The sequence below is a fragment of the Nuphar pumila genome, chromosome 3 (genome assembly GCF_984573655.1).
Source record: "Nuphar pumila chromosome 3, dmNupPumi1.hap1.1, whole genome shotgun sequence".
NCBI lineage: Eukaryota > Viridiplantae > Streptophyta > Magnoliopsida > Nymphaeales > Nymphaeaceae > Nuphar > Nuphar pumila.
In genome coordinates, this window is record NC_143251.1 from 69,937,625 (window position 1) to 70,225,982 (window position 288,358).

At 39.2% G+C, this 288,358-nt stretch overlaps 1 protein-coding gene across 1 annotated transcript; it reads left to right on the top strand.

Annotated features, from left to right (window-relative positions):
- Window positions 1-186,348: 186,348 nt before the first annotated feature.
- Window positions 186,349-186,807, top strand: LOC149843012 (uncharacterized). Its single transcript, XM_090000811.1, has one exon. The coding sequence runs from the start codon at window positions 186,349-186,351 to the stop codon at window positions 186,805-186,807; it is 459 nt and encodes a 152-aa protein (XP_089856937.1).
- The last annotated feature ends 101,551 nt before the right edge of the window (window positions 186,808-288,358 follow it).

A 288,358-nucleotide genomic window follows, 5' to 3' on the forward strand; every position in this document is an offset into this window, starting at 1 on the left:
GTTGATTTCAAAATTTTATTGCATAAATCTTTACCTCAGTTTACCTTCAGCATTACTTCCAAGCGAGTGAAGCTTTTGCGAAAAGAGATTCAAACTTCAAATTCTTTCTATTTGGCCAACCAAAAGGATGAAGGATAAATCCTCGATATGGCCAGCAAAGAAAATTCAATGTTTTGCAAAGCCATAGATGATTGATATTGATCGCAGTCAATGGCACATTTTTAAAGACTATTCTTGTAAAATGAGGCAGTGAAAATATCCTGAGCGCTGGAAAAAGAGAGAATTCATCCAAGCTCTGTCTCCTTAAAATCACCTAAGCTGCAATTAAGTATCCGCAAAAGGGATCTCTCACTTGTCGTCAAGATGAAGGCGAATTAAGCGAGTAGACCCCCGGGGCCAAAGAAGATTCGAAACATCTCCAAGATGACGGAGTTTGTGACGGATCCTTCCAGAGAAGGTCCAAAGCACTGTCAAGATGAAGGTAGATGCGATGAACCCCTCAACAATCCCTAAAAGGTATTTAATTTCAGCTAAAGATCTTCCAGCCAATGAGCCAATATCATCAAAAATAACCCATAAACCAATATCATCAAAGGAGGATCGAAACATCTCCAAGTTGAAGGAGTTTGTGACGTACCCTTTTCCCAAAAGAGAGAAAGAGAGGAAAAAGAAAGAGAGAAAAAGTCAGAACATCTCCAAAATGAAGGAGAATATAGCCAAAACACCAAAGAGCCAAAAGAGTGTAGAAAGATTATCAAGAGAGAAGCTCTCAGGATATCAAACTGCCAGATCTATCAAGAATCCTCTTTAATCTTGTGAAATTCTATTATCAATACTCTTTCATCAATTGCTTTCATAATATCAAATTCTCTTTCCTGCTCATATCAAGGAAATTGATAGCTTCCTTGAAGAAGGGCAATCACAAGTAATTTGGATTACCAATCTTGATTCTACAAAGTGGACCTTGTTTAGAGGTAATGCTTTGGGTAGAAAAGAAAGAATATCTTTGCAACCATGTGCAACATTTTCAAAAATTTTGAATCAACAACAAAATTTCCAACATTTTGACAATATTTTCTAGCTATCCTGACATGAAGTGAGAGCTTGATGTCCGTTTTCGATGCATCCTGACACCAATTTTAAATCCCTCTTAAGGACTTGATTCCTTCCCTTCTTTGAGAGCATGAACTCTCTGATTTGCACACTTCCCTGTGTCCCCACTGTCCCACCATAGACAGTCCCATTTCGGTTCGAGGTCAAACCACCAATCATTTCCCGCAAAAGGCAATTTCAAAAGCTGATTTTAGTCTCAGCAATGAGACGCCCAAAATCAATCCCTTTTCAAGCTTTAGGGACCCCATTTTCCTTCTTTTTGCAAAAACCCTGTCGGATTTATTGTGCAAGATCCGAAGGTTCCATCATGGTCTCTTCCTTCAAGGATTCCATTCATTTTTCGCCTGATCAGGATAAGGGTACAAACCTGAGCCTCAATCAAAGAGGTATTTCATCTTCCGCCCGATCAGGATAAGGGTACAAACTTGAGCCTCAATCAAAGAGGTATTCCATTTTCCGCCCGATCAGGATAAGGGTACAAACCTGAGCCTCAATCAAAGAGGTATTTCAGTTTCCACCCGATCAGGATAAGGGTACAAACCTGAGCCTCATCCAAAGAGGTATTCCATTTTCCGCCCGATCAGGTTAAGGGTACAAACCTGAGTCTCATTTTATGAGATATTCCATTCCCCAATCAGGTCAAGGGTTAAAACTTGAGCTTCGTTCCATGCGAGGTATTTCTGTCCCATCCAGGTTAAGGGCATAAAATCTAAATTTCACTCTCACAAGAGTGAGTCTTTTCTCTTCATTCTCCATTTTATATCTACCATCTTCCTCGGGCTAATTTCCTCCACACCCAGTCAGATCCTTCTAATTGGGGCATTTTTTTATATAGCCCAAATTTGGTGTGTTTTTCTTTGCCACTAAGCTCGGCCACAAGCCGGCTTAGTAGCAAAGAGGGGCATCTGTAAACACCCCAAATTTTCACTCACCTCCCCGACATCTCCACCAAACATCATTATTCAACCTTTGAAATCGCCGGAGGGCAAAATGGTCATTTTCTGAGCTTGAACCCTGCAAAAGTCCAAATTTCATCTAGAACTCTCAAAATTTCTCTATTTTTAACTCAGATGTTCAAAAATTTATTCCTGACAGGAGACAGACAGCTCCAAGTCTTGGTTCAAGATTGCATTTCATAAGACATGGCATTGCATATCATTGCATGAGCATCTCATATCACTGCACTGCACAACATGTCATTTCTAGGTCCAGAACTCTTGATTTCAAAATTTTCAATCCAGATTAGAATTTTAACTCTTTTCAAAATTGATTTCAAAACCCTAGGTCTTCAAAGTTATCAATTCTTCCCATTTTACCCCTAGGGCTCTAAATTTCAAAATATTTCCTTAGGAAAACAATCTGAATAATTTTCAATAAATTTTAACTCAGACTTTGCCCTTTTGTCAAACAATTTCAAATATCTTCCTTTTACAAAATCACCCTACAGGGGCCAACTCTTTCCAAAATTTCCTGTTTTACCAATTAGTCCAGATTTTATGAAAATTCCAAAAAGAGGCTTATTGTCTTGTCTTTATTTCAATAAAGAAGCAATGTGGGACCCATACTGAGGTGGTGTCACACAAGCTTTTCTTTTGAAAATTTGAATTTTGAAAAAACCCAAAAATATAGGAGCCTTGTCCCCTGGATTGGTGCCACTTGTCTTTTCTCTCTCCTCCCATTTCCATGCCAAGTGTCAGTGTGGGGCTACCTTAAGAAGCCGCCACATGTCATCCCATTTATCTGCCATGTGTCACCCTATCCATCCTGCACCATGTGTCATTCCAAAGATCACCAGGAGATGCCAAGTGTCATAGGTTGTCCTGTCCAGAAAAAGTGGAGCTTGTCTCCTCTGAGGTGGCGCCACTTGAAGTGTGTCTCCTGCAGATGACACGTGTCAACCTCTCCCTCCTTCAGAAAAGTAGCCTCACACATGTCTCTCCCTACTTTTCTCAGAAAAGTAGGAGACACGTGTCACTCCTAGCTTCCTCCAGAAAAAGGTAGGCTTGTCTCCTCTGAGGTGGCACCATTTGAATTATGTCTCCTGCAAGTGACACATGTCACTCTCACCTTTCCTCAGGAAAAGCAAGCGACACGTGTCAATCTCTGCTCCTTTCAGAAAAAGCAGAGGACACATGTCTCCCTCCTATTTTTCTCAGAAAAGTAGATGACACATGTCATCTCCAGCTTCCTTTAGAAAAAGTAGAAGACACATGTCACTCCCTGCTTTTCTCAGAAAAAGCAAGTGACACATGTCACCCTCTGCTCTTCTCAGAAAAAGCAAGGGACACGTGTCTCTCTCTGCTTTCTTCAGAAAAAGCAAGTGACACGTTACTTTCTGCCTCCTTCAGGGAAAGCTAGAATTCAAATATTCAAACTCCAGGCTGAGGTGGCGCAAATCCTGAACTTTATCTTTTCTATTTTGTGTGAGATGGTGCCACATGTCCCTTTCCCTCCTTTTCCTCCCTCTTGCCACATGGCATTGTAGGAGCCACCCTGAGGTGGCGCCACATGTCCATCCTTCATTCCTCCAGAGCCAACCTCCATTTGAAATTCAAATTCTCCTCTGAGGTGGCGCCATTTGAGAAGGCCTCTCTAGACAGCTGACACTTGTCTGCCACATGTCCAGACCTCCCTGCATCAAAAAAAGTAGAAAAACCCCCCTCTGAGGTGGCGCATTTTGCTTCCTCCATTCATGTTCTCTTGCCACATGGCATCGTAGGAGCCACTCTGAGGAAATGTCACAAGTCAGCCTCTCCTTTCCTGCAGAAAAGTAGAATTTGAATTCCTCTGAGGTGGCACAGCCTGCTTCCTCCACTCCTGTCCTTCTGACACATGTCAAGAGCCTCCAGAGGTGGCACCACATGGCATGCTCCTATTGTTTCCAGCTTTACACCTCAAATCTCCTTTTGAGGTGGCGCCATTCCAGAGCTCCCACATGGCTTCATTTTTATTTTTATTTTATTTAAAATAAAATAGCCCACCATGAGGTGGCGCCACCTGAGGGCTCCCTGCAAAAGCCAAATTCGAATTTCAAAACCCCCAGATAGCACCCTCTGAGATGACGCCACATGGAGGGCTCAGATTGAGCCTGTTTGAAATTCAAATTTTTCAGAAAAATCTATAAAAACAAGGCTCCATGCCCAGCCTAAAGGGACCATTTTTTGTGAACTTGAAAATTCGACCTAGCCTTCCTAAAAAAATCCGATTTTTGCACTTTGGAGTTCACGCCCCTTTGGCTCAGTGAAGAAGGTGTAGTGGGTCGATTTTGGTGAACCATCCGAAGCCCGGAGCGAAGGACGAAGGAAGCTCATGATAGCCGCCCCTTTCAAGAGCTTCTACGCTACGTAACGAAGTAAGGTGCACTTCTTTTCCCCTTGATGTGATGCCATAATTCAATTCGGGAGTCGTTTGAAGAAAGAGCTCATCCGAGAGATGGATTAAGCTATTCTCATAAAACGACATATATAAAAATATTTAATTATGCTTCTTTGATGATTTTAACATTCATGCATTTAGCTAGGTTTAATTTGCATTTTATTTCATTCATTTAGCACATTTCATGAATTAATTAGGATTAATTTAGCATTTATTTCAATTCTGCTCATTTTCAGTAGGTCTCTGTTTTTGTCAGTCAGTCCACACGTTATTTCATGAATTTATTTTTTATTAAAAATTCCAAAAAAATCACGGAATGCGCCCTTAGGTGTCCCTAAAATTGTTCCAAAACTTAGAAGGCATTTGAATTTGTTTATTGCGGTAAACATTCAAAATGGCAAGTCGGGTTTTGCTACCCGGGATGCGTTTTGAAAATCATTTGCAGACTTGTAAAATCGAGATCTCCCTCATGGGAGATCCGATTTTTTATCCGAAATATGTTCTGAACTCGGGAGAATGTCTAATTTTTAACATGATTTTCTCAGATTTTTATGATTTTGTTTATGTCTGACAAAAATCCAAGAGTTCGGGACATGTGTCAGAGCCTGATTTGGGCCTCTGAGATCTTGGATCGACTTAGGGCTATGGGTTCTCTTTGTGTGTTGATCGAAATCCAAAACTGTAAAAGTGAAAGTTATGTTCGAGGTGTACTATGTTTGCATCTGAAAGCCTGTGATTTTTAGAACAGTGTTGATACCTGCTTCAAATTTTTCTTGTCAGTCCCTTGTTTGGTCCCATTGGTCTGTTCTGTCAATTTAGGGACACAAAGTTATATTTTTATCCATATTTATGTTGATCAAATGCCAAAGTCACGAACATGAAAGTTGTTTATTTAGGTGTCGTGAGTAGCTCTGATTAATTTCACAAATTTCCATGGCTGTTTTATATTTTTTTAGCATTTTACATCTGTCAGAATTAAATCCCTGTTTCTGAATTCACCATGGCTCAAATCCCGAGGCTGTAAAAACCAAAAATGTTTCATTTCGGGTCCTTTAGCATTCTGAAAAATAGCAGAAGTTTTCATGGTGTAAATCTTGCATTGTCATATCAAGCATTGCATTTGGTTCGGATCCATAGGCAAAATCCACCATTTTAGGACTTTCTTTAAATTTTTAGCATTTAAATCATATCATTTCGTGATTTTTAGCATTCTAGGATGTTTATCAGAGTAAGTAGATGCTTCATACCGAATTTGGTGCAATTTGGAATCCATTTGAGGTTCGGATTAGCCATAATACCAAAACAGGGTCCCGCAGGACCCAGATCCAAGCGAAATTCGTTATTTTGGATAAATTGCAAAATGCCAAATTCTGATTTTACAGTCCCAATGTGTTTAGCAGCATGTCATCATGTATCATACTGCATTTCATCATCATTTGATTCAATTCGAATTTCAAAATCTCAATTTTACCAAGTTTTCCTTCAAAAAAACCCTGATTTTAAAGGTATAACTTTATAATTAGGGGTATTTTGGTCATTTTGACCACCATAACGAATTTCAAATTATTTTCTACTGAATTTCCTGCATTTTCATCATTTCAAATATCAAGGAAGCATGAGAATAGGGTTTATATCCAATTAAATCCAATAATTTCATGATATTATTGGAAAATCTTGGAAAAACCCACATATTTGAGCTAACCTTATTTCAAGTTTGGCAGGAACATTCAATAGAAGGAGCTGAAGTCTGCAAATTTCATTTTATTTCATTTATTTAGTGATGTAATAATGTAAATTTCGGAATAAGAGATTTAATTTTCTGCTTAGACTAGGATGCATATCATATAGTTTAAATTTATGCAATATCCTGCTTATATGATTCATGCATTGTTATTTCAAAAGCACTATGGATGTTCACGAATGGCACGTGCACCAACTCTTAGGGAGTTGATGAACTCGGTGGAATCCATATTTACGGCCCTAGTCGGAATATGGACGAGACCCAGATCCATCATCTTTCTACTAGTCACATTGAGCCTACACTCTTAGGCTATCTTAAAAATGCACATCATATTTCTAATATTTTCAAAGTATTGTGCATTAAATCAACTAAACTCTGAACATATTCATGGCCACAGTCAGAATATGTGAAGGATTTATCTTGACTTAATGCACATTTTTCCAACAAATTTCTTAGAAAATCTTTCAAAGTGCATTCATACACTCATATCATTTGCATCATGAAAACACTGCTTTTCCCATGATTTCCTTAAGAAAGTTTCATTCTCAAGAAATCAATTTCTCAAGAAACTCTGAGAAATTTTCAAAATCAGTTTTCCCAAGTCAAGTTTTCATAGTTTTCCATGGAAACCAGTTTCTCAAGAGACTTCTAAAATTTCCAAAGGTGGATGTCCAAAATCCAAGTTTCCTTCGTTTTTCCTTAAAAATGTTATTTTCTTAAGGTTTTCAAAAAAAGTTTTCCAATCTTCCTCAAAGATCAAAATCGATTTCCAAGTATTTCAAGGGTAAGATTCCCAGGATTTCAATTTCCCAAGTTTCAGTTTTTCTTCTCCAATGAGTTTTCCTATAATTTTTCCGTCATTTTCCTAAGAAAATTCTCAAAGTCAGAGTTTTCCTGAGAAGTGTTTCCCTTTTTCAAATATTCATCTTTTCTCAAGATTTTCCCAAGACTCTCATTTCTTCATTGTTTTCCAAATCTTTATAAACTTTCTCGAGATTTCAAACCCTCTTCGTCTGAGTTTCCTGAGAAATTGACCTTTTTCCTGAGAAATGTTTTCCCACTCCAAACATTTTCTGAGCATACATCATGTTTTCCAACTTACATTTTCCAAAATCTCATAGCACATGCCTGAATTCTCTGTGCATTTAGGATAGAACACGATTTTGATGATTTAACTAAGTCAAGCATAGTTTTGGTCCTTGGTTCGATTACCCCTGTTAAAGGCGGCAGGAACGGTCGAACCTCGTACCGACAGGTCGAACCCCATCCCATGGATTTTCCCACAAATTTTCAAAACGGAGGCGAGTATTTCAAAAACATTTTCCAAAATCCGATCAAGTTTGAAGCGCGAAAGCATTTCTCTCTTTTTCTCTTCCGCGAGGAAGGGAAGACGAGGGAAAAATTTCGCGACGATAACATCGTACTGGTAGCCTTTTAAAGTCCAGTGCTCGAACTGGTATCCTTTAAAAATCCAGTGCTCGTACTGGTAATCTTTCAAAATCCATTGCTCGTACTGGTAATCTTCCAAAATCCAGCACTCGTACTGGTAATCTTCCAAAACCCGGTATTTGTACTGGTAATTTTTCAAAACATAATGCTTGTATTGGCACATTTTCAAAATTCGGTGTTTGCACTAGTACACTTTAAAATTCAGTGTCAACTAATTTAAGTTTGCCTTTGGGATTCGAGTTCCGACTCGAATCTTCTTTCCTTCTGGTTAACCTAGTTTTCCTTCGGAATTCGAGTTCCGACTCGAATTTCCTTTCCTTCCACACCGGTTTAAGTTTTCCTGCAAGATTCAAGTTCCGACTCGAATCCTCTTTCCTTTTGGTTAACCTAGTTTTCCTCTGGAATTCGAGTTCCGACTCGAATTTCCTTTCCTTCCAACCGGTCTAGTTTTCCCTCGGGATTCGAGTTCCGACTCGAATCTTCTTTCCTTCTAGTTAATTTAGTTTTCCTTTGAGATTCGAGTTCTGACTCGAATCTTCTTTCCTTCTAGTTAATCTAGTTTTCCTCCGGAATTCGAGTTCCGACTCGAATTTCCTTTCCTTCTAACCGGTTTAGTTTTCCTTCGAGATTCGAGTTTCGACTCGAATCTTCTTTCCTTCTAGTTGATCCAGTTTGCCTTTGGGATTCGGGTTCCGACTCAAATTTCTTCTCCTTCCAAATTGATCTACCTTTCCTTCAGGATTCGGGTTCCGACTCGAATTTCTTCTCATTCCAAATTGATCAACCTTTCCTTCAAAATTCGAGTTCTGACTCGAATTTCTTCTCCTTCCACGATGGATCTAGTTTTCTTTCAAAGATTCGGGTTCCGATCCGAGTTTTCCTTTCCTTCAGAGTTGGTCTAGAAGATTCGAGTCCCGACTTGAATCTTCTTCTAAATCCAATTCAGAACTGGTCTAGAAGATTCGAGTTCCGACTCGAATTCTCTTTCAAAATCCAATTCATCTAGTTTTCCTTGAAGAGTTGAATTCCGATTCGAATCTTCCCTCAAAAACCTAGTTTAGCACCTGGTCCATTCAAAGCTCACAAGTTGGAATCATTCCTTCTTAAAATATGATCCTTAGGTTAAATCTCTATGGAATAGATAGTTCGTAGGTCGAATCCCTACAGAACTCATGTCATTCCCAGTGAACCAATGTCGTTCTCAATTGAACCAATGTCGTTATTAGGCTAAATCCCTATAGAACCCATGTCATTCTCAGTAAACCAATTCACAATTTTGACTTTTTTAGCCAATCAATTCCCAAATTTCCAATTTCCAACTTCCAAATTTCCAATTATCAATTTCCAATTTCCAATTTCCAATTTCCAATTTCAAATATCAAATTTCAAATATCAAAATTCAAAATTCCAATTTCCAAAATTTGACCCTTTTGAGTCACCCAATACCCAATTTCAATTATTTTCTCTTGCGAGAGACCCTTTGTATAGGGAGAGTTCGAGGGAGCTCGCTCTTTTCGCATGCTATCCAATTCGTTCACTTAGCCCCTTTTCAGGGAGAGTTTGAAGGGACTCGTGTCTTTGTGAACCGTTTGCAAAACAAAATTCCAAATTTCACACAAGGAACCCTTTGTATAGGGAGAGACTCGACGGAGACTTGCTTTCCTTGTGGCCCCATAATTTCAGACTAGGCCATTTCATCATGAAGGACCCTCTTTTCAGGGAGAGTGTGATGAACTCGTTCCTTCATGACCAATTTACCAACCTCACCAATTCCGGCCCTCTTTCCATAAGAGAAGCCTAATGTTAGGAAGTTTTGACGAAAGCTTAATTTCTCTTCGAAAGTTCGTTTTGCAAACACCTCCTCTTCAGGGAAGAGAGGAGTAATTCCCAATTCTAATTTTTGAATCTTCTCCTTTGGGGAAAGGAGAAGAGAATTTTTGTCATGGATGTGTTGCGTTGTGCTTCAAATGCTCGCTTTCACAAAAGCATTTCAAGAAAGTTTTGCCAATTTGTTATTAAATATTTGTTGATTTCAAAAATCTTTATTGCACAAAATTATTACTTCAGAATACCTCCACTATTACTTCCGAAAGGGCAATGCTTTCACGAAAAAGGATTCAAAATTCAAAATCTTTCTATTGGCCAACCAAAAGGATGAAGAATAAATCCGCGATATGGCCAGCAAAGAGAATTCAATGTTGTTGCAAAGCCATGAGTGATTGATATTGATCGCAGTCAATGGCACATTTTTAAAGACCATTCTTGAAAAATAAAGCAGTCAAAATATCCTCGGTGATACAGAAAAATCCACTAAATTTTCATATCTCCTCAATCACCAAAGCTGCAATTAAATATCTGTAAAAGGGATCTCTCAATTGTCGTCAAGATGAAGGCGAATTAAGCGAGTCGACCCCCGGGGCCAAAGAAGATTTGGATCATCTCCAAGATGACGGATCCTTCCAGGGAAAGTTCAGATCACCGTCGAGATGAAGGCGAGTGTGATGAGCCTACCGACAAACCCTAAAAGATATTTAATTTCTGCTATCATCAAGAGATTCCCAACCAATGAGCCAATAATCATCATGATAACCCCTGAGAGAAAAGAAGGATCAGAACATCTCTGAGATGAAGGAGTTTGTGATGTACCCTTCAAAAAAAAAAAAAGAGAAAGACAAGTCAGGACATCTCCAAAATGAAGGATGATGTAATTCCCGAAAAATCCAAGAGAGCTCCAATCTGCTAAAAAAAAAAAGAGTGCAGAAAGATCATCATGAGAAAGAATCCCAGGATATCAGACTGCCAAATCTATCAAGAATCTTCTTTAATTTTGTGAAATTCTTTTATCAATATTCTTTCACCAATAGCTCTCGCAATATCAAGAATATTTTCTTTCCAGTCCATATCAAGGAAATTGATAGCTTCCTTGAAAGAAAGCCAATCGCAAGCAATTTGAATTCGAATCTTGATTCTGCGGAGTTAAGCCCAGTCGGAGATAATACTTCAGGTAGAAAAGAGGAAATACTTTCAAAACAATGTGCATCAGTTTCAATTATTTTGAATCAACAATAATTTTCAACATTTTGACAATATTTTCTAGCTATCCTGGCATGAAGCGAGAGCTTGAGGTTCATCTTTGGCGCATTCTGACACCATCCCTTTTTAGGACTTGATTACGGGAGTTTTCAAGATTCCTTCCCTTCTTTGGTACAATCTGAGTGCACGGGCTCTCAGATTCGCACACTTCTCTGTGTCCCCACTGTCCCACCATAGACAGTCCAATTTCGGCTTGAGGTTAAGCCACCAATTTCAGCAAAAGGCAATTTCAAAAGTTAATTAGTCTCAACAATCAGGCGCCCAAAATCAATCCCTTTTCAAACTTTAGGGACCCCAATTTCCTTCCTTTTGCAAAACCCCAATCGGATTCATTGTGCGGAAATCCGAAGGTTCCATCACGGTCTCTTCTTTCGAGGATTCCGTTCATTTTCTGCCCAATCAGGTTAAGGGTACAAACCTGAGCCTCCTTTGATGAGGTATTCCATTTTCTGCCCAATCAGGTTAAGGGTATAAACCTGAGCCTCCTTTGATGAGGTATTTCATTTTCTGCCCAATCAGGTTAAGGGTACAAACCTGAGCCTCCTTTGATGAGGTATTCCATTTTTTGCCCAATCAGGTTAAGGGTACAAACCTGAGCCTCCTTTGATGAGGCATTCCATTTTTTGCCCAATCAGGTTAAGGGTACAAACCTGAGCCTCCTTTGATGAGGTATTTCATTTTCTACCTGATCAGGTTAAGGGTATAAACCTAGGCCTCCTTTGATGAGGTATTTCATTTTCTACCCGATCAGGTTAAGGGTATAAACCTGGGCCTCCTTTGATGAGGTATTCCATTCTCTGCCCAATCAGGTCAAGGGTACAAACCTGAGCCTCACGTGGTGAGGTATTTCATTCCCAATCAGGTTAAAGGTTAAGCCTGAGCTTCGTTCCATACGAGGTATTTCCCGTCCCATCCAGGTCAAGGGTACAAACCTGAGCCTCACGTGGTGAGGTATTTCATTTCCCAATCAGGTTAAAGGTTAAGCCTGAGCTTCGTTCCATACGAGGTATTTCCCGTCCCATCCAGGTTAAGGGCAAAACCTGAATCTCATTTCTTTTTGAAATAAAATTTTCTCCTTATTCCCCATTTCATATCTACCATCATCATTTGAATAAATTTTTTCATACCGAGTCAGACCCATCTAACTGGGGCATTTTTATGGTTCAAATTTGATATGTTTTCTTTGCCACTAAGCTCGGCTCACAACCGACTTAGTAGCAAAGAGGGGCATCTGTAAACACCCCAAATTTTCACCCTCATCCAGTACTTACATTTCATGTGTCATTGCATATCATTGCATGCGTTCGGCATACCATTTCATTGCATCGCATAGCATTGCATGTCATCCCATCTCATTTTCGAGATCCAACACTCCTGTTTTCAAAACATTCAATCCAGATTTGAATTTTAAAGCTTTATTTCAAAATCAATTTCAAAACCTGGGTTTTTATTCAATACTCTGTCATTTTCCAACCCGAGGACTTTATATTTCGAAATATTTTCTCAAGGAAATAATCTGGATTCATTTCAAATTCAAATTTTAATCGATTTCAATTCACAGATGAGACCCATTGAGGTGGTGTCGCTTCTGAATTTCTCTATTTATCAAATTTCTCAAAATTTTGAAAGTTTCAGTCCGATCAGGACTTTGTCCCAGAGTCCAAATCCAGTCAAAAATCTGTTTTGAAGTCTGTTTACTTCCATCTTCAGTCTTTTTCGGTTGTTTTCAAAATTTAGGTCATTTTACAGAGTCCAGTTAGTTCAGGACTCTATTTTAGAGTTCGGTCGAGTTAGGAGTCTAACCCTGACTGTGTTTTCTGACTTATTTCATCATTTCTTGATAAAATCTTTTGAAAATTCTTTCATTTGGCTTTTAAAATCTAAAATCTCAGAGTCCTAAGAGTTCAGGACTCTAACCCGGAGTTCCAGTTCGCTTGAGACCCTATTTTCAAAGATCTTGAATTTTAATTATTAATTTTAACCCCTTTTCAAAGGTATTTTCAGTGTTTATTTCAAAATTTGCAAAACTCGATGTGGGCCCACTCAGTTGGTACCATATCCAGAGGAGTCCTGACCCAGTTAGGACCCTATGCCATTTCAAAAATTTTAATTTCAAAGTTTACTTTTGAAAATCTTTTGAAAACTTTCTCAATTTCAAGTTTTAAAATCATTTTTTAAAAAAAAAACTCAAGTAGGGCCCACTCGGGGTGGCACCATATTCGAGTAAGTCAGGGCTAGACTAGGGTTAGTCATTGTCCTAGTTAGGTTAGAGGTTTAGAGGAGTCAAAATCAATTTTAAAAATCCATTTTATTTAAGTTTTAAAACCATTGGTTTTTAAAGGTTTTAAATTCAGGTTTTAAAAACCAAATGTGGGTCCATACTAGGTGGTACCACATTTGGACTTTTTAGGGTTTAATTAGGTGTTAATTAAGGTTTAATTAGAGTTTATTTAGGGTTAGAAAACCACAAAAAATCGTTTCCTTTAGTGGATTTATTAGAAAGAGTCCTAAAAAAATGAAAAACCTCTTAATTAACCCTAATTAAGTGACTTTTTGAAAAACTATAAAAAGGGACCTAAGGGGGGCTCTTTTCTCTCAAATTTTCGTGGCCTCTCTCTCCTCTCCAGCACCTCCACCTTCCTCCATTGCAGCTGCAAGCACCAAGGTAATATTTTTTAGTTTTATTTAATACTTTTTCATGTTTTAAATCAATTTTAGCCATTGGTGTCATCCCCTTCATGGATTAAACCATGGATTCAACCTCAAGAACCATCAAGAATCAGTAAGAACGATCCAAGAAGGTGATCTAACCCTGTTTTGGATGATTTACAGAGATTTTAATCCATTAGAATTGATTTTAATATGATTCTTTACATTATTAACCAATAAAATATATGATTTACCCCTTTTAATGGGTTAAATCTATGTTTTAAAGGTGATATCAAATTCCAGCCATTGATTCCCTGTTTTTATTTTATTTTCATGATTTATTTATGTTTGTTTTACGTTCTATAGCATAGAAATAATTTTTATTTACTATTTTATGGTTTATTTTATTTATTTACATTAGTTAATGCATGGTTTTTCAAGTTTCTTAAATTTCTGTGTGTTTTAGGTTTAGAACAGTAAAGATAATGTTATTTCGGATTGAAGTTCTCATTGTTTATTTTTTATTTTTTTATATGTGGTGTATGCATGAGTTATTGAGTTACTGTAGAAAAATCAGAGGTTTTGGATCTCGAGAACCCTGTCAAAAAAATCAGACATCAAATCGGGTTTTTAAAGCTTTAAAATCGTGGTTAAAATCAAGAAGGTAACTTGCTGTTATGATATTTCTCTCATCTTATATCCGATTTTAGATATGTAAAGTGCTATGAATTCACATTGAGTAGATCTGTCGTTTGTGAAATTTTCGGATTCTTTGATCACTGTTTAGTATTTTTCCCCTTTTAGAGAATCTGTTTTTAAATTTAAAGCTCGTTAGGGTTTACCAAAACCCTAATCAAACTTGTGTTAGTCATAAATCCCAAACCACAGATCCGATTTTAGATATGTAAAAAGTGAGTATTGTTATTTTTCTGTCTACTATTCACCACTAAAATTTCAGAGATTTTTGTTTATGATTACTATTTATGTCTGTATTTTCAATCTGAAGTAGCCGTTTTAATCCCTGTTAAGAGTGATATATTTTAGCTCAGATTGCCGGAAGGGTTTCTCCTTAACCAGAGATGATTTTTCCAATCTGTAAATTGGGAAATCTCTGTTTTTCTTCTTAGATAGTCTCTGTAAAATTTCATAAATTTTCATGGAGATTTCACCCCTGGTTAAGGTCTTGGACTGAGACTGGTTGGTGAATTAGGTCAAAAATAGCATATTTTTAGGGTTTAATGCAATTTTCGGATTAATTTAATGTAAAAAAATTATTTTTATAATTCCAATTTGATATTAGGGTTATAACAAGTGCATATACCAATTTTTATGGATTTTGGAATCCATTTGATGGCTGAATTAAGCAAATTGCAAAACCGGGTTCCTGAAAGATCCAAAAACACTACAAAAATCACAAAATTTATGATATTATTGATTTTTCGTGTATAAGCATATATTTTTAGGGTTTAATCATGTTCATAATCATATTAGGATGCTTTAGGTTTAATTTTGTAGTTATTTGATTTCATTTAGGTCATAAAACCCAAATTTTTACCAAAATCTCTTTCTAAAAACCCTGATTTCAAGGCCATAGTCTTGCTATTGGGGGCAATTTGGTCATTTGACCTAAATTTCGAAATCCCTAATCCTAATTTCATATTTTTAATCATGTCATAGTATATTTGGTTTGACTTTATTCCATTCAAATTTCAAAACTTGCATTTTATCAAAATATCTTTCTAAAAACCCTAATTTCAAGGCCATAGTCTTGTTATTAGGGGTATTTTGGTCATTTTGACCCCAATTTTGAAATTTCATATTTTACCTTTATTATTTATTCATATTTTATCATTTTGATTTAAGGGAATCATGGCAAAAAGGCTTATATCTAGCAAAATCCAACAATTTCCTGATATTGTTGGATAAATCTAGAAAAGCCAACATATATTCATTAACCAAGTTCTCTAGTTTTGCAGGCACATTGAAGACTTTATTTTTCATGTATTTAAATTTCAATATTGATGTAATTTGTAATTAAACTTTGGAATAAGAATTTATATTTCCTGCTTAGCTTAGGTTGCATTGCATATAGTTTATTTTTATAATTTTAATGTGTGATAGATGATGATTCAAGCATATTTTTACAAATTTACCATGGTCTACACGAATGGCACATGCACTAGCTTCTATGAAGTTTATAAACTTGGTAAAATTTGTATTTATGGCCATAGTCAGAATACGAATGATACTTAGATTTATGATCTTCACATTAGCCACATTCAGCCTACACTCTTAGGCTAACTTCAAAATGCACTGCATTTTTCAAAAATACAAAAAGTATTTCTCAATTCCTCAAATCCATATTCATTCATTTCATGCATTTGTCAACTCCAATTCAAAATCCAAGTCAAGGAAATTGAATTCCTCAAAATCTCCTAAGTGTTATAGCAAAATCGATTTTCCCAAAAGCATTGAATTTCAAAGAATATTTCAAGTATTTCCCAAGTTCCAAATTCAAATTTTCTAAGTTAGAATTTCAATTTCCAAGTTTGAATTCAGAGAAACCAAGTCTCTCAGAATCGATTTTCACCAAATGTCAAGGATTCCTCAAAATCGATTTTATTTCTCTCAGAAGTATATTTCAAATCCCAATTCACGATTTACATTTTCTAAATATTTCAATCATTCAAAGCAAACATCATGTTTTCAAATGTGCATTTTCTGAAAATTCATAGCACATGCCTGATTCTATGTGCATTTAGAAATTAGAATATGATTTAGACAAGTTGAATAGAGTAGAGCATAAGATTGATCCATGGTTCAATTACCCTTATTAAAGGTGGCAGGAACGGTTGAACCTCGTACCGACAGGCGAGTCCCATTCTACGGAATTTTCCCGCATTTTAAAACGGAGGCGAGTTATTTTTAAAATCTTTTTCAAAGGTCAGTTTGATTTGCAAAAGTAAAAATTTTGCGATGATAACAATAGTATCTAATTATGATATAGAAACTTAGAACATGTACTGATATTGAAAATGGCGCAAAATGAATCTCATGACAGGTACCTGATCTTCCAGCAAAGCACATTATAACAAGTTTTATTCTAAATGAAGCCAATCCGAAACAGAAGCTTACGTTAATCAACTCACAAGAAAGTACGAAAGCTGGGAAGAGAGTGCTGGAAGTGGTGGTAGTATAAATATTTGCAGAGCCGAGTCCAATGCCTTTCTTGTAGTTCTGAGCCAAATAAAGTAGACCAGCTCCTTGCAATGGGAAAGAAACTTCGTTATTAAAAAAAAAATAGTCATATACATGAGCAGTCAACATCTGTGCTATCTGATGGCAATCACAGACGATGCTATCATGCTAAAAAAAGGGTAAAAAGCATATCTTGAAGTCAAAAGGCACGACAATACCTGTGCACGCCACATTTACTTTCTGAGTATTTCTTTTACCATCTTATTCTCTGACAACATATGTATACATTTGGTTACTCAAAAATCCATTATCATCCCCAGTAGTGTCCTAATCACGTTTGACATTTCTGTAGGCTCCCTTCACAAAAGAAACCATTCCAGGATAGCCAACAGCCCCATCCCGGATCCTCAAACCATGACAAGACATAGACCCCTAGTCAGAAATTGCACAGTAATACAGGCGATGGAGAGTTGGTTCGGGAAGATCCGAACCTCTTAGTCCTCACATGATGAAAGTATATATATCACAGCAACACATAGACGATTATTGAAGCTTGTACTTCCAGAAGGATGAAAAAGTGAAGAATATCTCTCAACGAAGGTGCTATCAAAGGGGAGACAACCATCTGATTGACCCTTTTGAACAGATAACTTCGAAATATAAGCAGTGATCTCTTGAGGCTCGAGCGGGACAAACATTAGAATCATGACTATCTGATTACCGACTTGGATTCCAGCCGTGTGTGGCTTGAATCTGCGGGTTCTAAAACCCATGCCAGTAAAATAAGCTAACAGGAAATTTCTGAACTGATAGATAAACAAATTTTTTTAATGATAGACAAACAACATGACATACAAAGATGAATATAACTGATAAAAAAAAAATTTGAGACAGATGTTCAACCTTTCTATGTGATTTATTGTACATCTAATTACCAATTTTAATGTCATTTACTGATCTGTACCTTTGAGCAGCCACACATGATACTCTTGAAATTCTAGCAGAGATGTACAATGGTTGCAGTTCATTTTCACGATACTGTAGGAGTTGGAAAAGCTAACAACGAATGCTTGACGAAGGTGACTCGACATGACAATTGGTGTATAACAGTGATAGCAAAACCTGCTGCAGGTACAACAACAGAGGGACCAAAACTGATGGCTGGGCTTACTTACCTATTGATGGATCCCACTTCCTCTTGGTCCTGCATAGACGACTATGAAGTATAGGCACTCAACACATTATCAGTCACAAAAGAAAAAAAGGAAAGATGAATGCCAAGAAAGGACTCATAGACGATAACTAAGATCCGGAGATTCGCAAAATCAAGAACTAAGGAATATCTTACACAAAAGGAAAACTGAGTTAGTGATTAATCTGCAGCTACTCTAAAAAAAAAAAAAAACTAATGGTTGTAACTTGACATATAGAGGCATGGATGCATAATAACAGACATATTGGACGCCTAATCTCCTTCTCTCTCAAGCTAGCACAAAACTAACATTGTCGCAATGTGAATAACAGTCAACGCCAATGCATCCTACACTTTACCCAAACAAATTCCTGAATGGCACCTGATTTAGGAGTCAAGCAGAAAGGAGAAACCTGTAACATTAGTAATGCAAGTAGAACCCAATAAATATAACTCGTTGCTTACAAATTGTAATGATACTTGGGTCACAATTACCATATGTGGATCGGTGATGGCATGAACCAAAGACAAAATGAAATGCCCCAAATAATAAATGCTCATGTTAAAGACCTCTCCAATTCACAATCATGGGTGTCAAGGGTTTTTCACAAGAAATCCTTGAGAGCCATATTGGCGCCTCCTGTTTCCGGTGCTGCTTCTCTGATAGTCTTGAGTGTTAACGAATTAACCTCAAAAAAAAAAAAAACTAGAACGTTGAAACAGATGCAGAGACCTATGACTGACATGATGCATGAATGATCCATCTAAGGAGATAATCAAGGTTTTTAAAAGCGTGAAAGTGAGCTATCCACGGTAAAACAAGAATCCCAAAATAGATTTATTTAAAACATACAAACTATCAAGAGATCATGGTGAAGGTTGTTCACGGCTGGATAAGAAATCCAGACTATTGTGATCATTAGCCGGCCATTGATTGGACAACCAAAATGTGATCAAAACCAGCACAAGCTTGGCCATCAGTAGACGAGTGACATATAAATCGATTTTTGGGAAGAAAACCAGAAATCAGACATGAGAGAGAAACAGAGATAGGAAAAAGAAATCACAAAGAAACAGGACATGAATTAGAGCCATAATGTGTTGTATCAGAACATCAACGTATATAAGACTACAGGAATTCATCAAAGAAAGAAGAAAAACTAAAAAAAAAATGTCCGGGTCAGGCCACTCCATTAATATTGCATTCCGATAGATCGATGTTGCTATAGGCAACTCGATGCCACCGAAGATGCTCTGAGGAAGAAGGTAAAGAGGAAAAGAAACAAAAAAAAAAGAAAAGAAAAAAAAAATTACTTACCGTAGAAGAAGCTGATTCCGATTTGAGAGGGGAGAAAGCTTTTCCTTAATGGTGGATCGAGATTCTCGGTTATCTGCTGCCGAGAAGGCTGGCTGCCTCAATCGATTGGGGAAGAAGACCAGTGGATTGAGATCCCTATGGTTTTCTTAACCACGATCGACCTTTGACCCCTCCTAGGGGAAGCACTGGGGATATGGAAAAAGAAAAGTAGGAAAAGGAATCGAGAAGAAGAAGGAAGGCACTGGGAAGGTGAAGGTCGATCCTCTTCACTCAATCAGAGGGGAGAAGAACGGATACTGAGAAAGGGGGGGGGGGGTCAGCTTCAGAGAGGAGCTGGATGATATCAAGAAAGGATGATCGAGCAGAACCACCGATCGTGAAGGCGAATTTGCAAAATGAAAATCAATGGAAGGAAAAAAAAAAGTCCCCCCTCCTTGTTTCTCGCTGGCTCTCCTTTATAGAGGAAAGGGAAAAACCTGGAAGAAGGTTTCTGTTGCAGATTAAAGGTCCGAGCGAGAGGCCAATGATCGGAGGGTGGAGGGCTCAATGGAGGCTTCGAGAGATGGTTTGTTGAAGATGAATGGAGGAGAATGAAGTTGTTGGTGATGGAGGGTTTGGAGGAAGGCCATGGAGAGCAGCTCGCACATGGGGGGGGGGGGGGGGGGGGGAGAAGATGGGTGATGGAGAGATTGGGTGAGCCGATGAGCGGTTGCTATGGAGAAGCCCATGGAGGGGTTTCCAGAGGGTTCGGCAGGATGAAAGGAAGAGTCCGAGAGGGAGGGCGGCGCTGTTCTCTCCATTTCCTTCCTTACGAAGGGTCTTCAGCGAGAAACCCTAAAAAAAAAAAAACCTATTTGCGAAGGGCCCCTTTTATTTTTAAGATTTTACAAAGAGGGGGTTTCCTTATAAGGTTTTCTAAAAAAAGTGATAATAAAAAAAAAACGATTTTCAAAAAAAAAAAAAAAGTTTTTAGAAAAAGGAGGTTTTCAAAAAGGAGGCTTTTGAAACTATATATATACATATATTTTTATTTTTATTTTTTGTTCTTTTCTTCATTTTCTGATTTTTTTGTTATTTTTGGCAATAAGATTCTAAAACCTAAGCAGTATGAGGAATGAAACTAATTTTTTTGCATTTTGTTTTGATAAAAATTTATAAAAAGAGAAGTTTTTGAAAGTTTGGGTTTGATTTCTTCAGAAAATGGGTTTGGACCCAAGTTTTTGAGAAAATATTCGAGTTTTAAAACCTCGAATTGAGGAATATAACATGATGGATCCAAACAGATTCCGGACAAAGTGTCTGAGCTTTTCAGAAGTTATTTTGGAACTTTTGAGAATCTGATTTAAACATTGGACAATGAAGCTCAGATTTGGATTTTGATCTAGATCCGAATCCGAAATTGAGTCAGATATGTAAAATGAATTTAATTTCAACAAAATTTGAGCAACAGAATGAAATTTAGATTTAAAACTGACTCACTTACCCAGAAAGTGGGGGCAAAAGGGCAAAATGGGGATATTTACAACATTTTGAAAAATTTGGGGTGTTCACAGCAAGCTATATGGATTTTAAATTATATCAAATGGATGTTAAAAGTGCCTTTTTAAATGGTTTTATAAATGAAGAAGTTTATGTAAAAAAACCTCTAGGATTTGAAAATGAACAATATCCAGATCATGTTTTCAAACTAAAACGTGCTTTATATGGACTAAAACAAGCACCTCGTTCTTGGTATGACAGACTCAAAACCTTTTTATTAAAAACTGGTTTTTCTGTAGGCAAAGCAGACTCGACATTATTTGTGAAAATAGTGAATAATCATACCCTAATTGTTCAAATATATGTAGACGATATCATCTTTGGATCTACTAACAGCACTCTCTGTGAAGAATTTTCTAAGTCCATGCAGAAGGAATTCGAAATGAGTATGATGGGAGAACTCAACTACTTTCTTGGACTGTATATTAAGCAAACCAAGGATGGAGTTTTCATCAATCAATCTAAGTATGCTCGTGAACTTCTGAAGAGATTCAACATGAACTCAACTGCTTCAAAAACCACTCCTATGAGCACTACTACTGTTTTGGACAATGATGAAGATGGTAAGTCTGTGGATACAAAGGTATACCGAGGTATGATAGGATCACTACTATATTTAACTGCTAGCCGTCCAGATATTATGTTCAGTGTTTGCTTGTGTGCTAGATTTTAGTCAAATCCAAAAGAATCACATCTTAAAGCTGTAAAAAGAATAATGAGATATTTAAAAGACACAATTGATTTTGGATTATTCTATTCAAAATCCTCTACATTTGATTTAATCTCATACAACGATGCTGACTTTGCTGGAAGTAAATCTGACAGAAAAAGCACAAGTGGAACATGTCATATGATAGGGCACTCACTTGTATCATGGTTCAGTAAGAAACAAAACTGTGTATCCTTATCAACTACTGAAGCCGAATACATTGCTGCTAGCCTAGCCTGTACACAAGTTATCTGGATGAAACAAACCTTAAAAGATTTTGGTTTAAATTTTGAAAATACAACTATTTTCTGTGATAATACTAGTGTTATAAACTTATCTAAGGATCCTATTTTACACTCACGAACTAAGCACATTCAAATAAGACACCACTTCTTAAGAGAACAAGTCTTAAACAACATAATTAAACTCGAATTCATACCCACTAATCAACAGTTAGCAGACATATTCACTAAACCATTGACACATGAAGACTTTACACGAATTAGAAGAGAACTAGGAATATGCAAACTAAGTGACTTATAAATTAATCACACTTATTATAATACTTCTTATAAGTTTTGTTAAAATCTTATTTTAAAAGCTTTTTTCTTCTTATCGATTTTTTGTTAGTCAAACTAGGTTTCCATATTCACGTATTCTCTAAACTCTTATAAGACACATTCTTTATATCTTTCAACTTGTCATCTTTCAAGTACACATCCATAATGACTCCTTGTCCTATCTCCTTTCACTCATATCCATAAGAACTAATTATATTAAAAGCTATCATGACATTGTTCACATCACTCATCTCATAACTCCTTTATTATTTTTGTCCTTTTGTGAAAACTTCTCTTACGATAAGTTGATTCACCTTCAACATGATAACATATTATTTTATGAGAAATCTTGCTTTTCAAATTTTAAGTCAAAACCGAATGATTATTTTTTTGTTCTTTTTACCTTCTTCTAAAGATCTAGTTGCTATGTCTTTACGTATAATTTTTACTATATCATTTGTTATATCATATATTACGTACACTCTATTTCTATCATGTCTTTCTTTTCCTCCTATCGAGACACTTCACTAAAATATTAATGCCTTTCATGAAAAAATCGAAGTGATTATCCTTCCTATTTTTTCACCACCTTTTAAGTTGTTATATTTCACGTAAATTTTTACTATATCATCTATTATATCATAGATTAAGATCTATCAATTATCGTCTTTTCATCCTTCACACTTTTTTGTGAAAAAGTATTATAAAATCCTCTTTTTGAAAATCTTGTACTCCATTTTCTCAATAGTACGATCAGCACCACCTTTTATTACCTCCTTCTCTTTCTCTTTACCTCATACGAAGTGACTTTCCATCTGTGACCTTGACCCTCTCATATATTTTATATCTCTCTCCAATCGAGATTCATTAAAACCTTGTCCTTCACTCCACTTTATGTCATACATCTCCTATCCAACTTCAAGTGATTTGTGTCCTTTATGACCACTCTCATTTCTTCACATATCCGTATCACCCTCCTTTATATCTATTCACACTCCTTTCACGTATATCAAAATATACACTTCTTAAATAAGAAATTATTGCATTTCCTCATATTATCATGTTTGTCTTATTCCAAACTCCCTCTTCACGATTTTGGAATGCTTTCACATAAAGTAAATTCTTGAAAAAGTTGTTTGTTCTTATTAGGCCATTATTCACTCTCTATTCTTTATGATCTTCACGAAAATCTTTAAAAACTCTTGAATCATTTTATCTCTCTCTTGTAATATGACACTCCATACTCAATTCATGACACTTCTCACTATTCAAGAAACTCGCCCATAGAAAATTCGAACAATTATTTAGAAACCTTGTCATTCTTCACTAATATAATACACTATCTTCCGAAATTGATTTGATTTGTCATTCACAAGCTTCTTCTTTTACAACTCACGCATTTCCTCTTTCCACTAAAATCTAAAAATCCTTCACTTCCAATGTCATTCATTTCTTATTACCATTATTTTTCTTCTTCTATTTATTAGATTGATTCATATCTCAATCCCATGATTTTCTCTATTCTCTTACAAACTCTTACTCCTCTCCAAGTCTTTCTCTTGCTCGTTCTTCCTAAAGCTCTTGCCATGGCTTCCTCCTCAAACACTGCAATCACTGCCGCCGACCTAAGGTCTCCCAATCTATTTCACTTCTGCAACTCCCTTTGCTCTCGACCAATTCATGAAGGTAAATTGGTCAACTACGACGACTTTATATTATTTGACCTAGAAAGATCTCTCCCCGAACTTAAGCACTTACTAGGATCTTCATCCCAAGCTGCTTACTATCCCGAACTCGTCCGACTCTTCTACACAAATTTTTCCTCTGATCATGAGCAAACTACCATCTCCACCAAAGTACGCGGACGCCTGATGGTCTTTCATGCTTCCTCATTAGGCAAAATTCTTAACCTTCCTTCCACCGGCATAAATCTAGACAACATAATACCACTCGAACGATCGGTACTTCAAAAAATTCTTCTATGTACCAATTGCTCACAACTTCTCTGGCACATGAGGAATCTCCAACCTCATGCTCAACTGCTTGCCCAGATTCTTCTCCACAATATCTATCCCAAGCCTCCACGCAAGGGATTAGTACCAAGAAAAATCTCTCTCCTTCTCTACGCAATTTTTTCTTCTACTCCGATAAACTGGTCTAACATTCTTTTCGACCTTTTTATTCGTTATAAAAAATTCCAGCCTCTTCTTTTCAGGTGTTTTATAACTCCCATTCTAAAATACTTCAAAGTACCCCTTCAAACCGAAGTTATCCTCTATCCCTCTTAGGTCCTCGATGCTACTTCCTTCAATCTAAGGTCCCTGCACCTTCTCGGCTCTGATGAAGATGCTCCAACATCCAACAACTTATCTTTTAGACTATACTAGTCGTACTTTATTCGATCTGTAATAACTTTTAATTAATTTTGGTCTGTAATAACTTTACATCATTTTTTGGTCTGTAATAACTCTCTTACTCTGATCCCTTCCTTTTTGTCCATGACAAAGGGGGAGAAAACCTGTCTCCATTATTGGAGAAATACTCTCTCTTTAAACATTTTTTAATATTTTATGATATTATTATTTCTATGCATAATGTCTTTTTGACAGGGGGAGCATATTTTGTCTTCATCAAAAAGGGGGAGAATGTTGAGAAACTCTGTTTTGATGTCACATAATATGATACACTGTCTTATTTGATTTCATATGATATGATAATATGTCTTCTTGAAAAATGTTATATAATGACTGGATATGTTTCGCCATATATCTAACGAGTATTTGATGCAAGGATATCTCACTAAAAAAGGATGGAGACCTCCTGTTCAAGTACAACTATGATGCAATCATACTCCTTGAAGAAAAAGCTTGTTGAGCCATGCACTCCTAAAGACCATCTAAAGAGATCGGCTTCCACAAGTTGAAGATTTTTTTCTTTAGAGTCATATGTAACAAAACCTTCAGAAGGATGCATATTGCATATTACATACTCACTCATAATAGCTATTTCATAAAAGTATACGATAGTTTCAAAAAGCTCCCTTTTGAAAACAAATGATTGTACCTTCTTACAACCCTTTATGAAAAAGGTATTTTGACATGATTTCAAAATGTAATAATTGTACCTTATATCATATACAAGACAACTTGAAAAGTAATGATTTTAAAAGTAGGAAAAAGACAAAACATGAAATCGGCTACACAAAGAAAACAAATATAATATTGGTTTTGAAAAGACTCTAGTTACCTTCTTTAAAGAAATGATTTCAAATATAGGAAAAAGACAAAACATGAAATCGGCTACACAAAGAAAACAAATATAATATTGGTTTTGAAAAGACTCTAGTTACCTTCTTTAAAGAAATGATTTCAAATATAGGAAAAAGACAAAACATGAAATCGGCTACACAAAGAAAACAAATATAATATTTGTTTTGAAAAGACTCTAGTTACCTTTTTACATACTCATAGAATGTCGACTTACTTGAAGTCATCATTCTCTTTGTATAGCATTAAATACCTCCTGTAAGAAATCCTTGTTAAATATCCTTCTCAAGAATGTCGACTTACTTGTAGTCTTCATTCTCTCTGTAGACTTTGAAAAACACAACATAAAGAAAACTCTTGACATGACTATGTACAAATAAATATCTCAAAGCATTTATTGTACTTACACTCATTTAAAGTAAAGAAGTACCTATGTACCACAAATCATTAATTAGGATAAAGACAAAACTACATGACAGCCTAAAATCCAATGTTCAATGTACTATTGTAAGAAATAGACTTTTTACATAAAATATGTATTACCTAAAATATTACAACGACTAGTGTACCCTATATTTTACTTATATAGAAAGAAGACTTTTTCAAACATCCACGAATTTGGTTTTTGAAATGACATGACATTTCACATCTCAAAAAGGCTACTATTTCAAAAAGGCAACGACTAGTTTTTTAAAGCTATATAAACACACTCAAATGAACTATTCAAACAACGAATAGAATAGACAAGTGAGCTTACAACGAGAAAAATATCTATTCGATATTTGAAAGAGAGCCTAGAAAGAGAAACAGAAAAGAAAGAGAAAAAGTCAAAAATAACTCTTTGACAAAGAGTATCTTCTGAGTGACAAACAAAACATTCTGAGAATCCTTCATTCGTGCATTCATATCATCCTGAAGGTTCTATAGGAAGTATTGTAACTTTCTATTATTCACTGTATTCCTTCTTTGTTGAAAGAAGTAGACCTCTGAGAAAGAGGGTGTTGCCCTTCTCTGTTGAGAGAAGAAGACCTCTGTGTAAGAGGGTGTTGTCCTTCTCTGTTGAGAGAAGAAGACCTCTGTGGAAGAGGGTGTGCCCCTTCTCTGTTGAGAGAAGAAGACCTCTGAGGAAGAGGGTGTTGTACAATTTATCCGGTGACTCGGATGTTATAGTGGAAAGCTCAAGTGGTTTGCTTGGGGACTGGATGTAGGTCAGGGTTTTGACCGAACCAGTATAAATCCTGTGTTTATTGTGTTGTGCCTTATTGCTTTATTTTTTATTATATCAACTTGCATCGTATTTCACTATTCACCCCCCCTCTAGTGGAATTTCAACATTCTCTCTGGAGCATGCCTTGGTCATTGCACATGCTCACAAACCCTTTTCTTACCTGAATAAGCATCATACAGCCACACACCATTGCACCTGTGCCAACTTGAATAATAATGTGTCGATTTTACCTTTTTCTCTACTAGATGGACATTCATATCAATGGTCCATTAGCAAGTCTGGTGTTTTATCAAGTTTGCCATGATGTACCCATACAGAGAAGTTCCTCAACATTCATGTATCAATTTACCATGTCATGTACATGTTGTTAATCAAAGGCACATGGTATATGATATTTGGAAAGAAATATGTATATAGTTTGACAACATGCAGTAAGACAAAATATAAAAAATATCAAGATGAATGCATACAGAGGAAAGTCCTCACCATTACCAAATGAAGCTAGAGGATCAGAACCCGAACACCATGTTGATGAAGGGAGGGTACCAAACAATATATGTTAGACAGGAGATAAAATAAAAAAGACATACAATAGATCCTCATAATGGAAACTAGAAGGTGATATGATATGAGATGGAGTCAACATATTAGAACAAAGAACAGACTATATGACACGTTGCAGAGATTAGGGGATATATATAGTAATGCAAATAAGCAAAGACATATTAATTGATGAACAAGTGAGCTAATACTAAAAATGCATGATGCAAGATGTCATACGGTGGATCCAATCACCAAGTGCCATGGAATACAATGCATAAAATTAGAAACACAGATCGAGGAGTGCCAAACATTATACTGCATTGTGGTGAAGCAGACTGATGCAAAATAGATCAAGATGACTATAGGCAATGAAATTTAATAACGAAAGCAATAGGTGGTTGATGAAACCAATTTAAATTTATATGGATAAGAATGCAGAGAATATAGATATATGAGTCCATGAACATTCAATACTCAGAAGCAGGGATATGTCAAATTGAAATAAAAGCTAGACCAAATTGGACGACATGATGCAAGTGGGGGGAGGGGTATGAATTGGAGCATCAGGGATACAGTAGACTTCGATCCCCTGGTGAGGCACAAACTCAAATCATGATAAAAACATATTTACATTATGTTTAGGTACAATCAGATACCATGGCCAGAACTTGAAGAACCCAAGAACACAGGTTAATGTTATGGAAAACATGAATCTATGCTATAATGATGCTAGAGAAACTCACTTCAGGTCAAAACTTGATGAGAAAAAAAAAATCATAAACGATCTGAACAAGCATATGATCTGGCGGGACTTCTTTCTTAGTCCCTTCAGAATGGGCTTAGCACTAACTGATGGAAATCACCATTTTACCGTGAATTAATCTTCACGATGGCTCTGCTCCTGTCAGAAATCAGTGTCTGACTCTGGAAGTTTTTATCCAAAAGGATGATAGAAAGAGACATTGGTGCTGACTTAAGAAGTAAAAAAAGAAAAGAAAAGAGAAAAGGGATAGTTGAGATAGAGCGGCGATAGAAACAAATAATCCTAGGAAAATAAAGTAAAAAAAAAAGGATACCACACTAACAGGAACTCCAGATGCAAGGTGAATCGGCATATAAAAAGAGGAAACCATGAGTAAAAAAAATTTGTCAGAACATCTCTGCTCCTCTCGATATTGCTTACCTACAACCTGATTTGCTACATGCAAATCGGGATTGCAGGATATGCATTAATGGATAATACCAAATAAAGCAGAAGAAAACAAAAAGAAGAAAAAAAAAGAAAGAAAAAAAAAGGAAAGAAAAAAAAGGAGAAAAGAAAAGAAAAAACGAATAGAGGGAAAGGCGAATATAACCAAAAGGGGAAACGACTTCAACAATGGAAAGGGAAATACAAAGAACTTTGCAGAAAGATCGAAATTCGGGATAAATGAGAGATAAGTACCTATTTATAGCTTAGCTGATATTCAATTTATCCTCCACTGATCGAAGATGGAGCACCAGAGGGGGGGGGGGGGGGGGGGTAAAGTGCCGATGGGCATTGTTCAGAATGAAGCCCGCTCTAGAGAAGTCGACACGGATGGGTGGTGGTCCTCGATGTGAAGTGAATCGTGAACAGAAATGGATATCCCTCAAGGAAGGTTGATTTGAAGTGATAAACGCGAGAGACAGAGAGCACTGCGTGAGGGTGGATGAGATCGACAGATAATTCATGTGGAGTGTGAGGAATGGCCTCCCTTTTAAAGAAGAAGAAGAAGACTCCAGAAGAGCTTCCGTTAGAGATGGAGGGCTAAGGATAGGGAACGGCAAGCCATTGATGATGGAGGGCGAAGGTTGTGCGTCGTTGGCAATCGAAGGTGGAGAAATGAAGCGTGCCAGGCCATTGGCAATCGAGGGTTTGGAGAGGTCGGTGGAAGCTCTTGCGGCTGAGGGTTTTGGTGGCAAAGGGGTTTGAGAGAAGGGAGATGGGCCGAGAGAAAGGGTCTTTGAACCCTAAAAAAAAAAAATTGTTAAAAGGGGCTTTTGCAAAAAGGCGGTTCCCTGTGAAAAAGTTTTCAAAACGGTGGTCTTTTCAAAAGTTTTTGCAAAAGAATGGTTTTAGTTAAAAGATCGTTTTCAAAAAGAGTTTTTCAAAATCCGAATTTTGTTTCTTTTCTATATTTTCATTTTTTTTGTTCTTTTCTTCATTTTCTACATTTTTTTGATATTTTTGGAATAAAATTCTAAAATTTACGGAAAAACAAGGATTTAAACTATTTTTTTTGTAATTTTGATAAATATTTACAAAAGAAAGGTTTTTCAAGGCTATTTTGACAAAATTTCTCCAGAAAATGGGTTTGGACCCAAGTTTTAAGAAAATATTCGAGTTTTAAACCTCGAATCGAAGAATACAACGCGATGGATCCAAACGGATACCGGACGAAGTGTCTGAGCCTTTTAAAAGTTATTTTGGTAATTTTGAGAATTTAATTTAAAATTGGATGACAATGCTCAGATTTGGATCTTTTATCTGGATCCGGATCTGAAATAGAGTCGGATGTATAAAATGGATTTAATTTTAGAAAAAAACTTTGAGAAATAAAATGAAATTTAGATTTAAAAGTGACTCAATTACCCAGAAAACGAGGTCAGGGGCAAAAAGGAAATATTTACAATATTTTGAAAATTTTGGGGTGTTCACAGATGCCCCTCTTTGCTACTAAGCCGGTTGGAAGCCGAGCTTAGTGGCAAAGAAAACACTCCAAATTTTGAAAAATGCCCCAGTTTAGCAAACCTGAACTGGGTGTGGAAGAATTATTTTGAAAATGTGATTTTCAGGCTTAGAATCTTATCCTGAATGGTCTTTAGGAGACGAAATCCTCAAAAAAATGATATGACTGAAATAATAGGAATGAGGAAATCGTGATGGGACTTTTGGGTGAAGATCCCGAAGTGTTGGAAGATAAGAATTTTGATCAAGTCTCATGAGTTAGGCGAGATCAGCTTTTTGGAATGACGCAGGTTTTAGCCCTTAACCTGGATGGGACGAATGTATATCAAGAAAATTTGAAATGGGGAAAGGAATATGAGCGGACCTCGATGGGACATTTTTGAGAGAAATGTCTTGTGAGATGAAATTTCAAACATGATCCTTTCCTGGATGAATGTACAGAGCATGGATTCTTTTGTGGGGAAAGACCATGATGGGACTGAAAGGATTACCTCATTGAGACGAAGTTCAGGTTTAACCCAAACCTGAACGGAAGGTACCTCGTAGAACGAGATTCAGGCTTTACCCTTATCCTGAAAGGGACGACCATACAGAATCTTCGAGTGAAGAAACCGTGATGGGACAACAAATGCATCGTCGAAGCGAGATTCAGGTTTAACCCTTGACCTAAGTGGGGGGGAATCGTACGAAGTCCTCAAATGAAGAAACCGTGGTGGGACTAGGAAGGATATCTAGTCGAACGGGATTCAAGTTTAACCCTAACCTGAACGAAAGATACCTTGCAGAGCGAGGCTCAGGTATATCCCTTAACCTGAAAGGGCGACCATACGGATTCCTTGGGTGAAGAAACCATGATGGGACCTTCAGAATTTTGATGAACAAATCCGAAAGGGGTTTGCGAGAAGAGAAAAACAAGAGATTCCCTAAAGCTTGGAAAGGGGATGATCTGGGGCGTCTCATTGCCGAGACTAAATCAGCTTTCAAAAAGCAGACGACCTCTCGCAGAAGGTTTGGGAGATACCTCGAGGAGCGAGGTAACAGGTTTAAATCCTTAGCCTGAATGGATACAGAATCCTCGAGAAGCTAGGAAACTGTGATGGGGCCTCTAGACTTTGCACAACAAGTCCGAGAAGGGTTTGTAAAAGGATGAAAATGGGGGTCCCTAAAGCTTGAAAAGGGGTTGTTCTTGGGCGCCTTATTGCTGATACTGAAAATAGCTTTTGACAATAACAGACCTTTTAAAAAAAGTTCAGGTTTAACCCTTATCCTGAGCGAGAACTGTCTATGGCTGGATAGTGGGGAACACAGGGAAGCGTGCGAATCTGAGAGCGTTCAGATCAGACGAAAGGAAAGGACTTTTAAGTCCTAAAGAGGGATGACGTCAGGATACGTCAAAACGAACATCAAGTTCACACTTCATTTTGGGATAATGAGAAAGTATTGCCAAATAAGATGTCAAAAATTGTAGTTGATCTAAAATGATTGAATTGTGCATGAAAATATCACCTCTTTCTACCTAGAGTATTAGCTCCAATTGGGCTAACTCTGTAGAATCAAGAGTCAAATTCAAAATTTGTTGTTGTTGAGTTTCTTTAAGGAAGATATCAATTTCTTTGATATGAAAAGAGAGGAAATATTCTTAGCTTCATAAAAGCAATTGAGTGAAAAGATATTGATAAAAGAATTTCATATAGATAAAGATGATTTCTGGCAATTTCGGGTAGTTTGATATGCTGGGCATTTCCCATGATGATCTTTTTGCACTCTTTTGAGTCATGGAGCTTTCTTGGGCTTTTTACATCATCCTTCATTTTGGAGATGTTCTGACTTTCTCTCTTTTTTGGGGAAGGGTACGTCACAAACTCCTTCATCTTGGAGATGTTTCGATCCTTCTTCTTTTTTTTTCTTTCTCAGAAATTTAGGCTTGATGACATCGGTTCTAACAGGTCTTTAGATGACAGCAGAAATCAAATATCTTTTAGGGTTTGTCGGTAGGTCCATCACACTCGCCTTCATCTCAACGGTGATCTGAACTTTCCCTAGAAGGATCCTTCACAAACTCCTTCATCTCGAAGATGATCCAAATCTTCTTTGGCCCCGGAGATCTAGCTCGCATAATTCATCTTCATCTTGACGACAATTGAGAGATCCCTTTTGCGGATATTTGATTGCAGCTTTGAAGGATTGAGGATATATGAATTCGGTAGGTTCTTTTTTACTGCCCAGAATATTTCCACTGTTTTACTACCAAGAAAATGATTTTTAAGAATGTGCCATAGCTATGATCAATGCAATTCACTTATGGCTTTTAAACATCTTTGAATTTTTCCTTTGCCGGTCATATCGAAGATTTTTCTTCATCCTCTTGGTTGGCCAACAGAAAAAGCTTGAATTCAGTTCCTATTTCGCAAAAGTCTTGCTCTTTTGGAAATAATACTAAAGGTAGTTTGAGGTAATTCTTTATATGATGAAAACTTTGAGATCAACAATGACTTTTGATAACAAATTGGCAAAATATTCTTGAAATCCTTATTGAGAGTAATTGCTCGATATCGAATCGACACGTCCGTGACAAAATTCTCCTCTCTTTTTTCCCCAAAAAGAGAGACTCAGGCTTTAGCCCTTACCTGAATGGGAAGTTGGAAATACTCCTATCTTCCCCAAAGAGGAGGTGTTTGCAAAACGGAACTTTTGAAGAGAAATTAAGTTTTCGTCAAAACTCCTTATCTCTAGGCTTCTTTTATGGAAAGGCGGCCGAAAAACAAAGTTGAGAAAGTATCACAAAGGAACGAGTCCATCACACTCTCCCTAGAAAAGGGTCCTCTGTGAAGGGGTTGGCCAAAGATGAGAAAAAAAAGGGGCCACAAAAAGAAACGAGCTTCCGTCGAAGCTCTCCCTGAAAAAGGGTTCTTTTGTGTAAAGTTGGTTGTTGTTTTGCAAACCGTTCGCGAAGAAAACGAGTCCCTTCAAACTCTCCCTGGAAAAGGGTTCTTGCGAACGAAAGATGGTTGCATGCGAAAGGAACGAGCTCCCTCGAACTCTCCCTGAAGAGGATCCTTTGCAAGAGAAAAAGATTTGAATTTTTGATAAAATGATAACCCGAAGGTTGAAATTGAGAATTTAGAGCTTGAATGACGATGTTTGGTTAGTACAAAGACTGAACCTGGAGGGCTAACTGATCAGTCAGCCAGACACTAGCACGAGCGCTAGATGTACCAGCACGAGCACTGGATTTGAAGATGTACCAGCACGAGCGCTGGGCTTTGAAAAATACACCAGTACGAAAATTGGATTTCGAAAAATGCCCCAATACAAGCGTTGGGTTTTCGAAAATGCACACCAGCACGAGCACTAGGTTTTCGAAATGCACACCAGCACGAGCGCTGGGTTTTCGAAGGTGCATACCAGTACGAGCACTGGTTTTCAAAAATGCATACCAGTACGAGCACTGGTTTTCGAATGGAGAGTTGAAAACGAGACCGACATTCGAAGATACTTGAGAATTTAAGTGAAAATGATTGTCGGTGTTTCAGAATTATCCCTTATCCTGAAGGGGAAGTTCAGGTTTGCCCCTTAACCTGAAAGGGAAGATGAGGAGAAACTTGGTCCAACACGAGCATTGGATTAACAGAGAAAATTTGAGTCAGAACTCGAGAAAATAAGAATATACAAAAGCGAAAATCTGAGTCGGAACCCGGCCTTTCAAAATAAAAGAAATGAAATGAGAATCGAGTTTGAGAACTCGAATTCTCTATGCCGCAATCGGTTCAATGCGAGCATCATGACCAAAAGAAAGTCCGAGTCGGAACCCGCAACTCCGGAAATGCGAATATATATATATATATAAGGAGAAAACTTGAGTCGGAACCTGGTTTTTCAAAATAGAAGAATGAATGAGAATCGAGTTTGAGAACTCGAATTCTCGACGAAACGATCGGTTCCAACACGAGTGTTGAATCCGATAGAAAGTCCGAGTCGGAACTCGGAGCTTCAGATGCCATATAAAAAGGAAAAACCCGAGTCAGAACCCGGATCTTTAAAATAATAAAAAAAGGAAAACCCGAGTTTGAAAACTCGAATCTTCAACGGAACGATCGGTTCCAATATGAATGTCGAATCCGATAGGAAGTCCGAGTCGAAACTCGAGACTTCAGATGCCATATAAAAGGAAAAAACCCGAGTCGGAACCCGGATCTTTAAAATAAAAAAAGAAAAACCCGAGTTTGAAAACTTGAATCTTCAACGGAGCGATCGGTTCCAACATGAATGTTGAATCCGATAGGAAGTCTGAGTCGGAACTCGAAACTTCAGATGCCATATAAAAGGAAAAACCCGAGTCGGAACCCGGATCTTTAAAATAATAAAAAGGGAAAACCCGAGTTTGAAAACTCAAATCTTCAATGGAACGACGGTTCCAACACGAATGTCGAATCCGATAGGAAGTTCGTGTAAAACCCATGAATTTTAAGAAATTTACAATGAAATAAAAATGTGTGTTTATGTGAAATAATATGGTTTATGAAATATTCAATATGATTTTGAGGCTTGCGGGCCAGTAGAGCGAACCCGGTAATGAATACTAGAAAGGGTACTTGGATTCGAACTCTAGCGAGATCCGATGATCCGACCCGGTTCACGAGGCCAAGTGGAGAAATCCGATGGTTTCAAGGTAATAGCGTGAGATCCGAAGCACGTTTATGGTGAGAGAGTGCAAGTTTAGAACCAACGGGTGAAAAATCCACTTGAAAATGGAAGAAATCCATCAACAAGGAAAAATGTCCAAATATGACATAATAGAATTTTCTTGCAAAAGTAAACACCAAGTGATGTTGTGGTGTAGTGGTAGGACACACGGTTATGTGGAGCCACAACCCAAGTTCAAAATCCCGAAGCACCCACATAGAAAAAAAAAACATTTCTTTTTCATGAAATCCGAAACGAAACTAAAAGGGTTAAATACAATTTAATTCACACCCTTTGCAATGAAAAACAACATAGCACAAGTGGTGGGGCTCATTACCCCTTAGGTTGAAGTCCCCAATTTAAAACCCCCAGTGCACGGATTTTTTCTTTTTACACAAGAAAAGTGATCATTTTACTTTGGTGAAAAAAAAATAATAAAATAAAGAAGAAGATGGTAAAAACGTGGGATCTTGGCCAAGCCCACTTCTTAGGCCTTTTCAGCTCACTTTACCAACATTGGTGGGGAATCCCACCAAAAAGGGAAAAGGGTACCCATAAAGCAATCAAATGGGAGGTTAGAGAAAATCTTGCCAAAGGAGAAGCGGGGGCAATTCTGGAAAATCAGTGCACCCACCAAAAACGTGGGATGGGGATGGAGCTTTGAAGTTTTAAAGTTTATAACTCCCCTAATTAAGAGGAGTTAAAGTAGGGTGTTATCATCGCAAAATTTTTCCCCTCCCTTGTGAGAGAGAAACGAATTTTGCGAGTCAAACTTGACCAAAGTTTTGAAAATGGTTTTGAAAATTACTCGCCTCCATTTTGAAAATTTGCGGGAAAATTCCGTGGAATGGGATCCGCCTGTCGTTACGAGATTCAACCGTTTCTGGCGCCTTTACCAGAGGTAATTGAACCAAGGATCAATTACAGGCTTTAACTTGACTCAAATATCTAAATTATGCTCTATTTTTCCTAGAATGCACAAAGAATCAGGCTTGTGCTATGGAATTTTGAAAAATGAAAGTTTGAGAAAATATGATGTTTGCTTTGGAAAATTGAAATGCATTAAAAAAAAGGACTGGAAAATGCTTGAAAATGGAATTCCTGGGAAAATCATTGAATTTTATTGGAAATCAAAAATTTGCATTGGAAAGTGATTTCTCAGGAAAATTTGAACTTTAGAAAATCGATTTTGAAATTTGGAATTGCTTTTCTGAGAAAATGGATTTGAGAATTCTGAGAAAATCCAAGAAATTCATTGGAAAATGACTTTTGAAATGGAAAATGAATTCTGAGGAAAACTGGAAAATATGAGAAAATCGATTTCTGAAAACTTGGAATTTTGAAATTTGAGAATTTTAAAACATAGGAAAATCTTGATTTGAACTTGGGAAATGCTTTGAAAACTTAGGATTTTGAGAAAATCAGATCCTAAGAAAGACTTGGAAATTCTTGAGAAAATTGATTTTTTTTTAAATTGAAATTGGAAAATGAATTTGAAAATAATGCAATTTGAATAATTTGAATGAATGAATATGAATTTGAAAAGGGAATTTCATTGAGGAATTGAGAAATCCTTTTGAAGTTTTGAAAAATGCAATGCATTTTTGAAGTTAGCCTAAGTGTGTAGGCTGAATGTGGCTAATATGAAGATCATAAATCTTGGTTTTCTTCGTATTCTGACTATGGCCATAAATACGAATCCCACCGAGTTTATAAACTCCATAAGAGCTTGTGCATGTGCCATTCGTGTAAACCATAGTGAATTTGAAATAATGTGCATGAATCATACATCACATATTGAAATTTGCGTAAATTAAACTATATGCAAAGCAACCTATTCTAAGCAGAAAAGTAACTCTTATTCCAAATTATTACATTTGAGGTTACATTGAATTGAAATAAAAAAAATAAAAGCTAAGTCTTTTTCTTGAATGTTCCTGCAAAACTAGAAAACAAGGTTAGCACAAAAATGTAGGTTTTTCTGAATTTATCCGAAAATATGGGAAATTATCGAATATTATTCAGATATAAACCCAAATTCATACCCCCTTTGATATAAACTTGATAAATAATGAATAAATTTCTAAAATAAACTTGGAAATTCGAAATTGGGGTCAAAATGACCAAAATACTCCTGATGACCTTGAAATCAGGGTTTTCTGAAAGAATTTTTGTAAATTTTGGAAATTTGAAAATCAAATGAAATAAATCAAACATAATATGATGAAATATGATGAAATGCATGAAATTTTGGAGAATTAGAAATTGAAATTTCGAAATTTAGGTCAAAATGACCAAAATACCCCCGATAACAAGACTATGGCCTTGAAACCAGGGTTTTCTGAAATAAATTTTGCAAAATTGAAAAATATGAAATGCAAAGGAGATTGAAATTAACCCTAATATGATTCTACATGCTTATATACATGATAAAACCCCTAAAATGGTGAAAATATCATAAAATATCGAATTTAACCTGATTTTCTCTTCTGAATTTAAAGATAAACTAACACATGGAGCAAATGAACTTGGAATTAAACCAAATTTGGCATGGACACCTAAAATAACCTTAGAAACATAATGGAGCTCGAAAATCTGTTTTTTTTGTATTTTTAAATATGGAAATTCAAATAAAAACCCTAAATTTTGTGATTTTTGCCTAAAATGTTAATTATAAAGCGGATTTAGGATATCAAATTTCCATAAAAATTTCCCAAATTTTATGGGGTGACAGAGGACAGTAAGGCAAGGATTGTTTCTATTTATACTTTCTGGTTTTGACCTATAGTCGGAGCTGTGTCACTCCGGCAAGTCGGATCAGAATCCGGTGACTCTAGGATTTAGGGGAAACAGACAAGTTTTGGTAGAAAATATGGGAAAAATAGTAAACAGATGGGAAAAAGGCTGAAATTATGGGAAACGGTTCCTGACAAACAGATGGAAATTTTGTATTTTTACAAAACTGGGATTCGGGTTACGGTTTGGAAAAGGTCACGCTGTTATCAGAGACCTAAATCTCTGGAATTTCGGGATATTGAATTCTGTCAGACAGAAAGGGAAAATCCGGGAAAAATAATGAAACAGCTTTACAAACTCTCAAATTTTGGTAAATGACAGGAAATTATGTTAGGAACAACTTTCATGTTGTAAGTTTTTGCAGAAAGGTTACAAATTGGATGGACTTGGTGCATTAGAGTCTGTCTATACCCTGATGAAGGAAAATCGAGATTTTCCCAGGGAGCTGGGAAATCCGATTTTTTGACAGAGATCAAAACTGCCAGGAAAATCCTCAAAATTTCCAGATCATAAGTAGATTCAATTATGAATCCACTGTGATTTTTGGAGGACAGTCCGGATCTCCCACAAGGGTGGTGCTGGAGGTTCTTTTCTGCTAAAGCAGAAATTGGAAGTTCAAAAATATAGAAAAACCGATGTAGGGTTTGATCGGTTTAGGTGGGTTCCAAAACCCGAACAAACCTGGGTTTTTGACAGAATATCACTGACACATAACCTCAACTGACATGATTTTTTTTTTGGATTTAACAATAAAAAAAATAAACATAAAACAACAGTCGGACTTTGTCTAAAACTAAAATTCTATAGATTTTAAACTAAGTAACAACGAATCCTATATAAGATGAATGGGAATAAAAGAAAATGAATTAATCTACATGTATTTCTAAAACAAAACATCACGAAATATAAAATTAAAATGCACATCAATGGGGATACAACATATTCTTTGTTGTTGGCTTGCGAAACGGAAGATCTAATCCCTTGAACGGATGGATCTTACCGTTTAATTAGCCCACACATGTAGTATTTATACCTCTTTTTTTTATCTTTTGGAATAAATAACACACAAAACGAAAGTAAATATTAACCTACTAAACTGAAAACATCCGAATTTTTAAACTCCTCATATCATAGCATTGGATTCACATATGGTGGTTCATGCACAAAAAAAAAAAGCCCTACCTTGGATCGTTTGGGAAGAGGCGGGGAAGATGGCTTGGGTATTGGCCACTTGTTGGTGGAAGCTACTTCAAAGTGGATCTGCTGGCTGGAGATGACCAAAGGTGCTGGGCTTAAGGTAATAGCAGTGGTGGCTGAAACCAATCCACTGTGATAGAGATAGCTGAAGGAGGCCAGTTGTTGGAGCCGGCTGGAACTACCTTAGAGATGGTTTGCTTCTGCTCGGCTTCAAGGTGATGACGAGGCTGGTGGCTGCAAGGTGGCAATGGCTGAAGATGATCTGGAGCTGCACTGCTGGGTGTGGAAGAGATGGCAGCGCCGTCAAGGAGTGACTGCAAACTGGTAGGTGGCTGCAACAATGGACCTGCTGCTGACTTGGTGGAGCTGTCGGCTGAAGCAAGGTGAAGGTGGTTGTGATGGAGGTTATGTTGTAGAAGGTTTTAATGGCTGGGCATTGTTGGAGGCTGCAGGTGACTGTACTGGTGGAAGGGGATGGCTGGGATTAGTCAGCCACTTGGAAGAAGCTGGTTATGGCTGCAACCAAAGAGATAGAAACTGGATTGGCTGGAGCAAAGGGTGGCCTTTGCTGTGATGTTGGAGCTGTGTGAGGAAGAAGCAGCTGCCCCTTGATGTGTTGAAGATGACTGCAGCTAATGGGAGAAGATAGGGTGATGAGAAAGAGGGAAAAAGAGAGAGAGAGCTGGAAGAAAGAAAGAGAGGCGTTAAGAGGTGGGAGGCAGCCAACCGTGTCTTTTTTTTTTCTTTTGGTTAGTAACTTAGGTTTTAATTCATTAAAACCTAAGTTGCTAATAATAATAACTGACTTTATTTTTTTGTCTACAGCATTACGTGAATGGCTGTAGCCATTTTGTTTTTTTTTTGAAAAAGATGGAAAAGAGGTAGGGAAGAAAGGAGAAAGAAGGAAGGGAAGGAAAAGGAAAGAAGAGGGGAAGAAGGAAAAGGAAAGAAATGGGAAGAAAGGAGAGGGAAAGAAGAAGAAGAGAGGGCTGGAAGAGTGTTATACGTGAGTGGAGGGAGAGGAAAGAAAGGAGAAAAGAAAGAAAGAAAGAAAGAAAGAAAGAAAAAGGAAGAAGAAAGAAAGAAAAGAAAGAAAGAAGGAAAAGAAAAAAAAAAGAAAGAAAGAAAGGAAGAAGGAAAGGGAAAGAAAAGAAAGGAAATGAAGAGGAAAAGGGGCTGGAGGCTTAGGTGACCACCTTGTGGGTCCCACCTCCTCTCTAAAATAAAATAAAATAAAAAAAATAAAAATCAATAAAAACAAAACAAACAAATAAAAAGAATTTTTTTTTTAATAAAGTAGAAATGTAAATGAATGTGCCATCTCAGAGCGGGTCCAAATTCTGATTTTGAAATTCATTTTGACGATTAGAGGGGTAAAATAGTCTTTTCAGAAAGTTTCCAGACGAAACGAGCTATTTTTGGCAGTTTTTGAAACGAGCTCGGATTTTGAAGTTCAATACCTCATTGCGAAGCAAATCCAATGTAGAATTTAAAAATTTAATTTTGGAAGAAATTCATATTGTTTTTCTCGAGAAAATACTTCCAAATTTATTTCCAGATGAAACGAGCTATTTTTGGCAGTTTTTGAAACGAACTCAGATTTTGAAGTTCAATAGCTCATTGTGAAGCAAATCTAGTGTAAAATTTGAAAATTTGATTTTGAAAGAAATCCAGATTATTTTTCTTGAGAAAATATTTCCAAATTTAGACTCCCGGGGTGAAAATGTCAATTTTGGAAACCCGAGGTTTGAAATTGATTTCTGAAAACTTTTAAAACTCAATCTAGATTGAACTTTATAAAACTGGAGTTCTGGACTTCGAAAATGAAATGAAATGTGATGAAATGTTATGAAATGCTAAGAAATGATATGAAATGATGAGAAATGACATGCGAAATGTAGACCTTGAACGAAGAATTTTAGATGTTAGACCCCGATTGGCAGCTGTACCAGTTTAAAAAGCATTAAAATTGATAAAATTTGCAAAATAGCTCAAGAAATGGTTTTCGGGACTCTACTGGGTCAGAGTGACACTGAAAATTGGGGTTCGAGCTGGATTGAACTGATATGAGCAAGATTGTGCTGGGTTTTAGAGTTTCAGAACTCAACTGAACTCACCAGACACTGACTCAACTGACCTTTCCAACTGAATTTTCAAGAAAAGCTGCCATTTTTAGAGAAATGGTATGGAATGATCATTGGAATGAAGTGAATTATGAACCTGAACTGGGTTTGAGCTGAAACAAAGGTCAGTAATACTGAGGTGAACTAAAATCGAGGCTCAAACACTAGCTCAACTGACTAAACTCGGCTCAATTTCAGCTAAAAGAGCTGAAATGGACTAAAATGGGCTCCTGGACACTTAGAAATGGTTTTGAACTGAAACTGGAGTGCTTGAACTCTTGGTGAGCTCAAGTTAGACTCTGAGGAATATGGCTGACTATGAATGACTGACTCAGAGACAATTGGCTTGGATTTGAGTGAGAAATGAGCTCATTTCTGAAGAAATGATCCCATTTTGGCAGGAATGGTCAGAAATGAAAATGGTTTATTCATTATGAGCTCAGATGAGCGTGAGATGACTGATATTCTAACTGTCTTGAACTGACCAATGAGCTTGGCTGACTCCGACTGACTCCGACTGACGGAGGTCCAGGATGACCTAGGGGTAAAATGGTAATTTTCCTAATGAAAATGGGTAAAATGGTGATTTTCTGAAACTGACTCGGGGTTTGACTCCTACACTGACCTGACAGGGTTGGCACTGCCTGAGGAGGATTGTTTAAGAATGGATGTGGAAAATTTGGGGTGTTTACAGATGTCCCTTTTTGCTACTAAGTCGGCTTGAAGACGAGCTTAGTGGCAAAGAAAACACACCAAATTTGGGCTATAAAAATGCCCCAGTTAGAAGGATCTGACTGGATATGAAAATATTAGCCTTGATGAAAATGGTAGATATGAAATGGAGAATAAAGAAGAAAAATTTTACCTCAAAAGAAGTGAGATTCAGGTTTTGCCCTTAACCTGGATGGGACGGAAAATTCCTCGTGTAGAAACGAAGCTCAGGTTTGACCCTTAACCTGACTGAGGAATGAAATACCTCATCAAGAAGAGGCTCAGGTTTGTACCCTTAACCTGACTGGGAAATGAAATACCTCATCAGAATGAGGCTCAGGTTTGTACCCTTAACCTGATTGGGCGGAAAATGAAATACCTCATCAAAGGAGGCTCAGGTTTATACCCTTATCCTGATTGGGCGGAAAATGAAATATCTCATCAAAGGAGGCTCAGGTTTGTACCCTTATCCTGATTGGGCGGAAAATGAAATACCTCATCAAAGGAGGCTCAGGTTTGTACCCTTATCCTGATTGGGCGGAAAATACCTCGTGTAGAAACGAAGCTCAGGTTTGACCCTTAACCTGACCGAGGAAATGAAATACCTCATCAAAGGAGGCTCAGGTTTAACCCTTAACCTGATCGGGAAATGAAATACCTCCTCAAAGGAAGCTCAGGTTTGTACCCTTATCCTGATTGGGCGGAAAATGAAATACCTCATCAAAGGAGGCTCAGGTTTGTACCCTTATCCTGATTGGGCGGAAAATGAAATACCTCATCAAAGGAGGCTCAGGTTTGTACCCTTATCCTAATTGGGCGGAAAATGAAATACCTCATCAAAGGAGGCTCAGGTTTGTACCCTTATCCTGATTTGGTGGAAAATGAAATACCTCATCAAAGGAGGCTCAGGTTTGTACCCTTATCCTGATTGGGCGGAAAATGCCTCGTGTAGAAACGAAGCTCAGGTTTGACCCTTAACCTGACCGGGGAAATGAAATACCTCATCAAAAGAGGCTCAGGTTTAACCCTTAACCTGATCGGGAAATGAAATACCTCCTCAAAGGAAGCTCAGGTTTGTACCCTTATCCTGATTGGGCGGAAAATCAAATACCTCATCAAGAAGGCTCAGGTTTATACCCTTATCTTGATTGGGCAGAAAATGAAATACCTCATCAAAGGAGGCTCAGGTTTGTACCCTTATCCTGATTGGGCGGAAAATGAAATACCTGATCAAAGGAGGCTCAGGTTTGTACCCTTATCCTGATTGGGCGGAAAATGAAATAGATTCCTTGAAGGAAGAAACCATGATTGAACCTTCGGATTTCCGCACAATGAATCCGATAGGGGTTTTGCAAAAGGATGAAATTGGGGTCCCTAAAGCTTGAAAAGGGGTTTGATTTTGGGCGCCTCATTGCTGAGACAAAATAACTTTTGAAATCGGTGACCTTTTGCGAGAAAATGATTGGTGGCTTAACCTCAAGCCGAAATTGGACTGTCTATGGTGGGACTGTGGGGACACAGGGAAGTGTGCGAATCTGAGAGCCCATGCGCTCAGATTATACCAACAGAAGGGAAAGAATCTTGAAAACTCCCGTTATCAAGTCCTTAAAAGGGATAACAACTGATGTCAGGGTGCGTCAAAGATGAACCCCAAACTCGCGCTTCACATCAGGATGACTAGAAAATATTGTCAGAATGTTGAAAATTATTGTTGATTCAAAATAATTTAAAATGATGCACATTGTTTTGAAAATAATCCCTCTTTTCTACCTGAAGTATTACCTCCGACTGGGCTTAACTCCGTAGAATCAATATTCGAATTCAAATTTCTTGCAATTGACTTTCTTTCAAGGAAGCTATCAATTTCCTTGATATGAGCAGAAAAAGAGTATTCTTGACATTGTGAAAGCAATTGGTGAAAGAATATTGATAATAGAATTTCACAAAATTTAAAGAGGATTGTTTGGCAAATTTGGCGGTCTGATATCCTGGGATTCTTTCCTCATGATTATATTTCTGTCCACTTTTTTTTTTTGGCAGAATTGGAGCTCTCTTGGATTTTTTTGGTGATTACATCATCCTTCATTTTGGAGATGTCCTGACTTTTCTCTCTCTCTTTTTTTTGGAAGGGTATGTCACAAACTCCTTCATCTTGGAGATGTTCCGATCCTTCTTTTTTTCTCATGGATTATATCGACGGTTATTGGCTCATTGGCTGGTGGTCTCTTGATGATAGCGGAAATTAAATATCCTTTAGGGTTTGTCGGGAGGCTCATCGCAGTCGCCTTCATATTGACGGTGCTCCGAACTTTCCCTGGAAGGATCCATCACAAACTCTGTCATCTTGGAGATGATTCAAATCTTCTTTGGCCCCGGGGGTCTACTCGCCTAATTCGCCTTCATCTTGACGACAGTTGAGAGATCCCTTTTGCAGATATTTAATTGCAGCTTTAGGTGATTGAGGAGATATAGGGATTGAATGGATTTTTCTGTATCACCCAGGATATTTCGACTGCTTTATTTTCCAAGAATGATCTTTAAAAATGTGCCATTGACTACGATCAATACCGATCACTTATGGCTTTGCAACAACATTGAATTTCCTTTTGCTGGCCATATCGAGGATTTATTCTTCATCCTTTTAGTTGGCCAATAGAAAGAATTTGAATTTTGAATCCTTTTTCACGAAAGCTTTGACCTTTTGGAAATAATACTGAAGGTATTTTGACGTAATGTTTTTGTGCAATAAAAAATTTGAAATCAACAAATATTTAATGACAAATTGGCAAGATTTTCTTGAAATCCTTTGTGGAAGCGAGTATTTGAAGCACAACACAACACATCCAAGACAGAAATTTTCTTCTCTTTTCCCCAAAGGAGAAGATTCAGAAATGGGAAATAGAAATTACTCCTCTCTTCCCTGAAGATGAGGTGTTTGCAAAACGAACTTTCGAAGAGAAATTAAGCTTTCGTCAAAACTTTCTAACATTAGGCTTCTCTTATGGAAAGGGGGCCGGTAATGGTGAGGTCGGTGAATTGGTCATGAAGGAACGAGTCCATCACACTCTCCCTAAAAAGAGGGTCCTTCACGATGAAATGGCCTAGTATGAAATTGTGGTCACAAGGAAAGCGAACTTCCGTCGAAGCTCTCCCTAAACTAAGGGTTCCTTGTATGAAATTGGAAATTTGTTTTGCAAACGGTTCACATAGACACGAGTCCCTTCAAACTCTCCTTGAAAAGGGGCTAGGTGAACAAAGAATAGCATGCGAAAAGAACGAGCTCCCTTGAACTCTCCCTATAAAAAGGGTCTCTCGCAAGAGAAGATGATTGAAATTGGTATTGAGTGACCAAAAGGTCGAAATTGGAATTTGGAAAATTTGAAAATTTGAAAATTGAAAATTGAAATTTGAAATTTGAAATTTGAAATTTGAAATTTGAAATTTGAAATTTGAAATTTGAAATTTGAAATTTGAAATTTGAAATTTGAAATTTGAAATTTGAAATTTGAAATTTGAAATTTGAAATTTGAAATTTGAAATTTAGAATTTGGAATTTGGAAATTGAAAATTGATTGACCCGAAGGTCGAAATTGGAATTGATTGACCCAAAGGTCGAAATTGAAATTGGTTGACTCAAAGGTCGAAATTAGAAATTTGGAATTAGAAAATTGGAAATTGGGAAATTGATTGACCCGAAGATCAAAATTGGAAATTGATTGACCTGAAGGTCGAAATTGGAATCTTGGAAATTGGGTGGCCTGAGGGCCGAAATTGGTAATTGGATGGCCTGAAGGCCGAAATTGGAAATTGGATAGCCCAAGGGCCGAAACTGGTAATTGGAATTTGAACTTTGATGAATGATCAACACAAAGACTGAACCCGAGAGGTTGAGTGATACGACCAACCAGGGATACACTAACCACGAGTGCTCAACTTTGAAAGAACACCAGCATGAATACCGGGTTTTGAAACTATGTCAACATAGACATTGGATTTTGAAAATGTACCAGTTCGAGCACTGGATTTTTAAAAACCTACCTTGTTTTTAAATTGAAATTTGAATTTTTGAAAGAGACCTATGCTATTAAAATATTTGGGAATTGTAACGAGAATGATTGTCGGGGTCTCAGGATTATCCCTTATCCTGAATGGGTAACAAACTTGATGCAAATGCATGCCAATGAATGCAGATGTATGAAAATATGAAAATGATATAAATGAGTGCATATGCGTGCAAAGTGAGAGATTTGTTTATCCTGCCTGCGTACAGGATATTTGTAGATAAAGACAAAGTTTTATTTTTTTTTTTTTTAAAAAATGCCCCAGTATAACTGAGAAAGGAGAATCTGATCATTATTTGAAGAAAATTTGAGGAATTACAAAGAATAATTTAAGTATAGAATTTTTTCAAATGTCGAGCATTGATGGGATTTGGTAATTCCACTTCGTCAGCATTGATGAGCCGATATGAATTATGAGGTAATGCCTCTTTGACAACATAGGGACCTTCCCAATTTGGTGACCACTTGCCACCTGGGCGGTGCTTGAGATAAGCCATTGATCTGAGCACTAGATCATTGACTCGAAATTTTCTTTCAATGACGGATTTTGCATATTGTCTAGCTATCCTCTGACGATATGATTGAGCGTGCTCTGCTGCTCTGAGTCTTCTTTCATCTAGCCAATCAAGTTGTACTAGCCGTTGTTGCTGATACTGATCAAGAGGTAATTCGAGAAGTGATGCAAATTTCAGAGCAGGTTTCTGAACATGTAGAGGCAATACTCTTTCGGTTCCGTAGACAAGTTCTGACGGAGTAGCATTAGTTGGAGTTCGAATGGTGGTTCGATATGCCCACAATGCATCATGAATCTTCTTATGCCAATCACGGCCTGTATCCAAAGTTCGCTCCAGGATTCGAATCAAAATCTTATTGGTGGCCTCTGCTTGGCCATTTCCTTGAGGATAATAAGGAGCGGAGAAATGATGATGGATTTTGAACTTCAAACAAAAAGTCCTCATTCTCTCATTCTTGAAATGACTGCCATTATCTGACACAATATCATGTGGTATGCCAAAACGACATAGGATATTCTTGTGGATGAATGAGACCACATGTCGACCTTCTACTGTGCATAGAGTGACTGCTTCTACCCATTTAGTAAAATATTCTGTTGCGGCAAGAAAATATTTGTGGCCATTTGAAGCAGAAGGAGTAATGGGGCCTACAACATCAAACGCCCACATAGAAAATGGCCATGGCGAAATGACAGATTGTAAATATGTCGTTGGCGCATGAATGGAAGGTGCATGCATCTGACATTGAACGCACTTCTTCACAAAACGATAGCAATCTTGTTGCATAGTTCTCCAGTAATATCCTGCTCGGATGATTTGTTTGACAAGAGTTTGGTAGCCAACGTGACCACCACAAATGCCTTCATGTGCTTCTTGCACAACTTCTTTGGCTTCTTCTTCATCCAAACATCTGGAATATTCAAAACTGAATCCACGACGATAAAGGATGTTGGCAAGAATAAAATATCGAGCAGACATGCGCTGAATTGCTCGTTGCTCTTTCTTTGAGAGCTCTGAAGGAAATTCGCCAGTTTCAATGAAATTCTTGATGTCATAATACCAAGGCTTCTTCTTTTGCTCAGCCTGGTTTATCTGCTCTACTGGGACGAAAACAGGTTGATCAAGTCTGCCAATTTCAAAGGAGCGACAAGATTCTCCGCTCTTGAAAGACATGATGGATCCCAGATTGGCTAAACTGTCTGCAATTTGATTGAAGTCTATCTTGACATGAAAAAGTTGGAATTCTTCGAAATTGCTAACAAGAGCTAAGACGATCTTCTGATAAGGAAGTAATTTCTGATCCTTCACTTGCCATTCAGCTAAGACTTGATTGACGACGAGCAAAGAGTCGCCATAAGCATGCACTCTTTTAACATTGAAGTCTTGTAGAATTTTCAAACCTTGTATCAAAGCTTCATACTCGGCCATATTATGAGTGCACTGAAAATCTAATTTGAGAGAAAAGGGGATCATCTCCTTCTCAGGTGTGATTAACAGAATCCCGATTTCTATGCCTGCCATATTCTTGGAACCTTCAAAGAATAAATTCCAAATTGGGGATTGTGGAATATTGCAGATCCGCTCATCGGGGAAATCATCCTCGACTTTAACATCCTCTGCTAGAGGAAAATCTGCTAATTGATCTGCAATTGCTTGGCCCTTGATAGATTGCTGAGAGACATATTCCAAATCGTATTGCATCAATAGAACCTGCCATTTGGCAATCCGTCCACTGAGGAAGGGTTGCTCTAGAATGTACTTGAGAGGATTTAATTTGGATAGGATCTTGACTTCAGATGCCAATAGATAGTGTCTCAATTTCTGACACATCCAAACTAGAGCTAGACATGTCTTCTCTATCTGATAGTATTTCTTCTCATAATCAATGAAGGTTTTGCTCACATAGTAAATGGCATGCTCTATCAGACTGCCTTCTTCGTATTGCGCCAAGAATCCGCCACAAGCCACTTGATTAACTAAAATGTATAGCAGTAGGGGTTTCCCCAATTCTGGCGACTTTAACACAGGAGGATTGAGCAAATATTTCTTGATGCGTTCGAATGATTGCTGACACTTTGGTCCCCATTGGAATTTCACTCTTTTTCTAAGCAAATGATTGAAAGGCTCACATCTCATGGCCAAATTGGATATGAATCGCCGAATTGATTGCATACGTCCCTGAAGGCTACGCAATTCTTTCAGATTAGTCGAGGGAGACATGTCAATGATAGCTTTGGCCTTAGCGGGATCAACTTCTATCCCTTTTTTCCTGATTAGAAAGCCTAACAATTTGCCAGATTCGACTCCAAAAACACATTTTTGTGGATTGAGTCTTAGCTTGTAAAGAATGAGCCGCTTGAAAACTTGATTGAGAGCTTCGATGTGATCTTCCTCTTCTTTGGACTTTACCAAAATATCATCGACATAAGCATCCATGATTTTGTGCATCTGATCATGGAAAATGACGGCCATAGCACGCTGATAAGTGGCTCTAGCATTCTTAAGCCCAAATGGCATGACTGTATAACAAAAAGTGCCCCAAGGAGTAGTGAAAGACGTCTTGGACTGATCACGAGCGGCCAACTTGATCTGATTATATCCGGAATATTCATCCATAAAAGAGAATATAGCGTGACCTGTTGTGCTATCAATCAAAAGATCAATATTAGGAAGTGGATAATCATCCTTAGGAGTCACTTTATTGAGATCTTTGAAGTCGATACAAATTCGAACTTTACCATTTTTCTTAGGAACAACGACAATATTTGCTAACCAATCTGGATAGTCAATAGTTCGAATGAACCCTGCTTTGAGTAGGTCTTCCAGACCTTCCTTAACTTGTTGTTCCACTCGAGGATCCATCTTTCTAAGTTTCTGCTTAACCGGCTTGACATCTGGTTTTAGGATGAGACGATGCTCAACCAATTTGGTATCTAGACCTGGCATGTCCTTATACGTCCACGCAAACACTTCTTCATGTTGCTTGAGAAAATGGGTGAGCCTTTCTTTCTCTTCCGGGCTCAAACTGCTGCCAATCTTGAGAATTTTAGGATCGTCTTCTGATCCAATATTGATATCCTCAATCGGATCCTGAACTAAGGATGATGGTTCATCTTGTTTCTGAATTGCTGCAAATTTTGGTAATTCTTGAAGAGCTGAATCAAATTCTGCAGGTTCTTTTGACTGCTTTGTAATCTGACTACATTCTGCTCTTATTTTAACCTGATGAATCACTGTTGGCTTCAAAAAGGCCTCTGGATTAAGAACGAGCTTCTTGATAGATCGGGAAGACATTCTGAAAATTGAAGAATAAATTGATTCAGGGAAGTCGTCCATCATAAAACAAACTGCTTTTATTGAGAAAATAATTGGAAAAATAAAAGAGCAAAATAATGGCAATTTTGTAAAGATTTGATAATGAGAAGTAAAGAGACAAATGGCATCCAGATAGACAAAGGAAATTTGCAACTTTATTGAAAGATTGAATTGAGGACAATGATTGAAATGAAACAGGATATCATCCTAAATGTGAAAATAAAAGAATAGAAATAAAAGACAAGCAGATGCCCTTAGTGCGTCCCTTTGACAAAGATAGTGCCTTTCTGCCCTTAAAGCCCAATCCGGCCCTCTGAGGATAGTGCGGAGGAATTACTGGCTCGAGACGACCATCTCCATTTTATTCCAGGCCTTGAAAAGGCTGATAGCCATGCTTTACTAACAGATCAAATCCCTTTTTGGCCTTCATAAATTGGGAGAACAATGGATGATCTTTGAATGTGCTATAGTCAATTCATCCTCCAATCTTGAAAAACTGTGGGCCTCTCCATCGAGTCATGGCCACTGTATGTGCTAATTGTTCAGCCGTCTGCAGTATTCCTGAGTTTTCTTTGACACTGGCCTCATCAATGCCTCTAATGCTAGGGATATCAGTGGTGAAAGTGGGCCTAGGAACCATGGGTTGTGCAAGCCTTTATTTTGGATCTTCGCCCAAGACTGTTGTGATCATTCCACCTTTTGACCATTTGACACACTGATGCAGAGTAGACGGCACAACGTTCGTATTGTGAATCCACGGTCTCCCGAGAAGCAGATTATAGGTGGGTGGCACATTGACCACATGAAAAAGGACAGAGTGGACTGAATAGTCAATGAAAATCTCCAAGAAAATTTTTCCTTTCGCTGTCTGACCATGATTATCAAACCCGTAGATAGTGATCGGGTCCGGGATATATTCCTCTTCTTTGATGCCCAAAGCTTTGGCTGTCATTTCTGGGCATATATTGAGGCTGCTGCCTCCATCTATCAGCACATGAGGAACAGTCATTCCTCTGGCTCGAATCACAACATACAAAGCGTTGTTGTGAAACACATGCGGCTTGGAAAGATCTTCATCTGAGAAAGTAATCGGAGCATTTGTCATGGCCTGATTGACTATCTGGGCCATGTCTTCAGGAGTTATGCTCGGTTTCACTTTGATTTTCTGCAATAGATCATTCAACACCTGCTGGTGTTTGGTGGAAGCTTGAGCTAAGTCCAAAATTGAGACATTGGATAATGCAGTTATCGACTTTGGTGTAGATGTCTCACTTTTCTCAAGGGCGGGCTTAATAAAGTGCTTGGGGAGCCATGGCATTCTTTTAGCCACCTCAGGAGATACCCCAGCGGCTTTATCAGATACTTTCATTTTACCAAAAGTTGCAATGAGATCCATTTTCTGAGCTTTGGACAGAGCTTGCTGCAGTATAAGGACCTGATGTTGGATTTGCATATCCCTTTTAGAGCATGGCCTAATATGCTCCTGCGGCTGAAAAGACTGTTCAGAGACGACCGCCGTAGAATGATGGGGAAAGGGTTTCTTTAGAATATCTATATTTTCATCTTCGGCACCCTCTACAAGAAGATTCTTGTCGATGAGATCCTGAACAATATTCTTGAGAACGAAGCAGTTCTCAGTATTGTGCCCAACTCTTCTGTTGTGAACACCCCAAAATTTTCAAAATCTTTTAAATATTCCCTTTCTGCCCCTAAATTCATTTTTTGAGCAAATGGGTCATTTCAAATCTAAATTCCAGTTTATTTCTCTAGTTTTATTAAAATTAAATTCATTTCATATGTTTAAATTGATTTCGGATCTGGATCCATTGTCCAGATCAAAATCTGAGTCTCCTTGTTCAAATTTTAAATTAAAATTATAGAAAATACCAAAAAATAGCCTTTAAATAGCTCGGACAGTCCATTCGACATCCGTTTGGATCCATCACATTGTATTTCTCGATTCGAGTGTCGAAACTCGAATATTTTCTGAAAACCTGGGTCAAAAACCCCTTTTCTGAAGAAATTCTCTCGAAATGGATTAAAATTCTCAGAAAAATACTTTTGTAAATATTTCTCAGAAAAATACAAAAATTTAGTGTTTAAACTTTGTTTTCATAAAATCTTAATTTTTCTATTACAAAAAATACAAAAAAAAATGGAAAATGATACAAAATTCAAAAAATTGAGAAAAGCAAATAGTTTTAAAAATTGAAAAATTGAATTTTTGCCAAAAACCACTTTTTGAACCATTTTTTTACAAAAATTCTTTCAAGGGGGCCTTTATTTGGAAATTCGGAAAAAAAAGGGAAATGGCCATCTCCCGCGCATCCTCCCTCTCAGCCCTACCCTCCATCTTCAAACAAACTTCTTCTCCCTCAACCCCTAATCTTCAACTGACAACCTCTCTCGAATGCTCCTCTTCCCCTTCAAAAGGAGAGTACGCAGAAGGGAGAAGGGATCCATCTTCGACCCCTCCATCCTCTTCTTCTTGATCCGTTTTCACCTCTCCACTTTCCCTTTTCACGATCGCCCATACCCCTTCTTCTTCATTTCTCTTCTTATGCCTCTTCTCCTGATATCTTCTTCCCAAGTAAGCTGAAGGAGGTCGACTACCTCTGCAGAAACCTCGAGCAACCAGAAGTCGATCAACCGCCCTCCCTCGCAGCACTATACAGAAGCACTTCTTCCCTCCTAGTCAAAGCATAGACCGCGATTGCAGAGAGTAGCGAAAGATCAACTCTATCCCTCTGCGACTGAATCTTCCATCAAATCACGGTAAGTAGCCCTTCTGCTTCCCTGTTCTTTTACACTATTCATCTCCATTCCAGTTTTACATTATTCTTCTCTGAAATTTTCCCTTTCGAGTTCTCCTTCCTTTTGCTTTAATCTCCCATAGAAATTTCATTTTATCATTTTAATCCCCTCATTTTGTTTCACCAAAATGCATAAAGGGTGAGATCGACCTGCATATAGCAGAATCGATCCACTTGTTGCAATAGCAAAAGGGATTAATCATCCCGATATATATTTTTTCTTGTTTATTTTATTTTATTTCTTTTATCTTTTATTTTTGTTTTCCTTTCTGTTGATCATCGAATGTCAGTGAATTCATCCATATCCATCCTCTTGTTATCACACTATAGGTTATATCTTGTTTTAAGTTCCTTCCTCGTTTCTGTCTACTCTTTCGCATTTAGTTTCCAATTTCCTTTTCATATTCATGCTCCGATCCTTTGATGTCTACCGCATCACATTCCATCTCTTAAGCACCAAAGTCCATCCGATTCCTAATTTTGGTAGCATTTAGTCATTTCATTTCTGAATTTTGTTCGTCTTGATTATGTTTCTGCGAATTTAAATTGTTCATAACACCAGACATATTTCCTTTTTTTTTTAATATTTGGTCTTTTTCTCTACATTGTACTGTTTACATTCCAGTCTGTTCTCTGATGCATGTCATTGTTCATATAGACTCTTGGTAAGAGGATCTTTGCTTTTCTTTGGTGACACTTTCATATTCATAGATCATGCCATTTTTTTTTTTCACTCCTGATAGTAGAGGGATACAGATCATCCATTGCAAGCTTCTTTGGTTATAAACACAGGCTCATCGTCCCCAGTCCCCATCGCCATTCTGCAGTTGCTCTGTACATTAATAATACCTGTCCCGGTGTGAAATTACAGCTTCCATCGGTAGTTCCATTTACACTCAAATAGATGTAAAACTTACATTCTCGTTTTGGATTCATTTTCATAACAGCAGACACACTTTTACACCCACTAATTTGCATCTGAGTATAGCTTTCCTAGTAATATCCGATCTCGTCCAGTACCAGATCGAATTTACTCTGTGGAAATCTTCAGTTAATCTCATATTCTCTCTGTAAACTCACCTTATTTGCTCAATACCATATGTTCTGCGTTTTTTTTATTTCTGTTTTACCATTATCACCATAGGCATCAACATTTAATAAAGCCTTGTCCCTATTATCTATGCCCAATAGAGCTGGGGATTTATTCCCTTGATTAGCATTTACCTTGATCTTCGTTGATACTGTAGAGAGGTGAGGATATCATAAAAGGGGTTGCATTCATCCAGGTTACATTCGTTCCAGTTTTTTTTTTTTTTATAGCAATGAAACTTGGATTTGATGTATGTTTGTTCTGAACCGATTGCGAAATTGTCTGAGTTACACCATGAAAGGGAGTAGTGACCGGGATTCCATCAGTAAATGTCGCAAGGTAGGTTTATATCGATCTTCAAATTAATATTGCTTTTCTCTTATAGTTCATCCAGATTTCCCTATCAGCCATTCATCTCGATTTTGTGAAATATATTAACCTGTCTCATGTTTTTCTTAAATCTTGAGATGACATACTTGTCAAGGTCCAATACACACAAGCCAGGTTGCTGATCTAGGTGTCATCACTGAGCTTGACAGATGGATTGGTATGTTAACTTGCTCTGATGACCAACGAGGTAAGCGCGGAGGGGGGTTGTGATATTGGTTATATCGTTGCTTTCCTGCACATGAAAACCTTCTTCTAATGAATGACTGCATTATGAACATTTATTAGCATAATGAGGTTAACATTTTCTAGTGCTTATGAGTGGATTTTGTGTAACACGCCCTCCTTTTCTAAACAGGTTTAACATTATAGTCGATTTTCATCACTCACATTACAGGATCTATTTTGCAGATTTGTTTAGAACTACTTTCAATTTAGCATATCACCTGCACTAACCTCAATATCCCTTGTTATATCTGCTACATCCTTCATTTCCTTGCACATGCGTAGTACACATGCTCCATCTTTGGTATCTATAGCTTCCCACATGTCCATTATCTTCCTTCACTACTGTAACATCAACAACAACCACTTCATCCTATTACACAGCCTGTCATACCCCATTTCCATCTTGTGCTTCCGTTAGTAGTTCATTGCTATTTTCAACTCATCACACTGAAAGCACTCCAGCTCCTATTTCAGCAAGCATTTTTTTTATTTTCAGTCACATTCATCTGTGTTTAGCTCACTTACTTACACAATCTTACAGTATGCACAGCTGCTGTGAGGTACCAAAACCTCCACGTTAGCATCACCTGCCAAATACCAGTTCAGGATCCCATCAAATCCCAGCACTACACTTCAACCCTGATTCCCAGTACATGTCTCCTCACTGCCTAGCCTCTGTTAGATACCCATCCACTACGGCCTTTTTGCACAACATTACATCTTCCTCCCATGTTCATTGTTGCCGCAGGAGCAGCATGTTTGACATACTTCACTACCCTTCATCCAACACTATACCTGTAACTTTTTATAGCGACAGTGCGCCAGCATTCACGACTACTGCCCTGCTACTTCAGCAGCATTCAGATTCCAGCAACTCGCCACTGCAGCCTTGTCAGCAGCATGTACTTCACTTAGCAGCCAGTGTGCACACACACTGTGTGCACACACAATTGCCTGTGCTAACCCTATCATCGAACCTTGCATTCCCACAACACCACAAGTATCACATCCCCTGTTATATATTTCCATCCACCATTATAACTCTTCATAGTCAAATGTTAGCAGTAACAGCAACTTGCTACTGCTGTATCAACATCCTTTCCATGTCACTATCACTCTCTTCACTTCATATTCATGACCATTCACCTTTGTTATTTACACTCTCCTATAAAATAGACTAGCCACAACATCTTTCACACACTGGTTGCTGCCACCAATGCAATGTACCCTCACATTTAACTGTTAAAACTATGTATATACTGTCATACCCATTTCATCATCTCCTGTATATGTCTCATTATACATTCGTTGGGATATTTCCGGAAACAGTATGCTCCTTTTTGAACATAGGTGCATTATGCTTATGGGAGTATCTTTCACCTGTATAAAGCATAACATCTTAAACAAGCATACATGGGTTCATGTTTCACTCAAGGCAATTCATATTACTCACTTACATGGATATTCATGTACGTCCTAGCATTCATCTTTTTAATAGTCTTGGATATTACATGCATGTTTTTCATTTGTAATATGACATTCTCCATCTCTCTATATATTCGTAGTTGGCTAAATCATTTTTTGCAGGAATCATGTAGAAAGTTTGCTTTCCCTCCTTATTTTAGAGATCCTAATTTCCATTCAGGATCAATATTGTAATAGTTAGATTCTGAATGAGAATTTATCTTTCTTGTTTTAGATAAAATGAATGAGCATCGTAAATATCATGAATTAATTGTTTTTCATGCATTTTGCTTTTTATTTTCCAAAATCTCACAAATGGAAACACGAATGGCACGTGCACCATTTCGTAAGAGGTAAATTAATCCTAAGTTGATGATCCACATCAATGGCCATAGTCAGGGTGTGGACAAAACTTAGTATTTTTATCTTTTACGAAATAACACTGGATACACACTGGATCCGTTTTCAAAATTCATTATATTTCCTCAAATATTTTCTTCTTTTATCAGAATTTAACTTAAAATTAATTCAAAATATATACCAATGGCCATAGTCAGGGTATATTGAGAATTAATTTTATTTTAAATTCTATAAAAGCACCAAATGTGTTTCATTCTTCATCTGAATTTAAATATAGATTATTATATAATACATTCAATGACCATTGTCAGGGATGTATTATATCTTCAATCTTGTTTTAATTCATTTAAAGAATGGAATAGCTTTTCAAAATCCAAATTTTAAATTCTTAAATTCATTCATCATTTAGGATAGAATTGCATCATATTTTCAAAATTCCTTTCAAAAATCCATATGATCTCAGATATCTTTCTTCAAATCTCTATTTGAAATTCATTCCTCTATCCTATTTCAAAGATTTAAATTTCAATTTCAAAGTCCAATTTGACTTTGAGATTTCAAAACTCAAATTTATATTCAAAATTCCATTTCCAAATTCAAGTCCAATTTCAAAGTTCAACTTAAACTTTGAGATCTCTGATTCATCTCCTGATTCTAAATTCAAACTTCAAATTCAAAGTCCAAATTGACTCTGAAATCCATTTGTATATCCAAAAATTCAAATTCTAAATTCTAAATTCAAAGTCCAATTTGACTTTGAAATCCATTTGTACATCCAAAATTCAAAATCTAAATGAAATTTCAAAGTTCAAATTAACTTTGAAACTTCTGATTCATCTTCATATTCAAGACCAAGTTCATCTTCAAAAATCCAAAATCAAAGTTTGAGATTGATCCTGAATCTCAAAAGCTTGGCCTTTTCTAAGTTTTAAATTCAATCTGGGTTTTCAAAACCCAAATCCATATTCAAAAGTCTCATTTTTTACTTTCAAAAATTCAAATCCAAAATTAGACCAACTTGAATCCAGATTTCCAAGTACAAATCTTCATTTTTTTTTTGGATCTCAAATTCAGATCCAAAACCCATTCTAGGATCCAGGATTCAACATTCATATCGGATCTAAGATTTTAGATCCAATTCCCCTTTAGGATACAGAATCCAACTCTACATTGGATCTCAGACTCCAGATCCAATTCCATTTTTTTTAGGATCCAGAGCCCAACTCTACATTTGGATTTCAAATTTCAGATCCACTCCATTCTAGGATCTAAAATCCAATTCTACATTAGATCACAGACTTCAGATCCAATTCCCTCTTAGAATCCAGAACCCAATTCCACCTTTTGGATCTCAGACTTCAGGTCCAAATCCACTTTAGGATCCAAAATCCAATTTTACATCGAATCTCAAACTTTAGGTCCAAATCCACTTTAGGATCCAAAATCCAATTTTACATCGGATCTCAGACTTCAGATCCAAATCCATCTTAGGATCAAGAACCCAATTTTATATCGGATCTCAGATCCCAGATCTTAAATCCATTTTTAGATCCAATTTCATTCCCAATTCTAGATTTCAAATCCAATTCCCTTTTCAAATCTCATCTAAATTCTATAAATCCACATCTATTTTAGATCCATTTTAAAGATCCAATTCCATTTTATTTCCAGATTTAAAATCTAAATCCACTTACAGATCATATCTGGGTTTCTTAAATTCATTTCTACACCATTTAGATTTCTCAGATCCATTCTAAATTTAAGATTTCCAATTTCAAAATCTAAATTCAATTCCATCTCAAGTATTTGTTTCCTTTCCTAAATTCAAGTTCAAATTCAAAGTTCATTTCCGACTTTGAAACTTCATTTCCTTTCATTTCAAAGCTTTAAATCATTCTTTCTCAAAGGCAAAAGATTTATTTTTTTCCAACTCTGATTTACTTCAAAAACTTAGAACTTCTCTCATCTATCTCAAGTTCTAAAGTTAGATTCAAACATTTCTTCACTCCCTTACCAAGTTCATCTCAGAACACTTGGAAATTCTCAAAAACATCTTTTTAAAAGAAGCATACATCCTTGCATTGCACAAGCATGATTTTTTGTGCATTTAGGGTTAGAATAGATTCTTAGATTATATTTAGGCAAAGCAAAAGGCATAGATTCGATCCTTGGTTCGATTACCCTTGGTAAAGGCGCCAAGAACGGTCGAACCTCGTACCGACGAGCGAATCCCGTCTCTCCATTTTCCCGCAACATTTTCAAAACGGAGGCGAGTTAAATTTCTAAATATTTTCAAATAAAGGTCAAGTGAAAACCCGCAAAAGAGTTCCTCTTCTCTCTTTCTTTCTTTTCTCTTCTCTCTCTCTTTTCTTTCTTTTATTCTTCTCCCTTCAAAAAGGAGGAAAATAAGAGGTTAGAAAAGGAAAAGAGAAGGAAGAGAGAGAAACAACAAGAGGAAAAATTTTGCGATGATCATGGTTTTGGCAACCGTGATGGGACAGGTCTCCGTCTGGTCGAATTATGTCTTTGCTTTGCTCTAATATTCTCTAAGTCTTTATTCTTCTATGTCAGCTTCATTTTCATGCAAACCTTAGGAGCCTAGACTCTGTCCTAAAACTGACATCATTGCATATAGGATCTAAGTATGGTTTGGTAGGACCATATTGAGGAGATTATATCCATGTTTACATTAAATTTAGGTCTTAAATACAACTCTCCTCAATTCTAGGGATTGAATGCAAAACAATGTATGCAAGTGTATGCTTCTCTTTATTTAAATCTATCTCTTTAGGACTTGCATTAGAGCCTTCTGATTTTATTGCATGTTGATCATATTTTGAAAACATCCCTACCTATATTGTCCCGGTCTTCACGTTGCTGGGCTGTCTCACTGAACCATAGTTCGGGAGAGAGCCTCACAACTGGACCACTTATTTGGGTTCGTGGCCCCCTACCACGTACCTAAGGGCCATAGTCTGAGGTATATCGGTAGGTGCTCAAGGATGTTGAGAATCCATTACCTTAGAACCGAAGACATATCTTTATGCCACGTACTTCGAGCTTCGGCTTGAGTATATCGGCATACCTTGATTGAAATCAGATGATCTAAATCTTAGAGTTAGGATTAAGGTCCTATCAGCCATTTCAAATATTGCATATAGAGTCAGCTTTAGGGAGTGTTGTTTGTGCATCCTTGCTTGTATATCTGTGATTCTGTGATATTTTATATCTTCCTTATATTTTCCAAAACCCTGGGTATATACTTCAAAATTTCCTCTTTTGTTTCTAAAACCCAGGTGTATTTTTCTTCTTCTTCTACATTTCTTCAAAAATTCTTCTGATTCTGCCTGCAAGTTCTTCAAAATTTTAAATCCTTACCATTTATTCTCAAATTCCATTTTTCCTTTTATTCTCTTTTGTTCTTATATTCTTGTTTATATTTTCATAAAAATCTCTTTCCGTCAAGGGATATCCTTTTCAAAATTGTATTTTCTTTCATATTTTAGTTGGTTACTCTCCCTCGTGGAGTAAACAACACAATTGTCACAATTTTTTTGGTGACTCAATCCCTAGTAATGGGATACAATTGTTTAGATTTCAACCTAAATCCTCCCTCTTGTCAAAACTTCTCCAAAAAGTTTCTCTGGTCTAAAAAACCTAAATCCTTACGATTTCCTTATCTCTATTATTCAGTCATATCAGTTTCGAGGATTTCACCTTCCCAAAGCCATTCAGGATAAGGTATTAAGCCTGAAAAGCCATAATTCTTCCACACCCAATTCAGATCTGCTGACTGGGGCATTTCTTTCAAAATTTGGAGTGTTATATTTGCCACTAAGCTCGGCTTAGTAGCAAAGAGGGGCATCTGTGAACACCCCAAATTTTTCAAAATCTTTTAAATATTCCCTTCTTGCCCCTAAATTCATTTTTTGAGCAAATGGGTCATTTCAAATCTAAATTCCAGTTCATTTCTCTAGTTTTATTGAAATTAAATTCATTTCATATGTTTAAATTGATTTCGGATCTGGATCCATTGTCCAGATCCAAATCTGAGTCTCCTTGTTCAAATTTTAAATTAAAATTATAGAAAATACCAAAAATAGCCTTTAAATAGCTCGGACAGTCCATTCGACATCCGTTTGGATCCATCACATTGTATTTCTCGATTCAAGTGTCAAAACTCGAACATTTTCTCAAAACCTGGGTCAAAAACCCCTTTTTCTGAAGAAATTCTCTCGAAAAGGATTAAAATTCTCAGAAAAATACTTTTGTAAATATTTCTCAGAAAAATACAAAAATTTAGTGTTTAAACTTTGTTTTCATAAAATCTTAGTTTTTCTATTACAAAAAATACAAAAAAAATGGAAAATGATACAAAATTCAAAAAATTGAGAAAAGCAAATAGTTTTAAAAATTGAAAAATTGAATTTTTGCCAAAAACCTCTTTTTGAACCATTTTTTTACAAAAATTCTTTCAAGGGGGGCTTCTTTTGGAAATTCGAAAAAAAAGGGAAATGGCCATCTCCCGCGCATCCTCCCTCTCAGCCCTACCCTCCATCTTCAAACAAACTTCTTCTCCCTCAACCCATCATCTTCAACCGACAACCTCTCTAGAATGCTCCTCTTCCCCTTCAAAAGGAGAGTACGCAGAAGGGAGAAGGGATCCATCTTCGACCCCTCCATCCTCTTCTTCTTGATCCATTTTCACCTCTCCACTTTCCCTTTTCACGATCGCCCATACCCCTTCTTCTTCATTTCTCTTCTTCTGCCTCTTCTCCTGATATCTTCTTCCCAAGTAAGCTGAAAGAGGTCGGCTACCTCTGCAGAAACCTCGAGCAACCAGAAGTCGATCAACCGCCCTCCCCCGCAGCACTATACAAAAGCACTTCTTCCCTCCTAGTCAAAGCATAGACCGCGAATGCAGAGAGTAGCGAAAGATCAACTCTATCCCTCTGCGACTGAATCTTCCATCAAATCACGGTAAGTAGACGTTCTGCTTCCCTGTTCTTTTACACTATTCATCTCCATTCCAGTTTTACATTATTCTTCTCTGAAATTTTCCCTTCCGAGTTCTCCTTCCTTTTGCTTTAATCTCCCATAGAAATTTCATTTTATCATTTTAATCCCCTCATTTTGTTTCACCAAAATGCATAAAGGGTGAGATCGACCTGCATATAGCAGAATCGATCCACTTGTTGCAATAGCAAAAGGGATTAATCATCCCGATATATTTTTTTTCTTGTTTATTTTATTTTATTTCTTTTATCTTTTATTTTTGTTTTCCTTTCTATTGATCATCGAATGTTAGTGAATTCATCCATATCCATCCTCTTGTTATCACACTATAGGTTATATCTTGTTTTAAGTTCCTTCCTCGTTTCTGTCTACTCTTTCGCATTTAGTTTCCAATTTCCTTTTCATATTCATGCTCCGATCCTTTGATGTCTACCGCATCACATTCCATCTCTTAAGCACCAAAGTCCATCCGATTCCTAATTTTGGTAGCATTTAGTCATTTCATTTCTGAATTTTGTTCGTCTTGATTATGTTTCTGCGAATTTAAATTGTTCATAACAGCAGACATATTTCCTTTTTTTTTTTAATATTTGGTCTTTTTCTCTACATTGTACTGTTTACATTCCAGTCTGTTCTCTGATGCATGTCATTGTTCATATAGACTCTTGGTAAGAGGATCTTTGCTTTTCTTTGGTGACACTTTCATATTCATAGATCATGCCATTTTTTTTTTCACTCCTGATAGTAGAGGGATACAGATCATCCATTGCAAGCTTCTTTGGTTAGAAACACAGGCTCATCGTCCCCAGTCCCCATCGTCATTCTGCAGTTGCTCTGTACATTAATAATACCTGTCCCGGTGTGAAATTACAGCTTCCATCGGTAGTTCCATTTACACTCAAATAGATGTAAAACTTACATTCTCGTTTTGGATTCATTTTCATAACAGCAGACACGCTTTTACACCCACTAATTTGCATCTGAGTATAGCTTTCATGGTAATATCCGATCTGGTCCAGTACCAGATCGAATTTACTCTGTAGAAATCTTCAGTTAATCTCATATTCTCTCTGTAAACTCACTTTATTTGCTCAATACCATATGTTCTGCGTTTTTTTTATTTCTGTTTTACCATTATCACCATAGGCATCAACATTTAATAAAGCCTTGTCCCTATTATCTATACCCAATAGAGCTGGGGATTTATTCCCTTGATTAGCATTTACCTTGATCTTCGTTGATACTGTAAAGAGGTGAGGATATCATAAAAGGGGTTGCATTCATCCAGGTTACATTCGTTCCAGTTTTTTTTTTTTTTTTATAGCAATGAAACTTGGATTTGATGTATGTTTGTTCTGAACCGATTGCGAAATTGTCTGAGTTACACCATGAAAGGGAGTAGTGACCGGGATTCCATCAGTAAATGTCGCAAGGTAGGTTTATATCGATCTTCAAATTAATATTGCTTTTCTCTTAAAGTTCATCCAGATTTCCCTATCAGCCATTTATCTCGATTTTGTGAAATATATTAACTTGTCTCATGTTTTTCTTAAATCTTGAGATGACATACTTGTCAAGGTCCAATACACACAAGCCAGGTTGCTGATCTAGGTGTCATCACTGAGCTCAACAGATGGGTTGGTATGTTAACTTGCTCTGATGACCAATGAGGTAAGCGCGGAGGGGGGTTGTGATATTGGTTATATCGTTGCTTTCCTGCACATGAAAACCTTCTTCTAATGAATGACTGCATTATGAACATTTATTAGCATAATGAGGTTAACATTTTCTAGTGCTTATGAGTGGATTTTGTGTAACACACCCTCCTTTTCTAAACAGGTTTAACATTATAGTCGATTTTCATCACTCACATTATAGGATCTATTCTGCAGATTTGTTTAGAACTACTTTCAATTTAGCATGTCACCTACACTAACCTCAATATCCCTTGTTATATCTGCTACATCCTTCATTTCCTTGCACATGCGTAGTACACATGCTCCATCTTTGGTATCTATAGCTTCCCACATGTCCATTATCTTCCTTCACTACTGTAACATCAACAACAACCACTTCATCCTATTACACAGCCTGTCATACCCCATTTCCATCTTGTGCTTCCGTTAGTAGTTCATTGCTATTTTCAACTCATCACACTGAAAGCACTCCAGCTCCTATTTCAGCAAGCATTTTTTTTTATTTTCAGTCACATTCATCTGTGTTCATCTCACTTACTTACACCATCTTACAGTATGCACAGCTGCTGTGAGGTACCAAAACCTCCACGTTAGCATCACCTGCCATATACCAGTTCAGGATCCCATCAAATCCCAGCACTACACTTCAACCCTGATTCCCAGTACATGTCTCCTCACTGCCCAGCCTCTGTTAGATACCCATCCACTACGGCCTTTTTGCACAATATTACATCTTCCTCCCATGTCCATTGTTGTCGCAGGAGCAGCATGTTTGACATACTTCACTACCCTTCATCCTACACTATACCTGTAACTTTTTATAGCGACGGTGCGCCAGCATTCACCACTACTGCCCTGCTACTTCAGCAGCATTCATATTCCAGCAACTCGCCACTGCAACCTTGTCGACAACATGTACTTCACTTAGCAGCCAGTGTGCACACACAATTTCCTGTGCTAACCCTATCATCGAACCTTGCATTCCCACAACACCACAAGTATCACATCCCCTGTTATATATTTCCATCCACCATTATAACTCTTCATAGTCAAATGTTAGCAGTAACAGTAACTTGCTACTACTGTATCAACATCCTTTCCATGTCACTATCACTCTCTTCACTTCATATTCATGACCATTCCACCTTTGTTATTTACACTCTCCTATAAAATAGACTAGCCACAACATCTTTCACACACTGGTTGCTGCCACCAATGCAATGTACCCTCACATTTAACTGTTAAAACTATGTATATACTGTCATACCCATTTCATCATCTCCTGTATATGTCTCATTATACATTCGTTGGGATATTTCCGGAAACAGTATGCTCCTTTTTGAACATAGGTGCATTATGCTTATGGGAGTATCTTTCACCTGTATAAAGCATAACATCTTAAACAAGCATACATGGGTTCATGTTTCACTCAAGGCAATTCATATTACTCACTTACATGGATATTCATGTACGTCCTAGCATTCATCTTTTTAATAGTCTTGGATATTACATGCATGTTTTTCATTTGTAATATGACATTCTCCATCTCTCTATATATTCGTAGTTGGCTAAATCATTTTTTGCAGGAATCATGTAGAAAGTTTGCTTTCCCTCCTTATTTTAGAGATCCTAATTTCCATTCAGGATCAATATTGTAATAGTTAGATTCTGAATGAGAATTTATCTTTCTTGTTTTAGATAAAATGAATGAGCATCGTAAATATCATGAATTAATTGTTTTTCATGCATTTTGCTTTTTATGTTCCAAAATCTCACAAATGGAAACACGAATGGCACGTGCACCATTTCGTAAGAGGTAAATTAATCCTAAGTTGATGATCCACATCAATGGCCATAGTCAGGGTGTGGACAAAACTTAGTATTTTTATCTTTTACGAAATAACACTGGATCCGTTTTCAAAATTCATCATATTTCCTCAAATATTTTCTTCTTTTATCAGAATTTAACTTAAAATTAATTCAAAATATATACCAATGGCCATAGTCAGGGTATATTGAGAATTAATTTTATTTTAAATTCTATAAAAGCACCAAATGTGTTTCATTCTTCATCTGAATTTAAATATAGATTATTATATAATACATTCAATGACCATAGTCAGGGATGTATTATATCTTCAATCTTGTTTTAATTCATTTAAAGAATGGAATAGCTTTTCAAAATCCAAATTTTAAATTCTTAAATTCATTCATCATTTAGGATAGAATTGCATCATATTTTCAAAATTCCTTTCAAAAATCCAAGTGATCTCAGATATCTTTCTTCAAATCTCTATTTGAAATTCATTCCTCTATCCTATTTCAAAGATTTAAATTTCAATTTCAAAGTCCAATTTGACTTTGAGATTTCAAAACTCAAATTTATATTCAAAATTCCATTTCCAAATTCAAGTCCAATTTCAAAGTTCAACTTAAACTTTGAGATCTCTGATTCATCTCCTGATTCTAAATTCAAACTTCAAATTCAAAGTCCAAATTGACTCTGAAATCCATTTGTATATCCAAAAATTCAAATTCTAAATTCTAAATTCTAAATTCAAAGTCCAATTTGACTTTGAAATCCATTTGTACATCCAAAATTCAAAATCTAAATGAAATTTCAAAGTTCAAATTAACTTTGAAACTTCTGATTCATCTTCATATTCAAGACCAAGTTCATCTTCAAAAATCCAAAATCAAAGTTTGAGATTGATCCTGAATCTCAAAAGCTTGGCCTTTTCTAAGTTTTAAATTCAATCTGGGTTTTCAAAACCCAAATCCATATTCAAAAGTAACATTTTTGACTTTCAAAAATTCAAATCCAAAATTAGACCAACTTGAATCCAGATTTCCAAGTACAAATCTTCATTTTTTTTTTTTGGATCTCAAATTCAGATCCAAAACCCATTCTAGGATCCAGGATTCAACATTCATATCGGATCTTAGATTTCAGATCCAATTCCCCTTTAGGATCCAGAATCCAACTCTACATTGGATCTCAGACTCCAGATCCAATTCCATTTTTTTTAGGATCCAAAGCCCAACTCTACATTTGGATCTCAAATTTCAGATCCACTCCATTCTAGGATCTAAAATCCAATTCTACATTAGATCACAGACTTCATATCCAATTCCCTCTTAGAATCCAGAACCCAATTCCACCTTTTGGATCTCAGACTTCAGGTCCAAATCCACTTTAGGATCTAGAATCCAATTTTACATCGAATCTCAAACATCAGGTCCAAATCCACTTTAGGATCTAGAATCCAATTTTACATCGGATCTCAGACTTCAGATCCAAATCCATCTTAGGATCAAGAACCCAATTTTATATCGGATCTCAAATCCCAGATCTTAAATCCATTTTTAGATCCAATTTCATTCCCAATTCTAGATTTCAAATCCAATTCCCTTTTCAAATCTCATCTAAATTCCATAAATCCACATCTATTTTAGATCCATTTTAAAGATCCAATTCCATTTTATTTCCAGATTTAAAATCTAAATCCACTTACAGATCATATCTGGGTTTCTTAAATTCATTTCTACACCATTTAGATTTCTCAGATCCATTCTAAATTTAAGATTTCCAATTTCAAAATCTAAATTCAATTTCATCTCAAGTATTCATTTCCTTTCCTAAATTCAAGTTCAAAATCAAAGTTCATTTCCGACTTTGAAACTTCATTTTATTTCATTTCAAAGCTTTAAATCATTCTTTCTCAAAGGCAAAAGATTTATTTTTTTCCAACTCTGATTTACTTCAAAAACTTAGAACTTCTCTCATCTATCTCAAGTTCTAAAGTTAGATTCAAACATTTCTTCACTCCCTTACCAAGTTCATCTCAGAACACTTGGAAGTTCTCAAAAACATCTTTTTAAAAGAAGCATACATCCTTGCATTGCACAAGCATGATTTTTTGTGCATTTAGGGTTAGAATAGATTCTTAGATTATATTTAGGCAAAGCAAAAGGCATAGATTCGATCCTTGGTTCGATTACCTCTGGTAAAGGCGCCAAGAACGGTCGAACCTCGTACCGACGAGCGAATCCCGTCTCTCCATTTTCTCGCAACATTTTCAAAACGGAGGTGAGTTAAGTTTCTAAATATTTTCAAATAAAGGTCAAGTGAAAACCCGCAAAAGAGTTCCTCTTCTCTCTTTCTTTCTTTTCTCTTCTCTCTCTCTTTTCTTTCTTTTATTCTTCTCCCTTCAAAAAGGAGGAAAATAAGAGGTTAGAAAAGGAAAAGAGAAGGAAGAGAGAGAAACAACAAGAGAGGAAAATTTTTGCGATGATCACATCTGTGAAATTTACAAAATTGATCTTTGAATTTCCCCATGGGAACAGGGGCTTCAGCCAACCTAGGCAGTTTGACCATCTCCTTGGTCAACATATACTCGAGCACAGTCTCGAGAGATTGGTCTAGTGGAGTGAATTTCCTGTCATAACTCCACCCTTCATGCTTTGCTTTTTCTCGGGGCTTCGGTCCTTGTTCTAATTGAAGTGGCTTATTGTATTGAAGCACTGACTTGCCTTTCTGATCGTTCTTGTTGGAACTTCTTGCCCCATAACAGAAATCTTTGTTTTGCCCCTTACGGTGGTTCCAATTATTATTCCTGACAGAATGAGTGAAATGAGTCTTCTTCTTCTGCTCATTTTGGCCATTATTCTTGGTGAAAGTGAAGCCTTCGTAGAAACCATTCTCCATGCTCAACTCAAGCCATTCGGCTCGCTCTGTCAGTTCAATGAATGTCCTTGATGGTGCAGTAGAGATGAGACCTCTTAGAGGCTATGAGAAGTTACTCAGAATTAGGGACAGAGCATGTCCCTCTGATATGGGGTCCCTCATCTTGTTGCAAACTGACCTCCAATGGTGAATGAAATCTCTGGCCTTCTCATTTTCTCTCTGTTTGAGGCCACATAGGTGACTGAGGGTGGGAAGCGCCTCGGCATTGAAAAGGAATCGCTCGATGAACATGTTTACCACTTTGTCAAATTTTTTCAATTCAATTGGATTTACATGCTCCGAGTACCATTTAGCTGCGGTTCCTTCCAGACTGCGAGGGAAACATAGAAAAAGTGCGCGGTTGTCTCGCTTGAATCTGGAGCATTCAGCGAAGAACATGGCGAGATGAGCTTTAGGATCGCCAGAACCATCGAATTTGATAAACTTTCTGGGGAGATTCTCGAGATTGTCGTCCCCATCCAAACCATCATAGATGTCTTCGCTGGTGAAGACTTTCTTGCCCTTGTCGCGGGCCTACCTACAGGTCTCAAAGCATTCTGACCACATCTTTGAACTGTGGCAGGTCAGAGTCATTGACAGACTGCTCTTTGAATTTGTGGGCTGACCCCTGCCCCTGAGTAGATTTGCGGAATGCCTGATGAGTCTCAAACTCTTCATCTGAATCCTCTGTTGATCCCTCTTCATTAGTTGTATAAATATTCTGGGTAGGCTTTTTAGATATCTTCGCGGCTTTCTCGATTGTCCGGCCTTTTGTCTTTTGCTTTACCTGTGTTTTCTCTGTACTAGCTTCAGCTTGCTCTGCCAGCATCTTGGTCATCATCTTCTTGAACATGGCATACATCTGAGGATCAATGTCATCCTCAACCTGTTGCCCTTGATTTTTGCCCGAGCGCGGGGAATCCATCTCTTCGTCCGAAGCTGTTGAATATGCGATGCCTTCAATTGGTGCAGTTTTCTTCCCTGACCTTGTCTGAACCATTGAATGTCACGAATGCTCTCTGCAGGGCAAGATTGAGGGTTAAGCTTTCGAAAGAGATTTTGACTGGAAGAAAGATATTTGCTGAGAATTTTGGTAGACAATTGAAAGAATATCCCATTACTAGGGATTGAGTCGTCGCTGGGATTACGACAATTGTGTTGTCATTCCTTTTGTAAACACCCCAAATATTTACCTTCATCCAGTGTTTGTCCATTTCATAAGTCATTATAGATCATTGCATGTCATTGCATGCATTCTGCATAGCATTGCATGTCATTGCATAGCATCGCATCTCATTTTCGAGATCCAACACTCCTGTTTTCAAAACATTCAATCCAGATTTGAATTTTAAAGCTTTATTTCAAAATCAATTTCAAAATCTGGGTTTTTATTCAATACTCTGTCATTTTCCAACCCCAGGACTTTATATTTCGAAATATTTTCTCAAGGAAACAATCTGGATTCATTTCAATTTCAAATTCAAATTTTAATCGATTTCAATTCACAGATGAGACCCATTGTGGTGGTGTCGCTTCTGAATTCCTCTATTCATTAAATTTCTCAAATTTTTGAAAGTTTCAGTCCGATTAGGACTCTGTCTCAGAGTCCTAATCCAGTCAGGAGTCTGTTTTGAAGTCTGTTTTACTTCCATTTTTAATCTTTTTCGTTTGTTTTCGAAATTTAGGTCATTTTACAGAGTCCAGTTAGTTCAGGATTCTATTTTAGAGTTCGGTCGAGTTAGGAATCTAACCCTGACTGTGTTTTCTAACTTATTTCATCATTTCTTGATAAAATCTTTTGAAACTTCTTTCATTTGGATGTTAAAATCTAAAATCTCAGAGTCCTAAGGGTTCAGGACTCTAACCCGGAGTTCCAGTTCGCTTGAGACCCTATTTTTAAAGTTCTTGAATTTCAAATGTCAATTTTAACCCTTTTTTAAAGCCATTTTCAGTGTTTATTTCAAAAATGTTCAAAATTCGATGTGGGCCCACTCAGTTGGCACCATATTCAGAGGAATTCTAACTCAGTTAGGACCTTATGCCATTTCAAAAATCCTAATTTTAAGTTTACTTTTGAAAATCTTTTGAAAACTCCTTCAATTTCAAGTTTTAAAATCACTTTTTGAAAAACTCAAGTAGGGCCCACTCGGGGTGGCGCCATATTCGAGTAAGTCAGGGCTAGACTAGGGTTAGTTGATGTCTTGGTTAGTGTTAGAGGTTTAGAAGAGTCAAAACCATTTTGAAAACTCATTTTGAAAATTAGTTTTTAAAACTAGTGTTTTTAAATGTTTTTAAAGGTGTTTTAAAAACCCAAATGTGAAAGATGCCAAGTGGCATCACATTTGGGGGTTTTCTAGGTTTAGTTAGGGGCTAATTAGGGATTAATTAGAGTCCCACCTAGGTTAGAAAACCACAAAAAATCGTTGCCTTTAGTGGATTTATTAGAAAGAGTCCTAAAAAATGAAAAACCTCTTAATTAACCCTAATTAAGTGACTTTTTGAAAAACTATAAAAAGGGACCTAATGGGGGCCAAAAGGAGGGCTCTTTTCTCTCAAATTTTCGTGGCCTCTCTCTCTTCTCCAGCACCTCCACCTTCCTCCATTGCATCTGCAAGCACCAAGGTAATATTTTTAATATTTTTTAGTTTTATTTAATACTTTTTCATGTTTTAAATCAATTTTAGCCATTGGTGTCATCCCCTTCATGGATTAAACCATGGATTCAACCTTAAGAACCATCAAGAATCAGCAAGAACGATCCAAGAAGGTGATCTAACCCTGTTTTGGATGATTTACAGAGATTTTAATCCATTATAATTGATTTTAATATGATTCTTTACATTATTAACCAATAAAATATATGATTTACCCCTTTTAATGGGTTAAATCTATGTTTTAAAAATGATATCAAATTCCAGACATTAATTCCCTGTTTTTAATTTATTTTCATGGTTTATTCATGTTTGTTTTACGTTCTATAGCATAGAAATAAGTTTTATTTACTGTTTTATGGTTTATTTTATTTATTTACATTAGTTAATGCATGGTTTTTCAAGTTTCTTAAATTTCTGTGTGTTCTAGGTTTAGAACAGTAAAGATGATGTTATTTCGGATAGAAGCACTCATTGTTTATTTCTGATTTTTTTTTATGTGGTGCATGCATGAGTTATTGAGTTACTGTAGAAAAATCAGAGGTTTTGGATCTCGGGAACCCTGTCAAAAAAATCAGACATCAAATCGGGTTTTTAAAGCTTTAAAATCATGGTTAAAATCAAGAAGGTAACTTGCTGTTATGATATTTCTCTCATCTTATATCCGATTTTAGATCTGTAAAGTGCTATGGATTCACATTGAGTAGATATTTCTTCTGTGAAATTTTCGGATTTTTTGATCACTCTTTAGTATTTTTCCCCTTTTAGAGAATCTGTTTTTAAAGTTTAAACTCGTTAGGGTTTACCAAAACCCTAATCAGACTTGTATTAGTCATAAATACCAAACCACAGATCCGATTTTAGATATGTAAAAAGTGAGTATTGTTATTTTTCTGTCTACTGTTCATCACAAAAATTTCAGAGATTTTTGTTTAGGTTTTCTCTTTATTCCTGTATTTTCAATCTGAAGTAGCCGTTTTAATCCCTGTTAAGAGTGATATATTTTAGCCCAGGTTGCCGGAAAGGTTTCTCCCTAACCGGAGATGATTTTTCCAATCTGTAAATTGGGAAATCTCTGTTTTCCTTTCTAGTTAGTCTCTGTAAAATTTCATAAATTTCTATGGAGATTTGACCCCTGATTCAGGTCTTGGATTGAAACTGGTTGGTGAATTAGGTCAAAAATAGCATATTTTTAGGGTTTAATGCAATTTTCGGATTAATTTATTGTCAAAAAAATATTTTTATAATTCCAATTCGACATTAGGGTTATAACAAGTACAGGTACCAATTTGTATGGATTTTGGAATCCATTTGATGGCTGAATTAAGCAAATTGCAAAACCGGGTTCCTGAAAGATCCAAAAACACTGCAAAAATCACCAAATTTGGGATATTATTGGATTTTCGTGCATAAGCATATATTTTTAGGGTTTAATCATGTTCATAATCATGTTAGGATGCTTTAGGTTTAATTTGATGCTCATTTGATTTCATTTAGTGCATAAAACCTAGGTTTTTACCAAAATCTATTTCAGAAAACCCTGATTTCAAGGCCATAGTCTTGCTATCGGGGGTAATTTGGTCATTTGACCTAAATTTCGAAATCCCTAGCCCTAATTTCATATTTTTAATCATGTCATAGCATATTTGGTTTGAGTTTATTCCATTCAAATTTCAAAACTTGCATTTTATCAAAATATCTTTCTAAAAACCCTAATTTCAAGACCATAGTCTTGTTATGAGGGTTATTTTGGTCATTTGGACCCCAATTTCGAAATTTCATATCTTATCTTCCTTATTTATTCCATTTTATTTCATACTTTATCATTTTTATTTAAGGGAATCAAGGAAGAGGCTTATATCTAGCAAAATCCAACAATTTCCTGATATTGTTGGATAATTCTAGAAAAGCCAACATATATTCATTAACCAAGTTTTCTAGTTTTGCAGGTACATTGAAGACTTTATTTTTCATGTATTTAAATTTCAATAGTGATGTAATTTGTAATTAAACTTTGGAATAAGAATTTACATTTCCTGCTTAGCTTAGGTTGCATTGCATATAGTTTATTTTCTTAAATGATGTTAATGTGTGATGGATGATGATTCATGCATATTTTTACAAATTCACCATGGTCTACACGAATGGCACATGCACTAGCTTCTATGAAGTTTATAAACTTGGTGGAATTTGTATTTATGGCCATAGTCAGAATACGAATGATACTTAGATTTATGATCTTCACATTAGCCACATTCAGCCTACACTCTTAGGCTAATTTCAAAATGCACTGCATTTCTCAAAAATACAAAGAGTTTTTCCCAATTCCTCAAAATCATATTCATTCATTTCATGAATTTTCCAATTCCAATTCCAATTCAAATTCCAAGTCAAAGGAATAAAATTCTTTAAAATTTCCCAAGTCTTATAGAAAAATCAATTTTTCCAAAAGCATTGAATTTCAAAGAATATTTCAAGTATTTCCCAAGTTCCAAATTCAAATTTTTTAAGTTAGAATTTCAATTTCCAAGTTTGAATTCAGAGAAATCAAGTCTCTCAGAATCGATTTTCACCAAATGTCAAGGATTCCTCAAAATCGATTTTTATTTCTCTCAGAAATATTTTTCAAGTCCTAATTCACGATTTTCTATGTGATATCATTTCCAAGATTTACATTTCAATCATTCCAAGCAAACATCATGTTTTCAAAATGTGCATTTTCTGAAAATTCATAGCACATGCCTGATTCTATGTGCATTTAGAAATTAGAATATGATTTAGACAAGTTGAATAGAGTAGAGCATAAGATTGATCCTTGGTTCAATTACCCCAGTTAAATGTGGCAGGAACGGTTGAACCTCGTACCGACAGGCGAGTCCCATTCTACGGAATTTTCCCGCATTTTAAAACGGAGGCGAGTTATTTTCAAAAAAACTTTTTCAAAGGTCAGTTTGATTTGCAAAAGTAAAATTTTGCGATGATAACAGGTTTGGCGACCGAGATGGGACCTGTCTTTGCCTGATCAATCTAATGCTGTACTTAGTTCAAATTGTCAAAATCGATTTCCATGGAATGTCAGCTTTGCTTTATGATATCATGTGAACCTAGGAGCCTAGACTTGAACCCAGCTGACATGGAATGCATATAGACTAGGTATGGTTTGGTAGGACCATATTGAGGAGAATTATTCATGCTCACATAGACTTAGGTCTAATACAACCCTCCTCAATCTAGGCTTGATTGAAAACAATGTTTGCTCCTTCAAAATTTTCAAAATCTCTATCTCTTTAGGTTTTAGAGCCTTCTGATTTGATTGCATGTGCTCATATTTTCAAAAACCACCCCACCTATATTGTCCCGGTCTTCACGTTGCTGGGCTCTCTTCCAGAACCATAGTTCGGGACAGAGCCTCACAACTGGGCCACCTATTTGGGTGAAAGCCCCCCTGCCACGTACCAAGGGCCATAGTCCAACGTATATCGGCAGGTGCTCAAGGATGTTGGAAAACTTGAACCTAGAACCAGAGAATTTGATTTTATGCCACGTACATCGAGCCTTGGCTTGAGTATATAGGCATAACTGGATTGAATACAGTTGATCTGAACCTTAGAGTTAGGATTAAGGTCCTACAACCATTTCAAAATTTGTGCATCTAGAGTCAGCTTTTAGGGAATGCTGTATGTGCATACTTGTTTATGCAGAATTTGATTGAATATGTTATTTCCTTTTTATTTTTCATATTTTCTAAAAATACTGGACGATTTTTCAAAATTCCCCAGTCCATGTCCATGTACTGTCCATGTTTTAAATCCTGGACGATTTTTAAAATACTTCATTTTATAAAGTACTTCCTTATATTTCATTAAACCCTGGACGATTTTCATAAAGTTCCTCCATTTCCTTCAAAACTCCAGGTGATTTCCCATCTTTCCTGTCTTCTGGATCTCGAATTTCCTGCTTTATTCTGCCTGCATTTTCCTCAAAATTCTTGTATTTTCCAAGTCTTATTCCCATCTTCCATGTTTTCCAGTCTGATGGCATCCAATCAGCTTGATTCAGTCTTCCCTGAGGGTCACATCTCCTACGAGGTGCGACAAAGTCTTCCCGAACATCGAGTCCTCAGCACCGGATCCTTCTTTCCCCGGTGGTATTATTCATGGTTCAAGAACTTCTCTCGTATGTTTCCGGACCATCTGGACGAGTGTGGATTGGAACTGGCGTCCGCAGTGGGGAAGCAGACAGTCAACGGCAACTTGATTCATGCACTAGCAAAACGGTGGAATCTGAGCACTTCTACCTTCTGGTTCCCGTGGGGCGAGATGACAGTACTGATGGATGAATTTTCAGAGATTATGGGATTGCCCGAGCCAGCCGGTCAGCCTGGAGATCCATTGGAGAAACAGTTTCTGATTAATGTTAAGGGTCTGGACCCTAAGGATGCTTTAGCTCGCATGACAGGACGCAAGTCTTGGCCATTGATAGAGGAGGATGGAAACGAATATGTGGACCTGCTTGAAATCTACAGACAACATGGGACATTTGTGGAAGTCAGCTCGTTGTCCAGGACAGCTCGAGAGAGAATTCATCACGCGATGGTTCTGTGCACGGTGGGATTAGCTTTCTTTCCCGACGGACGGAATTACATGGATATCAGAATAGTTCAACTTATGAGGAGATGGGGAAGTCGACAGACCAGCCGCCTCTCGATAGCCATGGCCGCACTCGCTTTTCTATACCGAGGGTTGACTCATTTCGCACTCGGAGAATCGATTCTAGTCGAAGGGTGCACCTATGCCTTACAATCTTGGTTCCTCCGGCATGTGCCAGTCCAAGCCAGTTCATTCAGATACAATGGAGAGAAGCTTCTTCCAGTTGCGCGATACCGGTTCTTGATCGACAACCTTCAGGAGGAAGAAGTCGTATGGGATTACTTTGATTGTCAGGAATCACCTCCCAGATACACTTATACTTATGGCAAGCGATTCAGACTACTTGGCCCGTTCTTCTGCGCATACTATCATCCCGAGCGGTGTGTCAGGCAGTTCTCTCAGAGGCAGAAGCGCGTAGAGATTCGTCCACTAGCCGGGGTTCTGCCAGAATTCGACCTTGCATCAGATCAGTGGTCCGGAGCATACCATTCTGCCAGACATGGCTGGGATTATTTTGTCAGTCTTACTATTTTTCCTGGTCCTCGTGTATCTTCTGATTATCTGGAGTGGTGGAAAATTGTCTGTCCCTCTCCCCTCTGTCAAGTGTATTATTGATAAAATCATGTTTTTCCTCTCTATAAAAATTCCTTTATTTTACATTGGTTTGACGACCTCGCCTAGGTAACAAGGCATATTTTCAGTTGTTTATCTTGCAAAGAATAGCAACGCAATTGTCGTAATCTCAGCGACGACTCAATCCCTAGTAATGGGATATTATTTCAATTGTCTACCAAAATTCTCAACAAATATTTTCCTCCAAACCAAATTTCTTTCAGAAGCCTAACCATCAGTTCTGCCCTGCAGAGAGCATCAACAACACCCATGAGAACATTTGCGATACCTGATGGTTGATACAAGATCCAGAAAAAAAGCCGCATCAGTTGAAGGCGTCGCGTACTCAGTCGCTTCAGAAGAGGAAATGGACTCACCCCGATCAGTCAGAAGTCAAGGTCAGCAAGCAGAGGATGATGTTGATCCTCAGATATATGCTATGTTCAAAGAGATGATGACCAAGATGCTGGCAGAGCAAGCTGAAGCCAGTGCTGAACAGACTCAGATCAAACAGAAAGATAAGGGTCATGCCGTCAAGAATGTGAAGATCAGTAAAAAGCAGAATCGTCATGAGGAAATGTCTGATGAGTCAGAATCAGCAGATGATACTGACAAAGAGTATGAAAACAAGCAAGAATTCAAAAGGTCGACTCAGGGGCAGGGGTCGGCCTACAAATCCAAGAATCAGTCTGTTGACGACCCTACGGAGTCACAACTCAAAGATGTGATGAAAATAGTTAAGGATCTTCAAACTCGTGACAAGGGCAAAAGAGTCTTTACAAGTGAAGACTTCTATGATGGACTCGATGGGGATGATGATCTTGATAATCTCCCCAAGAAATTTATCAAGTTTGATGGTTCGGGTGACCCAAAAGCACATCTCGCCCTATTCTTCGCAGAATGTTCCAGGATCAAGAGGAACAATCGTGCCTTATTTCTCTGCTTCCCTCGCAGCTTGGAGGGTATTGCGGCAAAGTGGTATGCAGAGCATATCAACCCGATAGAGCTGAAAGAGTTCGATAAAGTGGTCAATTTATTTATTGAGCGCTTTCTATTCAATGCTGAAGCACTCCCGACTCTCAGTCATCTTTGCGGCCTCAAGCAGAAAAAAAACGAGAAGGCCCGAGATTTTATCCACCGATGGAGGTCAGCTTGCAATAAGATGAGAGACCCGATATCAGAAGGGCATCCATTGTCACTAATCTTGAATAATTTTTCACAACCCTTGAAAGGTCTCATTTCCACGGCACCGTCAAAAACCTTCATCGAACTGACAGAATGAGCCGAGTGGCTCGAGCTAAGCATGGAAAATGGAGTTTATGAAGGCTTCATCTTTACACAAGGTAACAATCAGAATGAGCAGAAGAAGAAGGCTCACTTCACTCTTTCTGCCAATGATAGCAAAAGCAACAAGAAAAATCATGATCACTATTCAGAGAGATCCAAGGGCCAAAAAGGAAAGTTCTCCAACAATGATAGGCCTCTTCAATCTAGTCCTCAGCATAAAGAGAAAGATCAAGAAAAGCCAAAGCGCAAGGATTGGAGTACGGATCGAAAGTTCACCCCTCTGGACCAAACACTAGAGAGTGTTCTGGAATACATGCTTGCAAAAGATATGATCCGTTTACCTAAAGCAGCCGATCCCGCAACAATCATGGGTAGATTCAAAGAAAGATTTTGCAAATTTCATCGAACAGTAGGGCATGACACTAAGAATTGTTTCGTCCTGAAAAATATCATTCAAGATTGCATCGACAAGAATATCCTTATTGAAGATGAGGAAAATACCAGTCGACCATCCTGAGCAAGTTTTCTAAAAATTGATAATGTCGAGACTATGTCACTTTCATCATTTTGTCATTTTGAAGCAACAATGTAGTCTCAGTTCTTCTATCAATTTGTTATTTCCTTCTTCAATGCATTAATAAATTTGTCAATCTTCCTTATGGCCTGGCGTCATCTTTTATATTCTTCATTTGCAAATGTTTAAATGTCTTCTTATAAGGGGTAACCTTTTTCAAAGTGCCTCTCTGATCAACCAAGAAGCTCATTGTCAGTTTTACCTCATTATCCTCAGAGAATTCTCATCAAATATCAATTACTTATCCTTTCTTATTCCCCCATTACACTGAGGCATTACTTTGGAAATTGTCTTCAAAACATCCTGTATGCAGGCAGGATCAAACAAATCTCTCATTTTGCACGCATGTGCACCCATTTATATCATTTTACATACATTTGCATTTGCAGGCATTCATTCGCATTCATCTGCATTTGCATCAAGCTTCCTCGCTCAGGAGAAGGGGTTAATCCTGAAAACAAGCTTTGAAAAGCTAACTATGATGGTCCATTCAAATCATGAACCAAGAATTTTTATTTTCCAAATTCAAAACCCATAAGTTGAACACTTCCTTCTTAAATTGTGATCCTTAGGTTAAATCCCTATGGAATTGATAGTTCGTAGGTCGAACCCCTGCAGAGTCAATGTGATTTGTAGGTTGAATGCCTGTCAAACCAATACGGCTCATAGGTTGAACCCCTTTCGAACCAATCTCGTTCTCAAAAATTTCGATCTGTAGGTTGAAGTCCTCCTGATCCAATATTCTTTACAGTCCTTAGGTCGAACTCCTTTTGGATTGGTATTTTTTAGATATATGATTTGTAGGTTGAAGTCCTCCTGATCCACGTTCTTAGGTTGAATCCCTATAGAACCCATGTCGTTCCCAGTGAACCAATGTCGTTCTTAATTGAACCAATGTCGTTCTTAGGCTGAATCCCTATTGAACCCATGTTGTTCCCAGTGAACCAATGTCGTTCTTAATTGAACCAATGTCGTTCTTAGGCTGAATCCCTATTGAACCCATGTTGTTCCCAGTGAACCAATGTCGTTCTCAATTGAACCAATGGCGTTCTTAGGCTGAATCCCTATTGAACCCATGTCGTTCCCAGTGAACCAATGTCGTTCTCAATTGAACCAATGTCGTTCTTAGGCTGAATACCTATCAAACTCATGTTGTTCCCAGTGAACCAATGTCATTCTAAATTGAACCAATGTCATTCTTAGGATGAATCCCTACAGAACCCATGTCGCTTCCAGTAGACCAAATCACAATTTTGATCTCCAGGTCATCCAATATCCTATTTCCAATTTCTGAGTCTCTCCTTTGGGGAAAGGAGAGGAGAATCTAGCCACGGATGTGTCATTTAGATCTCAAGTGATTTCTTTCACCAAGGATTTCAGGAATATTTTGCCAATTTGTCATGAAAAATAGTTGTCGATCTCAAAATCTTTACTGTATAAAATTGTACCTCAGAATACCTTTAGTATTACTTCCGAAAGGACAAAGCTTTTGTGAAAAAAGATTCAAAATTCAAAATCTTTCTATTGGCCAACCAAAAGGATGAAGAATAAATCCGCGATATGGCCAGCAAAGAAAATTCAATGTTGTTGCAAAGCCAGAAGTGATTGATATTGATCGCAGTCAATGGCATATTTTTAAAGACCATTCTTGGAAAATAAGCAGTCAAAATATCCTGGGTGATACAGAAAAATCCACTCAATCTCCATATCTCCTCAATCACCTAAGCTGCAATTAAATATCTGCAAAAGGGATCTCTCAACTGTCGTCAAGATGAAGGCGAATTAGACGAGTCGACCCCCGGGGCTAAAGAAGATTTGGATCATCTCCAAGATGACGGAGTTTGTGACGGATCCTTCCAGGGAAAGTTCAGATCACCGTCGAGATGAAGGCGAGTGTGATGAGCCTACCGACAAACCCTAAAAGATATTTAATTTCTGCTATCATCAAGAGATTCCCAACCAATGAGCTAATAACCGTCAATATAATCCCTGAGAGAGAAGAAGGATCGGAACATCTTTGAGATGAAGGAGTTTGTGACGTACCCTTCCAAAAAAAATAAAGAGAGAAAAGCCAGGACATCTCCAAAATGAAGGATGATGTAATTCCCAAAAAATCCAAGAGAGCTCCAATTCTGTAAAAAAAGAGTGCAGAAAGATCATCATGAGAAAAGAATCCCATGATATCAGACTGCCGAATCTATCAAGAATCTTCTTTAATTTTGTGAAATTCTTTTATCAATATCCTTTCGCTAATAGCTCTCGCAATATCAAGAATACATTCTTTTCCGTCCATATCAATGAAATTGATAGCCTCCTTGAAGGAAAGTCAATTGCAAGTAATTTGAATTCGAATCTTGATTCTACGGAGTTAAGCCCAGTCGGAGGTAATACTTCAGGTAAAAAAGAGGGAATATTTTTCATATATATATGTGCTTATCATTCTTGAATTAACTACAATTTTTTTTATCTTATTGGCAATCTTTTTAAATTATCCTGACATGAAGTGAGAACTTGATGTTTATTTTGATGTATCCAGGCGTTGTTGTTATCCCTTTTAGGATCGGATGATGGGAGTTGTCCAAGATCCTTCCCTTCTTGTTTTGATCTGACTGCCTGGGCTCTCAGATTCGCACACTTCCCTGTGCTCCCCACTGTCCCACCATAGACAGTTCCCGTTCAGGTTAAGAGTTAAACCTGAATTTTCCGCAAAAGGTCATCTGTCTTAAAAGTCATTCAGTCTTAGCAATGAGACGTCCAAGATCAATCCCTTTTCAAGCTTTAGGGAACCCAATTTCCTTCCTTTTGCAAAACCCCTATCGGATTCATTGTGCGGAAATCCGAAGGTTCCATCACGGTCTCTTCTTTCGAGGATTCCGTCCATTTTCTGCCCAATCAGGTTAAGGGTACAAACCTGAGCCTTCTTTGATGAGGTATTCCATTTTCTGCCCAATCAGGATAAGGGTACAAACCTGAGCCTCCTTTGATGAGGTATTCCATTTTCTGCTCAATCAGGATAAGGGTACAAACCTGAGCCTCCTTTGATGAGGTATTCCATTTTTTAACCTCATCAGGTTAAGGGTACAAACCTGAGCCTCCTTTGAAGAGGTATTTCATTTTCAACCTAATCAGGATAAGGGTACAAACCTGAGCCTCCTTTGATGAGGTATTCCATTTTTATTTCCCGGTCAGGTTAAGGGTCAAACCTGAGCTTCGTTTCTACACGAGGTATTTTCTGTCCCATCCAGGTTAAGGGCAAAACCTGAATCTCACTTCTTTTCGAAGCAAAATTTTCTCCTTATTCTTCATTTCATATCTATCATCATCACTTGAACTAATTCTTTCATACCCAGTCAGATTCATCTAACTGGGGCATTTTTATAGTCCAAATTTGGTGTGTTTTCTTTGCCACTAAGCTCGGCCTTCAACCGGCTTAGCAGCAAAGAGGGGCATCTGTAAATACCCCAAATTTTTACCTTCATCTAGTGTTTGTCCATTTCATAAGTCATTACAGATCATTGCATGTCATTGCATGCATTCTGCATAGCATTGCATGTCATTGCATAGCATCGCATCTCATTTTCGAGATCCAACACTCCTGTTTTCAAAACATTCAATCCAGATTTGAATTTTAAAGCTTTATTTCAAAATCAATTTCAAAATCTGGGTTTTTATTCAATACTCTGTCATTTTCCAACCCCAGGACGTTATATTTCGAAATATTTTCTCAAGGAAACAATCTGGATTCATTTCAATTTCAAATTCAAATTTTAATCGATTTCAATTCACAGATGAGACCCATTGTGGTGGTGTCGCTTCTGAATTCCTCTATTCATTAAATTTCTCAAATTTTTGAAAGTTTCAGTCCGATTAGGACTCTGTCTCAGAGTCCTAATCCAGTCAGGAATCTGTTTTGAAGTCTGTTTTACTTCCATTTTTAATCTTTTTCGTTTGTTTTCGAAATTTAGGTCATTTTACAGAGTCCAGTTAGTTCAGGATTCTATTTTAGAGTTCGGTCGAGTTAGGAATCTAACCCTGACTGTGTTTTCTGACTTATTTCATCATTTCTTGATAAAATCTTTTGAAAATTCTTTCATTTGGATGTTAAAATCTATAATCTCAGAGTCCTAAGGGTTCAAGACTCTAACCCGGAGTTCCAGTTCGCTTGAGACCCTATTTTTAAAGATCTTGAATTTCAAATGTCAATTTTAACCCTTTTTTAAAGCCATTTTCAGTGTTTATTTCAAAAATGTTCAAAATTCGATGTGGGCTCACTCAGTTGGCACCATATTCAGAGGAATTCTAACTCAGTTAGGACCTTATGCCATTTCAAAAATCCTAATTTTAAGTTTACTTTTGAAAATCTTTTGAAAACTCCTTCAATTTCAAGTTTTAAAATCACTTTTTGAAAAACTCAAGTAGGGCCCACTCGGGGTGGCGCCATATTCGAGTAAGTCAGGGCTAGACTAGGGTTAGTTGATGTCTTGGTTAGTGTTAGAGGTTTAGAAGAGTCAAAACCATTTTGAAAACTCATTTTGAAAATTAGTTTTTAAAACTAGTGTTTTTAAAGGTGTTTTAAAAACCCAAATGTGAAAGATGCCAAGTGGCATCACATTTGAGGGTTTTCTAGGTTTAGTTAGGGGCTAATTAGGGATTAATTAGAGTCCCACCTAGGTTAGAAAACCACAAAAAATCGTTGCCTTTAGTGGATTTATTAGAAAGAGTCCTAAAAAATGAAAAACCTCTTAATTAACCCTAATTAAGTGACTTTTTGAAAAACTATAAAATGGGACCTAAGGGGGGCCAAAAGGAAGGCTCTTTTCTCTCAAATTTTCGTGGCCTCTCTCTCCTCTCCAGCACCTCCACCTTCCTCCATTGCAGCTGCAAGCACCAAGGTAATATTTTTAATATTTTTTAGTTTTATTTAATACTTTTTCATGTTTTAAATCAATTTTAGCCATTGGTGTCATCCTCTTCATGGATTAAACCATGGATTCAACATTAAGAACCATCAAGAATCAGCAAGAACGATCCAAGAAGGTGATCTAACCCTGTTTTGGATGATTTACAGAGATTTTAATCCATTATAATTGATTTTAATATGATTCTTTACATTATTAACCAATAAAATATATGATTTACCCCTTTTAATGGGTTAAATCTATGTTTTAAAAATGATATCAAATTCCAGCCATTAATTCCCTGTTTTTAATTTATTTTCATGGTTTATTCATGTTTGTTTTACGTTCTATAGCATAGAAATAAGTTTTATTTACTGTTTTATGGTTTATTTTATTTATTTACATTAGTTAATGCATGGTTTTTCAAGTTTCTTAAATTTCTGTGTGTTCTAGGTTTAGAACAGTAAAGATGATGTTATTTCGGATGGAAGCACTCATTGTTTATTTCTGATTTTTTTATATGTGGTGCATGCATGAGTTATTGAGTTACTGTAGAAAAATCAGAGGTTTTGGATCTCGGGAACCCTGTCAAAAAAATCAGACATCAAATCGGGTTTTTAAAGCTTTAAAATCATGGTTAAAATCAAGAAGGTAACTTGCTGTTATGATATTTCTCTCATCTTATATCCGATTTTAGATCTGTAAAGTGCTATGGATTCACATTGAGTAGATATTTCTTCTGTGAAATTTTCGGATTTTTTGATCACTCTTTAGTATTTTTACCCTTTTAGAGAATCTGTTTTTAAAGTTTAAACTCGTTAGGGTTTACCAAAACCCTAATCAGACTTGTATTAGTCATAAATCCCAAACCACAGATCGGATTTTAGATCTGTAAAAAGTGAGTATTGTTATTTTTTTGTCTACTGTTCATCACAAAAATTTCAGAGATTTTTGTTTAGGTTTTCTCTTTATTCCTGTATTTTCAATCTGAAGTAGCCGTTTTAATCCCTGTTAAGAGTGATATATTTTAGCCCAGGTTGCCAGAAAGGTTTCTCCCTAACCGGAGATGATTTTTCCAATCTGTAAATTGGGAAATCTCTGTATTTATTTCTAGTTAGTCTCTGTAAAATTTCATAAATTTCTATGGAGATTTGACCCCTGATTTAGGTCTTGGATTGAAACTGGTTGGTGAATTAGGTCAAAAATAGCATATTTTTAGGGTTTAATGCAATTTTCGGATTAATTTATTGTCAAAAAAATATTTTTATAATTCCAATTCGACATTAGGGTTATAACAAGTACAGGTACCAATTTGTATGGATTTTGGAATCCATTTGATGGCTGAATTAAGCAAATTGCAAAACCGGGTTCCTGAAAGATCCAAAAACACTGCAAAAATCACAAAATTTGTGATATTATTCGATTTTCGTGCATAAGCATATATTTTTAGGGTTTAATCATGTTCATAATCATGTTAGGATGCTTTAGGTTTAATTTGACGCTCATTTGATTTCATTTAGTGCATAAAACCTAGGTTTTTACCAAAATCTATTTCAGAAAACCCTGATTTCAAGGCCATAGTCTTGCTATCGGGGGTAATTTGGTCATTTGATCTAAATTTCTAAATCCCTAGCCCTAATTTCATATTTTTAATCATGTCATAGCATATTTGGTTTGAGTTTATTCCATTCAAATTTCAAAACTTGCATTTTATCAAAATATCTTTCTAAAAACCCTAATTTCAAGACCATAGTCTTGTTATGAGGGTATTTTGGTCATTTGGACCCCAATTTCGAAATTTCATATCTTATCTTCCTTATTTATTCCATTTTATTTCATACTTTATCATTTTTATTTAAGGGAATCAAGGAAGAGGCTTATATCTAGCAAAATCCAACAATTTCCTGATATTGTTGGATAAATCTAGAAAAGCCAACATATATTCATTAACCAAGTTTTCTAGTTTTGCAGGTACATTGAAGACTTTATTTTTCATGTATTTAAATTTCAATAGTGATGTAATTTGTAATTAAACTTTGGAATAAGAATTTACATTTCCTGCTTAGCTTAGGTTGCATTGCATATAGTTTATTTTCTTAAATGATGTTAATGTGTGATGGATGATGATTCATGCATATTTTTACAAATTCACCATGGTCTACACGAATGGCACATGCACTAGCTTCTATGAAGTTTATAAACTTGGTGGAATTTGTATTTATGGCCATAGTCAGAATACGAATGATACTTAGATTTATGATCTTCACATTAGCCACATTCAGCCTACACTCTTAGGCTAATTTCAAAATGCACTGCATTTCTCAAAAATACAAAGAGTTTTTCCCAATTCCTCAAAATCATATTCATTCATTTCATGAATTTTCCAATTCCAATTCCAATTCAAATTCCAAGTCAAAGGAATCAAATTCTTCAAAATTTCCCAAGTCTTATAGAAAAATCAATTTTTCCAAAAGCATTGAATTTCAAAGAATATTTCAAGTATTTCCCAAGTTCCAAATTCAAATTTTCTAAGTTAGAATTTCAATTTCCAAGTTTGAATTCAGAGAAATCAAGTCTCTCAGAATCGATTTTCACCAAATGTCAAGGATTCCTCAAAATCGATTTTTATTTCTCTCAGAAATATTTTTCAAGTCCTAATTCACGATTTTCCATGTGATATCATTTTCAAGATTTACATTTCAATCATTCCAAGCAAACATCATGTTTTCAAAATGTGCATTTTCTGAAAATTCATAGCACATGCCTGATTCTATGTGCATTTAGAAATTAGAATATGATTTAGACAAGTTGAATAGAGTAGAGCATAAGATTGATCCTTGGTTCAATTACCCCAGTTAAATGTGGCAGGAACGGTTGAACCTCGTACCGACAGGCGAGTCCCATTCTACGGAATTTTCCCGCATTTTAAAACGGAGGCGAGTTATTTTCAAAAAAACTTTTTCAAAGGTCAGTTTGATTTGCAAAAGTAAAATTTTGCGATGATAACAGGTTTGGCGACCGAGATGGGACCTGTCTTTGCCTGATCAATCTAATGCTGTACTTAGTTCAAATTGTCAAAATCGATTTCCATGGAATGTCAGCTTTGCTTTATGATATCATGTGAACCTAGGAGCCTAGACTTGAACCCAGCTGACATGGAATGCATATAGACTAGGTATGGTTTGGTAGGACCATATTGAGGAGAATTATTCATGCTCACATAGACTTAGGTCTAATACAACCCTCCTCAATCTAGGCTTGATTGAAAACAATGTTTGCTCCTTCAAAATTTTCAAAATCTCTATCTCTTTAGGTTTTAGAGCCTTCTGATTTGATTGCATGTGCTCATATTTTCAAAAACCACCCCACCTATATTGTCCCGGTCTTCACGTTGCTGGGCTCTCTTCCAGAACCATAGTTCGGGACAGAGCCTCACAACTGGGCCACCTATTTGGGTGAAAGCCCCCCTGCCACGTACCAAGGGCCATAGTCCAACATATATCGGCAGGTGCTCAAGGATGTTGGAAAACTTGAACCTAGAACCAGAGAATTTGATTTTATGCCACGTACATCGAGCCTTGGCTTGAGTATATAGGCATAACTGGATTGAATACAGTTGATCTGAACCTTAGAGTTAGGATTAAGGTCCTACAGCCATTTCAAAATTTGTGCATCTAGAGTCAGCTTTTAGGGAATGCTGTATGTGCATACTTGTTTATGCAGAATTTGATTGAATATGTTATTTCCTTTTTATTTTTCATATTTTCTAAAAATACTGGATGATTTTTCAAAATTCCCCAGTCCATGTCCATGTACTGTCCATGTTTTAAATCCTGGACGATTTTTAAAATACTTCATTTTATAAAGTACTTCCTTATATTTCATTAAACCCTGGACGATTTTCATAAAGTTCCTCCATTTCCTTCAAAACTCCAGGTGATTTCCCATCTTTCCTGTCTTCTGGATCTCGAATTTCCTGCTTTATTCTGGCTGCATTTTCCTCAAAATTCTTGTATTTTCCAAGTCTTATTCCCATCTTCCATGTTTTCCAGTCTGATGGCATCCAATCAGCTTGATTCAGTCTTCCCTGAGGGTCACATCTCCTACGAGGTGCGACAAAGTCTTCCCGAACATCGAGTCCTCAGCACCGGATCCTTCTTTCCCCGGTGGTATTATTCATGGTTCAAGAACTTCTCTCGTATGTTTCCGGACCATCTGGACGAGTGTGGATTGGAACTGGCGTCCGCAGTGGGGAAGCAGACAGTCAACGGCAACTTGATTCATGCACTAGCAGAACGGTGGAATCCGAGCACTTCTACCTTCTGGTTCCCGTGGGGCGAGATGACAGTACTGATGGATGAATTTTCAGAGATTATGGGATTGCCCGAGCCAGCCGGTCAGCCTGGAGATCCATTGGAGAAACAGTTTCTGATTAATGTTAAGGGTCTGGACCCTAAGGATGCTTTAGCTCGCATGACAGGACGCAATTCTTGGCCATTGATAGAGGAGGATGGAAACGAATATGTGGACCTGCTCGAAATCTACAGACAGCATGGGACATTTGTGGAAGTCAGCTCGTTGTCCAGGAGAGCTCGAGAGAGAATTCAGCACACGATGGTTCTGTGCACGGTGGGATTAGCTTTCTTTCCCGACGGACGGAATTACATGGATATCAGAATAGTTCAACTTATGAGGAGATGGGGAAGTCGACAGACCAGCCGCCTCTCGATAGCCATGGCCGCACTCGCTTTTCTATACCGAGGGTTGACTCGTTTCGCACTCGGAGAATCGATTCTAGTCGAAGGGTGCACCTATGCCTTGCAATCTTGGTTCCTCCGGCATGTGCCAGTCCAAGCCAGTTCATTCAGATACAATGGAGAGAAGCTTCTTCCAGTTGCGCGATACCGGTTCTTGATCGACAACCTTCAGGAGGAAGAAGTCGTATGGGATTACTTTGATCGTCAGGAATCACCTCCCAGATACACTTATACTTATGGCAAGCGATTCAGACTACTTGGCCCGTTCTTCTGCGCATACTATCATCCCGAGCGGTGTGTCAGGCAGTTCTCTCAGAGGCAGAAGCGCGTAGAGATTCGTCCACTAGCCGGGGTTCTGCCAGAATTCGACCTTGCATCAGATCAGTGGTCCGGAGCATACCATTCTGCCAGACATGGCTGGGATTCTTTTGTCAGTCTTACTATTTTTCCTGGTCCTCGTGTATCTTCTGATTATCTGGAGTGGTGGAAAATTGTTTGTCCCTCTCCCCTCTGTCAAGTGTATTATTGATAAAATCATGTTTTTCCTCTCTATAAAAATTCCTTTATTTTACATTGGTTTGACGACCTCGCCTAGGTAACAAGGCATATTTTCAGTTGTTTATCTTGCAAAGAATAGCAACGCAATTGTCGTAATCTCAGCGACGACTCAATCCCTAGTAATGGGATATTATTTCAATTGTCTACCAAAATTCTCAACAAATATTTTCCTCCAAACCAAATTTCCTTCAGAAGCCTAACCATCAGTTCTGCCCTGCAGAGAGCATCAACAACACCCAAGAGAACATTTGCGATACCTGATGGTTGATACAAGATCCAGAAAAAAAGCCGCATCAGTTGAAGGCGTCGCGTACTCAGTCGCTTCAGAAGAGAAAATGGACTCACCCCGATCAGTCAGAAGTCAAGGTCAGCAAGCAGAGGATGATGTTGATCCTCAGATATATGCTATGTTCAAAGAGATGATGACCAAGATGCTGGCAGAGCAAGCTGAAGCCAGTGCTGAACAGACTCAGATCAAACAGAAAGATAAGGGTCATGCCGTCAAGAATGTGAAGATCAGTAAAAAGCAGAATCGTCATGAGGAAATGTCTGATGAGTCAGAATCAGCAGATGATACTGACAAAGAGTATGAAAACAAGCAAGAATTCAAAAGGTCGACTCAGGGGCAGGGGTCGGCCTACAAATCCAAGAATCAGTCTGTTGACGACCCTACGGAGTCACAACTCAAAGATGTGATGAAAATAGTTAAGGATCTTCAAACTCGTGACAAGGGCAAAAGAGTCTTTACAAGTGAAGACTTTTATGATGGACTGGATGGGGATGATGATCTTGATAATCTCCCCAAGAAATTTATCAAGTTTGATGGTTCGGGTGACCCAAAAGCACATCTCGCCCTATTCTTCGCAGAATGTTCCAGGATCAAGAGGAACAATCGTGCCTTATTTCTCTGCTTCGCTCGCAGCTTGGAGGGTATTGCGGCAAAGTGGTATGCAGAGCATATCAACCCGATAGAGCTGAAAGAGTTCGATAAAGTGGTCAATTTATTTAGTAAGCGCTTTCTATTCAATGCTGAAGCACTCCCGACTCTCAGTCATCTTTGCGGCCTCAAGCAGAAAGAAAACGAGAAGGCCCGAGATTTTATCCACCGATGGAGGTCAGCTTGCAATAAGATGAGAGACCCGATATCAGAAGGGCATCCATTGTCACTAATCTTGAATAATTTTTCACAACCCTTGAAAGGTCTCATTTCCACGGCACCGTCAAAAACCTTCATCGAACTGACAGAATGAGCCGAGTGGCTCGAGCTAATCATGGAAAATGGAGTTTATGAAGGCTTCATCTTTACACAAGGTAACAATCAGAGTGAGCAGAAGAAGAAGGCTCACTTCACTCTTTCTGCCAATGATAGCAAAAGCAACAAGAAAAATCATGATCACTATTCAGAGAGATCCAAGGGCCAAAAAGGAAAGTTCTCCAACAATGATAGGTCTCTTCAATCTAGTCCTCAGCATAAAGAGAAAGATCAAGAAAAGCCAAAGCGCAAGGATTGGAGTACGGATCGAAAGTTCACCCCTCTGGACCAAACACTAGAGAGTGTTCTGGAATACATGCTTGCAAAAGATATGATCCGTTTACCTAAAGCAGCCGATCCCGCAACAATCATGGGTAGATTCAAAGAAAGATTTTGCAAATTTCATCGAACAGTAGGGCATGACACTAAGAATTGTTTCGTCCTGAAAAATATCATTCAAGATTGCATCGACAAGAATATCCTTATTGAAGATGAGGAAAATACCAGTCGACCATCCTGAGCAAGTTTTCTAAAAATTGATAATGTCGAGACTATGTCACTTTCATCATTTTGTCATTTTGAAGCAACAATGTAGTCTCAGTTCTTCTATCAATTTGTTATTTCCTTCTTCAAAGCATTAATAAATTTGTCAATCTTCCTTATGGCCTGGCGTCATCTTTTATATTCTTCATTTGCAAATGTTTAAATGTCTTCTTATAAGGGGTAACCTTTTTCAAAGTGCCTCTCTGATCAACCAAGAAGCTCATTGTCAGTTTTACCTTGTTATCCTCAGAGAATTCTCATCAAATATCAATTACTTATCCTTTCTTATTCCCCCATTACACTGAGGCATTACTTTGGAAATTGTCTTCAAAACATCCTGTATGCAGGCAGGATCAAACAAATCTCTCATTTTGCACGCATGTGCACCCATTTATATCATTTTACATACATTTGCATTTGCAGGCATTCATTCGCATTCATCTGCATTTGCATCAAGCTTCCTCGCTCAGGAGAAGGGGTTAATCCTGAAAACAAGCTTTGAAAAGCTAACTATGATGGTCCATTCAAATCATGAACCAAGAATTTTTATTTTCCAAATTCAAAACCCATAAGTTGAACACTTCCTTCTTAAATTGTGATCCTTAGGTTAAATCCCTATGGAATTGATAGTTCGTAGGTCGAACCCCTGCAGAGTCAATGTGATTTGTAGGTTGAATGCCTGTCAAACCAATACGGCTCATAGGTTGAACCCCTTTCGAACCAATCTCGTTCTCAAAAATTTCGATCTGTAGGTTGAAGTCCTCCTGATCCAATATTCTTTACAGTCCTTAGGTCGAACTCCTTTTGGATTGGTATTTTTTAGATATATGATTTGTAGGTTGAAGTCCTCCTGATCCACGTTCTTAGGCTGAATCCCTATAGAACCCATGTCGTTCCCAGTGAACCAATGTCGTTCTTAATTGAACCAATGTCGTTCTTAGGCTGAATCCCTATTGAACCCATGTTGTTCCCAGTGAACCAATGTCGTTCTTAATTGAACCAATGTCGTTCTTAGGCTGAATCCCTATTGAACCCATGTTGTTCCCAGTGAACCAATGTCGTTCTCAATTGAACCAATGGCGTTCTTAGGCTGAATCCCTATTGAACCCATGTCGTTCCCAGTGAACCAATGTCGTTCTCAATTGAACCAATATCGTTCTTAGGCTGAATACCTATCAAACTCATGTTGTTCCCAGTGAACCAATGTCATTCTAAATTGAACCAATGTCATTCTTAGGATGAATCCCTACAGAACCCATGTCGCTTCCAGTAGACCAAATCACAATTTTGATCTCCAGGTCATCCAATATCCTATTTCCAATTTCTGAGTCTCTCCTTTGGGGAAAGGAGAGGAGAATCTAGCCACGGATGTGTCATTTAGATCTCAAGTGATTTCTTTCACCAAGGATTTCAGGAATATTTTGCCAATTTGTCATGAAAAATAGTTGTCGATCTCAAAATCTTTACTGTATAAAATTGTACCTCAGAATACCTTTAGTATTACTTCCGAAAGGACAAAGCTTTTGTGAAAAAAGATTCAAAATTCAAAATCTTTCTATTGGCCAACCAAAAGGATGAAGAATAAATCCGCGATATGGCCAGCAAAGAAAATTCAATGTTGTTGCAAAGCCAGAAGTGATTGATATTGATCGCAGTCAATGGCATATTTTTAAAGACCATTCTTGGAAAATAAGCAGTCAAAATATCCTGGGTGATACAGAAAAATCCACTCAATCTCCATATCTCCTCAATCACCTAAGCTGCAATTAAATATCTGCAAAAGGGATCTCTCAACTGTCGTCAAGATGAAGGCGAATTAGACGAGTCGACCCCCGGGTCTAAAGAAGATTTGGATCATCTCCAAGATGACGGAGTTTGTGACGGATCCTTCCAGGGAAAGTTCAGATCACCGTCGAGATGAAGGCGAGTGTGATGAGCCTACCGACAAACCCTAAAAGATATTTAATTTCTGCTATCATCAAGAGATTCCCAACCAATGAGCTAATAACCGTCAATATAATCCCTGAGAGAGAAGAAGGATCGGAACATCTTTGAGATGAAGGAGTTTGTGACGTACCCTTCCAAAAAAAATAAAGAGAGAAAAGCCAGGACATCTCCAAAATGAAGAATGATGTAATTCCCAAAAAATCCAAGAGAGCTCCAATTCTGTAAAAAAAGAGTGCAAAAAGATCATCATGAGAAAAGAATCCCAGGATATCAGACTGCCGAATCTATCAAGAATCTTCTTTAATTTTGTGAAATTCTTTTATCAATATCCTTTCGCTAATAGCTCTCGCAATATCAAGAATACATTCTTTTCCGTCCATATCAATGAAATTGATAGCCTCCTTGAAGGAAAGTCAATTGCAAGTAATTTGAATTCGAATCTTGATTCTACGGAGTTAAGCCCAGTCGGAGGTAATACTTCAGGTAGAAAAGAGGGAATATTTTTCATATATATATGTGCTTATCATTCTTGAATTAACTACAATTTTTTTTATCTTATTGGCAATCTTTTTAAATTATCCTGACATGAAGTGAGAACTTGATGTTTATTTTGATGTATCCAGGCGTTGTTGTTATCCCTTTTAGGATCGGATGATGGGAGTTGTCCAAGATCCTTCCCTTCTTGTTTTGATCTGAGTGCCTGGGCTCTCAGATTCGCACACTTCCCTGTGCTCCCCACTGTCCCACCATAGACAGTTCCCGTTCAGGTTAAGGGTTAAACCTGAATTTTCCGCAAAAGGTCATCTGTCTTAAAAGCCATTAAGTCCTAGCAATGAGACGTCCAAGATCAATCCCTTTTCAAGCTTTAGGGAACCCAATTTCCTTCCTTTTGCAAAACCCCTATCGGATTCATTGTGCGGAAATCCGAAGGTTCCGTCACGGTCTCTTCTTTCGAGGATTCCGTCCATTTTCTGCCCAATCAGGTTAAGGGTACAAACCTGAGCCTTCTTTGATGAGGTATTCCATTTTCTGCCCAATCAGGATAAGGGTACAAACCTGAGCCTCCTTTGATGAGGTATTCCATTTTCTGCTCAATCAGGATAAGGGTACAAACCTGAGCCTCCTTTGATGAGGTATTCCATTTTTTAACCCGATCAGGTTAAGGGTACAAACCTGAGCCTCCTTTGAAGAGGTATTTCATTTTCAACCTAATCAGGATAAGGGTACAAACCTGAGCCTCCTTTGATGAGGTATTTCATTTTTATTTCCCGGTCAGGTTAAGGGTCAAACCTGAGCTTCGTTTCTACACGAGGTATTTTCTGTCCCATCCAGGTTAAGGGCAAAACCTGAATCTCACTTCTTTTCGAAGCAAAATTTTCTCCTTATTCTTCATTTCATATCTATCATCATCACTTGAACTAATTCTTTCATACCCAGTCAGATTCATCTAACTGGGGCATTTTTATAGTCCAAATTTGGTGTGTTTTCTTTGCCACTAAGCTCGACCTTCAACCGGCTTAGCAGCAAAGAGGGGCATCTGTAAACACCCCAAATTTTTACCTTCATCTAGTGTTTGTCCATTTCATAAGTCATTACAGATCATTGCATGTCATTGCATGCATTCTGCATAGCATTGCATGTCATTGCATAGCATCGCATCTCATTTTCGAGATCCAACACTCCTGTTTTCAAAACATTCAATCCAGATTTGAATTTTAAAGCTTTATTTCAAAATCAATTTCAAAATCTGGGTTTTTATTCAATACTCTGTCATTTTCCAACCCCAGGACTTTATATTTCGAAATATTTTCTCAAGGAAACAATCTGGATTCATTTCAATTTCAAATTCAAATTTTAATCGATTTCAATTCACAATTGAGACCCATTGTGGTGGTGTCGCTTCTGAATTCCTCTATTCATTAAATTTCTCAAATTTTTGAAAGTTTCAGTCCGATTAGGACTCTGTCTCAGAGTCCTAATCCAGTCAGGAGTCTGTTTTGAAGTCTGTTTTACTTCCATTTTTAATCTTTTTCGTTTGTTTTCGAAATTTAGGTCATTTTACAGAGTCCAGTTAGTTCAGGATTCTATTTTAGAGTTCGGTCGAGTTAGGAATCTAACCCTGACTGTGTTTTCTGACTTATTTCATCATTTCTTGATAAAATCTTTTGAAAATTCTTTCATTTGGATGTTAAAATCTAAAATCTCAGAGTCCTAAGGGTTCAAGACTCTAACCCGGAGTTCCAGTTCGCTTGAGACCCTATTTTTAAAGATCTTGAATTTCAAATGTCAATTTTAACCCTTTTTTAAAGCCATTTTCAGTGTTTATTTAAAAAATGTTCAAAATTCGATGTAGGCCCACTCAGTTGGCACCATATTCAGAGGAATTCTAACTCAGTTAGGACCTTATGCCATTTCAAAAATCCTAATTTTAAGTTTACTTTTGAAAATCTTTTGAAAACTCCTTCAATTTCAAGTTTTAAAATCACTTTTTGAAAAACTCAAGTAGGGCCCACTCGGGGTGGCGTCATATTCGAGTAAGTCAGGGCTAGACTAGGGTTAGTTGATGTCTTGGTTAGTGTTAGAGGTTTAGAAGAGTCAAAACCATTTTGAAAACTCATTTTGAAAATTAGTTTTTAAAACTAGTGTTTTTAAAGGTGTTTTAAAAACCCAAATGTGAAAGATGCCAAGCGGCATCACATTTGAGGGTTTTCTAGGTTTAGTTAGGGGCTAATTAGGGATTAATTAGAGTCCCACCTAGGTTAGAAAACCACAAAAAATCGTTGCCTTTAGTGGATTTATTAGAAAGAGTCCTAAAAAATGAAAAACCTCTTAATTAACCCTAATTAAGTGACTTTTTGAAAAACTATAAAAAGGGACCTAAGGGGGGCCAAAAGGAAGGCTCTTTTCTCTCAAATTTTCGTGGCCTCTCTCTCCTCTCCAGCACCTCCACCTTACTCCATTGCAGCTGCAAGCACCAAGGTAATATTTTTAATATTTTTTAGTTTTATTTAATACTTTTTCATGTTTTAAATCAATTTTAGCCATTGGTGTCATCCTCTTCATGGATTAAACCATGGATTCAACCTTAAGAACCATCAAGAATCAGCAAGAACGATCCAAGAAGGTGATCTAACCCTGTTTTGGATGATTTACAGAGATTTTAATCCATTATAATTGATTTTAATATGATTCTTTACATTATTAACCAATAAAATATATGATTTACCCCTTTTAATGGGTTAAATCTATGTTTTAAAAATGATATCAAATTCCAGCCATTAATTCCCTGTTTTTAATTTATTTTCATGGTTTATTCATGTTTGTTTTACGTTCTATAGCATAGAAATAAGTTTTATTTACTGTTTTATGGTTTATTTTATTTATTTACATTAGTTAATGCATGGTTTTTCAAGTTTCTTAAATTTCTGTGTGTTCTAGGTTTAGAACAGTAAAGATGATGTTATTTCAGATGGAAGCACTCATTGTTTATTTCTGATTTTTTTATATGTGGTGCATGCATGAGTTATTGAGTTACTGTAGAAAAATCAGAGGTTTTGGATTTCAAGAACCCTGTCAAAAAAATCAGACATCAAATCGGGTTTTTAAAGCTTTAAAATCATGGTTAAAATCAAGAAGGTAACTTGCTGTTATGATATTTCTCTCATCTTATATCCGATTTTAGATCTGTAAAGTGCTATGGATTCACATTGAGTAGATATTTCTTCTGTGAAATTTTCGGATTTTTTGATCACTGTTTAGTATTTTTCCCCTTTTAGAAAATCTGTTTTTAAAGTTTAAACTCGTTAGGGTTTACCAAAACCCTAATCAGACTTGTATTAGTCATAAATCCCAAACCACAGATCCGATTTTAGATCTGTAAAAAGTGAGTATTATTATTTTTCTGTCTACTGTTCATAACAAAAATTTCAGAGATTTTTGTTTAGGTTTTCTTTTTATTCCTGTATTTTCAATCTGAAGTAGCCGTTTTAATCCCTGTTAAGAGTGATATATTTTAGCCCAGGTTGCCGGAAAGGTTTCTCCCTAACCGGAGATGATTTTTCCAATCTGTAAATTGGGAAATCTCTGTTTTCCTTTCTAGTTAGTCTCTGTAAAATTTCATAAATTTCTATGGAGATTTGACCCCTGATTCAGGTCTTGGATTGAAACTGGTTGGTGAATTAGGTCAAAAATAGCATATTTTTAGGGTTTAATGCAATTTTCGGATTAATTTATTGTCAAAAAAATATTTTTATAATTCCAATTCGACATTAGGGTTATAAAAAGTACAGGTACCAATTTGTATGGATTTTGGAATCCATTTGATGGCTGAATTAAGCAAATTGCAAAACCGGGTTCCTGAAAGATCCAAAAACACTGCAAAAATCACAAAATTTGTGATATTATTGGATTTTCGTGCATAAGCATATATTTTTAGTGTTTAATCATGTTCATAATCATGTTAGGATGCTTTAGGTTTAATTTGACGCTCATTTGATTTCATTTAGTGCATAAAACCTAGGTTTTTACCAAAATCTATTTCAGAAAACCCTGATTTCAAGGCCATAGTCATGTTAGGAAGCTGAACTATTCTGACATCCACATAGTTCTGTCCGTCTGGAAAGAAAGCAAGTCCCACAGTGCACAAAACCATTGCATGTTGAATTCTCTCTCGAGTTGTTCTGGACAGCGAGTTGACTTCTACAAATTCTCTATACTGTCGGTAGATCTCGATCAGGCTCACGTACTCATTCCCATTTTCTTCAATCAGTGGCCAAGACTTGCGCTCTGTCATGCGAGCTACGACATCTTTGGGGTCCAGACCCTTGACATTGATCAGAAATTGCTGCTCTAACGGATCTCCTGGCTGACCGGCTCGCTCAGGCAATCCCATAATCTCTGAAAATTCATCCATCAGTAGTGTCATCTCGCCCCACGGGAACCAGAACGTGCAAGTGCGCGGATTCCACCGCTCTGCCAGTGCATGAATCAGATTGCCGTTGACTGTCAACTTTCCCACTGCAGATGCCAATTCCAACCCGCAATCGCTCAAGTGGTCCGGAAACATACGAGAGAAGTTTTTGAACCAGACATAGTACCACCGGGGCAAGAAGGGTCCGGTGCTAAGAGATCAATGCTCAGGAAGACTTTGTCTCACCTCGTAGGAGATGTGACCCTCAGGAAAAACAGAATCGAGCTGACTGGATGCCATTGGACTGAAAGACAATAAGACTGGAATTAGACTTTGAAAAAATACAAGAATTTTGAAAATTGCAGGCAGGATAAAATGAAAGCTGGAAATTCGAAGTCCAGAGGAACGAAAGAATGGAAAATCTTATGGAGTTTTAAAGGAAAAGGTGGATAATTTAGAAAAATCATCCAGGGTTTTTGAGAAAAAGGAGATATTTCATAAAAGATGTAAAATGAGGTATTTTGGAAAATTGTTCGGTATTTTTGGAAAAATTGGAAAAAATATGAGAAAATAAGGTGAAAATGAATACCATACATTCAATTACAAACAATTATGCACATACAGCAATCCCTAAGAAGCAAACTCTAAATGCATTGATTTTGAAAGAGCTTTAGGACCCTAATCCTGACTCTAGGCTCAAATCAACTGTGCCCAATCATGCTATGCCGATATACTCGAGCCGAGGCTTGATGTACGTGGCATAAAACTCATCTCCGGGTCTAGGCTTGTGTTTTCCCAACATCCTTGAGCGCCTGCCGATATACGTTGAACTATGGCCCTTGGTACGTGGTAGGGGGGCGTTAACCCAAATAAGTGGCCCAGTTGTGAGGCTCTGTCCCGAACTATGGTTCTGGAAGAGAGCCCAGCAATGTGAAGACCGGGTAGACATAGGTGGGGTGGTTTTTGAAATATGATCACATGCAGGCAAACAGAGGGCTCTAAGTCCTAAAGAGATAGAATTTTGAAATTTTTTGAAGAAGCAAACATTGTTTTCATACAAGTCCTAGATTGAGGAGTGTTGTATTTCAGACCTAAGTCTAAGTGAGCATGCATAATTCTCCTCAATATGGTCCTACCAAACCATGCCTAGTCTACATGAAATCCATGTCAGCTGGGTTCAAGTCTAGGCTCCTAAGTTCACATGATATCAGGAATTAAAGCTGACATTCAATAGAACATAATTTAGACAATTGGGCTAAGTTAAAGCACATAATTGATCAGGCGAAGACAGGTCCCATCACGGTCGCCAAACCTGTTATCATCGCAAAATTTTTTCCCTCCCTTGCAAGAGAGAAACGAATTTTGCGAGTCAAACTCGACCAAAGTTTTGAAAATGGTTTTGAAAATTACTCGCCTCCGTTTTGAAAATTTGCGGGAAAATTCCGTGGAATGGGATCAGGCTGTCGGTACGAGATTCAACCGTTCCTGGCGCCTTTACCAGGGGTAATTGAACCAAGGATCAATTACGTGCTTTAACTTGACTCAAATATCTAAATTATGCTCTATTTTTCCTAGAATACACAAAGAATCAGGCTTGTGTGATGGAATTTTGAAAAATGCAAGTTTGAGAAAATATGATGTTTGCTTTGGAAAATTGAAATGCATTAAAAAAAAGGACTGAAAAATGCTTGAAAATGGAATTCCTGGGAAAATCATTGAATTTTATTGGAAATCAAAAATTTGCATTGGAAAGTGATTTCTCAGGAAAATTTGAACTTTAGAAAATCGATTTTGAAATTTGGAATTGCTTTTCTGAGAAAATGGATTTGAGAATTCTGAGAAAATCTAAGAAATTCATTGGAAAATGACTTTTGAAATGGAAAATGAATTCTGAGGAAAACTGGAAAATATGATAAAATCGATTTCTGAAAACTTGGGATTTTGAAATTTGAGAATTTTAAAACATAGGAAAATCTTGATTTGAACTTGGGAAATGCTTTGAAATGTCATTTGAAAACTTAGGATTTTGAGAAAATCAGATCCTGAGAAAGACTTGGAAATTCTTGAGAAAACTGATTTTTTTTTTTAAATTGAAATTGGAAAATGAATTTGAAAACAATGCAATTTGAATAATCTGAATGAATGAATATGAATTTGAAAAGGGAATTTCATTGAGGAATTGAGAAATCCTTTTGAAGTTTTGAAAAATGCAGTGCATTTTTGAAGTTAGCCTAAGTGTGTAGGCTGAATGTGGCTAATATGAAGATCATAAATCTTGGTTTTCTGACTATGGCCATAAATACGAATCCCACCGAGTTTATAAACTCCATAAGAGCTTGTGCATGTGCCATTCGTGTAAACCATAGTGAATTTGAAATAATGTGCATGAATCATACATCACATATTGAAATTTGCATAAATTAAACTATATGCAATGCAACCTATTCTAAGCAGAAAAGTAACTCTTATTCCAAATTATTACATTTGTGGTTACATTGAATTGAAATAAAAAAAATAAAAGCTAAGTCTTTTTCTTGAATGTTCCTGCAAAACTAGAAAACAAGGTTAGCACAAAAATGTAGGTTTTTCTGAATTTATCCAAAAATATGGGAAATTATCGGATATTATTCAGATATAAACCCAAATTCATACCCCCTTTGATATAAACATGATAAATAGTGAATAAATTTCTAAAATAAACTTGGAAATTCGAAATTGGGGTCAAAATGACCAAAATACCCCTCATGACCTTGAAATCAGGGTTTTCTGAAAGAATTTTTATAAATTTTGGAAATTTGAAAATCAAATGAAATAAATCAAACATAATATGATGAAATATGATGATATGCATGAAATTTTGGAGAATTAGAAATTGAAATTTCGAAATTTAGGTCAAAATGACCAAAATACCCCCGATAACAAGACTATGGCCTTGAAACCAGGGTTTTCTGAAATAAATTTTGCAAAATTGAAAAATATGAAATGCAAAGGAGATTGAAATTAACCCTAATATGATTCGACATGCCTATATACATGATAAAACCCCTAAAATGGCGAAAATATCATAAAATATCAAATTTAACCTGATTTTCGCTTCTGAATTTAAAGATAAACTAACACATGGAGCAAATGAACTTGGAATTAAACCAAATTTGGCATGGACACCTAAAATAACCTTAGAAACATAATGGAGCTCGAAAATCTGTTTTTTTGTATTTTTAAATATGGAAATTCAAATAAAAACCCTAAATTTTATGAATTTTGCCTAAAATGTTGATTATAAAGGGGATTTAGGATATCAAATTTTCATAAAAATTTTCCAAATTTTATGGGGTGACAGTGGACAGTAAGGCAAGGATTTTTCCTTTTACACTTTCTGGTTTTGACCTATGGTCGGAGCTGTGCCACACTTCCTTTTACATATTTGTACACAGGACACTAAGCACAACATATAAATATAATACTTCTTACGCAGACAAGGGATTCTGACCCTTCTGCATTAAAATTTTTCAGGTAACGCATAGTTGGACCATCGTGGCGTCGTATTTGGAAGTAGTCAAGAGATCTTAGTTTTTCAGTGTTTCCTGTTTAAACTCTGAATAGTTAGATTTGTATTTCCATTAATGAGATGTACTTAATGCTTTAATAAATGAATGAAATGATTTCAGTACCTCTCTGGCTTACCTGTAACTCGCTCAACGCTTGGACTTGTCACTTTCGCTATTTCAAAAAAAAAAAAAAATTTACTCCAAAATTTTTACTATAAAAAGTTGGGGCGTTACAGCTTTGGTATCAGAGCAGGACTGAAAAATATGAGATCTTGACTCTTCCAGTGACCGCGATGGCTCTGTAAGTATGTAGAAATGTTGTTTTCTTAATGTAGAGATAAAAATATATAATTGCATATTATATTTTCATGAATTTATAACTAAGGTTGTAACGGCCTTTTTATTGCCCAAACAAATGGCTTGGGTAAACCGTTGCAATGATATTATGGAGATGCTACATAACCTAGTCGAAGTGGTAGATCGGCAGGCTGCTGTAATGCAGCTGGTGGGCGACAATTTACATCATGTGACCCATTAGAGGATACATAGAAGATGAGTGCCACTTAAAGTACCGTATAGATATTTTTTTTTTCTGGATGGGAAGTATGGATGCGCTTGAGGGCGTAGCTTTCTAAGCTAGTTTCTTGTCAACTCCTGCGAGAGTTGAAGTTCTGGACCGAAACTTAGAGACTGCTTGTGTATTTTACCTTCTAAAAAAATGATTTGTGAATCGTAACGAGTCTTAAAGTTTTTATCCCAATCGTATTGGAAACGATGATTGTTTTGATAAGAGTCATCAAATAAGGCTCTAAATTAATGTTTTTCATTTTCCAACTTCGTTGGAGATGTTAGTAACCCTATCATTGATGAAGGGTACCTTCTCGAATAATCTTTTGGACAGAAGGCGAAAGCCTTGTCTGTGCCCGTTGAACCTATGAGTTCCTCGTTGGAGGATGTTGTAGATGCCCAATTGATCTTGGTGATGAGAACGTAAATGATGTTATATGCTTAGAAAATGGCTTCTGGGCTGCCGATGATGGCAATCGACTCCTGAGAGGGTCATAGTTGGGGACTACATAACACCAGACTTCTGGGTGTTTTTTTGAGAGAGCGTTGTGAGAATTCTTGTTTCCCAACCACAGTCGAAAGGGATTGTGGTGAGTTGGGTTGGCTCAGGTGGTGATTCCTGGTAATGCCAACGTTGTCATTAGGGTGGTGATGCTCTAATGATGTTATTAGAGTGGTGATTCTCTAATGAAGGTTGTTGGAGTGGTGATTCTCCGACAATACTGTTAGAGTGGTAATTCTCTAACGATGCCGCTAGGGTGGTGATTCTCTAACGATGCCATTAGAGTGATGATTCTCTAATGAAGGTTGTTGGAGTGGTGATTTTCCAGCAATGCCGCTAGGGTGGTGATTCCCTAACGATGCCATTAGAGTGGTGATTCTCTAATGAAGGTTGTTGGAGTGGTGATTCTCCGACAATGTCGTTAGAGTGGTGATTCTCTAACGATGCTGCTAGGGCGGTGATTCCCTAACGATGCCATTAGAGTGGTGATTCTCTAATGAAGGTTGTTGGAGTGGTGATTCTCCGACAATGTCGTTAGAGTGGTGATTCTTTAACGATACCGCTAGGGTGGTGATTCCCTAACGATGCCATTAGAGTGGTGATTCTCTATTGAAGATTATTGGAGTAGTTATTCTCCGACAATGTCGTTAGAGTGGTGATTCTCTAACGATGCCGCTAGGGTGGTGATTCCCTAACGATGCCATTAGAGTGGTGATTCTCTAATGAAGGTTGTTGGAGTGGTGATTCTCCGACAATGTCGTTAGAGTGGTGATTCTCTAACAATGCCGCTAGGGTGATGATTCCCTAACGATGCCATTAGAGTGATGATTCTCTAATGAAGGTTGTTGGAGTGGTGATTCTCCGGCAATGCCGTTAGGGTGGTGATTCCCTAATGATGTTGTTGAAGTGGTGATTATTCAACAATGTCATTAGAGTTGTGATTCTCTAACAATGTCATTAGAATGATGATTTTCTTATGAAGTGATGATTCTTCAACAATGCCGTTAGAATGATGATCTTCTAACGATGTCATTCGAGTGATGACTCCTTATTTATGATATCAGAGTGGTAATTTTCCGGATAGTGTGTTAGAGTGAAAATTCTCTAACGTGGGTCGTCTAGAATGGTGATTTTCTGACGATAGCGGCCTTATGCGGTGTCGCTTGAGGTTGTTCGAAGAATATATGTATAGAATGAGTTATTGCACCAATAAATTTTATTGTGGCACTGTTTGAATTATGCATTGTGCATTTGAGAACTATGAAAGATTGCTAGGGATATTACTTAGCAAGCATGATTGTGTAACCTAACGATTAACTATTATTATGCTTCTGTCCTTATAGATGACATGGAAGGCCAGGTGCAACGATATCATGGACACTGTGAACAACCTTGCCGAGGTTGTGCAACAGCAGGTGGTTGCAATGCAACAATTGGGTGTAAACTTCCAACAGGTGACCCAAGATAGGCAGAACATAGGTGCAGTCACTTACAAGCGCTTTATGGAAATGGATCCTTCTGCTTTTAAGGGCAAGACAGACCCTGAAGCTGCAGAGACATGGATACGCGAGATAGAACACAAGGTGAACTTCGGTACTTATCATTTGAAGGACGACGCTGAGAAGTGGTGGGACACGATCTCTGCGGTCAAGTTCCAGAATGAAAAGGTTACTTGGGACGAGTTTGTGGTGGTTTTTAACTCTGCATATTTTCCTAAGCATGAACGTAGTAAGAAGATGCAAGAATTTTTAGACCTACAACAAGGGGCAACAACACTGGCAGATTATATTACTAAGTTTCGCTGTCTAGAATGATATTGCCCAAATGTGTACACCGTGGAAGAGGATCGAGCAATGAAGTTTGCTCATGGATTGAAGCCAGCTTTGAGGACCAAGGTATTCACCCGAGGGCCAAAATCACTCGATGAGGCCATCAAAGTAGCGACCCTATTGGAAGAAGACTGGGTCAAAGAGCAAAAGAATCAATGGAATAAACCCGAGCAACAGATTAAGGTGAGTACTAATGAGAAAAATCCTAGTGAAAAGAAGTTCACACCACCTACAAAAAAGAAAATGCGGCAGGAAGGCTACCCGAACTGCCAACAACAAAGGAAATCGCAACAGCCAAAGGCTCAACAAATTTGTCGACGGTACAATGAGGATCATCCCTTCGGAGTTTGCCCTCTCTATAATGGCAAGTGTTTCAAATGTGAGCAACAAGGACATATTGCTAAATTTTGCCCGAAGAAGTCTACTGAAAATTTAGTTTAAGTTGATTCGACTCCATTGAAATAAAAGATGTGTCAATAAGTAAGAAATACCATAACCTTTTTGTCGATTGATGTTTGTGATTTCGCGGACGAAATCCTTTTTAAGAAGGGTAGGATGTAAAACCCATGAATTTTAAGAATTTTTCAATGAAATAAAAACGTGTGTTTATGTGAAATAATATGGTTTATGAAATATTCAATATGATTTTGAGGCTTCCGGGCCAGTAGAGCGAACCCGATAATGAATACTAGAAAGGGTACTTGGATTCGAACTTTAGCGAGATCCGATGATCCGACCTGGTTCACGAGGCCAAGTGGAGAAATCTGATGGTTTCGAGGTAATAGTGTGAGATCCGAAGCACGTTTATGGTGAGAGAGTGCAAGTTTAGAACCAACGGGTGAAAAATCCACTTGAAAATGGAAGAAATCCATCAACAAGGAAAAATGTCCAAATATGACATAATAGAATTTTCTTGCAAAAGTAAACACCAAGTGATGGTGTGGTGTAGTGGTAGGACACACAGTTATGTGGAGCCACAACCCAAGTTCAAAATCCCAGAGCACCTACATAGAAAAAAAAAACATTTCTTTTTCATGAAATCCGAAACAAAACTAAAAGGGTTAAATACAATTTAATTCACACCCTTTGCAATGAAAAACAACATAGCACAAGTGGTGGGGCTCATTACCCCTTAGGTTGAAGACCCCAGTTCAAAACCCCCAGTGCACGGATTTTTTCTTTTTACACAAGAAAAGTGATAATTTTACTTTGGTGAAAAAAAAAATAAAATAAAATAAAGAAGAAGATGGTAAAAACGTGGGATCTTGGCCAAGCCCACTTCTTAGGCCTTTTCAGCTCACTTTACCAACATTGGTGGGGAATCCCACCAAAAAGGGAAAAGGGTACCCATAAAGCAATCAAATGGGAGGTTAGAGAAAATCTTGCCAAAGGAGAAGGGGGGGGGGGGGGGGGGGGGGAATTCTGGAAAATCAGTGCACCCACCAAAAACGTGGGATGGGGATGGAGCTTTGAAGTTTTAAAGTTTATAACTCCCCTAATTAAGAGGAGTTAAAGGAGGGGCTCAAGGGAAACCGTGTAACTCTCTCTCTCTCTCTCTATCTATCTATACGTGTTCTTCCTCTTTCTCCTTCTCTCCCACCATAGTGGTCGACCTCCATAGCCGAACGTGATGGTCTTTTCCCTTGTGACGAAGTGGGCTCCAACGTAAAGGAAAGAGAACCACCATTATCGCCGGCAAGAAGCTCCGAAGAGGTAAGGGGTATTGTTTTTATATACAGGTGCTTACTGCCCTGTGGTATGCGTATGTGGCATCCCACCTTTTTCATTTTTGAGGGAAGAGTGTGCCCACTACGGTGGTCATGAGCCACTACCATGGCCTCTGATTGATATTGGGTCAAAGACCTGTTGTGTGGCTAGTTGGGAACCATCGTAATGGGTTTTTAACCACCTAGTGTTGTGCACCTCCTTACGAGCTGCAACCCTACAATGACGAATGCCTACAACATCAACCTCATGACATCTTGGCCTGAGATGGTGGGCCATTTAATCAGGGCCGATCTTCATTGAGGTCGATGCAAGGGGTCACGTGCGGCTGCAACCAGCATACACACTGGTTCGTGTTATGCTGCAAAAAAAAAAAACAAAAACAAACAGAAGTGTTAAATTAAGCTGTCAAAATTTCTATTTAACATGGGATCGAAATGTTATAATGGGATAGAAATGTTATAACTCTGATTTAGGAAATTTTGATAGGGCACATTTAGTTTTTGTTTATTTCTAGGAGAAAAAGCTGAGTCATTCAAACCATTTCCTAAATGACACTACATTTTTTTTATATATCTTCAATTGTGAAACATCTGGACCGAGTAGGTTCAAATTCTGTCTGCCTTACTGTTGAAATGCAATTTTATTACTATTAATTTGATGGCTGGGAAGTTAGATTATGATATTACAAAGAAAAAAAATTATTACAAAAAAAAAACACATGGCCATGATCTAGCGTTTTGGTGTGGGTCTCGATTGGGTGTTTTATATGCATAGGCGTAGACCCGTTTGCCTGGTCCCTTTTATGGAGTTAAACAATCTATAGCATGTACACGTTGGGTTCATTATCCTGTAGCAAACGTATAGCATGATGATCATGAAATAATGTTAGGTGACATCTCATTTACGCACAACCTGATGCATGCTAGACAATAGTTATTAATGTAGTACACAGAATTAGAACAATAGTGGATTGAAAACGTCATTACATGCCATCATGTAACCAAATGAATGTAAAAAAAAAAAAACTGGTACACATACAACATGTATGTCCTGGAGTACCAGGGTAAAAACATTTAAGTGTTTAGTTGATTTCAAGCCTAGAAATTTTATGGGATAACGTGGTTACTTGGTATGTATGGTAGCAATAATTTTTTTTGGAAATTTGTTACTTTGTCACCTAATGCCTCACACATATACAGGAGGAAAGGTCCTTCTTAGTTAACAAAATTCAAGTTTTAGCAAGTGTGTTAGTGTTCTGAAACAAAAAAAAATGAACTAAGGTTACTCTAAGCCTCAACCACGTTCATTACGGGTAAGGGATGTCTGGACAGAACTGACCCATTCAGTTCTGTATGTTCCCCGGTCATTTGGGCTGAACCACGTCGGTGCAGTGGGTTATCACCGGCCCTTAACAGGGTTGCTCTGCCACTCTTGGCAGCAGACCATCGACAAGGCTAGAGGGATCACCATCGCCAGCATGCAGGTTATGCACACTGGGCCAGCACTTGGTATGGCTCGCAATATGTTGGCCAGACCAGCATCTTGCCAACATAGTTGGACACCACTAGTTCGGCATGAGCTGCGGGTTCTGCTGGTGTCGCGGGGCTACAACCTTGAAATCGTGGTCCACGATGGTACTTCATAGATCTACTGGGATCTAGTGGAGCCCAGAAAACTCCCTCTTGTCAAACGATAGTAGGGGCTACCTTCATGCAAACCTAGTTGGCTGAATCGAAGTGTTTAGTCCTTCTTTAGTCTTAGCATTCAAGAATGTTGTAGTGGTGGCGCTGGCCACTGCCCATGATGGTGGGCGGGCTCCTCAAGGAGTGATAGCAACAACTAACACTTTTCGTTGATGGCATCACCTGGAAGTGTCAGCCATAAAGCCACGACATGAGTGGGCTCATGACAGCCTGACTTGTTGCGACAAGTCTTTATGACCTTAGTAAAAGCACTTTTGGATATATATATATATTATAAATCCCGATATATATATTATAAATCAAGCAAACCATGCCACATGGATGGCATGGTTAGTGGGTATGAATGTGTATGCCATAACTCAGAAAATGAATGTTTAATTATGGGCTTTGAGTCGAGCCATATTTTGAGAAATGTTACTTTGTGATGGTGCTTTTGGCACCCTGGCCCTATAATGCATATAAGGTGTGAACCCTGAGTCGGGTTGAGATTTTGAAAATCCCCTGTGGTATGACGGCTCACACGAGAAAATAAACAAAAATGAAAGTGTATGCAACATCATAAAGTTTTGAGGCTCTGGGTACACCTGAAAGATGGAGTATGTTACCGGACTCCTCGTTGTGCGATGACTCGCACCTGGTTTTAAAGAAATGTTAAATGTATACATAAATATAAAAACCCTTGAGAGTCTGGGCACACCTGGAAGAAGGTGTATGTTACTAGATTCTTCGGGCTCTGCGTATGCCTGAGAGAACTGTGTATGTTACCGGACCCATGATCTACCTTGGAGAGGGTCGGATACGATGTCGAATGCCTATGCGTATCTATAGGGAAATGAAAAGATAAACATAAAAAGTTTACATTGTTCTCGTAGATGTTTGTGAGTATTTTATGTTGTAATCCTTGTAGTGGATCTTGTAAATGCTAAAAACATATAATGCGTGTAAGAATGAACACACACCTGGTATTTTCTTGTTTCATAGCAAAGTAGAAAGCATGCCAATTTCAGTGGAATTTTCCTTCTTAGCAAGTTATATTGCCTAGAACTTTATAATTATGATATCTGTAAATGTTTCATATATTTGTACACAGGACACTGAGCACAACATATAAATATAATACTTCTTACGCAGACAAGGGATTCTGACCCTTCTGCATTAAAATTTTTCAGGTAACGCACAGTTGGAGCATCGTGGCGTCGTATTTGGAAGTAGTCAAGAGATCTTAGTTTTTCAGTGTTTCCTGTTTAAACTCTGAATAGTTAGATTTGTATTTCCATTAATGAGATGTACTTAATGCTTTAATAAATGAATGAAATGATTTCAGTACCTCTCTGGCTTACCTGTAACTCGCCCGACGCTTGGACTTGTCACTTTCGCTATTTCAAAAAAAAAAAATTTACTCCAAAATTTTTACTATAAAAAGTTGGGGCGTTACAGTTCGAGTCGGAACTCGAGACTTCAGATGCCATATAAAAAGGAAAAACCCGAGTCGGAACCCAAATCTTTAAAATAATAAAAAAAGGAAAACCCGAGTTTGAAAACTCGAATCTTCAATGGAACGATCGGTTCCAACATGAATGTCGAATCCGATAGGAAGTCCGAGTCGGAACTCGAGACTTCAGATGCCATATAAAAAGAAAAAACCCGAGTCGGAACCCGGATCTTTAAAATAAAAATGAAAACAAAAACAAAACAAAAAACCTGAGTCGGAACTCAGACAGGAAGGAAATAATTTCTACCCAAGAGTCGAATTTTAGAGGGATTGACAAAAAGCATGAATAGATTCCGACGATGAAGATGAGAGATTTATTCGAGATCCTTGACCCAAGATGGCCTAAGATTCGAATCTATTTATGATGGCTTCAGGATTTTTCCTTGTCCTGAAGGAGTATAGAATAAAATTTTATGTGAATTAAGGAATTTAGAAGAAATAATTCAGGTTTATCCCTTAACCTGAAAGGGGAAAAGAATAAAATTTATAAAAATGGAGAAGAATTTAAAGAAATTTATTGAAAATTTATTTTGAAAAAGAATTGTCACGGGTAGCATCGGTTCTCCTATGAGGGGTATCAGGTTTATCCCTTATCTTGAATGGGAAAAAGAATAGTATTTAAGAAAATTTAGAAAATCAATAAAGATTGGCAAAACTTGTATTTGCAAAAGAATTCTCATAGGTAGCATTATTGCTCCTACAAGGGGTTTCAGGATTTATCCCTTATCCTGAATGGAAAAAAGGAATAGAGAAATTTGATATAAATTTAGAAAATCAACGAAGACTGACGAAACTTGTATTTATAAAAGAATCCTCATAGGTAGCATTATTGCTCCTACAAAGGGTTTCAGGATTTATCCCTTATCCTGAATGGGAAAAAGAATAGAATTTAAGAAAAATTAATGAAGAGAAATTAATATAAACTTAGAAAATCAATAAAGGTTGATAAAACTTGTATTTGCAAAATAATTCTCATAGGTAGCGTTATTGTTCCTACGAGGGGTTTCAGGATTATCCCTTATCCTGAATGGGAACACCTCGGACAACGAGGGTGAGGTTTATCCCTTAACCTAAGAGGGTAAAGAAGGAAAAAGAAAATACCTCATGGGAAAGAGGCATCAGGTTTATCCCTTAACCTGAAAGGGTTATGTGAAAGAATAAAATTTAATAAAATTGATGAAAAATTGATAAAACTTGACAAAAATTGATAAAAATAATAAATTGATGAAAATTTGATTAAATTGGAAAATGAAATGAATGCAATTAATAAAGACAACAAGATTAACTGAAAAGTTGATAAGATTCTTTAGAAAAAGAGTTTGTCTGATCCTGCCTGCACATAATGAAGGAAGTATTGATCAAAAAATAAAAATGTCCCAGTATCAGGGAGAAGAATGTGAGAATTTAATAGAAGATTATTGCTTTATTGAAAGACTTTTGAAGAGTACAAAAGGCTATGATGAACAATTCAAGTGTAAAATCTCTTCAAATGTAAAGCATTAATAGGATCTGACAGTTCCACTCCATCTGCATTGATCAGGCGATAGGAATTGCGAGGCAGCGCTTCCTTAACCACATAAGGGCCTTCCCAATTGGGTGACCATTTGCCCTTCGGCCGATGCTTGAGATGAGCTGTCGATCTGAGCACAAGATCATTGACTCGAAATCTTCTCTCAATAACTGATTTGGCGTAGTGCCGAGCTATCCTCTGATGATAAGCCTGAGCGTGCTTTGCTGCCTTTAGCCTTTTCTCATCTAACAGATCAAGCTGTACCAACCTCTGTTGCTGATACTGATCAAGCGGGAGTTCAATGAGCGATGCAAACTTGAGTGCGGGCTTCTGAACGTGGAGAGGTAACACTACCTCGGTCCCGTAGACAAGCTCTGAAGGAGTAGCATTGGCTGGGGTCCGAATGGTGGTTCGGTATGCCCAAAGTGCATCATGCATCTTCTCGTGCCAATCGCGGCTCGTTTCCATAGTTCTTTCTAGAATACGGATCAAAATCTTGTTGGTGGCCTCTGCCTCGCCATTCCTATGAGGATAGTAAGGTGCTGAGAAGTGATGATGAATCCTAAACTTTGAGCAGAAGGTCTTCATCCTCTCATTCTTGAAGTGGCTGCCATTGTCTGACACAATATCATGTGGGACGCCAAAGCGGCAAAGGAGATTCTTATGAATGAAAGAAACTACGTGCCAGCCTTCTACTGTTTGCAGAGTTACAACTTTGACCCATTTGGTGAACTATTCTGTAGCTGCAAGGAAATATCGGTGGCCGTTAGAAGCCGAAGGAGTGATCAGGCCAACCACGTCGAAGGCCCACATCGAAAAGGGCCAAGGAGAGACCACAGACTGCAAATATGCGGCGCATGAATGGAAGGTGCATGCATTTGACATTTGACGCACTTCCTTACAAATTGATGGCAATCCTGCTGCATGGTTTTCCAGTAATATCTTGCCCGGATAATCTGTTTGACGAGCGTTTGGTAGCCGACGTGACCACCACAAATTTCCTCGTGTGCCTCTTGGACAACTTCCATGGCTTTGTCCTTGTCTAAGCATCTGGCGTACTCAGAATTGAATCCACGATGGTAAAGGGTATCAGCGAGGATGAAATAACAGGCTGACATGCGCTGAATCGCATGCTGCTCCCTTCTTGGCATTTCTGATGGAAATTCACCGGTTTTGATAAAATTTTTGATGTCTTGGTACCAAGGCTTCTCTTTCTGAGTGGTTTGGTTGACTTGCTCGGCTGGAAGATAGGCAGGTTGATCGAGTCTGCCGATCTCGAAGGAGCGACATGATTCACTGTCTTTAAACGACAGGATGGAGCCTAAACAGGCTAGGCCATCTGCTATGTGATTGTATTCCCTCTTGACATGATTGAGCTGAAATTCTTCAAAGTTGCCTATGAGAGCTAAGGCAAGCTTCTGATAGGGAATTAATTTTGAATCCTTGACTTGCCATTCAGCATTAACTTGACTGACAACAAGCAATGAATCACCGAAGGCATGTACTTTCTTGATGTTGAAGTCTTGCCAAATCTTGAGACCTTGTATTAGAGCTTCATACTCGGCCATGTTGTGAGTACATTGAAAGTTGAGGGAATAAGGGAGCATCTTTTTTTCGGGAGTGATCAACAAGATCCCAATACCTATACCAGCCATGTTCCTGGCTCCATCGAAGAAAAGGGTCCAAACTGGGGACTCCTAAATATTGCAAATGCGATCGTCGGGAAAATCATCTTCCGCTTTGATCTCTTCTGTCAATGGAAAATCTACCAACTGATCTGCGATGGACTAACCCTTGACTGACTTCTGAGAAACATACTCCAAGTCATACTGCATCAGGAGGACTTGTCATTTTGAAATCCATCCGGTAAGGAATCGCTGCTCAAGGATATACTTGAGAGGGTTGAGCCTTGATAAAATTTTGATTTCTAATGCTAACAGATAATGTCTAAGCTTTTGACACATCCATACTAAGGCTAGACAGGTCTTCTCCATCTGAGAATATCTTTTCTCATAATCGATGAAGGTCTTGATGATATAGTAGATGGCATGCTCTATCCGGCTGCCTTCCTCATACTCTGCAAGAAATCTGCCACAAGCATTATGGTTGACGAAAATATATAAAAGGAGTGGATTTCCGAGTTCTGGTGGCTTCAGAACAGGTGGATTGAGAAGATTCTGCTTGATGCGCTAAAATGAGAGCTGACATTCTGGGACCCACTCAAATTTCACTTCTTTTCTCAACAAGTGATTGAAGGGCTCGCATCTCATGGCCAAATTTGAGATGAAGCGACGAATTGATTGAATGCGACCTTGAAGGCTTCACAGTTCTTTGAGATTGGTGGGAGGCGGCATATCAATGATTGCCTTTGCCTTGGCAGGATCCACCTCTATGCCTTTCTTGCTGATCATGTAGGCAAACAGTTTGCCTGACTCCACAACGAAGACACATTTCTGCGGATTGAGTCTCAACTTGTAGAGTATAAGTCTTTCAAAGACTTGGCCGAGGGCATCAAGATGATCCTCTCCTTCTTTTGACTTGACCAAGATGTCATCCACATAGGCATCCATGTTCTTGTGCATCTCGTCGTGGAAAATAACTGTCATTGCTCTCTGATAGGTTGCCCCAGCATTCTTGAGCCCGAACGGCATGACCGTATAGCAAAATGTTCCCCAAGGCGTAGTAAAACAAGTTTTGGATTGGTCACGAGAGGCCAATTTAATTTGATTGTAGCCTGAGTATCCATCCATAAAGGAAAACAAGGCATGGTCCGTCGTGCTATCGATCAAAAGATCGATGTTGGGGAGTGGATAATCATCTTTTGGAGTGGCCTTGTTCAGATCTCTGAAATCAATACAAATCTGGACTTTGCCATTCTTTTTGGGGACTGCCACGATGTTTGCCAACCAATCTGGGTATTCGATAGTCCGGATGAATCCCGCTTTTAACAACTCTTCAAGTCCTTCTTTAACTTGTGGTGCTACTCGGGGATCCATTTTTCTGAGTTTCTGCTTGATTGGCTTGCAATCCGGCTTCATCACAAGGCGATGCTCAACCAACTTGGGATCTAAGCCTGGCATATCCTCATAAGTCCAAGCAAAGACTTCCTGATGCTGTTTGAGAAAATAGACGAGCCTTTCCTTCTTATCTGATTTCAAGGCAGAGCCAATTTTGAGGATTTTTGGATCATCTTCCGAACCGATGTTGACATCCTCTGTCAGATCTTGAACCAACGGCGATGGTTCATCCTGCTTCTGAATGCTGGCAAATTCTGGCAAATCCTGAATCACTGAATCGAACTCAGCTAACTCTTCGATCTGCCCTGCCACTTTGCTGACCTCTGTCTTTGCCTTTGCCTTGCAGATTTTGGCCGGTTTGGATTTATTTTGAGAAAAGTTGGTATTGATAATGAGCTTTTTAAGCGAGTTAGGAGCCATGATTCCGGCAATCCTGAAAGCGCAAAGAAGGTTTTTGAGAAAAAAGGAAAAAGGTTTGAAAATAGCCTTTTGTACAGAAATAGAAGATGACAATATCGACAAAAATATAAGCGAAGAATTTGTGTACACCAAGGTGAGAAATAGGAATCAAAATTTCATTGATTTAAGTAACTTTGATATTTACAGGCGATTGTTTGAAGGAAAGAAAGAAACTGGGACAGATCTTTGCCCTTTACAAGATGACATTGAAAAAGAAAAGAGAAAGCAGAAAAACATTGACATTGTCTTCTTCACTGGGCTCCCTTGACAAAGGTGGTCCTCCTTCCAGATGACGGACTGGTGAATCCCAAGCCTGTATTGTCAATATGCCGAGCGAGGACGATCGGCTCCAGAATGCCGTCTTCATTTCTGCCCAGGCCCCTGAAGGGTCGATAACCGTGTTTCATCAGAAGATCAAACCCTCTCTTAGTTTTTGAGAATTGAGGAAATAGAGGGTGATCCTGAAAGGAAGTACAGTCGAGGCGCCCACCTAGCTTGAAGAAGTGAGGCCCCTGCCACTGGGTTATTGCTCTCACGCTTTCTATTGGCTGAACCACTTTTAGCTTTAACATGTCCAGACTTTCACTCAGATTGATTTCATCGACTTCCCTGATGCTTGGGATGTCGACAGTGAAAGTAGGACGGGGAATCATTGGCTGCGGGAGTCGCTCTTTCGGATCCTCTCCTAGGACTGTGGTGATCATGCCCCCCTTTTGACCATTTTATGCACTGATGTAAGGTTGATGGAACGGCGTTGGCATTATGAATCCAAGTGCGCCCCATTAAAAGGTTGTACGTAGGTGGCACATTCACCACGTGGAAGAGCACGGTATGCACTGAATAATTGATGAAAATCTTGAGAAATATCTTCCCCTTGGTTGTCTGCCCATGGTTGTAAAAATCGTAGATCGTTATGGGATCTGGGGTATATTCTTCTTCTTTCAGTCCCAGAGCCTTGGCCGTCATCTCAGGACAGATATTTAGGCTGCTGCCCCCGTTAACTAGCACATGAGGGACTGTCATGTCCCTGGTCCGCACCACTATATATAAGGCATTATTGTGGAAAGAATGAGGCTTTGGCAAATCCTCATCAGAAAAGGTGATAGGTGCATTTGTCATGGCCTAGTGGATGATCTGTGCCATATCTTGCGGTGTCGTGCTAGGCTTGACCTTGATCTTTCTGAGCAGATCTTCTAACACTGGCTGGTGCTCGGGCGAAGCATGGGTTAGATCCAGGATAGAAATGTTGGATAAAGCAGTAATTGGCTTCTGAACTGACCCTGAAGTCTCTTCTCTCTTCAAAGTTGCCTTGACAAAGCACTTCAGAATCCTGGGGACTAGCTTAGCAATGTCTGCCGCTACTTTGGCTGGTTCCTTGGTTGTTTTCTTGTTGCTGGAAAATGCAGTGATATCCACCCTCTTGGCGGAAGACTGCGCTTGACGAAGGACCATGACCTGATGCTGATCCTGAATGTCCTGACTAGAACACGGCTGGATGTTGTCTTGAAGAGAGAATGTCTGCTCCGTGATGACTGAAGCTGAATGCTTGAGAAATGGCTTGGACAAGATTTTCGGTTGTTCGTCTTCATCCTCGATTAGCAAGTTCTTGTCAATACAATCCTGAATGATGTTTTTGAGGACGAAACAGTGTTCGGTGTCATGTCCGACAGTCCGGTGGAATTTGCAGAATTTGTCAGTCCATTTTTCCATAGCGACCGGAGGCTCTGCGACCTTGGGGAGTTTGATTATTCCTTTAGACAACATGTAATCAAGGATGTCCTCGCGAGATTGTTCCAAGGCTGTGAACTCCCGATCATAGCTCCATTCCTCGTGTTTTGGCTTTTCTTGTTGCTTTGCTTCTGGCTGAGGCGCTGACTTGACGGGCTGTGGCTTAACAAATTTTTCCTTCTGGGCTGCAGAGTTTGTCCTTTCGGCCCTGAAGTGCCCCGAGTTCTTGTTGTGATTCTTCTTGCTGTTAGAGCCGCTGCCATGATCTAAAAACTCCGTAGAATAGGCGACGTGCGCCTTTTTCTTTTGATCAGGATTCCCTCTAACAAAAGGATATCCTTCATACAGGCCATTGTCCAAGCCGGTCTCAAGCCACTCGGCTCTCTTAATCAATTTGATGAATGATTTGGCAGGCGACGTAGAAATGAGGTTCCTCAGAGGCTGAGCAAAGTTGTTCAAAATAATCTGTAGGGCGTGCTCTTCTGGGATGGGAACCTTCATTCTGTTACAGGTGTTTCTCCACCTGTGGATGAAATCGCTAGCCTTCTCATTCTCGTTCTATTTCAGATTATACAGATGGTTAAGAGTTGGTGAGGCTTTAACATTGAACATGAAGCGCTCAATGAACAAGTTAACAACTTTATCGAACTCTCGTAGTTTGATAGGATTAATGTGGTCCGCATACCACCTGGCGGTTGTTTCCTCTAGGCTTCGAGGAAACCAAATGAATAGCGCCCGATTGTCTTTATTGAAACAGCCGCACTCAGCATAGAAAGTGGCCAAATGAGCCTTCGGGTTGCCTGCTCCGTCAAACTTGAGGAACTTACGAGGGAGATTTTCCAGATTGTCATCCCCATCTAGGCCATGGTAAAAATCCTCCTTAGAGTAAGTCTACTTGCCTTTGCTTTTGGCCTGAATATCTTTAATGGCCCGATTCATTTCTTTCATCTGCTCTTGCATCAGATCATTAGCCGGAATAGGCTTGTTGACAGATTCAGGTTCTGTAGCGATCTTTACGAACTGTTGCGGAGGATTCTGATGGTAGACAAACTGCTCTTCCTCTTCTGATTCTTCTTCAGCTGACTCTGATTCCTCAGAAGTGGTGTCAGGCTGGATCTTCTTCCTGACGATCCTGACTGGCTTTTTCACAACTTTCTTCTTTGGTTTGCTCTTCGGAACAGCCTTTTTCTGACTGGCCTCAACTTGTTCTGATATCATTCTGGCCATCATCTTCTAAAATAGGTTGTACATAGCAGGATCGATATCATCGCCTTTCTGATTCTGCCCTCTGACTAACTTGGGAGAGTTTGTTGCTTCGACTTCGCTGTCACTGTGCTGAGGAACAGTCTCTTTTCTAGCTCTGGTCTGAACCATCTTGTCAATGCCAATAATTTCTGGAGAATAGAGGAATGGTTAGAGTGTGAAAGAATTTTGAAAACACGACTTTTTGAGAAAAGACAAGAGAGGAGGAATTGATAGACAATTAAACAAGTTATCCCATCACCAGGGATTGGGTCACCACAAATTTTGTGATAATTGTGTCACCATTTTGTGGTAACAAAAAAAAATGTGCCTTGTTACCTAGGCGAGGTCGTTCATCATGATAAGAGATAATTGCAGAAGAATGGAAGGAAAAATCTCATCACTAGGGATGAGGTCATCACGAGTATTGTGACCATACAAAATGAAAATAAAAGAATAAAATTTTGGCCACAAATAGATTTTTAACAGAATATAAAGTTGCATTTTTATTGATGACAAAATTTAAGTACAAAGAGAAGATGGGCAGACAGTTTGCCACCATTCTCGATATTCCGAAGATACATTAGGACCAGGAAATATAGACAAAGGAATGAAGGAATCCCAAGTGTATTTGGTGACATGGTATGCCCCAGACCACTGATTCGACCGCAGATCGAATTCTGGCATGTGGCCCATTGGAAAGCGAATGTTGACATGAACCTACCGCTACAAAAACTGTCTGAGACACCTCTTCGGTGATAGTTGACACAGAAGAAAGAGCTGAGCAATCTGTAACGCTTGCTACGAGCATAAGTGTAGCGGGGAACTAATTCTCGCCTGTTGAAGTAATCCCAAAGAATCTCTTCCTGGTGCAGACTCTCGATCAAAGTTTGGTACTGAACCACAGACTTCGGCTTCTTGCTGCTGAATCTGAAGGAACTGGCCTTCGACGGAACATGTCGCAGGAACCACGACTGCAAGGCATACGTGCATCCTTCTACCAAAATGGTCTCTCCTAGGGCAAAATGAGCTAAGCCTCTGTAGAGAAAGGCTAAAGCTGCCATGGACACTGAAAGCTGGCGGGTCTGCTTGCTTCCCCATCTTCGAAAGAGTTGGGCGACTCTGACATCGATGAAATTCTGACCGTCTTGAAAGAACGCTAATCCTACTGTGTATAGGACCATGGCATGCTGGATTCTTTCTCTCGTTGCTCGAGACAAAGTGTCAACTTCCTCGTAGGCCCCATATTTGCGGTAGAGTCCGAACAGATTGATGAACTGACTTTCGTTGATCTCGGTGAGAGGCCAAGATCTGCTTTCTGTCGCTCTGGCTAATGCTTCTTGAACGTCTATCCCCTTGACATTGATCAGGAATTGTTGCTCGACCGGATCATCTGGTTGACCAGTTGGCTCTGGCAATCCCATGATATCACTGAACTTGTCCATTAACAGAGTCATCTCTCCCCACGGAAACCAGAATGTGCAGGTACGCGGGTTCTACCGTTCTGCCATAGCTTGAATCAGACTACCATTGATGGTTTGCTTGCCAACTGCCGATGCCATCTCCAATGCACAATCATCCAAGTGGTCTAAGAACATACGTGAGAAGGTGGCGAACCAAGAATAATACCATCGAGGGAAGAAGGAATGGGACTGAATAACCCGATGATCCGGGGTTCCATCCCTTATCTGATAGAAGACATAATCCCTGGGAAAGATAGCATTGAGAGATTCAAACGCCATCGGAATGATACTGAGCCAAGAGAGGAAGAGAATCAGATAGAATGCAGGACTTACAGACAGACTTTTGATGAAAGAGGAGAATAGACATAAATTCTGGAAATTTTGAAAAATCAAGGGACTTAGAAAAAGACTTTCCAGGGTTTTTAAAGAAAATTTGACACAAAAGAGAAAAGAATGTAGGTAAAGGAAAAGTATATACCTGGGGGGGGTTTGAAAATAAAGGGAAATTTTGAATAGTACACCCAGGTTTTTTTAAAAAAGGTTTGATATATATAGGAGAATACAAGGAAACATCGCACAATCAGAGCTGCACAAACAAAAATGCGCACATAGCACTCTCTAAAGGCTGACTCTAAATGCAATATTTGAAATGGCTTGTAGGACCTTAATCCTAACTCTATGGTTCAGATCATCTGATTCCAATCAAGGTATGCCGATATACTCAAACCGAAGCTCGAAGTACGTGGCATATAAAGTATTTTTCTGGTTTTAAGGTAAAGGCTTCCCAACATCCTTGAGCGCCTACCGATATACCTCGGACTATGGCCCTTAGGTATGTGGTAGGGGGCGCGAACCCAAATAAGTGGCCCAGTTGTGAGGCTCTCTCCCGAACTATGGTTCAGTTTGACAGCCCAGCAACGTGAAGACCGGGACAATATAGGTAGGGATGTTTTCAAAAAATATGTGCAACATGTAATAAAACCAGAAAGCTCTAATGCAAGTCCTAAAGAGATAGATTTAAATGAAAAGAAACATACACTTGCATACATTGTTTGCATTCAATCCCTAAAATTGAGGAGAGTTGTATTTTAGACCAAAATCTAATGTGAACATGGAATAATCTCCTCAATATGGTCCTACCAAACCATACTTAGATCCTATATGCAATGATGTCAGCTTAGGACAGAGTCTAGGCTCCTAAGGTTTGCATGGAAAATGAAGCTGACATAGAAGAATAAAGACTTAGAAAATATTAAAGCAAAGCAAAGGCATAGATCCAACCGGACGAAGACGAAAAGTCCCATCACGGTTGCCAAATCTGTTATCATCACAAAATTTTTTCTCTCGTAATATTCTCTCTCTTCCTTCTCTTTTCCTTTCCAATCCCTATTTCCTCCTTTTTGAAGAGAGAAAATAAGAGACAGAAAGAAAGAGAGAAGAGAGAAGAAAAGAAAAGAAGAGAAGATGAACTCTTTTACGGGGTCTCACTTGACCTTGATTTGAAAATATTTAGAAAATTACTTGCCTCTGTTTTAAAAATATATTGCAGGAAAATGGAGAGACGGGATTCGCTCGTCAGTACGAGGTTCGACTGTTCCTGGCGCCTTTACCAGGGGTAATCGAACCAAGGATCGAATCTATGCCTTTTTGCTTTGCCAAAATATTATCTAAAAATTTATCCTAAGTCTAAATGCACAAAGAATCATGCTTGTGCAATGCAAGGATGTATGCTCTTTTGAAAGATGTTTTAAAAAATTTCTAAGTATTCTGAGATGAACTTGATAATGAAGTGAAGAAATGATTTTTGAATGGTAAAATCTAACTTAGAACTTTGAGATAGATCAGAGAAGTTCTAAGTCTTTGAAATAATCAGAGTTGAGAAAATAAATCTTTAAACTGAAAAGAATGATTTGAAGATGAGTGAAAAAGAAAATGATGCTTCAAAGTCAGAAATGGACTTTGAATTTGAATTTAAACATGCATTTAAGAGAAGGAGATAAAATTTGAAATGATATTGAATTCTAGATTTAAAGTTTGAAATCAGGATGGAATTTGGACTTGAGCAATCCAAATGGAATTTTAAAAATAGAAATGGATTTAAAAAGTCTAGATGGGATCTGTAAATGGATATGGATTTGAAATCTAGAATTGGGAATGGAATTAGATTCTGAATTCCGAATAGAATTGGATCCAAGATCGGGAACCCAAGATGGGATTGGATTCTGAATCCTAAAATGGATTTTGGATCTTAAAATGGGTTTAGGATCTGAAATCTCAGATCCAAGATAGAGTTGGTCTCTAGATCCTAAGATGGATTTTGGATCTGAAATCTGAGATCCAAAGTGGAACTCGGTTCTGGATCCTAAAATGGATTTGGATCTGAAGTCTAAGATCCAAAGTAGAATTGGATTATGAATCCTAAAATGGAATTGGATCTGAAGTCTGAGATCCAAGATGGAATTGGGTTCTGGATCCTAAAATGGATTTGGATATGAAGTCTGAGATCCAAAATAGAATTTGGGTTCTGGGTCCTAGAATGGATTTGGATCTGAAGTCTAAGATCCAAAGTGGAGTTGGATTCTGGACCCTAAGATGGATTTTGGATCTTAAGTCTGAGATCCAAAAAGTGGAGATTGTACTTGGAAATATGGATCCAAGTTGGGATTAAGATCGATTTGGAATTTTCAAAAATTGATTTGAGAATTGGATTTTGAAAAAGATGAATTGGATTTTACAAGAATTGAAGATTGATTGAAGAAGATATTTACATCACTCAGAGTTTTGAAAAACAAAATTTGAAAATATGATGCAGTTCTATCCTAAGTGATGAATGAATTTAAAGAATTTTGAAATTGATTTTGAAAAGCATATCTCATTCTTTGAATGAATTAAAATAATATTGAAAACATAATACATCCCTGACTATGGTCATTGAATGTATTATATAATAATCTATATTTAAATTCAAGTGAAGAATGAAACACATTTTGGTGTTTTTATAGAGTTTAAAATGAAATTAACTCTCAATATACCGTGATTATGGCCATTGGTATATATATTGAATTAATTTTAAATTAAACCCTGATAAAAGAGGAAAATATTAAAAGAAAATATGATGATTTTTGAAAAGGGTCCAGTGTGGATCTACTGTTATTTTATAAAAGATAAAAATGCTAAGTTTTGTTTACATCCTGACTATGGCCATTGATGTAAATCATCAACTTAGGATTAATTACCTCTTACGAAATGGTGCACGTGCCATTTGTGTTTCTCCATTGTGAGATTTTGAGAAATAAAGGCAAAAAGTATGAAAACAAGCAATTCATGATACTTACAATGCTCATTCATTCTATCTAAACCAGAAAATGTAAATTTTCATTAAGATCTAACTATTACAATACACCAAAATTTACAACTCCCAATGATGATATCTTCCACACATTCCCTGCAAAACACTTGATTAATATGAAAGGAAGAGAGAGATTATACATATCACATGGAGATCAATGGTGAAATGTTCATGTATCAAGATATATATGATAAAAAAATGGAAAATGACATACATACCTATATATGTACGTATATATATATGTATGCATGCCTATATACACATGAGTACATACAAGTACATATACATATATATATATATATATGTCATATCTGATATACATTAAATGCAGGTGAATGAGAGTGATGCTGATGAAGGGACATAAAACAAGGTGTGATATATGAAGAAGTGATGGGCAGTCAATGATGGTTGATGTAACGGGAAAAATGAATACCAAAAATGGAGGTGATGCTGGGAAGGGAGTGTTGTGCAGTGAGGTGTTTTATGGAAAAGAGGTGCGGAAATATGAGTGTAGTGGTGGTGCATATAGTGGGTATATTTGACAATGAGATAGAAGTGATAGGTGCTATATAATGGTTGTATAGTAGATGTGCACAGGTGGCGGCAGATGATCACAATGAAGGTGATGCTATATGCAGAGTATGAGATTTGCAGCTGTTAAAAGTATGAAATGCAACAACAAGTAGGTGGGGTAAAGTATCATAGAATGACCTAAATACTATTATTGATGAGTATGTCATGTGGTGAAAGTCAGAAGTTCAGATGATGGAAGTGGAAGACAGTGTGTTGCTGTATTAAACTAGTGGTGCACAGTGGTGAAAAGGATAGTGTGAGAAGGACTCTAGTAAATGCAAGTGGCGTGCAGGTGGTAAGAATTTACAGCAAACAAGGTGGATTGTTGAAGGCTTGGAATGTTGAAGTGTATATGCAACAAGTGTAGTATTGGAAGTACTGTACCTGTGGGTGTAACATGGTGCAGAGTGTTGTGAAAGGGATGATGCTAGAGTACATATGACTGTGAAGGATGTGATTTTCAGAATCACGGCAAAAAAAAAAACTTTCTAGTCTTAACAGAACTGCTCCTTTCATCAGCCTGTTCTTCATGACCATCTTGCACATAGCCTTAAGATGTTGGTCCAGCATATCCTTGAAATTTGAGGAGATTGTGTTGTCCTCCAGGCACAAGAGCTTTACATAGTATTTCCCAACAAGGGGCAAGCAAGGACATAAGCTTTCTAAATTATTAATTCATCGGGCTCACCTTGAGAATTTCCTCTAAAAAGGACTAGCAACCACTTCAGCACTTATGCCAACCCTTTTGCATATAAGGACCTGCTAAGTTTGAAATTTCTGAGCAAGGAAAATGATTTCATCCAAATGATCCCACAGTAACAACCTCATTTCGATGAATTTCTGAACCATATGGAGAACTGACAACACTCCCAGCCTCCCTGGTAGCAGAAGGCAACATGATGACCAGTTGGTGCTTTATGTTCGGCCAGGACTTTGGACATTGATGACTTGAAGCATTGGGAATCATTTGTTTCTCAGTAAAAGCTTCAGTAAGGATAGGAATGCATACAGTTATTTCTGGTTATTTGTCTGCAGCGAACACATGAGAGACCAGGCTACGAATTAGGATGCACCACCCAAATGGAATATAGTGGTCTAATTTCCTTATAATAATCTCCACAAGGTCACTTTTGAACCTCTGGACTCCACTATGCTTTCGATCACTGGGACGAGACAATAATCTAAAGGCTTGTTCCTCTCAACACAATCTTTTACACATTTGCACAAAAGAAAGGATACACCTAACTAATATTCAGTTTCAGAGGTAACAGATCGATGCAACGAAAATCAGTGCAAATGAGTGATACAAGGGTATGGTGAAGCTATGGGGGAATAGCAATAACAACTCCTGAAATAATATGATGGTGAAAACGTACCCCTACGATTCTATAACACTCATTTGAAGATAGCAATCATGTAAATCTTCCTGATTCTAAAGTATACTTTCAACAAATTTCAAACAAACATTGTGTCTGAGTTATAAACATGTAATGGCTATAAATTGACAAGCATCATTAATAAAAAAAAAATAAGAACTCAGATGATACATTACAAAATAAGCTAATGATAGTATAACTTAGTTACCCAATGGTAACTTCAAGCTGCAGGGGTTTGCACAGATCACGCCGTTTGTTGACCAAAATATTATATTCACGGGCTGAAAGAAACCAAACAGACATAGGTTAGCCAAATTTTGCAGAAAATAAAAGAATAGATAAGACATCTGTAGTATGAAACCACTCAAATAGATCTTCTGTCAGAATGTTCCAGAAAATTTACTCCAGTCGGTGGCATCATCAGCTGTAGGTTTGCTTGAATCACCTGCTAAAAATAAACAAAAGGAATGCTGCCAAAGGTTTTGTCTTCTGCACTTAACCTCAAATGAAAGAAGGAGAACCTCAATTTTCGTGACCTCTAAATCACTAATGGATCTACATGTAGCCCCTCAGTCCTTCCTGTCCACAAATTTCAAATATGGTTGGTCCTTGGAAGCCACCTACTGTGAATGTCAAGCAAAGGGCATCTTTTGAACCAGATCGTAGATCGCTTCCCTTTTACCTTGGGCCCATGGTGGTTAGAGTTTTACCAGAATTATTTAACAGTTTAAATTTTAACGTTTGATCTCCATTGCAAAGGCATTCAGAAGTGTGTATGACGACAACAAACTTATCCTTATGGCTGGAAGTAGTTACCACTGGTCCATTTAAACATAGAGAACATATTTCTTCAACAACTTCATCAATATTCACTCTTTTGGTCTTACTTCTTGGGTGAATGACATTCTCTCTGGAGCATACCTTGGTCATTGCACACGCTCACAAACCATTTTCTTACCTGAATAAGCATCATACAGCCACACACCATTGCACCTATGCCAACTTGAATAATAATGTGTCGATTTTACCTTTTCCTCTACTAGATGGACATTCATGTCAATGGTCCATTAGCAAGTCTGGTGTTTTATCAAGTTTGCCATGATGTACCCATACAAAGAAGTTCCTCAACATTCATGTTTCAATTTACCATGTCATGTACATGTTGTTAATCAAAGGCACATGGTATATGATATTTGGAAAGAAATATGTATATAGTTTGACAACATGTAGTAAGACAAAATATAAAAAATATTGAGATGAATGCATACAGAGGAAAGTCCTCGCCATTACCAAATGAAGCTAGAGGATCAGAACCCGAACACCATGTTGATGAAGGGAGGGTACCAAACAATATATGTTAGACAGAAGATAAAATAAAAAAGACATACAATAGATCCTCATAATGGAAACTAGAAGGTGATATGATATGAGATGGAGTCAACATATTAGAACAAAGAATAAACTATATGACACATTGCAGAGATTAGGGGATATATATAGTAATGCAAATAAGCAAAGACTTATTAATTAATGAACGAGTGAGCTAATACTAAAAATGCATGATGCAGGATGTCATACAGTGGATCCAATCACCAAGTGCCATGGAATACAATGCATAAAATTAGAAACACAGATCGAGGAGTGCCAAACATTATACAACATTGTGGTGAAGCAGACTGATGCAAAATAGATCAAGATGACTATAGGCAATGAAATTTAATAACGAAAGCAATAGGTGGTTGATGAAACCAATTTAAATTTATATGGATAAGAATGCAGAGAATATAGATATATGAGTCCATGAACATTCAATACTCAGAAGCAGGGATATGTCAAAATGAAATAAAAGCTAGACCAAATTGGACGACATGATGCAAGTGGGGGGAGGGGTATGAAATAGAGCATCGGGGATACAGTAGACTTTGATCCCCTGGTGAAGCACAAACTCAAATCATGATAAAAACATATTTACATTATGTTTAGGTACAATCAGATACCATGGTCGGAACTTGAAGAACCCAAGAGCACAGGTTAATGTTATGGAAAACATGAATCTATGCTATAATGATGCTAGAGAAACTCACTTCAGGTCAAAACTTGATGAGAAAAAAAATTCATAAACGATCTGAACAAGCATATGATCTGGCGGGACTTCTTTCTTAGTCCCTTCAGAATGGGCTTAGCACTAACTGATGGAAATCACCATTTTACCGTGAATTAATCTTCACGATGGCTCTGCTCCTGTCAGAAATCAGTGTCTGACTCTGGAAGTTTTTATCCAAAAGGATGATAGAAAGAGACATTGGTGCTGACTTAAGAAGTAAAAAAAAAAGAAAAGAGAAAACGGATAGTTGAGATAGAGCGGCGATAGAAACAAATAATCCTAGGAAAATAAAGTAAAAAAAAAGGATACCACACTAACAGGAACTCCAGATGCAAGGTGAATCGGCATATAAAAAGAGGAAACCATGAGTAAAAAAAATTTGTCAGAACATCTCTGCTCCTCTCGATATTGCTTACCTACAACCTGATTTGCTACATGCAAATCGGGATTGCAGAATATGCATTAATGGATAATACCAAATAAAGCAGAAGAAAACAAAAAGAAGAAAAAAAAAGAAAGAAAAAAAAAGGAAAGAAAAAAAAGGAGAAAAGAAAAAAAAAACGAATAGAGGGAAAGGCGAATATGACCAAAAGGGGAAACAACTTCAACAATGGAAAGGGAAATACAAAGAACTTTGAAAAAAGATCGAAATTTGGGAGAAATGAGAGATAAGTACCAGTTTGTAGCTTAGCTGATGTTCAATTTATCCTCCACTAATCGAAGATGGATCACCAGAGGGGAAGGGTAAAGTGCCGATGGGCGTTGTTCAGAATGAAGCCCGCTCCAGAGAAGTCGACACGGATGGGTGGTGGTCCTCGATGTGAAATGAATCGTGAACAGAAATGGATATCGTTCAAGGAAGGTTGATCTGAAGTGATAAACGCGAGAGACAGAGAGCACTGCGTGAGGGTGGATGAGATCGACAGATAATTCATACGGAGTGTGAGGAATGGCCTCCCTTTTAAAGAAGAAGAAGAAGACTCCAGAAGAGCTTCCGTTAGAGATGGAGGGCTAAGGATGGGGAACGGCAAGCCGTTGATGATGGAGGGCGAAGGTTGTGCGTCGTTGGCAATCGAAGGTGTAGAAATGAAGCGTGCCAGGCCGTTGGCGATCGAGGGTTTGGAGAGGTCGGTGGAAGCTCCTACGGCTGAGGGTTTTGGTGGCAAAGGGGTTTGAGAGAAGGGAGATGGGCCGAGAGAGAGGGTCTCCGAACCCTAAAAAAAAAAAAAACGTTAAAAGGGGCTTTTGCAAAAAGGCGGTTCCCTATGAAAAAGTTTTCAAAACGGTGGTTTTTTCAAAAGTTTTTGCAAAAGAATGGTTTTAGTTAAAAGATCGTTTTCAAAAAGAGTTTTTCAAAATCTGAATTTTGTTTCTTTTCTATATTTTCATTTATTTTTGTTCTTTTCTTCATTTTCTACATTTTTTTGATATTTTTGGAATAAAATCCTAAAATTTACGGAAAAAAAAAGGATTTAAACTAATTTTTTTGTATTTTTGATAAATATTTACAAAAGAAGGATTTTTCAAGGCTATTTTGAGAAAATTTCTCCAGAAAATGGGTTTGGACGCAGTTTTGAGAAAATATTCGAGTTTTAAACCTCGAATCGAGGAATACAACGCGATGGATCCAAACGAATACCGGACGAAGTGTCTAAGCCTTTTAAAAGTTATTTTGGTAATTTTGAGAATTTAATTTAAAATTGGATGACAATGCTCAGATTTGGATCTTTTATCTGGATCCGGATCCAAAATTGAGTGGGATGTATAAAATGGATTTAATTTTAGAAAAAACTTTGAGAAATAAAATGAAATTTAGATTTAAAAGTGACTCAATTACCCAGAAAACGAGGTCAGAGGCAAAAAGGAAATATTTACAATATTTTGAAAAATTTGGGGTGTTCACACACATACGCCGCTAGAACCAGTCTAGCCGGTTTAGGCGCAACAAGGGAGAATGATTCCAAATGCAATTTATAATGCAAACAACAAAAAATCATAAACAAACATGGACCTAGACTCGATCTGGGTGCTGGTTTAAGCACGAACAACCTACACTAAGGCTGGAGCACAAAATAAAACAGAAAAACGCAGGCAGCAGAAAACAAAAATAAATCACACGTAATCTGGGATTTACGCTAAAAGAGGGGAACGAGGGAAAGGCTTACCGTGCTAATCCGGAAGTCCGACGATTGAAGGGGTCGAAAAGGAGCGGAATCTTGCTCAGGTCGTGAACCCATAATCCTTGTTGGTGCTGGCTAATTCTGCTTTGCTGCAGGGTGCTGAAAACGGCAACGGGTGGCACTCTAAAGATGGTGTGAAAATCCAGTGACTATGGGGGTGTAGAGAGCCGGATGAGGGGGGAAGGACCGGCTAGCTGTGGAAGGGTAGACAACACCCTTGCCGCAGCTGGAGCACTTCCATGGCTGCTACAACCTGCATAATGAGCATGAGATGTTAGTTTCAGGAAGGGGCAAAGAAGGGAAGATGTGGAAGAAGGGAAATGGGAGAAGACGGGACAGCGACTTCAATGGAGCTGTGTGGAAGCCATGCACCACCATGAAGGATGAAGAAGAGGGGTGTAGGATGGCTGAGAGAGACGATGGAAGAGGAGTCGGATGTGGGGGCGCATTTCCCAAGCAAGAGACATGGTTAGGGTTTTTAAAACTCAATTTTATAGAAGAAGCTCATATTTTGGAAATTTCCAAAACGAAGATTAAAAACAAAGTAATGGCTAGGTGCCATTTTTAGAGGGGTTTTTTAGCAAATCTTTTCTAAAAATCGTGAATGGGTTGAGGTGGGCTGGATCGTGGAAATTTGGCCCAGATCCATGTCTCAGATGGGCCAATTGGATCCATTTTTGACCTGGTTCACCCGAGTTCTGACCCGCTACACTGTAAATGCGATAACTTTCTCGTTTTAAGTCCGATTCGAACAAAATTCAAACCATAGCTCAATGACATCTATATGCATCTAAGTGTGGGTTCTAAATCTATAAATGATGCGTTTATGCCCTAAAAGTATGTTATAATTATGTGTAATTTATGCATCATCAAATACCCCCATGCTAGAATAATTGCTAGTCCCTAGCAATACACCCTACCTTTGCAATGAGGATACGGACTACCCGAATAAAATGCAAGCTTTTATTAAATACTAACTCACTTTCATAGGAATCACCGTTGCATTTAGCACATGCAACAAGCCCTTTAAATCCCTGGGTTACCACAGTGGACGAGCAAGGTCTCGTGAGGGTTTGTAGAGATGCTACCCACAAACATCAGAAATCATGTAGAACTTCAAAATTTTCTTTTTAAAAGGCTAGGCAATTCCAGAATTCAAATTTAGCAGACATTTCATGTAAATTTTCACTTCTTAGAACATAATTAGAGATTTTATGTCTCCACGATAAAAAATTTCCTTTCACTCTTCTAAAAATTGTATTTATCTATGATTGTTTCTCAGAAAATCGTGTATTATCATGCTATTGTTTAGTTTTCATCACTTGTGTATTTTTCTGCAGAGTCTTCATTCTACTTCTAAGTAATGACTTTTTCTTTTCATTTGAGCTCTCATTTTCTTTGGATTTTCAATTTTTCCACTTTTTCAGTTCTTTTCTTTTCTTTTCTTTTCTTTTATTTTCTTTTCTTAGCTTGCGTGTGGTCTGCTTTTGTACCCTGTGCAATGTTAATGCTTTATTATACCACTATTTGTATGTCGAAGGCGTTAACTAGGCACAAAAGTGACTTCCTTCATTTACCCTTTCGGCATGAGGTTCAAACACTTCAACTTGTATCTGGTCTCAGCTTCCGAGGCTCACAAAGTTTTCATTCTCCTTTTCAGGTGGAATTCAAATGCTTTAACTAGCTTCTGAACTCATCTTACTCGGGATTGTGAAATCATCCAAACAACCTGACACTGGCTCTTTTCTCTTGAGCTCGAGCTTTTTTTAATATTTTTCATTTACTTAGTAGCTTATTTCAAACTGTGCTTACTTATACTTTGTGATTCAAAATTTACTTCTCACATTCAAATACAGTCTTTTCTTTGAACTTTACATAAATACTCACTCTTTTTAGCTTTGTTTAGAAAAAAAATTCCTCATAGGGCTTTTAAAAATTTCTAACATGTCAGATTATGTCAAAAACATTCATATATGCTAAAAAAAAATAATTCTGAAACACCTAATTTATGAGTTTTAGTTACTGAAACAGGATAAATAGAACAAAGTAGTGTGTATCTACTGACCCCCCCCCTCATGCTTGAATGACACTGTCCCTAGTGGCATGCAGAGATATAAAAATGCAGTGTAGATGCACACTAACAGAACATGAAATCAAGACAGGAGAGCGGATAGATACGACTTGACATGCGGGGGCCTCTTGAGCTGATTCTTGACTAGATCATGCTCCACCACTAAGCATACGCCGATGCTCAGTTTTCAGGTGACCTAATCGATTGTCTGCTCTAAAAGCCATGTCCTATGTCTAGTAACTTGGACTCATACATTGAATGTCAGATAAACCTGCCTGAATCAAAGCAAATGTAAGCTCATATGAAATCAAATAACAACACAAAAACAAATGCTAAATTGAAACTTCTACTTCTAGCATACATATAATACATCATTCTGCTCAGACCCTATTCTTTGCCTTTAAGGTTCATTGATCATGCATATATTTTAGGGATATTTCATATAAAAATATGCATGATTTCATGAGAAAATGATTTAAAAACCCAATTTTATGTTAGTTTCGAGTAAATGTGCTAAAATAATATAAGAATAGAAAATGCATGAAAAATAGTGTTATTTTACATTTTAATGCATATTTTAGTGTTTGGCATAATTGTAGTAGTTTAGTTTTTTAAAATCATAAAAAAATTAAAAGTTAAAATAGACTTAGTTTTGTATTTTCTAAAACATAGTCATTTTTGAGTTGTTTTGTAAATAACTTTTTGAAGAGAGGTTTTGAAATACAATTTAAAAAAAAAGAAGATGGACTTATGGACAAAAGTTCAAATCTTTAAATATGATACGTAGGGGGGAAGAGAAGCTTGTCTTCTCTCTTATGCCTTTTCCCTATCTTCTAACCCTTCCCCTCCACCTTTTCTTACCCTTCCTTCTCCTTCTCCCTTGATCTCTCTTCTTCCTCAATCCGGTGGAGGCAACCAGCTAGGGTAATGGCATATAGGAGGATTCCACTTCTCTTCTAACCCCTCTTGACAGTAAGTTTTTTTCATCTTCATGTTCTTCCCTCTTTTCCTCTTTCATTTCTGGTTTTCTTTTCATTTCAGTTTTCAGAGAGTAGATTAGATCATTGAATTCAAAATTAAAAAGAATAAAAATCATCACATTATGTGAGATCCATCATCGTGCATCTTAGTTTTCCTTCTTATTTGCATAATAAAAAAAAATAGCAATTTTTGTTTCTGTTTTTTTCTTTCTTTTCTTTCTTGTATTGTGCATCATATTTTTTTCTTTTTTGAAGCCTTTTGTGCATCTATCATTGCATCATGTGAAATCTATCATCGTAAAGAGTAAGTTTACAGTACTAGCCGGAATCCACTCTGCTTCACTACATGTTTTTTTTTTATTCATCGTGGAAATCTGTCTCACCGTGGAATAAGATCATCTGACTTCCGGCGATTGAGATCTTGCTTGTGTGAGCATTGATCAATCTTTTGATGTATTATCTGAAGTTTTTAGGCTTGATTGATCATCGATTTACTGAGCTCCAGCATTGATCGGAATTCTGGATTGAATTTCCATCCAAATTTGAGTGATAACAGTGCCTGAGAATCTAGCGACTATTGTATCCCAAATCAATCAAACTTGATTACCAGTGACAATCAACTAAATTGATCTTCTGTATCAATCGGAGAACTGGATTAATTCCAGCCGATTAAAATTTTGTTGAGCTCTGTTGCTGGTCGGAATCCACTTTTTAAGCCAAACACTTCACATTTCCCGTAAAGATTTCTGACGTTGTTGTTGTTTTCTGGTGAAGGATGTATATTGTTTGACATTTTTTATCAAGGCTGGAACTATTTTCGGTGAGTGAGTGATTTCTGGCATCTACATTTTGCCAGCAATAGATTGCCTAATCTATCAGGCGATTTAACATTGTGGCTGAGCATTGCATCTCCGGTGGTTCTTTACATTTGCTGCATCTACCGGAATTTCTTGCATAAACTGTGGAATCGTGAGTTTCTGTCACTATTCAGTATGAAATCAATATTCATCAGGAATCCTTGTTAAGATCAACTGTGAAGCTGCCGGAAATCCTGTGTAAACCGTGAAAATCAGAAATCTGGCAATCTGACTGTAATTTTTATTGGTCCTTTTCAGGCAAACTTCACTATTGCCGATGATCGTGTGTATTTCTTGAAATTCAATGTTTACTGTATACTGTTTACTGAAATGTAATCGGCCAGACATGATTTACTATTGAGTTTCATTGCAATAGTGTCTTAAATTTTCAGTAAAATGGATCAATGATTTTCACTAAATTGTTTTTGCTGAAATGCACTGCAATTCTCTATTGAATTTCAATGCAATAGTGTGTTAAATTTCAGTAACATTGATTAATGATTTTCACTAAATTTTTTTTTTGCTGAAATTCATTGCAATTCTCTTTTAAACTTCACTGCTGGAATTATGTTGATATTTGTTGTTAGTTGGATTTTCGGAGAGTGTTGTGGTTATTAAGATCAATTGAAGATTTATTTTGAAGACTAATTGAATTGGATTTTAAGAGTGTTGTATTGAATGTTGGATGCAATGCTATTGACCTTTAGTTAAGTGAATAATGCTTTGTTAGTTGTTTAGTTAATTGCATTGTCGGATATTAGATGAGTGATAAATAATTGTTAGTTTAGTTGTAACTTCATTCAGTTAGTTAAGTAATTTAATTAGTACTTGATCATTAGAGCTACTTAGTAAAGAAAATGTTGTTAGTAAGATTTTGATTTTAAATTTAGTTATTAAAATTGCTTAGTGAATTGTTATTAGGTTTAAATAGTTCATAGTATTTTAGCATTAGTATACTTTGCTTTGAGTATTCTCTATTAGTATCTTGTACTGCTCGTGTTCTTTTCACTTGTGCAGGATCGCACAGGAGTGGAGCTAAAGCGCATCTGTGACACGAAGCACATAAAGAATAGAAGATGTTTTTTCTTTTATTTTAGAATTTAGGCATTTAATTGGGTTTGTAAATATCGCTCTTTACGCCCTCTGCGAAGGGTATTCATTTATTGTAATAATTAGTTGTTTATACCTTTCTTGAACATTTTACATTTTAATAATACGGCAATAAAGATTAGTTTAGATTTGCGTGTTTGAATACGAAATATTCCCGTTCCTTGAGTTCGACCCGGTCTCATCCACTAGTGAGAACCGGTTTTTATTATTTGATGTCTGGTTTTCACATGTTTTACATATAAAAATCTTTTCAAAATTACAACGATTAAAAAGAAGACATCAAATTTTTGGCGTCGTTGTCGGGAAACGGTGCAATATTAGTATTCACTTTATTGCCTAGTGTTTGTGTTGCATTTAGGTTTAAACCACGTATGTGCATATCGTAGAGACGAGCTTACTTTTCTGCATAGCCTACCTACTAGGATCCCCTTAGAGGTGACTGTGTATGATTGGTACCGTACACTTAGATTTCATATTTCTTTTGCATAATCTTTGTTGTGTGCAACTGTGTGGTGTTTGTTTAGTTTTGTTGTTTTTAGTTTACTCGCTTTGTGGTTTGCGTGGTTTGGCCGCTTAGTGCGTTAGTTTGGTAGAAAACCCAAAATTAGGACATGTGCTACACCGGTCTACTTTAAGGTGTATGCAAGGGCGACGCTCGCTTGACCCCGAGCTAGTAGAGCCGATTGAGGACCCCGAGTCCCTTATTAGGAGAGCCCAGAGATCTGCAACCATGGCTGAGAATCAGCAGATTACTCGTCCTCTTAGGGAGTATTTCATGCCCAACACTTACACTCCCGCCTCCTGAATCACAAGACCTGATGTAAGAGCAAATCATTTTGAGATAAAGGTCAATGTGATCCAGATGCTACCTTCATTTTATGGCCTTAGCAATAAAGACCCATATCGTCATCTTGACGAATTTCTAGAGATTTGCTCGACAGTGCGAATCAACAACTTTGGAGATGACGCGATGAGGTTGACCCTGTTCCCCTTCTCTCTGAAGGACAAAGCGAAGAGTTGGTTAAAATCATTAGATACAGTTCGAATTACCACTTGGGAACATATGCAAAGAGATTTTTTAAAGAAATATTTCTCAATTGGTAAGACGAACCAATTTCGTAAAGCGATAACCAGTTTTTCCCAAATTGAGGGAGAACAGTTTCATGAGTCTTGGGAGAGATTGAAAGATCTTCTCCGCAAGTGTCCCCACCACCAAGTGCCTCGCTGGCAATTGGTGCAATATTTCTATGACGGTCTTACTAAGAAGAACCGTCAGATGGTCGATGCCGCGTGTGGGGGCACATTTATGCTCAAAAGTGAGGATGAAGCATGGTCGCTTTTTGAGACATTGAGCGAGAATTCGATGCACCATGCGACAGCCTCACGGTTCGATAGGGCTGCACCTGCACAGGATAGCATTAAGAAGGCATGTATTTTCGAGTTAGGGATAAACCTTGAGTTGAGCAACAAGGTAGAACAACTGTCCCAAAATTTAGATCAGTTGTTGTTGGGTCCCTCTCCTGCCATGCAGGTGTGCGCGTTGTGTGCGAGTCCTGCACACCAAGTCTTCGAGTGCCCAATTGCGCCACAGTATCCTGAGTTTGTCCAAGAGCAAGCTCAGATGGCTCAAAACTTCGCTAGGCCCGCACCCAATCCATTTTCCAACACTTATAACCCAGGCTGGCAAAACCATCCCAATTTCTCATGGCGCAACTCACAGATCCAACCTCCTAACCATTCCCAGAGTCAACCTAGTCAAGGCGGTTATGCGCCTGGATTTCAGAGATCCAGTTATCCCCCAGCCCAACCTTTTATACTCACCCCCAGTCTCATGAGCCTTTGCATAGTCAGTCCTTTGAGCTCACATACCCAGTCTATTGCAAAATTAGAGACTCAAATGGGGTAGTTCGCCGAGGCGCTTAGCAGGCGAAGTGAGGGGACACTGCCTAGCCAGCCTATTGTCAACTTTAAGGGAAAGGAACCCATGCGTAGCTTGCATATGACCGATGCACATAAAGAGCAAGCTCAAGTAGTAACCCTTAGGAGTGGGAAGCAGTACCAAGCGAGGGAGGCTGCAAAAGAAAGAGAGAAGATAAGTGAGAAGCAGTCTATCCCTAATGTTTTACCTCAGGAAAGCAAGAAGGTTCTTCCATCTGAGCCTTCACCATCCTACATTCCCAAAGCCCCCTTTCCTGAGGCGTTAGAGAGGTCGAGAGCACTAGGTAAGTCCGGAGTGAACATGCAAGAGATGCTTGAGATATTCAAGCATGTTCAGATAAACCTCCTCTTACTAGAAGCTATCCAGCAAGTCTCTGCATATGCAAAGTTCCTCAAAGATACGTAGAAAAGGAAGTCGAGGTCCCATGTGCAGAAAAAGATTTATTTAACTGGGCAGGTGAGCACAGTATTCCAACATCAAACCCCACCTAAGCTCAAAGACCCAGGGACTCCTATCATCTCATGTGTCATAGGAAACATCACTGTTGGGCGTGTATTGCTCGACCTTGGGGCAAGTGTTAACATCTTGCCGGGTTTCTTTTATGACCAATTTGGATTGAAAGAGATGAAACCTACACCTATGACTCTTTAACTTGCAGATAGATCTATCAAGGTCCCAAGAGGGATACTTGAAGATGTTTTAGTCAAGGTGGAGGATTGTTATTTCTCTGTCGACTTCGTGATATTAGATATGGAGGGAGTTGATAGCCCACAATAGACTCCTATTATTCTCGGTCGCCCCTTCCTAGCTACCGCCAACGCGTGCATTAATTGTCGCACTGGTGCGATGGATGTGTCATTCGGAAATAGGAAGATGCGGCTGAACATTTTTCGTGCTGCTATGGGGCCTGCTATTGAGGAGGCTTCTTTCGAAGTCGATGTCATTCAAGACCTCGTAGAAGCAGAATATGCTTGGTTATTGAGTGATCCACCTCAGGAGGAGGATAAGGAATCACTAGAAGAGGATCACCTAGAATTACTTGAGAATCAGATAGGTGATTTGAATTGGATCGGGCACTTTGAGCCATTTAGAGGTAGACAGGATGGGAACACAGTGCGCAGTGTCACAGATGACACTATTTTTCATAGAGAGCCCGATTGAGCCTGACTTCATGTCCATTGATCTCATGGACGATGAAGGTTTTTCCAGGGATCCGTCAGGCTGGGGACGTGAAACTTAGCGCTTTATGGGAGGCAACCCATATCTTGTATATTATTAGATTTGCTTAGAATTTATAGATTTTATTTTGTTTTTACTTTTTCGTGAGTTTTTCATGTTCTTTTTGTTTCATTCATGGTTTTCATGTCATGTCATGTATACATTCAATTCATTATATTCATAGAACGTGCATTTTTAATTCATGTCAGGTTATTCTACTCTTTTCCTTCATTTATTTCCTCTCATGTGCATTCACTTAGTTTCATATAAGCATGGGGGAGTGTCACTGGTACAATGTCATTCAAGCATGGGGGAGGGTGTAGTTTGCACACCTTGATATTTCTGTTTACGTTCTTGCACATGTTTACACATCTCTCATGAAAAATAGGTTTTTAAAGAAAGAGTTCGAACTTATATGAATGTTATTTCAAATCTGATGTTTTTAGAAGATTTTTAAGCCCCACAAAAATTTTTTCTGACATAGATTTAAAAATTATGGTTGTTTATGCAGATTTTAAAGAAATGATGATAGATACATATTAGAATTTATTTTGAATCATAAATATGAATATGCACAGTTCTATTTTTTAAAAACTAAGCAAAAGAACAAAAGCGTAAAAAAGAGCTCAAAAGAGAAAAAAGAGCATGCGTTAGGTTGTTTGGATAATTCCATAATCCTTATTAGATGGAACTTAGATGTAAGTTGAAACTTTTAATTCCATTTTGAAAAGGAGAGTGGAAAACTTCGTGATCCTAAGTAGCTGAGAACATATACAAGTTGAAATGTTTGACTCTCACGTTGCAAAGGTGAATCAAGGAAGTAACTTTTATGTCTTAGTTGATATCTTTTGGTGTGCATTGAAAAAGTATAGAAGATATTGACATTGCACAACGCATAAAAGCAGACCACACGAAAGCTATAAGAGAAGAATGAATGCGCAAAAAGAAAAAGCGTGAAAAAGTGAAAAAATCGAGAAAAGAGCTTAAAAAAAAAAGAAAAGTTCAGTGCTTAGAAGTGTGATTGAAAAAACCTGTGTAGAAAACATATGAGTGAGGATAAGTAAATAATAATATGTTTTTATTGGATTTTCTAAGAATAAAACATAAATAATTGTGATATTTAGAAAAGTGAAAGAAATTCTTTTTTGTTGTGGTATATAAAAGACTCTAATTATGTTTTGATTTTGAAATAACAGGAAATATTGGTGAAAATAAAGTCTTTGATTACCTACTGCTTATGAGGATGTGTAATATTATGCATACATGACAGAGATGTTTGTGGGTAGCATCACTGCAAACCCTCACGAGACCTTACTCGTCCACTAGGGTAACTCAGGGGTTGAAAGGGCTTGTTGCATGAGCTAAATGCAACCGTGATTCCTACGAAAGTGAGTTAGTTGATAGTTTGAGTTCGTGCATTTGTCTAGTTTGCTCGAGGACTAGCAAAACATAAGCATGGGGGTATTTGATCATGCATATATTTTAGGGATATTTCATATAAAAATATGCATGATTTCATCAGAAAATGATTTAAAAACCCAATTTTATGTTAGTTTCGAGTAAATGTGCTAAAATAATATAAGAATAGAAAATGCATGAAAAATAGTGTTATTTTACATTTTAATGCATATTTTAGTGTTTGACATAATTGTAGTAGTTTAGTTTTTGAAAATCATAAAAAAATTAAAAGTTAAAATAGACTTAGTTTTGTATTTTCGAAAACATAGTCATTTTTCAGTTGTTTTGTAAATAACTTTTTGAAGAGAGGTTTTGAAATACAATTTTAAAAAAAAGAAGATGGACTTATGGACAAAAGTTCAAATCTTTAAATATGATACGTAGGGGGGAAGAGAAGCTTGTCTTCTCTCTTATGCCTTTTCCCTCTCTTCTAAACCTTCCCCTCCACCTTTTCTTACCCTTCCTTCTCCTTCTCCCTTGATCTCTCTTCTTACTCAATCCGGTGGAGGCAACCAGCTAGGGTAATGGCATATAGGAGGATTCCACTTCTCTTCTAACCCCTCTTGACAATAAGTTTTTTTCATCTTCATGTTCTTCCCTCTTTTCCTCTTTCATTTTTGGTTTTCTTTTCATTTCAGTTTTCAGAGAGTAGATTAGATCATTGAATTCAAAATTAAAAAGAATAAAAATCATCACATTATGTGAGATCCATCATCGAGCATCTTAGTTTTCCTTCTTATTTGCATAATAAAAAAAAATAGCAATTTCTGTTTCTATTTTTTTCTTTCTTTTCTTTCTTGTATTGTGCATCATAATTTTTTCTTTTCTGAAGCCTTTTGTGCATCTATCATTGCATCATGTGAAATCTATCATCGTAAAGAGTAAGTTTACAGTACTAGCCGGAATCCACTCTGCTTCACTACATGTTTTTTTTTTATTCATCGTGGAAATCTGTCTCACCGTGGAATAAGATCATCTGACTTCCGGCGATTTAGATCTTGCATGTGTGAGCATTGATCGATCTTTTGATGTATTATCTGAAGTTTTTAGGCTTGATTGATCATCGATTTACTGAGCTCCAGCATTGATCGGAATTCTGGATTGAATTTCCATCCAAATTTGAGTGATAATAGTGCCTGAGAATCCAGCGACTATTGTATCCCAAATCAATCGAACTTGATTACTAGTGACAATCAACTAAATTGATCTTCTGTATCAATCGGAGAACTGGATTAATTCCAGCCAATTAAAATTTTGTTGAGCTCTGTTGCTGGCCGGAATCCACTTTTTAAGCCAGACACTTCACATTTCCCGTAAAGATTTCTGACGTTGTTGTTGTTTTCCGGTGAAGGATGTATATTGTTTGACATTTTCGATCAAGGCTGGAACTGTTTCCGGTGAGTGAGTGATTTCTGGCATCTACATTTTGCCAGCAATAGATTGCCTAATCTATCCGGCGATTTAACATTGTGGCTGAGCATTGCATCTTCGGTGGTTCTTTACATTTGCTGCATCTACCGGAATTTCTTGCATAAACTGTGGAATCGTGAGTTTCTGTCACTATTCAGTATGAAATCAATATTCATCAGGAATCCTTGTTAAGATCAACTGTGAAGCTGCCGGAAATCCTGTGTAAACTGTGTAAACCGTGAAAATCAGAAATTTGGCAATCTGACTGTATTTTTTACTGTTCCTTTTCAGGCAAACTTCACTATTGCCGATGATTGTGTGTATTTCTTGAAATTCAATGTTTACTGTATACTGTTTACTAAAATGTAATCGGCCAGACATGATTTACTATTGAGTTTCATTGCAATAGTGTCTTAAATTTTCAGTAAAATGGATCAATGATTTTCACTAAATTGTTTTTGCTGAAATGCACTGCAATTCTCTATTGAATTTCAATGCAATAGTGTGTTAAATTTCAGTAACATTGATTAATGATTTTCACTAAATTGTTTTTTTGCTGAAATTCATTGCAATTCTCTTTTAAACTTCACTGCTGGAATTATGTTGATATTTGTTGTTAGTTGGATTTTCGGAGAGTGTTGTGGTTATTAAGATCAATTGAAGATTTATTTTGAAGACTAATTGAATTGGATTTTAAGAGTGTTGTATTGAATGTTGGATGTAATGCTATTGACCTTTAGTTAAGTGAATAATGCTCTGTCAGTTGTTTAGTTAATTGCATTGTCGGATATTAGATGAGTGATAAATAATTGTTAGTTTAGTTGTAACTTCATTCAGTTAGTTAAGTAATTTAATTAGTACTTGATCATTAGAGCTACTTAGTAAAGAAAATGTTGTTAGTAAGATTTTGATTTTAAATTTAGTTATTAAAATTGCTTAGTGAATTGTTATTAGGTTTAAATAGTTCATAGTATTTTAGCATTAGTATACTTTGCTTTGGGTATTCTCTATTAGTATCTTGTACTGCTCGTGTTCTTTTCACTTGTGCAGGATCGCACAGGAGTGGAGCTAAAGCGCATCTGTGTTACAAAGCACATAAAGAATAGAAGATGTTTTTTCTTTTATTTTAGAATTTAGGCATTTAATTGGGTTTGTAAATATCGCTCTTTACGCCCTCTGCAAAGGGTATTCATTTATTGTAATAGTTAGTTGTTTATACCTTTCTTGAACATTTTACATTTTAATAATACGGCAATAAAGATTAGTTTAGATTTGCGTGTTTGAATACGAAATATTCCCGTTCCCTGAGTTCGACCCGGTCTCATCCACTAGTGAGAACCGGTTTTTATTATTTGATGTCTAGTTTTCACATGTTTTACATATAAAAATCTTTTCTAAATTACAACGATTAAAAAGAAGACATCATTCATCACAGCCTGACCCGACAGGCTTCCCTCAGGTCTCCTGTTTTGCGCTTCCGCTAATTGTCCCATTTGCGATTCTAATTTTGCGATCGACTGCGTATGGGAACTCAACATCTGGCTACACTGCTCAAAGGCATTCTGGCTCGAAGTTTTCACCTTGTCAAATGCTTGGAGCAGTCTCTCCTCGAAAGAAGTCTGCGGAGCAAACTCTCATGAAGGCTGGGGAGGATAAGGAGTGGATTGAGGATAGCTCAGCCTCTGGAATGTCTGAGTGAATTGAGATGGCCGAGTGGGCTGAGTCTGGGTGGAGGACTGTGGGTTCTTCCAAGAGAAGTTAGGGTGATTACGCCACCCCAGATTGTATGTAGACGAATATGGGTTGTTCTGGGGCCTGGTGTAATCCTGAGTTGCCTGAACTTGCTCTTGCATAAATTCAGGGTACTGAGCTCGTAAGATTCATGATTTATTTTGATATAATATTTCGTAAATATGTTGAAATCGATGAAATTTTTATATTTTGGCAATTTTTGTAAATTAGTTTATATTGAGAATCGTGTAAAATCGCGTAATTGTACGTAAAAAGACAATTGCGGGAAATCTAGAGCGAATTAACTTCCAAAATTTTTAGGGTAACTTTGGAATAGGGTTACGGTGATTTATCCCAAATTTGAGGTCCGAACAATGAAAAACCCTCGTCAGTGCATGTGAATTACGGGAGATCGCTTAGAAAATTAGCGAGGGCCTAAACGAGACCAATTTCGCTCGAAACGAAGATTTCTTTGCTTGAGTAGCTGTGTGATGACATTTACTTTGAAAATATAAAATAAAATTACTAAGAACTATGGAAAAATAATTGAAATCTAATTAAAAATGGAAATCGGTAAAGTAAGATAACTATTCTTTCATTGGTCAAAATCAACCAAGGCTACATCTGTCCCTTTTGGAGAGCCTTGGGATGACTAAGACCATGGAACCAGCTGGTCACATTGACCAGCTGGGTTAGTGGCATAGTTGTAAAAACTTTTAAGGCTCATAAAGGGAGGGCCACGATTGGCCCTACCCAAATAATTAAAAAGATAAATTTTAAATTTTAAAATTTATATTGTCAAGTCACTTAAGAGATGGAGTAGGGGACGTTTTTCCTTGGAGGGCGTCATTCCCCCTTGGGGAAGGCGTGGGCTCATGATGTTGTGCCTTGGCATTTTGAGGAAATCCCAAGGAGGCTCTTTCCAAGGAGAGAGTCATCATTAGGATGGACTCACACCTATTGGATGCATGGGGTGGCAGCCCCATGGCATCATTGTAAATATTAAAAAGTATTTTGAATCCTTGTTGTTGAGTAGAAGGGCTGGGCGGCATTGGAAAACCGTGTTCCACCCCAGCCCTCCATCTTGAATGGATGGTTTCTAGCCATCCATCTCAACCCAACACTTATAAAACCCCTTAGAAAAAAAATCGGGCCCCTCTCTAGTGGGCGATTTTTCAAAGATCTCTCTAACTCTCTCTCTCTCCCAAACCTTCTCTCTCACTTACCTCCTTCTTCCTCTAGCCGTGGGAGCTCCATTCTTGAAGTGAAGAGCTGCAACCAACCTTCCTCTTTTTCAAGCTACTAAGGTGAAGACATCAACTTGGATTTGTTCGTAGTTTCAATACACATGAAACCAATGAAGTAACACATCCGTGCATGCGTGCTCCAAAGGTGGATTAGCTTGCAACAATGCATTTCTTTCATGTGTTCATCTTGTTTTTCACTAACTTAATGGCTACATGTCTTGCAATCGGTTCTTTCTATTTTTCCTTTCTAGATGTATTTTCAGTTTTTCATTACTTATGCATGCAGTCTCTAATTTGTTTTCCAGCAATGTGTGTGTGTTTGTGTCCTTATTGTGTTGTTGGCTTGTTCTTGGGCATGGCAGCCATGCTGGGGTGCGCTGGACCGAGCTAGGCTCATCCAGCATGCACCCAGCCCCTTTTGGCATCATTTTTTTTGAGCTGCATGCAGGCACATCTGGGCGCTGCAGCCATCGCCCCTCATTGTTTTTGAACTCCTGCTTGGGCGTGTTGGGCTCAGCCCAGTCCCAATGCAGTTGGGACTGGTGTTGCAACCGTGGGTGGCCTGGGTCACAGTGTGACCAGTTCCCATTAGCTATGGGAAGCTGTGGCTTCCAGCAAAGACATTTTTTTTTGTTTTGTCATCGTTTTGTTCTTTGTTTTGGGAGTTTCATGGTTGGTGCATGACCAACCGAATTCGGCATGCAGGGTGGGGCCAGCCCATTGCAGGCGCCCAACTCTTTTCCTTCAGTTTGGGTGTGAGCCATAGGCTCTTGTCCTTGGTTCTAGTGATGGCACAGTCTGGTCCCACGAACCAGACCCTTCAGCCATCCTTGCTGAACCCGGTTCGGAGTTGAGCGCATTGCGGTTGGCTCGCGCGCCCAGCCTATGAAACATAAGTATATTTCTGTGTTAAAAATATTTAAATGTATCATTTGTTTTCTTTTGGCTTTCGACTTGGCTAGGTGCCAGTCTGAACCACGGGTTCAGACCAGCATTACAGCCTGGTTTGACCGGCTGTGTGTGCGAGTCTAGCCCAGCCCGGTTTTCTCTTTGGCTGGGGCTGGGTGCGCACCACTTGGGTGCTGTGCACCCTTGGCGTTTCGATTACACCTAGTGGGTACAAGTCTGAACTGAGGTTCAGACCTGAACCTTTGGTAGTCGGGCTGGCACCCGGTGCTAGCCACGGCTCCACCTTGTTGGAGTCGGGTGCCAGCCACTTAGTGCTGGACACCCCGGGCCTCCCATCGGCTGAGCCACTTTGGGCTCAGGTCTGAACTGAAAAGTTCAGACCTTAGCATGTTGTAGCAGCCGTCTGGCCCTATGGAGCAGACACCTTGACCTGCCCTTAGCACCCATTTCACAAGGTTAGACGATTGACTCTTGGCGGCCGCTTGACTCAGCCCCAACCGGACCCTTTGACAATCTGGTCTGAACCATAAGTCGGACCAGAACCTGTTAGTGTGCATGACAGTCTGGTCCGGAGGACGAGACCAACGTTTTAGTTAGAACCTTTTGGCAGCAAGTGTGGAAACTTCTCGTTGGCACCATTGCAGCCCCTAAATCCTACTAAGGTGGCTGTCAACACCTTTTCTTTCAAACCAGCACGAACCTACTTAGAACCAAACCATATTAGGTTCAAACTAGTAGTTGTCTTGCCCCACACCCTTTTTGCATTTAGGTTAGGGTGTTGGCATGCGTGTACATGCCTTGCGGATGCTCTCATGTTAGAAAACTATATATGTATATATATATAGGTATATACATATATGTATATGTGTAAACACGTGTACGTATACACATTTTAGTGGCTTGCAATCCTTGATGAAACTTGTAAATAGGTATATATATATATTCTTATAAGTGTAAGCTTCGAAATATATATATATATATATATATATATATATATATATATATATTAAACCACATAAATGATTGCTTCGATGTGACCGAATGGACATGCGACACTCCTGTGTCCCATACAAGTAGTTCTTCAGGTGATTTTACACTCTGAACTGAATATAAATTTCCATAGTGTTGTTCTACGTTCGTTTTGTCAAACAGTTCGTTTAGGATCCGCGGGCGCGACACCCCGAACCGTGGTAATGCCAATGTAATACCCATTAGATGGGTTAATTTCAGAAATCACCTTCGACACGTATGTGTGTCGTACAATGTAAGGAAAACCCTTATGCCTTGGTTTACGTTCGACAGACTAGTAAGGTATACAGATGAACACTATTGCAAATCTATATACTTAGAAACCACGTTGAATCACAAGTGTTGTTCAGTCTCTCTATTTCGGGTCCGCAGGCGCAGCAACCCATACCGTGGAAATAGCTAATGTTATTCCCATAAGACGAGAATATCCCATATTTCACCATACACATGTAAGTGTGTTGGACCACGTATGAAAATATTGTTAAATTCATCACAACACTGAAGTATGCAAAGTAGTACGTCATGCAAAGTGCCAATGTTGATGACTTTGAGACAACTGCTTAAATGAAGGAAATTGATGAATTATCACATGTTTGAAAATGTGTCTTTGCTTTCACGTATACTTGTCTCTCAGAAATAAAATTATGCAAATGCCTCTGTTACTTATATTATGCAAAAGTCAGTAAACATGTGGTACTTTTACACTTTGCACGTGGCACATCCTAACACTGTTACTAAGTAGTGTGTACCTCAGAGGTACATTGCTTGAGGCATTGGTAAGCGCACAAGGTGCACTTACTTCAAGAAATGAAAAGAATAAAACTTGAACGCCATAGGGTATGAATAAGCATGACTTGTTTTGGGCTCAGTTGGAGTCTTTGGGCAGTGGCCCTTGTGTTGTAAATGGACTCTTATGTGAATATACCCTGAATTAGAAAAGAAATAATATGGTGTTGTGTCTGCTTTCAAGAGCAGTGTGCTCTGTTGGCCGCGTGAGGCTGAGCACATGAATGGGCAGACCAAGTCCTCGTTTTACGTACCCCGGAGGGACCACGGGGCAAAATCCTCATTGAAAGATATGATTAAACAATGAGCCTAAGAAAGATAAATCTGCTTCGCCCCATTCACAAAACGGTTCACCTTAGAGAGGGTGGATGGTACAACCCTGAGTGACTTGTCGTTACTACGACACGTGTTTTGACAGAAGTTATAGCGTCCTTTGGCCTCCAGTCACTCAGAGTCAGGGAGGTCGAGGTTGCCTTTTTAGGACCTCACTACTGCAGTAGTATGGATTACAATCCTTGCCTATGCGAGTGTTTTCTCCCAGTTGTGTGCTGCTCGCATGAGGTTGACTCGGTCTGTAGCTTCCCCGGTTACCACACTAGAAATTGAATAACAGACGTCGGGTGCATGTCTCACAGAATGTGAGGTTCCTTCGCGTACCCGAAGAAGTAATCAGAAGAACTTAAAGACTAACCAAACAATTGACTTACTGTAGTTGCTACTTTACTTGTTTTGTAGTCTTTACTTCAGTTACTTTACTTGTTTTAACTGTTACTTTACTTGTACAACACTTGTTATAGTCTGTTACTGCCTTGAGTACTCGCTTTACAGTTACTTTAGCTTATTACTTTTCAGTTGACTAGTACTTGTCACTTTTGCACTTACCTGACACAGGCACTTACACTTGTTAGTTTTGTTCCTGCTTTCCTTGTCAGAATTGATATATATATATATATGCTTGTGGTTGTTTCTTCACCACCTCGCAAGAGGCCTGACCCCGTTTTATGGGGATGTAGGTGACGAACAGGTGCAATGCTGATGCGATGATACATGGTGGAGGCTTGGAGGACCCACACTTGCTTTGCAGATCCTGTCCCTCATGGTTTTGGGTGTTGTTGGGATATATTCCCTATTTTTGGACATTATGTACTTTATTTCTGTAAACTTTAAACTGTTGGGTTGTATACCCTTTTTACGTTGTGGTTGCACTTTGGTTACACTGCTGTTACTTGTTGCACTCACCTGTGGCCGTCTAGACTTGTGACTTTGTTGTTTTACTTACACCGTGTTTTTCGCTGTGTTCTAATTAAACCTTTTCAAAAAAAAGAATTCACAGAAAATTCTAAGTTTTTCCAAAGTCGGGGTTTGGGGCGCCACAGTGTTTGGTATCAAAGCAGAGTTAAGTGTGGTCTGAGCTTCATCGTGCATCGTCCATTGCACTGTAAGTATAAGTTAAGCTTTATTTATTTTATTATATCCTGCTTTTAGTTAGTATTGTGTGTCGGTTCTTTGTGTGGATTAGATGTCAACGAACCCGAGCTATGGGAAGATTTTGGAAGCTCTCTAGAACCTGACTCGAGGTGAAGAGGCCTTGAGTGGAGCTGTGCAACATTTGGCATGTAGCGTGCATATGTTGGCACCTCCCTGTGCCAGATGTTTGGTAGATCACGTGGGACAAATCTATCCCCGTGAGTTGGTTGATTGCCCCTACTGCAGTCTTGGTGGGCATGTCGAGGATGAATGTCAGACGAACCAGAGAGATGAGCTTTGGAGGAGCAATGCGGAAGACATAGAGGATGCATCTTCGGTCACTGGACCATTGGTCGTGGAAGTGGATAGCCAAGACGGAGAAAGGCATGGAGCGATAGATTCTCTCCAGTATTCAATCGAGTCTTATCCATATGTTGTTTCCTCGAAATATGTGCCACCGATTTAGATGGAAGTTGTTATCGTCGCAAAATTTTTCCCGTCTTCCCTTCCTTGCGGAAGAGAGAGGAAAAATGCTTTCGCGATTCAAACTTGACCGGATTTTGGAAATTGTTTTGAAATACTCGCCTCCATTTTGAAAATTGCAGGAAAATCCATGGGATGGGGCTCGACCTGTCGGTACGAGGTTCGACCGTTCCTGCCGCCTTTAACAGGGGTAATCAAACCAAGGACCAAAATTGTGCTTGACTTAGTAAAATTATCGAAATTGCGTTCTATCCTAAATGCACAGAGAATTCAGACATGTGCGATGAGATTTTTGGAAAATGTAAATTGGAAAATATGATGTATGCTTAGAAAATATTTGGAATTGAAAAGCATTTCTCAGGAAAAAGATGGAAATCAGTATCTCAGGAAACTCAGACGAAGAAGGTTTGAAATCTCGAGAAAGTTTATAAAGATTTGGAAAATCTTGAAGAAGTGAGAATCTCTAGAAAATCTTGAGAAAGTTTATAAAGATTTAAAAAATCATGAAGAAATGAGAATCTCGGGAAAACTAAAGTAATTCTTGAGAAAAGATGAATATTTGAAAAGGAAAACACTTGTCAGGAAAACTCGAACTTTGAGAATTTTCTTAGGAAAATGAGGGAAAATTTATAGGAAAACTCATTGGAGAAGGAAATTAAGAACTTAGGAAATTGAAATCCTGACAATATTGTCCTTGAAATATCTGAAAATCGATTTTTGATTCTTGAGAAAGATGAAAATTCCTTTTGAAAATGGATCTTAAGAAAATAACTTTTTAGGGAAAATCACGGGAAAACTTTGATTTGGGAAATCCAACTCCGAATATCATCATGGTTTCTTGAGAAATCAATTCCATGAAGTGAAAATCTCTTAAGAAAATCATGAGAAAAACAGATGATGCATGTGATTGGAATGAATGAATGCACTTTGGAAAGATTTCTGAAAAATTTGTTGAAAAAATGTGGATTAGGCCAAAGTAAATCCTTCACATATTCTGACTGTGGCCATGAATATGTTCAGAGCTTACTTGAGTTAATTCATAATATTTTGAAAATTTAGAAATATGATGTGCATTTTTAAGATAGCCTAAAAGTGTAGGCTCAATGTGACTAATAGAAAGATGATGGATCTGGGTCTCGTCCATATTCTGACTAGGGCCGTAAATATGGATTCCACCGAGTTCATCAACTTTCTAAGAGTTGGTGCACCTGTCATTCGTGTTCATCCACGGTGAATTTTGAAAATTGAGATGTATGAATCATAAAATCAGGATATTGCAAGAATCAAACTACATGAGATGTATCCTAATCTACGCGGTAAAAGTAAATCTTATTCCAAGGTTTACATTTGATTGTTACATTGCTAACATAAAGTAAAAAAAAATGAAATGGAGCCAAGGAATCAACATCTTCTAGATTTTCCTGCAAAATGAGAATTAGTACAAGATAACCAAGGAAATGGACATATATATATAATATATACGAAGAAGATATGTATATATATATCAAAATTGCTAAAATTGGTGCTAAATGATATGTAATAATGGAGGTGTATTTATATGAGAAATTAGATACATGGATGCTCATATATGGAAATAAGTGCACATGAAGGGATATATATATATATATATATATATATATATATATATATACAAGTATATATATATATGTATATATATATGTATATATATATGTATATAACATATATATATGTATACATATATATGTATACATATAGGTAGATATACAATAGATATACATATATATAGATATATATATACATGTAATGAGAAAATATACATATTAATGGAAAATCCATATAATGGGTAAAATCAGAAAATACAGGTATATGCAGTTTCTGTAGGTGATTTTATACAGCCGTATTTCCCAAATTACAACATATTTCTCAGTAAAATCGGGTATGGAGCTTCTCTATATATCAATAATGAAGCGTGCAAAAGATGGCATAGAGATCATGAACTGATATGGATATATTCGTTCATGAACATAGCCGATTATCAAGACTGCATACCTGCAGAAGATGGTAAATACAACACATACGTAATGTGCAGGAAATGCACTGTGGGAATAATGGCCTGTTTCAAGGATATTGTGAAAAGGGTATGAAAAGCTTAGTGAAAAGGTGAAGATATTGTGGAAAGTGATTTAACAATATGTGTAATTGGTGCTGCAAATGGGGTGATATTATAACAATACAGCAAACAGGAATTTAGCATTAAGCTAAGCATGATCTCATAAATCAAATGGTGATATTCCAGCCATAGCTTCATAAAACAGGAATTTTAGCATTAAGCTAAACAAAATCTCATAAATCAAATGGTGATATTCCAGCCATAGCTTCATAAAACAGGAATTTTAGCATTATGCTAAACATGATCTCATAAATCAAATGGTGATATTCCAGCCATAGCTTCATAAAAACAGGAATTTCAGCATTATACTAAACATGATCTCATAAATCAAATGGTGATATTTCAGCCATAGCTTCATAAAACAGGAATTTTAGCATTAAGCTAAACATGATCTCATAAATCAAATGGTGATATTCCAACCATAGCTTCATAAAAACAGGAATTTTAGCATTAAGCTAAACATGAGAATGCTTTCATCATTCAGATGGTGATGTTCCAGCCCTAACTCCATCAAACAGAAATTTAGCATTAAGCTAAACAAAAGCATGATCACCTAAATCAAATGGTGATGTTCCCTCGATGCCTTCAACAGGTTCTACCTTTTAAGCATGTTGAAGTTATAATCTCCAACAACTTGGAAAGATTCACCTTTAAGCACTTTCAAAATGCAGCATATGGCTGGCAAAGCCGCTTTTCCTGTTGTTTCACTCATTAGGCTTCTGTCAAAATCCACACTTTGGTTTTCCCTTTTTCTACCATCAAAGCCAAATCTGACCTCCCAAGAGTGGCGCATTTGATCAAAAATAGAAAAGAAGTCTTGAAACATATCATAATTCATACCATCTGCTGATATTAATCATTAAACTTCAAATCGCAAGCAAGATGTAGTACACCAGAGTGAAAGGGAGGGCAATAAGCATCCCAAAGATTACTAAACTTCGATCCAATTTTATATTTATTTTTTTTTTCTGCTGCTGGACTGAAAAAGGATGGGGAAGTGCAGGATCTTCTGCTGGTGGCTGGACCTTCTGCTGGGCTGAAGAAGATGGGAAGGTTGAAGGTAACGCGGAGGATGGTGATGCAGCTGGATCTCTGCTAGGCTGAAGGCAAATGGTTTCCTGCTGGATCTCTGCTAGGCTGAATGTTCTGAAGAAGGAGACAACCTGCTGTTTGAAGGTAAACGTGAAGGGGCTGGAAAAGAGGATGGACACGTTAGCTGGGCTGCAGCTGGGCTGAAATGAGGTTGGGCAGCAATTGTTGGGCTGAAGGGGATGTGGATGCAGTTGGCTGAAGGTGGAAGAGGGATGGCAGCAACACGTTGGAGGTGAAAAGGAGCCCTACGCTGAGAAGGAAATCCACTGGCTGGATGATGTTTCCTTTTGCAGGTGGGCTGAAGCAGATGAAGGCGTTGGCTGGGCTGAAGGAGAGGCTGAGATGGCTGGGCGATGGGCTGCAGAAAGGCTGAGATGGCTGGGCGATGGGCAGCAGCCGGCTGGAGGTGGAAGATGATCTTCAGCAAGCTTCTGGATCTGCTGAAGGTGGATGTGCGGCAACCTCTTGAACTCTCAGCTGGTGGGTTGAAGAAAAGGGGCAGCCACCACCTGCCGCCCTTCAACCTGGATGCTCAAGATAAAATCTTCAATGGGGGCACCTTCCACGACAGAGCGACTCCTGCAATCAGAAAGAAATTCAGCTAACAATTGCTTTTTTTTTCCTCTTCGATCAATCGCCCCCCTTTTTAAAAACTTTCAACCCTTTAAAAAAAATGCAGCCTTGAGCTTTCGTTACAATTTTTTAAATCTTTTTCAAATTGAAACTTAATGCTACCGTTTTCAAAAGGGCGCATCTTGTGATTTTTTCAAAATTTTCATTTCATTTACCTAAGTTTTAGGTAAAATGAAATTTATTTATTTTTTATTTTTTTTTGAAGTTCGGCTGTGGTGCCGTTTTGAGCTGTTTCCTAAAAAAAAAAATTATGTAAGCAAAGAAATAAAAAAAGAAAATGAATAAATGAGATGCTTTTATGGAAATGCCACCTCAATCCATTTTTAAAATCCTTTTGAAAATAAAGTTTTGTTTTGTTTTTGCAAGTCGTTTATTTTCAATTGGGGTGCCACATGTGTGTGGGTCCATGTTATCGTCGCGAAATTTTCCCCCCGTCTTCCCTTCCTTGCGGAAGAGAGAGAGGGAAAACGCTTCCGCGCTTCAAACTTGACCGGATTTTAGAAAATGTTTTGAAATACTCGCCTCCATTTTGAAAATTACGGGAAAATCCATGGGATGGGGCTCGACCTGTCGGTACGAGGTTCGACCGTTCCTGCCGCCTTTAACAGGGGTAATCGAACCAAGGACCAAAATTGTGCTTGACTTAGCGAAATTATTGAAGTTATGTTCTATCCTAAATGCACAGAGAATTCAGGCATGTGCTATGAGGTTTTGGGAAAATGCAGCTTGGGAAAACATGATGTATGCTTGGAAAATATTTGGAGTTGAAAAGATTCTCTCAGGAAAAAGCTGAAAGTCACTTTCTCAGGAAAACTCATGTGAAAAAGGGTTTTTGAAATCACGGGAAAGTTCATGAAGTTGTGGGAAAATCATGAATGGTTGAAAATCCTGGGAAAATGGAAGTGATTCTTGAGAAAAGGGTGAACCTTTGAAAAGGGAAACACTTCTTAGGAAAACTTGGACTTTGAGAGTTTTCTTAGGAAAATGATGGAAAATTTATAGGAAAACTCATTGGAGAAGGAATTTCAAAACTTGGGGAATCGAAATCCTGGGAATTTTACCTTTTGAAATACTTGAAAATCGATTTTGGATCTTGGAGAAAGATTGGAAAACTCTTTTGAATCTCTTAAGAAAATATCATTTTCCAGGGAAAATTGTGGAAAACTTTGTCTTTGGAAAATCGATTTTTGAAAAATCCTTAGAGTTTCTTGAGAAATCGATTTCTTGAGAATGAAGTTTTCTTGAGAAAATCTTGAGAAAATCAATGATTTCATGATGCAAATGACATGAGTGAATGAATGCCCTTTGAAAAGATTTTCTAAGAGATTTGTTGGAAAAATGTGCATTAAGTCAAGATAAATCCTTCACATATTCTGACTGTGGCCATGAATATGTTCAGAATTTAGTTGATTTGATGCACATGATTTTGAAAATTTTGGAAATATGATGTGCATTTTAAGATAGCCTAAGAGTGTAGGCTCAATGTGACTAGTAGAAAGATGATGGATCTGGGTCTCGTCCATATTCCGACTAGGGCCGTAAATATGGATTCCACCGAGTTCATCAACTCCCTAAGAGTTGGTGCACGTGCCATTCGTGAACATCCATAGTGCTTTTGAAATAAGATGTATACATCACATAAGCAGGATATTTGCATAAATTCAAACTATATGATATGCATCCTAGTCTAAGCAGGAAATTAACTCTCTTATTCCAAAATTTACATTATTACATCACTAAATAAAGGAAATAAAAGAAATTTGCAGACTTCAGCTCCTTCTTTGGAATGTCCCTGCCAAGCTTGAAATAAAGTTAGCTCAAATATGTGGGTTTTTCCAAGGTTTTTCAATAATATTATGAAATTATTGGATTTAATTGGATATAAACCCTATGATCATGCTTCCTTGATATTTGAAATGATGTAAATGCAGGGAATTCAGTGGAAAACAGTTTGAAATTCGGAATTGGGGTCAAAATGACCAAAATACCCCTAAAATTAAAGTTACACCTTTAAAATCAGGGTTTTTTGAAGGAAAACTTGGTAAAATTGAGATTTTGAAGTTCAAATTGAATCAAATGATGATGAAATGCAGTAAGAGATATGATGACATGCTGCTAGACACATTAAGACTGTAAAATCAGAATTTGGTATTTTGCAATTTATCAAAAATAACGAATTTCGCTTGGATCGGGGTCCTGCGGGACCCTGTTTTGGTATTATGGATGATCCGAACCTCAAATGGATTCCAAATTGCACCAAATTCGGTATGAAGCATCTAAACACTCTGATAAACAACCTAGAATACTAAAAATCACGAAATGATATGATTTAAATGCTAAAATTCAAGGAAAGTCCCAAAATGGTGGATTTTGCCTATGGATCCGAACCAAATGCAATGCTTAACATGATAATGCAAGATTTACACCATGAAAACTTCTGATACTTTTCATACTGCTAAAAGACCCGAAATGGAACATTTTTGGTTTTTACAGCCTCGGGATTTGAGCCATGGTGAGTTCAATAACAGAGATTTAGTTCTGACAGAGGTAAAAATTACACTAATCTGAAGTAAAATGCTAAAGAAATACAAAACGGCTATGAAAATTTATTAAATTAATCCGAGTTATGCACGACACCTACAGGAACAACTTTCATGTTTATGACTTCGACATTTGATCAACGGAAACACAGATAAAAATATAACTATTTCTGCCTAAACTAACAGGACAGACAAATGTAGCAAAACAGAGGGCTGACAAGAAAAATTCAAAGCAGGGGTCAACACTGTTTTAAAAATTACAGGCTTTCAGATTCAAACAGAGGACATCTCGGACACCACTTTCATTTTATACAGTTTCGGATTTGAAGCAACACACAAAGAGAAACCATAGCCCTAAGTCGATCCAAGATCTTAGAGGCCCAAATTAGTCTCTGACACGTGTCCAGAACTTTTGGATTTTTGTCAGACATAAAAAAAAGCATAAAAATCTGGAAAAATCATATTAAAAACTAGACATTCTCCCGAGTTCATAACATTTTTCCGATCGAAAATCGGATCTTCCATGAGGGATATCTCGATTTTACAATTTGGCAAATGATTTTCAAAACGTATCCCGGGTAACAAAACCCGACTTGCCATTTTGAATGTTTACCGCAGTAAAAAAATTCAAATGGCTCCGAATTTTTGGCAACATTTTAAGGACACCTAAGGGCGCATTCCGTGATTTTTTGGGGATTTTTAATAAAAAACAAATGTATGAAATGACGTATGGACTGACTGACAAAAACAGAGACCTACTGAAAATAAGCAGAATTGAAATAAAGGCTAAATTAATCCTAATTAATTCATGAAATATGCTAAATGAATGAAATAAAATACAAATTAAACCTAGCTAACTATATGAATGTTAAAAATCATCAAGGAAGCATAACAAAACATTTTTATATATGTCGTTTTATGAGAATAGCTCAATCCATCCCTCGGATGAGCTCTTTCTTCAAACGACTCCCGATTCGGATTATAGAATCACATCAAGGAGAAAAGAAGTGCACCTTGCTTCGTCACGCAGTGTAGGAGCTCTTGAAATGGGCAGCTACCACGAGCTTCCTTCGTCCTTCGCTCCGAGCTTCGGATGGTCCACCAAAATCAAGCTCTGTTGGAATCGAATTGGCCACAGCACGAGCTTTACTCCACCTTCTTCAATGCGCCAAAGGGGGCACGATTTCCAAGGTTCAAAATCAGATGTTAGGAAGGCTAGGTCGGATTTTCCAAGTTCACAAGAGCTAAAAAAATGATCTCCTTAGGCTGGGCGTGAACCCTTGTTTTTATAAATTTTCTGAAAAATTTTAAAATTCAAACAGGCTGGATCTGAGCCCTCCATGTGGCGCCATCTCAGGGGGTGCCATCTGAGGGGTTTGAAATTCGAATTTGTCTTCTGCAGGGAGCCCTCAGATGGCGCCACCTCAAAAGGTGTTTTAATTTTTGAGAAAAATAAAAAAATGGAAATTTTGTGGGTGAGACACCTCAGCAGGGGGAATTTGGAAATTTTCAAAAGTTAGCTTGATTCTCTCTGCAGGGAACTCCCAGAAGGCGCCACCTCAGAGGGTGCTCTCTTGGAGTTTGAATTTCAAATTCACTTTTTGTAGGGAGTCCTCAGGTGGCGCCAACTCATGGTGGGCTACCTTTATTAAAAATAAAATAAAAAATAAAAATGGAGCCAAGTGGAGTCCTGGAATGGTGCCACCTCAAAAGGTGTTTGACACATGTCAGGAGGACAGAGCAGTGGGCTCAGAAGGCGCCACCTCAGAGGAATTTGAATTTTGCTTTTTCTGGTGAAAGGCGATCTGGACATGTGGCAGTCTAGGATGGTTCCAAGTGTCAGCCTGCTGGTGTGGTTCTTCAGATGGCGCCACCTCAGGGGGAAGTTTGAAATTCAAATGGAGGTTGGCCCTGGAGGAATGGAGGGTGGACATGTGGCGCCACCTCAGGGTGGCTCCTACAATGCCATGTGGCAAGAGGGAGGAAAAGGAGGGAAAGGACATGTGGCGCCACCTCAGGCCATCTGGAAAAATCAGAGCTCAGGATTTTCGCCACCTAGTGCCTTGTTTGAATTTTAAATGGTTTGCTTTTTCTGAAGAAAGCCAGGAGTGACATGTGTCTCCTACTTTTCTGAAAGAAGTAGGGAGAAGACATGTGTCCTCTACTTTTTCTGAAAGAAGCAGAGAATGACACGTGGCAGAGGGGAGAGAAGGTGGGCCAGGCCATGTGGCGCCATCTCAGACAACCTGGAAAAGGTAGAATTTCAGGATTTGCGCCACCTATGAGGAGTTTTGAATTTTTGAATTCTAGCTTTTCTGAAGAAAGCAGAAAACGACACATGGCGTCTACTTTTTCTGAGGAAATGAGAGCTTGCCACGTGTCCTCTGCAGGAGATACTCCAGATGGCGCCACCTCAGAGGAGACAAGCTTACCTTTGCTGTAGGAATTTAGGAGTGACACATGTCTCCTACTTTTTTGAGAAAAGTAGGGAGAGACATGTGTCAGGCTACTTTTCTAGAAGGAGGGAGAGGTTGACACGTGTCCTCTACAGGAGACACACTTCAAGTGGCGCCACCTCAGAGGAGACAAGCTCCACTTTTCTAGACAGGACAACCTATGACACTTGGCATCTCCTGGTGTTCTTTGAAATGACACATGGCGCAGGATGGATAGGGTGACACATGGCAGATAAATGGGATGACATGTGGCAGCTTCTTAAGGTAGCCCCACACTGACACTTGGCATGGAGATGACAAGTGGCACCAATCCAAGGGACAAGGCTCCTATATTTTTGGGTTTTTTCAAAATTCAAAATTTTCAAAAGAAAAGCTTGTGTGACACCACCTCAGTGTGGGTCCCACATTGCTTCTTTATTGAAATAAGGATAAAACCACAACTTCTTTTTTGGAATTTTCATAAAATCTGGACTAATGGGCAAAACAGGAATTTTGGAAAGAGTTGGCCCTTGTAGGGCAATTTTGTAAAAGGAAGATATTTGAAATTTGTCAAAAACGGCAAAATCTGAGGTGAAGTGACTGAAATCCACATTAAAAACTATCCAGATCATTTTCCTGAGAAAATATTTTGAAATTCAGAGTCCTGGGGGTAAAATGGGAAGAATTGATAATTTTGAAGACCCAAGGTTTTGAAATCAATTTTGAAAAGGGTTGAAATTCTAATCTGGATTGAAAATTTTGAAATCGAGAGTTCTGGACCTCGAAATGACATGCTGTGCAGTGCAGTGATTTGAAATGCTCATGCAATGATATGCAATGTCATGTCTTATGCAATAGAATCTTGAACCAAGACTTGGAGCTGTCTGTCTCCTGTCAGGAATAAAATTTTGAACATCTGAGTTAAAATTAGAGAAATTTTGAGAGTTGCAGATGAAATTTGGACTTTTGCAAGGTCCGGCTCAGAAAATGACTATTTTGCCCTCCAGCGATTTCAGAGGTTGAATGAGGATGTTTGGTGGAGATGTAGGGGAGGTGAGTGAAAATTTGGGGTGTTTACAGATGCCCCTCTTTGCTACTAAGCCGACTCATGGCCGAGCTTAGTGGCAAAGAAAAACACACCAAATTTGGGCTATTTTAAAAAAATGCCCCAGTTAGAAGGATCTGACTGAGTGTGAAGAAATTAGCCCAAGGGAGATGGTAGATATGAAGCGAAGAATGGAGAGGAAAGATTTGCTTTGTGAGAGCAAAGTTCAGGTTTCATGCCCTTAACCTGGATGGGACAAAAATACCTCGCATGGAACGAAGCTCAGGTTTGAACCCTTAACCTGATTGGGGAAATGAAATATCTCATTGAAATGAGATTCAGGTTTGTACCCTTGACTTGATCGGGCGGAAGATGAAATACCTCTTTGATTGAGGCTCAGGTTTGTACCCTTATCCTGATCGGGCGAAAAATGAATGGAATCCTCGAAGGAAGAGACCATGATGGAACCTTCGGATTTTGCACAGTAAATCCGACAGGGGTTTTGCAAAAGGAAGAAAAATGGGGTCCCTAAAGCTTGAAAAGGGATTGATTTTGGGCATCTCATTGCTGAGACTAAAATCAGCTTTTGAAATTGCCTTTCGCGAGAAAATGATTGGTGGTTCGACCTCGAACCGAAATGGGACTGTCTATGGTGGGATAGTGGGGACACAGGGAAGTGTGCAATCTGAGAGTTCATGCTCTCAAAGAAGGGAAGGAATCAAGTCCTTAAGAGGGATTTAAAATTGGTGTCAGGATGTATCAAAAAAGGACATCAAGCTCTCACTTCACGTCAGGATAGCTAGAAAATATTGTCAAAATATTGAGAATTTTATTGTTGATTCAAAATTTTTGAGAATGTTGCACATTGTTGCAAAGATATTCCTTCTTTTCTACCTAAAGCATTACCTCCAAACAAGGTTCACTTCGTAGAATCGAGACTTGAAATCCAAATTGCTCGCAATTGGCCTTCTTCAAGGAAGTTATCAATTTCCTTGATATGAGCGGGAAAGAGAATTTGATATTATGAAAGCAGTTGATGAAAGAATATTGATAATAGAATTTCACAAATTTAAAGATGATTCTTGATAAATTTGGCAGTTTGATATCTTGAGAGCTTCTCTCTTGATAATCTTTCTGCACTCTTTTGGCTCTCTGTGAGTTTTTTGGCTATATTCTCCTTCATTTTGGAGATGCTCTTACTTTTTCTCTCTTTCTTTTTCCTCTCTTTCTCTCTTTTGGGAAAAGGGTACGTCACAAACTCCTTCAACTTGGAGATGTTTCGATCCTTCTTGGATGATGGGTTTGGAGATCTTTGGGCGATAGCTGAAATTAAATATCTTTTAGGGATTGTCGAGAGGTTCATCGCATCTGCCTTCATCTCGACAGTGCTTTGGACTTTCCCTGGAAGGACCCGTCACAAACTCCGTCATCTTGGAGATGTTTCGAATCTTCTTTGGCCCCGGGGGTCTACTCGCCTAATTCGCCTTCATCTTGACGACAGGTGAGAGATCCCTTTGCGGATACTTAATTGCAGCTTAGGTGATTCTGAGGAAACGGGGCTTGGGTAAACGCTCTCTTTTCTAGCGCTCAGGATATTTCCACTACCTCATTTTACAAGAATAGCCTTTAAAAATGTGCCATTGACTGCGATCACTATCAATCATCTATGGCTTTGCAAAACATTGAATTTTCTTTGTTGGCCATATCGAGGATTTATCCTTCATCTTTTTGGTTGGCCAAATAGAAAGAATTTGAAGATTGAATCTCTTTTCGCAAAAGCTTCACTCTTTTGGAAGTAATGCTGAAGGTAAACTGATTAGTGCAATAAAGTTTCTGAAATCAACAAATAATTTGACAAATTGACTAAATTTTCTTGAAATCCTTGGTGAAAATGAGTATTTGAAATCCGGCTCAATACATCCGTGACGAAAATTCTTCTCTCTTTTTCCCCAAAAAGAGAGACTCAGGCTTAGCCCTTACCTGAATGGGAATTGGGAAATACTCCTCTCTTCCTTGAAGAGGAGGTGTTTGCAAAACGAACTTTCGAAGAGAAATTGAGCTTTCGTCAAAGCTCCCTAATATTAGGCTTCTCTTATGGAAAGGGGGCCGATAATAGTGAGGTCTGAAAATTGGGTCATGAAAGGAACGAGTCCATCACACTCTCCCTGCAAAGAGGGTCCTTCATGACGAAAATGGCCTAGTATGAAATTGGGGGGTCACAAGAAAAACGAGTCTCCGTCGAGCCTCTCCCCTTAAAAAGGGTTTCTTGTGTGAAATTGGAAATTGTTTTGCAAACGGTTCACAAAGACGCGAGTCCCTTCAAACTCTCCCTGAAAAGGGGCTAAGTGAACGAATTGGATAGCATGCGAAAAGAACGAGCTCCCTCGAACTCTCCCTAAAAGGGTCTCTCGCAAGAGAAAATGATTGAAATTGGATATTGAGATTGATTGACCCAAAGGTCGAAATGGGAAATTGGAAAATTGGTTGTTGAGAATTGAATGACCCGAAGGTCGAAATTGGATGACCTGACGGTCGAAATTGAGAATTGATTTGACCAAAAAGGTCAAAATTGAGAATTGGTTGACCTAAAGGTCGAAATTGTGTGACCCGAAGGTCGAATTTGAGAATTGAGTGACCTAAAGGTTGAAATTGGGAAATTGATTGACCCGAAGGTCGAAATTGGAAATTGGAATTGAGAATTGGAAATTGATTGACCCGAAGGTCGAGAATTGAAAATTGATTGACCTGAAGGTCGAAAATTTGGCAATTGATTGAAAATTGGAAATTGAGAATTGAGAATTGGAAAATGGGTGACCCGAAGGTCAAAATTGGAGAATTGCCTGATTTGAAGATTTAAATTGAAATTTGGAGAGCAAAATATCAAATTTGAGCAATTGACAGACCCTGAGGATTGAAATGGCTTGAATCAATCAAAGGAGAATGGTGAGTTCGAGTCAGAGCTCGAAAAAAAAAAAAAAAAAACAGAGATCATGAGTCGGAACCCGGATCAACAAAAGAAAACGAAGAGCTCGTATCTGAGCTCCAATGAATAGAGAGATCACGAGTCGGAACCCGAATCAACAAAAGAGAATGAAGAGCTCGCATCTGAGCTCAAATAAATAGAGAGATCTCGAGTCGGAACCCGAATCAACAAAAGACAATGGAGAGCTCGCATCTGAGCTCAAAGTAAAGAGATCCCGAGTCGGAACCCAGATCAACAAAAGACAATGGAGAGCTTGAGTCTGAGCTCGAGTAAGGTAGAGAGATCACGAGTCGGAACCCGGATCAACAAAGGAAAATGAAGAGTTCGAGTCAAGGCTCGAGTAAAGTAGAGAGATCACGAGTCAAAACCCGGATCAACAAAGGAAAATGAAGAGTTCGAGTCAAGGCTCGAATAAAGTAGAGAGATCACGAGTCGGAACCCGGATCAACAAAGGAAAATGAAGAGCTTGCATCTGAGCTCGAAATGAGATCACGAGTCGGAACTCGGATCTACAGAGAAAAAAAATGAAGAGCTCAAATCAGAGCTCAAGTGAATAGAGAGATCACGAGTCGGAACCCGGATCAACAAATGAGAATGAAGATCTCGCATCTGAGCTCAAATAAATAGAGAGATCTCGAGTCGGAACCCGGATCAACAAATGAAAAATGAAGAGCTCGAGTCAGGGCTCGAGTAAGGTAATGAGATCACGAGTCGGAACCCGGATCAACAAAAGAACATGATTTAAATAAAAAACCTGAGTCAGAACTCGGTTTTCTGAAAATTGGGATTCTGAAAATGCGCCAGTTTGAGTACTGGATTTTGAAATAATACCAGTCCGAGCGCTGGGTTTTGGTTCAGTATGGATGATGACCTTTCAATTTTAAATCTTTAGGAATTGTGATGGGACTGTTTGTTGAAATCCCAATACTGACCAGGTTGCAATTGAATGCAAATAAATATGAATTGATGCATTATGAATGCACATGTGCATGAAATGAGGAATTTGTTTATCCTGCCTGCATATAGAACAAAATTTTAAAATGCCTCAGTGTAACTGGGAAAGAAAGTTGGATCATTATTTGAAAGAAACAGGAAGGATTACAAGAGAAGGATAAATGTTTCAAGTATAAAACTTTTTCAAGTGTCGCGCATTAATAGGATCTGGTAATTCTACCCCATCGGCATTGATGAGCCGATATGAGTTGCGGGGTAATGCTTCTTTGATGACGTAGGGACCTTCCCAATTTGGCGACCATTTGCCGCCGGGACGATGCTTGAGATAGGCTGTGGATCGAAGTACTAAATCATTGACTTTGAATCTTCTTTCGATGATAGATTTCGCATATTGCCTGGCTACTCTCTGGCGATAGGATTGAGCATGCTCTGCTGCTTTTAGCCTTCTCTCGTTGAGTAAGTCTAGCTGCACTAGTCGTTGCTGCTGGTATTGATCAAGAGGTAATTGCAGAAGTGAAGCAAATTTCAAAGCGGGCTTCTGAACATGTAGCGGCAATACTACTTCTGTTCCATAGACCAGTTCTGATGGAGTAGCATTCGTTGGTGTATGAATGGTGGTCCGATAGGCCCATAGTGCATCGTGGATCTTCTCATGCCAGTCACGGCCTGTTTCCACAGTTCGCTCCAAGATACGAATTAGAATCTTGTTGGTGGCTTCTGCCTGACCATTCCCTTGAGGATAATATGGAGCGGAAAAATGGTGATAGATCTTGAATTTTGAGCAGAATGTCTTCATTTTTTCATTCTTGAAATGACTGCCATTGTCTGACACAATGTCATGCGGGATGCCGAAACGGCAAAGGATGTTCTTGTGAATAAAAGAGACCACATGTCGGCCTTCTACTGTGCGAAGACTGATGGCTTCTACCCACTTGGTGAAATATTCTGTTGCGGCAAGGAAGTATTTGTGGCCATTTGAAGCTGAAGGAGTGATGGGACCTACGACATCGAAGGCCCACATGGAGAATGGCCATGGAGAGACAACAGACTGTAAATAAGTTGCCGGAGCATGGATAGAAGGTGCGTGTATCTGACATTGCACACACTTCTTCACATAATGATAACAGTCTTGTTGCATAGTTTTCCAGTAGTACCCTGCTCTTATGATTTGCTTGACAAGGGTTTGGTAGCCGACGTGGCCGCCACAAACACCTTCGTATGCTTCTCGCACGACTTCTTTGGCTTCGTCTTCATCTAAACATCTAGAATACTTTGAACTGAATCCACGACGATAGAGGACATTGGCCAAAATGAAATATCGAGTAGACATACGCTGGATTGCTCTTTGCTCTTTCTTTGAGAGTTCTGGAGGAAATTCACCAGTTTTTATGAAAGTTTTGATGTTGTAATACCAAGGCTTCTTCCTTTGCTCAGCCTGGTTTACCTGTTCCGCTGGAATGAAAGCAGGTTGGTCAAGTCTGCCAATTTCAAAAGAGCGACAAGATTCTCCATTTCTGAATGCCATAATGGAGCCTAAACTGGCTAGGCTATCGGCCACTTGATTGAAATCTCTCTTGATGTGGAATAACTGAAATTCTTCAAACTTGCTGACGAGAGCTGAAACAATTTTCTGATAGGGAAATAACTTCTGATCTTTGACTTGTCATTCGGCTCGAACTTGATTGACAACAAGTAATGAGTCACCGTAGGCATGTACTCTCTTGACATTGAAGTCTAGTAGAATCTTTAGACCTTGAATCAGGACTTCATATTCAGCCATGTTGTGAGTACATTGAAAATCTAACCTGAGAGAAAATGGAATCATCTCCTTCTCAGGAGTGATTAATAGGATTCCGATGCCTATTCCCGCCATATTTTTAGAACCATCGAAAAACAAATTCCAGACTAGAAATTGCTGGATATTACAAATTTGCTCATCAGGGAAGTCATCTTCGGCTTTCACTTCTTCGGCCAGAGGAAAATCCGCCAATTGATCTGCGATTGCTTGGCCTTTGATTGACTGCTGCGAGACATATTCTAAGTCATACTGCATCAGTAAGACTTGCCATTTGGCGACTCGTCCGCTGAGGAAAGGTTGTTCTAAGATATACTTGAGGGGATTGAGTTTAGACAGGATTTTGACCTCTGATGCCAACAGGTAGTGTCTCAGCTTCTGACACATCCATACCAGAGCTAGGCAGGTCTTTTCTATTTGAGAGTATCTCTTTTCATAATCTATGAAAGTCTTACTCACATAATAGATAGCATGCTCTATCAGGCTGCCTTCTTTGTATTGTGCCAAGAATCCGCCACATGCGACTTGATTGACTGAGATGTATAACAGAAGAGGTTTTCCCAATTCTGGCGGCTTCTGGATGGGAGGATTAAGAAGATATTTCTTGATTCGATCGAACGATTGCTGACATTCTGGCCCCCATTCGAATTTCACTCCTTTTCTAAGTAAGTGGTTGAAGGGCTCACATCTCATCGCCAAATTGGAAATGAATCGCCGGATTGACTGCATACGTCCTTGAAGGCTACGTAGTTCTTTGAGATTCTTCGGGGGTGGCATATCAATGATAGCCTTTGCTTTGGCTGGGTCAACTTCAATTCCCTTTTTGCTTACCAGAAAACCCAACAGTTTGCCTGATTTGACTCCAAAGACACATTTTTGCGGGTTAAGCCTTAACTTGTAAAGAATGAGTCTCTTAAAGACTTGATCAAGTGCTTCGAGGTGATCTTCTTCCTCTTTAGATTTCACGAGAATATCATCAACATACGCATCCATGATTTTGCGCATCTGATCGTGAAAGATGACAGCCATTGCCCGTTGATACGTTGCTCCAGCATTCTTGAGCCCAAAAGGCATAACCGTGTAGCAGAAAGTGCCCCAAGGCGTAGTAAAGGAAGTTTTTGATTGGTCGCGGGCGGCCAACTTAATCTGATTGTAGTCGGAATATCCGTCCATGAAAGAGAACATGGCATGTCCTGCTGTGCTATCAACTAGAAGATCGATGCTTGGAAGTGGATAGTCATCCTTCGGAGTTGCCTTGTTGAGATCTCTGAAGTCTATGCAGATCCTTACTTTGCCGCTTTTCTTTGGGACGACGACGATATTGGCTAACCAATCTGGGTAGTCAATAGCTCGAATAAATCCTGCTCTGAGCAAATCTTCAAGTCCTTCTTTGACTTGTTGTTCTATTCTGGGATCCATTTTTCTCAGCTTCTGCTTGACTGGCTTAGCATCCGGCTTTAAGACAAGATGGTGTTCGACTAATTTGGGGTCTAAGCCCGACATGTCTTCATATGTCCATGCGAACACTTCTTCATGCCGTTTGAGAAAATCTGTAAGTCTTTTCTTTTCTTCCGGATTCAGACTGGTTCCGATCTGGAGAATTTTTGGATCTTCCTCTGAACCGATATTGACACCTTCAGTTGGATCTTGTACTAGAGGAGATGGTTCGTCCTGCTTCTGAACTGCGGCGAACTCCGGTAATTTCTGAAGAGACTGATCGTATTCTGCATAATCATCCGACTGCTTTGCACTCTTGTCATTTCCGGTGCTTGCTTTGATTCTGTGAATTGCTGTCGACTTCTGAAAGGCCTTGGGATTGAGAACGAGCTTCTTGATTGTCCGAGAAGTCATTCTGAAATTTTGGAGAAGAAATTTGGTTCAGACAAATTGGCCTATAGTAAGACAAGCAATCATTTGAAGAGAACCATACATAAAATGGCATTGAATTATAAAATGATGAGACAGACAAAAAGGGAGTAGATGGCATCCGGATAGACAAAGAAACTTGAAATTTTATTGATTGAATTGATCAATGACATTGGTAAAATGAGACATTTATTTGGAAAAGAATAGAAAGAAAATAACAAATGGTCTTCATTATGCCCCTTTGACAAAAACAGTCTTTCTTGATGAGCTTCCTCCGGAGAACCCCAATCCTGCCCTGTGGGGACGATGTTTCTGGATCATTGGCTCGATGCGGCCATCTTCATTCTTGCCGAGTCCCTTGAAGGGTTGATAGCCATGCTTCAGGAGTAAATCAAATCCCTTTCTTGACTTCATGAATTGAGGAAACAAGGGATGATCCTTAATGGTGCTGTAGTCGATTCGACCTCCAACCTTGAAGAATTGAGGACCTTTCCATCGTGTCGTGGCTACTGTGTGCAGAGATGGCTCTGATGGTGCCTGAAGTATTTCTCGATTCTCCCCGAGATTGATCTCTTCACTTTCCCTGATGCTGGGAATATCTGCATTGAATGATGGCCGAGGAATCATGGGCTACGGGAGCCTTTCTTCTGGGTCTTCTCCCAGTATTGTGGTAATCATTCCACCTTTTGACCACTTTACACATTGATGGAGGGTAGAAGGCACTGCATTAGCATTGTGAATCCACGTCCTACCGAGCAGCAAGTTGTAGGTTGGTGGTACATTAACCACATGGAAAAGCACTGAATGCACTGAATAGTTGATGAACACCTCCAGGAATATCTTGCCCTTGGCCGTTTGACCATGATTGTCAAACCCATAGATAGTGATAGGGTCTGGAATATATTCTTCATCCTTGATCCCTAATGCTTTTGCGGTCATTTCAGGACATATGTTGAGGCTACTACCTCCATCGACTAGCACATGGGGAATCGTCATTCCTCTGACTCGAACGACAATGTACAAGGCATTATTATGAAAGGAATGAGGCTTTGGAAGGTCCTCATCTGAGAAGGTGATTGGTGCATTGGTCATGGCGGAGTTCACAATCTGTGCCATGTCTTCCGGAGTGGTACTAGGCTTAACTTTGATTTTCCTGAGCAGATCATCCAGTACTTGTCGGTGCTTGCTAGAATTCTTGGCCAAGTCAAGGATGGAGACATTGGATAAAGCAGTCAGAGGCTTCTGACTTGAATTCTCTGGCCTTGGTCTAACGATTTGCTTGAAGAAGTCAGGAGTTCCCTTTGATTTTGGAACTGACTTCACAGGTGCTTCTGCAACTTTCATTTTACCGAATGCTGAAATTAAGTCCATCTTCTTAGAATCTGGAGCTGCTTGTCGTAGCACCATCACCTGATGCTGAACTTGGAGATCTTGCGCAGAACATGGCTTGATATGTTCATGCGGTAGAAAGGGTTGTGCAGACACTACTGCTGTGGTGTGCGAAGGGAAGGGGTGGTTGAGAATGTCCATTTTCTCTTCTTCTCCTTCTACCAATAGATTCTTTTCAATGAGATCTTGTACGATATTTTTGAGAACAAAGCAGTTCTCGGTGTTGTGCCCCACTGTCCTGTGGAACTTGCAGAACTAATCTTTCCATTTCCCCATGGGCACAGGGGGATCGGCCAATCTGGGCAATTTGACCATCTCTTTCGATAGCATGTACTCGAGCACATCCTCGAGTGATTGGTCAAGAGGAGTAAACTTTCTGTCGTAACTCCATCCTTCATGTTTGGCTTTCTCGCGCAGCTTCGGTCCTTGATCCTGCTGCGGAGGCTTGCTGAACTGAGGAGCAGGCTTTGCTTTCTGATCTTTGTTGTTCGAACTGCCTGTGCCGTAGCAGTAATCTTTCTTCTGCCCTTTGTGCTGATTTCGGCCTTTGTTGCTGTTGCTGGCAGAATAAGCGAAGTGAGCTTTCTTTTTCTGCTCACCATGGGAGTTGTTCTTGGAAAAGGTGAAGCCTTCATAGACTCCATTTTCCACACTCAGCTCGAGCCATTCGGCTCATTCAGTCAGCTCAATGAAGGTCCTGGATGGCGCTGTGGAGATTAATCCTCTTAACGGCTGCGAGAAATTGTTGAGGATTAGGGACAATGCATGCCTTTCCGAGATAGGATCTCTCATCTTATTACAGGCTGATCTCCATCTGTGAATGAAGTCCCGTGCTTTTTCATTCTCATTCTGCCTTAAACTGCAGAGATGACTCAATGTAGGCAGCGCTTCTGTGTTGAACAAGAAGCGTTCAATAAAGAGATTTACAACTTTGTCGAACTCCTTGAGCTCGATGGGGTTGATATGCTCAGCATACCACTTGGCTGCAACTCCTTCTAAGCTACGGGGGAAGCATAGAAACAATGCTCGGTTATCCCTCTTAAACCGAGAGCATTCAGCAAAGAAAGTGGCGAGATGAGCTTTTGGGTCGCCAGAACCATCGAATTTGATGAATTTACGGGGGAGATTCTCCAGATCATCATCCCCTTCTAAGCCGTCATAAAAGTCCTCACTGGTGAAGACTTTCTTGCCCTTGTCGCGGGCTTGCAGATCTTTGACAACTCGGGCCATTTCTTTAAACTGCGCTTGCAAAGGCTCTTCTTTATCTCTGCTCTTTGATCTGCGGCTTTTACTTTGGCCACGCTTCTGAAATGCCGGAGGCACCTCATATTCTTCTTCTGTGTTTTCAGTTGAGTCTGATTCATCTGAAATCTCTTTTGGTTGGATCTGTTTCTTGGGAGCCTTCTTACTCCTACGACCATAAAACTTTTCTCTGAATGGATTCCTTTCTGAGCTGGTCCCGGGCTGCTCATTCATCATTTTGTTCATCATTTTTCTGAACATGGCATACATTTGAGGGTCTATGCCATCGTCTTCTTGCTGCTGCTCTCGACTCTTCTCAGATCGAGGGGAACCCATCTCTTCTTCCGAGGCTGACGAGTACTGGGATGCCGTGGTTCTTTTGCCTGACCTTGTCTTGACCATCAAATGGTATGGATGCTTTCTGCAGGGCAAAGACCTGATTAGATTTTGAAGGAATTAGCTTTTGGAAGAAATATTTGCTGAAAATATGGTAGACAATTTGGAAAAGATGTCCCATTACTAGGGACTGAGTCGTCGTGGGAATCACGACAATTGTGTTGTCATTCCTTCTGCAAAAGAAATAAACAACGAAAATATGCCTTGTTACCTAGGCGAGGTCGTCAAACCACAATAGAAAGAAAGAGAATTTTATTTAAAATGAGAAGAATAAGATTTTATTGATCTTGACAAAGAGGTGGGGGACAAACAATTTGCCACCATTCACGATAGTCGGCAGACACTCTAGGACCTGGAAAGATTTTGAGAGAGACAAAGGAATCCCAGCCGTAGCGGGCAGAATGATATGCCCCGGACCATTGTGCGGAGGTGAGATCGAACTCTGCCATAGCTCCTGATAACAGTCGGGCTTCAACGTACTGCTGCCTTTGAGAGAACTGCCGAACACATCTCTCTGGTTGGTAATAAGTGCAGAAGAAACGTCCCAGCAACTTGAACCGCTTGCCATAAGCGTAGGTATATCTGGGAGGAGATATTTGCCGATCAAAATAGTCCCAAACAACGTCATTCTCTTGAATGTTGTTGATCATAGACCGGTATTGCGCCACTGGAAGGAGTTCTTGACCATTGTATCTGAAAGAGCTTGCTCGGGCTGGAACGTGTTGGAAAAACAAGGACTGAAGTGCGTAGATGCATCCTTCAACTAAAATGGACTCTCCAAGTGAGAATCGGGTCAGACCTCGATATAGGAAGGCGAGCGTTGCCATGGCTATGGAGAGACGATTGGTTTGCCGACTTCCCCATCTTCTCATAAGTTGGATTATCCTGATGTCCATGTAGTTTTGTCCATCTGGGAAAAGGGACAGTCCTAAAGTGCATAGAACCATTGCATTCTGAATCTTTTCTTTGGCTGTTCTTGAAAGCGAGCTGACTTCGACGAAGGTCCCGTACTGGCGGTACAACTCAAGTAGGTCAACATATTCATTTCCTTCCAACTGGATCAGGGGGCAAGATTGGCGGCCTGTCATACAAGCTAAGGAGTCTCGGGGGTCCAAACCCTTGACATTGATAAGAAATTGATGCTCTAAGGGGTCTCCTGGTTGACCGGCTGGTTCTGGCAACCCCATGATTTCTGAAAATTCATCCATTAAAACAGTCATCTCTCCCCACGGGAACCAGAAGGTACACGTCCGAGGATTCCATCGCTCCGCCATTGCATGGATCAGGTTGCCATTGATGGTCTGCTTTCCGACTACCGATGCCAGTTCTAATCCGCACTCGCTCAAATGGTCCGGGAACATTCAGGAAAAGCTCTTTAGCCAGGAATAGTACCACCGGGGAATGAAAGTTTCGGTGCTAAGGGCTCGATGTTCAGGACGACCTTGTCGCACCTCGTAGGAGATGTGACCTTCAGGAAAGATAGGATCGATTTGACTGGATGCCATCGAACTGAAAACAGAGAAAGACTCAGAATGAGACTTAGGAAAATGTGAGAAATTTTGAAAAATTTTGCAGGCAGGATAAAATGCAGCTAGAAATTCGAGATCCAGTAGAAAAGGTAGAATGGAAAATCGCCTGGAGTTTTAAAAGAAATTGGATATTTGAGGAAATCATCCAGGGTTTGAGAAAACATCTTGTGGAAAATAAAGATGTTTTGAAAACGGCCAAAGAAGTTGGAAAACATTGGGAAATATAAAAAATTAAGGAAATCATACAATCACATCCTGCACAAACATTTATGCATATTCAGCACTCCATAAAAGGCTGACTCTAGATGCATCAATTTGAAAATAGTTGTAGGACCTTAATCCTAACTCTAGGTTCAGATCATCTTTGTCCAATCCAGTTATGCCGATATACCCGAATCGAAATCCGAGGTACGTGGCATAGAATTTCAACTCCGGTTCTAAGGTAAGGTTTTCCAACATCCTTGAGCGCCTACCGATATACTTCGGACTGTGGCCCGCGGTACGTGGTAGGGGGGTGTTAACCCAAATAGTTGGCCCAGTTGTGAGGCTCTGTCCCGAACTATGGTTCTGGAAGAGAGCCCAGCAACGTGAAGACCGGGTAATGGTAGGTAATGGAAATTTTGAAAAATGATCATATGCAAGAAATAGAGGGCTCTAAATCCTAGAGAGATAGATTTTGAAAACTTTGAAGAAGCATACATTGTTTGCATTCAGATCCTAAATTGAGGAGAGTTGTGTTTAGACCTAAGTCTATGTGAGCATGAAAATTTCTCCTCAATCTGGTCCTACCAAACCATGCCTAAGCTATATGCATTCAATGTCAGCTGGGTCAGAATCTAGGCTCCTAGGCTCACATGATATTGAAAGTAAAAGAGCTGACATTTTATGAACATAATTTTGATAATTGAACTAAGTCAAGCATAATTTAGGTCAGACAAGGACAGGTCCCATCACGGTCGCCAAACCTGTTATCGTCGCGAGATTTTTCCCCCGTCTTCCCTTCCTTGCGAAAGAGAGAGAGGGAAAACGCTTCCGCGCTTCAAACTTGACCGGATTTTAGAAAATGTTTTGAAATACTCGCCTCCATTTTGAAAATTGCGGGAAAATCCATGGGATGGGGCTCGACCTGTCGGTACGAGGTTCGACCGTTCCTGCCGCCTTTAACAGGGGTAATCGAACCAAGGACCAAAATTGTGCTTGACTTAGCGAAATTATTGAAGTTATGTTCTATCCTAAATGCACAGAGAATTCAGGCATGTGCTATGAGGTTTTGGGAAAATGCAGCTTGGGAAAACATGATGTATGCTTGGAAAATATTTGGAGTTGAAAAGATTCTCTCAGGAAAAAGCTGAAAGTCACTTTCTCAGGAAAACTCATGTGAAAAAGGGTTTTTGAAATCACGAGAAAGTTCATGAAGTTGTGGGAAAATCATAAATGGTTGAAAATCCTAGGAAAATGGAAGTGATTCTTGAGAAAAGGGTGAACCTTTGAAAAGGGAAACACTTCTTAGGAAAACTTGGACTTTGAGAGTTTTCTTAGGAAAATGATGGAAAATTTATAGGAAAACTCATTGGAGAAGGAAATTCAAAACTTGGGGAATCGAAATTCTGGGAATTTTACCTTTTGAAATACTTGAAAATCGATTTTGGATCTTGGAGAAAGATTGGAAAACTCTTTTGAATCTCTTAAGAAAATATCATTTTCCAGGGAAAACTGTGGAAAACTTTGTCTTTGGAAAACCGATTTTTGAAAAATCCTTAGAGTTTCTTGAGAAATCGATTTCTTGAGAATGAAGTTTTCTTGAGAAAATCTTGAGAAAATCAATGATTTCATGATGCAAATGACATGAGTGAATGAATGCCCTTTGAAAAGATTTTCTAAGAGATTTGTTGGAAAAATGTGCATTAAGTCAAGATAAATCCTTCACATATTCTGACTGTGGCCATGAATATGTTCAGAATTTAGTTTATTTGATGCACATGCTTTTGAAAACTTTGGAAATATGATGTGCATTTTAAGATAGCCTAAGAGTGTAGGCTCAATGTGACTAGTAGAAAGATGATGGATCTGGGTCTCGTCCATATTCCGACTAGGGCCGTAAATATGGATTCCACCGAGTTCATCAACTCCCTAAGAGTTGGTGCACGTGCCATTCGTGAACATCCATAGTGCTTTTGAAATAAGATGTATACATCACATAAGCAGGATATTTGCATAAATTCAAACTATATGATATGCATCCTAGTCTAAGCAGGAAATTAACTCTCTTATTCCAAAATTTACATTATTACATCACTAAATAAAGGAAATAAAAGAAATTTGCAGACTTCAGCTTCTTCTTTGGAATGTCCCTGCCAAGCTTGAAATAAAGTTAGCTCAAATATGTGGGTTTTTCCAAGGTTTTCCAATAATATTATGAAATTATTGGATTTAATTGGATATAAACCCTATGATCATGCTTCCTTGATATTTGAAATGATGTAAATGCAGGGAATTCAGTGGTAAACAGTTTGAAATTCGGAATTGGGGTCAAAATGACCAAAATACCCCTAAAATTAAAGTTACACCTTTAAAATCAGGGTTTTTTGAAGGAAAACTTGGTAAAATTGAGATTTTGAAGTTCAAATTGAATCAAATGATGATGAAATGCAGTAAGAGATATGATGACATGCTGCTAGACACATTAAGACTGTAAAATCAGAATTTGGTATTTTGCAATTTATCAAAAATAACGAATTTCGCTTGTTTTTCGCTTGGATCGGGGTCCTGCGGGACCCTATTTTGGTATTATGGATGATCCCAACCTCAAATGGATTCCAAATTGCACCAAATTCGGTATGAAGCATCTAAACACTCTGATAAACAACCTAGAATGCTAAAAATCACGAAATGATATGATTTAAATGCTAAAATTCAAGGAAAGTCCCAAAATGGTGGATTTTGCCTATGGATCCGAACCAAATGCAATGCTTAACATGATAATGCAAGATTCACACCATGAAAACTTCTGATACTTTTCATACTGCTAAAAGACCCGAAATGGAACATTTTTGGTTTTTACAGCCTCGGGATTTGAGCCATGGTGAGTTCAATAACAGAGATTTAGTTCTGACAGAGGTAAAAATCACACTAATCTGAAGTAAAATGCTAAAGAAATACAAAACGGCCATGGAAATTTATGAAATTAATCAGAGTTATGCATGACACCTACATGAACAACTTTCATGTTTTTGACTTCGGCATTTGATCAACGCAAACACAGATAAAAATATAACTATTTCTGCCTAAACTAACAGGATAGACAAATGTAGCAAAACAAAGGGCTGACAAGAAAAATCCGAAGCAGGGGTCAACACTGTTCTAAAAATTACAGGCTTTCAGATTCAAACAGAGGACATCTCGGCACCACTTTCACTTTTTACAGTTTTGGATTTGGAGCAACACACAAAGAGAAACCATAGCCCTAAGTCGATCCAAGATCTCAGAGGCCCAAATTAGGCTCTGACACGTGTCCCGAACTCTCAGATTTTTGTCAGACATAAAAAAAGCATAAAAATCTGGAAACATCATATTAAAAACTAGACATTCTCCCGAGTTCAGAACATTTTTCTGATCGAAAATCGGATCTTCCATGAGGGATATCTCGATTTTACAAGTCGGCAAATGATTTTCAAAACGTATCCCGGGTAACAAAACCTGACTTGCCATTTTGAATGTTTACCGCAGTAAATAAATTCAAATGGCTCCGAATTTTTGGAAAAATTTTAAGGACACCCAAGGGCGCATTCCATGATTTTTTTGGGATTTTTAATAAAAAACAAATGCATGAAATGACGTGTGGACTGACTGACAAAAACAGAGACCTACTGAAAATAAGCAGAATTTAAATAAAGGCTAAATTAATCCTAATTAATTCATGAAATATGCTAAATGAATGAAATAAAATACAAATTAAACCTAGCTAACTATATGAATGTTAAAAATCATCAAGGAAGCATAATAAAACATTTTTATATATGTCGTTTTATGAGAATAGCTCAATCCATCCCTCGGATGAGCTCTTTCTTCAAACGACTCCCGATTCGGATTATAGAATCACATCAAGGGGAAAAGAAGTGCACCTTGCTTCATCACGCAGCGTAGGAGCTCTTGAAAGGGGCAGCTACCACGAGCTTCCTTCGTCCTTCGCTCCGAGCTTCGGATGGTCCACCAAAATCGAGCTCTGTTGGAATTGAATTGGCCACAGCACGAGCTTTACTCCACCTTCTTCAATGCGCCAAAGGGGGCACGATTTCCAAGGTTCAAAATCAGATGTTAGAAAGGCTAGGTCGGATTTTCCAAGTTCACAAGAGCTAAAAAAATGATCTCCTTAGGTTGGGCGTGAACCCTTGTTTTTATAAATTTTCTGAAAAATTTTGAAATTCAAACAGGCTGGATCTGAGCCCTCCATGTGGCGCCATCTCAGGGGGTGCCATCTGAGGGGTTTGAAATTCGAATTTGTCTTCTGCAGGGAGCCCTCAGATGGCGCCACCTCAAAAGGTGTTTTAATTTTTGAGAAAAATAAAAAAATGGAAATTTTGTGGGTGAGACACCTCAGCAGGGGGAATTTGGAATTTTTCAAAAGTTAGCTTGATTCTCTCTGCAGGGAACTCCCAGAAGGCGCCACCTCAGAGGGTGCTCTCTTGGAGTTTGAATTTCAAATTCACTTTTTGTAGGGAGTCCTCAGGTGGCGCCACCTCATGGTGGGCTACCTTTATTAAAAATAAAATAAAAAATAAAAATGGAGCCAAGTGGAGTCCTGGAATGGTGCCACCTCAAAAGGTGTTTGACACATGTCAGGAGGACAGAGCAGTGGGCTCAGAAGGCGCCACCTCAGAGGAATTTGAATTTTGCTTTTTCTGGTGAAAGGAGATCTGGACATGTGGCAGTCTAGGATGGTTCCAAGTGTCAGCCTGCTGGTGTGGTTCTTCAGATGGCGCCACCTCAAGGGGAAGTTTAAAATTCAAATGGAGGTTGGCCCTGAAGGAATGGAGGGTGGACATGTGGCGCCACCTCAGGGTGGCTCCTACAATGCCATGTGGCAAGAGGGAGGAAAAGGAGGGAAAGGACATGTGGTGCCACCTCAGGCCATCTGGAAAAATTAGAGCTCAGGATTTTCGCCACCTAGTGCCTTGTTTGAATTTTGAATGGTTTGCTTTTTCTGAAGAAAGCCAGGAGTGACATGTGTCTCCTACTTTTCTGAAAGAAGTAGGGAGAAGACATGTGTCCTCTACTTTTTCTGAAAGAAGCAGAGAATGACACATGGCAGAGGAGAGAGAAGGTGGGCCAGGCCATGTGGCGCCATCTCAGACAACCTGGAAAAGGTAGAATTTCAGGATTTGCGCCACCTATGAGGAGTTTTGAATTTTTGAATTCTAGCTTTTCTGAAGAAAGCAGAAAACGACACATGGCGTCTACTTTTTCTGAGGAAATGAGAGCTTGCCACGTGTCCTCTGCAGGAGATACACCAGATGGCGCCACCTCAGAGGAGACAAGCCTACCTTTTCTCTAGGAATTTAGGAGTGACACATGTCTCCTACTTTTTTGAGAAAAGTAGGGAGAGACATGTGTCAGGCTACTTTTCTAGAAGGAGGGAGAGGTTGACACGTGTCCTCTGCAGGAGACACACTTCAAGTGGCGCCACCTCAGAGGAGACAAGCTCCACTTTTCTAGACAGGACAACCTATGACACTTGGCATCTCCTGGTGTTCTTTGAAATGACACATGGCGCAGGATGGATAGGGTGACACATGGCAGATAAATGGGATGACATGTGGCGGCTTCTTAAGGTAGACCCACACTGACACTTGGCATGGAGATGACAAGTGGCACCAATCCAAGGGACAAGGCTCCTATATTTTTGGGTTTTTTAAAATTCAAATTTTTCAAAAGAAAAGCTTGTGTGACACCACCTCAGTGTGGGTCCCACATTGCTTCTTTATTGAAATAAGGATAAAACCACAACTTCTTTTTTGGAATTTTCATAAAATCTGGACTAATGGGCAAAACAGGAATTTTGGAAAGAGTTGGCCCTTGTAGGGCGATTTTGTAAAAGGAAGATATTTGAAATTTGTCACAAACGGCAAAATCTGAGGTGAAGTGACTGAAATCCACATTAAAAACTATCCAGATCATTTTCCTGAGAAAATATTTTGAAATTCAGAGTCCTGGGGGTAAAATGGGAAGAATTGATAATTTTGAAGACCCAAGGTTTTGAAATCAATTTTGAAAAGAGTTGAAATTCTAATCTGGATTGAAAATTTTGAAATCGAGAGTTCTGGACCTCGAAATGACATGCTGTGCAGTGCAGTGATTTGAAATGCTTATGCAATGATATGCAATGTCATGTCTTATGCAATAGAATCTTGAACCAAGACTTGGAGATGTCTGTCTCTTGTCAGGAATAAAATTTTGAACATCTGAGTTAAAATTAGAGAAATTTTGAGAGTTGCAGATGAAATTTGGACTTTTGCAAGGTCTGGCTCAGAAAATGACCATTTTGCCCTCCAGCGATTTCAGAGGTTGAATGAGGATGTTTGGTGGAGATGTAGGGGAGGTGAGTGAAAATTTGGGGTGTTTACAGTCCACTAACTAAAATAGATAAATAAATAAATAATACTGAGAGATTAAAAAGAAAAATTTGCAAATTGGTGCGATCTCCGGGTGGGTCCCGCTTGAGAATAAGAAACTTACCTGGGAGTATGAGTATGATGCTAGTTCAAAGGCAAGTCCCGCTCCATTTATTTGAAAATACGAGATAAAACATTATTTGTTTTCAAGAATTTGGAAAAATTGGTTTTCCAGGGCAAAAATATGGATAAATGTAAAAAATTTTGTAAAGAGATTTAAAATCTTTTGCAAAAAGTTTTGAGATAAAATCTTTAAAATCAATATCCAAATATCCAGATTGTTTTTCTTGAGAAAATTTTTGTAATTCAAAGTCCTGGGGGTAAAATGGGAAAATTTGGTAATTTTGAATACCCAGGGTTTTAAAAATCAGTTTGAAAAATTTTAAAAATCAAATCTGGATGGACAATTTTGAAAATCAGGAGTTTTGGATCTCAAAATGATATGTTGTGCAGTGAAATGATGCAATGCTATGCAAAGACATGTTCTATGAAATGTCACTTTGAGCTCGGACTTGGAAATTCTAGCTTTTTGTCCAGAAAAAGGATTTTGAAATTTTGCAATTTGAAGATGTCTCTGAACCTAAATATAGAAATTTTGAGGCTCAAGAATAACATTTTGGACTTTCTGCAAGGTTCAATCTTAGAAAATGATCATTTTGCCCTTCATTGCTTCCGGAGAACTGAAATGTGCCGATTGAGGGTGATGTCAAGAAGGTGAGTGAAAATTTGGGGTGTTTACAGATGCCCCTCTTTGCTACTAAGCCGGCTTATGGTCGAGCTTAGTGGCAAAGAAAAACACTCCAAATTTGGGCTATATATAAAATGCCCCAGTTAGAAGGATCTGACTGGGTATGAAGAAATTAGCCCGAGGAGGATGGTACATATGAAATGGAGAATAAAGAGGAAAGATTGGCTTTATGAGAGTGAAATTCAGGTTTTTATCCTTAACTTGGATAGGACAGAAAACGCTTCGTATGGAACAAAGCTCAGGTTTGAACCCTTGACCTGATTGGGGAATAAAATATCTCATAAAAATGAGACTCAGGTTTGTACCCTTATCCTGATCGGGCGGAAAATGGAATACCTCTTTGGATGAGGCTCAGGTTTGTACCCTTATCCTGATCGGGCAAAGAATGGAGTGGAATCCTCGAAAAAAGAGACCATGATGGAACCTTTGGATTTTGCACAATAAATCCAACAGAGGTTTTGCAAAAGGAAGGAAAATGGGGTCCCTAAAGCTTTGAAAAGGGGTTGATCTTGTGCGTCTCATTGCTGAGACTAAAATCAGCTTTTGAAATTGCCTTTTGCGAGAAATGATTGGCGGTTCGACCTCGAACCGAAATGGGACTGTCTATGGTGGGACAGTGGGGACACAGGGAAGTATGCAAATCTGAGAGTTCATGCTCTCAAAGAAGGGAAGGAATCAAGTCAGGGATTTAAAATTGGTGTCAGGATGTATCAAAACACACATCAAGCTCTCACTTCACGTCAGGATAGCTAGAAAATATTGTCAAAATATTGAGAATTCTGTTGTTGATTCAAAGTTTTTGAAAATGTTGCACATTGTTGCAAAGATATTCCTTATTTTCTACCCAAAGCATTACCTCCAAACAAGGTTCACTTCGTAGAATCGAGACTTGAAATCCAAATTGCTTGCAATTGACCTTCTTCAAGGAAGCTATCAATTTCCTTGATATGAACAGGAAAGAGAATTTGATATTATGAAAGCAGTTGATGAAAGAATATTGATAATAGAATTTCACAAATTTAAAGAGGATTCTTGATAAATTTGGTAGTTTGATATCCTGAGAGCTTCTCTCATGATAATCTTGCTGCACTCTTTTGGCTCTCTTGGGTTTTTGCTACAATTTCCTTCATTTTGGAGATGTTATGATTTTCTCTCTCTCTCTTTTTCCTCTCTTGCTCTCTTTTGGGAAGGGTACGTCACAAACTCCTTCAACTTGGTGATGTTTCGATCCTTCTTTGACGATATTGGCTCATGGGCTGGGAGATCTTTGGATGATAGCTGAAATTAAATATCTTTTGGGGATTGTCAGGAGGTTCATCGCATCTGCCTTCATCTCGATAGTGCTTTGGACTTTCCCTGGAAGGATCCGTCACAAACTCTGTCATCTTGGAAATGTTTTAAATCTTCTTTGGCCCCGGGGGTCTACTCGCTTAATTCGCCTTCATCTTGACGACAATTGAGAGATCCCTTTTGCGGATATTTAATTACAGCTTGAGGAGATAGGGCTTGGGTAAATGTTCTCTTTTTCTAGCGCTCAAGATATTTCCACTGCCTCATTTTACAAGAATAATCTTTAAAGATGTTTTATTGACTGCGATCAATATCAATCATCTATGGCTTTTCAATAACATTGAATCTTCTTTTCTGGCCATATCGAGGATTTATCCTTCATCCTTTTGGTTGGCCAATAGAAAGAATTTGAAGTTTGAATCTCTTCTCGCAAAAGCTTCACTCTCTTGGGAGTAATGCTGAAGGTAGACTGAGGTAAAGATTTGTATAATAAAGTTTTTGAAATCAACAAATAATTGATTGATAAATTGACAAATTTTTCTTGAAATCTTGGTGAAAGAGAGCCTTTGAGGTCCGGCTCGATACATCCGTGACGAAAATTCTCCTCTCTTTTTCCCCAAAAAGAGAGACTCAGGCTTGGCCCTTACCTGAATGGGAAATGGGAAATACTCCTCTCATCCCTGAAGAGAAGGTGTTTGCAAAATGAACTTTCGAAGAGAAATTAAGCTTTCGTCAAAGCTCCCTAATATTAGGCTTCTCTTATGGAAAGGGACCGATAATAGTGAGGTCTGAAAATCGGGTCATGAAAGGAACGAGTCCATCACACTCTCCCTAAAGAGGGTCCTCCATGACGAAAATGGCCTAGTATGAAATTGGGGGGTCACAAGAAAAGCGAGTCTCCGTCGAGCCTCTCCCTTTAAAAGGGGTCCTTGTGTGAAATTGGAAATTGTTTTGCAAACGGTTCACGAAGACACGAGTCCCTTCAAACTCTCCCTGAAAAGAGGCTAAGTGAACGAATAGGATAGCATGCGAAAAGAACGAGCTCCCTCAAACTTTCCCTAAAAAGGGTCTCTCGCAAGAGAAATGATTGAAATTGGATATTGAGATTGATTGACCCAAAGGTCGAAATTGAAAATTAGAAAATTGACTGTTGGAAATTTGAATGACCCAGAGGTCGAAATAGGATGACCTAATGGTCGAAATTGAGAATTGGTTGACCGAAAGGTCGAAATTGTGTGACCCGAAGGTCGAAATTGAGAATTGAGTGACCCGAAGGTCAAAAATTAGAAATTAAATGACCTGGAGGTCAAAATTGAGAATTTAGAATTGAGAATTGAGAATTGGAATTAAAATTGGAAATTGGGTGACCCAGGGGTCGGAATTGGAAAATTGCATGATCCAAAGATTTAAATTGGAAATTAGTGGGCAAAATATCAAATTTGAGCAATTAACAGACCCTGAGGATCGAAATGACTTGGATCAACAAAGGAGAATGATGAGTTCGAGTCAGAGCTCGAATAAAATACAGAGATCACGAGTCGGAACCTGGATCAACAAAAGAAAATAAAGAGCTCGAGTCAGGGCTTGAGTAAGATAATGAAATCACGAGTCGGAACCCAGATCAACAAAAGAAAATGAAGTGCTTGAATTAGAGATTGGATAAGATAAAGAGATCTCGAGTCAGAACCCGGATCAACAAAAGAAAATGAAGATCTCGAGTCAGGGCTCGAGTAAGATAATGAGATCACGAGTCGGAACCCGGATCAACAAAAGAAAATAAAGAGCTCGAGTCAGGGCTTGAGTAAGATAATGAGATCACGAGTCAGAACCCGGATCAACAAAAGAAAATGAAGTGCTTGAATTAGAGCTTGGATAAGATAAAGAGATCTCGAGTCGGAACCCGAATCAACAAAAGAAAATGAAGAGCTCGAGTCAAGGCTCGAGTAAGATAATGAGATCACGAGTCGGAACCCTGATCAACAAAAGAAAATGAAGAGCTCGAGTCAGGGCTTGAGTAAGATAATGAGATCACGAGTCGAAATCCGGATCAACAAAAGAAAATGAAGAGCTCGAGTTAGAGCTCGAATAAGGTAAAGAGATCACGAGTCGGAACCCGGATTAACAAAGGAAAATGAAGAGCTCGAATAAAGTAGAGAGATCTCAAGTCGGAACCCGGATCAACAAAGGAAAATAAAGAGCTCGAATCAGAGCTCGAATAAGGTAAAGAGATCACGAGTCGGAACTCGGATCAACAGAGAAAATGAAGAGCTCGAATCAGAGCTCGAATAAGATAAAGCGATCTCAAGTCGGGACCCGGATCAACAAAAGAGAATGAAGAGCTTGAATCAGAGCTCTAATAAGATAAAGAGATCTCGAGTCGGAACCCAGATCAACAAAGGAAAATAAAGAGCTCAAGTCAGGGCTCGAGTAAGGTAAAGAGATCACGAGTCGGAACTCGGATCAATAGAGAAAATAAAGAGCTCGAATCAGAGCTCGAATAAGATAAAGCGATCTCGAGTCGTAACTCGGATCAACAAAAGAGAATGAAGAGCTCGAATCAGAGCTCGAATAAGATAAAGAGATCTTGAGTCGGAACCCGGATCAACAAAGGAAAATGATATGGACCAACTTGAAAGTTGGAGTTTGAAAGAAAAAGAAGCTTGGATCGGAATTCGGATCTTCAGAGGAGAACCCGGTTAGAGGATCAAAATTTTGCAAATTGTCAGTGCAGAAACTGGATTTTTGAAAAGAGGATTCTATCTGAAGAACAAAGATGGTAAACTGGAGTAAGAGATTGATGATTAGGATAAGAAATCATTCATGGCCTCAAGATTTATCCCTTCTCCTGAATGAGAAGTGAATTGGTTGCATAATTAGTGCCAATGAAATGCACATGCACATGAAAATGCAAATGAAGTGCAAATGAATGGTGAGGGATTTTATTTGATCCTGCCTGCATACAGAATGTTTGAAAAAAAAAATTCAAAAAGATGCCCCAGTGTAATGGGGAAGAGAGAATAATATTAAAAAAAATAGAACAACCAAAAGAAGAATGTCATAATTAAATGAGAAAAGTTGATGATTTTATTGATGCCTTAAAAGGGATGACAACTTAAAAAAGGAAAACAACTAGGACTATATCGTCCTGACAAAAATAAATATGACAAAATGAGAAGGCATTGGCATTGGCATTGTCATTCTTCCGAGTAATCGGGAAAGGCTTGGTCAGGACTGCAACTCGTCCCTCTCTTTCTTCCGGCACCAAAAGCTCTTTATCGATGTAGTTCTGTATAATATTTTTGAGAACAAAGCAACATTGAGTATCGTGCCCCATTGCCCGATGGAACTTGCAGAAACAATCTTTCCATTTCCCCATGGTGACGGGAGGATCCACAATCCTTGGAAGTTTGATCATATTCTTCGCGAGCAGATATCCAAGAATTTCTTCGATTGGCTGACCTAAAGGAATAAACTCGCGATCATAACTCCAACCGTCATGCTTTATCTTCTTCGGATTGCTGGATTTCTGTTGAATGTTGACTTCTTTGACTTCTTTCTGGGAACTGGACTGAACTTGCTTGGTTAGGGCTACTGGATGTTCTTCTTCTCTGCCTTCAACAAAGAGGTTCTTATCAATACAGTCTTGCACAATGTTTTTGAAGACAAAACAATGATCAATGTCATGCCCTACTGCCCGATGGAATTTGCAAAACTGGTTCAAGAATCTTCCCATGATGGTGGAAGGATCTGTGGCTTTTGGGAGCCGGACTAATCCCTTGATCAACATGTATTCAAGGACTTCGTCGAGTGGTTCGTCTATAGGAGTGAAATCTCGATTGCCGCTCCTGTTTCCACGCTTTGGTTTTTCTTTATTTTTTTCCTTTTGTTGAGGGCTGGATTGAAAAGGTCTATCCTGGATTTTGGAATACTTTCCCTTCCGACCCTTAGGCTCTTCCAAATTGCTGCTTTGATTGCCTCTGTTTTTGTTGTTGCTAGGTTTAGAACCTTTTGCGCTATTGTGGTCGCCAATGATGCTTATAGGGATGGTGATAGATGCCTCTTCTTTAACAGGAACTTTTCTGAAATTGGCTTCAGCTTGTTCGGATAATATCTCAATCATCATTCTTTTGAACAACTGATATATAGCGAGATCAATCTCCTCCTTGATGGTTTGAGCTCCCTCTTTGACAGACTTTATGGAATCCATTTCTCACTCACTGTCTGTAACTAATGTGCGGTCTTTGATCTCGTCTGGATCACACAACCACGCCAATGCCCTCTGCAGAACCACATGGGATGTTTAGCATGATGGAAAAAAGAATTTTCAAAGCAACAATCTTGAGCGAAAAACAAATGATGGGATAAGGCAATCTTGGAAGGAAATGACAAACAAAATTTTGGATAAAATTTGGAAGATATACCCAAAAAGAAGTTTTTGAAGACATGAGCAACATTTGAAATTTCAAAAATTTGCAGGCAGCATCGGAATAAGGCTGAAAATCCGAGATATAGTAGAACGGGAGAATAGAAAACTCACCTGGGGTTTTAAAAGAAATTGGATATTTGGGAAAATCATCCAGGGTTTGAGAAAATAAAGGAAAACGTGAGAAATATGGATATTTGAAAATATTTTGGGAAAAATGTAAGAAAATAGAAGTAGCATACAAACAATCACATCCTGCAAAAACATTTATGCACATTTAGTATTCCCTAAAAGGCTGACCCTAGATGCATCATTTTGAAAATAGCTGTAGGACCCTAATCCTAACTCTAGGTTTAGATCATCTTTGTCCAATCCAGTTATGCCGATATACCCGAAACGAAATCCGAGGTACGTGGCATATAATCTCAACTCCGGTTCTAAGGTAAGGTTTTCCAACATCCTTGAGCGCCTACCGATATACTTCGGACTGTGGCCCGCGGTACGTGGTAGGGGGGCGTTAACCCAAATAATTGGCCCAGTTGTGAGGTTCTGTCCCGAACTAGGGTTCTGGAAGAGAGCCCACCAACGTGAAGACCGGGTAATGATAGGTAATTGAGGTTTGAAAAAATGATCACATGCAAGAAATAGATGACTCTAAATCCTAGAGAGATAGATTTTGAAAACTTTGAAGAAGCATACATTGTTTGCATTCAGATCCTAAATTGAGGAGAGTTGTATTTAGACCTAAGTCTATGTGTGCATGAAAATATATCCTCAATCTGGTCTTACCAAACCATGCCTAAGCTATATACAGTCAATGTCAGCTAGGTCAGAATCTAGGCTCATAGGTTCGCATGATATCAAAAGTAAAGAGCTGACATGTGAACATAATTTCGATAATTGAACTAAGTCAAGCATAATTTAGGTCAAACAAGGACATGTCCCATCACGGTCGCCAAACCTGTTATCGTCGCAAAATTTTTCCCGTCTTCCCTTCCTTGCGGAAGAGAGAGGAAAAATGCTTTCGCGATTCAAACTTGACCGGATTTTGGAAATTATTTTGAAATACTTGCCTCCGTTTTGAAAATTGCGGGAAAATCCATGGGATGGGGCTCGACCTGTCGGTACGAGGTTCGACCGTTCCTGCCGCCTTTAACAGAGGTAATCGAATCAAGGACCAAAATTGTGCTTGACTTAGTAAAATTATCGAAATTGCGTTCTATCCTAAATGCACAGAGAATTCAGACATGTGCGATGAGATTTTTGGAAAATGTAAATTGGAAAATATGATGTATGCTTAGAAAACATTTGGAGTTGAAAAGCATTTCTCAGGGAAAAGATGGAAATCAATATCTCAAGAAACTCAGACGAAGAAGGTTTGAAATCTCGAGAAAGTTTATAAAGATTTGGAAAATCTTGAAGAAGTGAGAATCTCGAGAAAATCTTGAGAAAGTTTATAAAGATTTGGAAAATCATGAAGAAATGAGAATCTCAGGAAAACTGAAGTAATTCTTGAGAAAAGATGAATATTTAAAAAGGAAAACACTTGTCAGGAAAACTCGGACTTTGAGAACTTTCTTAGGAAAATGAGGGAAAATCTATAGGAAAACTCATTGGAGAAGGAAATTAAGAACTTAGGAAATTGAAATCCTGAAAATATTGTCCTAGAAATATCTGAAAATCGATTTTTGATTCTTGAGAAAGATGAAAATTCCTTTTGAAAATGGATCTTAAGAAAATAACTTTTTAGGGAAAATCACGGGAAAACTTTGATTTGGGAAATGCAACTCCGAATATCATCATGGTTTCTTGAGAAATCAATTCCATGAAGTGAAAATCTCTTAAGAAAATCATGAGAAAAACATATGATGCATGTGATTGGAATGAATGAATGCACTTTGGAAAGTTTTCTGAAAAATTTGTTGAAAAAATGTGGATTAGGCCAAAGTAAATCCTTCACATATTCTGACTGTGGCCATGAATATGTTCAGAGCTTACTTGAGTTAATTCACAATATTTTGAAAATTTAGAAATATGATGTGCATTTTTAAGATAGCCTAAAAGTGTAGGCTCAATGTGACTAGTAGAAAGATGATGGATCTGGGTCTCGTCCATATTCCGACTATGGCCGTAAATATGGATTCCACCGAGTTCATCAACTCTCTAAGAGTTGGTGCACGTGTCATTCGTGTTCATCCATGATGAATTTTGAAAATTGAGATGTATGAATCATAGAATCAGGATATTGCAAGAATCAAACTACATGAGATGTATCCTAATCTAAGCGGTAAAAGTAAATATTATTCCAAGGTTTACATTTGATTGTTACATTGCTAACATAAAGTAAAAAAAAATGAAATGGAGCCAAGGAATCAACATAGTCTAGATTTTCCTGCAAAATGAGAATTAGTACAAGATAACCAAGGAAATGGACATATATATATATAATATATACGAAGAAGATATGTATATATATATCAAAATTGCTAAAATTGGTGCTAAATGATATGTAATAATGGAGGTGTATTTATATGAGAAATTAGATACATGGATGCTCATATATGGAAATAAGTGCACATGAAGGGATATATATATATATATATATATATATATACAAGTATATATATATATATGTATATATATATGTATATAACATATATATGTATATAACATATATATATGTATACATATATATGTATACATATAGGTAGATATACAATAGATATACATATATATAGATATATATATACATGTAATGAGAAAATATACATATTAATGGAAAATCCATATAATGGGTAAAATCAGAAAATACAGGTATATGCAGTTTCTGTAGGTGATTTTACACAGCCGTATTTCCCAAATTACAACATATTTCTCAGTAAAATCGAGTATGGAGCTTCTCTATATATCAATAATGAAGCGTGCAAAAGATGGCATAGAGATCATGAACTGATATGGATATATTCTTTCATGAACATAGCCGATTATCAAGACTGCATACCTGCAGAAGATGGTAAATACAACACATACGTAATGTGCAGGAAATGCACTGTGGGAATAATGGCCTGTTTCAAGGATATTGTGAAAAGGGTATGAAAAGCTTAGTGAAAAGGTGAAGATATTGTGGAAAGTGATGAAACAATATGTGTAATTGGTGCTGCAAATGGGGTGATATTATAACAATACAGCAAACAGGAATTTAGCATTAAGCTAAGCATGATCTCATAAATCAAATGGTGATATTCCAGCCATAGCTTCATAAAACAGGAATTTTAGCATTAAGCTAAACAAAATCTCATAAATCAAATGGTGATATTCCAGCCATAGCTTCATAAAACAGGAATTTTAGCATTATGCTAAACATGATCTCATAAATCAAATGGTGATATTCCAGCCATAGGTTCATAAAAACAGGAATTTCAGCATTAAACTAAACATGATCTCATAAATCAAATGGTGATATTCCAGCCATAGCTTCATAAAACAGGAATTTTAGCATTAAGCTAAACATGATCTCATAAATCAAATGGTGATATTCCAACCATAGCTTCATAAAAACAGGAATTTTAGCATTAAGCTAAACATGAGCATGCTTTCATCATTCAGATGGTGATGTTCCAGCCCTAACTCCATCAAACATTAATTTAGCATTAAGCTAAACAAAAGCATGATCACCTAAATCAAATGGTGATGTTCCCTCGATGCCTTCAACAGGTTCTACCTTTTAAGCATGTTGAAGTTATAATCTCCAACAACTTGGAAAGATTCACCTTTAAGCACTTTCAAAATGCAGCATATGGCTGGCAAAGCCGCTTTTCCTGTTGTTTCACTCATTAGGCTTCTGTCAAAATCCACACTTTGGTTTTCCCTTTTTCTACCATCAAAGCCAAATCTGACCTCCCAAGAGTGGCGCATTTGATCAAAAATAGAAAAGAAGTCTTGAAACATATCATAATTCATACCATCTGCTGATATTAATCATTAAACTTCAAATCGCAAGCAAGATGTAGTACACCAGAGTGAAAGGGAGGGCAATAAGCATCCCAAAGATTACTAACCTTCGATCCAATTTTATATTTATTTTTTTTTGTTTTTCTGCTGCTGGACTGAAAAAGGATGGGGAAGTGCAGGATCTTCTGCTGGTGGCTGGACCTTCTGCTGGGCTGAAGAAGATGGGAAGGTTGAAGGTAACGCGGAGGATGGTGATGCAGCTGGATCTCTGCTAGGCTGAAGGCAAATGGTTTCCTGCTGGATCTCTGCTAGGCTGAATGTTCTGAAGAAGGAGACAGCCTGCTGTTTGAAGGTAAACGTGAAGGGGCTGGAAAAGAGGATGGACACGTTAGCTGGGCTGCAGCTGGGCTGAAATGAGGTTGGGCAGCAATTGTTGGGCTGAAGGGGATGTGGATGCAGTTGGCTGAAGGTGGAAGAGGGATGGCAGCAACACGTTGGAGGTGAAAGGGAGCCCTACGCTGAGAAGGAAATCCACTGGCTGGATGATGTTTCCTTTTGCAGGTGGGCTGAAGCAGATGAAGGCGTTGGCTGGGCTGAAGGAGAGGCTGAGATGGCTGGGCGATGGGCTGCAGAAAGGTTGAGATGGCTGGGCGATGGGCAGCAGCCAGCTGGAGGTGGAAGATGATCTTCAGCAAGCTGCTGGATCTGCTGAAGGTGGATGTGCGGCAACCTCTTGAACTCTCAGCTGGTGGGTTTATAGAAAAGGGGCAGCCACCATCTGCCGCCCTTCAACCTGGATGCTCAAGATAAAATCTTCAATGGGGGCACCTTCCACGACAGAGCGACTCCTGCAATCAGAAAGAAATTCAGCTATCAATCGCTTTTTTTTTCCTCTTCGATCAATGGCCCCCCTTTTTAAAAACTTTGAGCCCTTTAAAAAAAACGCAGCCTTGAGCTTCCGTTACAATTTTTGAAATCTTTTTCAAATTGAAACTTAATGCTACCGTTTTCAAAAGGGCGCATCTTGTGATTTTTTCAAAATTTTCATTTCATTTACCTAAGTTTTAGGTAAAATGAAATTTATTTATTTTTTATTTTTTTTGGAAGTTCGGCTGTGGTGCCGTTTTGAGTTGTATCCTAAAAAAAAAAATTATGTATGCAAAGAAATAAAAAAAGAAAATGAATAAATGAGATGCTTTTATGGAAATGCCACCTCAATCCATTTTTAAAATCCTTTTGAAAATAAAGTTTTGTTTTGTTTTTGCAAGTCTTTTATTTTCAATTGGGGTGCCACATGTGTGTGGGTCCACTAACTAAAATAGATAAATAAATAAATAATACTAAGAGATTAAAAAGAAAAATTTGCAAATTGGTGCGATCTTTGGGTGGGTCCCCCTTGAGAATAAGAAACTTACCTGGGAGTCTGAGTATGATGCTAGTTCAAAGGCAAGTCCGACTCCATTTATTTGAAAATACGAGATAAAACATTATTTGTTTTCAAGAATTTGGAAAAATTGGTTTTCCAGGGCAAAAATATGGATAAATGTAAAAAATTTTGTAAAGAGATTTAAAATCTTTTGCAAAAAATTTTGAGATAAAATCTTTAAAATCAATATCCAAATATCCAGATTGTTTTTCTTGAGAAAATTTTTGTAATTCAAAGTCCTGGGGGTAAAATGGGAAAATTTGGTAATTTTGAATACCCAGGGTTTTAAAAATCAGTTTGAAAATTTTTAAAAATCAAATCTGGATGGACAATTTTGAAAATCAGGAGTTCTAGATCTCAAAATGACATGTTGTGCAGTGAAATGATGCAATGCTATGCAAAGACATGTTCTATGAAATGTCACTTTGAGCTCGGACATGGAAATTCTAGCTTTTTGTCCAGAAAAAGGATTTTGAAATTTTGCAATTTGAAGATGTCTCTGAACCTAAATATAGAAATTTTGAGGCTCAAGAATAAAATTTTGGACTTTCTGCAAGGTTCAATCTCAGAAAATGACCATTTTGCCCTTCATTGCTTCCAGAGAACTGAAATGTGCCGATTGAGGGCGATGTCAAGAAGGTGAGTGAAAATTTGGGGTGTTTACAGAAGTCCAGGAGATTTTTGACACGCCGCTGAGGAATCCTGTTTCTCCTCCCCATGTCAGGCCGAGGCGCTATGGAAGCTGGAAGGACTATAGAGACTTCTACACTAGCAAGTCATGAAGTTGTTATGTGATGTTTTGTTGTTAGAAACACTGAGTCAGTGTTTTGTTTCTGATTTTTGCTTAAGTTGTTAGCAGTGTTTGTTTAACCCTATCTTGACGAAGGGTGTTTCTATAATGCTTGTTGTTTTCTTATTAATGAAATGAATTTTCTCTCTTTGAGTACTTGCCAGTTTCTTATATGTAATTTTACTTATTTAGATGGCGTGGCGTATGAGGTGTGATGATCTCATGGAGACCTTGAACAACCTTAGGGAGGTTGTCAGACGCCAGGCAGAAACGATGTGGAACATGGGTGAGTACTTTCAGTAGGCCGCCCTGGGTCAGGGAGTTCCTGCCCAAGTTCCAGTTGCAGCAGTACCATACAAACAATTCATGAGTATGAATCCCCCTCGTTCGACGGAAAAGCGACACCTGAGGCAGCTGAAGATTGGATACGAGAAATGGAGCGGATCTTCCGTGTTCTTCAAGTCGGTGACAATCGCAAGGTGGACTTCGGGACGTACCGTCTCAGCAAAGATGCTGAAAGGTGGTGGGCGACCACTTGGGAGATTAAATTTGACAACCAGCCGATTGATTGGGAACAGTTCGTTGAAGCATTCTATGCTGCATACTTTCCAGCTCACGAGAGGAGCAGGAAAATGCAGGAGTTTCTTAATCTTCAACAGGGTAGTTCGTCTCTTGCAGAGTACGTCACTCGTTTCCGCAGCTTGGAGAGATTCTGTCCGAATTTGTACACAACGGAGAAGGAGCGAGCACTTAAGTTTGCTCGAGGTCTAAAACCAGCTTTACGGACGAAGGTGTACACCCGTGCACCGTTGACAATAGACGAGGCTTTGGAGACGACCTCCTTACTAGAACATGATTGGACAAAATCTCAGAAGACTCCCGCATCTCGTTAACAGCAGCATCATCCAGGCCAAAAGAGTTGGCCGAGGAAGAGACAGTTTCAGAAGAACCAGGGTGGAAGGAAGTTCCATTCTCCATCAAAGAAGAATCGGAACAACAACAACAACAACAACAACAACCAGCTACAGTATCAGAACCGTAGGCCCCAGTACCAACATCAGCAACGCCAGTAGCCGCAGAAGCAGATCATTGCGGCCGGATGTCCCAAGTGCACCACTGACCATCCAGGGCGACCCTGCCCACGTGACACGGGCGGTTGCTTATATTGTGGCAAGATGGGACATTACATCAGGGACTGTAGGAAGAAATAGGCATATGACCAGAGGAGAAATATGCCTAGTACTTCTCAATAGGCGTAGTAGAGACAGCCCCAGGCGTATCAGCAGCAGCAGCAGTAGCAATCTCATCAACCGAAGCAGACCAACCAGAAAGTTATTGTCGGACGTTGTGAACACGTCAAAATTTTCAAAATATTGTAGATATTCCCTTTTTGCCCCTGAGCCCATTTTCTGAGCAATCAAGTCAGTTTTAAAAATAAATTCTAGTTATTTCTCAGATTTTATTGAAATTTAGTTCATTTTTATACATCTGACTCAGTTTTGGATCCAGATCCGGGTAAAAGATCCGAATCTGAACCTCGTTGTCCAATTTCCAAATTGAAATTACAAAAATACCAAAAATAGCTTTTGAATAGCTCGGACAGTCCATCCGGCATCCGTTTGGATTTATTGCTCTATATTTCTCAATTCGAGGTTTAAAACTCGAAATTTTTTTCAAATTTTGAATCCAAACTCATTCTCTGAAGAAATCAAAACCAAATTTTTAGAAAACCCCTATTTTTGTAAATTCTTACCAAAAAATACAAAAAATAGTTTTTGTCCCTCATATTTTCTTAAGTTTTAGGGTTTTATTTCCAAAATAACAAAAAATTCAAAAAATACCGAGAAAAGAACAAAAAAAAAGAAAATCGAAAATCCAAAAATTTCAGAAAATATGCAGTTAAACTCTTTTGAAACTTGTTTTGTTAAAACCGTCTCTTGAAACCCCTTTTATGAAAAAAATTTTTGGGAGCCCCCTCTTTAGAATTTGAGGAAAGTTGCAACGACCACCTCTCGTTCGCACCCTCCATCGCCCTCTCTTCCGCTCGATGGCCTTCCATCCTTAACTGCTTCACCTTCTCGAGCATTCTAATCTCTCTTTAAGAAGAGGCCTCCAAGCCTCTTCTAATCCATCCATTATCGACCCCAACATCTATCCACCTCTCTTACCTCTTTAATTCCCCTTCTTTGGGTACTCCTGGCCCCAAGCGAATAAAGGTCGACTGCATCTGGAGGTAAGCAACCTATCCTCCTCTTCTTTATTTCTATAGTTCTTCATTGTCTTTCCTCTTTTTATTTTCTGTTGATTCATCGAAGGCAGCATTGTATCATCGCCCTGCTTATCGCAGCCTCGATGATACACCTTGCTATAATAAATCACACGCACATTATGTAAAACCCACGTTTTTCACAAAAAAAATTTTTTTATTTAATCGGACCCGAGCCGGGTCGGGTCGGGTCGGGACCCGACCCGGGCCCGTTAACGCTAGGGTTTTAAAACCCGACACAGAGGGAGGAGTTGTTTAAAAACAAACCCTCCCCTGTGCGCCGCAACCCCTCACCCGCGCATTCGACCCGTTAAGGGAAACCCATCGGGGTTTCCCCTTTTATCGCCCCTCCCCGAGCTCTTTAAGAGCGTTACGGGAGGGGAGGATAGATGCCCCGCCCCCCTTCTCATTTCCTGCAGGCAACAACCTCGCCGGCAACCCCGACCGACGTCTCCTCCTTCCCTGCGCGCGCCGCCGACCGCCAGCCACCTCGCCTCCTCTCCTTCCAGGTACATCACTCTACCTTCTCCTCCTCCCCCTCCCATCTCCCTCTCTGTCACCTCGCCAGGACGCCGACAGGCGGCGCACAACCCAAGCCGTGCCCTCCCTCTTCGCCTCCCTCTATTTTTTCCTTTTCTTAGGGGTTCGTAGGGAGGCCGGCAGGCTGCGCACGACCCCTGCAGCACCCTGCGTATCCATCTGAGGCCGACAGGGGGCCTACGGGGCCCCTGTCTACTCCTGTGAGAGATCGGGCGACCGATAGGAGGTCGGTCGTCCCCCTGTCTCCCGGCTCCTCTTCTTTTAAAACCCAGCAGGGGCCGATGGCCCCTGCCATTTCTTTTCAAGCCCGACAGGGGCCTTTGGCCCCTGTCACCCTCCCCTCTGCCATGATCAGCGAAGGGGTCGGCAGGAGGCTGATGGCTCTTGCCGCCCCGATCCCTCTCTCGTCGACAGGGGCTAGCCCCTGCCCCTTCGGTGCTGACGGCAGGGGCTGCCTCCCCTGCTGTTTTGCTGCCATCGGCAGGGGCTCAACCCCTGCCGAATTGCTGCCGTCGGCAGGGGCTCGACCTTTGTTGATTCACTGCCGATGGTAGGGGTTATTTTCCCCCTGTCGCTTCGCTGCTGTTGGCAGGGGCTTGCCCCCTACCGCTTTAATGCCGTCAGCAGGGGCTCGTCCCCTGTCGCCTCGCTGTCATCAACAATCAAGGTTTTACTCCCTGTCAGTTGTTGTCGGGTAGGGGCCGAGGCCCCTACAATTTGTTGTTCGGTCGGTAGGAGCCGAGGGCCCTTGCCGCCTTGCTGTTTTCGGCAGTGGCTCGTCCCTGTCGCCTAATTCTACCAATGCCTCAGTCGCGCCATTAATTATATTAGCAAAATGGAATATTTAACACTCTTGCATATTTACGCAACAGGTCCCGATCGTGCTCCGCGGCTCGACTCTCGTATTATCCTCACGCGTAGGCGTACGCAGCTGCACGACATTCCGAGGTAGGGTAAAGTCGCACAAAGGGCAATAAATGAACCTATTTAAGTTGAAATAATTAAGATGCCCATGTTAGATATGCTTAGATTTATATTGCTTCTGCATTGCATATTTTTTGTCTGTATATTTATGAGTCGATGTATGATTTTACTCTTTGAGTATTAATTTGCGTATTTGCTTATGTGGTTGAAGGTGGTTTCGTACTTTTTTGTAATACTTATGCCCTTAATTTCTTGCATATATACTTGCCTGTACGTTCCTATGGGTCGATGTACAATTTCATTCTTCGATCATTATTTTGCATAGTTGCTTATGAGTTGAGGTGTGGTTTCATATTTCTTGAAATACATATGCCCTTGTTTGCTTGCATACATTTTTGCCTGCACGTTTCCTTTGAGTGAGGTACGACTTCGTGTCTCGTGTATTACTTATGACCTTATGTGTTTGCCTATCTAACTGGTCAAGGTATGGTTTTGGTACCTCGTGTGTTACTTATGTGCGTTTCGCTCGATGTGCGGCATTGCAAGTCGAGAGTTGCTTGTTGTCAGGTTATAACCTGCATATGCTCATATTTATGGTAAATATGTACTTACATAAACGTAGTCTTGTGCCTATCCTGATATCACTTGTTTCAAAACACTAGAAGTTACACTTGTGCACTATAGTTCTTTTAAAGAGGATTTCCTTCTGCAAACCCAGGGCTCTTCAAAATGCACAACTTTTGCAAAGTATGATTAAGTCTTGCAGGATTGCGAAGTCACATTTGGCCCCTCCCAAGTCCACACACTTGGGAGAAATGTTTTATAACCTTGATTCAAGTTGCGGCTCATTTTGAATAACCCCGATCAGGGGCATGAGCATATGAATGAGTGGGGTTCTATTGAAGGACCCATGCTTTATGTATCAATCTAGTGTCACATGTCGATACTAAAATAAATTTTGGATGTAAGATTGATAGTGTTGTGTCTTGTGTGAATGACTTAATGTGGCATTATGGCTTTTGAGGATGAATCGTGCCAAATGAGCACTCCTATATTTTTTTTGAATTGTTATGAAACTGTGTGTTGGGTATTCCTTTTGAGAAGCCCACAGACCTCCCTGGTTCAGTATAACGTACTTTTAGACATGCACAACATGTTAAGTACTTTGTTGATCGGACGAGAGATCCAAGATGACCTTGCATTATGAAATATGAAAAATGTTGTTGAAGTGAATTCAAAACTTATCTTTCCAGGTTGTGTTGTATTAATTCTTTTGCAGATAATATCTATTGGGGTTTCTTTTGTGGAACCATATCCCTTTCATCGTAGTCGTACTTATGACATGTACGATCGTACTTTTTGACAAGTACGTCTTCTTACATTGCGATGATTGGATGAGTAGGTTGTGGCAACCTCGATGAGCGCAAATAAGAAAATATTGTGATCACCTAAATAAGTGATGTTTTCGCCTTCACCGGCAAGATACTCGAGTGGGTCGAAAGACCAGGGTATGTAGAATGGGTCTTCAGTTAACTACCCCTGATGTACTCATTTGAATCGCTGACTCCTCTCAGGAGAGAGGACAAGAAGGTACAAAACTTCGATGGACAGGCCATTAATGGCAGTTACGAGCAAAAGACTTGGCTTCCCCAGTCATCGGAGTTAGGGGAATGAGACTACCATAATTATCCTAGGTGGTAACTCTCCATGTTTGGGATGCATCCATTGTTTATGCTGCTTCGGGGATTTCTCTCTTGGTCACCGACCGTCCCCTTAGGTGCGGACTCAGTCAACTATCCGGGTTATCATAAAATACATAGCATAATAAACCCCCGGATCAGTCTAGGCTGTTTCTAGAGTCGTGCCTTGTGCGTACCTGCTTGGCCAGTTAATATCGAAACATAATCTGATCACACAATTTGTTGAGTTATGCCCATATGGAAGTTATAGGGTACAACAGGTTCAATACTTATGGAATTGTCTGTGTGGTTGACGAAGCATTGTATTTTGCTAGTTAACTTTCTTGTGCAGTGCTTCGCTTGTAATAGTTAGCCTACTTGTGCCAGTAAAATGCTTGTAATAATTTTAGCATTATGCTCATGATAGTTGCTCTCTGAATCTGTTGAAATTAAATTGCTATATAATTGTCTGTGCACCTACCAGTTTTTAGTGAAACTGACCCATTCTATGGGCAGGTAATGGATAGGTAATACAGTCGCGATGGCATGATGGCGTGATGATATCAAGATAGAGCTCTTTCCCTGACGTTTCGTTCCTGAGGACATGTTGGTAAATTTGGAATAAAGTGTGTTTCAAAATTTCTCTTTTCTTAAACCATGAGTTAATAAAACTGTTTTAGTAAGCTTCTTCTTGGTTTCAATAAACGAATTCTCAATTATTGAAACTCCGTTTCTAGACCATTTGATTTCAATGGTTGTGCGGGATTTGACAAAAGGAAAGTTTACGCTGTAATGCGCTCAAGGTCCATTGACTTGTGGTTTTAAAAATATCATTTTCCGCTGAAGTATTATTTAAACTCTGATTATTGTATGATTTCAAAGCTTTTTAAACTATTCAAAAAAGTTACAAGTCCTGGATTTTTGGGGCGTTACAACTTGGTATCAGAGCGACAGGGAAAATAGTGATTCTTGACCATCCGACATCTGCATCGCACAGTAAGTACAATTGATTGTATTGTTTTGTACTTAATTTGATTAAAAAATTTTGCTTCTATTTAGATGTCATATAATGAGATGAGCGAGACAATAAATGTTTTGACTGGAGCCATTATTCATCTCCAATCTATGGTTAAGAACCTGAGTCATAGTGTGGCTTGCGAGAACACCTTTCAGGGTCAGTGTGATAAACAGATGGATAACAATCAAGTTACCCCTAATCTATTGTGCCCCCGAAATTCTATTGTTTGCTCTTTCTGTGGTAACGTGGACCATTCAGGGAAAGAATGCTGCCATAAGCGAAAGTACGACGGGTGGCAGCTGGCCTTACAAGGCTTGGAGCAACGAAAGCAAGTTAAAGATATTCAGAACAATAAGTCAGTTGGTAGTAAGGAAGTTAGCAAATGCCGACTTGCCAATGATATAATGCAGGGATCCCCATCTAAGAAACAAAATCAAGGCAAAAGAATCAAGCTACATCGATCGTCTAGTCGTAAATGCTCGAAGTGTAATTATGGTCATCCGGGACAACAATGCCCTCGAGACACTGGAGGTTGTTTCTATTGCGGAAAGATGGGACATTTCGCCAGAGTTTGTCGCAAGAAGGAAGCAGATCTGAAGAAGCGAACCGCGAAGGAAAGTCAGCAACAACAACCCAAGCTGCCTCACTAGTAGCAATGAAAGTAGGGAACCATGTTTATTTTCGTCATGACGGGTTAGGTAGAGAATTAGCAAATGAACACTTTAATAAGTTCGGGTAAGACTTTTATTTTCCAGTACGGATCTTGTAGTAAAAGTTTATTAATGAAATTACGTATGAATTTTGTCCAACCCAGACCCTTATGATTATGATGCTTATGCAGGTAAATGACATGTCACGCCTACAACTGATTAGTTTTTGTGTAGTTGACTTATATGCCTATAAATCATTAGTTAGACTATTTAGAGGAATGACACCTCACGACTAGAAACACTTAGTTTTTTTTATGATACATCACGCCTACATAGTTGTGTTGCAAAGGTTTGCATTATGATTGTTTGTGAGAATATATCATACCTGTATAGCTTGATTGATGGATATCACATTAGACTAAGATGTTTTGAAGATTCGTGCGTGCGTTTCATGCTGAATATAGTCGAATGTGATTTGATGTAAAAAAATAAATAAATTGTGAATGCTTATGAAGATGATGCAATGATATGAATGTCTTAGATGCATATATGACTTGAATCCTGTGTGCATAACTCGAACTGCGTAGAAATTACGTATCTTGAGGTTTAGTTGATTCTTGATATATATCAGATCACATTGTATAGAACTCATGCTTTGAGGTTAGATTTGGATAATGCAATGCTCCTGGTGGCAATGATATAATGCATAGGATAATATGCTTTTGTATGATATGATTGAAATGCATGTGACCTCAAAATTTGAAAGTATGCGATATATGTTTAAGTGAGTTATGGTTCATGGAGACTCATTGATGAAATGGGTGATTTTATGAATTAAATACCATATGAGATGAAGTGATGATGCATATTGATGATATATATATACATTTGCCCATTATTGGTGGCTATCGACTCTGAGAGTCGTCGTTTGTTTTAATGCATGTATCATTGATTTTGGTACCTGTTGAGGACCTTGTTCGCAAAGGATTATCTGTGAGGGTATGTATGATCAAGATCAGGTAATCCGACTAGTGGTGAATCTCTGTGAGGAAGTACACTGTCCAAGATCGGGTAGCCCCAAAGACGGCGAATTCCTGTGAGGAAGTATATTTGTCCAAGACCAGGTAAACCATCTAGGGCGGTAATTCCTTGTGAGGTCGTACATTTCCTAGACCAGGTGATCCAGCGTGGAACTTGTAGATTTTGATTTCGTACAGAATTATGGTGTGTTAGAATGCTCTTCTGAGAGCATTTGATATAGCCAGTTATGAATCTTTAAATTTGGCTTTATGTTGTAGCATGATTATATATTGGTTTTAGATTAGAAAGTTGGATCCTTGTTGATTCAAGATCTTGATGCGAGGTTATGTTTTTTGTCTTCTATGAAAGTTAGGGCCATTCTACGAATGATAACTTAAGCGAAGATAGGACAACTGGCCATGTAAGGCCTTGAGTTATGGGGATAAGTTGAGGCTATTCCGGACATAGAGTCTGTTAGAATTAGTAAGGGTAACGAACAACAACTTGATTATGATAAAGTACGAAAACCTCCATTTAAGGAATGTAAACAACTAGAACAATGTCTCGTGGCGTCTCTTCATTTGTATTGAATCTAGTAGAAGGTGACGAATAAACATTCTTACAGTCTTCTGCCAAACCCTTTTTGTGACTCCGTATAAACTCTTGCGAAGACATAAATTATTAACAAAATTGCTCACATTTTGTTCGATCGAGTTGTTGGCTTCGAACCTTTCTCAATAATTTATTATGTTCTATCCTGATTACTTTAATAAGCATACGTGTTTCAAGATCACTCACACATATAGTGTATCCTCATTAACAACGATTATCTAAGAACCAGATTGTCGCAGATAATCTTTTAATAAATATTTCGCGGACGAAATTCTTTTAAGAGGGGTAGGATGTAAAACCCACGTTTTTCACAAAAAAAAAAATTTATTTAATCGGACCCGAGCCGGGTCGGGTCGGGACCCAACCCGGGCCCGTTAACGGTAGGGTTTTAAAACCCGACAGAGAGGGAGGAGTTATTTAAAAACAAACCCTCCCCTGTGCGCCGCAACGCCTCACCCGCGCATTCGACCCGTTAAGGGAAACCCATCGGGGTTTCCCCTTTTATCGCCCCTCTCTGAGCTCTTTAAGAGCATTACGGGAGGGGAGGATAGATGCCCCGCCCCCCTTCTCGTTTCCTGCAGGCAACAACCTCGCCGGCAACCCCGACCGACGCCTCCTCCTTCCCTGCACGCGCCGCCGACCGCCAGCCACCTCGCCTCCTCTCCTTCCAGGTACATCACTCTACCTTCTCCTCCTCCCCCTCCCATCTCCCTCTCTGTCACCTCGCCAGGACGCCGGCAGGCAGCGCACAGCCTATGCCGTGCCCTCCCTCTTCGCCTCCCTCTATTTTTTTCCCCTTCTTAGGGGTTCGTAGGGAGGTCGGCAGGCTGCGCACGACCCCTGCAGCATCCTGCGTATCCATCTGAGGCCGTCAGGGGGCCTACGGGGCCCCTGTCTACTCCTGTGAGAGATCAGGCGATCGACAGGAGGTCGGTCGTCCCCCTGTCTCCCGGCCCCTCTTCTTTTAAAACCCAACAAGGGCCGATGGCCCCTGCCATTTCTTTTCAAGCCCGACAGGGGCCTTTGGCCCCTGTCACCCTCCCCTCTGCCATGATCTGCGAAGGGGTCGGCAGGAGGCTGATGGCTCCTGCCGCTCCGATCCCTCTCTCGTCGACAGGGGCTAGCCCCTGCCCCTTCGGTGCTGACGGCAGGGGCTGCCTCCCCTGCTGTTTTGCTGCCATCGGCAGGGGCTCAACCCCTGCCGAATCGTTGCCGTCGGCAGGGGCTCGACCCCTGCCATTTCGCTACCGATCCGCCGTCGTCGGCAGGGGCTCGACCCCTTGTAAACACCCCAAATTTTCACTCGCTTTCTTGACATCGCCCTTAATTATCATATTTCAGTTTTTCAGAAGCAATAAAGGGCAAAATAGTCATTTTTAAAGATTGAACCTGGCAGAAAGTCCTAAATTTTACTCTTGAGCCTCAAAAATTTCTATATTTAGGTTCAGAGACATCTTCAAATTGCAAAATTTCAAAATCCTCTTTCTGGATAAAAAGTTAGAATTTCCAAGTCTGAGCTCGGAATGACATTTCACTTAAACATGTCTTGGCGTTGCATGGCATAAACACTTTGCATCATTTCATTGCACAGCATATCAGTTTGAGATCCAAAACTCCTGATTTTCAAAATTGTCCATCCAGATTTGATTTTTAAACTTTTCAAATTGATTTTTAAAACCCTGGGTATTCAAAATTACCAAATTTTCCCATTTTACCCCCAGGACTTTGAATTACAAAAAAAAAAAAAAAAAATTCAAGAAAAACAATCTGGATATTTGGATATTGATTTTAAAGATTTTATCTCAAAACTTTTTGCAAAAGATTTTAAATCTCTTTACAAATTTTGTTTTTACATTTATCCATATTTTTGCCCTGAAAACCCAATTTTTCCAAATTCTAAAAAAATAAACAATGTTTTATCTCGTATTTTCAAGTAAATGGAGGGGGACCCGCCTTTGAACTAGCATCATACTAAGACCCCCAGGTAAGTTTCCTATTCTCAAGCGGGACCCACCCGGAGTTCATTTTGCAAATTTTTCTTTATCATTATTTATTTATATTTTAGTTAGTGGCCCCACACACATGTGGCACCCCATTTTAAATAAAAGATTTTACAAAACAAAACAAAACTTTATTTTCAAAAGGATTTTAAAAGTGGATTGAGGTGGCATTTCCATAAATTTATTTATTTCACTATTCATTTTTTTATTTTTTTTTATTTCTTTTATTTCTTTGTATTAATTAGCTTACCTAAAATTTTAAAAGGAAACAACCCAAACGGCGCCACAGCCATATTTTTAAAAAAAAAAAAAAAAAATACAGGAAGCGCCCTTTTGAAAACGGCTACCTTCAATGCTACGGTTTTAAAAAAAATTTCAAGAGGAGTATAACGGATTTACAAAATGGAAAGGAGGCTGCGATCTTTGAAAAGGAAGGAAAATCTTTAAAAAGGGGGCCTGGGCCGATTGAGAAAGGGGAAAGGAAAAATTTGCGTTTTTTTCTTTTTGGGGTTTTGTTGGGTTTTTGCAGGAGCTTTCTTCCCAGCAGCAAAAGACGCAGGGATTCAACCTCTGCACCTTTTTCAACTTCCTACTTATCTTCAGCCACTACAGCCCAGCCGCAGGGGTCATCCACCTCCAAGCTGCAGGAAACTCCATCCAGCCGATTACCCATTTTCCTTCAGCCCATCTTCAAGCCAGCCGCACATCCTTCAGCATAGCGTGTGGATCCCCTCACCAGCCATTCATTTCCCCATTTGCCTTCAGCCAACCCAACGTTTGCATCTATTTCCTCCATCCCCACGTTGTCACCCACTTCAGCCCCAACAACGAAGGAGTTTCTTTCTCCCACACCTGCTGCCCATTCCCCACTCTGCTTCAGCCCAACCAACGCCTTCAGTCCAGCCACGACAGCAGCCCAACCAACGTCTTCAGTCCAGCCACAGCAGGAAAGCCCAGCCAGCAGAAGACGTGGTCTTCATCTTCTTCAGCACGCCAGCTGCAGGAAATCGCCCCTTCTTTGCTGGTGTAGAAGATCCACAACCCGGTAAAACTGGTATATGTCTGGTCTGTGTGATGTAACCAAATGGTTAATACTAATCTATGACTGACAGTCCATTTGAACAATGTTCCTTGGCATTTATAAGTCCTGCAGCAAGCATAGATTCCAACATAGCATATTATTAATTGGTTATTATACTCACAGTGGGTTTTACTTTTTTTTTTTTTTTTAGGACATCAGCATTTGCCCTTATGTATTGCTCACCTGTGTATAGTTCATTCTGTCATACGTTGTAGGCTCTGCATTTTGAGTTTAGTTACTAACCCATTCATAGCATATAGAAATCAGATTTTTATATTAATTACCATAAGATATTTAGCCATGTTATCATCAATAATCTGTACTATTGCTATATACCTATCATGATTCATCCTTTTACTATTTGTACATACTCTATATTGTTATTGTAATATATTGTTAAGGTCCCTTATACATGGCCTCTGTATATTCTTATATCTGTAATTTGCTTTAATACTCCATACCATCTCTTATATCTTAACATTAGCAATACTGGTATCTTCACATTACTGTTAGCACCATTGTTCAAGCCTCTCCATTAGGTAGTGCATCTGTTATCAGATGATGATAGCTGGACATCTACTGAAATTCCTGTTAGAGTTGGCAGCAACCACAGGCCTTCATATGTTCAACAATCTACTGCCTCAACTGCAACCTATATGCTGCCAAGTATATCAAACAGCCTTAACATGGCTGAAGCATTAGTTCAATTTCCTGCGCATGCTTGTACCACTACACAGTTGTAAATTGAAATTCATAGATCACATTATCGTTTTATCTTGACCTTTTGCTACAGCTATTCCTATTAACATATGTATTAGTTGAATTATATTATCATTATGACTATGCATTCATAGTATAAAATTTCTGTAGGTTAGAACACCTCAATTTTATATAGGCATTGGTCCACTAATCTATCCACTGCGTGCATCCCATCTTCATATTTTCTTATATATTCCAACCCTATTGAACTATTCCACAGCATCTTCGCATCTCCATTATGCTTTCATGATATCCTTGAAACATCCCATATTGCTTCCACAATGCATTTTCAGTATATTATGTATGTTATATATTTATCATCTCTTTTCTGCAGGTACCCAGTCTTGATAATCAGCCACCTTCATGAACGGATATATCCATATTCGTTCATGATCTATATGCCATCTTTTACAGGCTTCGTTATTGATATATAGGGAAGCTCCATACCTATTTTTATGGAAAATTATCTTGTAATTTGGGAAATACGGCTGTGTAAAATCACCTACAGAAACTGTATATACTTGTATTTTCTGATTTTACCCATTATATGGAATTTCCATTAATATGTATATTTTCTCATTATATGTATATATATATCTATGTATATCTACCTATATGTATACGTATATATGTATATATATATATGTATATATATATATATATATATATATATATATATATATATATATATATCCCTTCATGTGCACTTATTTCCATATATGAGCATCCATGTATCTATTTTCTCATGTAAATATATCTTCATTATCATATGTAATTTAGCACCAATTTCAGCACTTTGATATGTATATATATCTCTTCGTTGTATATATTATATATATATATACCCATTTTCTTGGTTATCTGGTACTAACTCTCATTTTGCAGGAAAATTTGGAGGGTGCTGATTCTTTCTACACTATGTATTTCATTTATTTTGATTTATGTCAGAGATGTAATAATCAAACTTGGAATAATATTTACTTTTACCGCTTAGATTAGGCCGCATCTCATATAGTTTGATTTCAGTAATATCCTGATTCTATGATGCATATATCTCAATTTTCCAAATTCACCGTGGATGAACATGAATGGCACGCGCACCAACTCTTAGAGAGTTGATGAACTAGGTGGAGTCCATATTTACGGCCCTAGTCGGAATATGGACGAGACCCAGATCCATCATCTTTCTACCAGTCACACTGAGCCTACACTCTTAGGCTATCTTGAAAAAGGCACCTCATATTTCCAATGTTTTCAAAATATTGTGAATTAACTCAAATAAACCCTGAATATATTCATGGCCACAGTCAGAATATATGAAGGATTTACTTTGGCTTAATCCATATTTTTCCAATAAAATTTTCAGAAATCTTTTCAAAAGTGCATTCATTCATTCACATCATCTGCATCATTTGTTTTTCTCATGATTTTCTCAAAAGATTTTCACTACATGGAATCGATTTTCTCAAGAAACTATGATGATATTCGAAGTGGGATTTCTCAAATCAAAGTTTTCCCGTGATTTTCCTTAAAAAGTGATTTTCTTAAGATCCATTTTCAAAAGGGAATTTTCACCTTTTTCAAGAATAAAAAGTTGATTTTCAGAAATTTCAAAGGTAAAATTCTCAGGATTTCAATTTCCTAAGTTTTGAATTTCCTTCTCCAAAGAGTTTTCCTACAAATTTTCCATCATTTTCCTAAGAAAATTCTCCAAGTCCGAGTTTTCCTGAGAAGTTCTTTCCTTTCAAGTATTCATCTTTTCTCAAGAATTCCTTCCAAATTTCCCGAGATTCTCATTTCTTCATGGATTTCCAAGTCTTTCTAAACTTTCTCAAAATTTTCCTGAGATTCCCATTTCTTCATGATTTTTCAAATCTGATAAACTTTCTCAAGATTTTCTCGAGATTCTCATTTTTTCATGATTTTCCAAGTCCTTATAAACTTTCTCAAGATTTTCTCGAGATTCTCTCTTCTTCAAGATTTCCCAACTCTTTATAAACTTTCTCGAGATTTCAAACCTTCTTCGTCTGAGTTTTTCTGAGAGATTGATTTCCATCTTTTTCTAAGAACTACTTTTCAACTTTAAATATTTTCTAAGCATACATCATAGTTTTCCAACTTATATTTTACCAAATCTCATAGCACATGCCTGAATTCTCTGTGCATTTAGGATAGAACATAATTTCAATGATTTTACTAAGTCAAGCATAATTTTGGTCCTTGGTTCGATTACCCCTGTTAAAGGCGGCAGGAACGGTCGAACCTCGTACCGACAGGTCGAGCCCCATCCCATGGATTTTCCCGCAATTTTCAAAACGGAGGCGAGTATTTCAAAACAATTTCCAAAATCTGGTCAAGTTTGAATCGCGAAAGCATTTCCCTCTCTCTTCCGCAAGGAAGGGAAGACGGGAAAAATTTTGCGACGATAACGAGTATTTCAAAACAATTTCCAAAATACGGTCATAGTTTGAACCGCGAAAGCATTTCCCTCTCTCTTCCGCAAGGAAGGGAAGACGGAAAAAATTTTGCGACGATAACAGGGTTGGCGACCGTGATGGGACCTGTCCTTGTCTGACCAAAAAAAAAAAAAAAGTGCTTGACTTAGTTCAATTATTGAAACTGTGTTAACAAAATGTCAGCTCTTTACTTTTGATATCATGCGAACCTAGGAGCCTAGATTTGGACCTAGCTGACATTGACTGCATGTAGACTAGGCATGGTTTGGTAGGACCATATTGAGGAGAAATTTTCATGCTCACATAGACTTAGGTCTAAATACAACTCTCCTCAATTTAGGATTTGAATGCAAACAATGTATGCTTCTTCAAAGATTTTCAAAAGTCTATCTCTCTAGGATTTAGAGCCATCTATTTCTTGCATGTGATCATTTTTTTTCAAACCCCAATTACCTATCATTACCCGGTCTTCACGTTGCTGGGCTCTCTTCCAGAACCCTAGTTCGGGACAGAGCCTCACAACTGGGCCAGCTATTTGGGTTAACACCCCCCTACCACGTACCGCGGGCCACAGTCCGAAGTATATCGGTAGGCGCTCAAGGATGTTGGAAAACCTTACCTTAGAACCGGAGTTGAAATTATATGCTACGTACCTCGAATTTCGATTCGGGTATATCGGCATAACTGGATTGGATAAAGATGATCTAAACCTAGAGTTAGGATTAGGTCCTACAACTGTTTTCAAAATGATGCATCTAGAGTCAGCCTTTTAGGGAGTGCTGAATGTGCATAAATGTTTGTGCAGGATGTGATTATATGTGTGATTTCCTCAATTCTTTATATTTCTCAATGTTTTCCAACTTATTAGGCCTTTTTCAAATATCCTTATTTTGCACGAGATATTTTTCTCAAACCCTGGATGATTTTCTCAAATATCCCATTTCTTCCAAAAATTTCAGGCGATTTTACATTCTACCTTTCTACTGGATCTCGAATTTCTAGCTACATTTTTATCCTGCCTGCAAAATTTTTTTCAAAATTTCTCACATTTTCCTAAGTCTCATTCTGAGTCTTTCTCTGTTTTCAGTTCGATGGCATCCAGTCAAGTCGATCCTATCTTTCCTGAAGGTCACATCTCCTTCGAGGTGCGACAAGGTCGTCCTGAACATCGAGCCCTTAGCACCGGAACTTTCATCCCCCGGTGGTATTATTCTTGGCTAAAAAGCTTTTCCCGAATGTTCCCGGACCATTTGAGCGAGTGCGGATTAGAACTGGTGTCAGCAGTTGGGAAGCAGACCATTAACGGCAACTTGATCCATGCAATGGCAGAACGATGGAATCCTCGAACATGTACCTTCTGGTTCCCATGGGGAGAGATGACCATTTTAATGGATGAATTTTCAGAAATCATGGGATTACCAGAACCAGCCGGTCAGCCAAGTGATCCATTAGAACATCAATTCCTGATCAATGTCAAGGGTTTGGACCCCCGAGACTCCTTAGCTCGTATGACAGGCCGCCGATCCTGGCCTTTGATCCAGTTGGAAGGGAATGAATATGTCAATTTGCTCGAGTTGTACCGCCAGTACGGGACCTTCGTCGAAGTCATCTCGCTATCAAGAACAGCCAAAGAAAGGATTCAGAATGCAATGGTTCTGTGCACCGTAGGATTATCCCTCTTCCTAGATGGACAAAACTACATGGACATCAGAATAATTCAACTCATGAGAAGATGGGGAAGTCGACAGACTAATCGCCTCTCCTTAGCCATGGCAGCGCTCGCCTTCCTATATCGAGGTCTGACTCGATTCTCACTTGGAGAATCCATCTTAGTTGAAGGATGCATCTACGCGCTTCAATCCTGGTTCTTTCAGCATGTTCCAGCCCGAGCAAGCTCTTTCAGATATAATGGTCAAGAACTTCTTCCAGTGTCGCAGTACCGGTCTATGATCAACAACATTCAAGAGGATGACGTAGTTTGGGACTATTTTGATCGGCAGTTATCTCCTCCCAGATACACCTATGCTTATGGCAAGAGGTTCAAGTTACTGGGCCCATTCTTCTGCACTTACTACCAACCAGAGAGGTGTGTCCGGCAGTTCTCCCAGAGACAGCAGTACATCGAAGCCCGATTGTTATCAGGTGTTATGGCAGAGTTTGATCTCACTTCCGCGCAATGGTCCGGGGCATATCATTCTGCCCGCTACGGCTGGGATTCCTTTGTCTCTCTTAAAATTTTCCCTAGTCCTAGAGTGTCTGCTGATTATCGTGAATGGTGGCAAATTGTTTGTCCTCCACCTCTTTGTCAAGATCAATAAAATCATGTTTTCTCATTTTAATAAAATTCTCTCTTTTTCTATTATGGCTTGATGACCTCGCCTAGGTAACAAGGCATATTTTCGTTGTTTGTTTCTCGTGCTAAGAATTGACAACACAATTGTCGTGATTCTCGCAACGACTCAGTCCCTAGTAATGGGACATCTTCTTCGAATAGTCTATTATATTTTTCAATAAATATTTCTTCCAAAAAGCCAATTCCTTCATAATCTAATCAGGTATTTGCCCTGCAGAGAGCATCCGCAGCAAAATCTGAGAGCATCCATATCATTTGATGGTTGAGACAAGATCAGGCAAAAGAACAACGATATCGCAGTACTCGTCAGCCTCAGAAGAAGAGATGGGCTCTCCCCGATCCGAGAAGAGTCAAGAGCAGCAACAAGAGGATGACGACATAGACCCTCAAATGTACGCCATGTTCCGAAAGATGATGAATAAAATGATGAGTGAACAGGCTGGGACTAGTGCAGAAAAAAATCAATTCAGAGAAAAGTTCCACGGGCACAAGAATAAGAAGGCTCCCAAGAAGCAGATTCAGTCAGAAGAAATCTCAGATGAATCCGAATCAACTGAAGACACTGAGGAAGAATATGAGGTGCCTCCGGCATTTCAGAAACGTGGCCGAGAACAAAGGAGGAGCCGCAAAGCAAAGAATCAAGTTACAGAGGAACCCCTGCAGTCGCAATTCAGGGAAATGGCCCGAGTTGTTAAGGATCTCCAAGCCCGTGACAAGGGCAAGAAAGTCTTCACCAGTGAAGACTTCTATGACGGCCTCAAAGGGGATGACGATCTCGAAAATCTTCCCCGAAAATTCATTAAGTTCGATGGTTCTCGCGATCCGAAGGCCCATCTCGCCACTTTCTTCGCAGAGTGTTCAAGATTCAAGAGAGATAACAGAGCACTGTTCTTGTGTTTCCCTCGCAGCTTGGAAGGAGTTGCAGCTAAATGGTATGCTGAGCACATCAATCCCATCGAGCTCAAGGAGTTCGATAAAGTGGTGAATTTATTTATTGAACGCTTTTTGTTCAATACAGAAGCGCTCCCGACATTAAGTCATCTCTGCAGTCTGAGGCAGAATGAGAATGAAAAAGCACGGGACTTCATTCACAGGTGGAGGTCAGCCTGTAATAAAATGAGAGATCCCATTTCAGAAAGGCACGCCCTGTCCCTAATCCTCAATAACTTTTCGCAGCCATTAAGAGGATTAATCTCTACTGCACCATCCCGGACTTTCATTGAATTAACTGAGCGAGCAGAATGGCTCGAGCTAAGCGTAGAGAATGGAGTCTATGAAGGCTTCACTTTTTCCAAGAGTAACCCTCAAGGTGAGCAGAAGAAGAAAGCTCACTTCACCTTCTCTGCCAACAATAACAACAACAACAATAGCCGAAATCAGTATAAAGGGCAGAAGAAAGATTACTGCTACGGCGCAGGCAATCCCAACAATAAAGGAGATCAGAAAACGAAGCCTGCTTCTCAATACAGCAAGCCTTCTCAGCAAGACCAAGGGCCGAAACTGCGCGAAAAAGTTAAACATGAAGGATGGAGCTATGATCGAAAATTCACTCCTCTCGACCAATCACTCGAAGATGTGCTCGAGTATATGCTGTCGAAAGAAATAGTCAAGTTGCCTAGACTGGCTGATCCCCCTGTGCCTATGGGGAAATGGAAGGATCAATTCTGCAAGTTCCACAGAACAGTGGGACATAGCACTGAGAATTGTTTCGTTCTCAAGAACATTGTACAGGATCTTATCGATAAAAATCTATTGGTAGAAGGAGAAGAAGAAGAAAAAATGGATATTCTTAAGCAGCCTTTTCCTTCACACACCATAGCAGTAGTATCTGCCCAACCATTCCTGCCTCACGAACACATCAAGCCGTGTTCTACACAAGATCTACAAGTTCAACATCAGGTATCAGTGCTTCGACAAGCAACTCCTGATTCTAAGAAGATGGATCTAATCTCAGCATTGGGCAAGATGAAAGTCTCTAAAGCATCGGTAAAGTCAACCCCCAAGTCAAAGGGACTTCCTGATTTTCTCAATCAAATCATCAAGCCCAAACCGGGGAATTCAAGTCAGAAACCTTTGACCGCTGTGTCCAATGTTTCCATTTTTGACTTGGCCAAGAGTTCCTGCAAGCATCAGCAAGTACTGGATGATCTGCTCAGAAAGATCAAAGTTAAGCCCAGTACCACTTCTGAAGACATGGCACAAATAGTGAATTCGGCCATGACCAACGCGCCGATCACTTTCTCGGATGAGGACCTTCCAAAGCCTCATTCCTTTCACAATAATGCTCTTTACATTGTCGTTCGGGTAAGGGGAATGACAGTACCCCATGTACTAGTTGATGGAGGCAGCAGCCTCAACATATGTCCCGAAATGACCGCAAAGGCGCTAGGCATTAAGGAAGAAGAATACATTCCAGATCCTATCACCATCTATGGGTTTGACAACCATGGTCAGACGGCAAAAGGCAAGATATTCCTGGAAGTATTCATTAATTATTCGGTACATTCAATGCTTTTTCATGTGGTCAATGTGCCACCCACCTACAATTTGCTGCTCGGAAGGACATGGATTCATAATGCAAATGCAGTACCTTCCACCTTACATCAATGCGTAAAATGGTCAAAAGGTGGATTGATTACAACAGTGCTCGGAGAGGACCCGGAAGAAAGGCTCCCACAGCCTATGATACCTCGACCATCATTTACTGCAGATATTCCTAGCATCAGAGAGAATAAAGAAATCAGTCTCAAAGAAAGTCAGGAGATACTTCAGGCAACATCAGAATTATCCCTGCACACTGTAACTATGACCCGATGGAAAGGTCCCAAGTTTTTCAAGATTGGAGGTTGTGTCAGCTACGACACTGTCAAAGATCATCCAATATTTCCACAATTCATGAAAGTAAGAAAGGGATTCGATTTACTTCTGAAGCATGGTTATCAACCCTTTAAAGGACTGGGCAAAAATGAAGATGGTCGTGTCGAGCCAATGATCCAAAAGCATCGTCCCCACAAGGCAAGATTAGGGTTTTCTGACGGGAGCTCACCAAAGAAGACTGTTTTTGTTAGAGGGGCACATTGAGAATCGTTGTTGCATTTCCTTTCTATTCCTTCCAAAATAAATGTCTCAATGTCTTTTATCAATTGAAATCAATAAAATGTCAAGTTTCTTTGTCTATCTGGATGCCATCTGCCTCTTTTGTCTCTACATTCTCATTTTATAACTCAATGTCATTTCATGCATAATTCTTGCTAAATGATTATTTGTCGTATGATGGATGATTTTCCTAAATCCAATTTCTTATCTAAAATTTCAGAAATGTCTTCCCGAGCAATCAAGAAACTCGTTATCAATCCCAAGGCTTTCCAGAAATCGGCATCAATTCACCGAGTCAAAGCAAGCGCAGGAGATAGCAAGGTTGCAAAGCAGTTAGATGATTATGCAGAATTTGATCCGTCTCTTCAGGAATTACCAGAGTTTGCCTCAGTTCAGAAGCAAGATGAACCATCTGCTCTAGTACAAGATCCTACTGAAGATGTCAATATCGGCTCAGAGGAAGATCCCAAGATTCTCAAGATCGGTACCAGTCTAAGTCCAGAAGAGAAAGAAAGACTTACAAATTTTCTCAAGCAACATGAAGAAGTGTTCGCGTGGACATATGAAGATATGCCGGGCTTAGATCCCAGATTGGTCGAACACCTACTCGTTTTGAGGCCAGATGTAAAGCCAGTTAAGCAAAAGCTGAGAAAAATGGATCCCAGAATAGAACAACAAGTCAAAGAAGGACTTGAAGATCTGCTCAAAGCAGGATTTATCCGACCTATTGACTATCCAGATTGGTTAGCCAACATCGTCGTTGTCCCAAAGAAAAGCGGCAAAGTCAGGATTTGCATAGACTTCAGAGATCTCAACAAGGCAACTCCGAAGGATGACTATCCACTGCCAAGCATTGATCTTCTGATTGACAGCACAGCAGGACATGCCATGTTCTCCTTTATGGATGGATATTCCGGCTACAACCAGATTAAGTTGGCCGCCCGCGACCAATCAAAGACTTCCTTTACTACGCCTTGGGGCACTTTCTGCTATACAGTTATGCCTTTTGGGCTCAAGAATGCTGGAGCAACATATCAACGGGCAATGGCCGTTATCTTTCACGAGCAGATGCGCAAAATCATGGATGCGTATGTTGACGATATCCTCGTGAAATCTAAGGAGGAAGAAGATCACCTCGAAGCGCTTGATCAAGTCTTTAAGCGACTCATTCTTTACAAGTTAAGGCTTAACCCGCAAAAATGTGTCTTTGGAGTCGAATCAGGCAAACTGTTGGGTTTTCTGGTCAGTAAAAAGGGAATTGAAGTTGACCCAGCCAAAGTAAAGGCTATTATTGATATGCCACCCCTGAAAAATCTCAAAGAATTGCGTAGCCTTCAAGGACGCATGCAGTCAATTCAGCGATTTATTTCCAATTTGGCAATGAGATGCGAACCTTTCAATCACTTGCTCAGAAAAGGAGTGAAGTTTGAATGGGGACCGGAATGTCAACAATCATTTGATCGAATCAAGAAGTATCTTCTCAATCCTCCAATCCTGAAGCCGCCAGAATTGGGAAAACCTCTTTTGTTATACATCTCAGTCAATCAAGTCGCATGCGGCGGATTCTTGGCGCAGTACAAAGAAGGCAGCTTGATAGAGCACGCCATTTATTATGTAAGACTTTCATAGACTATGAAAAGAAATACTCTCACATAGAGAAGACCTGCCTAGCTCTGGTATGGATGTGTCAGAAGCTAAGACACTACCTGCTGGCATCTGAAGTCAAAATTTTGTCTAAACTCAATCCTCTCAAGTATATTTTAGAGCAGCCTTTCCTCAGCGGACGAGTCGCAAAATGACAAGTCTTACTGATGCAGTATGACTTAGAATATGTCTCGCAGCAATCAATCAAAGGCCAGGCAATTGCAGATCAATTGGCGGATTTGCCTCTGGCAGAAGAAGTGAAAGCCGAAGATGACTTCCCTGATGAGCAAATTTGCAATATCCAACAATCTCCAGTCTGGAATTTATTTTTCGATGGTTCTAAGAATATGGCCGGAATAGGCATCGGAATTTTATTAATCACTCCTGAGAAGGAGATGATTCCATTTTCCCTCAAGTTAGATTTTCAATGCACTCATAATATGGCTGAATATGAAGCCTTGATTCAAGGTCTAAAGATTCTACTAGACTTCAATGTCAAGAGAGTACATGCCTACGGTGACTCATTACTCGTTGTCAATCAAGTTCGAGCCGAATGGCAAGTGAAAGATCAGAAGTTATTCCTCAGAGTCTAACTTGAGCTCACCAGAAGTTCAAGCGCTCCAGTTTCAGTTCGAAATCATTTCTAAGTGTCCAAGAGCCCATTTTAGTCCATTTCAGCTCTTTTAGCTGAAATTGAGCCAAGTTTAGTCAGTTGAGCTAGTGTTTGAGCATCGATTTTAGTTCACCTCTGTATTACTGACCTTTGTTTCAGCTCAAAGCCATCTCAAGTTCATAATTCACTTCACTCCAGTGACCATTCTGTACCATTTCTCTAAAAATGACAGCTTTTCTTGAAAATTCAGTCGGAAAGGTCAGTTGAGTCAGTGCCTGGTCAGTTCATTTGAGTTCTGAAACTCTAAAACCAAACTCAATCTAGCTCATCTCAGTTCAATCCAGCTCGAACCCCAATTTTCAGTGTCATTGTGACCCAGTAGAGTCCCAAAAACCATTTCTTTAGCTATTTTGCAAATTTTATCAATTTTAATTCTTTTTAAACTGATACAAGTGTCAATCGGGGTCTGACATCCAAAATTCTTTATTGAAGGTTAGCATTTCGCATAACATTTCATGTCATTTCTCATCATTTCATATCATTTCTCAGCATTTCATAACATTTCATCACATTTCATTTCATTTTCGAAGTCCAGAACTCCAGTTTTATAAATTTCAATCCAGATTGAGTTTTAAAAGTTTTCAGAAATCAATTTCAAACCTCGGGTTTCCAAAATTGACATTTTCACCCCGGGAGTCTAAACTTGGAAATATTTTCTCAAGAAAAATAATCTGGATTTCTTTTAAAATCAAATTTTCAAATTCTACACTGGATTTGCTTCGCAATGAGCTATTGAACTTCAAAATCCGAGCTCGTTTCAAAAAATGCCAAAAATAGCTCTTTTCGTTTGGAAATATTTTCTCGAGAAAAACAATTTGGATTTCTTTTAAAATCAAATTTTCAAATTCTACACTGGATTTGGTTCGCAACGGAGTATTGAACTTCAAAATCCGAGCTCGTTTCAAAAACTGCCAAAAATAGCTCGTTTCGTCTGGAAACTTTTTGAAAAGACTATTTTACCCCTCTAATCGTCAAAATGAATTTCAAAATCAAAATTTGGACCCGCTCTGAGATGGCCCATCCATTTGCATTCTCTTGTTTTAATTTATAAGAAAAGAAAAAAAAATTATCTTTTTCTTTATTTTTTGTTGTTTGTTTTATTTTATTTATTATTTTTTTTTATTATGCTATTCTTCCTAAGGTGGGACCCACAAGGTGGTCACTCAAACCTCCAGCCCCCTCTCCTTTCCTTCCTTTTCTTTTTCTTTTTCCCTTTCTCTTTCCCTTTCTTCTTCCTTTCTTTCCTTTTCTTTTTCTTCTTTCTTTCCTTTCTTTTCTTCCCTCTCTTCTTTCCTTCTTCCATTCCTTCCTCCCTTCCTTTCCCTCTTGCCCAGCCATTCACGTAAACCTCTTTGAGCTTTCTTTTCATTAAATCTAGAAAGACCTAAGTATAGAATCAATTAAGCCCTAAGTCCAAAAGATAAAAGAGGAGACTCATACGGCTGCCTCTTTTCTCACTCACCTCTTCTAATCTCTCTCTCTCTCTCTCTTGCATTCCATTCAGCCATGGCTGCCATCCCTTCGGCTCCAACTATGAAGTAGCTCCATCCGGTTGCAGCATCCACGACCCCGGCCACCACCATTCTTCAACCCCGGTTCTAGCTCCATTTAAATGTCTACAAGGTGCAACCCACCTTCAATTCAAGCAAGCATCCAGCTCCTCCTTCAAAGCACCAACAGCACCCTCCATTGGCTACAACCCATCTCAAAAATACTTTCTTCCAGCAAGGTTCAAGGCTGCCGTCAATCTATCTGTTACAAGGTGGAATCCAAGGTATGACACCCATTTCATCAATATTTATTTGTTTAAATATATGATATTTCAATAAAAGTGCTACCGGATGATTTGATCCATCCGTTCTATGGATGGAATCCCTCATCTCTACGGCCAACATAAAAAAAATGGTTCATATCCCCTGCTTACTTTTTGTTTTATTTTCGTTATTTTCCATGATTAGTTACATACTTTAAACATCATGCTAGTTAGATTTATGTTTTGCTTAGGTGTTATTCTGATTTCATTAAAGTTAAGTTAGTATTCTATCCGTATATCCATTATTTTACATAGGAATTCTTTATGATAAATCTTGAAAATTTTATCATGGATTTACATGGTTGTTGTTGATACCTTGAAAAAAAACCAGTATGATTTGGATTTCAAAACTTTCTCAAATAAATCAAATCCTAAACCGGGATTCTGCATTTCTGGAACTTCCAGTTTGCGCTTTAGCAGACAAAAACCTCCGACACCACCCTTGTGGAAGTTTCGGATCATCCTCCAAAAATCACAGTAGATTTATAATTGAATCTACTAGTGATCTGGAAATTTTGAGGTTTTTGCAGTTATTTTTGACCTCTGAAAAAAATCGAATTTCTCAGACATCTAAGAAAATCTCGATTTTCCTCTGTCAGGGTATAGACAGATCTTAATTCACCAAATCCGTTCAATATATAGCCCGTCTGCAAAAACTTTAAAAATGAAAGTTGTTCTTCACATAGTGTTCTGTCATTGCTCAAAATTTGGGAATTTGTTGAACTGTTTCAATGTTTTTCCCAAAATTTTCATTTCTGTCTGACAGATTTCAATATCCCGAAATTCCAGAGATTTAGGTCTCTGATAACAGTGTGACCTTTTCCAAACCGTAACCTGAATCCAAATGGTGTCAAATAATAACATTTTACCCTATTTGTCAGGAACATTTTCCCATAATTTCAGCATTTTTCCCATCTGTTTATTATTTTTCCTACATTTTCTACCAAAACCTGTCTGTTTCCTTCATTTACTAGAGTCGCCGGATTCCGATCCGACTTGCCGGAGTGGCACAGCTCCGATCATAGGTCAAAACCAGAAAGTGTAAAAGGAAAAAATCCTTTACTTACTGTCCTATGTCACCCCATAAAATTTGGGAAATTTTTATGGAAGTTTGATATCCTAAATCTCCTTTAGAATCAACATTTTAGGCAAAAATCACAAAATTTAGGGTTTTTATTTGAATTTTCATATTTAAAAATACAAAAAAAAATAGATTTTCGAGCTTCATTCTGTTTTTAGGGTTATTTTAGGTGTCCATGCCAAATTTGGATTAATTCCAAGTTCATTTGCTCCATGTGCTAGTTTATCTTTAAATTCAGAAGCGAAAATCAGGCAAAAATGAGGTTAAATTTGATATTTTATGTTATTTTCGCCATTTTAAGGTTTTTATCATGTACATGAGCATGTAGAATCATATTAGGGTTAATTTCAATGTCATTGGCATTTCACATTTTTCATTTTTGCAAAATTTATTTCAGAAAACCCTGGTTTCAAGGCCATAGTCTTGTTGTCGGGTGTATTTTGGTCATTTTGACCATAATTTCGAAATTTCAATTTCTAATTTCATAAATTTTCATGCATATCATCATATTTCATCATATTATGTTTGATTTATTTCATTTGATTTTAAAAATTCCAAAATTTGCAAAAATTCTTTTAGAAAACCCTGATTTCATCGTCATCAGGGGTATTTTGGTCATTTTGACCCCAATTTTGAATTTTCAAGTTTATTTTTGAAATTTATTCATTATTTATCATGTTTATATCAAAGGGGGTATGAATTTGGGTTTATATCTGAATAATATCCGATAATTTCCCATATTTTCGGATAAATTCAGAAAAACCTACATTTTTGTGCTAACCTTGTTTTCTAGTTTTGCAGGAACATTCAAGAAGAAGACTTAGCTTTTATTTTTATTTTATTTTATTTCAATTCAATGTAACCTCAAATGTAATAATTTGGAATAAGAGTTACTTTTCTACTTAGAATAGGGTTGTATTGCATATAGTTTAATTTATGCAAATTTCAATATGTGATGTATGATTCATGCACATTATTTCAAATTCACTATGGTTTACACGAATGGCATGTGCACAAGCTCTTATGAAGTTTATAAACTCGGTGGGATTCGTATTTATGGCCATAGTCAGAATACGAAGAAAACCAAGATTTATGATCTTCATATTAGCCACATTCAGCCTACACTCTTAGGCTAATTTCAAAAATGCACTGCATTTCTCAAAGTTTCAAAAAGATTTCCCAATTCCTCAATGAAATTATCTTTTCAAATTCATATTCATACATTCATTCATATCATTCAAATTGCATTATTTTCAAACTCATTTTCCAATTTCAATTTCAGAAAATTCAGTTTTCTCAAGAATTTCCAAGTCTTTCTCAGGATCTTGTTGTCTCAAAATCCTAAGTTTTCAAATGACATTTCAAAGCATTTCCCAAGTTCAAATCAAGATTTTCCTATGTTTTCAAATTCTCAAATTTCAAAATCCCAAGTTTTCAGAAATTCATTTTCTCATATTTTCCAGTTTTCTTGAGAATTCATTTTCCATTTCAAAAGTCATTTTCCAATGAATTTCTTAGATTTTCTCAGAATTCTCAAATCCATTTTCTCAGAAAAGCAATTCCAAATTTCAAAATTGTTTTTCTAAAGTTCAAATTTTCCTGAGAAATCACTTTCCAATGCAAATTTCTGATTTTCAATAAAATTCAATGATTTTCCCAGGAATTCCATTTTCAAGCATTTTCCAGTCCTTTTCTAAATGCATTTCAATTTTCCAAAGAAAACATCATAATTTCTCAAACTTGCATTTTTCAAAATTCCATAGCACAAGCGTGATTCTTTGTGCATTCTAGGAAAAATAGAGCATAATTTAGATATTTGAGTCAAGTTAAAGCACATAATTGGTCCTTGGTTCAATTACCCTTGGTAAAGGCTCCAGGAACGGTTGAACCTCGTACCGACAGGCGGATCCCATTCCATGGAATTTTTCCGCAAATTTTCAAAACGGAGGTGAGTAAATTTTCAAAACAATTTTCAAAACTTTGGTCGAGTTTGACTCGCAAATTCGTTTCTCTCTCGCAAGGGAGAGGAAAATTTTTTGCGATGATAACAGGTTTGGCGACCGAGATGGGACCTGTCCTTGCCTGATCAATTATGTGCTTTAACTTAGCTCAATTATCAAAAGCATGCTCTATGAACTGTCAGCCTTAATTCCTGATATCATGTGAGCCTAGGAGCCTAGACTTGAACCCAGCTGACAGGGATTGCATATAGACTAGGCATGGTTTGGTAGGACCATATTGAGGAGAATTATGCATGCTCACTTAGACTTAGGTCTGAAATACAACACTCCTCAATCTAGGACTGGTATGAAAACAATGTTTGCTTATTCAAAAGTTTTCGAAATTCTATCTCTTTAGGACTTAGAGCCCTCTGTTTGCCGGCATGTGATCATATTTCGAAAACCACCCCACCTATGTCTACCCGGTCTTCACGTTGCTAGGCTCTTTTCCAGAACCATAGTTTGGTACAGAGCCTCACAACTGGGCCACTTATTTGGGCTAACGCCCCCCTGTCACGTACCAAGGGCCATAGTCTAACGTATATCGGCAGGCGCTCAAGGATGTTGGGAAAACACAAGCCTAGACACGGAGATGAGTTTTATGCCACGTACATCGAGCCTCGGCTCGAGTATATCGGCATAGCATGATTGGACACAGTTGATCTGAGCCTAGAGTCAGGATTAGGGTCCTAAAGCTTTTTCAAAATCAATGCATTTAGAGTTGGCATCTTAGGGATTGTTGTATGTGCATAATTGTTTGTAATTGAATATATGATATTCATTTTTGCCTTATTTTCTCATATTTTTCCCAATTTTTCCAAAATACCAAACAATTATCCAAAATACCTCATTTTTCATCTTTTATAAAATATCTCCTTTTTCTCAAAAACCCTGGATGATTTTTTTTCAAATTATCCACCTTTTCTTCAAAACTCTAGGAGATTTTCCATTCTTTCGTTCCTCTGGACTTCGAATTTCTAGCTTTTTATCCTGCCTGCAATTTTCAAAATTCTTGTATTTTTTTTTTAAAGTCTAATTCCAATCTTCCTATCTTTCAGTCTAATGGCATTCAGTCAGTTCGACTCTGTCTTTCCTGAGGGTCACATCTCCTACGAGGTGTGACAAAGTCTTCCTGAGCATTGATATCTTAGCACCGGACCCTTCTTCCCCCGGTGGTACTATGTCTGGTTCAAAAACTTCTCTCGTATGTTTCCGGACCACTTGAGCGATTGCGGGTTGGAATTGGCATCTGCAGTGGGGAAGTTGACAGTTAATGGCAATTTGATCCATGCACTGGCAGAGCGGTGGAATCCGCACACTTGCACATTCTGGTTCCCGTGGGGTGAGATGACACTACTTATGGATGGGTTTTCAGAGATTATGGGACTACCTGAGCCAGCCGGTCAGCCTGGAGATCCGTTAAAGCAACAATTTCTAATTAATGTCAAGGGTCTGGACCCTAAGGATGTCGTGGCTCGCATGACAGGGCGTAAGTCTTGGCCACTGATTGAAGAAAATGAGAATGAGTACGTGAGCCTGATCGAGATCTATCAACAGTATGAGGCATTTGCAGAAGTCAGTTCATTATCTAGAACAGCTCGAGAAAGAAATCAGCATGCGATGGTTCTGTGCACTGAAGGGCTCGCCCTCTTCCCAAATATACATATGTGTATGGGAAGCAGTTCAAGCTACTTGGCCCATTTTCTTGTACCTACTACTATCCAGAGTGATGCGTCAGGCAATTTTCTTAGAGACAGAAGCGCGTAGAAGCTCGGCTACTATCAGGGGTTATGCTAGAGTTCAACCTTGCATCTGCGCAGTGGTCCGAAACATGCCATTCTGCCATATATGGCTGGGATTCTTTCATCATTCTCACTCTTTCCCTTGGTCCTCGTGTCTCTGTTGATCGTTAAGAGTGGTGACAGACTGTCTATATACTCCCTCTTTCTCAAGCCCACTATTGATGCAATCATATTTTTCCTTCAATAAAGAAAAAAAAAATCCTACAATTTTCATTCTATCATGGTTTGATGACCTCGCCTAGGTGACAAGGCATATTTGCAGTTGTTCGTTCTCCTTGCAAAGAATGACAACATAATTGTCGTGACTCCAGCGGTGACCCAATCCCTAGTAATGGGATGTTCTTTCAATTATCTATCAAATTCTCATCAAATATTTTTCTTATATTCGTTTCTATCCTGAATCTTCATCATCGAAATTTAATACCCCATTCTACAAAAAGCATCAGTATTCCCAAGTGGTTCAGATCAGATCAAGCAAGAAGACACCATTGTGTCAGTGCATCAGTGATTTTAGAAGCAGGCAAGAAGAAATGGATTCTCCAAGATTTGTCAGAAGACAGAGTCTGAATAATAGGGATGACATTGATCCTGCTACATATCAGATGTTCAAGAAAATGATGATTAGGATGATGTCTGAGCAAGCTAAAGACAGTCTCAAAAAGGCTCCCATCAAGGAGAAGACATTTGTCTCTTTCTCTTAGAATACCACTCGACAAGAGCAACAAGTGATTCGGCACGTGCCTGCCCAATATTTTATTCTCGCTGATGTCCTCTATCATCGTGGATTCAGTTCTAAATATGCCAGATGCCTAGATGAAGATGAAGCCAAAGAAGTCATGCGGGAGGTACACGAAGGCATTTGCGGTGATCGCGTCGACTACCAAACTCTTATCAAGCAAATCATCCGAGCAGGATATTACTAGAGAACTATGCAACAATATTGCTATCGTTTTGTGAAGAAGTGCGTTCAATGTCAGATGCATGCACCTTCTATTCATGCGCCAGCAACATATTTGCGAATCACCATCTCTCCATGGCTATTTTCTATGTGGACCTTTGATGTTGTGGGCCCCATCACTCCTGCTTCAAATGGCAACAAAAATTTTCTTGCCGCAACAGAATATTTTACTAAATGGGTAGAAGCAGTCACTCTACGCACAGTAGAAGGTCGACATGTGGTCTCATTCATCCACAAGAATATCCTATGTCGTTTTGGCATACCACATGTGTAAGACCCGCAATTTTTAAGAAAATATCTGAATAAAATTCATGAGGCATTTACCGGTAAAAATAGCATTTCTTCTCAGAATGCGAAACGAATCAAATCCTGCGAGCCAGTTATACTTAGGATATTCGTCGAATCGCGAATATACGCTCAAACACTCTGGAAGCCATAACTTCCTACCTGAATGAAATCAAAGGATTCCTGCGAGCCAACTTTCTTAGTTACGTCAATACGAAGGGAATGGCGTACTCAGAATTTTTTGGAAAAAATCGCCGGAAACCCAAAATTCTTGTGGGACCCACGGAAATATTGGTGGGACCCACAAAAATATTCCTCAGAAAATATCTGGTGGGACCCACAAAATATCCCATGGAAATATCTAGGTGGGCCACACACCAAGGAACCTCTTGGAATTAAAAAGAGGCCAAGGGGGTAGAAGGGGCATGGAGAAACCCAAGAGGAGGTGGGCTTGGGCTATAAATAGCCCTCCCCACTCTCTCTCTTCTCATAAAAATCGACCCCCCCTCTCTCTCTTGCCTTCTCTCTCTCTTCTAAACCTCCCCTACCTAGCCTAGCCCACCTGACCTGGTCTGAGCCTGCCTGACTTAGCCTGAGCCTGCCTGACCTGGTCCTAACCCACCTGACCTGGGTCTGAACCCACTTGACCTGGTCCAAACCCAGTTGAGTTGACTTGAACCTAGTTGGGTTTAAAGTCAAAGTCAAAGTCCTTTTTGGTCCAGATTCTGGTTTGGATTTCTGAACCCAGACTTAGCCTACTTGAGCTGAGTTCGAACCTGCTGAACCCAGTTGACTTGGATCGAACCCTGTTTGGTTCAAACCACTTAGGTTGAGTAGCTTGACCTGCTCTACCTCTTTCTCAACTAAGTCAGCTTCATCTGACTTAGTCTGACCTCTCGAAGGAAGGCTCAAAGCCAAAGGAGCGACCCGGAGCTGTTTCTTCCACGATTTGAAGTAAGTTCGCTTCGTTGATCCATCTCTCTCAAGTATTTGATTGTTTGTATATAGAATATACTTTCTGAAGTAGTATCTTGCTTTAGTTCTTGATTGATCCCTTTTTGGACACTTCGGTGTTCACCCGCTCGTCTCGTAACTATCATTGGATATATCTATGTTCAAACACGCAGTATATGCGTTTTTAAAATGGTATCTCGCCCTAGTTCTTGGTTGAGCCCTTCAGAACACTTCGGTGTTCACCCGCTTGCCTCGTAACTATCGTTGGATACGGATCTAGGTGTATATCTGCTGATTCTGCCGACGCGTCCTATATCGCACAGGCTATGTAATTTACCTTTGCCGTCGCGTCGTATGATGCCAAGGCTCCCTGTTTTCTGCACTTCCGATTACTGCACTTTCCGATTATGCATTTACTTACGCCGTCGCGTCGAACGATGCCAAGGCCCCTGCTTTCTGCAATGTATTTACTTACGCTGTCGCGTCAAACGATGCCAAGGCTTCTGTTTTGTTATATATGTAGAATATTTCGTTCAGTTACACACCCTGAACAATAGTATATGCATTTCTTTACGCCGCCGTTGTATAAAGCACAGGCTTCTGCTTATACTACATATATAGCGCATAAATGAGCGTTCAAATGGAGACCAAACTCCAAATCGCCCATGCGATTCCTTGACCGCTCCTCGTTCAAGATTCTGCTTGACGAATGAAGCCCCTATTGGAAAGGCTTCGCTTTTTGGCAAAATGCTCTTTACGTAAAGACTAAGTCAAATACGTATGGCCTGGCTATGGCCCAGGGTTCCTGCAACCTTGATGGATGCAAAGTACGCACAACGGTGCGCATCCATTTCCCGAATTAAGCGTGGCGATTTCCTACCAAAGAGGGGAGATGCCGCTGAAATGGATAAAAGAAACGCACGCTTTCTCCGTAAAAGAGAGGAAGTGTTGCTGAAATTTCTAAAGAAGCTAAGAATAGCTCAGAAAGAACGTAGCAGGATACTCTGACATATAGCAGAGTGCTACCCAGTTCATGGTTTGCCGTCTACAACGTAGAAGGGTTCGTCGCACCACTGCCGGTAGAGCAGGGGTGGTGCTGACGAAATGGTTGGCAGAAGACCTGCCGGAACCAATGGAACGACATAATGATGTCTGTTGATGGAACGATGCCAGATCGGCTCGTATCCTTATGCCTGCAAGGGCACCTTGCTCGTAAGTGCCGCTGAGCCAGAGTAGAGGTTGCGCCTTGGCTAGGTTTGGACTCGTTGCGTAAAAATACGCTTAATAGCCGATCTATTTAGATCGAGTCATATGCATGCTCATTGAGAACGGTTACGCAACCAGACTCGTAAGGGCTGAAGAGCCAGAGTGTGTTGTTTCCACCCAAAGAGGTGTGATGCTCGTGATGGCCGAAGTGCCAAAGAGCGGTGTTCTGCATGCATATGAATAAGACTTAAGGTCGCACATACCCCGCGGTTGAAAATCGTGTTAGGGGTACCCCCCTCAGTAATGACTGTGTTGGGGCAAACTGAATGGAGTCGGGTACATACTCCCGTAGTGCTAAAAGCACGGGCTGCCTAAATGGCATGCAGATTCTGTCCAAGTAATTGTAAGACTGGCAGACCCCTTCAGGAATTATGCTCACTGTGGAATGACAGTGATGGTACAACCTTGAGTGACATGTATTTTACTTTGGACCTGATAGAGTCCACGATGGCCTCAGTCACTCATGGGTTTTGGGGTCGTGGTTATCCTTAAGATCTAAGGATTTAACCCAACTACTGCAAGTAGAGGATGCATCCGAATATGGGCCTAGTAGGGTTCTCCCAGTTGAAACACACTGCCCTACTATGGATAGGGTCAACAGGCCTCTGGGGTATCTAAAATACATAGAATAATCAACCCCCAGAACGTCGCATTGATGCCCGGACAATAGCTCTACCTACGTACCAAAGGCGGGAGCGGTTAATTATCAAACAATGCATTAGTTCTAGGTACAGCGATGCTTTGAATGTATGAGTGGATGACGTGTTGAGTCAGTCCTGCATAACCTTTGTGAAGGTGTGATGTTCGGTATACTACTGAACCGACTGAGCAAAGACCCGTGTTGTATCCGCACGACTAAGCGAAGCTCGAGGAGTTGTCGTTAGATGCGTGGGATACAGATGTGCCAAGTATGAAGACTTGAGCTGGACATCACTTTGAGAACCGGAAGAGGTCATGGCTAAGTCATGGAGACTTAAGCGGCTATTCAAATCACAGCCTTAAAAAGGCTTGCTCTAAGTCATGAGGACTCAAGCGGATGTTCAACTCATAGCCCTGAGGAGGCTCTTGCGATATACGCTAAGTCTTGGAGGCTTGAGCGTCGTTATTGCGCATTGCGACCCTGAGTGGTCATTACCGTACTTGAGTTGAATGGATGTATGACTGCATGCTTACCAGACCATCAGTGGTTCTGACCCCGTTTTATGGGGATTTCAGGTGTTGGACCTGCGTGACGATATGCGGAGCAAGGCGGCATCGAGTTCCAGGGTTTCTCTAGACAGAGTTGTACTGCTTCCTTTTTATTGAACCTACACTGCTTTTCTAAGCAGTAGTGTTGTAATAAACATGTGGTTTTCGATAAATGGAACAGTTTGGTGGTCAATGAGTTGCTTGGCCACATACCTGCAACGTGCTCGGAGTTTTCTAAAACTGACGACTCATTATCGTCTGATTCCGCTTCTAAAAGCTTTTCTAAATTCCGCTGCAAAGAAAAAAAAAAATTCATGAAAATTTTAACTTAGCTTTGTTTTGGAAATCCGGGACGTTACAAAATTGGTATCAAAGCATGAGTCTGAGAAACCTGGTTCAAGATCCGTCATGGCCCCGATATCGCACTGTAAGTATATGTTTTTATACTTTTGTTCTGATCTGGGTGCATCTTTGTATAGATGGCAACTCATGACTCCTGAGGATATTGCTATCGTTGCAAGGTCATGCACGATGAGTGGATATGCCCGTATGAAGTCGAAGACTGCCAATACTGTGGCGAGGATGGGCATTCTGCCAACGAATGCCAAAGGAAATATACCGCCGATATGGGTCGGCGGGCATCAAAGGGTCTCAAGGATGAGACTTCGCGTGTCAGTGGACCGCATCACTCTAGTGTTGGGAGCAACCATACCCCAACATCTCTTGATGAATTACCAAGGCTGAGGGATTTTGACTTGAACTTCCCTGCGGAGGTCTATCACTCGCCAAGCTACCATCCGGCATCACATACGCCGAGCTTAAATGGCAGGAACAAAAGAGGGGATTCTTTCTGTTCGCCAATCATTATTCTAGACTCCCAGAGTCTTGATCTTGCTGACTGGGAGAGTGGACTGGATTCCCTCATGTATCCCCAATATTCACTTGCAAGTGCGGAAGTGCCGCCCAAGCCAAAGCTAGTAGTGCCTGCACCAAGGCCATGTGGCAATAGATGGACCTTTTGGAGTTCGTCTTCATCAAAGAAATCCAAGTCTTAAAGAGACTGGTGATGTTTTGGAGTCAGTAGACTCATGTATATAGTTTCTCAACGCCTAAAGTCTGCCAGTGCGGCATGACGTTTTGTTTAAGGCGATGCTTGTGTAAATATGATGTATATTAAGTAAATATAGCTTTTTACTTCCTCATATATATCGAGAAACTAAAAACAAGTGCTTGTGTGTGAATAGATAAATGGCTCCTACGACAAGGAGAACCATGCCAAGCGAGGAGTCCCATACGCAAGGATTCTGTTGGAGACACTCAACAACCTGGTTACCGCCATCCGTGAAACGAGGCCAGAATCAGTCGCATCACGAAACGAGCACCTAGGAGGAGTGACTTATGAGAAGTTCCTCAAGCTTGACCCGCCAGTTTTCATTGGCAGAGCCGATCCTGAGCTCGCGGAGAGTTGGATCGAAGAGACAGAACGTGCCTTCTCAGAACTGGGAGTACCAGAGGAAAAGAAGACCAATTTTGGCACGTATCAGTTGAAAGACAATGCACGGAAGTGGTGGGATACCACTAAACTTATCCAGTTCTCACAAGTCGAAGTCATTCCTTGGACTGACTTTCGGAGGACTTTTATGGATAACTACTTCCCGTTGTATTCCAGAAACAAGAAAAAGATGGAGTTTCTGGAGTTGGAACAGGGCGGTATGAGTCTAATGGACTATACCACCAAATTTCAGAATCTAGAGCGCTACTGCTCTCGATTGTTCAAAACAGACCAAGAAAGGGCCGACAAATATGTGAATGGTCTGCGCGAAGGGCTGCGATCTTGAGTGATAACAAGCATGCCTTCGACTTTTCAGGCTGCGGTAGCAGCAGCTTCAAAAATCCAAGAGGATTGGGCGCGATCTAAAGTGATCATAGCAAAGAAGCCCATAGTGAATGGTGGGAATCGTAAAAGGACATTCCCAAGTGGACAGGGTTCACGACAACCCTTTCAAAAGAAGAAGTTCCAAGGAGGGAACAACACTCAGCAAGTCGTGAGGCCAAGACAGAACCCAACTCTGAATGGTCAGCAGTCCAACTTCAGCTGCCCAAGGTGTCGTATGAACCACCCTGGAAAGCCATGTCCTCGCGACATTGGCGGGTGCTTGTATTGTGGCAAGATGGGCCACTTTATAAGGGATTGCGCCAAGAAGGCTGCAGAAGAACAGAGGAGTAATGCCGGATCTGCCAGACCCTCTCGACCAGCGCTACAACGTTCTCAGCTTCAACGACCTCCACCTAGAGTAGAACAAAGGCCTGCTGCAGGTCGTGTATATGCTGTAACGACTGAACAAGTCGAAAATGGTGACCTGATTGAAGGCACCGTACCTGTTAATGGACATGCAGCTTACGTCTTGTTTGATTGTGGTGCTACTCATACGTTTATCTCTGACGATTTCACCGAACAACTCCACGCCTCGGTGCAACCGATTGATAAAATGATCGAAGTGTATAACCCGTTGGGTTCACGCACCAAATGTATCCGGTGTGTGAAAAATTTGGATATTGAGATAGCAGGGCAACACTTGCCTACTGATGCCATCCTGATCGATATGATACAGTACGATGTCATTCTGGGAATGAATTGGTTGGCTCAGAATAATGCCAAGATTCTGTGCCGCGAGGGCAGAGTGATTCTATCTCGACCCGGATTGCCTAAGATGGAATACCGGTTATCCAAACCAGTTCCACAGAAAAGGCTCATATCAGCACTTAAGGTACAAAAATACCTTAGGAAGGGTTGTGTGGCCTTCCTGTTGAGTCTCTCGGTGGAAAAATCCAATGACCAACCCCTTGAGAGTTTGGAAGTGGTACGCGAGTTTCCCAATGTATTTCCTGAGGAATTGCCAGGACTTCCGCCACTTCGTGAGGTTGAATTTGGAATTCAATCCTTACCTGGAACAGCGCCGATATCCAAAGCCCCATATCGAATGGCGCCAGCTGAACTCAGTGAGTTGAAGTGACAGTTGGAAGAACTGATGGAACAAGGGTTCATCCGACCGAGTGTGTCACCGTGGGGAGCCCCGGTACTGTTTGTAAAGAAGAAGGATGGATCCCTTCGGTTATGCATCGATTATCGGATGCTTAACCAGGCAACTGTTAAAAATAAGTACCCGTTGCCTCGGATTGAGGACTTATTCGATCAACTCAGAACAACGAGGGTGTTCTCCAAGATCGACCTCAGGTCTGGGTACCATCAGCTCAGAGTTAAGGAAGAGGATATACCCAAGACTGCCTTCAGAACGAGATACGGCCATTATGAGTTCGTAGTAATGCCCTTCGGACTCACTAATGCGCCTGCTGCCTTTATGGATCTAATGAACCGGATATTCAGACCATATTTGGATAGCTTTGTCATCGTCTTTATTGATGACATTCTCGTATATTTTGAGGACAAGGAACAACACGTGGAGCACTTGAAAATCGTCTTGAAAACCCTTCAAGATAACCAACTCTATGCTAAGTTTTCAAAATGTGAATTCTGGCTAGATAAAGTGATGTTTCTTGGCCATGTGATCTCAAAAGATGGAATCGCCGTAGATCCTGCGAAGGTGGAAGCTGTGATGGATTGGAAGCAGCCAGAAAATATTACTGAGGTCCGTAGCTTCCTTGGACTTGCCGGATATTATCAGAAGTTCATACAAGACTTCTCCCGAATCGCCGTACCCATGACGAAATTACTAAAAAAGGGAGTCAAGTTTGAATGGACTGACCAGTGTAAGGAGTGCTTTGAGGTTCTCAAACAGAGGCTTACCACTGCCCCTGTCCTTACCTTACCTTCTGGTCAGGGAGGTTTCGTTGCTTATACCGATGCCTCGGGAACAAGTCTGGGTTGTGTGTTGATGCAGCATGGCAAAGTAATCGCCTATGCGTCACGACAGTTGAGAGTCCATGAGAAAAACTATCCAACCCACGACTTGGAGCTTGCCGCGGTAGTGTTCGCACTTAAAATCTGGCGACACTACCTGTATGGAGAGAAATTTGAGGTCATGTCGGACCATAAAAGCCTAAAATACCTCTTTTCTCAAAAAGAACTCAATATGCGGCAACGGCGATGGCTGGAATTCCTCAAAGACTACGAATTCACGCTTTCCTATCACCCTGGAAAGGCGAATGTTGTAGCAGATGCCCTTAGTCGCAAGACTGTTAGCACTCTGGCCAGCCTAACAGGACAATGGAAGTTGATGGAGGATTTCGTCAACTAGAAGCCATTTTTGGCTGATTCTGGCAGAATCCAAATGTCATGTTTGACGATCCACATTGAGTTCCTCGATCGCATCGTAGCCGAACAGTTCAAGGATCTCCAGTACTTGGAATTGAAAGCTCGTGCTGAAAAAGATGACACTTTCTTCCATTTGAAAGAAGATGGAGGAATATGGACGGAAGAAAGGATTTGGGTTCCAAATAACCCTGAGCTAAGACAGGAAGTACTCCAGGAGGCTCATAATAGCAAGTACACCATTCACCCTGGAGGTACGAAGATGTTCCGAGATTTGCAGAGGAAGTACTGGTGGAAGGGTATGAAGCGTGATGTGGTTACGTTTGTCTCGAAGTGTTTGATCTGCCAGCAAGTTAAGATCGAACATCAGCGACCTGGTGGAAAGATGCAGTGGATCGAGATTCCAGAATGGAAATGGGAAGACATTACGATGGATTTCATCGTTGGATTGCCTCGATCCAAGAGACAACATGACTCAATATGGGTGATCGTGGACAGACTTACCAAGTCTGCTCACTTCCTGCCAATCAACACTCGATACTCAACTGAACGATTGGCGGAGATCTACATTCGGGAAATCGTTAGACTCCATGGAGAGCCGATTTCGATCATATCCGATCGTGACCCGAAGTTTACCTCTCACTTTTGGGAGCAGCTTCAGAAAGCCCTGGGGACGAAACTCAAGTTCAGTATAGCATTCCATCCCCAAACAGATGGGCAATCAGAACGAACCATACAGACTCTTGAAGATATGCTAAGAGCCTATATGCTGGAATGGAAAGGTGATTGGGATTCCCACCTAGCGTTGGCTGAATTTGCTTATAATAATAGCCACCACGCTAGCATTGGGATGGCGCCGTATGAAGCCTTGTATGGACGACCCTGTAGATCACCAATCCATTGGGGTGAAGTGGGTGAGCGAACCTTGGACTCGCCCATTGTGTTGCAGCATTATACTGAGCAAGTCCACATGATCAGAAAGAAGCTACTGACTGCTCAGAGTCGACAGAAGAGCTACGCCGATCAGTGGCGTAGGGAACTCACTTTTGCGGTTGGAGATAAGGTTTTTATCAAGGTCTCTCCAACCAAGAGTGTGTTTCGTTTTGGAAAGAAGGGGAAGCTCAGCCCCAGATTCGTTGGTCCCTTCGAAGTTTTGAGCCGAATCGGAGAGACTGCCTACCGAGTAGCATTGCCACCACAATACGCGCAAATACATGATGTATTTCACGTATCAATGCTTAGAAAGTACGTTCATGATCCTTCTCACGTCATTCAACATGAAGACATTGACATCCGAGAAGATATGACGGTAGAAGAAAGGCCAGTGGAGATCATGGACCGACGGGAGCAAGTGCTAAGAACGAAGGTCATTCCACTTGTTAAAGTGAGGTGGCAGCATCATGGAATCGATGATTGCACTTGGGAGCCCGAATCAGATATGCGATATAAATGTCCTGAACTCTTCACCTTATACTCTTAGCTGAATTTCGCGGACGAAATTCCTTTAAGGGGGTAATGATGTAAGACCCGCAATTTTTCAGAAAATATCTGAATAAAATTCATGAGGCATTTACCGGTAAAAATAGCATTTCTTCTCAGAATGCGAAATGAATCAAATCCTGCGAGCCAGTTATACTTAGGATATTCGTCGAATCGCGAATATATGCTCAAACACTCTGGAAGCCATAACTTCCTACCTGAATGAAATCAAAGGATTCCTGCGAGCCAACTTTCTTAGTTATGTCAATACGAAGGGAATGGCGTACTCATAATTTTTCGGAAAAAATCGCCGGAAACCCGAAATTCTTGCAGGGACCCACGGAAATATTGGTGGGACCCACAGAAATATTCCTCAGAAAATATCTGGTGGGACCCACAAAATATCCCATGGAAATATCTAGGTGGGCCCCACACCAAGGAACCTCTTGGAATTAAAAAGAAGCCAAGGGGGTAGAAGGGGCATGGAGAAACCCAAGAGGAGGTGGGCTTGGGCTATAAATAGCCCTCCCCACTCTCTCTCTTCTCATAAAAATCGACCCCCCCTCTCTCTCTTGCCTTCTCTCTCTCTCCTAAACCTCCCCTACCTAGCCTAGCCCACCTGACCAGGTCTGAGCCTGCCTGACTTAGCCTGAGCCTGCCTGACCTGGTCCTAACCCACCTGACCTGGGTCTGAACCCACTTGACCTGGTCCAAACCCAGTTGACTTGACTTGAACCTAGTTGGGTTTAAAGTCAAAGTCAAAGTCCTTTTTGGTCCAGATTCCGGTTTGGATTTCTGAACCCAGACTTAGCCTACTTAAGCTGAGTTCGAACCTGCTGAACCCAGTTGACTTGGATCGAACCCTGTTTGGTTCAAACCACTTAGGTTGAGTAGCTTGACCTGCTCTACCTCTTTCTCAACTAAGTCAGCTTCATCTGACTTAGTCTGACCTCTCGAAGGAACGCTCGAAGCCAAAGGAGCGACCCGGAGCTGTTTCTTCCACGATTTGAAGTAAGTTCGTTTCGTTGATCCATCTCTCTCAAGTATTTGATTGTTTGTATATAGAATATACTTTCTGAAGTAGTATCTTGCTTTAGTTCTTGATTGAGCCCTTTTTGGACACTTCGGTGTTCACCCGCTCATCTCGTAACTATCGTCGGATATATCTATGTTCAAACACGCAGTATATGCATTTTTAAAATGGTATCTCGCCCTAGTTTTTGGTTGAGCCCTTCAGAACACTTCGGTGTTCACCCGCTCGCCTCGTAACTATCGTTGGATACGGATCTAGGTGTATATCTGCTGATTCTGCCGACGCGTCCTATATCGCACAGGCTATGTAATTTACCTTTGCCGTCGCGTCGTATGATGCTAAGGCTCCCTATTTTCTGCACTTCCGATTACTGCACTTCCGATTATGCATTTACTTACGCCGTCGCGTCGAACGATGCCAAGGCTCCTGCTTTCTGCAATGTATTTACTTACGCCATCGCGTCGAACGATGCCAAGGCTTCTGTTTTGTTATATATGTAGAATATTTCGTTCAGTTACACACCCTGAACAATAGTATATGCATTTCTTTACGCCGCCGCTGTATAAAGCACAGGCTTCTGCTTATACTACATATATAGCGCATAAATGAGCGTTCAAATGGAGACCAAACTCCAAATCGCCCATGCGATTCCTTGACCGCTCCTCGTTCAAGATTCTGCTTGACGAATGAAGCCCCTATTGGAAAGGCTTCGCTTTTTGGCAAAATGCTCTTTACGTAAAGACTAAGTCAAATACGTATGGCCTGACTATGGCCTAGGGTTTCTGCAACCTTGATGGATGCAAAGTACGCACAACGGTGCGCATCCATTTTCCGAATTAAGCATGGCGATTTCCTACCAAAGAGGGGAGATGCCGCTGAAATGGATAAAAGAAACGCACGCTTTCTCCGTAAAAGAGAGAAAGTGCTGCTGAAATTTCTGAAGAAGATAAGAATAGCTCAGAAAGAACGTAGCAGGATACTCTGACATATAGCAGAGTGCTACCCAGTTCATGGTTTGCCCTCTACAACGTAGATGGGTTCGTCGCACCACTGCCGGTAGAGCAGGGGTGGTGCTGACGAAATGGTTCGCAGAAGAGCTGCCAGAACCAATGGAACGACATAATGATGTCTGTTGATGGAACGATGCCAGATCGGCTCGTATCCTTGTGCCTGCAAGGGCACCTTGCTCGTAAGGGCCGCTGAGTCGGAGTAGAGGTTGCGCCTTGGCTAGGTTTGGACTCGTTGCGTAAAAATACGCCGAGTAGCCGATCTATTTAGATCGAGTCATATGCATGCTCATTGAGAACGGTTACGCAACCAGACTCGTAAGGGCCGAAGAGCCAGAGTGTGTTGTTTCCACCCAAAGAGGTGTGTTGCTCGTGATGGCCGAAGTTCCAAAGAGCGGTGTTCTGCATGCATATGAATAAGACTTAAGGTCGCACATACCCCGCGGTTGAAAATCGTGTTAGGGGTACTCCCCCCTCAGTAATGACTGTGTTGGGGCAAACTGAACGGGGTCGGGTACATACTCCTGTAGTGCTAAAAGCACGGGCTGCCTAAATGGCATGCAAATTCTGTCCAAGTAATTGTAAGACTGGCAGACCCCTTCAGGAATTATGCTCACTGTGGAATGACAGTGATGGTACAGCCTTGAGTGACATGTATTTTACTTTGGACCTGATAGAGTCCACGATGGCCTCAGTCACTCATGGGTTTTGGGGTCGTGCACTACAAGAAAAATGTTAATTAGCGACGGAAATTTGCGACGGATTTTTTCCGTCGCAAATTAGCGACAGATTAGCTAGAGAAAACTTTCTTAATGAATCCGTCGCTAAGTAGCGACGGATTAGCGATGAAAGTTGTTTCATCGCTAATCCGTCGCTAATTAGCGACGAATTAACGACAACAAGTATTTCGTCGCTAATTCTCAATACAAGAAAAACATTTTAGCGAGGGATTTAGCGAGGGAAATTTTCCGTCGCTAATCCGTCGCTAATTAGCGACGGATTAGCGAGGGAAAATTTCCGTCGCTAATCCGTCGCTAATTTTCGATTTAAACCAAGCGCGAAATTTTCCCTCTCTCCCTGTTTGAAATTTAAATCGACCGCGCTCGATTTAAATCGACCGCGCTCGATTTAAACCGAGCGACGTCGGAGAGCTTATTGGAGAGCATGTACATGAGAGTGGAGGACGGTGACGCCGGAGGACAGTCGGCGATCGCTGGAGGACGTCGGCGCCGGTTGACGGAGGACGACAATGCTGATTCACGGAGGACGGCGACGCCGGAGGACGGTCGGCAATCGTTGGATGATGTCGGCGCCGGTTCACGGAGGACAACAACGTCGATTCACGGAGGACGGTCGGCGATCGCTGGAGGACGTTGGCGCCGGTTCATGGAGGACGATGACGCCGGTCCACAGAGGATGACGGCGACGCCGGTTCACGGAAGATGACGGTGCCAGTTCATGGAGGACGGCGACGCCGGAGAGCACCGGTTCATGTAGGACGGCGACGCCGGTTCGCGATGAGGCAGAGCGATCGTTATGTGCATGCAATGCCTGTCGGGTGCGGTATAAGTCCGGCTTAGTGCTGCCGGAATACCGCCCGACAAGGATCAATTTTTTTTTATTTTTTTTTTTAAATTTAGCGACAGATTAGCGACGGATAATGTCCGTCGCTAATCTGTCGCAAATTAGCGACGGAATTAACGACAGATAATTTTTTTCGCTAATTAGCGAGCAAAAAATCGCGATGGCCTCTATCCATCGCTAATCCGTCGCTAAGCCGTCGCTAAACAGTTTAGCGACGGCTTAGTGACGGATTAGCGATGGATAGAGGCCGTCGCTAATCCACGGTTTTCTTGTAGTGGTGGTTATCCTTAAGATCTAAGGATTTGACCCAACTACTGCAATTAGATGATGCATCCGAATATGGGCCTAGTAGGGTTCTCCCAGTTGAAACACACTGCCCTACTATGGATAGGGTCAACAAGCCTCTGGGGTATCTAAAATACATAGAATAATCAACCCCCAGAACATCGCGTTGATGCCCAGACAATAGCTCTACCTGCGTACCAAATGCGGGAGCGGTTAATTATCAAACAATGCATTAGTTCTAGGTACAGCGATGCTTTGAATGTATGAGTGGATGACGTGTTGAGTCAGTCCTGCATAACCTTTGTGAATGTGTCATGTTCAGTATACTACTGGACCGACTGGGCAAAGACCCGTGTTGTATCCGCACGACTAAGCGAAGCTCGAGGAGTTGTCCTTAGATGCATGGGATACAGATGTGCCAAGTATGAAAACTTGAGCTAGACATCACTTTGAGACCTGGAAGAGGTCATGGCTAAGTCATGGAGACTTAAGCGGCTATTCAAATCACAGCCTTGAAAAGGCTTGCTCTAAGTCATGAGGACTCGAGTGGATGTTCAACTCATAGCCCTGAGGAGGCTCTTGCGATATACGCTAAGTCTTGGCGGCTTGAGCGTCGTTATTGCGCATTGCGACCCTGAGTGGTCATTACCGTACTTGAGTTGAATGGATGTATGACTGCATGCTTACCAGACCATCAGTGGTTCTGACCCCGTTTTATGGGAATTTCAGGTGTTGGACCTGCGTGACGATATGCGGAGCAAGGCGGCATCGAGTTCCAGGGTTTCTCTAGACAGAGTTGAACTGCTTCGTTTTTATTGAACCTACACTGCTTTTCTAAGCAGTAGTGTTGTAATAAACATGTGGTTTTCGATAAATGGAACACTTTGGTGGTCAATAAGTTGCTTGGCCACATACCTGCAACGTGCTCGGAGTTTTCTAAAACTGACGACTCATTATCGTCTGATTCCGCTGCTAAAAGCTTTTCTAAATTCCGCTGCAAAGAAAAAAAAAAGAAATTTATGAAAATTTTAACTTAGCTTTGTTTTGGAAATCCGGGGCGTTACAACATGATATTGTGTTGGACAATGGCAGTTATTTCAAGAATGAGAGAATGAGGACATTCTGCTCAAAATTCAGAATCCATCATCATTTCTTCGCTCTTTATTATCCTCAAGGGAATGGTCAAGCAGAGGCCACCAGTAAAGATTCTTATTAGAATCTTGGAGCGAACTTTAAAAACAGTTCGTGACTGGCATGAGAAGATCCATGATGCATTGTGAGCATACTGAATCATCATTCGAACTCCAACTAATGATACTTCGTCAGAACTTGTCTACGGAACTGAAGTAGTACTGCCTATACAAGTTTAGAAACCTGCTCTAAAGTTTGCATCACTTTGAGAATTACCTCTTGATCAGTATCAGCAACAACGACTGGTACAACTTGATTTGCTCGATGAAAGAAGACTCAAAGCAGCAGAGCACGCTCAATCATATCGTCAGAGGATAGTCAGGCAATATGCAAAATTTTTTATTGAAAGGAAATTCTGAGTCAATGATCTAGTGATCAGATCAACGACCTATCTCAAGCACCGCCCGGGTGGCAAATGGTCACCGAATTGGGAAGAGCCCTATGTTGTCGAGGAAGCATTACCCCGCAATTCATATCTGCTTATCAATGCCGATGATGTGGAATTATCAGACCCCATCAATGCTCAACATTTGAAAATTTTCTATACTTAAATCCTCTATTCCATCATTTGTAATTCCTCAATATATTTTCTTTAATAATGGTCAAATTCTTCTTTCTGAGTTACACTGGGGCATTATTTTGAAAATTTGTCTTCAAAACATTCTGTATGCAGGCAGGATCAAACAAATCTCTCATTTTGCATACATGTGCATTCATTTACATCATTTTGCATACATTTGCATTCATTTACATTTACATGCATTCATTTGCATCCATTTACATTCATTTGCATCAAATTCATTTCCCCTTCAGGTTAAGGGATAAACCTGAACATCCCCTTCAGGTTAAGGGATAAACCTGAACTTTCCCTTCAGGTTAAGGGATAAACCTGAACCACCCATTCAGGATAAGGGATAAATCCTGAGACCCTGACAGTTGTCTAAGTCATCGTGAGGATGAAGATTGAAAATCTCTCATAAGAATCAGTTGGGTAAATTTTCAAAATCCAGTGTTCGTGCTGGTAAGATTTTCAAAAACCAGTGTTCGTGCTGGTAAAATTTTCTAAATCCAGTGTTTGTGTTGGTAAATCTTCAAAATCCAGTGTTCGTGCTGGTAATTCTTCCAAAAACAGTATTCGTACTGATCTATTTTCAAAATCCAATACTTATACTGGTTCATTTCCAAAATCCGGTATTCACACTGGTACATCTTTCAAAATCCAAATTTTATTGGTCAAACTTTCTAAATATGGTTTTACTGGTTAATGTTTTCAAACCTAATCCATGCTTATCTAGTCTTCTTGCGGGATTCGAGTTCCGACTCGAATTTTCTTTCCTCTGGGATTCGAGTTTCAACTCGAATTTCTTTCCCTTCTGAATTGGTCTAGAAGATTAGAGTTCCGACTCGAATCTTCTTCCAAATCCAATTCAAATGTCCTAGAATTGGTCTAGAAGATTAGAGTTCCGACTAGAATCTTCTTCCAAATCCAATTCAAATGTCCTAGAATTGGTCTAGAAGATTAGAGTTCTGACTCGAATCTTCTTCCAATTTCCAATTTCAAATACCAAATTTCCAATTTCCAATTTCCAATTTCAAATACCAAATTTTAAATTTCAAATTTCCAATTTCCAATTTCCAATTTCCAAATTTCCAATTTCCAATTTCCAATTTCCAAATTTCCAATTTCCAATTTCCAATTTCCAATTTCCAATTTCCAATTTCCAATTTCAAATGCCAAATTTTAAATTTTAAATTTTTAATTTCCAATTTTTAATTTCCAATTTTCAATTTCCAATTTCCAATTTCCAATTTCCAATTTCCAATTTCCAATTTCCAATTTCCAATTTCCAATTTCCAATTTCGACCTCTGGGTCACCCAATTCTCTATTTCAACCTTCGGGTCACTCAATTTCTAATTTTGACCTTCGGGTCATTCAAATCCTCAATTTCGACCTTCGGGTTATTCAATCCTTCAATCTCAACCTTTAATTTCCCATTTCGACCCCTTGTGTCATTCGACTCCCAATTTTGACCTTCGGGTCATGTAATTCTCAAATCTTGACCTTCGGGTCATCCAATTTGATCAATCAGGCCTCTGGGCCGTCCACTCTATCAGATTCTCAATTCAAGCCTTCGGGTTACGATCTTACCAACATCAATCATTCTCCTGCCTTCGGTTTACAACTTTGTCAATATCTATCACTTTCCAAGCCTTCGGGTTATAATTTCATTAATGTCAATCATTATTAAAACAACAAAATCCTGCTTTCGAGTTGGACGGTCAACAAATTCTGCTTTCGAGCTGGTCGGTCAACAAATCCTGCTTTCGAGCTGGTCGGTCAACAAATCCTGCTTTCGAGCTGGTCAGTCAACAAATCCTGCTTTCTAGCTGGTCGGTCAACAAATCCTGCTTTCTAGCTGGTCGGTCAACAAATCCTGCTTTCTAGCTGGTCGGTCAACAAATCCTGCTTTCGAGCTGGTCGGTCAACAAATCCTGCTTTCGAGCTGGTCGGTCAACAAATCCTGCTTCCGAGCTGGTCGGTCAACAAATCCTGCTTTCTAGCTGGTCGGTCAACAAATCCTGCTTTCGAGCTGATAGTTCAACAAATCCTACTTTCGAGCTGGTCGGTCAACAAATCCTGCTTTCGAGCTGGTAGTTCAACAAATCCTGCTTTCGAGCTGGTAGTTCAACAAATCCTGCTTTCGAGCCGGTCGATCAATAAATCCTGCTTTCGAGCTGGTTAGTCAAAACAAAACCCAACTTTCGAGTTGATCTCTTACTAAAGTATTTTCAGGTTTCAGTTTAGTCATGGATGTGTTGCGTTGTGCTTCAAATACTCGCTTTCACAAAGGATTTCAAGAAAATTTTGTCAATTTGTCATTAAATATTTGTTGATTTCAAAATCATTATTGCACAAAAACATTACCTCAGAATACCTTCAGTATTACTTCCGAAAGGACAAAGCTTTCGCAAAAAAAGATTTAAAATTTAGAATCTTTCTATTGGCCGACCAAAAGGATGAAGAATAAATCCTCGATATGGCCAGCAAAAGAAATTCAATGTTGTTGCAAAGCCATAAGTGATCGGTATTGATCGCAGTCAATGGCACATTTTTAAAGATCATTCTTGGAAAATAAAGCAGTCGAAATATCCTGGGTGATACAGAAAAATCCATTCAATCCCTATATCTCCTCAATCACCTAAAGCTGCAATTAAATATCTGCAAAAGGGATCTCTCAACTGTCGTCAAGATGAAGGCGAATTAGGCGAGTAGACCCCCAGGGCCAAAGAAGATTTGGATCATCTCCAAGATGAAGGAGTTTGTGACGGATCCTTCCAGGGAAAGTTCAGAGCACCGTCAAGATGAAGGCGACTGCGATGAGCCTCCCGACAAACCCTAAAGGATATTTAATTTCCGCTATCATCAAGAGATTTCCAACCAATGAGCCAATAACTGTCGATATAATCCCTGAGAGAAAATGAAGGATCGAAACATCTCCAAGATGAAGGAGTTTGTGACGTACCCTTCGAAAAAAAAAAAGAGAGAGAAAAGTCAAGACATCTCCAAAATGAAGGATGATGTAATCCCCAAAAAACCTAAGAGAGCTCTAATTCTGCCAAAAAAGAAAAAAAAGTGGGCAGAAAGATCATCATGAGGAAAGAATCCCAGGATATCAGACTGCCAAATTTACCAAAGAATCTTCTTTAATTTTGTGAAATTCTATTATCAATATTCTTTCACCAATTGCTCTCACAATATCAAGAATACTCTCTTTTCTGCTTATATCAAAGAAATTGATAGCTTCCTTGAAAGAAAGCCAATTGCAAGCAATTTGAATTCAAATCTTGATTCTATGGAGTTAAGCCCAGTTGGAGGTAATACTTCAGGTAGAAAAGAGGAAAGATTTTCATACCAATATACATCAATTTCAAGCATTTTGAATCAACAAACAATTATTAACATTTCGGCAATATTTTCTTACTATCTTGACATGAAGTGAAGAGCTCGATGTCCATCTTGACATATCCTGATATCACCTTTTACCTCCTTGACAGAGTAACCTTTATCATCTTTCGCGTTGTTGAAAGATTAGCCTTTTCTGTGAAAGGATCGCCTTTGTTATCTTTCGCGTTGTCGAAAGAATTCATCTTTTGCGTTGTCAAAAGAATCGCCTTGCTCCTTTGGATCGCCTTATCATCTTTCGCGTTGTTGAAAGAATCGCCTTGTTCCTTTGGATCGCCTTTTCCATCTTTCGCGTTGTCGAAAGAATTCATCTTTTGCGTTGTCAAAAGAATCGCCTTGCTCCTTTGGATCGCCTTATCATCTTTCGCGTTGCTGAAAGAATTGCCTTGTTCCTTTGGATCGCCTTTTCCATCTTTCGCGTTGTCGAAAGAATTCATCTTTTGCGTTGACAAAAGAATCGCCTTGCTCCTTTGGATCGCCTTGTCATCTTTCGCATTGTTGAAAGAATCGCCTTGTTCCTTTGGATCGCCTTTCCCATCTTTCGCGTTGTCGAAAGAATTCATCTTTTGCGTTGTCAAAAGAATCGCCTTGCTCCTTTGGATCGCCTTATCATCTTTCGCGTTGTTGAAAGAATCGCCTTGTTCCTTTGGATCGCCTTTTCCATCTTTCGCGTTGTCGAAAGAATTCATCTTTTGCGTTGACAAAAGAATCGCCTTGCTCCTTTGGATCGCCTTGTCATCTTTCGCATTGTTGAAATAATCGCCTTGTTCCTTTGGATCGCCTTTCCCATCTTTCGCGTTGTCGAAAGAATTCATCTTTTGCGTTGTCAAAAGAATCGCCTTGCTCATTTGGATCGCCTTATCATCTTTCGCGTTGTTGAAAGAATCGCCTTGTTCCTTTGGATCGCCTTTTCCATCTTTCGCGTTGTCGAAAGAATTCATCTTTTGCGTTGACAAAAGAATCGCCTTGCTCCTTTGGATCGCCTTGTCATCTTTTGTGTTGTTGAAAGAATCGCCTTGTTCCTTTGAATCACCTTTCCCATCTTTCGCGTTGTCGAAAGAATTCATCTTTTGTGTTGTTGAAAGAGTCACCTTATTCCTCTTCAAGAAAACTGTCTTATTCACCATCCAACTTACCATTTTCATTTCCCGGTCAGGTTAAGGGTTAAACCTGAGCCTCATTTTGATGAGGTATTTCGTTTCCCGGTCAGGTTAAGGGTTAAACCTGAGCCTCATTTTGATGAGGTATTTCATTTCCCGGTCAGGTTAAGGGTACAAACCTGAGCCTCATTCTGATGAGGTATTTCATTCCTCGGTCAGCTTAAGGGTCAAACCTGAGCTTCGTTTCTACACAAGGAAATTTCCGTCCCATCCAGGTTAAGGGAAAAACCTAAATCTCACTTCTTTTGCGGTAAAATTTTTCTTCTTTATTCTCCATTTCATATCTACCATTTTCATCAAGGCTAATATTTTCATATCCAGTCAGATCCTTCTAACTGGGGCATTTTTATAGCCCAAATTTGGTGTGTTTTCTTTGCCACTAAGCTCATCTTCAAGCCGGCTTAGTAGCAAAGAGGGGCATCTGTAAACACCCCAAATTTTCCACATCCATTCTCAAACAATCCTCCTCAGGCAGTGCCAACCCTGTAAGGTCAGTGTAGGAGTCAAACCCCGAGTCAGTTTCAAAAAATCACCATTTTACCCATTTTTATTAGGAAAATTACCATTTTACCCCTAGGTCATCCCGGACCCCAGTTAGTCGGAGTCGACGAAGCTCATTGGTCAGTTCAAGATAGTTAGAATATCAGTCATCTCAAGCTCATTTGAGCTCATAATGAATAAACCATTTTCATTTCTGACCATTCCTGCCAAAATGGGATCATTTCTTCAGAAATGAGCTCATTTCTCACTCAAATCCAAGTCAATTGTCTCCGAGTCAGTCATTCATAGTCAGTCATATTCCTCACAGTCTAACTTGAGCTCACCAGAAGTTCAAGCGCTTTAGTTTCAGTTCGAAATCATTTCTAAGTGTCCAGGAGCCCATTTTAGTCCATTTCAGCTCTTTTAGCTGAAATTGACCCAAGTTTAGTCAGTTGAGCTAGTGTTTGAGCATCAATTTTAGTTCACCTCAGTATTACTGACCTTTGTTTCAGCTCAAAGCCATCTCAAGTTCATAATTCACTTCACTCCAGTGACCATTCTGTACCATTTCTCTAAAAATGACAGCTTTTCTTGAAAATTCAGTCGGAAAGGTCAGTTGAGTCAGTGCCTGGTCAGTTCATTTGAGTTCTGAAACTCTAAAACCCAACTCAATCTAGCTCATCTCAGTTCAATCCAGCTCGAACCCCAATTTTCAGTGTCATTGTGACCCAGTAGAGTCCCAAAAACCATTTCTTTAGCTATTTTGCAAATTTTATCAATTTTAATTCTTTTTAAACTGATACAAGTGTCAATCGGGGTCTGACATCCAAAATTCTTTATTCAAGGTTAGTATTTCGCATAACATTTCATGTCATTTCTCATCATTTCATATCATTTCTCAGCATTTCATAACATTTCATCACATTTCATTTCATTTTCGAAGTCCAGAACTCCAGTTTTATAAATTTCAATCCAGATTGAGTTTTAAAAGTTTTCAGAAATCAATTTCAAACCTCGGGTTTCCAAAATTGACATTTTCACCCCGGGAGTCTAAACTTGGAAATATTTTCTCAAGAAAAATAATCTGGATTTCTTTTAAAATCAAATTTTCAAATTCTACACTGGATTTGCTTCGCAATGAGCTATTGAACTTCAAAATCCGAGCTCGTTTCAAAAACTGCCAAAAATAGCTGGTTTCGTTTGGAAATATTTTCTCGAGAAAAACAATTTGGATTTCTTTTAAAATCAAATTTTCAAATTCTACACTGGATTTGGTTCGCAACGGAGTATTGAACTTCAAAATCCGAGCTCGTTTCAAAAACTGCCAAAAATAGCTCATTTCGTCTGGAAACTTTTTGAAAAGACTATTTTACCCCTCTAATCGTCAAAATGAATTTCAAAATCAAAATTTGGACCCGCTCTGAGATGGCCCATCCATTTGCATTCTCTTGTTTTAATTTATAAGAAAAGAAAAAAAAAATTATCTTTTTCTTTATTTTTTGTTGTTTGTTTTATTTTATTTATTATTATTTTTTTTTATTATGCTATTCTTCCTAAGGTGGGACCCACAAGGTGGTCACTCAAACCTCCAGCCCCCTCTCCTTTCCTTCCTTTTCTTTTTCTTTTTCCCTTTCTCTTTCCCTTTCTTCTTCCTTTCTTTCCTTTTCTTTTTCTTCTTTCTTTCCTTTCTTTTCTTCCCTCTCTTCTTTCCTTCTTCCCTTCCTTCCTCCCTTCCTTTCCCTCTTGCCCAGCCATTCACGTAAACCTCTTTGAGCTTTCTTTTCATTAAACCTAGAAAGACCTAAGTATAGAATCAATTAAGCCCTAAGTCCAAAAGATAAAAGAGGAGACTCATACGGCTGCCTCTTTTCTCACTCACCTCTTCTAATCTCTCTCTCTCTCTCTCTCTCTCTTGCATTCCATTCAGCCATGGCTGCCATCCCTTCGGCTCCAACTATGAAGTAGCTCCATCCGGTTGCAGCATCCACGACCCCGGCCACCACCATTATTCAACCCCAGTTCTAGCTCCATTGAAACGTCTACAAGGTGCAACCCACCTTCAATTCAAGCAAGCATCCAGCTCCTCCTTCAAAGCACCAACAGCACCCTCCATTGGCTACAACCCATCTCAAAAATACTTTCTTCCAGCAAGGTTCAAGGCTGCCTTCAATCTATCCGTTACAAGGTGGAATCCAAGGTATGACTCCCATTTCATCAATATTTATTTGTTTAAATATATGATATTTCAATAAAAGTGCTACCGGATGATTTGATCCATCCGTTCTATGGATGGAATCCCTCATCTCTACGGCCAACATAAAAAAAATGGTTCATATCCCCTGCTTACTTTTTGTTTTATTTTCGTTATTTTCCATGATTAGTTACATACTTTAAACATCATGCTAGTTAGATTTATGTTTTGCTTAGGTGTTATTCTGATTTCATTAAAGTTAAGTTAGTATTCTATCCGTATATCCATTATTTTACATAGGAATTCTTTATAATAAATCTTGAAAATTTTATCATGTATTTACATGGTTGTTGTTGATACCTTGAAAAAAAACCAGTATGATTTGGATTTCAAAACCTTCTCAAATAAATCAAATCCTAAACCGGGATTCTGCATTTATGGAACTTCCAGTTTGCGCTTTAGCAGACAAAAACCTCCGACACCACCCTTGTGGAAGTTTCGGATCATCCTCCAAAAATCACAGTAGATTTATAATTGAATCTACTAGTGATCTGGAAATTTTGAGGTTTTTCCAGTTATTTTTGACCTCTGAAAAAAATCAAATTTCTCAGACACTTGGGAAAATCTCGATTTTCCTCCGTCAGGGTATAGACAGACCTTAATTCACCAAATCAGTTCAATATATAGCCCTTCTGCAATAACTTTTAAAATGAAAGTTGTTCTTCACATAGTGTTCTGTCATTTCTCAAAATTTGGGAATTTGTTGAACTGTTTCAGTATTTTTCCCGAAATTTTCATTTCTGTCTAACAGATTTCAATATCCCGAAATTCCAGAGATTTAGGTCTCTGATAACAGTGTGACCTTTTCCAAACCGTAACCCGAATCCAAATGGTGTCAAATAATAACATTTTACCCTATTTGTCAGGAACATTTTCCCATAATTTCAGCTTTTTTCCCATTTGTTTACTATTTTTTCTACATTTTCTACCAAAACCTGTCTGTTTCCTTCATTTACTAGAGTCGCCGGATTCCGATCCGACTTGCCGGAGTGGCACAAATCCTTTACTTACTGTCCTATATCACCCCATAAAATTTGGGAAATTTTTATGGAAGTTTGATATCCTAAATCTCCTTTAGAATCAACATTTTAGGCAAAAATCACAAAATTTAGGGTTTTTATTTGAATTTTCATATTTAAAAATACAAAAAAAATTAGATTTTCGAGCTCCATTCTGTTTTTAGGGTTATTTTAGGTGTCCATGCCAAATTTGGCTTAATTCCAAGTTCATTTGCTCCATGTGCTAGTTTATCTTTAAATTCAGAAGCGAAAATCAGGCGAAAATGAGGTTAAATTTAATATTTTATGTTATTTTCGCCATTTTAGGGTTTTTATCATGTACATGAGCATGTAGAATCATATTAGGGTTAATTTCAATGTCATTGGCATTTCACATTTTCCATTTTTGCAAAATTTATTTCAGAAAACCCTGGTTTCAAGGCCATAGTCTTGTTGTCGGGGGTATTTTGGTCATTTTGACCATAATTTCGAAATTTCAATTTCTAATTTCATAAATTTTCATGCATATCATCATATTTCATCATATTATGTTTGATTTATTTCATTTGATTTTAAAAATTCCAAAACTTGCAAAAATTCTTTTAGAAAACCCTGATTTCATGGTCATCAGGGGTATTTTGGTCATTTTGACCCCAATTTCGAATTTTCAAGTTTATTTTTGAAATTTATTCATTATTTATCATGTTTATATCAAAGGGGGTATGAATTTGGGTTTATATCTGAATAATATCCGATAATTTCCCATATTTTCGGATAAATTCAGAAAAACCTACATTTTTGTGCTAACCTTGTTTTCTAGTTTTGCAGGAACATTCAAGAAGAAGACTTAGCTTTTATTTTTATTTTATTTTATTTCAATTCAATGTAACCTCAAATGTAATAATTTGGAATAAGAGTTACTTTTCTGCTTAGAATAGGGTTGCATTGCATATAGTTTAATTTATGCAAATTTCAATATGTGATGTATGATTCATGCACATTATTTCAAATTCACTATGGTTTACACGAATGGCACGTGCACAAGCTCTTATGGAGTTTATAAACTCGGTCGGATTTGTATTTATGGCCATAGTCAGAATACGAAGAAAACCAAGATTTATGATCTTCATATTAGCCACATTCAGCCTACACTCTTAGGCTAACTTCAAAAATGCACTGCATTTCTCAAAGTTTCAAAAAGATTTCCCAATTCCTCAATGAAATTATCTTTTCAAATTCATATTCATTCATTCATTCATATCATTCAAATTGCATTATTTTCAAACTCATTTTCCAATTTCAATTTCAGAAAATTCAGTTTTCTCAAGAATTTCCAAGTCTTTCTCAGGATCTAGTTTTCTCAAAATCCTAAGTTTTCAAATGACATTTCAAAGCATTTCCCAAGTTCAAATCAAGATTTTCTATGTTTTCAAATTCTCAAATTTCAAAATCCCAAGTTTTCAGAAATTCATTTTCTCATATTTTCCAGTTTTCTTGAGAATTCATTTTCCATTTCAAAAGTCATTTTCCAATGAATTTCTTAGATTTTCTCAGAATTCTCAAATCCATTTTCTCAGAAAAGCAATTCCAAATTTCAAAATCATTTTTCTAAAGTTCAAATTTTCCTGAGAAATCACTTTCCAATGCAAATTTCTGATTTTCAATAAAATTCAATGATTTTCCCAGGAATTCCATTTTCAAGCATTTTCCAGTCCTTTTCTAAATGCATTTCAATTTTCCAAAGCAAACATCATAATTTCTCAAACTTGCATTTTTCAAAATTCCATAGCACAAGCCTGATTCTTTGTGCATTCTAGGAAAAATAGAGCATAATTTAGATATTTGAGTCAAGTTAAAGCACATAATTGGTCCTTGGTTCAATTACCCCTGGTAAAGGCGCCAGGAACGGTTGAACCTCGTACCGACAGGCGGATCCCATTCCATGGAATTTTCTCGCAAATTTTCAAAACGGAGGCGAGTAAATTTTCAAAACAATTTTCAAAACAATTTTCAAAACTTTGGTCGAGTTTGACTCGTAAATTCGTTTCTCTCTCGCAAGGGAGGGGAAAAATTTTGCGATGATAACAATTTTCCCTAAAATTTTCAAAACAGAGGCGAGTATTTCAAAACCATTTTCCAAAATCCGGTCAAGTTTAAATCGCGAAAGCGTTTCCCTCTCTCTTGCGCAAGGAAGGGAAGACGGGAAAAATTTTGCGACGATAACAGGTTTGGCGACCGAGATGGGACCCTGTCCTTGTCTGACCTAAATTATGCTTGACTTAGTTCAATTATTGAAATTATGTTCACAAAATGTCAGCTCTTTTGCTTTTGATATCATGCGAACCTAGGAGCCTAGATTCTGACCTAGCTGACATTGACTGCATATAGCTTAGGCATGGTTTGGTAGGACTATATTGAGGAGATGTTTTCATGTTCACATAGACTTAGGTCTAAATACAACTCTCCTCAATTTAGGATCTGAATGCAAACAATGTATACTTCTTCAAATTTTCAAAAGTCTATCTCTCTAAGATTTAGAGCCATCTATTTCTTGCATGTGATCATTTTTTAAAAAAATCCCAATTACCTATCATTACCCGGTCTTCACGTTGCTGGGCTCTCTTCCAGAACCCTAGTTCGGGACAGAGCCTCACAACTGGGCAAATTATTTGGGTTAACGCCCCCTACCACATACCGCGGGCCACAGTCCGAAGTATATCGATAGGCGCTCAAGGATATTGGAAAACCTTACCTTAGAACCGGAGTTGAAATTATATGCCACGTACCTCGGATTTCGATTCGGGTATATCGGCATAACTGGATTGGACAAAGATGATCTGAACCTAGAGTTAGGATTAGGGTCCTACAGCTGTTTTCAAATGGATGCATTTAGAGTCAGCCTTTTAGGGAATGCTGAATGTGCATAAATGTTTGTGCAGGATGTGATTGTATGTGTGTTATTTCCTCAATTCTTTATATTTTCCAATGTTTTCCAACTTATTAGGCCTTTTTCAAATATCCTTATTTTGCACGAGATATTTTTCTCAAAACCTGGATGATTTTCTCAAATATCCCATTTCTTTCAAAACTCCAGGTAATTTTACATTTTACCTTTCCACTGGATCTCGAATTTTCCAACTATATTTTTTTGGCCTGCCTGCAAATTTTTTTCAAAATTTTCCCACATTTTCCTAAGTCTCATTCTGAGTCTTTTTCTGTTTTCAGTTCGATGGCATCCAGTCAAGTCGATCCTATCTTTCCTGAAGGTCACATCTCCTTCGAGGTGCGACAAGGTCGTTCTGAACATCGAGCCCTTAGCACCGGAACTTTCATTCCCCGGTGGTATTATTCCTGACTAAAAAGCTTTTCCCGAATGTTCCCGGACCATTTGAGCGAGTGCGGATTAGAGTTGGCGTCAGCAGTTGGGAAGCAGACCATCAATGGCAACTTGATCCACGCAATGGCGGAACGATGGAATCCTCGGACATGTACATTCTGGTTCCCGTGGGGAGAGATGACCGTTTTAATGGATGAATTTTCAGAAATCATGGGGTTACCAAAACCAGCCGGTCAGCCAAGCGATCCATTAGAACATCAATTCCTGATCAATGTCAAGGGTTTGGACCCCCGAGACTCCTTAGCTCGTATGACAGGCCACCGATCCTGGCCCTTAATCCAGTTGGAGGGGAATGAATATGTCGATCTGCTCGAGTTGTATCGTCAGTACGGGACCTTCGTTGAAGTCAGTTCGCTGTCCAGGACAGCTAAAAAAAGGATTCAGAATGCAATGGTTTTATGCACTGTAGGATTATCCCTCTTCCCAGATGGACAAAACTACATGGACATCAGAATAATCCAGCTTATGAGAAGATGGGGAAGTCGACAAACCAATCGTCTCTCCATAGCCATGGCAGCGCTCGCCTTCCTATATCGTGGTTTGACCCGATTCTCACTTGGAGAATCCATCTTAGTTGAAGGTTGCATCTACGCACTTCAATCCTGGTTCTTCCGGCATGTTCCAGCCCGAGCAAGCTCTTTCATATATAATGGTCAAGAACTTCTTCCAGTGGCACAGTATCGGTCTATGATCAATAACATTCAAGAAGATGACGTAGTCTGGGACTATTTTGATCGGCAACTATCTCCTCCCAGATACACATATGCTTATGGCAAGAGGTTCAAGTTACTGGGACCATTCTTCTGCACTTACTACCAACCAGAGAGATGTGTTCAACAGTTCTCCCAGAGACAGCAGTACGTCGAAGCCCGATTGTTATCAGGAATTATGGCAGAGTTTGATCTCACTTCCGCGCAATGGTCTGGGGCATATCATTCTGCCCGCTACGGCTGGGATTCCTTTGTCTCCCTTAACATCTTTCCTGGTCCTAGAGTGTCTGCTGATTATCGTGAATGGTGGCAAATTGTTTGTCCTCCACCTCTTTGTCAAGATCCATAAAATCATATTTTCTCATTTCAATAAAATTCTCTCTTTTTCTATTGTGGTTTGACGACCTCGCCTAGGTAACGAGGCATATTTTGTTGATTGTTTCTCGTATTGACAACACAATTGTTGTGATTCTCGCAACGACTCAGTCCCTAGTAATGGAATATCTTCTTCAAATTTTCTACCATATTTTTCAATAAATATTTCTTCCAAAAGCCAATTCCTTCATAATCTAATTAGGTCTTTGCCCTGTAGAGAGCATCCGCAGCAAATCTGAGAGTATCCGCAGCATTTGATGGTTCGAACGAGGTCAGGAAAAAGAACCACACCACCTCAACACTCCTCAGCCTCAGAAGGAGAAATGGATCATCCCGTGAATCAAGATCAACAACAAGAGGATGATGGCATAGACCCGCAAATGTATGCCATGTTCCGAAAGATGATGAATAAAATGATGAGTGAACAGGCTGGGACTAGTGCAGAAAAAAATCAATTCAGAGAAAAGTTCCACGGGTAACAGAATAAGAAGGCTTCCAAAAAGCAGATTCAGCCAGAAGAAATCTCAGATGAATCTGAATCAACTGAAAACACTGAGGAAGAATATGAGGTACCTCCGGCATTTCAGAAACGTGGGCGAGAACAAAGGAGGAGCCGCAAAGCAAAGAATCAAGTCACAGAAGAACCTCTGCAGTCACAATTCAGGGAAATGGCCCGAGTTGTTAAGGATCTCCAAGCTCGCGACAAGGGCAAGAAAGTCTTCACCAGTGAGGACTTCTATGACGGCCTTGAAGGGGATGACGATCTCGAAAACCTTCCCTGAAAATTCATCAAGTTCAATGGTTCTGGCGATCCAAAAGCCCATCTCGCCACTTTCTTCGCAGAGTGTTCAAGATTCAAGAGAGATAACAAAGCACTGTTTCTATGTTTCCCTCGCAGCTTGGAAGGAGTTGCAGCTAAATGGTATGCTGAGCATATCAATCCCATCGAGCTCAAGGAGTTCGATAAAGTGGTGACTTTATTTATTGAACGCTTCTTGTTCAACACAGAAGCACTCCCGACATTAAGTCAGCTCTGCAATTTAAGGCAGAATGAGAATGAAAAAGCACGAGACTTCATTCACAGATGGAGATCAGCCTGTAACAAAATGAGAGATCCTATCTCGGAAAGGCATGCATTGTCCCTAATCCTCAACAACTTTTCGCAGCCGTTAAGAGGATTGATCTCCACAGCGCCATCCAGAACCTTCATTAAGTTGACTGAGCGAGCCGAATGGCTCGAACTGAGTGTGGAAAATGGAGTCTATGAAGGCTTCACATTCTCCAAGAACAACTCTCAAGGTGAACAGAAGAAGAAAGCTCACTTCACCTATTCTGCCAACAACAACAACAACAATAGCCGAAATCAGTACAAAGGGCAGAAGAAAGATTACTGCTACGGCGCAGACAATTCCAACAATAAAGGAGACCAGAAAACGAAGCCTGCTCCTCAGTTCAGCAAGCCTTCTCAGCAAGACCAAGGGCCGAAATTGCGTAAAAAAGTTAAACATGAAGGATGGAGTTATGACCAAAAATTTACTCCTCTCGACCAATCACTCGAAGATGTGCTCGAGTATATGTTGTCGAAGGAAATGGTCAAGTTACCGAGGTTGGCTGATCCCCCTGTGCCTATGGGGAAATGGAAAGATCAATTCTGCAAGTTCCACAGAACAGTGGGACACAACACTGAGAACTGTTTCGTTCTCAAGAACATTGTGCAGGATCTTATTGACAAGAATTTATTGGTAGAAGGAGAAGAAGAAGAAAAAATGGACATTCTTAAGCAGCCTTTTCCTTCGCACACCACGGTGGTGGAGTCCGCACAACCATTCCTGCCTCACGAACACATCAAGCCGTGTTCTGCACAAGATCTCCAGGTTCAGCATCAGGTGTCAGTACTACGACAAGCAGCTCCTGATTCTAAGAAGATGGATCTAATCTCAGCATTGGGCAAGATGAAAATTTCTGAAGCACCTGTAAAGTCAGTTCCCAAGTCAAAGGGACTTCCTGATTTTCTCAATCAAATCATCAAGCCCAAGCCGGAGAATTCAAGTCAGAAGCCTCTGACCGCTCTATCCAATGTTTTCATTCTTGATTTGGCCAAAAGTTCCTGCAAGCATCAGCAAGTACTGGATGATCTGCTCAGAAAGATCAAAGTTAAGCCCAGTACCACTCCTGAAGACATGGCACAAATTGTGAATTCAGCCATGACTAATGCGCCAATCACTTTCTCGGATGAGGACCTTCCAAAGCCTCATTCCTTTCACAATAATGCTCTTTACATCGTCGTTCGGGTAAGGGGAATGACAGTACCCCATGTGCTAGTAGATGGAGGCAGCAGCCTCAATATATGTCCTGAAATGACCGCAAAGGCGCTAGGCATTAAGGAAGAAGAATACATTCCGGATCCCATCAATATCTACGGGTTTGACAACCATGGTCAGACGGCCAAAGGCAAGATATTCCTAGAAGTGTTCATCAACTATTCTGTACATTCAGTGCTTTTTCATGTGGTCAACGTGCCACCCACCTACAATCTGTTGCTTGGAAGGACGTGGATTCATAATGCAAATGCAGTGCCTTCCACCTTGCATCAATGCATAAAATGATCAAAAGGTGGAATGATTACAACCGTGCTGGGAGAGGACCCTGAAGAAAGGCTCCCACAGCCTATGATACCTCGACCATCATTCACTGCAGATATTCCTAGTATCAGAGAGAATGAAGAGATCAGTCTTAAAGAAAGTCGGGAAATACTCCAGGCAACATCAGAATTATCCCTGCACACTGTAGCCATGACCCGATGGAGAGGTCCCAAGTTCTTCAAGATTGGAGGTCGTGTCAGTTACGACACTGTCAAAGATCATCCATTGTTTCCACAATTCATGAAAGTAAGAAAGGGATTTGACTTACTTCTGAAGCATGGTTATCAACCCTTTAAAGGACTGGGCAAAAATGAAGATGGTCGTGTTGAACCAATGATCCAAAAGCATCATCCCCACAGGGCAGGATTAGGGTTTTCCGGCGGGAGCTCACCAAAGAAGACTGTTTTTGTTAGAGGGGCACATTGAGAATCGTTGTTGCATTTCCTTTCTATTCCTTTCAAAATAAATGTCTCAATGTCTTTATCAATTCAAATCAATAAAATCTCAATTTTCTTTGTCTATCTGGATGCCATCTGCCTCTTTTGTCTCTACATCCTCATTTTATAACTCAATGCATAATTCTTTTTAAATGATTGTTTATCGTATGATGGAGGATTTTTTTTCCTGAATCCAATTTCTTATCCAAAATTTCAGAAATGTCATCCCGAACAATCAAGAAACTCGTTATCAATCCAAAGGCTTTCCAGAAATCGGCAGCAATTCACCGAGTCAAAGCAAGCACAGGAGATAGCAAGGTTGCAAAGCAGTTAGATGATTATGCAGAATTTGATCCGTCTCTTCAGGAATTACCAGAGTTCGCCTCAGTTCAGAAGCAAGATGAACCATCTGCTCTAGTACAAGATCCTACTGAAGATGTCAATATCGGCTCAGAGGAAGATCCCAAGATTCTCAAGATCGGTACCAGTCTAAGTCCAGAAGAGAAAGAAAGACTTACAAATTTTCTCAAGCAACATGAAGAAGTGTTCGCGTGGACATATGAAGATATGCCGGGCTTAGATCCCAGATTGGTCGAACACCTACTCGTTTTGAGGCCAGATGTAAAGCCAGTTAAGCAAAAGCTGAGAAAAATGGATCCCAGAATAGAACAACAAGTCAAAGAAGGACTTGAAGATCTGCTCAAAGCAGGATTTATCCGACCTATTGACTATCCAGATTGGTTAGCCAACATCGTCGTTGTCCCAAAGAAAAGCGGCAAAGTCAGGATTTGCATAGACTTCAGAGATCTCAACAAGGCAACTCCGAAGGATGACTATCCACTGCCAAGCATTGATCTTCTGATTGACAGCACAGCAAGACATGCCATGTTCTCCTTCATGGATGGATATTCCGGCTACAACCAGATTAAGTTGGCCGCCCGCGATCAATCAAAAACTTCCTTTACTACGCCTTGGGGCACTTTTTGCTATACAGTTATGCCTTTTGGGCTCAAGAATGCTGGAGCAACATATCAACGGGCAATGACCGTTATCTTTCACGATCAAATGCGCAAAATCATGGATGCGTATGTTGATGATATTCTTGTGAAATCTAAAGAGGGAGAACATCACCTCGAAGCCCTTGATCAAGTCTTTAAGTGACTCATTCTTTACAAGTTAAGACTTAACCCGCAAAAGTGTGTTTTTGGAGTCGAATCAGGAAAATTGTTGGGTTTTCTGGTCAGCAAAAAGGGAATTGAAGTTGACCCGGCCAAAGCCAAGGCTATCATTGATATGCCACCCCCGAAAAATCTCAAAGAGTTGCGTAGCCTTCAGGGACGCATGCAATCAATTTGGTGATTTATTTCCAACTTGGTGATGAGATGTGAACCTTTCAACCACTTGCTCAGAAAAGGAGTGAAGTTCGAATGGGGACCAGAGTGTCAGCAATCGTTCGATAGAATCAAGAAGTATCTTCTCAGTCCTCCAATCCTGAAGCCGCCAGAATTGGGAAAACCTCTTCTGTTATACATTTCAGTCAATCAAGTCGCATGTGGCAGATTCTTGGCACAATACAAAGAAGGCAGCCTGATAAAGCACGCCATCTATTATGTGAGTAAGACTTTCATAGATTATGAAAAGAAATACTCTCACATAGAGAAGACCTGTTTAGCTCTGGTATGGATGTGTCAGAAGCTAAGACACTACCTGCTGGCATCTGAAGTCAAAATCTTGTCTAAACTCAATCCTCTCAAATATATTTTAGAGCAGCCTTTCCTCAGCGGACGAGTCGCAAAATGGCAAGTCTTACTGATGCAGTATGACTTAGAATATGTCTCGCAGCAATCAATCAAAGGTCAAGCAATTGCAGATCAACTGACAGATTTTCCTCTGGCAGAAGAAGTACAAGCCAAAGATGACTTCCCTGATGAGCAAATTTGCAATATCCAGCAATCTCCAGTCTGGAATTTATTTTTCGATGGTTCTAAGAACATGGCTGGAATAGGCATTGGGATCTTATTAATCACTCCAGAGAAAGAAATGATTCGATTTTCTCTCAAGTTAAATTTTTAATGTACCCACAATATGGCTGAGTATGAAGCCCTGATTCAAGGTCTAAAAATTCTACTAGACTTCAATGTCAAGAGAGTACATGCTTACGGTGACTCATTACTCGTTGTCAATCAAGTTCGAGCCGAATGGCAAGTGAAAGATCAGAAGTTATTCCCCTATCAGAAAATTATTTCAGCTCTTGTCAGCAAGTTTGAAGAATTTCAGTTATTCCACATCAAGAGAGATTTTAATCAAGTGGCCGATAGTCTAGCCAGTTTAGGCTCCATTATGGCATTCAGAAATGGAGAATCTTGTCGCTCTTTTGAAATTGGCAGACTTGACCAACCTGCTTTTCTTCCAGCGGAACAAGTAAACCAGGCTGAGCAAAGGAAGAAACCTTGGTATTACAACATCAAAACTTTCATAGAAACCGGCGAATTTCCTCCAGAACTCTCAAAGAAAGAGCAGCGAGCAATCCAGCGTATGTCCACTCGATATTTCATTTTGGCCAATGTCCTCTATCGTCGTGGATTCAGCTCAGAGTATTCCAGATGTTTAGATGAAGAAGAAGCCAAAGAAGTCGTGCGAGAAGCACACGAAGGCATTTATGGTGGTCACGTCGGCTACCAAACTCTTGTCAAGCAAATCATAAGAGTAGGGTACTATTGGAAAACTATGCAACAAGACTGTTATCATTATGTGAAGAAGTGTGTGCAATGCCAGATACACGCACCTTCCATCCATGCTCCGACAACTTATTTACAGTTTGTTGTCTCTCCATGGCCATTTTCTATGTGGGCCTTCGATGTCGTAGGTCCCATCACTCCTTCAGCTTCAAATGGCCATAAATATTTCCTTGCCGCAACAGAATATTTTACCAAGTGGGTAGAAGCTATCACTCTTCGCACAGTAGAAGGCCGACACATGGTCTCTTTTATTCACAAGAGCATCCTTTGTCGTTTTGGCATCCCGCATGACATTGTATCAGATAATGGCAGTCATTTCAAGAATGAAAGAATGAAGACATTCTGCTCAAAGTTCAAGATTTATCATCATTACTCTGCCCCATATTATCCTCAAGGGAATGGTCAGGCAGAGGCCACCAATAAAATTTTAATTCGTATCTTGGAGCGAACCGTAGAAACAAGACGTGACTGGCATGAGAAGATCCACGATGCACTATGGGCCTACCGGACCACTATTCGCACCCCAACGAATGCTACTCCATCAGAATTGGTATATGGAACAAAAGTAGTATTGCCGCTACATGTTCAAAAGCCCGCTTTGAAATTTGCATCGCTTCTGCAATTACCTCTTGATCAATATCAGCAGCAGCGACTGGTACAGTTAGACTTACTCGACGAGAGAAGGTTGAAAGCAGCAAAACACGCTCAATCCTATCACCAGAAAGTAGCCAGGCAGTATGCGAAGTCTGTCATCGAAAGAAAATTCAAACTCAATGATTTAGTACTTCGATCCACAACTTATCTCAAGCATCATACCGGCAGGAAATGGTCGCCAAATTGGGAAGGCTCATATGTCGTCAAAGAAGCATTACCCCGCAACTCATATCGGCTCATCAACGCCGATGGGGTAGAATTGCCAGATCCCATTAATGCTCGACACTTGAAAAAGTTCTACACTTGAAACATTTAGTCTCCTCTTGTCATCTTCCCGTTTCCTTCAAATAATGATTCAACTTTCTTTCCTGGTTACACTGGGGCATTTTTTTTTTAAAAAAAAATTGTTCTGTATGCAGGCAGGATAAACAAATTCCTCATTTCACGCACTTGTGCATTCATGTGCATCAATTCATATTCATTTGCATTCAACTACATTAACAAGAATCCAGTCAATATTGGGATTTCAACAAACAGTCCCATCATAATTCCTAATGATTCAAAATTGGAAGGTAATCAACAATACTGAACTAAAACCCAGTGTTCGAACTGGTATTGTTTCAAAATCCAATGTTTAAACTGATACATTTTCAAAATCCCAAACTTTTCGAAAAATCGAGTTCCAACTCGAGTTTTATTTCACATGATTCTCTTTTGTTGATCCGGGTTCCGACTCGTGATCTCTATATTTTATTTAAGCTCTGACTCGAACTCATCATTCTCCTTTGATCAATCCAAGTCATTTCAACCATCACGGTCTGTCAATTGCTCAAATTTGATATTTTGCCCACTAATTTCCAATTTCAATCTTTGGATCAGGCAATTCTCCAATTTCGACCTTCGGGTCACCCAATTTTCAATTCTCAATTTCAATCATCAATTTCCAAATTTCGACCTTCGGGTCGCTCAATTTCCAAATTTTGACCTTCGGGTCACTCAATTCTCAATTTAGACCATTTTGGTCAAACTAATTCTCAATTTCGACCGTCAGGTCATCCAATTTCGACCTTTGGGTCATTCAATTTCCAGCAACCAATTTTCCAATTTTCGACCTTTGGGTCAATCAATCTCAATATCCAATTCCAATCATTTTCTCTTGCGAGAGACCCTTTTTAGGGAGAGTTCGAGGGAGCTCGTTCTTTTCGCATGCTATCCAATTCGTTCACTTAGCCCCTTTTCAGGGAGAGTTTGAAGGGACTCGAGTCTTTGTGAACCGTTTGCAAAACAATTTCCAATTTCACACGAGGAACCCTTTTAAAGAGAGAGGCTCGACGGAGACTCGCTTTTCTTGTAACCTCTCAATTTCATACTAGGCTATTTCGTCATGAAGGACCCTTTTTTCAGGGAGAGTGTGATGGACTCGTTCCTTTTATGATCCAATTTTCAAACCTCACCATTAATGGCCCCTTTTCCATAAGAGAAGCCTAATATTAGGGAGCTTTGACGAAAGCTTAATTTCTCTTCGAAAGTTCGTTTTGCAAACACCTCCTCTTCAGGGAAGAGAGGAGTATTTCCCATTTTCCATTCAGGTAAGGGCTAAGCCTGAGTCTCTCTTTTTGAGGAAAAAGAGAGGAGAATTTTTGTCACAGATGTGTTGAGCCGGATTTCAAATACTCACTTTCACCTAGAACTTCAAGAAAATTTTGTCAATCAAATTATGTGTTGATTTCAGAATCTTTATTGCACAAATCCCTATCTCAATTTACCTTTAGCATTACTTCCAAAAGAGTGAAGCTTTTGCGAAAAGAGATTCAAAACTCGAATTCTTTCTATTGGCCAACCAAAAGGATGAAGGATAAATCCTCGATATGGACAGAAAAGAAAATTCAATGTTATTAAAAAGCCGTAAATGATTGATATTGATCGCAGTTATGGCACATCTCTAAAGATTATTCTTGTAAAGACGAGGCAGTGAAAATATTCTGAGCGCTAGAAAAAGAGAGCATTTACCCTGTCTCCTCAGAATCACCTAAGCTGCAATTAAGTATCCGCAAAAGGAATCTCTCACCTGTCGTCAAGATGAAGGCGAATTAGGCGAGTAGACCCCCAGGGCCAAAGAAGATTTGAAACATCTCCAAGATGACGAAGTTTGTGACGGATCCTTCCAGGGAAAGTCCAAAGCACTGTCGAGATGAAGGCAGATGCGATGAACCTCTCGACAATCCCTAAAAGATATTTAATTTCAGCTATCATCCAAAAATCTCCAAACCCATCGCCCAAGAAGGATCAAAACATCTCCAAGATGAATAAGTTTATGACGTACCCTTCCCAAAAGAGAGCAAGAGAGAAAAAAAAAAGAGAGAAAAAGTCAGAACATCTCCAAAATGAAGAAGAATATAGCAAAAACTCAAGAGAGCCAAAAGAGTGCAGCAAGATTATCATGAGAGAAGCCCTCAGGATATCAAACTGCCAAATCTATCAAGAATCCTCTTTAATTTGTGAAATTCTATTATCAATATTCTTTCATCAACTACTTTCACAATATCAAATTCTCTTTCCTGCTTATATCAAGGAAATTGATAGCTTCCTTGAAGAAGGGCAATTGCAAATAATTTGGGTTTTCAATCTCGATTGTACAAAGTGAATCTTGTTTGGAGGTAATACTTTTGGTAGAAGAGAAAGATTATCTTGGCAACCATATGCAACATTTTAAAAATTTTTTGAATCAACAGCAAAATTTCGACATTTTGACAATATTCTCCAACTATCCTGACGTGAAGTGAGAGCTTGATGTTCGTTTTCGACACATCCTGACACCAATTTTAAATCCCTCTTAAGGACTTGATTCGTTCCCTTCTTTGAGAGCATGAACTCTCAGATTTGCACACTTCCCTGTGTCCCCACTGTCTAACCATAGACAGTCCCATTTCGGTTCGAGGTCGAACCACCAATCATTTTCTCGCAAGAGGCAATTTAAAAAGCTGATTTTAGTCTCAGCAATGAGGCGCCCAAAATCAATCCCTGTTCAAGCTTTAGGGACCCCATTTTCCTTCCTTTTGCAAAAACCCTATCGGATTTATTATGCAAAATCCGAAGGTTCCATCATGGTCTCTTCCTTCGAGGATTCCATTCATTTTCTGCCCGATCAGGATAAGGGTACAAACCTGAGCCTCACTCAAAGTTTTCCGCTCGATCAGGATAAGGGTATAAACCTGAGCCTCATTCAAAGAGGTATTTCATTTTCTGCCCGATCAGGATAAGGGTATAAACCTGAGCCTCATTCAAAGAGGTATTTCATTTTCCGCCCGATCAGGATAAGGGTATAAACCTGAGCCTCATCCAAAGAGGTATTTCATTTTCCGCCCGATCAGGATAAGGGTATAAACCTGAGCCTCCTTCAATGAGGTATTCCATTTTCTGCCCGATCAGGTTAAGGGTAAAAGCTTGAGCTTCGTTCCATACGGAGCATTTTCTGTCCCATCCAGGTTAAGGGCAAAAACCTGAACTTCGCTCTCACTGAGCAAATCTATTTTCTCTTTATTCTCCATTTCATATCTACCATCTTCTTCGAGCTAGCTTCTTCATACCCAGTCAGATCCTTCTAACTGGGGCATTTTTATATAGCCCAAATTTGGTGTGTTTTCTTTGCCACAAAGCTTGACCATAAGCCGGCATAGTAGCAAAGAGGGGCATCTGTAAACACCCCAAATTTTCACTCATTTCTTGACATTGCCCTCAATCGGCACATTTCAGTTCTCTGGAAGCAATAAAGGGCAAAATGGTCATTTTCCAAGATTGAACCTTGAAGAAAGTCCTAAATTTCACTCTTGAGCCTCAAAATTTCTATATTTAGGTTCAGAGACATCTTCAAATGGCAAAATTTCAAAATCCTCTTTCTGGACAAAAAGATAGAATTTCCAAGTCCGAGCTCAGAGTGACATTTCACTGAAACATGTCTTCGCATCGCATTGCAGGAACACTTTGCATCATTTCATTGCATAGCATGTCAGTTTGAGATCCAGAACTCCTGATTTTCAAAATTGTCAATCCAGATTTGATTTTTAAACTTTTCAAAACCGATTTTAAAACCCTGGGTATTCAAAATTCCCAAATTTTCCCATTTTACCCCCAGGACTTTGAATTACAAAAATTTTCTCAAGAAAACAATCTGGATATTTGGATATTGATTTTAAAGATTTTATCTCAAAACTTTTTTCAAAAGATTTTAAATCTCTTTACAAATTTTGTTTTTACATTTATCCATATTTTTTTGCCCTGAAAAACCAATTTTTCCAAATTCTTGAAAAACAAATAATGTTTTATCTCGTATTTTCAAATAAATGGAGCGGGACCCGCCTTTGAATTAGCATCATACTCATACTCTCAGGTAAGTTGTTTCTTCTCAAGCGGAACCCACTCGAAGGTCATACCAATTTGCAAAATTTCCTTTTTTTTTTTTAAATTCTTATTTATTTATTTATTTATTTTAGTGGGCCCACACGCATGTGGCACCCTATTTAAAAATAAAAAGATTTTACAAAACAAAATAAAGCTTTATCTTCAAAAGGATTTTAAAAGTGGATTGAGATGGCATTTCCATAAAAGCCTCTCATTTATTTCAATATTCATTTTTTTTTAAATATTTTTTTTTGATTTGTTTAAATAATTTTTGTTTTAAGAAGGAGGCAGCCTTAAATGGCACAGCCGAACTTCCAAAAAAAATAAATAAAAAAAATAATAAATTTGATTTCTATCTAAACTTAGGAAATGAAACAAGGTTTTGGAAAAACCAAAGAGGTGCCTCTTTTAAAAACAGCAAGTTTTCAAAATAATGAGGCATCAGTTTCACGCCTTTGCAAGATTTTCAACAAAATTTTCAAAAAAATTTTAACGGAACCTCATTAAGGGGGAAGGAGATGCGTTTCTTTTGAAGAGGAAAGGAAAGTTTTAAAAGGAGCTCTCAAGGTGGAAAGAAGGGGAGGCGTTTTCACCTTATTCAGCCCCAGCCATTTGCGATTGAGATCCCTTTTCAGCCACTACAGCCCGACCGCAGGGCTCACCATCTCCAATCTACCAACAAGAGCTTCATCCTTCTTCAGCCCAACCACCAGACACTTCAACGGCTGCATCACCATCACCACCAGTCGCAGATCTTCCACCTCCAACCTATTTCAGCCCCACCAACAGAAGACCCAGCCGCAGGATCTTCCACCTCCAGCTTCCACTTCCGTCCAGCTGCTGATCGTGAAGGTGGGCTCGATCTCTTCCTTCAACTTCCCCAACCAAAGCTCTCTGCCGTGAGAAATCCGATCTGTATCTGTCATTTGTGAGGATCATTCGGTGGAAAAGATCCAGCAAAAAGCTCTTGTTCACTTCATTCCAGCTGAAGAATATCACCCCCTTCCATCGTTGATTACAGTTTCATCAGGTAATCCACCAACTGGATCAATGTATTGGTACAAATTTGGTGTTAAGCAGGATCGATCACTGTAAATCTGCGCCTATTAGAGGTCTGGATCCATTCCAGCTAATAGGAATCCTGAAGGAGTGTAAATTTTGCCACGATTGACTGAGTGGAACTTAACGTATGTCTCGGATTTCTATTGATATTAACTAAATCAGATGAATTTGTAATATTCATGTTAATAGTTAGTGTTTATAATTTCTATTTTCAGTAAAAAAAAAAAAATTCTATTCTTTTTTTTTTTGTTTTCCTATTTTCCTAATTATTTACTCTTCGAATGGCATGTAGTTCAATTTGCCGAATGTCATGTTGTTCAATCTGCTGAATGTCATGTCTGCATCCCAGTCTTATTTTTCTGTTATCATTCTATCGAATTTTCTGTTAATCATTGCCCTGTTCTGTGTTTTCTGTTAAGTATCTCTAATTTCCTATTTGAATATTTCTGTTTTGTTTTACAACATATCATTAAATTCCTGTTTTCTATGCTGCGTAGGTTCAAATGATAAGCCTCTCATTTTCTGTTTTAGTTTAATATAGGTTTCATTTCAATTTCTGTTTTAAAGCCATTTCCAGTTTTATTCATTTCATTTTCAGTTTTTCAGTTCTTGTTCTGCAGTTCCGGATTGCTTTTTAGCCATTTTCATGAAAATTTTAGCACCTTACTCAGTTCTGAATCATCTGCTGAGTCTATGCACTTCCATCAGTGCATCTCCTTATGATTATGACTCATTCATTCCTGCAATTATGACTTGGCCTAACAGAATTTTTTTTTTTTTGAGTTTAATCCTATCTCTTAATACTAGAGATCCTTTCAAAACATAGAGATATCAGTATTTAACTGAAGATGGCTATACAGAGAGCTGTTTAAATTGCTGCTGGGAACTATTTAATTTCTGTGAAATAGTCCTTTTGAAGGTTAAGTAACGTCAATCTATGCGTACTCCAGGGGTAATACCTCGGATCCCCGGATCTATGCACAGGTTGATTGGTAGGGACAATGATTTGTTGATATCAGTTAAAAGGGTGATCCATCGATCTCTTTTGGATAGCTGGGAGAATATGATGAACTGTTAAATTTTTTTTTTTTATAAGTACAGTCTTGATAATTGGTCATGTTCATGGATGGATATTTTTATATCCATTCACGATCTATAAACCATCTCTTGCGTGCTTTGTTATTGATATATAGGGAAACTCCATATCCAGTTTTATCGAAAATTACCTTGTAATTTGGGAGATACGACTGTGTGAAATCCCCTACAGAAAGAGTATATACCTGTATTTTCTAATTTTACCCATTATATGGAATTTTCCTTTATATGTATATTTTCTTATTATAGGTATATATATATCGATATCCATTGTATGTCTACCTATATATATACGTATATATGTATATATATATATGTATATATATATATGTATATATATCTATATATGTATATATATATATATATATATATCTCTTCATGTGCTCTTATTTCCAGGTTTGAACATCCATATATTTTCTCATATAGTTACACCTCCATTGTTACATGACATTTAGCACCTATTTTAGCATTTTGATATATGTATATGTCTCTTCGTTGTATATATTATATATATATGTTCATTTCCTTGGTTATCTTGTACTCTCATTTTGCAGGAAAATCTAGAAGATGCTGATTCCTTGGCTCCATTTCAATTTTCTTTTACTTTATGTTATGCAATGTAATAATCCAATGTAAACCTTGGAATAAGATTTACTTTTACTGCTTAGATTAGGCCGCATCTCATATAGTTTGATTTCAGTAATATCCTGATTCTATGATGCATATATCTCAATTTTCAAAACCCACAGTGGATGAACACGAATGGCACGTGCACCAACTCTTAGAGAGTTGATGAACTCGGTGGAGTCCATATTTACGACCTTAGTCGGAATATGGACGAGACCCAGATCCATCTTCTCTCTACCAGTCACATTGAGCCTATACTCTTAGGCTATCTTGAAAAGGCACCTCATATTTCCAATGTTTTCAAAATATTGTGAATGAACTCAAATAAGTTTTGAACATATTCATGGCCACAGTCAGAATATGTGAAGGATTTACTTTGGTTTAATCCACATTTTCCAATAAAATTTTCAGAAATCTTTTCAAAAGTGCATTCATTCATTCACATCATCTGCATCATTTATTTTTCTCATGATTTTCTCAAAAGATTTTCACTTCATGGAATCGATTTTCTCAAGAAACTATGATGATATTCGGAGTTGGATTTCCTAAATCAAAGTTTTCCCGTGATTTTCCTTAAAAAGTTATTTTCTTAAGATCCATTTTCAAAAGGAATTTTCATATTTCTCAAGAATCAGAAATCGATTTTCAGAGATTTCAAAGACAAGATTCTCAGAAATTTAATTTTCTAAGTTCTAAATTTCCTTCTCGAATGAGTATCCCTACAAAATTTTCTATCATTTTCCTAAGAAAATTCTCAAAATCCCCATTTTCCTGATAAGTGTTTTTCTTTTCAAATGATCATCTTTTCTCAAGAATTCCTTCATTTTTTCTGAGATTCTCATTTCTTCATGGTTTTCCAAGTCTTTTTAAACTTTCTCAAACTTCTTTTTTTTTTCTGAGATTCTCATTTCTTCATGGTTTTCTAAGTATTTCTAAAATTTCTCAAGATTTTCTCGAGATTCTCATTTCTTCATGATTTTCCAGATCTTTATAAAATTTCTCAAGATTTTCTTGAGATCCTCATTTCTTTCTGGTTTTCTAAGTCTTTATAAACTTTCCCAAGCTTTTTCCCGAGATTCTCATATAAACTTTCTCAAGATTTTCTCGAGATTCTCACTTCTTCAAGATTTTCCAACTCTTTATAAACTTTCCCGAGATTTTCAAACCTTCTTCGTCTGAGTTTTCCTGAGAGATTGATTTCCATCTTTTCCTGAGAAATGCTTTTCGAACTCCAAATATTTTCTAAGCATACATCATAGTTTTCCAATTTATATTTTATCAAATCTCATAGCACATGCTGAATTCTCTGTGCATTTAGGATAGAACATAATTTCGATAATTTTTGCTAAGTCAAGCATAATTTTGGTCCTTGGTTCGATTACCCCTGTTAAAGGCGGCAGGAACGGTCGAACCTCGTACCGAGAGGTCGAGCCCCATCCCATGGATTTTCCCGAAAATTTTCAAAACGGAGGTGAGTATTTCAAAACCATTTTCCAAAATCCGGTCAAGTTTGAATCGCGAAAGCGTTTCCCTCTCTCTTCCGCAAGGAAGGGAAGACGGGAAAATTTTTGCGACAATAACAGCACCAAACAACTTGTATCCCACGATCTAGAGGTTGATCCTCTTCTCTTGGGCTGAAGGAAATGTGCAAAAGCTTGGTGAATCCCTTGCACCAAATGAACCTTGTAGACAGCAAGTGAGAGTCGATTCTCTGCTGTTGGGCTGAAGGAAATGAGTAAAGAGCCAGCTGGATCTTCTTGTAGATCCCCTGCACCAAACAACTTGTATCCCACGATCAAGAGGTTGATCCTCTTCTCTTGGGCTAAAGGAAACTGATAAAAAAGCTTCGTGAATCCCCTGCACCAAATGCAATGTCACACAGCTCGCCAAGAGTTGAAGGGCTTGAAGCTCTTCACGCTGGATGGAAGAGACCTGATATAAGAACAAAAGGAAAAAAATTAATCGGCCAAGGATCTTCTTTCCATCAAAAACCTCCCCTTTTAAAGATTTTGAGCCCCTTTTCAAAAACAAAAATCGCAGCTTTCCTTATGCGGTTCCGTTACAGTTTTTGAAAATTTTGAAACGTAAAATTTAATTGGTTTTGAAAATCTGCCATTTTCAAAAGGGCCAAATCTTATGATTTTCAAAAATTTCGGTTCATTTACCTAAAGTTTAGGTAAAATGAAATGTTTTAGGAAAGTTTGGTTGTGGCGACATCTAAGGCTGTTCTTAAAAAAAAAAACGAATAGTGAAACGAAAATGGGAGGTTTTAGGGAAATGCCACCTCAGCCAGATTTAAAATCCTTTTGAAATAAGGTTTATTTTTGTTTGGTTTTTTTTCTGCAGGGAGCTCCAGTGGGACGCCACATGTGTGTGGGCCCACTAACTATTTTATAAATAACATTGAAAAAAAAAAAAAAAGAATTTGCAAATTGGTGCCATCTTCGGGTTGGCCCCGCTTGAAAATAAGAAACATACCTGAGAATCTGAGTGTGATGCTAGGCGGGTTCCATGCCATTTATTTGAAAATAAAAAGCAAAAGAAATAACCTCTTTTTTGGAAATTTTATAATACGAGATAAAACTTTGTCTTTTTTCAAGAATTTGGAAAAAAATGGTTTTTCAGGGCAAAAATATATATAAAGAAAATGCAGAAATTTTGTAAAGAGATTTAATAAAGTCTTTTTGCAAAAAGTTTTGAGATAAAATTTTTTAAAATTGTGTCCCAAAATTTTAAAATCAATATCAAAATATCCAGATTGTTTTTCCTGAGAAAAACTTTTGTAATTCAGGTTCCTGGGGGTTAAGACGAGGGAAACATACTATTTTGCGAAAACCCAAGGATTTGAAGTCAATTTTGAAAAATTTAAAACTCAAATCTGGATTGACAATTTTAAAAATCAGGAGTTCTGGATCTCAAAATGACATGTTGTGCAGTGAAATGATATGAAATGTTTGTGCAATGCTATGCAAAGACATGTTTCAAGAAATGCCACTCTGAATCAGGAATTGGAAATTCTAGTTTCTTATCAAGAGTAGATTTTGTTTTTGAAAAATTGCAGTTTGAAGATATTTCTGAGCCTAAATTAAGAGATTTTAAGAATTGAGAATGAAATTTTGGACTTTCTGTGAGGTCTAATCTCAGAAATTAACCATTTTGCCCTTCAGTGTTCTCGGAGAACCGAAATGTGGTGATTGATGGAGATGTCAAGGAGGTGAGTGAAAATTTGGGGTGTTTACAGCCTCGCGGTTGAAACTCGTGTTAGGGGTACCCCCCTCAGTTGATGACTATGTTGGGGCAGACTGAATGGGGTCGGGTACATACTCCCGTAGTGCTGAGGCACGGGCTGCCTAAATGGCATGCAAATATCTGCCCAAGTAATTGTAAGACTCGCAGACCCCTTCAGGAATTATGCTCACTATGGAATGACAGTGATGGTACAACCTTGAGTGACACGTATTTTACATTGGATCTGATAGAGTCCACGATGGCCTTAATCACTCATGGGTTTTGGGGTCGTGGTTATCCTTAAGATCTAAGGATTGAACCCAACTACTGCAAGTAGAGGATGCATCCGAATATGGACCTAGTAGGGTTCTCCCAGTTGAAACACACTGCCCTATTATGGATAGGGTCAACAAGCCTTTGGGGTATCTAAAGTACATATAATAATCAACCCTTAGAACGTCGAGTTGATGTCCAAACAATTGCTTCGCCTGCGTACCAAGGGTGAAAGAGATTAAATATCGAAACAATGCATTAGCTTAAGTTTAGCGATGCTTGAATGTATGAGTGGATGGACGTTGTTGAGTCAGTTCTGTATAACCTTTGTGAAGGTGTCATAATCGGTATACGACTGGACCGACTGGGCAAATACCCGTGTTGTATCTGCACGACTAAGCGAAGCTCGAGGAGCTGTCCGTAGATGCGTGGGATACAGATATGCCAAGTATGAAGACTTGAGCTAGACATCCCTTTGAGACTCGGAAGAGGTCAAGGCTAAGTCGTGGAGACTTGAGCAGATGTTCAACTCATAGCCCTGAGGAGACTCTTACGATATACGCTAAGTCTTGGAGGCTTCAGTGTCGTTATTACGAACGGCGACCCTAAGAGGTCAACGCATTACTTGAGTTGAATGGATGTGTGATTGCTTGCTTACCAGACCATTAGTGGTTCTGACCCCGTTTAATGGGGATTTCAGGTGTTGAACCTACGTTGTGATATGCGGAGCAAGGCGGCATCGAGTTTCAGGGTTTCTCTAGACAGAGTTGTACTGCTTCCTTTTATTGAACCTATACTGCTTTTTCAAGCAGTGGTGTTGTAATAAACATGGGTTTTCGATAAAATAGAACACTTTGGTGGTCAATGAGTTGCTTGGCCACATACTTGCAACGTGCTCAGAGTTTTCTAAAACCGATGACTCATTATCGTCTGATTCCGCTGCTAAAACACTTTTTAAGTTCCGCTGCAAAGAAAAAAAAAGAAATTCATGAAAATTTTAACTTAGCTTTGTTTTGGAAATCTGGAGCATTACAATTCTGTGTCTAAGAAACCTGGTTCAAGATCCGTCATGGTCACGATATCGTACTATAAGTATATATTTTATATTTTGTTCTGATTTGGGTGCATCTTTGTATACATGGCAACTCATGACTCGCGCGGTTATTGCTATCGTTGCAAGTTCATGCACGATGAGTGGATATGCCCGTATGAAGTCCAAGACTGCCAGTTTTGTGGCGAGGATGGGCATTCCGCCAATGAATGCCAAAGGAAATATATCGCCGATATGGGTCGACGGGCATCAAAGGGTCTTAAGGATGAGACTTTGCGTGTCAGTGGACCGCATCACTCTAGTGTTGGGAGCAACCATACCTCAACAACTTCTGATGGATCACCAAGGCTGAGAGACTTTGATTTGAACTTCCTTGTGGAAGTCGATCACTCGCCAAGCTACCATCCGGCATCACATACGCCGAGCTTGAATGGCTGGAATGAAAGAGGAGGTTCCTTTCATTCGCCGATCATAATTTCAGACTCCCAAAGTCTTGATACTGCCAACTGGGAGAGTGGATCGGCTTCCCTCATATATCCCGAATATTCACTTGAGAGTGCGGAAGTGCGGCCCAAGCCGATTCTGGTTGTGCCTAAACCAAGGCCATGTGGCAATAGATGGACTTTTATGAGTTCGTCTTCATCAAGAAAATTCAGGTCTTAAAGAGACTGGTGATGTTTTGGAGTCAATAGACACATGTATATAGTTTCTCAACGCCTAAGTCTGCCAGTACGGCATGACGTTTTGTTTAAGACGATGCTTGTGTAAATGAATGTATATAAGTAAATAAAGCTTTTACTTTCTCATATATATTGAAAAACTAAAAAAAGGTGTTTGTGTGTGAATAGATAAATGGCTCCTACCACAAGGAGAATCATGCCGAGCGAGGAGTCCCATACGCAAGGATTCCTGCTGGAGACGCTCAATAACCTGGTTACAGCCATCCGTGAAATGAGGCCAGAACCAGTCACACCTCGCAACGAGAACCTGGGAGGAATAACCTATGAGAAGTTCCTCAAACTGGACCCACCAGTTTTCATCGGTAAAGCTGATCCAAAACTAGCAGAGAGTTGAATCGAAGAGACTGAACGTGCCTTCCTGGTATTGGGAGTACCAGAAGAGAAAAAGACCAATTTTGGCATGTATTGATTGAAAGATAACACACAGAAGTGGTGAGATACCACTAAGCTTATCCAGTTCGCACAAGCCGAAGTCATCCCTTGGACTGACTTTCGGAGAACTTTCATGGATAACTACTTTCTGTTGCATTCCAGAAACAAAAAGAAGATGGAGTTTCTGGAGTTGGAGCAGGGCAGTATGAGTTTGATGGACTATACCACCAAATTTCAGAATCTAGAGCGCTACTGCTCTCGATTGTTTGAAACAAACCAAGAAAGGGCCGACAAATATGTGAATTGTAATGCCCCGGATTTCCAAGACAAAGCTAAGTTAAAATTTTCATGAATTTCTTTCTTTTTTTTCTTTGCAGCGGAACTTAGAAAAGCTTTTAGCAACAGAATCAGACGATAATGAGTCGTCAGTTTTACAAAACTCCGAGCACGTTACAGGTATGTGGCTAAGCAACTCATCGACCACCGAAGTGTTCCATTTTATCGAAAACCCCATGTTTATTACAACATCACTACTTGGAAAAGCAGTATAGGTTCAATAAAAGGAAGCAGTACAACTCTGCCTAGAGAAACCCTGGAACTCGATGCCGCCTTGCTCCGCATATTGCCACGCAGGTCCAACACCTAAAATCCCCATTAAACGGGGTCAGAACCACTGATGGTCTGGTAAGCAAGCAATCATATAACCATTCAACTCAAGCATTGTGTTTGACCACTCAGGGTCGCAGTTCCTAATAGCGACGCTCAAGCCTCCAAGACTTAGCATATATCGCAAGAGCCTCCACAGGGCTATGAGTTGAACATCCGCTCAAGTCTTCATGACTTAGAGCAAGCATTTTCAGGGATGTGATTTGGATAACCGCTTAAGTCTCCAAGACTTAGCCAGGACCTCTTTCGGGTCTCAAAGGGATGTCTAGCTCAAGTCTTCATACTTGACACATGTGTATCCCACGCATCTAAAGACAGCTCTTCGAGCTTCGCTTAGTCGTGCGGATACAACACGGGTCTTTGCCCAGTCAGTCTAGTCGTATACCGATCATGACACCTTCACAAAGGTTATGCAGGACTGACTCAACACGTCCATCCACTCATACATTCAAGCATCGTTGTACCTAAGCTAATGCATTGTTTCGATAATTAACCTCTTCCACCCATGGTACGCAGGCGAAGCAATTATCCGGGCATCAACTCGACGTTCTGGGGGTTGATTATTCTATGTATTTTAGATACCCCAGAGGCCTGTTGACCCTATCCATAGTAGGGCAGTGTGTTTCAACTGGGAGAACCCTACTAGGCCCATATTCAGATGCATCCTCTACTTGCAGTAGTTGGGTTCAATCCTTAGATCTTAAGGATAACCACGACTCCAAAACCCATGAGTGATTGAGGCCATCGTATTCTCTATCAGGTCTAAAGTAAAATACGTGTCACTCAAGGTTGTACCATCACTGTCATTCCACAGTGAGCATAATTCCCGAAGGGGTCTGCCAGTCTTACAATTACTTGGATAGATATTTGCATGCCATTTAGGCAGCCCGTGCCTCAGCACTATGGGAGTATGTACCCGACCCCATTCAGTCTGCCCCAACACAGTCATTAACTGAGGGGGTACCCCTAATACGATTTTCAACCGCAGGGTATGTGCAACCTTAAGTCTTATTCATATGCATGCAGAACACCGCTCTTGGCACTGCGGCCACCACGAGCATCACACCTCTTCAGGTGGAAACAACACACTCTGGCTCTTCGGCCCTTACGAGTCTGATTGCGTAACCGTTCTCAATGAGCATGCATATGACTCGATCTAAATAGATCGACTACTCGGCGTATTTTTACGCAACGAGTCCAAACCTAGCCAAGGCGCAACCTCTACTCCGGCTCAACGATCCTTATGAGCAAGGTGCCCTTGCAGGCACATGGATACGAGCCGATCTGTAAAACCCGAGATTTTTATTAGAAAATATTTCAAATTTTTCAATTTGGGCCTAGATCCACATTACGGATCCAGGACCCATAAAGGGGGGTAATTAGGATTTATTTATTTGAAATCTTGATTTAAAGGGTAATAATGGATAAATGAAAATTTTTCTATTTTAAAATTTTAATTTAATTCGAGGATCCACAGTGGATCCATTTGGATCCACTTGTGGACCCATTTTGTTTTGGGGCCGGGTTGCGGGTCCCTGGTTCAAACCCGAGCCCCACCCCAAATAACAGCCCTTTTAAAACAGAAAGGGCAACCCGATAAACCCTAACAGGAAAGGAAAGGGGGGAAGGGGGTGTTACGCAGAGCGTAACCAACCTCCCCCTCCCATCTCGGCAAGGAAGGAGGGGGCCTGGGGTTGATAAAAGGGGAGTGAAGAGAGGGTTATGCCCTCTTCACTCGGGCTCTCTCTTCCCCATCTTTCCCCATCTCTCTCGCTTGCTCGGTGCGCACACGCCGGAGGAAAGGAGGTCGCCGGAAAGCTGCGACAGCCATCAAAAGCCCTCCAGTGAGCTCCCTGTCACGGCAACAGCAAGGGGCAACCCCAGCCGACCGTGTTTTCGCATCCCCAGCATCCGATAGCCGGAATACCCTTCAAAAAGGTATGGGTACCTCTTTTTGATTCAAATGGGGCATCGGTGGAGATTTGATTTCCATGCAACAGTCGATGGAAATCTCATGGAGAACAGTTTCCGCTGTTACCCCCTTGCACCTTCTGTGCTCTTGTTGTATTGAAGAGAAAAAAAAACAGATTTAAAAGCTTTTCCTGCATGGTTTGGGGCCCAGGTATGCAGTCGGCTGGGCTGTGAACTAGACCCAGCCAACTGGGTCGGCTGGGTGGGTCTGGCTGGGTGCTAGACCCAGTTTTAGCTGAGTCTTTTATTCCAAATTTCTTATTTTAATTTGAATGGTCAGAATAATGTTGATATTGTTTAATAAAGTGGTGCATCAGATTTATCAAGCTGATAGGCATTCTTATTTTAATTTGAATGGTTAGAATAAATTGATATTGTTTAAATGGAATTGGCATCAGATTTATCAAGCTGATAGGCATTCTTATTTTAATTTGAATGGTTAGAATAAGTTGATATTGTTTAATGAAATTGGCACCAGATTTATCAAGCTGATAGGCATTCTTATTTTAATTTGAATGGTTAGAATAAGTTGATATTGTTTAATGAAATTGGCATCAGATTTATCAAGCTGATAGGCATTCTTATTTTAAATTGAATGGTTAGAATAAGTTGATATTGATTAATGAAGTTTTGCATCAGCATTATCATGTTGATAGATATCTTTTAATTGAACTGGAATGGTCAGAATAACATTGATATTATTTAATAAAGTTTTGCATCAAAATTATCATGTTAATAGGCATCTTTTATTTGAACTTGAATGGTTAGAATGAGATGATAATTCATCCATAGTTTAATTCTGATATGTCTTAGAAATTAAATATGGTATTGAATTTGTGATCATTGCTTAGCAACTGTTGAAGCTTAACCAGCTGGGCATTTAGGAAAACCTGAGACAAAAAGGGATTGTACCTAGTGATTTCAAAAAGAGATATACATATAAAGTAATTCAATGGTGGTTTTTGAAATAGGATAGGCTGTCATTTTGACAGCATACACAGGTCCATACTGGACCTGTGAATATGCTGCCAGACCCAGCCAATGGGATCGGCTGGGCTGAGTCCAGTCTTTTTACATACTTATATATATAGGTCTGTCTGTATACATATCTACATATATATATATATATATATATATATATATATATATATATATGTAATCAGGGATATTAGCATATGGCATCCCCTTTTTGGTACGCTTCGGGACAGCATACACCGCCCTTGTTTGGGCCTGTGTCTATGTTGCCACACCCAGTCGATAGGGTCGGCTCGGCTGAGTTGCTAATTTCAGAACTTCTCTTATGATGGGAACCATGCCATGTTAGAAACATAGGTTGTTAGCATATGAAAACAGGGCCTGGTTACGTGATTGATAAAGTTAAGAATTCAAATCTTTTGATTCATGATAAATCTTGAGCATGAATTATGTACCTACAGTCTCATTCCTCTTTATGTTAGGAGTTAAGGTGGTTTACATGACTGTTGGAACATGTTTACTCATTGATGTACTTGATGTGTGTTGTTACATTACATATGATTGTGATTCCTGCATTAGTGTTCCGGTGATCAAAATGAATCATCGAGGGTTTGGTAAACCCGAGCTGTGGAAATATTTTCCCCTACTCATTTCAATGCATTTCAAAGATCATGCTTTATAAATATTTCAGCTTTATTGCACTGTTGTATATGTTTCCACAGGCCGGAGTCCTGTGATGGCTCTCGCGAGGTAGATGCGAGCTTTTATCTTTCTTTTTGCATATGATGTTGCAAAACTTAAGAAATTAAATTTTAAATAAAAAAAAAAGTAATAATAAAGCACAGTGTAATATACCTTCTGGGATCACCGATCTGGAGAATGAGGATCTTAAAAATCCGGTCTTGGGGAGACTGTGAGGATACAAAACTCTGTGTGCTTAATTTTGGTCCCCTGAACCCGATATTGAGGTTCCTTCTCCTGGCCACGGTTTTAGGGAGAGTCCGCCACTTTACCCGGGAGTGGTGTGTTTGACACAACTGCTGTTTTTGGTACCAAGAAAGTGGCACTTGTGGGCGTGGCGTGTCCCTTGTGTCCCCGACATTAGATGTGGAGGTCTAATGTTCCGAAGGTGATTCGGTCGAGGGCTAAGTTGGAACCCAGTAATAAAATATAAATTGTGTGCTAAGCTACCCTGGGAACCTAACTTAACCTCGGGGTTTGTACCCGTTTGGTGTATCCGCGGGCAATGGTAATTAAAAAGAGAAACTTAAAGTTGTATGCATTTAATAGGGCATGCATAAGGAAACAAAAGACTTAATGGAAGATAATAAAATGATTCATGCATTGCACAAAAGACATGCATCTTTCCTGTTATGCATTAGATCATGCATACTTTAATGGTTTCCTTACTCAATACATGAGGGTAGGTGTTGAATGTTTAATTCTTGTTGCATGCTGAAATTTTAGTAGATGCTACTGCTTTACTGTCCTTGCATGCTTAGCATTTATGATTGTTGCATGAATAAATTCTCAAATGCTATAAACTGTCTTATATGTGTTTCCCTTAATTGTTGCATGATATCTCATCTTGACTCTTTATCTCACTTGTTTCATTAAGAAGTAGCTGTGCTCAGGATTTTGATTCTGACACCCTACTTCATTGGTTTTTCACAGGAACAGGTGATCAGTGAAGTCGACAGCTACTGTGAGGGCGCGAGAGTCACAACAAGTTCTGACAGTCTTCTTTGTGGACAGAGTGGCTCTTTATTTTGGTTTTTCAGTCTAGTGTTCCTGTTATTTGCTTATTGTCATCAGTGGTTACTTGAGTCAGACACTTTATTTTTGAGATTAGTTTTTAATTCATGAATAAAGGTAATGGTTAGTTTATGGATGTTAATTGCAAGTTCTTTTGTGGTTTATGGCTATCCAGTTGGAATTGGAACTGTGAGGACCCCGGGTCTCTGGGAAGTTTTCCGCACTGTTTTAGAAAAAAAAAAATTCCGCATTTTCAAAGGGGATGAGTTGGGGTCGTTACAGGTTTGGTATCAGAGCCACCACAAATACTTGCAATTTTATCGTCTTTGAGTGTTTAATTTTCATAATTGGTATGTGAGCCCTGTCCTGAAGCGTCAACAAGTTGTGACTCGTCCTCCAGAGCAGTCTTCTTCACTGGTATGGTTGCTTAATACTTTTACTTAATTCATATGAGTTCTGTGTGATTATGGTAATTATAATTCCATGCTCTTTGGTGTGAATTTTAAAAGTCTGATGTGATTCGGGAACGAATACTGTTCGTGATCAACCCTAAGGGGGTAGTATCAATAATAGTCTAAGTTGTAAATGGTGGTGCATTGTAGATGTCACACTATACCCGTAGAGGCGCTTCGTCTTCTACTGCTGCTCCCACGAACTGACAGGAGCAAAGAGATTTCATGATGGAGGCCATCCATATCCTGACAGAGACTATGACGGCTCAAGCGACACAGACAGCGCAGGCGCTGCAAGAGACTCAGAACCTTCTGGCGGCACAAGCTGCACAGACGGCCCAAGCGGCACAGGCAGCCGCGCAGGCAGCGACTCGTGACCCTCCGGTCAATATTGTTCCCAATGCAGGTGGCATTTCGTTCGAGAGGTTTCTGAAGTTGGACCCGCCTTCCTTTTCAGGAAAGGCAGACCCAGAGGCTGCTGAGAGATGGGTCGAGGAGATTGAGCGGGTGTTTGACGTCTTACTTGTCCCTGAGGAGAGAAAGACACCTTTTGGCACGTACCGCTTGAAGGGCGATGCCAAGAACTGATGGGACACCCTGCGAAGGGTGAAATTTTCTGATTGGGATGAGATTCCTTGGGAGACGTTCAGGGAGGAGTTTCTGGATGCCTATTTTCCCCCTTACGCTGAGGAGCAGATGCAACAAAAGTTCCTCGATCTGACTCAGGAGACCATGAGTCTCGTGGAATACACTACTAGGTTCTGGAGTCTTGAGAAGTATAGCCCAAACCTCTTCAAGAATGAGAAGGCAAGGGCGGCTAGATTCGTGCGTGGACTGAAGGACGGGTTACGGACTCGTGTGCTCGGGGGTCGTCCTTCTACCCTAGCCGAGGCAATCGAGTCGGCCACCGTACTGACCGAGGACTGGGAACGATCCAAAGGCGGCTTTCAGAAGAAGGGTGGAAACAGAGGGGGTTCTTCAGGCAGGACCAGAAAGAATCCTCCAACAGGAGGGGGAGTGCAGAATGGGAAGAAGCAGCGTACCCGTGACGGGCGACAGCAGGGCGCGCAACAGGGCCGACCTCAGTCGCGGAGACAACAGAGGAAGGCTCAGCCGGCATGTCGCAGGTGCGTCAAGAACCATCCACTAGGTTTTTGCCCATCGTTCAAGGGGGTCTGCTACCAGTGCCAGCAGCCAGGGCACATTGCCCCCTTCTATCCGAACAAGCCTGCGGTTCCGGGTGGACAGCAGCAGCAACCGCAGCACCAGAGGCCTCAACAGCAGCAGGGTCAGCGCAAGACTAATGGACGGGTCTACGCAGCGACAGCAACCTCCCAGGATGATCGGGCTGATCTGATCGAAGGTATATTCTTAGTCGTCGAACACTTTGCACGTGTTATGTTTGATTCGGGTGCAACACACAGCTTTATTTCTTCTTCATTTGCAAAGTTGCTTGATTTAGTTCCATCTAGCCTCGAGAGGGCTCTGGATGTGATGTCACCTATGGGTGCATCCTCTTCCTGCGGGAAGTATTTTCCATCTGTATGTGTGGTGATAGAAGGCCATGAGTTGTCCACCGATTTGGTCATTTTGGATATGACATTCTATGATGTCATCTTGGGCATGGACTGGTTGTCCAAGCATAATGCGACCCTCCAGTGTCGGGGCAAGAAGGTAATCTTGGAGCACCCCAATTTGTCTGCATTGTTGTGCCATTCGACGAGACCAACCGATGGGGTGAAGATTGTGTCAGCTTTGAAGGTCTCCAAGTACCACAAGAAGGGTTGCATGGTATTCTTGGCCAGTGTTTCTGCTCAAGACAGCCAGGCGCCGTCCTTGGAGCAGTTAGACATTGTCCGCGAATTCCCGGATGTTTTTCCCGAGGATTTGCCGGGTTTGCCTCCGCATCGAGAAATTGAGTTCTCGATCGAGCTAGTGCCTGGTACAGCACCAGTTTCTCGCGCTCCGTATCGCATGGCACCTGCTGAGTTAGGTGAACTGAAAAAACAGTTGCAGGAGCTTCTTGACAAAGGATTTATTAGACCGAGTGTATCCCCTTGGGGTGCCCCGGTCCTCTTTGTTAAGAAGAAGGATGGTTCAATGCGACTTTGTATTGACTACCGCATGTTGAATCAAGTAACGGTGAAGAACAAATGCCCTTTGCCTAGGATCGATGATTTGTTTGATCAGTTGAGAAAGGCCAAGGTGTTCTCAAAAATCGATCTTCGTTCGGGATATCATCAGCTGAGGATTAAAACCGGAGATATTCCTAAGACAGCGTTCAGGTCCAGATATGGGCATTATGAATTTCTAGTGATGTCATTTGGACTTACAAATGCCCCTGCGGCATTTATGGATCTGATGAACCGGGTTTTCAGGTTGTGGCTGGATTCTTTTGTCATCGTGTTCATAGATGACATTCTGATATATTCGGAGAGTGTGGAAGATCACCGAGAGCATTTGCGACTCGTGTTGCAGACACTGAGAGAACATCAGCTTTATGCTAAATTCTCAAAGTGTGAGTTTTGGATCGATAGGGTGATGTTTCTTGGTCACGTGATATCCGAGAGAGGTGTAGAGGTTGATCCAGCCAAGGTGGAAGCCGTTTTGTCATGGGAACAACCGAAGACGGTGACAGACATTAGGAGTTTCTTGGGATTGGCGGGTTATTATCGTCGATTCATTCAAGATTTCTCGCGTATAGCGGCTCCGATGACTCGGTTGTTGCAGAAAGGAGTGAAATTCGAGTGGTCCTCTCGCTGCGAAGACAGTTTCCAAGAGTTAAAGAAGAGGTTGACCACAGCGCCGATTTTGGCATTGCCTTCCGGGACGGGTGGTTTTGTGGTATACAGTGATGCGTCGGGGACTGGACTGGGTTGCGTTCTTATGCAGCATGGAAAGGTCATAGCATACGCTTCCCGACAGCTAAAGGTGCATGAGAAGAATTATCCCACGCATGACTTGGAATTAGCGGCAGTAGTTTATGCGTTGAAGATTTGGCGCCACCACCTTTATGGGGAAACGTTTGAGGTCATGTCCGACCACAAGAGTCTCAAATATATCTTCACCCAGAGGGACTTGAATTTGAGGCAACGTAGGTGGTTGGAATTCCTAAAGGATTACGACTTCTCCATCGCTTACCATCCGGGTAAGGCGAATGTGGTGGCGGATGCGCTTAGTAGAAAGGCGTCAGTCACAGCAGCTAGCTTGATTGGACGCAGTTGGAATCTGGTTGAGGAGTTCGTACGATGGCAACCTTTTTCTGATGACTCCGAGCGCATCCTTTGTGCCGGGATGCAGGCCCGACCAAAGATCATAGATCGAATTGAGGAACTCCAATCAGAAGATCCGGACTTTGAAAAGTTGTGCGAAAGTGCTCAGAAGCCAGAAGCGCAGTTTCGCAGGGAGGAGAGCAGAACCATTATGTTCGGGGACCGATGGTGGGTTCCAAAATAGTTACGGGAAGAGTTGATGAGTGAAGCTCACAGGTCGAAGTATTCCGTTCACCCTGGTTCCACCAAGATGTTCAAAGATCTTCAGAGGAGGTACTGGTGGAATGGGATGAAACGGGACATCGCGGAGTTCGTATCTCGGTGTCTTACTAGCCAGCAAGTGAAGATTGAACACCAGAGACCAGGTGGACTTTTGCAGCCTCTTGAGATTCCAAAATGGAAGTGGGATGATATCTCAATGGACTTCATCGTAGGGCTGCCTAAGACCCGACGACAACGAGATGCCATATGGGTGATTGTGGATCGGTTGACAAAGAGTGCTCATTTTCTTCTGATCAGGATTAGTCAAAGCTTGGAAAGCTTGGCCGATCTCTACGTAGAGGAGATTGTTAGGCTTCACGGAGTGCCTCGTTCGATAGTGTCAGATCGGGATCCGAGGTTCACATCTCGATTTTGGCGCCAGCTTCAGAAAGCCCTTGGCACTACCTTGAAGTTTAGTACTGCGTTTCATCCGCAGACAGACGGGCAGTCAGAGCGAACGATTCAAACGCTCGAGGACATGTTGAGAGCGTGCGCTTTGGATTGGGCAGGTGATTGGGACAAACATGTAAAGCTTGCAGAGTTTTCTTATAACAATAGCTTTCATGCTAGTATTGGTATGACCCCGTATGAAGCACTGTGTGGGCGACCGTGTAGATTTCCGGTTTGTTGGGATGAGGTTGGAGTAAGAGCAGTAGAGTCTCCAGAATTCATCCAGCACTATGCGGATCAGGTGCGTTTAATTCGGCAAAGGTTGATTGCAGCTCAGAGTAGGCAAAAGAATTATGCCGATCAGCGGCGTAGAGAGCTCAGTTTTGAGGTAGGCGATCACGTGTTCGTTCGAATCTCGCCTACGAAAAGTGTCTTCAGGTTTGGAAAGAAAGGAAAGTTGAGTCCTAGGTACGTCGGACCTTTCGAAGTCCTTGGACGTGTCGGAGAGACTGTGTTTTCATCGCAAAATTTTTTAACTTTTTGCGAATCAAACTGACCTTTGAAAAAGATTTTGAAAATAACTCGCCTCCGTTTTTAAAATGCGGGATAATTCCTAAGAATGGGACTCGCCTGTCGATACGAGGTTCAACCGTTCCTGCCACCTTTAACAGGGGTAATTGAACCAATGATCAATCTTATGCTCTACTCTATTCAATTTGTCTAAATCATATTCTAATTTCTAAATGCACATAGAATCAGGCATGTGCTATGAATTTTTAGAAAATGCACATTTGAAAACATGATGTTTGCTTTGAATGATTGAAATATTTAGAAAATGTAAATCTTGGAAAATCGTGAATTGGGATTTGAAATATACTTCTGAGGGAAATAAAAATCAATTTTGAGGAATCCTTGACATTTGGTGAAAATCGATTCTGAGATACTTGGTTTCTCTGAATTCAAACTTGGAAATTGAAATTCTAACTTAGAAAATTTGAATTTGGAACTTGGGAAATACTTGAAATATTCTTTGAAATTCAATGCTTTTGGGAAAATCGATTTTGCTATAAGACTTAGGAGATTTTGAGGAATTCAATTTCCTTGACTTGGATTTTGAATTGGAGTTGACAAATGCATGAAATGAATGAATATGGATTTGAGGAATTGAGAAATACTTTTTTGTATTTTTGAGAAATGCAGTGCATTTTTGAAGTTAGCCTAAGAGTGTAGGCTGAATGTGGCTAATGTGAAGATCATAAATCTAAGTATCATTCGTATTCTGACTATGGCCATAAATATAAATTCCACCAAGTTTATAAACTTCATAGAAGCTAGTGCATGTGTCATTCGTGTAGACCATGGTGAATTTGTAAAAATATGCATGAATCATCATCCATCACACATTAAAATTATAAAAATAAACTATATGCAATGCAACCTAAGCTAAACAGGAAATGTAAATTCTTATTCCAAAGTTTAATTACAAATTACATCACTATTGAAATTTAAATACATGAAAAATAAAGTCTTCAATGTACCTGCAAAACTAGAAAACTTGGTTAATGAAAATATGTTGGCTTTTCTAAATTTATCCAGTAATATCTAGAAATTACTGGATTTTGCTAGATATAAGCCTTTTCCTTGATTCCCTTAAATCAGAATGATAAAGTATAAAATAAAATTGAATAAATAAGGAAGATAAAATATGAAATTTCGAAATTGGGGTCCAAATGACCAAAATACCCCTAATAACAAGACCATGGCCTTGAAATTAGGGTTTTTAGAAAGATATTTTGATAAAATGCAAGTTTTGAAATTTGAATGGAATAAACTCAAACCAAATATGCTATGACATGATTAAAAATATGAAATTAGGGTTAAGGATTTCGAAATTTAGGTCAAATGACCAAATTGCCCCCGATAGCAAGACTATGGCCTTGAAATCAGGGTTTTTAGAAAGAGATTTTGGTAAAAATTTGGGTTTTTTTTTTTACCTAAATGAAATCAAATAGCTACAAAATTAAACCTAAAGCATCCTAATATGATTATGAACATGATTAAACCCTAAAAATACATGCTTATACACGAAAATTCAAGAATATCACAAAAACTGTGATTTTAGCCTTGTTTTTGGATCTTTCAGGAACCCGGTTTTGCAATTTGCTTGATTCAGCCATCAAATGGATTCCAAAATCCATAAAAATTGGTACATGCACTTGTTATAACCCTAATGTCGAATTGGAATTATAAAAATAGTTTTTTGACATTAAATTAACCCAAAAATTGCATTAAACCCTAAAAATATGCTATTTTTTACCTAATTCACCAACCAGTCTCAATCCAAGACCTGAACCAGGAGTCAAATCTCCATGTAAATTTACGAAATTTTACAGATACTAACTAAGAAGAAAAACAGAGATTTACCAATTGACAGATCAGAAAAAAAATCTCCGGTTAGGGAGAAACCCTTCCGGCAATCTGAGCTAAAATATATCACTCTTAACAGGGATTAAAACAGCTATTCCAGATTGAAAATACAGACATAAACAGCAATTCTAAACAAAAATCTCTGAAATTTTAGTGGTGAACAGTAGACAGAAAAATAACAATACTCACTTTTTACAGATCATGAATAGGATCTGTGGTTTGGGATTTATGACTAACACAAGTCTGATTAGGGTTTTGGTAAACCCTAACGAGTTTTAAATTTAAAAACAGATTCTCTAAAAGGGGACAAATACTAAACAGTGATCAAAAAATCCAAAAATTTCACAGCAGACAGATCTGCTCAATGTGAATCTATATCACTTTACAGATCTAAAATCGGATATAAGATGAGAGAAATATCATAACAGCAAGTTACCTTCCTGATTTTAACCACGATTTTAAAACTTTAAAAACCCGATTTGATGTTTGATTTTTTTGACAGGGTTCCCGAGATCCAAAACCTCTGATTTTTCTACAGTAACTCAATAACTCATGCATGGATTACATATAAAAAAATCAGAAATAAACAATGATAACTTCAATCCGAAATAACATTATCTTTACTGTTCTAAACCTAGAACACACAGAAATTTAAGAAACTTGGAAAACCATGCATTAACTAATGTAAATAAATAAAATAAACCATAAAACAGTAAATAAAACTTATTTCTATGCTATAGAACGTAAAAAAAACATGAATAAATCATGAAAATAAAATAAAAATAGGGAATCAAAGGCTGGAATTTGATATCACCTTTAAAACATAGGTTTAACCCATTAAAAAGGGTAAATCATATATTTTATTGGTTAATAATGTAAAGAATCATATTTAAATCAATTCTAATGGATTAAAATCCCTGTAAATCACCCAAAACAGGGTTAAATCACCTTCTTGGATTGTTCTTGCTGATTCTTGATGGTTCTTGAGGTTGAATCCATGGTTGATTTTCCATAAGAAGGGGTATCTAAGCCTAGATCTAGGTTTAAAACATTAAAATCATTAAATAAAATATGAAAAAGCAAAGGAAGTCATACCTTGGAGTTGCAGCAATGGAGGAAGGGCTGGAGAGGAGAGAGAAGCTCCAAGAATCCACTAGGTAAGAGATGAGAAAATCGACCCCCCTTATGCATCTATTTATAATAAAAAATTAGGTTTAAAAATTGACAATTTTGAAAATTTTGGACTCTAAAGGGGGGGGGGGCGATTTTTGGATGGAGTTACCTATATGCCCTTGACCTAAATTATCCTAATTAATCCCTAATTAACCCCTAGCTAAACCTAAGAATCCCCCAAATGTGGCGCCACTTGGCGTTTTCCACATTGGGTTTTTAAAACACCTTTAAAAACAATAGTTTGAAATCAAGTTTTAAAAATGGGTTTTCAAAATGGATTTTGACTCTTCTAACTTTCTAAAACTAACCAAGACATCAACTAACCTTAGTCTAGCCCTGACTGACTCGAATATGACACCACCCCGAGTGGGCCCTACTTGAGTTTTTTTCTAAAAGCGATTTTAAAACTTGAAATTGAAGGAGTTTTCAAAAGGATTTTCAAAAGTAATCTTAAAATTAGAATTTTTGAAATGGCATAGGGTTCTAACTGAGTTAGAATTCTTCTGGATATGGTGCCAACTGAGTGGGCCCACATCGAGTTTTGGAAATTTTGAAATAAACACTGAAAATGGCTTTGAAAAAGTGTTAAAATCGATATTTGAAATTCAAGATCTTTGAAAATAGGGTCTCAAGCGAATTGGAACTCTGGGTTAGAGTCTTGAACTCTTAGGACTCCGAGATCTTAGATTTTAAAAGCCAAATGAAAGAATTTTCAAAAGATTTTATCAAGAAATGATGAAATAAGTCAGAAAACACAGTCAGGGTTAGACTCCTAACTCGACCGAACTCTAAAATAGAGTCCTGAACTAACTGGACTCTGTAAAATGACCTAAATTTTGAAAATAATCGAAAAAAAGACTGAAAATGGAAATAGAACAGACTTAAAAACAGACTCCTGACTGGATTAGGACTCTGAGACAGAGTCCTGATCGGACTGAAACTTTCAAAAATTTGAGAAATTTGATGAATAGAGGAATTCAAAAGCGATGCCACCTCAATGGGTCTCATCTGTGAATTGAAATTGATTAAAATTTGAATTTAAAATGAATCCAGATTGTTTCCTTGAGAAAATATTTCGAAATATAAAGTCCTGGGGTTGGAAAATGACAGAGTATTGAATAAAAACCCAGGTTTTGAAATGGTTTTTTGAAATAAAAGCTTTAAAATTCAAAACTGGATTGAATGTTTTGAAAACTGGAGTGCTGGATCTCGAAAATGAGATGTAATGCCATGCAATGCTATGCAATGCAATGAAATGGTATGCCGATTGCATGCAATGATATGCAATGACGCATGAAATGGACAAACACTGGATGAGGGTGAAAATTTGGGGTGTTTACAGATGCCCCTCTTTGCTGCTAAGCCGGTTGAAAGCCGAGCTTAGTGGCAAAGAAAACACACCAAATTTGGATTATAAAAATGCCCCAGTTAGATAAATCTGACTAGGTATGAAAGAATTAGTTCAAGTGATGATGGTAGATATGAAATAGAGAATAAGGATAAAATTTTATTTCAAAAGAAGTGAGATTCAGGTTTTGCCCTTAACCTGGATGGGACGGGAAATACCTCGTATGGAGCGAAGCTCAGGCTTAACCCTTAACCTGACCGGGAAATGAAATACCTCGTCACGTGAGGCTCAGGTTTGTACCCTTGACCTGATTGGGCAGAGAATGGAATACCTCATCAAAGGAGGCTCAGGTTTGTACCCTTGTCCTGATCGGGCAGAAAATGGAATATCTCATCAAAGGAGGCCCAGGTTTATACCCTTATCCTGATCGGGCAGAAAATGGAATACCTCATCAAAGGAGGCTCAGGTTTATACCCTTATCCTGATTGGGTGGAAAATGGAATACCTCATCAAAGGAGGCTCAGGTTTATACCCTTAACCTGATTGGGTAGAAAATGGAATACCTCATCAAAGGAGGCTCAGGTTTATACCCTTAACCTGATTGGGTAGAGAATGGAATACCTCATCAAAGGAGGCTCAGGTTTATACCCTTAACCTGATTGGGCAGAAAATGGAATACCTCATCAAAGGAGGCTCAGGTTTATACCCTTAACCTGATTGGGCAGAAAATGGAATACCTCATCAAAGGAGGCTCAGGTTTATACCCTTAACCTGATTGGGCAGAAAATGGAATACCTCATCAAAGGAGGCTTAGGTTTATACCCTTAACCTGATTGGGCAGAAAATGGATGGAATCCTCGAAAGAAGAGACCGTGATGGAACCTTCGGATTTCCGCACAATGAATCCGATAGGGGTCTTGCAAAAGGAAGGAAATTGGGGTCCCTAAAGCTTGAAAAGGGTTTGATTTTGGGCGTCTCATTGCTGAGACTAAATAGCTTTTGAAATTGCCTTTTGCTGAAATTAGTGGCTTAACCTCAAGCCGAAATTGGACTGTCTATGGTGGGACAGTGGGGACACAGGGAAGTGTGTGAATCTGAGAGCCCGTGCGCTCAGATTATACCAAAGAAGGGAAGGAATCTTGAAAACTCCCGTTATCAAGTCCTAAAAGGGATAACAACTGATGTCAGGATGCGCCAAAGATGAACCTCAAGCTCTCGCTTCACGCCAGGATAGCTAGAAAATATTGTCAAAATGTTGAAAATCATTGTTGATTCAAAATAATTTAAAGTGATGTGCATTGTTTTGAAAGTATTCCCTCTTTTCTACCTGAAGTATTACCTCCGACTGGGCTTAACTCCGTAGAATCAAGATTCAAATTCAAATTGGTTGCGATTGGCTTTCTTTCAAGGAAGCTATCAATTTACTTGATATGGACGGGAAAGAAAATATTCTTGATATTGCGAGAGCTATTGGTGAAAGAATATTGATAAAAGAATTTCACAAAATTAAAGAAAATTCTTGATAGATTTGACAGTCTGATATCTTGGGATTCTTTTCTCATGATGATCTTTCTGCACTCTTTTTTTAACAGATTGGAGCTCTCTTGGATTTTCGGGAATTACATCATCCTTCATTTTGGAGATGTCCTGACTTTTCTCTCTTTTTTTTTTCTTGGGAAGGGTACATCACAAACTCCTTCATCTCAGAGATGTCCCGATGCTTCTTTTCTCTCAGGGATTATCTTGATAGTTATTGGCTCATTGGTTGGGAATCTCTTGATGATAGCAGAAATTAAATATCTTTTAGGGTTTGTCGGTAGGCTCATCACACTCGCCTTCATCTCGACGGTGATATGAACTTTCCCTGGAAGGATCCGTCACAAACTCCGTCATCTTAGAGATGATCCAAATCTACTTTGGCCCCGGGGGTCGACTCGCTTAATTTGCCTTCATCTTGACGACAATTGAGAGATCCCTTTTGCAAATATTTAATTGCAGCTTAGGTGATTGAGGAGATATGAAAATTGAGTGGATTTTTCTGTATCACCCAGGACATTTTGACTACTTTATTTTTCAAGAATGATCTTTAAAAATGTGCCATTGATTGCGATCAATATCAATCACTCATGGCTTTGCAACAACATTGAATTCTCTTTGCTGGCCATATCGAGGATTTATTCTTCATCCTTTTGGTTGGCCAATATAAAGATTTTGAATTTTGAATCCTTTTTCGCGAAAGCTTTGTCCTTTCGGTAGTAATATTAGGGTATTCTGAGATAATAATTTTGTGTAATATAGATTTTTGAAATCAACAAATATTTAATGACAAATTGGCAAAATTTTCTTGAAATCCTTTGTGAAAGCGAGCATTTAAAGCACAACGCAACACATCCATGACAAAAATTCTCTTCTCCTTTCCCCAAAGGAGAAGATTCAGAAATTAGAATTGGGAATTACTCCTCTCTTCCCTGAAGAGGAGGTGTTTGCAAAACGAACTTTCGAAGAGAAATTAAGCTTTCGTCAAAACTTCCTAACATTAGGCTTCTCTTATGGAAAGGGGGCCAGAATTGGTGAGGTGGGAAAATTGGTCATGAAAGAACGAGTTCATCACACTCTCCCTGAAAAGAGGGTCCTTCATGATGAAATGGCCTAGTCTGAAATTATGGGGCCACAAGGAAAGCAAGTCTCCGTCGAGTCTCTCCCTATAAAAAGGGTTCCTTGTGTGAAATTTAGAATTTTGTTTTGCAAACGGTTCACAAAGACACGAGTCCCTTCAAACTCTCCCTGAACAGGGGCTAAGTGAACGAATTGGATAGCATGCGAAAAGAACGAGCTCCCTCGAACTCTCCCTATACAAAAGGGTCTCTCGCAAGAGAAATTCTTGGCATTGGGTATTGGGTGACCAACAGGTCGAAATTTGGAAATTGGAATTTTGAAATTTGATATTTGGAATGGGAAATTGAAAATTGGAAATTTAGATATTTGGAAATTGATAATTGGAAATTGGAAATTGGAAATTGATAATTTGGAAATTGGAAATTTGGAAATTGGAAATTAATGAGTGATCAACACGAGGACTGAACTCAAGAGGTCGACTGTCATGACCATTTAGTGGAACACGAGTGCTCGATTTTGAAAGGATACCGGTATGCATACCGGTTTAAAAATGTACCAGTTTGGATACTGGATTTTGGAAGATTACCAGTACGAGCGCTGAATTTTGGAAGGTTACCAGCACGAGCACTGGATTTTAAAAGGTTACCAGTACGAGTGTTGGATTTTAAATGGTTACCAGTACGAGCACTGGGTTTTGGAAATTTACCAGCACGAACAATGGATTTTTGAAAAATTACCAGCACAACACTGGATTCTGACGAATTACTAATTGATTTTGGTGGAAAATTTTCAGTCTTCACTCTCACGATGACTTGGGCAACTGTCGGGGTCTCAGGATTTATCCCTTATCCTGAATGGATAATTGATGCAAACGCAAATTGATGCAGATGAATGCGAATGAATGCTTGCAAATGCAAATGAATGCAAATGGGTGCACATGCGTGCACAAGTGCGTGAAATGAGAGATTTGTTTATCCTGCCTGCATACGGAATATTTGTAGATAAAAACAAAATTTTAAAATGCCCCAGTGTAACTGGGAAAAAAAAAGAATTTTGATCATTATTGAAGAAAATTTGGAAGAATTACAAAGAATAGAGAATTGTTCAAGTATAGAATTTTTTCAAATGTCGAGCATTGATGGGATCTGGTAATTCGATTCCATCAGCATTGATGAGCCGATATGAATTGCGAGGTAGTGTCTCTTTGACAACATAAGGACCTTCCCAATTTGGCGACCATTTGCCACTCGGGCGGTGCCTGAGATAAGCTGTTGATCTGAGCACTAGATCATTGACCCGAAATTTTCTCTCAATGACAGATTTTGCATATTGTCGGGCTATCCTCTGGCGATAGGATTGAGCATGCTCTGCTGCTCTGAGCCTTCTTTCATCGAGCAAATCAAGTTGTACCAGTCGCTGTTGCTGATACTGATCAAGAGGTAATTCTAGAAGTGATGCAAATTTCAGAGCAGGTTTCTGAACATGTAGAGGTAGTACTACTTCAGTTCCGTAGACAAGTTCTGACGGAGTAGCATTCGTTGGAGTTCGAATGGTGGTTCTGTATGCCCATAATGCATCATGAATCTTTTCATGCTAGTCACGGCCCGTTTCTAAAGTTCGCTCCAGGATTCGAATCAGAATCTTGTTGGTGGCCTCTGCCTGACCATTCCCTTGAGGATAATAAGGAGCGGAAAAATGATGATGAATTCTGAATTTTGAGCAGAATGTCCTCATTCTCTCATTCTTGAAATGACTGCCATTATCTGACACAATATCATGCGGTATACCGAAACGGCAAAGGATATTCTTATGGATGAAAGAAACCACGTGTCGACCTTCTACTGTGCGTAGAGTGACTGCTTCTACCCATTTAGTAAAATATTCTGTTGCGGCCAGAAAATATTTATGACCATTGGAGGCTGAAGGAGTGATGGGGCCTACAACATCAAAAGCCCACATGGAAAATGGCCATGGCGAGACGACAGATTGCAAGTATGTCGCTGGCGCATGAATGGAAGGCGCATGCATCTGACATTGAATGCACTTCTTCACAAAACGATAGCAATCTTGTTGCATAGTTCTTCAATAATATCCTGCTCGGATGATTTGTTTGACGAGAGTCTGATAGCTGACATGACCACCGCAAATGCCTTCATGTGCTTCTTGCATAACTTCTTTGGCTTCTTCTTCGTCCAAACATCTGAAATACTCAGAACTGAATCCACGACGATAAAGGACGTCGGCAAGAATAAAATATCGAGCAGACATGAGTTGAATTGCTCGCTGCTCTCTCTTTGATAATTCTGGAAGAAATTCGCCAGTTTTAATGAAATTCTTGATATCATGATACCAGAGCTTCTTCTTTTGCTCAGCCTGGTTTATCTGCTCTACTGGGACGAAAGTGAGTTGATCAAGTCTGCCAATTTCAAATGAGCGACAAGATTCTCCACTCCTGAAAGACATGATGGATCCTAGATTAGCTAAACTGTCTGCAACTTGATTGAAATCTCTCTTGATATGAAAAAGTTGGAATTCTTCGAATTTGTTGGCAAGAGCTGAGACAATCTTTTGATAAGAAAGTAATTTCTGATCTTTCACTTGCCATTCAGCCAGAACTTGATTGACGATTAACAAAGAATCGCCATAAGCATGCACTCTTTTGACATTGAAGTCTTGTAGAATTTTCAGACCTTGTATCAAAGCTTCATACTCAGCCATTTTATGAATGCACTGAAAATCCAGTTTAAGAGAAAAGGGGATCATCTCCTTCTCTGGTGTAATTAGCAGAATTCCGATTCCTATGCCTGCCATATTCTTGGAACCGTCGAAGAATAAATTCCAAATTGGGGATTATTGAATATTGCAGATCCGCTCATCGGGGAAATCATCCTCAGCTTTAACATCCTCTGCTAGAGGAAAATCTGCTAATTGTTCTGCAATTGCTTGGCCTTTGATAGATTGCTGAGAGACATATTCTAAGTCGTATTGCATCAATAGGACTTGCCACTTGGCGATTCGTTCGCTGAGAAATGGTTGTTCAAGAATGTACTTGAGAGGATTTAATTTAGATAGAATCTTGACTTCAGACGCCAATAGATAATGTCGCAATTTCTGACACATCCATACCAAAGCTAGGCATGTCTTCTCTATCTGAGAGTATTTCTTCTCATAATCAATAAAGGTCTTGCTCACATAGTAAATGGCATGTTCTATCAAACTACCTTCTTCGTATTGTGCCAAGAATCCGTCGCAAGCAACTTGATTAACTGAAATGTATAGCAATAGGGGTTTCCCTAATTTTGGCGGCTTTAAAATAGGAGGATTGAGAAGATATTTCTTGATGCGTTCGAATGACTGCTGACACTCTGGTTCCCATTCGAACCTCACTCCTTTTCTGAGCAAATGATTGAAAGGCTCACATCTCATTGCCAAATTAGAAATGAATCGCCGAATTGATTGCATGCGTCCTTGAAGGCTACGCAATTCTTTGAGATTAGTCGGAGGCGGCATGCCAATGATAGCTTTGGCCTTAGCGGGATCCATCTCTATCCCCTTCTTGCTGACTAAGAAGCCTAGCAACTTGCCTGATTCGACTCCAAAGACACATTTTTGTGGATTGAGTCTTAGCTAGTAAAGAATGAGTCGCTTGAAAACTTGATTGAGAGCTTCGATGTGATCTTCCTCTTCTTTGGATTTCACCATAATATCATCGACATATGCATCCATGATTTTGTGCATCTGATCATGGAAAATAACAGCCATAGCACGCTGATAGGTTGCCCCAGCATTCTTGAGCCCAAAAGGCATGACTGTATAACAGAAAGTGCCCCATGGCGTGGTGAATGATGTTTTGGATTGGTCACGAGCGGCCAATTTGATTTGATTATATCCAGAATATCCATCCATGAAGGAAAACATAGCATGCCCGGCTGTGCTATCGACTAGGAGATCAATGTTTGGGAGCGGATAGTCATCCTTCGGAGTGGCTTTATTGAGATCACGAAAGTCGATACAGATTCGCACTTTCCCATTCTTCTTAGGAACTGCTACGATATTCGCCAACCAATCCGGGTAATCAATTGCTCGAATGAATCCTACTTTAAGCAAATCCTCAAGTCCTTCCTTGACCTGTTGCTCGATTCGAGGATCCATTTTTCTCAACTTCTGCTTGACTGGTTTCGCCTCAGGCTTCAAAACGAGGCGATGTTCCACCAATTTCGGATCTAAACCTAGCATATCCTCATAAGTCCATGCGAATACTTCTTCATGCTGCTTGAGGAAATTAGTGAGCCTTTCTTTCTCTCCTGGACTCAAACCACTGCCAATCTTGAGAATTTTAGGATCGTCTTCTGATCCGATATTGATATCCTCAGTCGGATCTTGAACTAAGGATGATGGCTCATCTTGCTTCTGAACTGATGCAAATTTTGGCAGTTCTTGAAGAGCTGAATCGAACTCTGCGGATTCTTCTGACTACTTTGCAGTTTGACCACATTCTGTTCTTATTCTGACCTGATGAATTATTGCTGATTTCGAACAAGCTTTTGGATTAAAGACGAGCTTATTGATAGATCGGGAAGACATTCTGAAAATTGGAGGATAAATTGATTTAGGAAAATTGCTCATCATGAAATAAATTGCTTTTATTGAAAATAATTAGAAAGATAAAAGAGCAAAATGATTTCAATTTTGTGAAGATCTAATATTGAGGAGTAAAGAGACAAATGGCACCAAGATAGACAAAGGAAACTGACAACTTTATTGAAAGATAGAATTAATAAAAATGACAAGGATGAAAATGAAATGGGATATCATCCCGACAAAAGAAAAGAAAAGGAAAGACAAAGGAATTCTTCTAATGCGCTCCGTTAATGAAAACAGTCCCTTTCTGAGATCTTTGGCCATTAAAGCCCAATCCGGTCCTTTTAGGGCAATGCTGAGGAATCACTGGTTCAAGACGACCATCTTCATTTTTGCCTAAGCCTTGGAAAGGCTGGTAGCCGTGCTTCACTAGTAAATCAAATCCCTTCTTAGCTTTCATAAATTGGGGGAATAGCGGATGATCCTTAAGTGTGCTGTAATCAATTCGTCCTCCAATCTTGAAGAACTGTGGACCTCCCCATCGAGTCGCAGCCACTGTATGCTCGGGTTGCTCTGCCGTCTGCATTATTCCCGAATTCTTTTCAAAGCTGACTTCTTCGATACCCCTAATGCTAGGGATATCAGTAGTGAAAGAGGGCCTGGGAACCATGGGCTGTGCTAGCCTCTGCTCTGGATCTTTGCCTAAGACCGTCGTGATCATACCACCTTTTGACCACTTGATGCACTGATGAAGAGTAGACGGTACTGCGTTTGTGTTGTGGATCCATGGTCTCCCGAGAAGCAGATTATAAGTGGGCGGCACATTGACTACGTGAAAGAGAATTGAATGGACCGAGTAGTCAATGAAGATTTCTAGGAATATTTTTCCTTTCGCTGTCTGGCCGTGATTGTCGAACCCATAAATGGTGACTGGGTCTGGAATGTATTCTTCTTCTTTTATGCCCAAAGCTTTGGCGGTCATTTCCGGACATATATTGAGGTTGTTGCCTCCATCGATCAGTACATGAGGAACTCTCATCCCTCTGGTTCGAACCACAACATACAAGGCGTTGTTATGGAACACATGAGGCTTAGGGAGATCCTCATCGGAGAAAGTAACTGGAGCATTAGTCATGGCCTGGTTGACTATGTGGGCCATGTCTTCCGGAGTTATGCTTGGTTTCACCTTGATTTTCTGCAATAGATTATTTAATACTTGCTGATGTTTAGCGGAAGCTTGGGTTAAGTCCGAAATTGAGACATTGAATAATGCTGTAATAGGCTTTAGAGTGGATGTCTCGCTTTTCTTTGGGGTGGACTTAATGAGATGCTTAGGGATCCATGGCATACTTCTGGCTACCTCGGGAGATATCCCAGCGGGCTTGTCAGATACTTTCAATTTGCCGAAAGCTGAAATAAGGTCCATCTTCTGGGCCTTGGACCGAGCCTGCTGCAATACCAGGACTTGATGCTGAGCTTGCATGTCAATTTCAGAGCACAGCCTGATATGCTCCAGTGGTTGAAACGACTGTTCGGTGATGACTACTGTAGAATGACGAGGAAATGGCTTTTTTAGAATATCTATATTTTCATCTTCCGCACCTTCTACCAGAAGATTCTTGTCAATGAGATCTTGAACTATGTTCTTGAGAACGAAGCAATTCTCGGTATTGTGCCCCACTGTTCTGTGGAACTTGCAGAATTGGTCTTTGAATTTTCCAATAGGAACGGGAGGATCGGCCAGCCTTGGCAACTTGACCATCTCCTTGGTCAACATGTACTCGAGCACAGTCTCGAGTGATTGATCTAATGGAGTGAATTTCCTGTCATAGCTCCATCCTTCGTGCTTCACTTTCTCTCGGGGTTTTGGTCCCTGCTCTAGTTGAAGCGGCTTGCTGAATTGCGGGATCGACTTCCCTTTCTGATCATTCCTGTTTGAACCTCCTGCCCCATAACAGAAGTCTCTATTCTGCCCCTTACGATGATTCCATTTATTATTACTGACAGAATTAGTGAAGTGAGTCTTCTTCTTTGACTCGTTCTGGTCGCTGTTCATGGTGAAAGTGAAACCTTCATAGAAGCCATTCTCCATACTTAATTCGATCCACTCGGCTCGCTCTGTTAATTCAATAAAGGTTCTGGACGGTGCGGTGGAGATGAGGCCTTTCAGTGGTTGCGAGAAATTGCTTAGAATTAAGGACAAAGCATGCCCTTCTGATATGGGGTCTCTCATCTTGTTGCAAGCTGACCTCCAGCGATGGATAAAATCTTGGGCCTTTTCATTTTCTCTCTGTTTCAGGCCACAGAGGTGGCTGAGGGTCGGGAGCGCCTCAGCATTGAACATAAAGCGCTCAATGAACATATTCACCACCTTATCAAATTCCTTCAGCTCTATGGGGTTGATGTGCTCCGAGTACCATTTAGCTGCCATTTCCTCCAGACTGCGAGGGAAGCAAAGGAAGAGTGCCCGATTGTCACGCTTGAATCGTGAACACTCAGCGAAAAACATGGCGAGATGAGCCTTAGGGTCGCCAGATCCATCAAACTTGATAAATTTTCTGGGGAGATTATCCAGATTGTCGTCCCCATCTAAACCATCATAGAAGTCTTCGCTGGTGAAGACTTTCTTGCCCTTGTCGCGGGCCTGCAGATCTTTGACCATTTTCATCATGTCTTTTAGCTGTGACTGAGTAGGGTCATTAACAGACTGATTTTTGGATTTGTAAGCCGACCCCTGACCCTGAGTCAACCTTTTGAATTCATATTTATTTTCACATTCCTTGTCAGCATCGTCAGCTGATTCTGACTCATCAGATATTTCCTCGTGACAACTCTGCTTTTTGCTGATCTTCACATTCTTGACGGCATGACCCTTATCTTTCTGTTTGGTCTGAATTTGCTCAGTACTGGCCTCAGCTTGCTCTGCCAGCATCTTGG

Bases quoted from the DNA above. Each gene is read 5' to 3' on its own strand.
- LOC149843012 (XM_090000811.1), top strand. From the start codon at position 186,349: ATGGAGCGGATCTTCCGTGTTCTTCAAGTCGGTGACAATCGCAAGGTG.